General features: G+C 41.9%; 1 protein-coding gene and 1 long non-coding RNA gene across 9 annotated transcripts; both read left to right on the top strand.

Moving 5' to 3' along the window:
- Window positions 1–15,167: 15,167 nt before the first annotated feature.
- Window positions 15,168–17,013, top strand: LOC128758156 (uncharacterized). The gene is made up of 3 exons (XR_008414445.1): window positions 15,168–15,412; window positions 16,180–16,293; window positions 16,871–17,013. It is a non-coding gene; the product is annotated as an uncharacterized LOC128758156 (long non-coding RNA).
- A 58,910-nt stretch (window positions 17,014–75,923) lies between these two features.
- celf2 (cugbp, Elav-like family member 2) lies at window positions 75,924–281,277 on the top strand. 8 transcript variants are annotated; one of them, XM_053861708.1, is made up of 15 exons: window positions 75,924–76,124; window positions 118,082–118,117; window positions 188,181–188,377; window positions 207,992–208,074; window positions 228,748–228,796; window positions 234,367–234,501; window positions 241,249–241,328; window positions 253,098–253,259; window positions 257,945–258,008; window positions 265,475–265,609; window positions 269,504–269,626; window positions 272,133–272,312; window positions 274,052–274,195; window positions 274,439–274,611; window positions 276,191–281,277. In XM_053861708.1, the coding sequence occupies exons 1-14, from the start codon at window positions 76,072–76,074 to the stop codon at window positions 274,564–274,566; spliced, it is 1,569 nt and encodes a 522-aa protein (XP_053717683.1). In that variant the 5' UTR covers window positions 75,924–76,071; the 3' UTR covers window positions 274,567–274,611; window positions 276,191–281,277. The 8 variants fall into 8 exon arrangements, with proteins under 8 accessions (XP_053717683.1, XP_053717684.1, XP_053717682.1 ...); XM_053861709.1 differs by having other exon boundaries at window positions 269,504–269,614; window positions 274,439–281,277; XM_053861707.1 differs by having other exon boundaries at window positions 274,439–281,277.
- The last annotated feature ends 7,081 nt before the right edge of the window (window positions 281,278–288,358 follow it).

The following is a 288,358-nucleotide window of genomic DNA, read 5'->3' as shown; positions in this document are numbered from 1 at the left end:
CAGATAAGTGCCATTTTCTGTCATTACGCTCTTTTATTGCTGCTACTTGTGTATATATTATTTATTAGTTCCTATTTGTTGTTTTCTGCATGCTTGATTGTTTTTGATATATTCTTTTTTACATTGTTTGCACCAAGGGAGCAGCACTCAAATCTCGTTGTACACTGTACAAGTACAATAAAGGATTTTATTTTATTTTATTTTATTTTATTTTATTTTATATATTGTGATGCAATCCATCCTCACTTCCATGGCACAATATAATGACATTGGAAAAGGTGACTTTTGCCTCCGATGCTGATGACAAAGGCAGGGTGGAGTATTATGCATTATGTTTTCAACAGAAGCAGTGTGTTCCTGTGTGACACGTAATAGAAAGACAGAGGTCGGGGTTAGGTAAGGCATGGGATGGGGCTCCATTCATTCTATGTGCAACAACGTGTCAATTGCTAGTGAAGACTATCGAATGACATCACCATGTAGGAGAGCTTTAGAGGAGAGCATTATAAATAGCATCCAATATGAATCAGTGAAGAGAGCTTCCGTACATCTCCCTGCCCCTTGTGAACACTCCCTTTGGTGATGCCTCTCACAACAAGGGGCGATTAGCAAGCATCCGTAAACGTTTTATTTTTGTGTGTGTGTGTCTTCAAGATATGAGAAGAAAACTGGGGTTCAGAGAGGAAACTCATGGACAAAGTAATCCGGATTTATTATAAATGCGATTAAGATGAACCACACGTCTGATGTGCCAATAGATAACAGGGTGTATGACATAGTAATAATTCCTCCTTCTTCATCCTGAAGTTGATTTGTATCCCAGTGTTTCTCGGATGAATGACCAACAAACGCAGCTGCCTCTCCATTTTATTGTGACATCTTCCACACCAGGTTCAACCCATTGCCCAAATTGTAATCTGATGCAACAGTGTAATGAAGTGGGATGCCTCCCAAAAGGTCAGATGTCAAGTCCCGGCTGCTCGAGCCCCAGCAGGGGTTTGCAGCTGGAACGAGTGGGTTTAGTGATGGGACAGCTGAGGTGTCATTAGAACACAGTGGGCTCTAGCATTAGACCTCATTAACGCACTCTGATGGATCACTCCAAATGACTTCCGTGTAAAGACCGCATCTGCCGTCGAGGACAATAACAACTCTAGGGCTTTCTCGCGATCCCATTTTGGCATCTCACCACCGCTATTTTTGGTCATTATTGTAAATAACTCTCGAACAAAAGTAACAAAATCATTTTGGCCGCTTTGCAAGGCAAACATTACTACAGTGGATGATAAGTCATATCTATTGTTTCCTTCTTTTCACAGCGAGATGTTCTCAACATGAGTCTGCCATCCCCCTCTGGTCATAGTCTTTTATCTCTTTTATACAGCATGAAGACACATGCTGCATACATGCAGCTCTTCATGAATATTTCACTGAAAAATAATGTGTGATTCCTCATTCTAATGGTTGGGAAGAAAAGAAATGGTCATAAAAAAGATGAAGCCAATTGGTTCCCTGCCACGATCTGCTCCAAATATTAAAGTTTACAGATGTGTTTTCAAACCATGTCTAAATATTTTAGACACTGCTGTCTACTTAAGAGTATATTTGGTGTATGCAGGCAGAATTCAGCAAACTACAAACAATCACATTCGAGTCTGTGCCAACTGCCATCAAACGTAAATCACAATCACATGATGATGAATCGCAATATCATCTGTGATATTTTTAAAAGATACTTTTACTCACATTTTGAATCACAGATGTTTTGGTGAAAGAGCAACAGTCATTATGTCATGATGTTCTGATTTCCTGTAACATTATGACCTCAGAAAGGAGCATGTTTGTCTGTGTGTTGCACCTCGAGTCTGCTATGAAATGATTATTCACTGGTTATTAAAATAAAGCCAGAATCCGCAAAGTCCCTGCCTACTGGGCCCTGGACTCACACAACAGGCCACTCCACATGGAAGACAGCCAACCTGTTTGGTGCATGCATGCCTGTTTATACAGAGTCCATTTCACTCTGCAAGGCATAATAAAAAGCTGGCGTGGCAGCAATGACGTCCACTGGGGAAGCTGGAGGAGGAAAAACAATTTATTAGCTTCAAAATAGAGTGTCCATCAAGAACGCTTTGGGGGAGCCATTTTTGTGTTCCAGGCTGAAGGGGATATGGAATATAGGGCGGGGGAACTGAGGTTTGCATGTCTTTGTCTTTTATTAGTAATGGTACGCAAAGTCAAAACAGAGCAAAATGAAGTACCCTTCGTGATCTCAACATCAATGCTCACTTGCTCTAGCCTCAGTCTTTTGTGTGCACGCACGGAACGCATATCATTGCAGCCATATATTTGAACCATATTGACACTGCCCTCGCCTTTTGTTTCTTTAAATTTCAGAAAACAATAACAAAAATGTTAGGTCCCCACAATTCCGACAAAAGTTGGACCCCAAACCTCAGATATGTTTCTGACAGCGCAGGGTCAGGCTGTGTCGTGGTGGTCCACTAGTGCAATTTTACTTGTGTGACATGGTCGCTGGGTCACTGTCTCACACGGTTTTTGATACACTCGCTGGCAATACCATCTGCTGCGTAGTGAGGTCAGGTGACGGAGTGAACACGTTTCTGTGTCCCAGCAAAGGCCTTCGCTTAGGTTATTGACCAACAGCAAAGTCCATCAGGGGGCAGAGCATGGATATCTGGATGTAACTATATGAGTACATGCAGAACCCTCAGCTGTGCTTTCTCTACGTTGCTGACTTTCAAAAAGAGAGGTGAGGGGGCAGAGGCAGGGCCTCAATAGGGATAAGCTGACAGTGATGTCCGTTTGAGGGCTCCGCATCCACTCATTTAACCGCAGTTACATCAAGAAACTGCCCTTTTTTGCTGGGCAAACACTTTTCACCCCATGCTGACCCTGTTGGTTAACACTGAGTCTCTCCAGTTAATTTAAGGCAATGACATAATCATGATGATTGATACAGTATATGGCGATCCACATTCATGCAATGGCTCAAGAATATATGATTTTTCCATGGTGCTGACACAGACTTTCTTGCCATCGTGAGACAAATCTTGAAATAATGACACAGTACAACTGATCCAAACAACTCCTGAAGGCTTTTATTGACTGTCACAGCAATCCTCTGGGTATGGTTGTAAGAAGACACCATATACTGAGTCATATTGAAATGCAGCTGAGATCTAAAGATAAAAGAACTGTTTGAGGCTTTACAGACATCTATACAAATTTTTGAAACGTCCTTGTAAGATTGGTGAGATGTATTTGATTCTTCAAATCAAATACATGTGGGCGCAAGCATCATGACGTTGGAGGGATTGTAGATCATAAAGGATAAATTAAGCTTATAAAACATCATTGGCGAAGTCTAAATATGAAGATTAGTATGTTTTCTACACAGGATACGATGAACTGTTTTCTTTTGATTTTATGAAAATACAGACGTGTTGTGCCTGTGTTGGTGTATCAGATTCTTCAAATATAATGATAAAATCAATCTATTCTCTCTCTCTCTCTCTCTCTATATATATATATATATATATATATATATATATATATATATATATATATATATATATATATTTTTTTTTTTTTTTTTTTTTTTTTTTTTTTTTTTCTGACAAGTTGATATTGGGTGACTCAATGTTTGCAGAGACTAGACCTCCACCATGCAGTTCATTTCCAGCCCCAATGTCATTTTCACCTGATATTTTTGTCCTACATTTACATAGGATGTTTGTCTCCTACAAGATCTGTCAAGTCTGTCTAGAATACTGCTGCATTCCCATATGTTTGAGGTGGGAAGTCTCTTACAATCTACCCTAAAGTGAGGTAAATAAACAAAGCCATTGCATCCTGTATATTGTGAAATCATGTTTATGCATTTATTGTAGTGAAACTTTGATGACTTTACAAAGATTGTTAAATGTTTTAAAAGATCCCTAGATCCAGAGAGTGATCCAGAATACCTCCAAAATTTGATAATCCCTACCTTGTATGCTAGCAAACAGACAAAGAAAAACAAAATATTGCTGCAGTACAGATGGAATGTGCAAGTATGAGTCTTCTCTTTTGGTTGGGATGTCACGGTTTTTGTTCTTGACGTGATAAGGATACTGGTCTGTGAAAGAGCTGCTTCGCCATGAGCCCAGGAGTTCATCTGAGGCCTCTAGTTTTGGGCAGAGCTGTGAATGATTGATCAAGCCAATTGCCAGAGGCATGTCTAAATGTGGTTCATCACAGGCCCTTGAGCTTGATTTTCTATAAGGTCAGTAAAATGCTCAGGGCTCCTTCGAACAACAAGCCAATAGGGGGCTTTTCACAAAACTTGTGTATTTGATTTTCCAAGACCTAATATTCAATCTGGATTATTAAGATTAAGATTAAGGATAGCGCTAAGCACGACCCAGTTGGACAACAGAAACGTCGGCAACAGCAGCTGCACGGAGCTCTGTAATGTAAATAAAATGCCGGTAAGTTTATTGGTCTGATGTGAAGACGCTAACTGTAATGTCATGTGGTGGAGCCTGTAAAAATCCAAATATTAGTTGCATTGTTGTTTCAGCCATTGGCTTCAAAGCATGTGGAAAATGTAGTGTCTTATAATCCGGAACTCTGCTGTAAAATATCACCTCAATAAAGCCGAGAAATGCGTCAAAGGTTTGAGACGGCTCTTTGCTAGTTTTGCTACAGTTCGTGAAGTCGGCCACGCTACAGCACACAGTTCTTCCACTTCTGCCAAATGCTTCATTTTCCTTCTGACATCCTCCTTTGTAACTTTCTATGAGGTGTTTTATCATACCGCATGTTCTCCACTAAGTTCCATTTGACTCATTAGTGTCCTATAGAGAGTCCTGGGTGTCTCGACTAGTATGCTTTAGGTTTTCCTCCCAGGACCTTAAACAGGTCATCTATTAGCTGCAGATTAAAGAATGTTCCATACAAATGAATGAATGATGCATTCAGTGGAAAATTCCACCACCTGCACTAAGGTTTTCAATCCTATTCTCTTTACTTTGTCAGTCAATTCCTTTGGCAAGATCAGTGGATGGAGCAATTGAAGATGGAATCCACTGTCCATACATCAGGGAGGCATTGAGTGGAAGACAGGCTATTCACAAATGGTCTTCTCATAACATTATGTTTATAAGAGGGTGGAAATATTGAGCCGCAGCTGAGCCATTCACCTGCATGACTTGCCTGTGATGCAGAGGGTATGTCAACACTCCCGAGATCTTCTTAAGGGAAGAACTGCAAGTGAAGCGACTTGGATGGCCTCTTTATACTAGGAAATGTTTTTACTGTACTGTAATACACCACTACAAATGGAACACAGCATCACATTGTTGACTATGACCTGTGATGTGTTTTGTATCTACTGTATATTGGCTTTACTTGTTCCCCAAATATATTTTCGATGTGCTACTTATTGGTTCGTTGAGAAACGGAGTAGTGTTATAGCACAATAGCAGGTAGAGCGTAGCTTCATGAACAACTTGTGTTTTATTAACTGATTTTTTTTTTCTCCTGTTCTAAAATTAGCTCCTCATTTACATCGGCTATCATTTGTCTTCCACAATGCACGCGCTATGAGCAGTGTAACTGCAGGACTGACAGGAGACTTCTGTGTGGGCTGCCTGATAAAACCTACTATCTACCCAGATGTGTCCGAAAAAGTCTGGTTGTGATCGCTGCCTGACCAAGTTATTTATATCAGTGCAGCGGTGGCACGGAGCCAGGCCTGTTAAGTGAGAGTTAAAGATAGGGGGAGACATTGATTGGCGGTCATTTATAAATCATGGTGCATAATGTAGTACATCCCCTCCGATGCCACTGACAGGCTCAATAAAACATGAAGCCCCTTGTCGAGGGGATGAAATATTCAGAAGAGGTGGAAAGGATATAGGAGCCATTTCTCCCAGAGGACAAGGGTACTGTACGTGTGCCTGCTTGTTTGTGTGTCAGGTCAGACAGTAAATATAGATGTTGCACTGACACACTTTTATTATAAGAGATTTGAATGAATAGCTTCATGTGGAACGTCAACTGATGGCTATATCTTTTATGCGCGTTTTCATCTACCTTACCGGATGAAGACGTTAAAAAGGGCTAATAAAGTGGGAGCTATTTTTAATTTTGACACTTTCCCTGCATCGTTTCATGTTATTATTAGCGTTGCATTTGAACAGTTTATTACAGTGTGAATGGCCAAGAGGCACTGTGCTTTCATATGCAGATAGAAAGTGTGGGACGCCAACACAATTCCCGACCATAAAGATATACATACTGAATGTTTACACATCATTTCTGTATTTTGCCTTTCAATCAGGTTTGTTGTGACTCAAAATATGGTCATTAGTCAGTGGCAGATGCTGTTTTGTGAAGTGAAGATGCTCATTAATATATATATATATATATATATATATATATATATATATATATATATATATATATATATATATATATAAACCCTTTACAGTCAAATGTACGGTATCTGATATATGCACCCTCATTGTATGGACTCACCAGAACGTTTGGTGTGTTATATTGTGTCAGTTCTCAGGAAAAACAACCGTATAACCGTATCAAATATGATACATATATTCTGTCATCCACCAGACGAACCAGTTTCAGGCCATACATATAGGCCTATCCCTAACCCTAACTGTTCACGCACACGACACAGTCACACCTACGGATATTTCATTTTGATTTAATCAATAAACCACTCCATACTTTGCCCAGTGGACTTTCTTGCAGTCAGCCTGCAGAGACTTTGTTTTGGAATCAGACTTCAGTTAGCGTCTCGTATGGTCTTTAGCCATATAAGTAACAATATGGAGAAAAATCACGAGTCCTCTTTTTGCACTCGTCTTGACCACTGGGTTGATTCTACAGTGTTGGTCTTGTCAAGTGTGATAGCGCTGCCTGAAATAGGAGCACCTGAGAGGAAGAGGAGCATCTGCTGTCAAAACCAAATTATCTTCGGTCAACAAAACAGGAAGGATGTTGCCTCAGCCAGAAATGGTTTCTCATGTGAAGACTTGTATGTTTAGAACTTGAATGTGGACTGTGTAATGGAATGTATAACCTTATTTGAGTGAGAATCTATTTGAACTGTGTCACTGGAAAGAAAGCAAAGGTACAGGAGGTTCAGATGCCAGACCACACAGCGTGTCCCATGAGGAAAATTACTGCCATGTGGGTGGAGTTGCATCGACACTGGTCAATGTTTCCCAGCTCTGATACGATAATTAAATGTCTCATAGATTCATACACTTTCTTTTTTTTTTTTTCATGACCGTGTGAGTGTTTGTCTGTCATATGACGTGTGAATGGTCTGATGATCCTTAGTGGCTTCTTCGTTTTCCTTGTTCTGAAATAAAAGGACACACATTAAAAGGTCTATCAGTCCAGAACATTTGATTTCAAGGTACTACACTGATTCCTAAATGTGCATTCATAACATCAGCTCAATATAAATTCCGCTGCCTTACTTCCCTTTCACAGGTGGACATTTTGTGCGTGAATGTGTTGAGTTTGTTTTCCCAACCTGACGTCCACGTCCCTCTGTAAATGCATGTGTCACTTCATTCCGTGGCTGCATCTATTTTTCATGGAGGTAAATTGCACAGAGCCACTGTGCACTGAACTCTGCCTCGATAATCCGCAGAGATGACCTCTAATAACTCTGGCCCTCCACCTCTGCAACACATCAACCGCTCAAAAACCTCAACACCACGTCGGTGGCGATAGAGCTTGCTTTTTAGTTTAATGTGTTTTTGCTCGAGGTTTTTTACCTTTGGTTTAGAGGCTGCCACGTGTCCTTTTTTTTCCCCTTAGTTTCCCTTTGCCTTCCTTTTTCCATCTCTGAATGGCCACAGGGTTAATACTGTAGCATCCTGCACCTTTATAAAAAGACTTTTTTTTAAAAACTGGATTGCCTCAGCTATAGGATTGAAAAATCCTATCAAGAAAACATACATTAGTGCCTGTGCTTAATGTGTCATTCTCCCATTATCTTCAATAATCTGCCACTGCACTTCACAGACCAATCACTTGTTGTTTTGCGAATGGGTACGTTGTCATTTCTCCTTCCGGTGTGGTTACCGAGAAAAGCAAAGTGGTCATTCGAGCAGAGATTATGCTGGTAGATAGGTACAGTCTAGCCAAGCTTTTAGCCTGAACCCAATCGTCACCCTGGATGGATATCCTGAACTGAGATTAAAATACGTAATTTACGGACTATAGTTGCGGCTAGTACATTGATTTTTCTCATCCGATCTTCTTGTCGACACAACATTAAGTCTTGTCACATCAGATCGATAAAAGTACAGGCTCACTGCGCTGGTCGCTGTGTGTATTCCTGGACAGCGTTTTCCAGCTGTGACGAGACCGGTTGTGGAAGCGGATAACTGCTGGTTGCACACACAATACAATGTATTTCTGAGCTTTAGATCACCGTCCGCTGAGTCACACCACGATATACTCAAAGTGTCAAATGGCAACTAGAAGAGCCAGCTATATGAAGTGTACTATAGGAGCTGGCAGATGTTTAAGAGCCAGTTTCTGTTTAAGTCGCACATGGTTGGTCAATATGTGATCATATACTGAGCCATTGGGAGGGATGGGGCGATATATGGGGCGTAGTTATGCATAGGACAGAAAGAAACCAAAAAGTACTATTGCAGCGCAGGACTGTCCACGGTATGTAGGTACAGAAAAAAGGACAAAAATGAAAAAAAAGTAATGAAACCACACAGGCTCACTGTTCCATCAGCAGTGATCCCAGAATACGGTGGCCTCAAGTGGACACGATTAAGTCGCAATGGACGGATTCATGAGCATTATCAGTTTGAGGAATTCCCATCACAGTTTTAAATGTTCATAAACTATTACAGCCAAAGTCGACCAATCGCTCACAGTGGTCCAAGCAACTACTCGGGAGTTTGTGTGTTTGCTCAGACACATGAAGAATGAGAGGGAACATTGACAGGGGTGTTCTGTTTTGTGAAAACGTGAATCCCTCTTGTGCTTGCCATTGGATGATACTGAATGTATGTGCAGTACAAATGTATAATTTTCCCTTGCACGTCTCCGTTGTAGCGACTGCTCAAAGGCAGAGCCATGCATGAGTCCAGCAGAGATTAATATAGAGCTGTGAACATTAGTAAACTAATGCAGCGCGTTTAACTACAACAGACGCTGTCAGCAATTCTTTCACCTTGATGCCATAATATGTTTTTAGTGGATTATGGAAACAGACTCATCACTGCACACAAAGAGAGTCATAGAAAATAAACCAGCTCTATTGTGGGTGGAATCTTGCATATGTTTTAAGTACATTGCTTTGGTGAGGCAATTCAACAGTTATGTCACGTTATGTAGCAAGAAGAAAATCCAAAACTTCTTTGCACTCAGAAATCCGTCTCTAACTCACTGTTTCGTTTCATATTTTCACAAGCATGCTGAGGCAGCAAAGATATAATGATACACACATAATGACAGACATAATGGTTAAAAAACAACTGTGTGTCGATCAGTTAGGTCTAGTTGGTGCTGAATCAGCTTCCTTTAAATTCCCTGTACTGAAACCTCGTGTTGTTTGACGTGTGCAGGTGTTTTTCTCTCATGAATATGCCAAGAGACGGAAACAAAGGAGGAAAAATGAAAGGGAACTATCACAAGTGTGTGTGTGTGTGTGTGTGCGCGAGACAGCTGTGTGATGATAAATGGACTGATAGCCGATCTAGCTGAGCTTACACCCTCTAATTAGTTTTTAATTGACAGCCATTAAAGATTCCCATTCCCAATCCTGATTATCTGTTGCCCAGTGCAGCGATCTCCCTGCCCCCTTCCCTTCCACTCTTATTTATCTTCTCCGGAGCCGACTCTCATCATTCCACTGATATTTTTCATTCAATTAAGAGACTCCTAAATTCCAAAAAAACTAAATCTGTCCCTTGAATTTGTGCTGAGATGATGCACTGAAAAACCCAATTGTTAAATTCTCACCTCAACTTGATTTTGTTTTTCGCTCAGTTATGCCAGATGGGGCAGATGCAGCTCCCAATTCTTACTCAAAGTTATGAACAGACATCAATGATTACACGTGAATGGATTAAATTAAATAACCAACCTTCATGCTATTGTGGTGGGAATAAATGTTGTTGTTGTTTATTGTTTTATGGTTCCTAAAGAAGACGTCATAGTGCCAATTGAACAGACCCAAGTGCAGCTAGTGAGGTTTACAGAGGACACGGACAACCAGATTAAATGAAAAGACAATGTAAATATATATAGACAAACAAGTAATGAGAACTAAGGGCGCCGGAAGCCAAAAACGCAGACCGGGAAGAACACAGGGAACGGGTAGAAAATCTGCAAAACAAAAAAGAGAGGCGGATGAGGAAATCAACGACCTACTCTAAACTGGGAGAACAGAAAACACATCCGGAGTTAAGCTCAACGCGGTGGCAACAAACTGAAAGCACTCGGTGGTGGTGACCACACACACACACACACAAGGGTTGAACTTTACGGATAAACTAAGGAGTGAGATTCCTAAAATATCTCACACGCGGAATGAATGGAGAGAGAGAGGAGAACGAAAGAGAGACTAGGAAGAGCGAGGAGCGAAAGCTACGGCTGAATAAGAATTCGAGCGCGCACAGAATTTAGATAATCACAGGGTTTGGAACGCAAGAGCATGGAAGTCTTGAGAGAGTCTTTAACTGAAGGAGCGAAACGCTACAATCCGGCACACGTAGCTGGCGTCGGGAAGAATATGTCCACAAGGAAGGGAATTAGCGGAATGAGCGCCAGCCGCGTATACCTGTAAAGATGGAGGAAATGCAGGAAACGGGATGGAGAGAGGATAACAAAATAAAAGCACATGAAAAGAATGCGGAGAGAAATAGAATAAATATATAAGAACAGACGGACAAGTACAAACATGACAGAAGCTGGAGGTTTATCAGGTCAGATGCCTCAAATGTAGCAGTACCCCTGTCTCTCTGGACACTAACAGCCGATCAACAATGAGTTTTAAATAGTGGACAATGGCAATGTTTGAAATTGGCATTACCTGCGGTTGCATGGACACTTTTTCCACAGTCTGAATGAATGTACTCTGATCAGAGACAAAGTTTTCCCTGTTTACATGATGCGAAAAGAGTGGTTTCACTTTGCAGAAGCTTTGTAGTTGATGCAGCAAGCTCGGGAGCTGTGCATACCGCTTCAGTTGCAGAGACGGACAACACCAGTGGAATCATGTTTGTTAAGAATGAATTTATTGGTCATGTTACGTGGGGTAATGAAGAATGATTCAAATAAAATTTCATTCGGATTGTCATCATTGATTCAGAAAAACACATTTAAACTAAGCATTTTCGTTCAGATCTGACATTCATTTCTTTTAGAGTGGTCATGCAAATGCAGCATTGCTGGTGGAAATGATCCAACTAGCAGCGGTCTGCACTCTCTGAGTGTTTAACTAGTGAAACATGAGTTCATTCATTTATGTTTTCACAGAGAGGTGCAAATTGTGGATGGCCAGTGGGTAAAAAGAAGGATACAGAATGAGTCACTGACTGTTACGGTCAGTAAATTCATCATGTGTCATGTCCCTGCTGTTCTTAAGGACATTGCTCTAATGACTGTAGCAACTGTTGTGTAGGTGGTGATGAGTTTCTGGCAGTATAATTGCTCTTCCACAAAACTGATTTCCTGTAGAAATGTAGCCAATTCTATTTCGTGTATAAGGACCTTGTTATACCTTGATTTTTATCCAAGTACCCAAATATATTCCGAATATGATAAGAAAAATAATGTTCCAACTCTAACTAAAATATTATTGTTTATCTAATTATTCAGTGTTTTTATAGTTGAAGGTCCAGTGTGTCAGAATTGTCCCACCTAGAGTTTAGACTTATATACATATTTCGTAAGTCAAAGATGTTTTCCATGCAATTCTACCCAGATAGATATGTGGCGCAAAAGTGTGACGTCACTGAGTGGGTAAAACTGCAATGCATTGTGGGCTTAGAAGTAAAGTGCAATGTGTGTTTACATTAAACACTGTCACCAACTCTCTGTGCTGTTCTTTGTTGAAGTTCGTATGTTTGTCTTTGATTGTGGTGCAAACGTGCTGGGTTGTTAACTGCTTCAGAAAAACATTGATTTTCAGAAGTAACAGCGATGCTCTGACTAGCCTGGATAGCAGCCGCCAGACGAACAAACATCGCCTCGACACAGTCACTTGACACTTGCTGGTGTGTTTAGACTGCAAAGTTTGAGTAATAAATATCTGGACCGAAGAATTTGTTTTTGTTGTTTCATAAGCAACGGCTAGTGTGTTAGCTAAGCAAACCGCTAAATAGCTCTTCTGCACTCATCGACAATTGATATGGAGTTTATGGAAGTTTTTTTTTTTGTTTTTTTACAACTTAAGTCCATGACATGTTTCATCAAAACATGTATTGTGTTGCTTCACAGATGTCACATACGTAATTGACAGTGTCAGTCTGTGGTGGCTTTTATTCTTCACCTCTTCCTCCTCATACAGTGCACATCAATAGAGATGAAAAAAAACATAGCTGTAACATTTAAAATGATGAAACAAAAGGTCATATAGGTACTGTCAGTCCATTTTCTTGATTTAATCATATACTGTAGCTGTATAAATGGATATCTGAAATGTATGTGCGAATGTGTGAAAATATTACACACTGGACCTTTACTATGGTGATGCGAATAACAGTTGACGGATGATCTTTTGGTGGTCACCAGTGTCATGTTATGTATATACCAATAAAACTGTCATGTCCGCACTTTGTCCTTTCCGTTCATTGTTGTATTTCTTCCGTGTTCTGTCTCGTGCTTTTATTTTGTTACTCCCGGCTGTTCTTGTTTCCGTTTCCTGTCTTCCTTCCAGCTTCACACACAACGCAGCTGGCGCTCATCTCCAGATTGTCCTGCGCGCTTGAATTCTATTTCACCATACCCTGAGTTCCTTGTTCTTCCTCACTCCACTTTCGTTTTCACCCTAACCCCAAGTAAAGACAAGTTTATTCCTCGTGTGCGTGTGTGTATCCCCACCACTGAGCGCTTTCAGTTTATCGCCACCTCGTGAGCTTAACTCCGAGTGTGTTTTCTGTTCTCCCAGTTTTGTAGGCTGCAATTCTAATTCGCCTCTCTTGTTTAATCACATTCTTCAGAATCCGCATCTTTGTCCCGGTGTCCTAATTAGTTATTGCTATTTGTCTGTGTTGTGGCAGGAGTAGGAGTCACAGGTCAAGTCTGTGTGTGTTTATTCTGTCATCCAAAAAAAATACCAAACCCATGCGTCCCATACAGCCTCCATTTAATTAGTTACACCTGTGTGTCCCTACCCATCATCCCACTGGGTGAGCGACCACACCCCTAAGCACCCGCTACACAGCTCCCACAGCCGGTCAATGTCGACGGATCGCGGCTTTGGACCTGCAGATGCAGCTCCTGCAGGCTCCACCACCTCTTGGGAAGTACGTCGCACTGAAGCAGCTCCTCCTCTGGCGTTACAGCTTGTCAGCAGCTGGGAGAGCGAATAGGCTCCTGTCGTTTCCAGGCTTGGGCTATGGTACCGCTGTGGACCGGTTGGATGAGATGCTGTCATTACTCGGGTCCGAAGACGGCGGTTTCCTGTTTCCACATCTCTTCGTGCGCCAACTGCCACATTGGTGACCCTGATATGGAAATGCATGAGGTGGAAGAGGATGTTCCCTCTTCAGTCGCAGCGCTTACAGTGTGTTTATGGTTTGATCCATCGGTCCACTCATCCTGCATCATGACAAAAACACAGTCATGCAGCAGGCTGGCCTGTGGTGTGATGTAAAGATGCTGGTTAATTTAGTGAGGGAGTCATCTGATACATCTCGTCCAGCACCGAGGTCAGACAGTAGCTTTGCCCTACAGTGGAGACTCCATTGGCTACACATCTATTGCTCTTACATGGGACAGATTGGCTGCATATTTTCTAAATAAAGCTCCAAAATGAGTCAGCGGCAGTCATTAGCATCCACCACAGAGTGACAAAGTAAAAACATGTTTTCTGCAGTCCAGCCCTGCCAGGCATGTGAAGAGGTGTCAGAAAAAGGCACAACATGAAAGAATGAACTCATTGGAGCACGTTTCAAAGCTGCCGCTCGCGTAACTAAAATTCTGACCCATTTCCACACAACACATGTCAACTACAAAGTCTCCAAGTTCCACGCGCTTTGAACTGCAGATGACTAGGGACTAGTCGGACAGTTAGTTAGACACTGATTCAGGATGCTGCTCTATCGTGTTACTGGCCTGATGCAATGTTGCATTAGGAGGAGCCAACTGTGCAATAAAAGTGGGACACCATTTCTGACTGTACATCTTACGCACCATATCTTGAAGGCTGGTGGAGGGATTTCTTCATCTTATATCAGTGTATATCCTTCAGTTACAATGCTACTTCTCTCTTCTTGGGTTTCATTGCGCAATCTGTCACTGACTTTGTGTGTCGTACTTATAAGTATTGTAAACATGACAGAAACATGGTTAAAACAAAGCTGTTTGTAATTCGTATGTCAGTGTTGAGTACGTCATCAGCTGTGAAGTGGTTCTGTTCATGTCACGAGCGATGAAGCCTTTGATAGATTTACTACACCAACTATGGCAAACAAATTGCACTCCTACGTTTTTTCAATATGGTGTCACTGGCGCCCACCAGAGGGCTCTTTAGTATCAAAGCAAGAGCCTCAGACGTTTCCCAAATTCTGCCTTTTGGAGTGGTTTTCCACCCACAATTGGCTAATTGATGAACAGGACTTGTTCAACACCACATCCAGCAAGTCAGGCACCTTGGCAATGAATCCCACACATCCACTCAATTTCCTGTTCCTATTGCAAGGCAGTCAACAAAGCAAAACTATGGATGAATTAGACATTGTCATTGTAACGCACAAAACTTGTGGCACAAAGCAGATTTTGGTCTCCAAGAGACGTCTATCAAAGAACAAAGAACATTTTAATTACACGTCTGTACTGTAACACTGTTTCCCCTTGAATTTCTGTTCTACGCATAATAAAGGTCTTTTCTTATTTTTGTTTTTATGTTGTGAGGTGCAAGAAGGACTCTTTAGTATTTGCATGCTGTATATGCAAAGGAAAAAAATGGGTCAACAAATGCATTGAGGTTGCTTTAGATAAGGGTTAAGGTGGCACATGAGGTCAATATCAGGATTTACGATTCAGGCAAAACACACAGGAAAACTCGGCATCGACCGAGAGAAGTGAGAGGCAAGCAGTCTGGAAGTCGGAAGAGGTGAAACTCGGAATGAAAGGCAGAACTATAAGCTGGGCGAAAGGAGGTGTGGTGGAGGTGGGTTATGAGTTGACGACAAGCAATATGAAGCTACAATATATCGGAATATCAGATATCGAGGTACGAGGAATCAGTATTGTCAGGGCTCATTGGTCTAGGGGTATGATTCTCGCTTAGGGTGCGAGAGGTCCTGGATTCAAATCCTGGATGAGCCCTTTTTCCGTCAACTTCCTATAAGAATAATAGGTGTAGCTTTTTCTATACAGTACAAGTAACTTATGATATATATATATATATATATATATATATATATATATATATATATATATATATATATATACAGTACAGTGTGTGTATATACAGTATATGATGTCTCGTCACCTGTTCCTCTTCTGCTGAGTTTCATCTCCTTCAAATGAAAACATAAGTGTTTGCGATTTATTTTCTATCAATTTAGCAGGTCTCTTTCAGGGACACTGGCTAGTCATGATGGTCTAGTCTGGTGTCTTTGATGAACCTTAGTAAAAAGATTTAGTTGTTTAAAAATGTGTTTCAGACTTTGAAAAGAACATGCATTATTACAATTACATGGTGAAAATGAATGTTGTCGACTTCTTTACAGCAAAAAATAAATAAAAAATGTAAGGAAAGTGTTGCTTATAAAATATACATATTTTTTCCCCTCAAGCGATATTCTGTATTTGCAAGCTTGTGGGACTCTGTCGAAATTGCATGTTTTCAGTGAAACCTCCCATTGTAGCAGACAAAGACAAGTATTTGTCACCCATTTGTCACAATAGCTGTGTGTGTCCGCTTGTGTCTAGACAGGAGAGGCCTAATCTGTTTTCCATGTTCCCATCCGGTTCTGTTGGAGCTGTTGAATGGCAGATAAACAGAGAAGGGGCTAAGGCTGAGGCTTCATCAAGAGGATTAATTCTGTGAGTCTTATCTCCTGAGAAGCCGTCACTGCCTCCTCTTTCTCCATTTTTCTCCCCAAAGGTATCCAGTGCTCTCAGCACTTGCTCCAAAGTTCACCGCCGGTTCACGCTCTTCACCGTGGAGACCCTCACAATCACACGTGGCAAGCCATGTGGTTGTTAGGATGGTGAACTGGACCAGATAAGTCAGGAGTCCCAAAAATAAATTAAAAAAAAGCAAAAGAAATAACAGTTAATATGATGGGTCAACCAGCCAACATAATTCTAAATCATTTATTAAAAGTAAGTTGTTTTATTTTGTTTGTTTGTTGGCGGTTGGTGACAAAAAAGTCTACGTTGTTTGAATTCACATTCAAATACTTACAGTACAGTACTTACAATACAGTGCACAAAACTTGGGGCATTGCGGAAAAGTGCCATTCAAGCAACAGATTCTAGGTTGCTGATTGGATGGATCTCTGATGCATTATCATTTAATTTCTGCCTGAATGTCTCTTACTCTCATGATCACAGACTTCAGGAGAGTCAGTTTCTCTGTCCCCTCTCATGTTGGCTGGTTTACCCATTTCTATTGTAGACTCCTTCTGCTTCCTGGGAACCACCATCACTGAGGACCTCAAATGGGAGCCAACCATCAGGTCCAGCAAAGAATGTTCTTCTTGAGGCAGCTACGAAAACTACGACTGCAGACGAAGTTGCTGGTGGAGTTCTACACGGCCATCATCCAGTCCATCCTCACCTCCTCTATTACTGTCTGGTACAACAGCGCCACCTCCAGGGACAAGAGCAGACTGCAGCGCATCGTCCGTTCTGCTGAGAAGGTGATCGGTTGCAGCCTGCTATCTCTTCAGGACCTGTATGTCTTCAGGACCCAGAGACGTGCAGGTCGGATCAGAGCCGACCCTTCTCACCCTGGACATGGACTGTCCCTCTTCCCTCTGGCAGGAGGCTACGGTCCATCCAGACCAGAACCTGCCGTCACAGGAACAGCTTCTTCCCCTCGGCCATCACACTGTTGAATTCGTGAACAGCCTTTGTTGTTTATTTTATTTTATTTTATTTTATTTTATTTTATTTTATTTTATTTTATTTTATTTTTTCTGTTTTTTCTTCATTCCAAATCCCCACTGACCATGGCAATAAATTACATTCTGAAATTTGGTTCTGGTTCTGACGAAAGGGAAACTCCTTCCTCCAAAAATACAAAAATATTCCGGGTGAAATATAGTAGTGCACTTGTAATCGTGATGAATTCTGATTATTAATCAAAAATTCTAAACATTACATGATAAATATTAATATTATTATAAATTGCATATCATGCCTGTGTAACACAGAGCATGCTGGATAAAATGCTTTAAAAAGTGTCTTTTGTTCCCCAGACATTGTGACCTTCTGGGGCTAATTATGTCTTACATATATTTTTGCAATCTTAATCCTCAGTCCCAGTGTGTTGGCCTCTGTACGTATGACTCGTAGCTGAAAGGCAACATCTGACGATAATCTCTCAGAGAGGTCGATGTCGTGGTTGTCACGGCAATCTTCCCGGGGCTGATGTTGGCTGACGGCTGGTGTCACCATCGCTTCCCATCACAGGGACACTGATGGCTCTTGTTTCCTTCAGTGGCAGTGTGTGTGTGTGCTACGTAGCGGTCTGGAGCAGTTTTTAAAAGGTGCATGACAGATTATTTGTGTGTCTGAGTTTTCATAAAAGAGCTTGTGGGTGGTGTACAGCCAAACTTGTCACAGGTTACCGTGAAGTAATCTCTCACAAGAGTAAGGTCTGACATGGAGTGTGTTTGGTATAAAATATCAAACAGTTTGGCTGCTTAATCCCACTAGACGGTGTTTGTTCTGCTTGATCCCCCTCCACTGTCTCCGTCTCGACACACTGAGAAAGCCTTTAGCACCAGTCACAAGCTCCACGTCTCTAAGAGAGGACTACCAATAATCTTGGGGATCTTATTTGGACTGGATGGAATAGTTTTTCATATTACATTGTAGATTTGGATTGAAGCAACTTAATGCTTAAGCCTACAGAACTAATGGCACTAAAATGTGAGTGTCTACTGAGGGCAACATTCGACAGCAAAAAGCTAACCTGATATCCAGGGACTGAAGTACCATTTAGGAACTGAGTGTAATATCGAAATTGAGATTTGTGCTTATTAAAACTATTTAAAGATATGATATTGAAGCAAAGGCTCGACTGTGACGTTTAATGTATAGTGGGGGTTTGCTTTATTTTGGTTTTGGATTTGCAGATTTTGTCTGCACTTTAAAGTAATGATTTTTCATGTTGGATGCATTTTAAACTATTCCAACTTTGTCTGCGGTAAGCAATTACAGTGGTACCTTGGTTTTCGAACATCCCGGAATTCGAACAAATCGGAGTTCAAATAAAAATTTAGAGATTTTTTTGCTTCGGATTTTGAACGAAAATCCAGAACTCGAACGCCCCCCCCCCGAAAAAAGCCGGAAAAGACATAACGTGCGCGGACCGATCAGCTGGCCCACGGCAAGCTTTGTTATTGTGTATAACGCAGCCTCTGTGTGCAGACGTGTCCCGTTAGCTACATTTACGAACTGTTTATTCTTCATATTGAGGTGTAAAACCTTTCCTGTCTCCACTCTGGACCATGGTAGAGTGTCACAGGGGAGGTGCTCGCTCTCCACACCTCCGAGGCTGGAGCTCACTCCAGGGTTTGATGTCCTGTTGTGGGCTGGAGCTGGGACAGGGATGAGGCGAGTCAGGGACAGAGCGTTACTTGGTTTATGACTTTGTCACAGCCAAACTGCACAGAAGCGCACATTCAGAGCTGGACACGCACCGGGCACCTCTTCACTTCTGGAGAGACGTCACTCACTCTGCAACCCCTCCCACATGCAGTGGCCACACACAAGCAGAAACTCTACATTCACTCGTACAAAAGCCTATTTTAGGGATTGAAACGCGTAATTTCTTTTTCCATTAATTGTAATGGGAAAAATCGATTCAAATTTCGAACAAATTACTTTTTGAACGGCCGCCTGGAACGGATTGTGGTCGAGATTCGAGGTACCACTGTAATATGTTTAATGTGAATCACTAAATAACATAGTGAGAATGCTTGATATATATGGAGAAACATCCAGTTTGTATAATGGTTATCATGGCAGGAGTAAGCCTGGTCAGCATCTGGGGGTTTTCTCAGTACATTTAAAGTGCATGACTCAGCAGCAGGTGGAGATATCTCTGTTTGCCTTGGAGTACATTTGGATTAATATGAGGTGACATTGGTTTGGGATCAGGAAAACTGCAAATACATGATGGAACTGCAGCCTTGCAGCAAACACTGCTGTTGAAAATGGACAACTGAATGCACGGCTTTATAGAGGTGCCCGTCTTTATTCAGGTATATTTTACTTCACGGTTTTGTACCGGCACCGGTGGCCATCTGTCGCTAGGTGATTGTTGCAAGAAGGCTCCATTAATGGCTGGATTCTGCCCTGTGTTGACAAACACTTCACTGTCTTTAACAATTCAAATTATTCCTCCGACTCAAGGGGAGATGTTGACCAGCCACTCCAGCTCACGCTACATCAGCCGGTCCTCGGAGTCGACTCTACCGAGTCGCTCTGTATTTAGTCCTGCAGCTTGTCCACTCTCGATGAATGAATGAATAATAAACAAGTTCACGAGAGCAATTTATTTTCTATGATGAGTTTTCTGATTTAATTAGACGGCTTTGTTTCGCTCTCAGCGGGTTCATCCGCGGGCCTGTGTGCGTGGAGCCTCGCCTGTGTGTGTGTGTGCTCAGCGTGTCTCCCTGCCTGTCGATTTGACTTGCCTGCAGATGGCAATGTGTTACATTTCTATAACGGCCTCTGTCAGGCACAAGTGGTGCTGATTTTCCTCCCGCGGCTCAGGCTTGTATGCATCTCCCCATCCCTCCCTAATGGAGCGTCAGAGGAAAGGATTATTTCCCACTTTCGACTGCTCTTAAACTTCGTTTTAAACCCCCCGAACCACATGATGACGCCGCAATTGAAAGAATATCTGCGGTTTCTTACATTTTCAAAGCACCTTGTTAAAAGTGACTCAATAAACACTGCCATGAGCCAATGCAGCTGTAAATCAGCCTGAATCGGTCGAGAAGCTGTAAAATTTCAGTCTAATTTTAAACCTCTGAGCGTTATAGCAGCTGTCAGTGTCTGCAATAATCTGTGTTCGCTCGGCTGAGCTCATGTGATTTTTTTTTTTTTTTTTGCTCAATAGAAAGCATCAACTTGAGACAGACAGGCCAAGACAAAGGGAGCATATGGCGCTTTCGGTTTCTCTTGCAATCGCTTTTCAAAACTGACTTGTGTTGCTTTCTCTTGATGGCCGTAAACAGCTGGCACGCAAGAGTTTCGTCTGCATTCTTGTCGGTTGAGAATTGCTGTATGTCTTAACGTGGGCAAAAAGAAACACATTGTGCTTGAGAGGACTCGGAATGCCTCCCAGAAAGCTGTTTACTGGCATTACTGCGTGAGAAGTGTGCAAGATAGTCATTGCTACACGCTCGGCAGCCATGTCCAATTGAAATAGATTGGAACCATGGAGTCGGGGTAATGCCGGGTGTGTATGCCGCCGTGATGTAATCACCTGATTCCACCACATATTGTGAGAGTTTCTTTATATTTTCTTGTGAAATAACAGACGTTTATCAGTATGGGTGTAATGTTCTGTTCTTATTCTTTCTAGTCATGGAGTCAGATTTGGATTAAGCATGGTCGAAAATCATCTCAGTGTAGAAGCCTTGGTTCAGTTTGTTTGTATCATAGCGGAGAGAGCAACAAAAAAGAAACCTCAAATGCAAGCCTATGCCTATTCAGTTTAAACAGACAAATAGTGTGAAATATTTGTTACAGTGCCTGAGACAGCTCTCAAGATTTATCAATCACAATGAAGGGTGAAACGCTTCATTGAATAAGCTTTATTTTAGATGTTCTGATATTGCTATTGGATGGGCAGTCATCAACAGTAACAAATGTTTTGCAAACTTTAAGGCCATAGAACATACTGTTTTTTTCCACATGATCGCAACATACACATATTTTGGACCTTGTTTACCAGTGGTGGGACGTGCATTTTACACCTAGGCCTTCAGTCAATAAATATCTCAAACATTTGCACTCACCAAGTGAAGTGAAGTGGCAAACTTTCTCCGCCTGGTTATCTCGCCGGTGTGGCTGTAGATTCCGGGGAAATGCAGGTTTGGAGAACAGCACTATACGTGCTGGAATGTCACCAAACATTTGTGGTTTCATTGCTCTGAAGCTAGTTAGCCCATAAAAATCTGTATATGTTTAAGCCACAGGCTTCAGAGAGTGAGAAAAGAGGAAGGGTTAGTACTGAAATGGCAGTATGAGTATCCAATCACAGGACGTGTACAACGTGAGGCCAGCTAGGTAGCCTCATGTCCCCAACTCGTGATTTGATTGGCTGTCGCAACTATCCTCTGAGGGCACCTGTGTCTGCACTGTTGCTGCTGAAGGCCTTGGACATGGCGACACAAGCCAGCTAAATTCTGAATGGATAAAAACTCTAACCTAGAAAAACAACACCGGGATACGGGTGACATGAATATATAGTGTATATAATATATTTTGGGAAAATACATACAAAATGAAATTCACTTTTTTCATAAATATGCTCATGATTTCTGGTTATGTTGGGCCAGCAGAGAAGGCCTTGGTGTCACAGTCGTTGATCGCAGCCCAATGAACTGACAAGCGCTTCAATGACATTAAGGTGCAAAACTCCGTTGTTTTCGTCCAGAACTTTTGTTCTGTTCTTGGAGCGACGAGTTGCTCATCTGACCGGATCTGGAGGCGGAGCCATATTATGACAATCAACCACTGCAATTGGTTGATTTTGCTGCAATTCATCATTTAGGTCACCATCTTCGATTTTATTTTTTAACCTCATTTTATTTTTGAGAGTGGTGGGACCATGTTGCTCACCTAATCATAAAATAAAATAAAGAAGTCAGAAACAAACATCACTTCTCACCTTCACTCTGCATCGCAAGTTAATAGTATTCATCTGATCATAATTGAATATTATTTGTCATTTAATTTATCATAGAATTATCTGTATTATCTAAAATTGTCCTTTTCCATTTAGTTGTATTCAAAAAATATATACAGCTATTAAAAAAATACATACAGCTCTTATAGATGACCATAATGATATATATTGCTCGCTCTCTCTCTCGGGGAGTGTTCCTGTAGACAGAATTTCAGGTTCTTATTCTGACTTCCTTTTCTAATTCATTCATTCAGGCATCAGAATCCAGTCAGAAGTGGACGGCGATTGGGGCATCAGCTATTGCAATGCCTCTGCCTGCCCCCTTTTGCAGATGCTGGGGTTCGCTGTCATATTTTTCGAATGTATTTTTCCCGATAAATTCTCAATAATGAAATTATGAAGACGTAGATTCAGTCTTGGTAAGAATAGATCATGACTTAAATTTACCATGACTGCTAAATCCTGCTCACCTGCTGTAAACTACAACCTAAGATTCCATTGAAAAAGGCATTGATCGCACTTGGGAAGAGGGAGCAGCACTCAACGCATCAGTTGATGGCGAAAAATTCGTCACTTACAACTTACAATATGGCTGCACAGAACTTTAATCAAGTTTACTTCAAATCATTTATTATTTGAAATCCAACACTATGAGGAAGCAAATCCTTCAATGAACCCTCATGACTCTTGTTGAAGGTGCGGACGTTTGATTACAGTTTTTTTCCAAAAATGCATTTCAACATTTGATAAAAAAAAATGTTTCCAAAGCAAACAGTTTTGTAGTCTGCTGTCTAGTTGACTTGCTATTAAACTGCGGTTGAAAGCAGCTGACTCCTAAGTGAGATGGGCTGCTGATAAGATGTGATGTTTTTATCCTGTCCCTTGACTGACAGGCCCAAGCTAACCACCCCCCTCAGCTCTCTCCCTGCATCCCTTTTTCTGTCATTCCTTCCTTCTTTTTCTATCAGTCTTCATCTAGAGGGACAGCTATTTCAGATGCAGAAAAGCTGATCTAATGAGAATGAACACGTTGTGGATCTTGATTTTGAGGACTTTTCAGGACATCAGGTAACTCCATGATCACAGATCGTCCACTGTGCATGACGCTGGCTCTCTACTTCAATATATAATGAATAGCTAACATGCAGCTTAGTGAGGACACTTAAGTGTATTTCTTACATGAAGCTCATTGTTAGGAAAAAAAAACTTCAATGTACAGTATGGCGTCCTATTCTCTGATAGACACAAGTTCTTATAACTTCAGACCGATGCATCAATTTACTTCACCTAATGTTCAAATGTTATAGACATTCTTCAACATCTGTGTCAAACTCATGGCACTGGCACCAAATCTGGACTGCCAAGTCATTTTATGTGGCCTACAAATGCAATACATACATGGAATTTAAATAAAACGGTGCAATGAGAAACAAGGCAGACACTGTGCATTTTCAAGCTAACCACAGAGGAGCAGTGTTAAACTGCAATAGACTGTTTTAACTGCTTTTTCCGTGAAAACAAGGCCATTACGAACGAAGCAGCTTTTGTTTTGTGGTGAAGCGGAGAATCGAGATTTGGGTACGGACTAAAAGAAACGCTGTAGATCGTGGATACAAGTGGCTGTAGGGAAGGATTCACCCAGAAAGCCTTTTGAGATGGCTGTAAGTTTATTCATATGCCTCTTTTGTACCTCACTGTTGAGGTCCAGTTGGGCACATTCCGAACACACTAGAGAGATGGTTGACCTCTTGGCTTAGACCGCAGGTGCTGAGACCTGCTCTGACCCCTGCAATCCACCAAAAGTGGTAGCATCACAACAGTTGATCCAGTTAACTGCTTTTTCCGTGAAAAGAATGCCATTTATGGACTCCTCAGTCAATGTGAATTTTCTTCATCCTACAACTTGAGGTTACATTTTTTCATACAAGATTTACTTTGACGCTCCGGCTGAGCAAGCTCTTCCATTCACCACACCAAATGTCATTTGCTCTATCCATGAAAATTACAGACAGTTAACACACCAAAGCCCACACTAACACAGCACAAAATGTCATTTGTCTGTCTGATCAGCTGATGTTGTCGGCATGTGCGCTCCAGGCCTTTTTTTGTGTGTGTGTGTGTGTGAGTCCAGAGTAATTCAGCCCTGAGAAGCAGAGTGCTCTCTGCTAGCAGTCAGAGACACTCAGCTCTCAGCGGCAGACAAGAAGATGGGACGTTCGAGTGTTGCCTCTAAACCACATGAATCCAAGTGTTTCTGTTTTTCATTGTGAATCCTGAAAGTAGATGCTTTCAACAAGACAGTCTGGAAACCTTGAACCTTGATCAAATACTGTTTTCAGAACTGATGTGATATCTGCTTTTGAAAGAAAGTGTCTGCACTTAAGAGAAAGCAAACAACATACATTAAAAAAAAAAAAAAAAAAAAAACACTTGATGTATATGTTGTTTCTATTAGATTCATGTACAGAGATCAGTTCACACTACCCAAGAGGAGGTGTCCCCATAAGGTCCTGGCTTAAGGACAGCATTAGGTCCTGAATAAATCTGACCCGGTGAAAAAAAGACAAAAGGACTTCACTTTTCAGGTCAAGCTATGCTGTAATTCTGACCTTTGGGTCATTCTGTCTCACTAATATATGTTTTGCAATAGTATTTGTTGCTGGTCATTCTTCTTAAGATTCATTTTACAACATCCTGAAAAAAAAATCTTTCATGATATTACCAATTGAAAATCTGTGTTTCGCGTGTGGCTTCAGTAAATAGGTTTAATGCACACTTAGAGGGCATAGGTTTGCTGTCCAAAAGTTTTATATTTAGTGTAAAACAAACAAGGCCATTACGAACGAAGCAGCTTTTGTTTTGTGGTGAAGCGGAGAATCGAGATTTGGGTACGGACTAAAAGAAACGCTGTAGATCGTGGATACAAGTGGCTGTAGGGAAGGATTCACCCAGAAAGCCTTTTGAGATGGCTGTAAGTTTATTCATATGCCTCTTTTGTACCTCACTGTTGAGGTCCAGTTGGGCACATTCCGAACACACTAGAGAGATGGTTGACCTCTTGGCTTAGACCGCAGGTGCTGAGACCTGCTCTGACCCCTGCAATCCACCAAAAGTGGTAGCATCGCAACAGTTGATCCAGTTCAATCCTTGTCGGTCTCCGCCGGGATCACCACGCCATGGAGTGTCCCAGAAGCCCCATGGCACGGCGTGGTGCTAAAGATAGGCAGCACTTCTATTTTTGTTGCTGAGTCCTCATCAGTATAGAGGGCAGTGGATCATGCAGGCAGGAGGTCTGTCGTTTTAAAGGAAGAGGCTGTGGTATATTTTCAGAGTAAAAATAGTATATGCAGATTTCTAATCACATTTTACTCTGAAGGATCATCATGCCGTCAGATGAAAGACGCTCTCATGATACTCACACCAAAGACACAAGAAAGGTAAAGGGCTAGCTTGCGAGATGTGGGTAGTACAGTCGAGTTAATCTGTACAGGTGTTGAACCTGTGAGAGTAGCATGTGTAAAGAATGTGTGAAGAATTGCATTGAACATGCTGTGTTCATGTGTGAGTGATGGAGCGGGGGAGAGTGAGGGAGACTGACAGTGTACAGTGTGGCCAAAGAAAAGAAACCAAGATGCTCCTTCGTAGCCAAGTGACTTTGTCATTGGACGACGCATACATCCACCTTCCGACAATATAGACGATTTAAATGCCCAGAAGTGCATGAAAAATGATACAATTTTGCAATCCTGGCATCATCTGTATAGGTCTGTCGCAGCGCTCCTGAGCACATCCCGACGCCTCTGCTTTCAAAGGAAACCACTGGTCAGACAAGAGGGACATGAATTGGGGGTGACAATTCCACCAGCAGTGTGGACATGAAATTGTGAGTCTGCATAAACATCACACAATGGAACAAAAAATAGGCCAACGTGCAATGGGCGGCCATTTTTTCGATTTGGCTTTTGTTTTGGGCAGTGGGTTACCAGAAGTGAAGTGGTATTCCTCATGTGTTTGTGACAGCGATGAGGTGTCTTAGTCTCAACAAGAACAAAAGGTAGATGTGGGCAAAGAGGCCTGAGCTGTTGTAAGTTGAGAGATAGATTATTGGTATGGTGCTCATACACAATACAATTCTAAAATTTAAGACAATGAATTGATGTCGAGTCCATTGGACGAAGGTGACCCATGACACGGCAAAGCATTTACTACAAATGGAAATTCTAGTGGGAGGTAAACATCACTGATTCAAATATACACTTACAAACAGACTCTGTAAATAATGTTTGAGAATGAAAGTAGCTTAGAACTGCCTCATCAGTGACCGAATTTGAAGATGAATAAAGTACTCATGAATACACGAATGAGGTGTCGCTCTATAAATGGTCCTAAACTAAACTAACTACGCAGGAATGATTTGCAAATGTTTCGGTTAATGTTAGCAAAACTGACTAAAGTTACAATGAGCAATTACAATAAAAAAAAAGCAACCAAGCAAATGAAAATTTTAAAGGATGAAAATAAATACAAAATATCAAAATTGTGCTGTTGTACTTAAAACGGCTGCAAACTTTGGATTGGCAGAAAAATATGTGCATCTCAGTGTTTATCCGTCGGCTAATGGACCAGAGGTCAAGGGTGACACGCTCCCATCTTCGCTGTGCCCTTTCTTTCCACAGCGATCTTATAGCTTGTCTGGTAATTCAGGATGATCCCACTGACATTAACCACACGCAGGCACACACATTCACCAACATCCTTGTCCCTCACCAGAAAAACAACAAATTGTACGTATTTATGGAAAATGTCATACAGAAAGCTTATATTGAGGCCTAACACAGCCGTTCCGTCAGCCCTGCACACAGTGAATGCACCTCCTTCATATATGCATGATGAAGAGATAAAGCTGAAAGGTCAATTCCATTAGAAGATCACCTTTTAATGTCACAGTGCCTGGAAAGATCAACTCCCCACCTCTGCGTCACATCACAGCAGAATCACTCGGCAGTAGTCTGTCAACAAGTAAAGGCTAACACTGATGTGCTGCTGATGACACGCTCATGTTCCGTCATAAGCAGAAAAATACTCGGATTGTAGAAAGCGGCTACTCCGGACATTGTCCTCTCTCTCTCTATCTCTCTCTCCGTGGAGGAGGCGATGGCCGATATTCTCCCTTTACGGACGTACAACTCCGATTCGGACTCACACACGGACTCACAGACAGAAACATTTACAAACATTACAGAAAAACACAGGTGTTTCCTCTGCGAGGCGGCCACATTGTCTGAATGTTAATTACATGCAGGAGGCATCTGGGCTCGTCCGCTGCTAATCCTCTTTTAATTATATGTGTCCTCACAATGACACAAGGTTTACAATGGTGATTACAGCCGTATAATACGTCGCAGAAAATAGGTAGGAGGATGTCAAGGGAAATGACAATCATCGCAACCCAAATAAAAATGCTTGTTTGTCTCCGCTGTGATGGAGAGACAGTGGTTGTCTCGTGTGTACATATGTTTGATTTTTCTTGTCGCATTTGTCATGGCGAGTCCATAAACCTGAAGTGCATGCTGATGTGGGGTTGCTAAATGGATGTTTGCACCATTGTCATAGTAAATGCATTCTACAGCTTAAATGTATACACAGTGGGAGCAGTCAGATTGTGCAACACATTTTCACTGCAGCACTGAATGCTTTGGGAGCATTCTGTTCTCAATGTGAATGAAAGTGAAATATGGCGTAACCGCTGACAGATCTTTGGGACTGAGTCGACAGCTGTTTGTGATTCGACATGGGAAGTGGTCAAGGAGAGGAATTGTAGAAGAATGATATGTGACAACAAGCATCTCATGTACTATATGTTGCATGTGAATGTTTCCAGTCATGGTCTGTTTTGTTCGTGCTTTTATTTTGTGGTGTAATGACACTCTGCTGGAACCAATCACCTGATCCTGCCCAGCTACACACCCTTGCATTCCAACCCAAGCCAATATTAAAAAAAAAAAAAAAAAACCTTGACAGTTACATGTCAATTTTCAGACAAATATACAGCAGATGTTACAGGCTGCTTGCTATCTGCTGGGCAATGAATTATTTCACAAGTATTCGTGTTAGCTACTGTAAGCGCACCACAGAATGTGTCTGTGCGAGGTTTTCATTAGGTTCTCACATTATGGTGATGAATAACTTCACAAGCATAAACCTTAAGTCGACACAAAAGGCAGGCTTTACTCATCAATGCTTTGAGTCCTGTATTGAGGTCGGTGGTGGAACTGAATATGCAGCACGTTCTCTACAAATGACACAGAATGAGGAAAGCAAGTATGCAGAAACAGGCTGAACAATACTCCACCAGACTTTTGGGATAAAAAGAAAGTGCTTAAGGCTATAAGTCCAGCGAGTATTCATACACACAACTATAAACTCATAGCATGGACTGTGATTGTCGCTGCCAGAAGGGAGCATGAATATTTTGGGGGGTTCTCCCAAGTGTGTGTGCATCCTGGAGGACAAACTGTTTTAGCACACATATTTCCTCCGCTTTAAAGTGCCTCAAGGGAGCTCCTTTTCAGTCTGTAGGAAGAAACCATGAATAAAATGCCCATTTGACCCGCGCTGCTATAAAGCCTGTCTTTGTTGGCCCTCACAGGACCCCCTTTATCCCTCCTACATCCTTTTGTCCCTGCTCTCGCTCTCTCTTAGATGAAATCTTTACCCTTTGTTTTCCTCTCCATCCTGCCATGGTTTCATGTAATATTCACGAGTTTCAGTGGGGTTTTTTCTCCTGGAGATATACAGTGGACACCACTGTGGTGTTCAATGTTGAAGTGACCCTCGAGTTAACCTCTGACCACTGCCGATGGAGGGTAGCCTCTATTCCCCCTCGCTCATTAATCACGTTGCTAGAAGCGGTCTCCAATTTCAGTGTTTCAAAGGGGAAAACAAGTTTGCTGTCTCAAACACAGCATGTGGCGATGGAGGGAATGTGTGCTAAGCTGTGTGTAAAAATCTCTCCTCTCCAGCGGCCGTATCTTATGAATATTGCCTCAGGCCCCTTTATTTCCAAACAGGTGAATTTGCTGGTGTGTGTCTCAAATCCACTGGTGTCTTTGTGTGCATGGCTGAGCACTGACTCGGAAGGCTTCAGCCGCCTTACTTCACACAGTCAGATCACATGCCTTTCGAGCACATGCTAAGTGTCAAACCGAGGTCACAGACTGATATCTCACTTTGTCTTTTGATAGAAATCACATGTCTGGGAGTGAGTCACAGGTTTGGACCCCAAACATGCTGTTTCATAATACAGTTCTGTGTGTTGTGACTAGCTGAATTGTTTTTTTTTTACAGGGTTGTATTTCAAAACATGTAGTCAGCGTGTTTCTAAGTGAATCATTCAACATTCAATATTGCTCTTCGTATTATTAACTGTTGCCTCCTTCCTTCGATCAGATATTCTCTCATTATGACAGCCTGAGAGGTCATCTAGTTGTCACCATCATCAGTGTTATAGAGTCCAGTCCAGTCTTCTTGTTCAGAAGCAGGACCCATTTCTACGTGAGAATTTCCTCCTCCTCTATGATTCTCAGTCCTGAGCTGATCACACAATGAGGTCAGGAGTTTTCAGATGTTGTTCATGTGTCGAGGGATAGCAATACATCGGATGGTCAAAAGATGATCCCAGATGCAAGTGATCAAAATGAGATCAGCATCTTTTCACCTCGTAACTGCAACTACATCGATTAGGTCTCCCAGAAAAACAGAAGATGAATTTGTTGACTCATATGGTCCACATCAAATATGAAAGGTCTATCATGCTTTATCCTGTTTTATAGAGATATATACAACGTGAGCAAGATGAAACGTTTTCAGGTAACTGCAGATAGTTTTCCTTTCAGCAGTCGCATTATGACCCTGCTTTATACTAGATTTAAGACTGGTTAGGTGATGACACCCAAAGACGACACAAGCCTTTATGTTTGAGTTTCATTAACGCTGGTTTTTCAGGAGATTTACTCTGAGGTACGACGTAAACGCTTCAATTTCCACTCTTTTGCTTTGGAGAGCACACAAATCACATTTCGATCTTATAGAATCGTATGGGTTTGACCTTTACTGGGCCCCTTTTTTACATGGAAATCAAGATTTTCATTACTTTTGCCGCATATTTATTTTTCTTGACGGTAGAGCCTGCAGTAAAATACACCCACGCCCACACACAAACAAAAAAAAAATAGCTCAGTATGTGCCACATTCACGAATACTTCCTCACAGCTGCATACACACAAGTACACACATACGCACACATTATAATCCGCCCGGGGGTGGCAACGTCTCACCCATGACCCTGTCAGAGCGCCTCGAACAGAGCAACACCCTTCAGTTGAAAACAACTCTGAGGAATGGAGGATGTTTACAGTGCACTTGCATATCTGTGTTGCTGTCTGTCTCTGTTTTCTTTCACTCTATATCAGCCAAACTTCAGCATTTCAAATTCTATCAAGGCTCCAAAACATCTGTCATCACCTTATCTTGGAGGTAATGGAAATATTTAAAAGGCATTCAGAGTTTTATGGAGTAGACTCCCCTCCTGTTTCTCGTGTTACTCTGTCTCGCCTTTCTCCCCACTCCTGTTCCAATATATCAGCACTCCACTCCCACACAAAATTCCTATCTTGCACAATGTCGAATGCTCATCCATGAAACTGGCCTCAAGATCCAGAGATACTCAGCGTCTTGTCTTGTTAGATGTAGCCGTGCTAAAGAAAAATAAGTAAAACATGTCGTTTCACAGAATAATAATTCAAGTTTATTAAGTTACAATCCACCGAAATGTTCCTCAAAAAGAATACATTTATTGAATGAATATCAATTTCAACAAATTAAAAATAAATCAATGATCCTTCATTTATGCTGAACTTAGATTGTTGTTGACTGTCAGTAAAAAAAAATAAAATTATAATATTAGAAATGCAAATTTATTATGAACAATTATATTCTATTTATATTGAAGGAAAACTGCAGTGATAAACTCACGCAGTTCCTTTGGCAACACATTTCAGCAACACCTCTGGTTTCTTTCACATTCCTCCCTCCATTCCTCAGTCCTCCTCATCCTCTTCCTCCTCATCGCTTTCTTTCCAACGGTTGCACCACCAGCTGTGCTTGGCAGGGTCCCAGACTGCACTGGGTTCTGCTCGACTAGCTTCTTCACTCTGGCAATGCTCCACCGGTCCATCATGCTGTGTGTCGGCGTGTATGTGGGAATAATGTGAGTCCTCATTTGGAGATCATATTCCAAGGATTTGTGATGCCTTCAAGAAAAACAGTGACTACATGTGACTCGGGTTAAATGACTGCAATGTTCCGTTCTTCACCCGGATTATTTATATTTCTCCAAGTGATGAGAGGTTGTGCACTGTAAACATGTGGAACCAACAGCACCACTCAAGCAAGTTTCCACCTGCTGATCACAAATGTATCATTATAAATGGTCTCCAGACATATTATTAGGTTGACAATCAAAACAATTGCTTCGACGACCATCGCAGCTGACTCTTTCAAATGTCAACATAATCACTATTGCAATTCCGAGCTTTAACACCTGCTGTGAGTCGGAATAAGAAGTCATCCACCCGACAACAGGGTGGTTTACCTACATATACTGTACAGTATATATAAGTTGGTTGCTGGGGCAGGTCAGTCTACTGTGGCAGTGTTGGCCTGTTTAGGTTCGTGTAAAGATCCACAAGCTCACTGGAGGCTGAGTGTGTACATGACCACTTGTCAGGGATGTGTTGCAGGTGCATCATGGTAAAAGGTTTTTACTTACTTAAGTGTCTTGCTCAAGGACACAACGACTCAAACACGTCCAGAGCAGGGATCGAACCTGCCACCTCTCAGTCACAGACTGACCACTCACCATCTGAACTATATCGCCCCATCATGAAGCAGCATCCTCATTTTCAGTGCCCACAAGATGGCTGTCCGCTGAATGATCCTGGGCTCTGCACTCTCATGTGAAACCTCACATCATTTTAAAAACCCCAAACACCACCAACTGAGCTTTAAAAATGAGGCTTCATGAAGTTTCACCACTGAGTCGCATGTTGGTTTAAACTCTTAAGTCCCTCGTCCACCTTTTTGGACATTTCATTTTTGCCTCTCTGCAGCATGGCACTTGATCAGTTATCCACATTTAAGGACACTGGACGCACCATCTTGGAGTCAAAAAAAAAGATAGGTGGAACGCAAGTGAATATAAAGACACAAGACTTGTGCAACAAGAACGTCCAAAAAAAACAGCAGGATACAACACTCTATTTTGATTTTGAGATTGAATGTAGTCTACAAAAATATGTACAATAAAGTCTCTAGCTTCATATGACAATAGTAATCGGACATATTATAGTAATAGTTATTAGTTCTAGGTGATTCCTATCCCAAATTGCAAAAGGCAAAACTCAGGAAAAGCTGAGGTGTGAAGATTTTAAGTGTTGTTTTTTGTTGCTGCAAACCTAAATCAAGAATAACAATGGATCTACAATCGACAATGGATTTAACATTGTATCCATCTACTACTATCAGGTCACAAGGTGAAGCAGTGTGAGCTAGTCCCACACTTCCTATGAGGCCAACTGTGAGATGTAATACAGTCTCTCTGGCGTGTTGTGGGTCAGCCCTGTCCTGCTCCCTTCACACGTGTTACACTCCACCAGGCATCCAGACAAAAAGCCTGAGTCACTTCAACTGGCTTCACTCATGTGGAGGAGCACTTGGACGCTCCAGCTTCTCAGCATATTTCTAAGGGGAATGAACACTAACATTTCATGGGTGACTTTGGAATTTTAAAGCTGAATATAATAAACTCTAATGCATAAAGCCTTTTACTTCTACGAGGATGAAGTAACAACGTCATCCAGCTCTCACGATATGAATGATCATAACAGGATATTTTTTTTAACATCTGCATTTTACCCAGAATAACTTGAAGTCAAATCATAATTGGGGTTTCGCAGTTTACTGAGTACAAGCCAGCCAACTTGTTCCCGCCCGCTCGGCACGCAGACCCCCACTGCGGATCTGAACCGTTCCATAATTCCCTCACCTCTCTCTGTTCATGCCAGCCCAGAGGACCCTCAAACCAGGTGAAGGGCTTGTGGTTTTCCTCCTGTCTCGCCTCCTACGCTCACTGCCACTACAGTGACCTGGCTAGCAGTTTGTTTACTTTGATAACACTCTTTACCGCGTCTCATTATTCTCACCAGCTCCCGATCCGACGCGATGAGGGGATGACAACAGACATTTGACAGTTAGTGCTTGTTGACAAGGCAAGTGTTGCTCAATGAGTAATCTTCTTTTTGTTAATATATGGTTGGGACTGCCCTTCCATAAACAACAACGTATGGGAGGAAGGTTTGAAACTCAACAACGTGATGTTGAGGGTGAGAGAAAGAAGGAAGGGCGGATGTGCATAACTCATCTGGCATGCGAGGTAAATTGAAAGGAATAAAAACATGTGAAAGCGTATGTGGCCCAGAAGGAAATTACAAGAAGCAATTGTTGAAGTTCACTCAAATAAATTAGATTTTAAACTGTGGAAAAGATTGGATGAAGATGAGCGCAAGTCAAGTCAAGCCAGTAATTGTAACACATTACATAATGGTTTAAGACAATAATTACCTTGTCAAAGGACTGACTGAAGTTATTATTTTAGCATCACCTAAGTCATCATAAAACAGTTTGAGATAATTATGAAAGTTTTTGTCACTGAGGAGACGTCAAAGATTTAAGGCGCTACTGCGTGTGCCGCTATTTGGGCATCATACAACTTTATCAAAAGCTGAATTTAGAGTTGGAGTAATGCTTGGTTCCAATTGGATGAATTTGTTAGTGACAAACGGACAGACGTCCAGAGCACCAACATTCCGATAGCTAGAGGCTCTTCAGCACGTGAAGCAACAAACAGTGTCTCACCTAATACCCACTCCTCTATACAGGCTATACACCAACCACAAAAGATGCGGCCAACGTAAGGAGCACTTGACCCGTATTTCAAAGCTGAACGTGTTCCCATCCCGTTTATGGATGTATTCAACAATGCACAATTGAATCGTCCTTTTAAATCATTTTCATATCGGACAAGGTGAATTTTCCGAGTCATAAATCATGTGAACAAATGCTGTTCAGAAACCACGCTCTTGCTGGTTGTGGTTCGCTGTTTTATCCCTTGGTCTTGTGAAAATCCGGGCCCCTCTTGAAGCATCTGTTTCCTCTGTGAGGCCAAGACACACAGGCGCACACACATACACACGCAGGCCTCCCTTTCAAGGAGATATTTCACTGCCCACAAATTCAGAGCTGAAGTTACATACAAGTCGGACTGTGCGTGGCCATGTGTTGAACCGTGTGTACTGTGTATGACCTGAATCACAAGTGTGAGCATTCCTCTCCTTCTTTTGCCTTTAAAACTGAATGATTTGTTTTCTGGACAGGAAACATTTCCCTGCACCAGAATTCTTTGAACATTACTTAAAAAATACAAATGTGGAACTGATTACCCTCAGAGTGTAACACGGCACAGATATGTCCTCATAAACCAGTGAAATGATACTCTGGTAAAACAGCGAGAGTCTGGTTCGCAGAATTATGAATGTAGACAGCGTTCGTGTTCACTGCCAGTCAAAGAGCAGCGTTTGTCTTCAACCACATGGTGAAGGCAAACATTACTGAAAACAACATGGTGACGTAGCGCTGACCGCACAGACTGTCTCTCAATCCACAGTGCTCTTCTGGTTTGTGGGAAGTATAATGGTTGTTGCACCTTCATTGTGAAGCAAAAAGGATTTTAAAAGGTGTATTTTTATTTAACGTTATGATATGACATTTTAAAACTTCACGATAGAGTTCAGTTAGATTATCCGTCTATGCGGCCAAGTAAAGTTAACTGAAGACCATGAAACCGAGCCTTAATTTTAGTGTTTCTTAACTAACTATGGCAGAAAAAGAAACACATTAAAGAGAAATGTCAAAGAGGACAGCTGGAACATAAACATGAGAATATAATCTCCACTCGATGTTCAAGAACATGTCATGTTGATGTTGTTGTCATGATCCTCTTGCATTGATATTCAGTTGTTAAACAGCTAAATGGATCGAAAGCATGGAACATATGTTTCTGTATTGTGACGTTGGTTACGAAAAAGTACTATACATTAGAGTAGGCTTCGTGGTCTAAGATTGACAAAGAAACTAGTGCTGTAAAGGTTAGACTCACTTTATTGCCATCGGCACAAAAGAACATTGTAAGTCCTGATCGACAAGTCAAGAGTCTGAAAATGCTCTCATCTGCCAGAGGTCATCTGAAAGACCCAGCACATGTGTCACATATTGATGGCCAGGATTGTCAAGTGGACTTTGATGACACACAGAATTCAGCATTCTGCATGTTGACTAACAACGTTTTCAAAGGTGGACTGTCCATCAAGTTGAAAAAAGGAATGGTTGGGATTTTGGGTTACAACTAGGGATGGTTATCGAAAGCGGTCTGGATCGGGTATCCGATCCACAAGCCACAATATCCACAATTCCAATTTACGCAATATGATTTGGATTTTACGATGGTATGTCAAACAAGGTTTATTTGTGTGTTTATTGATTTTAATATTTTTTGACATGCTGCACATTTTTTTATGGCGTTAAAAGCTTATCGTCTTCATGAAGTCAAAGCAGCTGAGGGCAACTTCAGCAGTGTGGCGTGTTTAGGTTTCAATATTAAGCAGTTCCATAAACATAACTTTATGAATGACAAGTATGGGTATCAGCTGATCCTCAAGACTGTGGTATCCAGTCATCCCTAGTTAAAATGTGGGTTAGCACTTGAGGTCCACGCCAAGTCTGAAGAGAGTTGTCCATTCAGCTGACCAAACAACCAGACAATCTCCTCCACCCACTCTATACTGTCAGACTGACTTCGCTTCACCTGAGGACTATGGCTCAACAAAGTTTACTTTGAGTCCTCCAGGATGGTCATCCGTGTGCCTCATCTGTCAGAGGGATAAAACTATTACTGTATTCAGTCTTCATTCAAACTTTTGATCAATCTCTCCAAGATCGGACCGTTCTGACCTAAATTCTCCAACTAGGTGTTGGTGCATTGAAGACTCAATGACTGCTTTCCGTTTTCGAGATTTGCTAAGCGACAAGTGTACAGAGATCCACATTCTATGGCAGCCATTACGACACTGGGACTCACCATTCCACAGCGTCTTTGTTCAACAGGAATTGGTGGTCACCTGACACTAAACAAAATGGCCCTACACATGTCACGAACCTCACTCCCAGATCATGAGATGCATTCTGCAGGAACGACAGCAGTGTAGCACCTAGAGAATGACTAATTCACTCATTTCTAACTGGGCCCACGCATGACAGTCGCATGGCGAGTTACAACACAATTGTTGAATGAAAACAGTGAATAAAATGTTGAAGGCGATACTCATTGATTGCAGTCGAATTGCATAAAAAATATGTTTTTCTGCTTCAATAAATGTATTTTAAACTTTTTAAAAAAGGATTATTGCGCTGTTCAATTTTTTTATATGAGAAATGTCATCAGAATCATTTTCATACAAGGCAGGAATAATTGAAGCTGTTCACTAAAAACCCTTCAAATGTTTGGTTTGTGTCAAAAGTCTCTTGTGCTTGTTAATTCCTGTTTTGCCGAGGTTTGGTGCCAATTACATGATTAAGCAACAACAGCTAAAGCGTTATTGGCACGAAACATTGATTTATTGGCAGGTCTTACTCAGGAAATTCTCTTCTTTTTAAACCCAAAATTCATTAAGGGGGTTTTGCTTTTGTCTCATGTGAATCACAGGATTGGAAAACTCGAGTCTGGAGATTCTAGCAGATACTTGTTCAACAATAATTTGGAACTCAAACTGGCGAAATACTGCTGTCTGTGACTCACACATGCAACGCCACATGCCTTTCTTTCCCCTAAAACTCACCGTTGAATTCATTCGCCATGAGGGCTTGTGTGTGCGATTCTATGCTCATGACTCATGGCTTTTGGTTCTACCAACATGCAATGGAGTCGCACTTTTAGTTTCCCACAAGCTGAGCATTAATGAGGCACGTGGCGTTTTGGGTCTGAGCAATAGGAGTAAACAGTCAGCAGGGCCTCGCGTGACAACACGGTAGAGGGGACACAAGAGAAAGGTAATGAAGCGAAAAAGTGAAATATAGTTGGAAGATGAAAGGAGTTTTAAAATCGGTTGCCTAAAACCAACGGCCCAAGGCTCTAGGTCACGATGCCCTTTTTACATTCCATGACAGGTGTGAAGGATGAACTGAAAAAAAGTAGGGAAAACAAAAACAACTTTCCATAAATTTAAAATTCCAGCACAATAAAGCTTGAGTCTGTTTTGACATGCCCTGACGAGAGTCTCGCCGCTGAGGCTGTAAAGGAGTGTAAAAAAAAGAGAGAGAATGTATAAACAAGAGGCACGAGACTTTGGTTTCATGCAGTTGGTTGTAAGTTGTACTCATTCAAATTGGCCAACAGGTTTTGTTGAATAACATGTGATGGTGTGGTGGAGGAAAAGCCTATTTTCATCCCACCAGTACTGCAGGTTCTTTTCCATACCTGTCAAATAAGGACCATTTTCATTCCTCCACCCAAAACAACCCCCTGTATCCCTGTTCCAGAGTAACCACTCGCCCATTACTTAGTAACAACAGATGGGTGATCCTTGTTGACAATTAAACGCTGTGAACATTCCAGTGTTGCAGTAGTGATGCACTGGTGAGGTTTCATGACACAGTAACCTTGTTTTCAGAGCTCGGTGGGTGGTGCTATTGGTCGAAAAATGGTGTGAGGTTTCATTGAAACAGTTGTTCAAAGCCATAGAATATAACAGTCAGTGCTATCTACAGGTCTTTGAAAGTTAGGACACTGTTTCATGAAGCCTCATCAGCCTATCACAACATTACATTCTAAATCAAAACATGAAAAGTTACACAAAGCACATTCATTTATTTTTCATATTTTCTGGTTCAAAAGTCAACACGTTTTTCCCTGCAGTGCTTTCTCGTTCCTCACATCCACTTGATCTACTCTCTCCTTTTTTGTTTTGAGTTTGATTTTCCAAAAATAATCATTGAATATTTCATTCTTAATTGATGTTAAATGTGTGTCTGAAGGATCTGATTTCAATAAATCTTTTAGTTATAATGCTAATAATAATGTAGTTTATCCTAACAGATCAAATTCGTTTATACTCAGATTATTTTCCCCTCAGTTTTTTAGGCATATTTATTTATAAAAAAAGGGAATTTGCGTGTGCACAAATTGTGTTAAGGTGTGACACTGGTGAACCACTGGCGTGGTGCTTTTAGTCAGAGCCACTTCTGCTATCCGGCACAGCCTCGCGCCAAAGGCAGCCATAATTCTGATGAAGAGAAAAAGTCAACAAGTCGGCCTGTCAGCGAGTGATTTAATCTCACCAGAATATCGGACCAGTGAGCAAAAGATTCTTTTGCCAAAGTGCGACCACAGTGTGACCACATGTTGAGTAATAGAGGCTCACTCTTCTTGTTGCGAAGCTTTAATCCCAGTCTTTCTCGAGGAAATGTAATCTGCTCCAGTTAGCAGTTTCACACGTGTACAGCATGTGGAACACTGAGCTCGTAAACATGTGCACAAAGCAGTAAATCTTGCATTAACTGATGGAATTAGAGCCGGAAAAATGCAAGGACATTACCATAAAAGTAATTGGTGTGAAATATGAGAATGAATAATCCTAATCGAATGGATTATCCTGGGTTTGATATGTTTCAAATAAGCATACTGTAAATTGATTGTGTACAACTCTTATCAGTCAAAAGACAGGTTGCAGTGCATTCTCACTTACACTACATGTACACATACACACACACATTCTCAAGTCTCTCTCTGCTGGGGATCATCATTATCCACATATCTATAAATATCAGGCTCCTTTTTTTCCCAGCTTCCTTCCTCCCTTCTCCCCTGCCATCTCAGTCTGCCGTGTTTCTGGGTCACCTGCTTCGACTGAGCCCTGACTGAGATATTCCAGCTGAGTTACGTTTACAGTTTAGTGCAAAGAAAAGAGGAAGATGCAGCGCGCACACAAACACTTTTGAGGCGATGCTTTGGATTCCCCAGTGAATGGATTATCACACTCGGTTACAACTGACATAAATATTGTAAGGATTCATACACTGAACACTATCTGGGGATTTATGGCATAAATGCTACATATGCGTACGTGAATATAAATCTATGGATTTATATCTCTATATCTCACTTGGATTCTCACAATTAAATGAAATTCCATCATTCACACATAATATATATGTGTGCCTATATATATATATATATATATATATATATATATATATATATATATATATATATATATATATATATATATATATATATATATATAGGCATGTGCTGCACCCATCCAGATTCCTAGGTGAAAAGAGTAAAAACAAAATACATTAACCTCTACATCTACAGTGTCCAGGAACTCCAATTGTGGACATGCGTAAAATTATTGTTAGTGCAGGTCAATCGATGACAAATTCATGTTTATTTTTGGTAGATGAAAGCTGTGCAGGGAAACTGTTTCTAACGGAGAGAGACACACACGCAACACAATTGTGGGTGCGCAGCCTGTCCTCCACCTATCACAGAGAGAGACGACCAGATGTGTCTGTGTCCGTAACGCTTCACAACTTACGTCAAAGTCAGTGAGAGAGAGTGAAAATTCCTGTCCGCAACCGATCAAAGTGAAGATGGAACAATTACCTGCTGCCAATGCTGCACATACCACGTGTCATGGAAACTTTGAGGCACATTTAGTCAAATAAAATTGGATCCAAAAATAAATAATTGTTTGGTACTATGGTATGAAAAGGAGGTGAAGCAATATGTTCTGCAGCCCACATATTTTGTTGAATGTTTCCTGCTCCGCCCCTAGATTCAAGAGCAAAGTAGTGAAATGGTATATACACATACATACATTAGTATTGTTGGAATTGCTTGCCTATTGAAGGGACATTGTGGTGCGTTATTCTTATTCATATTTGCAGTAACTGAATATTACTAACTTATGGAGTAGCTCGGCATCAAAGTAGAATTTTGTAGGTTTGTATTTATGAAGTTAGATCTATTTCAAATTGGCCGCCTTACTCAAAACGCCCCATAATGAATAGAAAGAGCAGTATGGACTACAAAGTTCAAGTTCGATTTGATGAAACACGACAACACTCATAATGTGGCCCTACGTCTTCAATCTGGACGTGGAGTCACCGTCTTTTTTGTCCCCATCCAAGTTCTCTCTAAATACATAAACACAATTCATCCTTCCTGCAAAGACAAAGTTATTTGTATCTTGTATGGATATTTATTGAATATGTTTCAGCCTTGGTGGCAACAGTTTGCTATTTGGATCCAGGACGAAAGTCACTGAAATAGCTGGGTGATTGAGCCTCAGTTTTGTTGCAAAACCTGTCATGTTTGTGATACTGTCCACTGGACAACGGAACGTTTGCATGGGATTGAAAACGCCTTGGCAGCTGCTTGTCCTCAAAAAATGGCTCCATCCACTTAGCTATAATAGCAGGGTCTTTTGGCAAGAAAACTACATTTTCCTCCTCCCCAAAGTAAAAAAAAAAAAAAAAAAAAAAGTGACATTATTTATACAATACAGAGTGTCATCTATCTCATGGGCATTTGCGATTAAATTCTAATTATGTACAGTAATGAGATGTGTAAGAAAAGAAAGTGCTGAAACTTAGCATTTGTATTTTGAATGGGTTGTTTTTTCTCACTTCATCTTACTAACACTATTGTGCTTTAGTCATGAAAAACAAAAAAGAGGGCCCCTTTAAATGTCCAATCTGTCATTCATTCCAACTTTGTTGAACAGATATTCATCTTGTTCTCTTAAACCAAGGTCAGGTTCTGTCGCACTTACACACAATGGGGATGAAAATAAAATAAAAAAACTCTGGTTAATAATTTGGTGTAAAACAGCAAACAGAAGAAATTCATTTTCTGCTGTTCCTCATGAAAATATACAGTATGTGAGAAAACTACTGCTCTATTCTACAATTGTACATTGGCAGTGCTATTTAAAAACTAGCTCTTTTTAGTGTAGTGTTGCATTGATTAACAAAAACAGTCCAATGAAGGTGGGATGTCTTTTTCTTTTATCCAGCCTTATTGGCTGTTGAAACAGCTCAAGCACTGCCCCTGGTTTCACTTTGACCCAGTGAATGTGAAGTGTTTATTTCATAACTCCCTTGTTGTCGTTTTTCGGCCCAAACATGCTGTTTGAAGTGCAAATTCTGTTGTTCTCCCTTTATCTTGTGATCAGAAGACCTTCAAGCCTCTCACTTCACAGCTATGGAAGGCCAGTCCCTGCAGTAGTTTCAACCACAGTGTGTTTTCAAATATTACATATCGCTGATATTGGTGTATATATATATATATATATATATATATATATATATATATATATATATATTAGGATTGATGTTCGGAAATGTTGACTCCTCAATGGCCGTGTGTCATGCAGAGACTAGACAGACACAAGGGGGCCTCACACCAAATGATAGTTGGTATGTTTTTGCGCCAGTTTTGCACCTTCCCGACCAAGGAGGGCAAACACTGTCAGTGTTTACGATCAGAAATATTTGTGTGTTGGGAGAACAGTAGGATGGAGTGGAATGCAACCAATCAGGAAGTGATCCGTCAGAAAAACAAGGAAGCAAAGATGGAAATTTTGTAGTCTGTTCCTACAGGTGTCCGTTTGGCATGTCCAAACTTATAAAGACGCCTCCTGAAACCACCATCATCCGCAGCACTGCCATGTTGGGTTTTCTGTTTGTTTTTACTTGTTGGGTTTTCTGTTTGTTTTTAACTTTTTACCTCTCCAATGACTCCATTATTCACTTGGGTCCCATGAGGCGGAACTAGATGGTCAGAACTGAGGCACACCATTTGAAAACTAACAGGCTTTAAAACACTGCACTCCCACAAACCTCAAGGAAGAACCAGAACCACAAACCTCTTTGCGCTTATAAGAAAAATAGCTATAGCTATGCATAGTCTCTGGCTTGTCTTTTTTGTTCACCTGAACTAGTGAGTTTGCTCACTAGATTAATAGGACACTAGGTTTATGTGCTTGAATGTTGTGTGCACCCTGCTGTGGACTGGCAACCTGTCCTGTATTCCTGCCTCTCGTCCAGTGACCGCTGGGACCGGCTTCAGCACACTAAGTGATAGTTAACAGACGATTGAAGGGCGCAATGACAGGCATGTGCAGCTGTAGAAGTAACTCTGAAAGAGGTGGAGAGATGCCTTTCTACAATAAACTAGCACTCACAGCTATGACCAGGCCACTAAGATCACTGATACAGTCAAATGACATAAATAAATGATTTTCAGAAATTAAACAGCAAAGTTTGTCCACCAAAAGTACACTGTGAATTTTAAGTAATTTGACCAATAAACTGCACTTCAACATGCCGCACAATTTACATTATAAATTGTGAATTAAGTAAAATGCTTGCACTCAAAACCTCCTCCACAGCATCTGCTTTTTTAAAAATAAAATTAATCCTTCTCACTTTTCAACCACCGTGGGTTGGTATTCCACAGGATCAATCTCTCTCACAAACAGATACCCCTCTTTATCTGTGATTCTCTGTCCAATCACAGGACACGTATATGTCAATCTCAGTGGAAGACAGGGGCGTCCATGCCGGTCCTCAAGGCCTGAAGTGGGTGCTGGTTTTTGTTCCAACCCAACTAGCACACACAGCTCCACCGATCGGGTGTCCAGAGACTGTACTCACTTGTTTGTCAGTCTGGTGCTGCTTGTTTCAACTGAGTGCTTAAGCTGACTGAGCTTGATGGGTTGAAGCAAAAACCTGCAGCCACTGCAGCCCTTTCTGGAACAGCGCGGACTCCCTCTGTGTAAGGCCTTCAAGCTTGGTTCAGTGTTGTAGACTTAAGATCCATTCTGCTCAAAGAGCATGGGAACCTTCGCTTCATGTATGACAGCCACAGGTAGATTTCGTAGTACAGTGGTATGTCAGTTTTCGAACGTCCCGGAATTCGAACAAATCGGAGTTTGAAAAAAAATGTAGAGATTTTTTTGCTTCGGATTTTGAACGAAAATCCAGAACTCGAACGCCTCCGAAAAAAGCAGAAAAAAAAACATAACGTGCGCGGACCGATCATCTGGCCCATGACGCGCTTTGTTATTGTGTATAACGCACCCTCTGTATGCAGACGTGTCCCGTTAGCTGGGACAGGGATGAGGCGAGTCAGAGCGTTACTTGGTTTATGACTTTGTCACAGCCAAACTGCACAGAAGCGCACGCTCAGAGCTGGACACGCACCGGGCACCTCTTCACTTCTGGAGAGACGTCACTCACTCGGCAACCCCTCCCACATGCAGCGGCCACACACATAGAGGAACAGCGCACCTGCAGCAGACACTCTACATTCACTCCTACAAAAGCCTATTTTAAGGCTTGGAACGCACTATTTCTTCTTCCATTAATTCTAATGGGAAAAATCGATACAGATTTCGAACAAATCACTTCTCGACCGGCCGTGTGGAACGGATTGTTGTTGAGAACCAAGGTACCACTGTACTGTATATAGTGACACAAACAAGCTGAAATATGAATGGACAAAAACTCTACCATCATATACAACAATGTCAGCAGTTGGACACCACCATTTTTTATTGAACAGTTTTTAAATGTAAGAAAGTGTTCGCCAGCTCAAGACAGGAAGCAATTTACAAAAAAATGAAAAAGTGGCCAGAAAGGACAAAAGAATATCCAAGCTGACAAAAGGTGACCGGGTATTTTCGCCTGGGGCTAGTAAGACATGAGACCTGAAAAACCTCTAACTCCTTTTGGAAACTGTGATAAAAGGAATTGGAGCACCTCAGTGCGCCCTCAAATCTTTCGACTCATGCCAAATCTTGTGGTTCACTCAGTGCAACCCGAGTCTCAAAAGAGGCCCTCCGATAGGTCACTCTTGTCGTTGTATTAGTTTTTAAAGTTGACCTCACTGGCCACATTCCAGGGCAGCAAAACGGAAGAGTTCAAACTAAAATAAAAGAACAGGTATGTGAGGCTACCATTCTTCCAAAGTCACCTGACATGCTTTTGAAAAGTATTGACAAATGTTCTCACCAGAAACTACAAGGAAACTGTATGTTCCATAATGGAAGTCGTGAAAACACTCCACTTTCCAAGTGGATGCTAATCATGCTGATTCTGTCTGGTGGAAATCAGCAGCAGAAAAAAAAAAAAAAAAGCCTCCCTGCTCACTGAAGCCTGCAGTAGAATGGACCACAAACGCAATCTCCAACTTAATCTCAGTGTCGACTTTGCCACTGGCAGTGAGATGACAGGATGTGTGTGGGTTATGGTCCCTTGTTCCAAAGGTCTACCGCTGCGAGTCAAGTAGTCGCCAGGCCAGCCATCAGCCTGAAGAGCCTCTTTACTCTTGTTCGGCTCTCCAAACCGCCACCTTCCAATCACACTGGCGCTGCCCTCCCACTTACCGATTTCGCCTAATCAGAAGTGAGTTTAGCATAATCGGAGGTGTCTTTTTTCCCCCCTCCTGAATCACGTTCTTGCTACTGATCTGTGCTTTTAGTTTCTGTGTTTCAATGGGATGCTGGGAATTGCTTCACTTGCCAATGAACTCCATGGCTTAAACTGAAATGAGACATTCACATCCTGTAGATAAAATGGAATAAGTTGAATAATACATTATATACTAAGCTCAAGAAGTATGTTTGAGACTCTAGATGTAAACCACCAGGACATTTGATATTCCTTCTGAATGCACACGTGAACCTCAGACGTCCTGAGACGTCAACACATTGAAATACAAGACATAATTGCAAACCTTTGTGACCTTGAAATCTTTGAAATCCTGTTGATGAAAACTTTCAGCCACAGAGTTCAATGCGTCAGTGACCAAGGCTCGCTGACACACAGCCTGTTTGACAAAACGGTAGGTATAGCTTTGCATGTTGCTTTGGAACAGCCACATGCTTTTGGTCTTATGGAAGTCCAGACTTTTGAAGACGCAGATGTGTTGGTGAGAAAAGCGGGGGCTCACAAATATGTGGCAAATGGTCATAATTTCATGTATGGTTGACATATTATTTTAAATTTGCATGATTCTATTCGGAGTCCTTGTCATATTTTTTTCTTCTTAACTCAAATGCATTTAGCATAAAAAAATGCTAGCATGCATGGTCCCAGACTTTTTTTTTTTATTTCACAAAAAAATGTTTTAACAATGACCAGAATTATTAGACATATGACTTAGATAAAATGTGACATTTTCAAATGCACCGATCAGTTTTAAAACATGTAAAAGCCAGTAGGATTTTGCAGGAGCCACATGGTAGCAGGTGGGCAGCAAGCTTGGCACTTGGAAATATTTCACTTCTAGAGTTGATCTGTATCGCCAAAAAAAAGAGTTATATAGTAACAGGAAATATTCCTGTTACTATATGTCACAGACACCACTTTTTTTTTTTCTACTGTACCATGCCGGAAATTGCTGTATCTCACACATGCTCTAAGCACATTGAAGCATATATGCAAGAAATCAGAGGCTAGCACTGTGCGTATCATCTTCTGATAGAGCTCTGCCTCGGAAGGTTTTTGAGAAAATAAATAAATATGTGAGGCAATAATACAGGTCATCACAAACAGCGAGGCAATTTGAAACAAAGACATAAACATGAAATTATGGAATGTTCTTCCCTGGCAAGACTTGCCCAATTGGATCCACACATTTTCAATTACAACGCAAATCTCAGAAACCCCAATAAAGTCAAATGAAAAGCGGTGATATAAAGAATAAACATAATCACATTTGAATCACAACGTTGGCAGCGTATTTTTTTCCGTTCCAGCTCATAACAACTATATGAGATTGGAGTTTATTACATTAATCATGTAAACTCCTGCTCCTGTGATTAAAGCAGAACTGCTGTTTATTGCCTGTAATTGTATTCGGGTCAGGCTTTGCTCCCAGGAATACCACGCGCAACATTAATATTAAATGAACTGACTCCGCATCAGGCTGTTTGGTGAGACGCGATGGCTGTATTGTAGCTGATCTTGGATCACCTTCCTCCCTCTGTATTAGAGCAGCACGTTCTATTGATTGATTTTAAATGTGTAGCCGTTGGTGAGGTTTGGGTCGTCGTAGTTGGTGATGCACCGTCAGAGCAATAAGTCCTGGTTTGGTTTTAAAGTTGGAGAAGAGATTGGCCTCTGTGCTTTTACTGTGGAGCTTGTACTGAATGTTCACCTGGTGCTTGTCTGGGCTTCTATTGGCACAGAAGTGATGGGCGGGCGATGCTTCATGAAGCATTGTCCTTGTTGTCAGTTGGTAAAGCAGGTAAAGCATAAAGCTTTACCTTTAAACCTGTACCTCAAAACAAGGTGGTTGCTTCATGAAGCTTCATCCATCCATCAGATTCTGAAGCCTGTCAAGTTCTCACGTCTGTGACCCTGGTTTGTTGTGTCTGTGTGCGTGCGCGTGAGAAGGAGTGAAATTTATTGAGAATGTGCAAATCCATTATGCAAATCAGGCAACATTTCATGACTTCAAGCAACGTCAAGACGAGCCAATAGCAACTTTCCATAATGTTTAGTTTGCAGCGCTGCATGTGCTTTGGGTCAAGAGAGTCTGTTTTCAATATGGAAAATGTCTTGAGCAACTTCATGTGTGGGTGTGAAAGACGTTTCCTGGCCTGTCTTACAGAGGCAACAGCCTCTGTTTTATTTAAGGGAGACAAGCAATCTCAATGGTTGGGTCAATTCTTTCCGACTATGCCATTGAAAACCCATTAATGTTCTAGTTATAATGTCGAATCAGTACATTTCAGAGGATTTTTATTTATTCATCGTTTTACGTAACTGCCGTCCATTATCATGCATGCATGTTTAATAATAAATATGATTCATAAATGATGTCTATGCTGCACCCTGTTGAGTTCATCAGCAGCTGTAATAAGGGGAAATAGGTTTGTATTATTGAAGGAAAACAATATAGTCATTCAAGTTTTTGTTTCTTCTTTGGAAGGAAATAACAGAGAAAGAATGAAGAGGAATGAGGGAAAAGAGAGGAGTCGTATTCTTTTTTTTTGCCAGGTGATACATTAAAGAAAATAGTTATTCAACCTAGATGTTCTTCTTTCGAGATGTGGAAATGCCATTATGTGGTAATAAACTTCAAACAGTGTGGGTAAACTTCAACTCCTAAACGTAAATCATAGCTCGGTAAATACTCCAACTCTTTTGCTTTCATGTGACATTGGATTTATTGCAAGCACTGGAGAGAACACAGTTTCCCTCTGTCAACATAAGTGCTTTAAACACATGTAGAGGATGTAAAAAAAAAGGCTATAAATTGCTAAATCTATCTAAATTTAGGTTTCAAAACATTTGTAAATAGTATGTTTTTAAATCACCTGCCACAACTACATATTTTCAAACCTGAGCCACTCACATGGATGATCCAAATTGATCAAAGTCATAACTGATCAAAATGTATATTAACATAGAATATTAACCATGTTTGAGTGATAAGCCTTTGTTTTGCTCTCATGGTTTTCCATGTTTCCATGAGTTATTCATCTAAGGGCAAACTCCTTGTGTGATGGAAGCGGATTTGCATGTGAAGCTATGTAGAGGGGCTCTTTCATGTCACAATCTGCTGTAATATGCAACATGTTTGGGGCATCAATGTTGCAACGTCGGCCATTTTAGGCGACATTTCCAGTATAAAACAACAGTTGAAACATCTACATTTCTGCAAAAAGTAACAGTGCATTAACCAATCAGAGACCAGATTTGACTGCAACATATGTAGAGAGGGAAAATTCATCACATGATGAAGAAGTGAAATAGAGGAAAGGTGATGGTAGGATTTGCTGGCATTCACCAACTCACCAAGCTCTCTTGTCAGGAAAGATGTTTGATTTTGATTTATGCAGAATAATTGTATCATATCAAAACATTGACCAACTTCTTAAAGCGACTTGATCATATATACAGGTAACAGGCCACTGTTACTCCACATCCAAGCGTTATTTTATTCCTAAATCCTTTCGATTTCCGGTCATGTAGAGTAACAATGAAATGTGTATGATATAAATCGAACTCCATCAAATGTGTTGTTTTGGTGACAAAAAATTTTGGCGTTTTTGGGAAAAATCCCAAGTTCCGTTCTTTTTGTCAATAAACCTATTTGTGTACATTTGTCTTCTGAGCAGTTTGAAGCCTAGCAACGTTAGCAGTGGGTAAGACTTAGTCAACAGTGCACCAAGAAATGTACAGAGAAGAAAAGATGTTTTTCAAAATGATGTCAAGTGGCATGAAGTCATGCCCCTGCTCCAAGGACAGTCCTGAACACACATGCTGATATAGCTTAGTCTTAAAATACGGTCTGACAGCATGTGAAGATCTTGCTGATTCACCCACATGCCACATTGTTTAACTTCCAACACAAGTCTGACAAGGGCAACAAAAGAAATGATGTCATGCTATCTGTCATCTGGAAATATATATATGGTTTAGTGATGCTCAGCTGAAGTGTGACAGCTCAGTTATTTTTTCCCCTCCTTTCTTGTGTCTGCTTCCCTGACCCCCGGGGTCTTGTCAGTGAACCCTGTACTATCTGCCTGTCTTCGTGTTCTTCATACATTTGCCTTTTTGCCGATTAGCACTTCACGCTTTAAAAAAGAAGAAAGAAGCACATATGCATCTAGGGCTGTGTTTCATTGAATCATGCTTGTTAACAGCTTTTGTGGAGAGGACTTTAGAAGACTATTATACAATTGTATTACATTCATCAATGTTGCAAGACCATCTGTGCATCTGACATTTTACCATCCACTACATAACTGTACGCTCAAACCACGATTCTGTGTTTACGTTTTGGAATTTCACTCTAACATTCTTGTCTCACTCTGATGCTACTACAGTGGTTTGTTTCAAAACATAGAAAGCATCAGATTGAGCTCACACTGTAACTAGACAAGTAATTTTGAAGTTCTCTTTGCAGGATATCTGTGATCTGAATCTTGCTCCCTCCTTCCCATCACCTGTGGCAACCTCTGGATGTTGTTACACATAAACAGCTGGGCACCTGTTTTTGCTTAAGAACTGGCTTTAAAGTCAAATCTTTTATTATTCTAAGTTGTAAAATAATTTTCTTTTCTCTTTTCTGTCCCTCTCTAGTGCACCACACTAAACATCGTCTCGCCGTCTGCTGTTAACCCCAGGTTGTATTAACCTGGGAACTTTGGGATTTCTGCTCACACAGATACAGCCCACGTGGTCGCAGGAAGCTGTGAAATTGAAGCTCCTGCGGAGACGATTTTGCAGATGCCCTGCAGGCATTATGTCAGAATATGCTGAATATGAGCCGCTGGTGGAAGTGGGCTTTTCTATTTTGAACTGGATCCACAGCATCATTTTTGTAACCACTCAGCGAGAGCTCAACCCAGCTCAGCGGCAGGTAGGCACAGGATCTGACAAATAGACACCTTATCATTGTTTACATTGAATTTCAAAACTATTATTAGCTATTTGGCCTCTTGAGTCGGGTTGAACTGCAACATATCTGTGGTGTGAATGACTCAATTACTATTTCATTTTTCAACTCGGAGCACAGTTACTCTAGAGTTGGTGACAATGACTTATCGATCTGGCCCATTAAAACATGACCCATCGTCTTCATACAATACTTCCTCCACTGCTGCAGGGGGCAACAGTGAGCAAGGCCTTTGTGTTTTGAAGAACATATTCTCACTCCCGAGGCATTAAATGGAGCCTTTTCACATCAGGTAACTTCCGTTTTGAGATGGTGTAAACAGAAGAGCAGGAGCGGGGGATTTATACGGAGCCCTGGAAGTGACATACATGTGTTTATTTTTTTGGGATGTGGCATGCATAACTTTACTTTTTTTATGCCCAAGATAATTTTTATCTCGAGATAATGGTTATCTCAAGATACAATCGTAAATGTCAGCACATGCGTAACTGCCTCTCTGGCAAAGCTTTTTGTATACGTCCTTCTGGAACCACTACGTCTCCCATGGCTTCGTAACTGTTCGTCAACGTTGTCAGTCACTGTCTGCAAGTCTGTGTTTCTAACACTCTGATCAAGTGCCATCTACTCAAAATAATACCATATGTGGCTAAGCTATATGTATTACGCGTCCCTGGAAGCTACATGCATGACTTTCTGAGATAACCCAAGATAACACTTATCTGTTAGGTAACAGATAACCGTTATCTCGGGATAAAAAAATAAATAAAGTCATGCATGTCACATCCAAAAAAAAAAAACACGCGCATGTCACTTCCAGGGCTCCGTAGATCTACATATTGTTGCACATGTTGTATTTGTCATCTTCATTTTTCTTTGTATAGTCAGAGATCTGTTTGGTCGCTGATCTGAGAGACACTTAGCATGTCCACTCACATCAGTTAAAAGGGAAATAAACACTTGGCTTCACAGGTATTGTTTGATGAAGGACTTGTAAACTTTGTCTTTGAGGCTGGGGTGGCAGACAGGGTTTCTGCCTGTCTGTGCACATCTGCAAATCTTATTTTCGGTGGCTGACGGAGGCACTGTGTGTATTCAATTTTACCGTTCATTGGCATAACCCCGAAATGTCTCAGAACGGATGTTCTCAAATTTCACATGAAAAAGGTCTTTAGCAGCTACTGTATTTGCAACTTTGGTGTCCAATGTGAACGGCAAAGCCCACGTTGCATTTGAGGTATTTTTGTGGAGTAAAATGTTTCCCTTTCGTTCCAAAATCAGCACTGCTTCAACTTACATGTCATCCTTCATTCAACATGCTGTCGTGTCATACTTTTGGTGCCATTCTGATGATAGACAAGCCCACAACAACCAATTATGCTTTTATGTCATTTTGTCTTTCTTACGCTTCTTATCCTTCTGGCTTCTCCCTTCAGGGGTGGCCACAGTGGATCATCTTCCTCCATCTCACCCAGTCCTCTGCTTCCTCTTCTCTCAAACCTACAGACCTCATGTCCTCCTTCACCACCTCCATAAATCTCCTCTTTGGCCTTCCTCTCCACCTTCTGCCCCATGAATTGAAATCTCGAGTCCGGACAGTTTGAGTCAAGAGAAAAGAAGAGAAATGCATTAGAGGTCAAGATGCTAAACAAATGGTGTTGAGACCGTCCTCCAGACGTTCCCAGTTCATCCGCACCACTTGTTTAGGATTACGTGGTCAGAGTTTTCCTATTTTTTTTGTATTATTATTAATATTATTATTTTTGTTTTGTTCATTATTGCACATTGTACTAAAGCACTTTGCTAGTTGGTGGGATCCTTGCTGACCATGACAATAAAGCTGATTCTGATTCTGACTCCTCTGCCATTGGAACAAACTCACATAAATGGTTTGCATATATTGTGTTATGACTAAATTCTAAAATTAAATGGATGTGTGTCAATTTTAGCCTACGTGAGTCGTCCTACCCAGCACTCCTTTCTCATCCCACCAGAAAATACATTCAGTAATCATCTGATCAGCTCTTTCCTTTACACAACGTGATTGAATTAAAATGTATTTCGAGCTCTAACTGACTCACGGTCCCCAGTGATAGGGGATTTATTCACTCTTTATTCGTCACACGGCAAGGTGTGGCATCCTACTTCCATGATGGAGCAGAGAGAAAATGTCTCTTTACGGATTCATATTCATGTGGAAGAAGCTGTAGCTTGTGGCCGGCACATTCTTTGGAGATTAAACATAATAATATTTGTTTTCTTACTCTTTCCAGCTCCTTTTAAATCTGTGCTTGGACTGTAGCCGCCTCTGCCTTCGAGCGATCACAAGGAAGTGCGCTGGTCATGGAAGAAAGACTATGATGCACAGAGTGAACAAAATATCTGAGCGGATTGAAAAACTTTGTCTGAAGATAACTTGAATCCTACTGAGTATTTTGTTAAAAGAAAACTGCTATAAAGCTCCAATGAGATCAAATATCAAATCACTTTAAAAATGGAACCACAGACCTTGTTGGTTCAAAGTGTTTATTGAAAGATAACGGAAACACAAGTTAAGCTCAACATATATTTAAAACTAAATCAGGTTGGCATGAATTTTTAACTTGCTGTGAGAGTTATATCACCAAGTCTCCTCTTAGAAATATATGTGTGTGACCAAGGAGGGAGAGCTTTCCATCCTCATCAATGCTTTAGGAGCCCAAGTTACAACCAAAAGAATAAGATTTCAAATATGTTTGGGGAGAGAAACCCCACTCACACATCAGAAAATCAAATAATCTGACACTTTTCTTCAAGGTTGAGGGTAAAAGGTTTGGGAAGCTCTCAGAATTTACCAAGTCACTGGAGTCTCAATAGTGATGAGACTCCATCACGATTGAGACTCCAGTGACTGCGTGTGTTAGCAACACTCTAATGTTGCTGGATGAGCCACCCAGCAACATTAGAGTGAGTTGGAGTGCTTCATTTCTTGTTTAGCAAAATGAGAATGAGAAATAACTTTTGTTTTGAACTCTTTTTTTTCTTCCTCAAACATCCCTGCACTCAACTTGGGTTTACAATGTGACAAGGATTTGAGTAGCAGGGAAAATATCCATGAACTGTGCGGTGAAAATATTGTTTTCAATCGAACAAAAGATTTTTTAACTTCTCTCCGTTTCTTAAGGTAGTCGTTCTCCTGTCCAGTCAGCCACAAAGGATATGAATTTGGATTCAGCAGTGGTGCATTTAACTGCATGTGCACAGACTGAGGTGAATTAAACACTGCAAGGCAAGAGGCAGTGGACGGAGCGAAGTAGGGTTTCGTGGCAGTTCATAAGATTCCTGAAAGATTAGAAACATCTGGTCCTTCTCTTACAACATCCGTGTGTGAGCCTTTTTGTACAATTTTATTGCTTGCACATTTGGATGACCAAACACTGTACTTTGGCAGGGTGACGACACACAGCTCACTTGGTATCTGTTTTTTAGAGCTCTCCCTCCCCCTCTTCTGTTCCTTCTTCTCCCATCCTTGCTTCTATTTCCTCTCCTTGGCCTGCAGCGGGTAGCACAGAGGTGAATGTGTGTGGGATGCCGTTGCTATTGGACTGACAGCGGAGCAATGATTTTCTGTTGCCAGTTAGACCAGCTCATGGTTGTCAGGAGTGGTACCAAATGTTATGAAACAATATCTTGGCAGGTTGTTTCCTCAACCCACCCACAGGATAGAAGCAAGAAGTCATACACCAAACTTCCAGAGATGATGACTTTTTTTCTCGCGCTTATTATTGTGGTCTGCTTAGCTACAAGTTGTTTTTAGCTCCCTTTGTCACCCACCCACTCTATTACTTATTGTGTGTTTTTCTGCCAAGTTTGCATAATTTCGTTCTTGAAATCTGCACAACAAAGACGAGATTTTGGGAGATCTTTTCATTTTTAGACGTTTCTTTTTAAAGGACATCATAGTTTTGGGAGTGACACTGTCCCAGCATGCAAAAGAATGTCTTTGTTGCCCGACTGAGCTCACTCTGAATTCATGGGCGGAATGTTAGTCCCACGAGTGAAGGTACCAGGATGCCGGAGCCACGGTTGGGATTATTCAACTACACTGCTGCTGCAAGAGCATTGAATGAATGCTGATGGGACTGTACTCCATTGAAACCAGTGGTAGACTGTGCATCTCACACCCAGGCCCAGAATGTCAGAAATAAAAAATAAAAATAAATTAATAAATGGAACAAGTGGAATACAGTCAATCAAGAAGTGATAGAGAAACAGAGGGGGACATTTTATTACTTGCTATATTGATGATTTTTTTGGTTTTGTTTTGTTTTTCATCACGAGAACTAAGTGTGCCACCAATCCAAGTGGTTCACCTGGAATGCGCAACTTGAGTTCCAGGAGCAGTAATTCGTTTGATCATGTGAGAGTTCATCTTTAAATAGAGATTTTTGGGATGGTGCGGCAGCTCTCATTTAAGCCGTGGCGAAAATCTGTTGTACACTCATTTGCAAATTTGCAGTTTCGGATCAAAATGACTCCAACAAGACAGCCACAGTGGCCGTCAAGAAAAAAGTAGCGGTTCATACAGAAATTACAGTATCCAATCACAGGATGTGTACAGGTCCTGTTCAACATCAGGTGAAGAGGTGCCCGGTGCGTGTCCAGCTCTGAATGTGCGCTTCTGTGCAGTTTGGCTGTGACAAAGTCATAAACCAAGTCACGCTCTGTCCCAGACTCGCCTCATCCCTGTCCCAGCTCCAGCCCACAGCAGGACATCAAACCCTGGAGTGAGCTCCAGCCTCGGAGGTGTGGAGAGCGAGCACCTCCCCTGTGACACTCTACCACGGTCCAGTGCGAAGACAGGAAAGGTTTTACACCTCAATATGAAGAAAAAACAGTCAGTAAATGTAGCTAACGGGACACGTCTGCATACAGAGGCTGTGTTATACACAATAACAATGCGCGTCGTGGGTCAGTTGATCGGTCCGCGCATTTTCATTCGAAATCCGAAGCAAAAAAATCTTGAATTTTTTGTTCGAACTCTGATTTGTTCTAATTCCGGGACGTTCGAAAACCGAGGTACCACTGTATATATATTTTGTACTGTGAAAGCGTACATTTTGGAATATAAGTACACCCAAATGTTGTGTGTGTAGAGTGTCGTATATCGGACTGTTGTTGAGCATTTTGAAGAAATACTTACATCATCACGTCATCGGCAATGGATAAATATGAAATGAAATGCCTAGATGGATGCTGTCAAAGGGCCCTGAGCTACTTCTTTTCGTATACTCACTTGCTCAAATGCAAGGTCTTATTGTCCTGGAATGGTTTTCCTCAACCACTCCATTTTACCTTGCTGAAACCGACTTGTCTTCTGTATTTATTTAAAATGCATGAAATGGTAGATATTCATGTCAAGAGAGAAGCTTAGTGTACTCGAATGCCAATAAAATCAACTCGTGGCTCTGAGATTTGCATGCCATGCCATCCAGCTCCTTTTATCTTTCTGAGCTGACTCCTATTTGCTTCCAACCCAGGCCCTCACTTCAATCCACTTCATTTAAAGTGGAATGGTGCTTAGAGAAAACACTCGGAACAGTTGAATCCTGACAACCACTTGTGGAGCTGTCACTTTGTTGGCTTCTTTCAGATGTTTTCCAGGCATGTCAAAACGGAGGTTATGAGAAAGCCGAGGTAGTCGAATCAATGCTAATGAGTGGCTATCAAGAGATAGTCCATTGGTACATTCACTCCAAATGCAATTTGGCAACACTCACACAACGCGCTTCCCATTGATCAATGGGTTCCGGCAACAAAAATGACTTTCAATCCTCGCTCAAGTGGCTGCCGTAAATGTCTTACACATTGTCGGGCTGCTAAATGCTGCAGTGCCAGACATTAAATTTAAAAAAATAGAAAAAAAAAGCATTTGCTGGCCGTGGTAGTAAGTAAAGGTGGACCTAAGTCAAGCAGGTTGTAAGTCGGATATTACTTGTATATATGAAATGTTCCGAATTCACGTCTCTTTTCACAGGTTGCCGTACCAGTGCAGTAGCGTAGTAGCGCTATGCACCAGTCCCAGTGGAAATTGACAGATAGAACAACAATTTTTTTTAACTACGCAGTTGCAGTTAGGCTCCAAGTCGAAATTAGGGGTATTTTACATGCATTTGATACCTCAGACACTGTGTCTCCAGAAACACACACAAGGTGCGACACTGTCAACCCAAAAGTCACATCCCCCGCTCTCATGACAGGGCGCTACACTTGCAAATAATAGCTCCTCTACAGTGATTTCAAATGTGAATCCGTCGCTTTGACTCATGCATTACGTATGATGTCAACGTACTGTACCTTCAAGCCAAATCCACCCATTACGTCCGGAGGTGAAAACTGTCCCATCCCGTAGAGGCGCAGTTATAAAGTGCACTGGAAATCAATCCCCTGGGGTTGCACGTGTTGGGCTTTGTCCAAAAACACCTAGCACGCAGATGCACAGGCGAGAAGAGGTGAGAAGAGGTCTTCCTCCACATGCAGTACATATATACACAATGCTTTGCTAGTGCTGTACAATGTGTTCCACCAAAAGCAGCTATTTTAGTCTGTCTGTCTGGAACAATGGACTCAATCCCACTTCATGGTTTGTTTGCATAATAGCAAGCTGACTGTGGACTGGAAAGAAGACAGCGACACATTAGTATGACTGTTATCCTTGATAGGCAAGCTAGAAACTGAACTTTCCCACCCTTGCCTTGCAACCTTAGAGATATCCAGGCTAGCAAAACGTCATGTTGTGATCGGTTGCTGCGAACAATGTCCATGATCCAGTATTCTGCGAGATTCCTTATACCGCCTTAATACGGACTCCAATTTATCCACAAAGAATCCCATCCAGAAGAATAGTGGGGAACAGGTGCGATGAGGTATGCCCTTGCACACACAGTGTACACGAGGATCAGCCGGCTATTGTTGACCAGGCCCTGAAGGCAAAACACAGATGGGATTGGGTATTGTTCCAGCCTACTGCAGTCCTTTAATTGGGTGCTGGTCTATCTGACCTCTGACCTCTCAGCAAAATGACCTAGGGCACCTGAGACAAGAGAGATTTCCCATCAGGTATTGTTTAGTGAATGGATTTTCTGAACTGTTTATTTTATGGAATCGATGGGTCTCAGGGGCGACGTGCTTAAACACCAGCTGACATTTGGATTCGTTTGATATTTCAGCCTCAGTTTATGACGAAACTGAGCAGATCATGAACACAAATCATGATCAAGTCATACATATAATGTGAAAGACATTAGTTTCTCTTGAAGGAGAAATGCTGGACTAATAAAACCATATTTACCTTCGGAAATATGGCCACAAAAACGCTTACATTTCAGACTTCTCTTTAAAATTCGCGCTTAAAGTTTAAGCTTGGAAAACTTTGTGACTTTCACGCACTACAGGGTTGAATCTCTTTCCATTTTCTTTGCGTGTCTGCAGAATGCTGTGTGCAGTCCAGTTATATTCTATTAAAACTGATGGCGCTCATGATATTAGTGGCTAACATGCTGAGTTCATTGTTTTTAATTAGCCTCATTATATCAGTTGCATTAACACGGTCAGCGTTCTGTCTGCCAGCCAGTTCCGCAGTAACACGTTGTTGTGGTAATTGTTCTTGTTTGGTCCACCGACTGGAATCAAAAACACACATCAGAACATTGTGCTGTACATGATACCAATAGATATCATTCCATATTAATGTAAAGCAAGAAAACATCAGGGTCATATTCCAAAACAAGAGGCAGGTTTTAAAAGACAAATGTTTACAAATATCCATACGTTGTTATAAGTAAAAGATGGCATTCATTCCTCTTTTGATAAAAATCATATTCAATAGGAGAAAAAGTGAACTTGTGTCAGTCCTCCTCCACGGTCTACTCTCAGTACTTCCTACAAAAACCAACACATTCTCACTCCCCAGGAGTCAAACAGTGGCTCCCGCATTGCATTGTGAACAACGCATTTTTCAATGGAGTCAAATGTTTCTCCTCCCTGCGTGATATTCACAATTAGACATTGGGTTCAGGGCGCGCTTTTTTTTCTGGGGTGTGAGAATGTGTTGCAAAAAACTGCAGACCCGAATGGATGGATGTGCAATTACGCGAGAAAGTATGTTCCCCGAGGCCCCCCCTTCAATTTAGAGCAGTCCTTCTCAAATAGTGGGGCCGTCCCCACTATTTGAGAAGGACTGCTCTAAATTGTCCATAGGTCTGACAGTGTGCATGGATGGTTTTTCATTTATATGTGCGTTGTGAGCACCCCCCACAACACATGAGGGAATCAGTGAAAGAAACTGAATTAATGAGAAATCCTACGTGTGCAGCACCTCGCAGAAAACAACATTCAATAGATCAAATATCACCAATACATGGAACTCAAATCCGCAAAATGAAAGTTTGAATTCAGTCGTGAGCCATTGAGTAAGTGATAAAAATACTGCTCTGCTGTTTGTCAGTGTTAGTAAGATACAGTCGTGAAGCATTTCTGATCAGTCGTAAACCTTGACCTGTCTTAATGGAGAGTTCAGAAATAAGAGCGAGTTGGTACGGCTCATCAGTAAACACTGCAGGGAACGTTTTAGTACATCTGAGGGAAAAAAAAAGGTTGATTATCAGCGATAGTCTGAAACCTCAGGTAAGCATGCGACTTGGCGCATTTCCTCAGTTGACTGCAGCTCAACCTTTGTCAGCTGTGTGATCTCATGACATAAATTTTCCCCACAACGTAGATTTGGTGGTCAATTTTTCCACAGAAACGTGCAAACAAGTCCTTTTTATCACAGGACTCTGTTGACTGTCTCCATTTAACCATATGACAGATGTTATAGATCAACACAAATTGAGCTATGTAAGTCATAAAACATTCATGCTGTGAATGTGTGACTGGTTCCAGGTCCTGCAAAAAGTTGTTGTTTTTTTCCACTTTCAAACCAGGACAGAGTCGAATATTGGCCCAATATATCTCTCTAAAAATACAGATATCGCTATCTGCCTTGAAAATACCCTTGTGAAAGCCTGTTTAAGGCCCCGTGTGACTGGTAGCATTATTTTATTCATGACAAGAGTGAACCAGTGTGATGCATAATGCTTTTAAAGCTATTCACACTGAGAGGAGAGATGGAGAGGAAATTGGGTGAACGGCATGAAACAGTCGCTGAGCTAGAGAAGGGTTAGAAAGTGTGGGAGTGAGAGACGACAACATTCAGACTAGGACAAGGGGGTGGGACGGATAACATGCTGGATTTATGCAGAAAGCAATAAAGCCAGACGCCACTACTGCTGATGCCCCAAGCAGGAAGTCAGAGTCAGGCCACTTCCTGATTAAATGTTGACCACAACATTTGTAACCACTTTAAATCAGTGCGTATTCAACTGCCGGAAGCAAATGTGAGCCTGAACGCAATAGAGCCCAAATCAGTATAGAGGTATAATCATCTCACTCTTGATCCAAAATATTGGTCTATTTTCAATGTTGCATGGTCAGTAGCTGAACAACACATTTCCTTGCATTTTTGAACCTCAACTGATCCATCCATTTTCTGCAGCTTATCTGGACCTGGGTGGCGAGGGTAACACACTCTCCGTGGCCAATTCCTCCAGCTCCTCCGGTAGAATTCAGCGGTATTCCCAGGTCAGGCTGCCCCCTCCTGGATGGATGTAACCAAAATACCTGTCCGGGGGGCATTGTTACCAGATGCCCCAACCATCTCATCTGACTCTTTTCAATGAGAAGGAGCAGCGGTTCTTACCCGAAGTTTGTGACCATAGGTGAGGGTTGGAATTTATATTGATCCATAGATCGAGAGCCATGCCTTATGGCTCAGCTCTCTCTTCTCCAGGACAGACTGCCAAGTCTGCCATGACCCCTTTGTCAATCTTGTGCCCCTTTTTCCCTCACTTGTAAGCTCCTCCACCCCCTTCCGACCTGGAGTGTGCAATCCATCCTTTTCCAGCAAAGAATCCAGAATTCCAACCATTTCATACTCAGCTGCGAACCGTCGCAGTGCTTGGTGACGCCAATGGGAATAGGCTTGTCTTCCACACTTGATGAAATCCAGCCTGCTATTCAGATTCTTTGTTGCGTGGGTTGCATGGTTTGTTTGGGCTTGCATTTTGCGCAGTTGCCCAGACAGGACCACGGTTTTTAATTGAACTTTGAACCAACTGTTGAAATAACTAGTAGGTCTGACCACAAATGAAAAGATGCTAAAATATTTAGCAAGTTACTTTTGGTCCCCTGGGCACAAGCTACAAGCCAACCATCCCAACAATGCATCCATAATACCTATGCTGGCCACTAGTCAAGACATCTGAACGAAACCCGTTGTGACGTAACCCCATGACTACTCACCTGTTTTTTGAAGACATAGTTCCATCTTTTGTCTGTTGAAAAACACATTTTAAACACACATATTTGTGGATCACAATGTCCAAACATGCTCTAGCGGGCCACAAAAATGACTTGGCCCCCGGGCCTTGGGTTTGGGGCTTGTTCTATGGCATTCCTTCAGGCAAAAGTCACCCATTCACCCAGTGGCCTCCTCCATAACCTGAATTCCGCCCCTCTCAGGTGATGATTACCTATCGATCAGCAGGTTCACACAATCATTTGGTCAATGCTCTAATTGCGTTTTCTCTCTGTGTGGGCTTCGCAGGGAGGGAATCGATCATCAACTAATGAGAGATGTTGGACACAGGCGGGAGGGATGCGGGGGAAGCAAAATGCTGGTGTCTTAAGAAGGACTACTGTATAGAAGCTCTGCCTACCCCGCTAACTGGCCTCCTTCCTTTCATTCCTGCAGCCAGAGTCCTTATATCCCACACAGTATTGACCTCAAGTCAGGCTTATCAATGCGACGAAAACAAACACCCTTATGTATGTGGACGCACAAGCCTGCCTTGGCTCAAGTTTCAAATGTTTTGGCAAGATTTCATTCTTCTGTTTCTCACATGTTGTCAGCAAACAGCTAACAAACGCATGGGGCACATTTTTAAAATCATATCAAAAATAGACAGAATCAATCCGTTTTGGATAGAGTTCACACATTCAAATGTGGTTATTTTACTCATATTGTTTTGATCCACTAACCTGGAATCTGAATGAAGACAAGCTAATCTTTGGATTATTGGATTATTTTTTGCTTGTTGGGGCCAGAAAAGAATTGTTAAATTGTATACAGTAAAACCTTTAAACTATATAGCTTAAAATCACCCCAAAAGTAAACAAACAGTTAAATGATTGAGCCCAACCATTTTAAAGAAATATGAGATCACCTGAGGAACATGCAACGAGAAAATACTTACCGCAGTGGATAGTTCGACAGTTGACTCTGCATGACTCTGGACATGTAAGTTTTGGGAAATATTTGAGGAAAATTCAAATACAAATTTCTTAAAGTGTCATTTGTTCATCTACCTTTTAACTGCCAATGTAATCCCGATACATTGCAAAGATATTGATAAAAATGAGATGGAAAATGGATCATTCAGCACTTACATATTTATTAGTCTTCACGTTAGACGTGGGGGGGAAATCAATATCGCGATATATTGTTTCGCTCTCTGTCGCAATAAATAATCGATTCACTGACAGCCAATATCGATATTTTATTTACAGCATACAGGGGATTACCAGCATTTTTAGTTGTACAAATTTTAAATCTGTATTTCCCCTTCACGAACATATCCTAGTTTTCCTGTTCACTCGGAATCTTCTGTTTGTGTAGACGCCTCATAGTCGTTCCATCTTGTCTGGTGAGGGACGTGAAACCACTCGTCTTCTCACGTGGTAAACACCAGCGCTGCTAATGGCTATCGGCGCTATACCGGACCTGGCAAGTTTGAGAAGGAAACATGAGACATGAGAAGAGCAGGAGACCGGGATTAAATCAATAACTGATAGAGACTGACTGATAGACAGATAGAATTTGATGGAATCATGCCATGAACTGGAGATGTTAAAAAACATTCAATAAACTCCAAATTAACATGATCGATGCCTGCTGCCTTGATAAACATAAGCTAGCCCAACGTGAAACTTGAACATGAAGCTGCTCAACACATGGTTTGGTTCATTGTTTGGTTGGTTAAAGCGTGTTGTGAACACGAATTGTCAAAAAACCATCAAAATCCATCATTGATGAGTGAAGCGATATGAGCAACTTGAGGTTAGCTTTGATACGCGAGCGGTATTACATACGAAACAGCAACTCGGTTGCTTTGATTCAGAGCTTGTTTATTCAAACTTCCCAGTCAAAACTGCCATGAACACACCAACGTGATGGCCTACAGTGTATTGCGGGTTGTCCCTTTTAATGTTTTTTTCTGCTTCAAACACATTTATCATGATATATCATTGACGAAATTTCTTCCAATATATGAGATATCGCAGATCTCTTTTATTGTGATATTATTGTTATCTTGGGCCAAATATCACCACAGTATCGATTCGTGAGCTACCCATATCGTCCCACCACAACTTCCCGCAAAACAAAAAGGAAACTGCATATGAATTCAATGTCAAGATGTCAAGGCATCCGTAACATATCTGCCTGTGCCGCTATTTCAAAACCATGCTGCAGAACTCTTCTGACACATAGCAACTGATTATGAAAAAACAGGCAGTGAAATTATGCTTGTGGGTGTTCACTCTTTCCTCTGTGACACCTACAGCCTCCCAGACAGAATCAAACACTTTTCCACCACTTTGGTCCCTACGTTCCATCATGTCTTTATTTATTTATTTTGGTCTCGTTCTCTGATGCGCGGATGGTTTCAGTGAACGAGTGGGCTGCATATTGATTTTTTTAGTGGTGAACTTGCGTGACTCTCTCTCACATGCGCTCTCTGTTTCACCCCCACAGACACAAACTGACGGAGAAGTTGATTAGGAGCAGCTCTAAATATATCCACCACCTCTTCCACCTCCTCCTCCGCTTCTTTTTTCCCCCTCTCTCTCTCTCTGGTTTGGGAAGGCACCCACTCGCTCTCCCACACCGGTTCAATGGCTCATTCTATCATTTGCCCGACCGATCTGCCTGGACGCTTCATTGCCAAACGCTTCCTCTTCCTTCCTGCTCGCACCCAAGATCATCTTTCGTTCCAATAAAAGAAATCAGAAGACAAGCTATACTGAAGACTGGTCGGTAAATGATATGGTAATTTCACAATTTGAATGAAACGGTGATCATTTCTTTGCCATTGATTTTTGTTTTGACATTGAGGGAAATGTTTGATCAGCACCTCCAAGTCTGAGGCCATGGTTCTTGACCGGAGTAAGGTGGTTTGCTCTCTCCGGATCGGTGGAGAGTTCTTGCCCCAAGTGGTGGAGTTTAAGTATCTCTGGGTCTTCTTCACGAGTGAGGGAAAAGGGGAGCGTGAGATTGATAGACGGGTTGGTGCAGCAGCAGCAGTGATGCGGTCGCTGTATCAGACCGTCGTGGTGAAGAGGGAGCTGAGTCACAAGACGAAGCTCTCGATTTACCGATCAATCTACGTTCGCACCCTCACCTATGGTCACGAGCTTTGGGTAATGACCGAAAGGATAAGATCGCAGATACAAGCGGCTGAGATGAGTTTCCTCCGCAGGGTGGCTGGGCGCACCCTGAGAGATAGGATGAGGAGTTCGGTCATCCGGGAGGAGCTCGGGGTGGAGCCGCTGCTCCTCCACATCGAGAGGAACCAGCTGAGGTGGCTCGGGCATCTGATTCGGATGCCGCCTGGACGCCTCCCTGGGGAGGTGTTCCGGGCATGTCCTACTGGGAGTAGACCCCAGGGAAGACCCAGGACTCGCTGGAGAGATTATGTTTCCGCTCTGGCCTGGGAACGCCTCAGGATCCCCCGGGAAGAGCTGGAGGAGGTTTGCGCGGATTGGGAAGTTTGGGCTTCCCTGCTCCGAATGCTGCCTCCGCGACCCGACCCTCGATAAGCGGCAGAAGAAGGTGAGGTGAAGGTGAAGGAAATGTTTGATGAAAACAAGTGCATTCAAAACATTTGGACTTGTATAGTAGATAAGTTTGGAAATCATGCTGTTTTTCTCCATTTCCTGTTTTGGGCAGCATCTAATGGAAGGAAGCTGAATTGGATATGAAGTTTATCATTTAGAAGTAATTCATAATTCAAAATGTTAAATATCCATAAGGAAACTACAATCATATTCCTGTATCCTAAATTCAAATTATATTTCAGTTTCTGACAAAGTTTTATTTTTACTGTCATTGGAGTATGGTATTTCAGTATAGATCCAAATTTTCAAAGCTGTTTTGCGATCATTGGTTTACCATTAAAAAATGTTTTAAAACAACTTATTAATTGGTCATTTTTTCCTACCATACAGGGACTTGGTGCTTCTGCACATGCACCTCTTGCCAACACTGTGACGGCCATAAAATACGGATGAGATTGCTAGAGTGATGCCGAAGTCAGCCTGTTCATCGCATAAAAGACAGAGGTTGGGGTTAGGATTAGGCCATGGGGTGGTGTTCATTTCATTTTGTATTTGCATTGCATTGCAGTTGCCCATCAGCTTCTCCACATGCACATTTCAAGTGAGCCTCCGTCCATCCATCCATCCCGCAGCATGGAAATCAGGAAGCTAAGCTGTTTTGTGATTTGAACGGTGATAAAAGTGAGACGTTCTGTCGATTGTCAGGTGTAGTTTCCCCCCCAATCCTCCAATCCTCCTTTTGGAAATTCACGTGGGAGGCGACCCGGGTCATAGTAACCAGGTCATAGCAAGTAAGGCATGTAACCGCATTTTATTGAGTAACCACACCACACAAGCCACCCAGAACCTAACTTCCTCATCACAGGGTGAAACAAACAAACAAGTTTGACGCTTGCTTCAGGCATGTGTGCGCGAGCCACTTTGCATCCCGCGATTCAAATCTCATTTAGTCTTTTACGGGTTATACCAAACACAGCCGTGAGTCGCTGTGCCAGCACCAGCGTGGTTCATTGTTAAACGGAAGAAGGGGGAAGATTCTCATAAACTGAGCATTTTTCAGACAATGAGCATGTGGGCGTATGGCTTTAGGCATATTTGACGGGATCAAATGACTTAGGCGGAAAGGAGAATTCTGCCGTTCATGAAATAATCCCCTTATATTTATTTCATCCACATCCTTTACTATGCTTATTTTTCCCTCTCATCTCCCACCCCTCGAAAATGCATCGAGGTAAAATCGGTGGCAGTGGGTGGTTTTAAGATATACTGACTTTGTTTTGAATTTGAAATGCACATCATATATGTATGATGACATAAACCTCAAGGCTTGTCCTCAGATCTGCCAGATTTTTTTCAATAAATATGGCAATTGCGAAACAAGGTGTTGATGCTGATATTGTTTTGCCCACTGTGTTTTATTTATGAAGGCATGAGCTTGTAAAAATGAGCCAGTGAGTCTCAGGGCCTTTAATTCTGTGCTGAATAATGGGATCATTGGCTGTGTGTTTGCCAGCTCATTTTGCATATCAAGTTCGCGGAAGACTCTTGACTGGGGCGCCACTATTTCACTCCCGTACTTCTGTCCCAAGGCGTCACAACAATCGTTAATGTTCCTTAACCACGTCATTACCACCTAGCCCTGGGAACCTGTTCTCCCCTTTCTGATGATGCTTGAATAATTTGCCAAACTTTTGTTTACTTCCCATTGAGAGATTGCTGCACTTTCAGACAAAACTTGTGCATCTATTGCTCCCAGCTCATTTCATTTAACAGAGCAACATTTCAATCTCGCCATGTCTTTTGTACATCACACACACTGATGCACAAGACACGTGGCAGCTGGGATGATAACAACAACAACAAACATGGAGGAATCCCTGAACAAAAGCAAACAGACTGTCTTTGTTTGCTTTTGTTCAGGGATTCCTCCATGTTTGTTGTTGTTGTTATCATCCTAGCTGCCACGTGTCTTGTGCATCAGTGTGTGATATTTTTCACTAACCAGTGCCATGACTGCTAAGCTAGGTGGACCCAAGAGCAGATGATTTTGAACTCACGGAGGACTCGGACAAGCAAGGTTAACAGTTAACCAAGTTTAATACGAATAATACACGAGCAATACGGTGAACTGAGGCCGATGACACCAGAAGCGGAGGACAACACACGAAGGGAGAGGGGAAAACCTAAAACAGAAAACAGGCGTGATCAGTGGAATGAGAACCAGCTGTGCTGCCATGAAGCTGGGGGGAGTGACAAAGCAAACAGGAAAACAAGGAACCGGAACTCAGGAAGTGACAAAATAAAAGCACAAACCATGACACCCAGTGGCCAGGGTTTCCACACTACACTTGAAATTCTTATAAAATTGAAATTCCTCTTTTCAAGATATTAAAAGAGCTTTAGTTTAAATAAGGTGATATAAAGACAAAATAAACAATATTTTGTTGTTTAAATGTATGTATGGGTCCATCATTTGATTCAGTAAGATACCAAATTTATTCAAATTGAAAAATGTTGCTTCTTGTGGCAAGTATTCTTATACCTTTAAACTGCAATTAAATGAGATTCTGCAATTATATATGCAATTTTATATATATATATATATATATATATAATTACATACATTTCTTTGGTGGCAATGACCAGTATTATTATACAGGGTGAGAAGACAAGATGGACAAAGGCAGTGTAATGGTGTCAGAGGGCACGAGACTCCATTGTACATGTCTATTGAGCCGAGCTCATTAAAGAATTCTGTCATATTTGTAACACATTTGTCACACTGAGAAGGTGGGAGAGGGGAGCCAAATTGATTGGTGGAAACTTGTGACATGACAGCTCAACCAAAATCAATAGGTCTTCCGCTGGTTGCTCATAAAGTTATATTTTTAAACACTAATCCAGACATGGAGAAGATGAAGCAGACGCACTGCTCCAGCTTGTCACTTCACTGGACACCAAATTGAAGCACGCTCTGCAATGTAGGCGACTTCTGACCGGCTCAAGCTAACCACAGCATAATGCCAGATGCAAGTGTAAGTACCAGAGCGACTCAGCCTGTCAGATTAGCTCAGAAGTACCAAGGAAGTCGACTCAGTTGAAATACAACAATCCAGTGACTAAGTGTAAAACTGAATTCAAATTCAACGTGGTGTACGTGCCTTGATGTCGTCACAAGGGTGAGCTCCTGTCAATGCATCCATTACGGTGCGAGTAAACAAGGTCTTCAGCTTCAGTTTCAGAGAAGAGACGCCCATCCGTTGTGTGGTTGCTGGATGTTCTAATCAAAACCATTTAACTGTCCACGCTTCCAGAACACCATGGTTTGAATCAAGGTTAGACCTTCATTTACATGAACCTGCTCTCCAGCCTCAAAAACCATTGCTAAATCGCTCAAACCTTTGCTGACAGTGCACACAGCTTCATCCACTTCCTGGCACTGAGCCATGTTTGTTAACAGAGTTGGTACCTCAGGTTACGCCACAAAATGGTGGTGGTGTTTGACGTAGTCACGAAGATCAAGCTTCGCCCCCATCTGCATCACAGTGTAATTTATTGTTGTACATGGAAACAAAAGTTTACTGTAGTGAATGATAGCACAGTATTTCTTCGTTCTGATTATGTGTTACGTCATATGTTGAGAAGTTTGTACTCAACCGGTTGAGGTCCCAGGGATGTCAGCACAGCAGACGCAAAACGAACATGGCCACATGTTTTTAGCGTAACCAAGCCAATGCAGCGCCTTCATCCTCAAACACTCTCTTGAACTTGCTTGTGTTTTCCCACTCTAATCACATGACACAATATCATCAGGAAGCAGTGCTGGGGGGAGGAGCACTGAAGCTATTTTCACCTCACTGCCCTGATCTTGTTCATACAAGAAGTCAGTACCCGGAACAAAGTCAGCTGACAATGGATTTTATTATTATTATTGTATTTGTCTTCCATGGTAGCGTGGGCATATTCTGAAATGGCAATGAATAGATTCATGAAGTCCAAAGTGTAAAAGCGGGGTGAATGAGGTGTGGGTTCACAAATGAATGGAAACCACAGAGCCCAACGTTGCTGTTATGACATCATCAAGACAAGATCTCGATGAAAATATCATGCAACTATCAAAACAATGCCTCACGGAATGCATCCCACAATCCGAGTTAAAAGTCTTAAGAGTGTGTGAAGTCTTCAGGAAGCAACTTATTTTGCAGTGAAGTCTGTACACAAACATTGACAGAAATACTGTAATATGCAGTATAATAAATTATCATCAGCAAACAAGAGGGCAGTGACCAAAAATGACATTGTGTGTGACCTGGAGGACACTTCTATACGATGAAAGTGACAAACATTCTATTACAGGTCCACAACTGATAGTTCGTACTTCATAATCGCCAGTGCTACCTAGTAGGACAAACACCCAACAAACAGACGGTTATTCATGACTCCAGGTCATCTCATGAACACTGGGTCATCAATCCAAAACTAGCAATTCACTCAGTGGCAGAAGTGAGCAAAATAAAAGTGTCAATTGCTTCAATAAGGCTGACAGGAGACCGTGAAAACTCCAATGCCTGAAGTACTATTTAGTACGGTTAAATGTGCTTGCAAAGTTTGCTTTGCGAAATGTGACGCGCACCTCCATGAAAGCATCCAGAAGCATTCACAGGTGGATCATTTCAGCTTTTCCTTCACCTGTTTAAAATGCAAGCAGTGATCCACGGCTGTTGAAAAGGTTCTGCTGACTGTTAGTAGGTTTTCGACTCTGTTGTGGTAGCTGGATAAAAACCAAAGATGTAAACATCCACATTCCAGTTTAGCTTGATGTTGTTTTGTGACCAAACAAAACCGTTTTCGTTGAGTTCTTCGCTGTGAATGTTTGTTGTTAGAGTCAGCGCAGTGACTTTTTCTACACAGCCAACTGACACAGCTCACCTATGATGAACTGCAGCACCTTCCATGATGAGTGGTTTGCTTGTGGTCGTCACAGCATATTCGTTTTTAAACTACAGTATCCTTTCTAACCTTCCACTGCTGCTCACCAGCTCAGGTTTGTTCCGAGTACAAAAACCATAACTACAAGTGAGCGGTTGTGTAAACTGGTTTGCTTGAACACCATCGCCAATATTTGGCATTTTTTATTTAAATTAATGCACCTGATATTAAGTACAGTGGTACCTCGGGTTTCGAACGTCCCGGAATTCGAACAAATTGGAGTTCGAACAAAAATTTCAAATGAAAATCCAGAACTAGAATGCCCCCGAAGAAAGCCGGAAAAAACATAGCGTGCGCGGACCGATCATCTGACCCACGACGCGCTTTGTTATTGTGTATAACGCAGCCTCTGTATGCAGACGTGTCCCGTTAGCTACATGTACTAACTGTTTTTTCTTCATATTGAGGTGTAAAACCTGTCCTGTCTCCGCACTGGACCGTGGTAGAGTGTCACGGGGAGGTGCTCGCTCTCCACACCTCCGAGGCTGGAGCGCTCACTCCAGGGTTTGATGTCCTGTTGTGGGCTGGAGCTGGGACAGGGATGAGGCGAGTCAGAGCGTTACTTGGTTTATGACTTTGTCACAGCCAAACTGCACAGAAGCGCACATTCAGAGCTGGACACGCACCGGGCACCTCTTCACTTCTGGAGAGACGTCACTCACTCGGCAACCCCTCCCACATGCAGCGGCCACACACATAGAGGAACAGCGCACCTGCAGCACACACTCTACATTCACTCCTACAAAAGACTATTTTAAGGCTTGGAACCCATTATTTCTTTTTCCATTCATTGTAATGGGAAAAATCGATTCAGATTTCAAACAAATCACTTCTCGAGCAGCCGTCTGGAACGGATTGTGGTCGAGAACCGAGGTACCACTGTACTTCTTATCGAAAGTGAATGATAAAAATGATTTAAGTAATTGTACTCCACTTGCACACACTCAAGTGTTTGTCAATATTTCATTGATTATTATTGTTTTGTATTGGACTTTTTTTTTTTTTGCTCAGACCACAAATGCATCACATTTACACTGACTTTAAATTGTTTACATGAGGTCCAAAATCCAACCTGCCAAGTCTTGGAAACCTGTTTCTTTGGTTCAAAACAAAGATGATTACTATATTTATGCACACCAAAAACAAGATAAACTACAATGCATGTCGTCTTTGTGACCCACTACTCATTTGATGTGTAGCCAGTACGCTGTTTTTAGAGATTATAGATTGAAAAAATGATGCAGCATCAATGAGACAAAGACAGAGCTTGACTGGGTGCCTTTCCAGGGTGTCCCATGCTCCTTCCCTATCACTTGCCTAGTTAAAGCCTATTCTGCTCATTTCTTTCCCATTTTAATTCTGCCTCTTTTGTAGTCGTCATGGAGACCTTACATTTTCCCAAGATAAATTTACCACATTATAAGGATTTAAGAGCTCTGTATACATGAGGATGTGCATCCGATAATTCTATGTTTTTCAGATGAGAGCCTGATCACAGAAATGTTCCAACAGGTCTTGTGCCTCGATGAGTGCAAACACTAAAATAGATACTGGAAAAGAGGAGTGTGATGCTGTCACCTCCCTCCTCCCCCTCCATCCTCCTCAGCCAAGCAGATGTCCAATTCACTCTATTTTTAAGTTGGTGCTGTGTGGCTGCTGGTTTGGAGAACAGATTTTGTCCAGGTTCATGTAATTTTGTCAAGCTTTTTTGCGTGTTTACATTTGGTCAGACTTTAATTCATCAATTAATATCAAATGATGGATGTTGGAATGCTGAACTGTCCCTGGGTGATGATGCGTTTGAAATCTCACTAAGTCCGTGTGTGTGTTCTGCCGGAGTGCAGACGCCTTTGTTCGAGCGATAAATGTTACGGAGAGGTCGGATTGGCTGATGTCCACCATATGGTTGGTAGTTCAGCAGAAATGGCCCTCACAGAATTTCCCTCTGGATTAATAAACTTTTCAGATTCTGATTCCTCATCAGTAATTTTACGTCGAGCATATACCCTCTTTGGCGGCGTAGAAGCGTAGAAGACAATGGTGGCAAAACTCACTATTTTAACTGTAGTTGCCTAGCTACAGCCTACGAGCAGTCATGTAGCACAAAGGCCAATTTATACAAGACCACTGAACAAATGGCCTATTGAATGTCAATATGACGCTCCATGTCTTTTTTTGTGTTTACAATCTCTCATTTTCATGCTTGATTGAGGTCTTGTTTTGTACAGGGTGTATCCCAACATGTTGATCCTGTTTTAAATGACGACAATGGACATCAACTGTCTGTCACTCCAAACCAAAATTGTATTTAGTACGAGTAAACAGGGATCTTTGTCACACTGCTCCATGTATCATTCCGAGGACGTGCGAGAGTAGATACTGTTCATGACCTTATATCATTTGCATTTACTCCAAATGTTGAGTAAAATTATACTAAAATGTTGTCTTTTCCTCAGTTGCAAGAAAACACAGTGTTTGCATCACTTTTTTTCCTAGGAATTCTGCTTTCCTCCCACAGTGAAAAAAAATGAAAAGATTCATGGATGACTGTAAATGGTCCGTGGGAATGTTTACAAGTACTGTATATGCACCCTTGTGATTCAATTATCCCATTATCTTTCATGGTTTGGATTGGCCAGAATAAACACTTCTGAGTTTGCTCATCTGCATTTTAGATTTTGGCTCAGTAAAATGAGCTCCACTGCATCCAGTTCTGTGTCTTACCACTCTAATTCACTGACTTTATCACATGGTGAAGAGAGGAAAATTTTGATCTTGATGGATAAGCGACAGTTTTTTCTTTTTTGTTTTTTTTTTTTTTTGTTTTTTTTTTTTATTTTTGTTGCCTTACTGCATGACAGATATCCCAAAATAACAAAGCACTTGTGCTGCAACACTGATGGCTTTGGCAGAGATGTGCGCTACTCTGTTCTGTTGTCCCAGACAATTATGTGATACAGACACAGTCTCTCTCTGTCCCTCTCTCTCTCTCTCCCTCACTCTCTCTCGCTCCACTATTGGGCTCATCTGGTATTTTTCCTCTCAATGAGGAAATAGATCAGAGCTCTGAACAGGTTGGATTTGGCTGTTGCTGTGTCCATCTTATCCAAACGCGGTACATCTGCAGCCAGATGCTGGGGAGGGCACCAAAGTCACAACTGCAGAGAGAGAAAGTGGAATGACAGTTATCAACAGGATGTGGTGGTGTCAGACAGGAAGTGGGTTCATGGGGTGGTTTGCGAGATGTTCTGCATGCTTGCGACAACGCATCAGACTCTGAAACCGTGAAAAACACCAGTGTCACAGCTCCCAACTGTAAAATATGCAACACTCCATCGCTTTACTGAGCAGATGTCGCTGTGAAGTTATGGGATCGATATGTTCTTTTGAATTGTGTTATTAATACGTTTTCCACATGACACAATCTTGCCGCCATTGATGCAGAATGCATCTGATTTGAGAGATCTGGCGCTACTTCTACTTACCATGTGATACGGAAGCAGAATGCACATTTACTCCAGTACATCAGGCGTGGCAAATACACTCAGAATATGTGATATCACCAACAAAGCATGGCAACTGATGGATACTACAGTCACGAAACATCAACAAACAAGTCACCGGAAGCAGAAGAACCTTAACCCTTCGGGAGCCAGTATTCTCAATAAAAAATTGCACTTTGATATCATTATTTCAAAAGGCTGCGAAGAACTGTAGGCGTGTTGTAAAAGAGACATTATATTATATAGTATATTATGACATCACCAGGCAGCAGTCATAGCGAATTATTTCACTCAAAGAGATCCTCTTCCTCATCTCTCATGCAACAGTGATGTTTGAGGTTGTGTACAACAAGTTTGTGTACACAGCTCCAGCCTGTTCTCCGTTGACAACTTGACCTGGCAAAGCACCATTATATACTGTTTGTGGACAGTGACGGCAAATGCACTCAGTAACACTAGGCACCAATGCAAGTGACCACAGGGTAATCGCCCAAATATATCTTGTACTTACATGCGTCATGGCTGACAAGTTTAACAGTTCTCTTACAGAATGATGCTGACTCATCTATTTGTGACTCTACCCCAAATCTGAGATGAGATGCGTTTTCTTATCTCACCATTCCTCAGGTCACACACCAGCCTCCCACATTGGCGTCTAGAATTGTCATTCCTCTTATTTGGGCAATAATTTAAAAACATGACTCAGTTCGTTTTCCCTTTCAGGGATGGAGTAGACAATAATTTGGCTCCGGCTGAATCAATTCTCAAATCTCTTGCCCGAAACTACGTAAATCAGATGACGTCAAGGGAGCTCTGAAAATTGGACGGAGATGAAGCCAACAGAAGCAGAAGCATCTGCAAAAATGATGGTGATGAAGACAGAAGTCAACCAAACTGCAGACTCTCTTCCCAACAAAAACTTAATCCTGTACCTTACAAAAAGCCTGGTAATAGCCCCTCAGACAATCCGTTTTGAAAAAAACGTGGAGTAGAAAATCCAGTTTCACTAGAAAAAAAAACAAAAAACAAGTCCAGTAAGTACAAGAAGTTGGGTTATTCTTCTTTGCATCTTTCAACCGGTTAATCCCTTGGTGAAGCTCAGTTACCAGAAAGAGTTGTCTGCTCGAGTGCGCTGACTGAGGTTTCTTATTTCAGCTCTCGTAATTCTGAGGTCTTCAGGATGATTCAGCACACCATAATGAAAGCTATTCCTACTTTTAAATTTGTTTGTGTTTGTTCCTGGTATGATGGAAAAATAATCCAAATGGTTGTCAAGTTGTTAAGAGGACACATAGACAAAGGCAGAAAACAATATGCCCATGCCATTTGTACATCTCGTCTATAATTTCTGGACTGTGAGGTATTACCTGCATCTTAAAGGCTGCAGCTAATATATGGATTTTTAAAGGCAAATTGCTCTTGAGATATTAAGATCGTCACATCAGACCTGTGAAATTACAGGATTTTTATTTACACAAAAAATCTGCCTGTGAGTATTGCCGGCTAGCACTTTCTACCACTGCTCCGCCTCCACAGCTGGTCTCAGTTGCTGCACAGAGCTCTGGGAACACAGGCAGAAATGACATGTGCATGTCTTTGGGCTGTGGGAGGAAATCAGAGAGAAACCCAGACAAAACCCACGCAGGCACAGGGAGAACATGCAAACTCCACTAAGAAAGGTTGCATTTATTATTTTATATATAGCATTTATACGCTCTTCAGGAGCAACTTTGACGCCCAAATAGAAGAGACGTGAACATTTGCTTTTGTATTTCATTATTTATGAATTCAATTCATGATGCTTGGATCTATCAGAAGGTACAGTATCAGCCAGTTTCATGAAATGATCCTTATGGACGGAATTTAACAGAAAAAAAGTAAAAAGCTACAGACAGAAGACCCCCAGCAACCAGGTTGTTGATTTTCGGTCAGTGTTTTTGACCTCCATGAGAATGTCATTCTTAAAATGGTGTACAGTAGTAAGGCATGTTGGAAACGCTGTTGCATTCAAGCAGTGTCGGAATATTACATTCTTGAGCAGGTACGCCTTTAGCAATTTTCAGTAGCTACTGTGATACAGTGTCATGTGACCAACAACAACACACTCGGCACCACTGCCATTACGAGAAGCACAGCTTCGGCTCACTATCAACTGGGTGACTATTCCTTTAAATAGTTCTGAGCTAATCCAGAATGCCACCTCAATTTATTCCCAGTCCCATTAAAACAGACAGACAGATTGACATATTTGTTTTTGATCCCAAGATGGGAATCTGAGTGGTTTCTGTTCTGGTTAAAAAATGTGTGCTTAAAGAAATAACAGATGTAACTATCCTTTCCAGTGTGTCCTTGATGATCATCTGAAAATGAGAGTGTTTTTCATTATTTTGGAGCTTACATAGTTTTGACAACATTTAGTAGTTACATCACAATTCCTGTAATCACATTTGTGGTGGAAAATAAAGCAAGCAGTGACCTTAAAACAGAGAGAAAACAAGTCTTTCAAAATCTAGTCAATTAGAAGGCAATTCAAAAGTATGGCCCGCTCATATCCTAGGATCACATTCATGGTGCTTTACTTTTGAGTTTCTTAGGATTCGGCTTTTTTAACTCTTGACAACACAAAGACGTTCAGGGTCCTTGGCTCTATACACCTCCCCCATTATTTGCAGAAGCACTTCAGGCAGGGGAAATTAGACGTAAAGGTTACAGAGCCTATTAGAAACACTCAAGGATAAAATAATCACAGGCACAGCTTTTAAGGCAAATTGAAATTATGATGGTGCGTTTGCTTTCCTCAATCCCTTTGGACTAATGAATCAAGTTGTATTTTTTTCTTTCCAAGACAAGTAACATAATGTCAGTCTGCTAATTGCAATGTGAAGAGTTCTATTTGCGACTCCATAATACTTACTAGCAGCAAACTGCTTACATCTCTGGTTGATTTCTGTCAATGAATGTCATGTTTTAATATCTCCGACTGATTCGTGTGAGAGTTTTCCAGCATATATTTCATCACCTTCACTCGTAGCTCACTCAGATTGACATTTGCTTTTCAAGAACCAGATAAAAGTGACCTATGAGTTTGTTAGCATTACTGTTATTGTTATAATTCTTATTTTAAAAATGACAAGCCCTTCATTATTTTTTTTATTGTTTTAGCTCATTGGATTTGCGTCAAAGAGTAAGTGATATTGCCCAAAGTGATGGCACTTCAAGTTCATAACTTGGTTATTGACGTGTTTCTCATGGTGAGGTTTTTCATCGGAGTTGGTGAGCGACTTCCCTCGGTGAGCGTTAGCTCGTCTCTCCGGCGCATCTGCGCGTCTCCAGCAGCAGCTCGGCTGTAAAAGAGAGCTCGGAGGGGAGAAAGCGTGTGCTGAGAGCGAGGCGAGGGGGCGGAGGGAGCGAGAGAAGCGGAGAGAGAACATGTTCGAGAGGGAGAAGAGAGAGAGCTCTGACAGCGCTCATCACCCACTGAACACAAGCAGGACGGGTTGCATCTGAGCAATTGCTGTCATTCGCAGACGGAGTTTACAGCCCTTGCGTCGCTTTTTCTTTGCAATCTTTTCTGTCGCGCCCCCTCCCTGTCCCGGTACCACTCGACCATGGTTTCTATAATTTCTGACCTGGACCCTCTCAAAAGCTGGAACGTATTAAGGTAAGCGCCCGGTCACGGCGTCGGAACGTGGGCTCGAAACACGGGGAGGGGAGCGGACTAGAAGTCGGGGCGCTCCGCGCGCGCCACTTGCGCCATATGGTGACAGTTAACGCGCGGGACTCTCGCTTTTCGCTACTTTCTGTTGCTGTCATCTCATTGACCCCACAGAAAAACTTCTGTCAAGCACTGAAGTAAACCATTACTCCCCCCCCCCCCCACACACACACTTCCACCCGCAACTGCAACACAACCATAGCCACCCGCAGGGGACGTTCGTGAAACTTTTGAATCATCAAGGCTGGTCATACATTCACTGTCATGAAGCATCCCAGCAGAAAGAGATATCGCTCCCTCCGTTCCTGAATATTTCAACCACTCCATAAATAAGCCATTAGTCCCTTGAGAGATTTGGACCGCAAATTCTGCTTTTTTTTCTTTTAAGGGCAGAACACAGACACTGCCCTGTAATGATCATTTAATACTCATATCTGAGCTTGTTTTGGAGACCAATGGTGGCAGCAGACAGAAGAAAATATGGGTGGGGGGGTGTAAACAATGATGTAATTCCCAGCATGGATATGTGCACCCTCTCAAACTGCACCGCTGCTTTTTAAAAAATATATTCAAATTACACGCAATGATTCTGATTCAGGCCAGAAACACTTTTTAAAAGAAGTTACTTTTCCCTTTTGCAGAACGAAACAAAGTGTGCGAGTGAAAGGATAGAAAAGACAGAAAGAAGCAAAGCCTGGTCTCCACACCTCCTCTGCTCGATATTAAATCTTTGTTTTACAGATTAGACGGCTCGAGCAAAGAGCAAATCTTCTTCCGAGATCTTAATAAAGAGGAGCTTATCATCGGGCTGTCACTCAAGCTCTCCTGGGGTCAAAACACACAAAGCCACCCCCAAACCAACGGCTGCACCGACGCCCACAAACACTTTGCAGTCGGCATCTCGGCGGCACTGTTTCTCTTCGCATCAGAAGAGGGTTTTGAAAACAGAGAGTCATGACTCAAGTCTTGTCGGAGACGATACACGTCTGTCAAGCTGTGGGTCGCACTGGACAAAATAAAAAAAAAAAGCACTTTTTCTTATTATTATTATTCACAAGACTGAACAAGTAACATCCCATGCAGATAATACATATATTTTAATTTGCACCCTCTGTTAGGTTTGACTCAAGTGAAATGTGTTTTCCATTAACCGAGCTACATTAAGAAGCTTTCGCACACTCATCACACACACACACACGTTCGAAATAAGCGGTTGCATATTAGAAATCCGCCTCACACGGTGCACATCCGAAGTGCCGTTGTGTTATTCTATAATGAGAAACAGCATGCATATTAATTCCATCTGATTACACACACACACACGCACGCATGCACGCACACTCAAGGTGCATTCAATTAGAGCGGAGGGAGAGCCCTGCTTGGGATTTTGTTCTCTGATAGTTTCCTAAAGACCATATCAATGGGCGCAACTCGGCGCTGCGCTGATCAAATCTGTCCTGTGGGATCATTATCTCAAGATGACACTTGAGACACGCGGGAGGAGACGACAGCGCCGAGGCTGACAGCAAAGTGGAGATTGACCTTTGACCCACCGGCGTTAGCTTTTTAATTAATCTACTTACAGAGTTGGCCCCGGATGCATTGTGTGTCGCTTTCTATCCGGTCGGACGGAGCGACTCCCACAGACACAAATCCAGCCGCCTATTTACCGCCACGATTGTTGGACTCTTAAATCCCTGCTGATGAGCCTGCGCGTGCTGCTTTATCCACATGTTTACACGATGGGCTTCGAGAAAAGAGATGGGGCGCTTGATACGTGGGTCATTACTATATGTCAGTTTGAATTAATTTCAGTTTTAAAGTTTGTTGACGTGCTGAACACTGCTAATAAAGTCATGTCCGTCTTCCAATTCCCTAAGGTACGAGCGTCGGCATCAGCGTCCCCCTGTGGGGCTTTTTTTTCCTCTTCAATAAAACGCATTTATATGGATATTTTAGCACCTTTCTGATGCGCAGCAATATTTTAGCCATCTCAGATCTCATGTTTTATCAAGTTATTTCTCCCATTTGTGCCTTTGGAAAACCAGTCGTCATACCAGTTGATATTTTTGATCCACTGAAATAATGTGCAGAAAATAAACTACTAATAAAAATATATATGCTAATGTAGTTTTGTTTTGGTGGCCAAGACATAAGTTGGAGTTTGCATTTCTCACACTTTCCTGCTTATTAATGAAGCTAAACATTGCAGTAAAATTTATATTTATTGTAATGTAATGTACATGAAATGAATTGTGCAAGTGAAGCACTTGCTGTGCTGTTTTTACTAGCCTTGTGGAGAATGCAGTTCCCTGCTCCAGACAACAGCTGCTGAATTCTTTCTGAGAACAAATAGCTTTTTTTTTTCTTCCACCCAGTTCAATATTGTCCATTAAACTAAAGAGCAAAGTATAAATCCACCGCACCTGTAGAGTTTAAATCCCTTTTTTTTCAGTGCTCACCCAGCTGAACTGTGTTTTTATGTTTGACAGCTGAATAATAAATGCCGACGCTACAGATGAATCATAATCAAAACTCAATGTTGTGAGTGTCATAGAGTGCAAAGCTGTGCAGCAGGGCTAATTCTGCAACACTGACGTAAACAAAGATGATGTCAGTTTTAGGGAGGGTCGAGCTGCCACCGGGCAGTTTCTGGATTCGCTTTCCACTTCCCGCCGCCGTCAATCAAAGCTGGCGGTAACAATGCATCGGCGTGATGGAGGCGGACAGCCTGTGCAGACGGCGAAAGAGAGGGAGGGCTGACTTCTTCTGCTGGAATCAGCCAGCGATAATGACACAGTCCAAGGAGGCGCAAGTCACAAAAGAAATAACGGAGAGGAATTCAACGCACAGTAGAATCCAAAAAAGTTGATGAGACGCCTCGGCCCAGGATGGCTCCGTATTTATTGTGGGAATTTGTGATCGCTACGTACATTTTCTGTTCAATTTGGCGGCACCGGATGATGATTCTCCTCCGAGTGCGATAGAAATGCAGCCGGATTCCTGCACGCTTTTGATGCCCTTTCTACCGATTCTTCTGCTCTGTGGAGAGTAAAATTTACTGAAGAAAGGGAATAAAATAGTTTCTGCAAATGTCAAAGACATTGTGCATCTCGAAACTTCCGATGCTGCTTCATAAGTGGTGCAGGTTTTTGCACCTGTCCCCGAAGATTACCTACCTCCTATAAAGATCAGTGGCTGCACAGGACATTTTTCCTCAGCTGCCGATCAAATTTACATCACATGGACAGAAAGCAGTCTGGGGGTATTTTAATCAGACTGCCTTTGAATCAAGTGTTCTGAAAACGCACTTGATGATTCCTGTTTTCCCTCGTCCCTTCTCTTTTTTCCATATCCCTCATTTTCAAAGAGCCTGGTTCTCTTTCATATTTCCGCACAGACCAAAAGCGTTCGCTGCAGCATATGCATTAGCCCACCCAGCACGCACACAAACACTCTTAACACCAATGGCACAAAGTGACAAATCTGTTTAATAATGCACCACCTGGAGCACGGCACTCTATCTCTCTTGCCTTCTCCTTCAGCAAACCTCACGTTCTGTCGTTCTCTCTCACACTAATCATTCCCTCTGGCTGTATTTCAGTGCTGTGCTTTATATTAGTCTTATTCTCAAAGGGATTGCTGTCATGTGCACGACAGCCGGTCCTATAAAATAGCTTGAAGACCTGTGAGTGTGCGTTCTTACGCAGGTGTAATGTCACAGCGCTATCTTTTTGCTGCTAAGTATAGACTCCACTCTCATCCACATATTTTCTTTTTAGACTCCTACTTCTCTTTTTTTTCCCCCCCAACTACGCCTCCCCATCTAACATCTGATGTCTCTCCCACACTATTTCTCTAAGAGATCCTCAAGGAGCTTATACTGTAACCGAAAGGCGGTGAAAATAAAGAAGATGAGATGTGCTGTATGAAAACCAGTGAACCTGGCTAAAAATATTGGCTGAAACAGTATGAATGGATGAGTGAAAGTCAGCAGAACTGGCACCATTCCCAGGCAATGTGAGAAAGTAAAAGACCTGATCTATGTGTTATCAGATCAGATCGTTTTTGTTTCCAGAGACCAGTTTATTTTATACTTGTACCTCATTTAAGTGACCAGGATTAAAAAGAAAAGAAAAAAAAACAGTTGTAATTCAGGTATTGGCTTTGCTTCATCTTTTCATCTTTGAACGTGTGTTACATTTGAAGGGTCTTAGTGTCTAATAAGTCAGATGTAAGTCTGCCATTCACTCACCTGGTGACCAGGAAACTTACCATGATAGAATTCAACAATTACATTACGTCCTGGTGATAACAATTGTACCAAACTTGAACTAGAACCAAGCTAAAGTGAAAAGGAAGTAGACACATTTCATCTAGCATATCTGAAAAGTCGCAGATAATTTTAGCTCATCTCCCGGTTTATGTAATGTTTTCTTCCTAAATGCAAATGACAAAAAATGACACTAGTGGTATTTTTTTTTTTCTTTGTCATGCGAATTATACTAGTCTCTTGTATCATATAAATATATTTTGAGGATGCATATTATGACTTTTCGGCTGCATTAGGTGAGTGAGAAGTGATGACCATACCAGACTAGCAATGAAACCCCACCAGGAAAAACTGAACGGCAAAGGCCAACTGTACTGACATTCAAAAATGTTGTGGCACGCAAAAATTTTATAAAAATAGCACAATATCAGATTAGGATTAGGTTAGACCCGTCTGAATGTGCCATATCAGTAACCTTTATGACACAAGATCACCATGACTTCTACATTCTGTTATAGTGGCCTGTAAAATTACACCAGGTGATCCAACTCCAGTGCTCACAGAGCAGCAGCAAACATGTTTTTTAAATGTATTTGAAACCAAATTTGGAGTTGAGATTTTCTGCCTTTTTAGCCGCGGCTATTGTTTCACCTTTGGTTGATGCTATGCTCTTTGTTTAGCAACAATATCTGGAAGTCATATGCACACGATGACAGAGAGAATGGTGCACTTGTATTAGAGTGTCAAACATTTTTTTATACTGTGTGAATCCACCTATAATATTACATCCTCTCTGGGTATAACTCCTCTAAGTGGCGATGACAATTGTGAGCATTTTCGATAGACCTGGCCAAATGAACAGCATCAGCAGGATTTTATTTACATTTTATTTCCAGGTTCCAACTGTAACTTGGCTTGGAAAATTCTCCAACTTAAGCAGGTTGAAAGGCAGCACTGTCAGCAGCTCCATTGCAGTAAATAACCAAGAGATCTTCCCGAAACGTGCATCGGTCACAGTGCAAAGAGAGGGGGAAAAGTATACGAGGAAGATGAAAGGGGAAGCTAATGAATTATGGTCGGCTGGTGAATGTAGAAAGTGGGGTCTCTCCTCTGCTGCGCCCTCCCTCCCCCTGGGTTATGGAAGTGTCACGCTGCGAGTTTTGCCATGCAGATGGTGACCCTGAGGAGATGCAAAACAGAAGGAGAGGGGAAAACAAGAAAGAAAAATCTATTCAGATATGCAAGGTTAAACATTCCACTAGAAAACAGGGTTCCTAGTGTCAGTCTACGACTCCCTCGCAGTGACAGTGAATTGTGTTTGACTAGTGAAACAAGAAGACACTTCATGTGTCTCGTGAAGAATGCCAGGTCATACCGCTAAAAAGTAACTCCCACATAAACACACATTTTCCCCAAAGGAAATTACCTCGACATTCAATCATTTCCTGGAGACTTACCCGTGATCACTCTTGGCATAACTTCATCCTTAGCTTAAGTCTAATCCTAACCTTAATTTTTGGACTTGAAGTTATTGGTTTTCGTCCCAAGAAGCACAGCGAATGCCCATGCTGAGTGCATAAAAACAAATTTCTGTCCTTACAACATCCAGCACATATTAAAAAGAGGATATGCTGTGAGGTGGAGTCCAAAAAAAAAAGTTGTTATGATGTAACAAGCAGAGTTGCTTAGTTCCAGATTTTTCTGAGTCATTGTGTGTTTTCAAATGACAGGAAACCCTCTTTTTCAAGAATGTAGAAAACATTGTTTTGGTTTGTACCTGTTTCCATTACGTTTTATTTGTTTACATTTGGTTTGCTTCACTAAACACATAAATAATGAAACAGTGGAGCATCAGTTTCATGGTGTTCCTGCAGCCCTCCGATGATATAAATTCAAAATTATATTGCCCACCAAAACGTCACATTAACTTTGACATGAAAAGTATTCCAAATATATTACTCCTGTAACCAGTAGCATGAAGCTCAACAGTCCAAGTCTTGTTTTATGGGCAGCCAACCACAAACACGGTTCAAAACTAGCCATGAGCGGTCACTAAATTGATGCAACATTTATGCCATGTAAGAATTTCCCATGACAATGAAAAAGTGATCTTCGCTTTTCTTAGCTTTTGGTGGAGCCAAAACTGCATTAGCACATCAGTGTCGTCCACTTTTATTCATGCTTCATTTCATCTCCATCAGCTGACTGAGTCTTTCTGACTCCGAACATCCGATCATATTCATGCGGCCGACTCAACCTGACACTTCTCGCTGCTTATACATTCGTGCCAACGCCTCTTGCTGCTGCTGCTTGCTCAGACTCCACCGGCCTGGCCTCTGCCCGGATGTAATTGACCTTAGTCTAAGGCTTAAATGTTCATGTTATGTTTTTTAAAGAGTTCTTGCTGAATCATTGCAGCTGCTCAGACTACTTGAGAGCCTCTCCTCGAAAGCTCTTACATCCTTAGATTATGTGTCTCGGAAGACCCCTTTTGCACTGAATGCTGAAGGTGGCAATGCAGAGCTGTTATTAAACCTGTCTGTGAGGAAATGCCAAGCACAGATGCTGGGTGAAAGATGTTTTTGACTGTTAAGCCGTCAGATAATGTCGTGCCAATGGATTGGCATTGGCGTTGTGCTCTTTGTTTTTTTGTTTGTTTGTTTTTTATCGGCATGGACCAGGAAAGCTGCACTGGTTTCTGCCTCTGGGCTTTATAGATTTTTTTGTTATACAGTATAAAACTACATGCAAGTGATGTTTGAGTAGCCGCTCTCTTTCACGCCGCTTTATGATTATTGTTACACACATCTCAAAGAGGCAATATCCCAGGCTTTTTACACATGAAGTATAATGAACGTTATGTACATCTTAATTTACTCACAGTACTCATGAGGCCCATCAGTTGTGGTGTCCACTGCAACTGTGCGGGTTCTTTGGATAGAAAATCTATATTGTCAGGTAAATCATGACCCACAATTAACACTGGACGTGTTTCTTTATCAACATAGGGATCCAGAATTGCTTACAGCAATTGCTTTTGCATTTGATATGTAATTTTTAGAAGCACTTTATAGGAGTGGCAAAATTCTGTGGCACTGGACTCTCAACTTCGCTTCTCTACATTACATAGGAAGTGAGTTTAAGGGGCCGCCTCTGTTTACTTGAGCCTCCTGAGGGCAGAGTGAGTACTTCCTCTTTAACAGTTTATTTAATTGTATTTGTTTAAATATTGAATGAGTTTACATCTGCCTTTATTTGATATTAATATGTTATATAGTTGGCATTTTCTACTTAAATTATCTTTAAATACATTTGACACTTCTTACCAAGTTTTTTTTTTCTAAAACAAAAAAAAAAATTGTCAAATACTCCATTCCTGTAAAGCAGTACTTCCAGATTTAATGTTGTTCATAATAACAATAGTGTGTACATATTTTGTCATATAATTTTGAAAACATTTAAGCAATTTTTATCATACATTTTCCTAGAAAGCTTTTGTTATATATTATATTTAATATTGAATTGAAAATTAAAATCAAATTAAAAATACAATTTTATTTTTTGTTTGATCTTTTCTTTCTTAGGTTTTTGCACTTATTATTCCTCGTTTCTTTTCTTTTTTATAACTGGTAATGCACTTATGTGACACTTTTTTGACCAAGGTTCCATGACAACAATTTTGTCAGGTTGTAGTCGTTTATATGTTCTGTATTATATAGTCTTCATTTCCCTCATTCTGAATAACTATTGAATGTGGTTTGTGGGGTCTCTTAAAGATCGACTGTAAAAAGCCTTCCACGTGTGGTCCAGATTGAAATGATGAGGATAAGAAGGAGCACTGAGGAGAAAGCTGGGGTACACGTTGTTACTGCAGCTGCAGAAACAGTCTGTTTTATGAGAGCAGACCTTTGCTTAATGTTCCACTCACTGATGATTCGAGAAATGGCCCTGCTGAAATCTTGATCATTACATTTCTGACTGCGTGTGTTTTAGAAACCACGTGAGGTAGGATGCAGTGAATGCTCGGTGTACTTTAGGATGAGATTAAGTACCTGGTCGAACAATGGTACTGCAACTTTACGCATCTTTCCATAGATAAAAGCAGAGAGTGGCTTGAGTTGGAGGCTCATTGGCCACTTAGTCAGGTGCACTTGTTCGATAGCTTGATGACACAAACTGCTCAAAGCATCAATGGAACCAGACCAGATGATCACAAATAACCCGAGCTCCAGAATGGGACCCACTAAATCGATAAAACATAAAGCGGGAGAGACTGTGTGAAACCCTGAGAGAGAGTCAGACATCTCAAGACAGCTGAATAAAAAAAAAATAAAATAAAATAAAATAAAATAAAATAAAAACATCCCCTTTGGACCGGATGGAAGTCCATCTTAAGAAATCTTCAAGGCTGATCATGACGTTCGGTGACAATACAGATGATGAGTCAACCATGGAGAACAAGGCGAGAAAGGAGCAAATGAGTCATCCAGAAAATAAAGGAAAATATTGCCACGATTAGGGAAAGACTTCAGAGTCAACGAATGGAATTTTCCAAAATAAGAGGAATTTAATGAAATGCAGGACTTAGTAACAGTTGAGGAACAAAAGATCAGAAACTGAAGAAGATAATTTAGTAGCAAGACAACCTCAAATTCCAACAATGTGGAAATAATTTTCAAAATCAAGCAAACTTCAGTTGAGACGCGGGATGCCTCGATCGATCCGCAAAGTTCAGGGTCGGCAGGTCAGGCTTTTCAGAAATGCATCGCTGCTTGGCTCAGAGGAAATATTAGCATGATTAAAGGCCAAGGCAGAAGTGAAGAATATGATAATAAAATGTGCCAGAACAATGGATGCCATTCAAACCAAGCCTCAGAATGAGGAATAAAATATATATTGGCGATCAAGTCCTTTGAGTTCAAAACACAATGTAAAGCTGAAGCCATGAGTCCAAAAGACAGAGAAGACGGTGCACTGGAAAACTAAGAAGAAAATAGGAACAATGCTTGAATTTAAAGCTAAACTAAAGCCTGTGACAAACAAAGACACTAGGAAATGCTACACAGTGCCGGGGAAAAAAAGACGTTGACTTACATACATACAAATACAGAGAGAATTAAAAGTAGATGAATAAACTTGTGCGAACTGGCCCTGAGCAAAATTGTCTTCATGACACCAGGGTCTTAATCTTTATGAGTTCCACATTACTAATGTGACATATCTTCTGAAAAAAAAATGTGATTCAAAGTCAGATGAATATTGAATTATTGAAGCGTAAAACCTGGTCTTACTCTCAGTCCCTTGAGAGAAACCAATGTTTAGCTTTCCCACAAAGTGTTGTCAGTTATAGTTTGGGGACATTCTTGTGCCGTTTGATGTTGCTCTTTAGAACGTGAGTATATTTTTGTAGTCACTGTGAGATTATCTCAACTCCATAAGCATAGCGTAAATTGCAAATCCTGCCCCTTGTGTTCTTAACAGAACTTTTGTGAGCGCTTTAAACAGTGTCTCCAGGTTCTTTTGTGCCGTTCTTTGACAGTAATCCAAGTGTCTGTTGCCGTGGTAACACCATCTTAATGCACCGTTTATGTGACTGTACATATAGTATATAATGGCATCGCTTACATGAATTTGCTTCAGCTTCAACCCCCACCTGAAATTCTAGTTGTCATTCCTTTACTTCTTGCCGGGTCATCGAGAAAAGCTGGGGTGAGTTGTGTGATGTTATGTCACGTCTTGGTGACGTAGTTAATTTCCTTCGGGGTTCTAGTACAAACGGTGACAGTGACTATGGTAACTCCTTCATCTGATGTTTCCTGACAGCTTTTTTTTCCATCAAATTGAAATTTGGATGAATGGGGGTGTTATAGTACTCGAACTTGGACCGGACCATTTCATTACAAAGCCTGCACCAGCTCTGCGATGACATAAATGTTGAAGTTTTATATAGACAGAATTTTTTAATGTTCAATATTACATTTTATTAATAGTGTCTTCATGCTGTACCAATGTTGTGTACCACTACACCTACAGTAATTATTAATAAAAGGAAGGAAACTTGAAAAGTATGATGAAATATTGTTCAAAATATAAGAAAAAGCGAATATAGAATTATATTACTTATGTTCTGCCCACAGTGCGCACTGTTATTGAGAAGTTTTTAATCTTTGCCCAACATTGAATTCAGTCTGGCGCGCGAGAACTCTCCATAATTCTCCAGGGTGGAATGATATGTGACAGATGATATAATGCTGACTATTTTGCCTCGGAAAGGTGTCAAAACAAAGCTAAACAGCCGACGCACCACACTCTACTGTTTGTTGTTAGTTTGACAAATGAGAATCCAATGGAGTATTTAATGTAATCTAAGCGAGTGTAATGTCTTATTTTATTAGTCGGTGTCATATCTTCTGGCAATTTGTAAATGGAATGTGAGGGCACTGAGCTTCACCACGGCAACATTATGGCAACATTTCATCTCATCCCCTGGACGCCGTGCTTTGGAAGATGACGGTAATTTGGATGAAATGTTTCAAGGCCTTGGGTTCTCTCTCCGCGCTGTCAGTCGGTCCCCAGCGCTGTGCCGCATTAAAGTGAGACTGGAGCGTGAAGGTATGGCCGGCTATTAAACGGCAATCACACACAGAAGAGCTCTTTTATAGACGAACACATTTCTGCTTAATAGCTCTCTGAACAAAGTCGTCCAAATATGGCGGTTCCAATAAAAGCTCCGCGAACATTAGCCCCTATTAAAATCTGATGAAATCTTTCAATTGGTCAGCTGTTTTTTTTTTCTCCCCAGTGAAATCCTCTGCCTGGTTAAATGGTCAGGTTTTATCAATTACAGGCCGGCAGGGTTACGCACAGTCTCATGCACGGCTGAGTTGAAATACGTCTAGACGCCCCTCAGACAATAGGTAGCGCCATGATCTAAAAATCTCGGAGCATTTCTGGGCTTGAGTCAGGAGATTACAGGAAGCCCGAGCCCGTCATTGGCTGCTTAAGGGTGAACTTCACGTCATCGGTGGGGCGACTGAAGACCCATGGGGTTCTCATTCTACTCTGCCCCATTAATTTCAAGTACTACTTATAACCTTGGACCCCTTATTTTCTATCTCCCGCCCCACTCCCGCCTTCCATCATCACGTTGATGTGCCCAGCCCAATCCCACTCCTCATTTTGAGCTGTAATTGGACAGGGATCCCTAAGGAGGGTTGTCAGCACGCCCCAGTGCTTCACGTCCCGTCTCCAGAGTGGAAACACGCCCGGCCACGGTCGATAACTCCTGCTCTTCCTCAATTCAACATTCTCTCATCTGCCCACTTTGGAGAACGTTTTCATTGCTCCTATTGGTCGCGTCCCAACACATATTAAAACCTATGTGCCCATGAACATATTTCAGTCCAGTACCCAAATAGCAGGTCACCTCATTTGGTGGTGCCAGAGTGTATGAGCTGGGGCAGAAAGGACACATTGATTTCTGAAACAGGGAGGTGGATTAGGGGCTTGCCTTGTCCACTTCACACATCAATATGTTTTGGCTAGGAATGGAGTCACAGTGTTTTGTTGTGCAGTGGGAGTCGGTAGCAGAGACAGAGTGGATGCAAAGCAGTTGGGATTATGCTGATCTCAGGAGGAAAAGTTTGAAACTTGGTCTGCTGGCATCGACCATTCCGACAACCTGAAACATAATGTTTTGACTTTTATTGTACAGTTAAACCCTTGTTTCCTCAGAGAGTATAAAGAAGAAGCCCACTTTCCTTCATGTTTTATTTGTACAAAATACTAGTGTATTTACTAGTGTAAAATACTAGCGTATTTTGTAGTATTTATGTAGTGTACTTTAAGTGGTATTATGGTATTATAGAAAACATAAAATCATTAAAGTGATTTATCCATAATAACTGGCATTTTTTGTTGTTCAAATAATATAAATTCTACGTATTCAGGTTCATAAAATCTGTACTTTTCTCAAGAGATGGTCCCACTTTTAAATCATCTACTTTCCACAATAAATTGACTATTGTCGGTAATTGTTGCTAAAATGTAGGCATCTTTGCAGATTGAATATTTTTCTGCTCTTTCCGCCGTTGACTATTTAGCGCCTTTAGAGAAAGACACCCTGAAGTCACGCTGAAGCTTTCGCCTCATTCTTGGCAGATAAGTCCAGAGGACTGTAGATCCTTCTTCTTATGTGCTTTGCTTTATTGCTGAAGCCTGAGGAGCACCTGACAGTTGAGGACGGCTCCCCTAATTGGAAGTGGTGTCGCTTGTCCCGCCGTCTCTTCCGCTCTCCCCAGAAGCCGCTCTCTCCATCCAGTTGGCAAAACTCTTCGGCATGACCATTTCGCAGTTTTTCATTGAGTTATTTTCTTTGCGAGTTGCAACGCCACAAGGGCCGCGGCTGACCTGCCTTGTCTCCAGCTATTCTCTGATCGCAGCTCATTACCACAGGTTTGCTTTCCCAGTTTCTAAAAGACGGCCGGCCGCGCGTCTGAGCCGTATCGGCGTTCACACGCCAGCGGATGAAAGCCGCGCTAATAACTGAAAGAGTACTTAGCGACAGGAGGAGTGCCCTCACAGGACGGCTCTTAATAACCAGGGAGGTTTCACATTCCTGTTTCCTTTCTTTCACATCTCCGGCCATGAACTGCCGTCACCTCCCCAACCTGTCAACACGTGACTTTTTCTAGCTGGCTGCTCTATTCACCGGAGTCAGTGAAGAAGCAGCCGCCTGCCGTCTAACAACATTTAGGAAGAAAAGGTGTGTGTGCGGACGCCTGTGTGTTTATTGGGTGAAAGTAGGACACAGCGTGCTGCCATGGATTTTGCATCACTGCTATTGACGACGGCCCCTTGCACATTCTCCCTCCATCCCCGATGTCGAGTTGAGAGATATGTATTTGTTTATGAAGAAGCGACGGCTCCACTCTTAATGTGCTTTCCGCTCGCCCTCATTAATTCACTTGATGGTGTTTGATTTGCCGGGCATCACTAAGTCGCATTAAGAAATGTATTTCCCAGCTCTTACTTAACGACGCTTCCAGAACCAACCCAATTAAATGTGCATTTAAATGCTCAAGGTTTTCCCTTCACATTCATGAGCAGAGACGGTGCTTGATTAGCAGTCTGCAGAAAATTATGCGGCCCCATGAAGGTGATTCCTTTTTGGTAAATGTCAGCCACCAAATGCTCCTTTTAGTTTCATGGCGGGCCACTTGCTGTGGTAACACACCACATTCCCGTCAGACTGACACCATCTTCATTGGACTGTTCTCTGTCATGTGAAGGGTAGAACTATCTTCATCCTGCTGTACAGACAGAAGAAGTGATATTCTTCAGCCATTGTTTGCACCCAGAGTGAAGAATGTCAGATGTTTTCCATCAGTGGCCCTTCCACTTCTAAAAGGTTTGGTAGGCAAAGGGTTTGTGAAACAGGCTCTTCGTATGAACAACACGCCATTGGTGCACTTCTACAATACCTTGTTGTTCCCAAAAAGGTGCTCTGAAAACATGGAGTTGTTCCAGGAAAAATCACAGAAGAGTGGAGGTGTACCACATGACGATTCCTTTTTTTGGAACCCAATCCCAACTACTGATCTCGCTGCACGCTCCTGTAAACATGTACTAGTGACGCAGCAACCTAGTTATGAAGTTAGATATTAAAGAACAGATGTATTGCTAACATATCATCACAGAAGAACCGTGCCATACCACACCCTCCCGACCAGCCTTTTGTCATTGTTTGATTAAAAAAAAAATGTATACAGCACTTTAGCTTCCAATATAATATGTACATCCACAGCCTGATCGAAACTCTGGACGCCCGATTTGAGTTTTGCGTTGCCCTTTAAATCGGGGTACATTTATTATCATAAGTAATTGATTTATATTCATATTCATATGTGTATTCACAGCATATTAGCCTGTAATAATAATTCTAAACTATTGATTAGTCTCTTGTTAAGCCTAACAAGATTGTATCCTGGAATCATCACCGAAGGTTCACTCTGAGCAATACAATAATTACCGATTATTATCGGTAAAGAAGCAAAGGGTTAGCTTTATAGTTCATATGTGTTCCCAAATCTAAAGTGTTACAGAGTTTTGATGGTTGGTTCTGTAATTGTAATGTTATTTACTTTCCAGTTTGCTTTAAAAATAAAAAAAAATACTGACATTGCTGTCCAATAAAACAAGTTTCAAATATTGAAGGTGTATCGTAGTGTACGTACATCAATTATTGTAAAATAAATAAATAAATAAAAATCAGTGTCAAAAACTGCGATTGGTGGGAATCATTTTGGTCCTGACACTCATAGTGGAGAGGTGGGGCTGTTGCGTTACTCTTTTCCAAAACAGAGGTTCGCTATACAGATGAAGATATATCAATTGTATTTTCGAATTTATCCACACCAGAAAGTCGGTTGGTTTTGGCAGTGTTTCATGTGGACAAGCATTATTAATTTAGTTTAGGTTTAGGTATATTTAGCTTGTGTCAGACTAACACTGTTGAAAAGGTGGGGCATTCTTTAAAAAGGAAAAAAATGAGAAACTGACTATATATACATGATCAGTTTCTTGAATGATGGAATGTGATGGACTTGTATTTGATATAAAATCGCAAGCGTACATAATAAATAAACAGTTTCTAAACATGTACAGAAGTACAGAAGCATGACATTTATCCGACTGTGTTCCGACTGCGCTCCTTCCATCTCCTGTGACATAACACTTTCTCCTCGACTTGTGCTTACTCATCTGATTTACATCAATCTATATCTCTTGAGCTCTGGAGCTTGAATGAGCCTAATTGAATAGTTGATCACATAGTAGTTTAATTAGTGTGGTTCAGTCGTGGTCATTGTGCACTGAATTCCTCCCGTATTGTCATTCTGTTCTCTCTGGCTGGAGGCGGTCTGTGCTCCCAGATGGTTTACTGTAGTGAGCACCACTCATCTGACTGGAAGCCCTCCCGCTTTGACCGCAGATCATGCTGCCGTACCGTCCTCTGATCGCACCTCTGACATCAAGAGGGAAGGCAGGCAGTGGAAACATGGGAGCAAGAGTTTGGATAGAGGAAATTTTTAGGGGAGAAAAAGGGAAATGGAGAGCGACGGGACAATTACCATTCAGGATGATCATCACCATTTCAGAGTTTTCCATGAAAAGGCAACAAGTGGAGTCTAATGGGAAATATGCAGATGTATGCAAATGGCTGTTGGATGCGTCGCCCAGAGGCCCAGTGGGGGGAGTTAAGCTCTCCAGTATGGAGAAGCTTGTGAAGCTAAGAGACGTAGATGATGCTGTGTTGAACACTGGAGTGGGATTTTTTCCCCCATCATCTTCAACATCATTAGTCTTGTTAAAATGGATTGTGATGTCAGTGAACTCTGACACGGTCAACCAATGAGAGGCAGCGATTATGCTGAAGAAAAATCATTGTTGGCCCATCTTCTTTTTTATATCCAACAGTCAGTCCAAGCATGGAGATGAGTCATCTCAGGGTAAAGGGCTGGGCGGTCCACGGTGCCTCAGCTTTCTTGCTAGATGCCCATTCTATCACTGCTAGCTTCTCGTGATGCAGAGGAGTCGCGGTTCAACTGAGCATCTCCTGGATAACCAAGCCATAGAGGCACTATAGGAGACAAAAAACACAGCAGATCATGAGAAACAAACATAGTGATCACTTGCTTTTGTAATTGGTGTTCAAGGAATTCCTTTTGAGTGGCACTTCTCATGAAAGTGCTTGTTGAACAGAGAAGAAAACGGGTCACAAGAGATAACTGTCCAAAAGGATCATGTTTCGGTCAGATGGAAAAGAGAAAATACTTTATAAATAGCTTTCGACACTGTCTGCGTTTGCCAGAGGGGAAACAAAATCATTCATGCATCCGTTTATCATCAACTGCTCACATTAATCTGCCAAGATGGGCAGCCACCCTGGGCAGGATGTCGGTCCGTCACTGGGCAGGAAGTGTTTGAGACAATTCGTGGCATTGTACAGGAGTTAGCATCGGCTACCCTCTAGCTGCCCTTGCTTGTACACGCTGATACACTGAAAATAAAATACTTGTTGACTGTGTATCAGTCTTTCTCTGCCTTCGTTCACACTGCATTTTTGATATACGTTTAATCCCCTATAGCTGTCTTGGCGTATGAATGCAGAACAGTAGGTGCCGGGGGGATTGGATGCAAGAGTGTGGGGCCCCGTTGCTACGCCTCGGGAGGCAGAGTAGGATTAAAGGCAAGAAAGTGTGAAAAGTCAAAATTGCCACTCCGAGTACATTTTGATGAAAAACCGCTTCCTTTTTACATTTTGATTTGTTTTATGATAAACCGCTGGACTGTTGTATTGACTGTTAGATCAGATGGCTACACTTCGAGCTGATATGTCCACAAACGTCTCTTCTTCGTGGCAAGTAATGTCTGGGTCAGCCCGGCTGCTTGGTTCAACTACAGCGGGGCTTCGTCTTGCCGCGACTTCAGACGAAACATTGTTATGCGGAGGCACCCTGTGGTTCCCTCCCGTATTAGATCCAAGATGCCCAGCACTTATTTGATTGAATCACTGTGGAAATAGACTTTTATATTGTTTCATGGCGATATCAGACGCGCCCCCTCCAGGGTCTTCCATGTGAACTTGATGGATGACATCTCAGAGGTGCTGTTTCACACTCCTTGTTTGATCGTCTGAGCGAGGAGAGACTGCAAGGCTGTGTAGATGTGTGGCATTGATCCACCGTGTCTCCACCTGACATGCAGAGAGCTATGTCTCGGTAAATTACAGATGAATCAGGAACTATTGTGAGGCTTCTCTATGACCACTGATTTGGCTACTGTGTGACAAAACGCTTCTCTTTGATCGCAGCCGTAATGACATTGCTGAAAGGTCCAAATCTCTAAATAGCGACAAGGAAAAACATCTAAAATCACATTGCTGTAGTTCATTATTGCACTACAGAAAAGTCAGGGCAGGGGGACGTTTTGGAATGACAGCCAAAAAACCTGCATATTTTAAAAAGTGATTCCATGAGAGTCATGTTTTTGTAACACTGAATAGAATTTTTAGTGAGTTACACAACCTTAGAAGAACATTTTTCGACACAAGTGGAACCCACTTAACACCTGACAGTGCCATCTGGTGATTACTTCATATTCAACACAGAACATGATATATGCTGTATTGAACGCACTTTTCATTATTCAAGATTTACCGAAGCAGAACTGAAAGTGTGATGATGTCAAGCTACTTGATGCTACTTCTCCTTACAGCTGTTAACAGTAATACGAGGAGCATAGAACAAAAACTCAATTATAGTGACTCAAATCGAAACAGTTCCCATGATGCTTTGCAGTACAGTCAACCAATCACAGTGGTCACTACAACATGGCTCCGCCTCCACAGCCTGAGCAGCCTCCGGGAACAGAAAAGAAGTGGGAAAAAGAAGAAGTTGGAATACGTATATACATAAGTAGCATTTTAGCATTTGTATGTCAACTAAACGTATACGCGTAACCTTCATTGGTGTAATGTGACAAGGCTCTGTACTATATTGATCAAACAGTAGCAATGCTTTCCCGGGCTTTGAAGTCACTCAACTGAGCTTGTTGTTGAGAGTGATGGCACCTCACACACTACTTGAATACAGTTGGTGAAAGTTGGGGTTAGTGAATGAATAAAGGAAATAGGTACAGTTGTCAAGTGTTGGGAATATTCTCACAACTACTGTATAATGTGTGTGGTCCACAACCTCACATTTCAAACCAGAGCACAAACGTCTCACCCTTATTTTTGATGTGGATGATCCATACGAGTATGGATGCAAACCATCTGCAGACCCTTCAACATGTGGCTGACTTCTAAATGTTTTGACAAAAGTAGTGTTTGGGCCTGCTCAGTGCATGACCTCACAGTCTTAAGACAGGTGTCATATGTTGACATCCCACAAGTTTCGGGCTGCATCATCATTCCGTGGCCTACTGTAAGGATCCAGCCCTGACTCTGTTCATAAATCAGTGTCTGTCGTGTTAAAGACTCCTGTGCGGTCATTTGCTGTCTATAAACGCTTTAAAGCTCACAAAGAGGCCAGAGGTCGTACCAAACTGAGTCATAGCAGCTCGGCTTGACACCCAGCCTTTTAAAGAGCAAAGCAAACACATTTTACATGGTGCCACGTGTTGTAACTCAGCTTGGGAGTTAATTCTTATTATGTTACTTTTGGATGGGACATTTCTTTAAAAGAAGGTCAAGAAAAAAATAAATCTTTCCTTATTTTGTTTCGCTCATTCTGCCACACTCTATGCTCCTCTCACACAGACGAGTCGCACAACAGCTGAACCAGGATGAAGTGAAACAAGATGTGATCAACCCTAATGGGATTCTCGTGTTCCAACAGTCAGCTATGAGCTTACATAACCGCTTTAAAGAAAAAAGAAAAAAAAACACCGGACCTCATTTGCCCTAATTTTTAAGGCATGTTCTCACAAAGAAGTATGTCTTTGCCGTTTCCATGGCGAGGGCTAAACATTAGGATGAGGCAAACACATTCGGGCAGCGGTCCGTGTCGTGATCATAGCTCTTACCACAGTGATAACATAGTTTGAGCAAGATGGTTTTTTTTTTTTTGCTTTTTTCCCTTGAGATGGTGTTGAATGATATGACGACTCAAGTATGCAGGTGTGAGGCAATATCAAAAGGATGATCACAGTGCTGGTGCACTTTTAAAATGTGACAGATAAATTTGTGTCACTATCTTTCTTAAGTAGTTTAACCTTCATCAAAATAGCAATGTTGTCTCTGTATTTTTTATAGTAAACTCACGTCTGTTCTTATCAATCTTGCAATGTTACTATGTCAGTGACACCTACGAAGTTTTTTAGGCTTTAACTTTGCAATAAGTTAAAAAAAAAAAAACTATGTTCAGCACATATTGTGATCAAAAGTTAACTGGAAAGCAAAAAAAATGTGCTTCAAATGTCAGTAGCACACTTGTGTATGAAGCTGTTTAAAATGTAGAACGTTAAATATGATCCAAGTGATGGAGATTCTTGGTTATAACACTTGGAAGTCATTTCACTCTGAATAGGAACTTTATTTTTGGATTTTCCCCCAGCTTTGTTTTCCCTCACAAACACGCTCCCAAGAGTTTTTAAGGCCCTTTCTTTCTTTTTTCTTTTTCTTTTTTTTTTACTTCAAACAGACTCTGAACAGAGGAAGTCAATTATTTTGGGATATGTACTATATTTGTGCTGCTTTAATGTCTCCCAGAGAGCAAAGTTTAAAAGCCTGTAAGTTGCATTTGCAGGTAAACTTTTGATCACCTGTCGCTGAAATGTCATTCTTTGTAGTTTGACTTCACCACTGAGGATTCGCTTTGGTTGTTCATAAAAAAATAAAAGAAAAATCCAAACTTATGAATTGTCTTGCTCTAAAAAAGCTGTTTGTTGAGCTCCGACCTCTTGTGGTGGTGAAGAGCTTGTGTCATGGAGGCAGCTGTTAAGCACACGTCACACATTTCATGCATATATGAAAATGTGATGACTGAAACTGCCACTATAGAATGCAACCTTGGGTAAGCGGATGAAATGCATGGACAGAAAGGTTCATCCATTTTCTGCCGCTTATGCTGAAGTCCAAATTTGAGCAAAACAATGATCTGACATTTCCATTGTTTAGTTTTCTGGGTCGTGGTGGTCTGATATCTATTTCCACAGCCACTGAAGGAAAGCAAGTTTCTACATCAAGCATTGTGTGTCGATCAAGACGTACAGTATCAAGCCTTCAGGGTGACCATCGCAGCTGCCCCCTGCTGGAGACAAAAGGAAGTTTAACAGGAGAGCTGCGGGATCTGCTATGATGAATGGTTTCGAGGCCGTCACAAAGACTAGAAGCAGAGTTTCAAGTGAGTTGAAACTTGTGTGGTGACAAGTGTGCTCTCTTGAGTGACCCTGGTTGACGTTGAGGTCGGCCAAGTTCATTTTGTGAATCCACAGAACCTTCCTGAAGGTGTCAGCCAGCACTAGATCAAACTCGTCCAGAATTGAATGGCCAGTGCGGTTTTCCATTCGACCAAACGACAATTGAACTGTCCTTTTTCAGATCAGATGTATTTTCAGTCAAAGGAAAGAGGCCCTCAAGAATAGTGTTTTATTCACACAGTTCTTTGAAAAGCTTTTCTAGCAATTAGGAAGGCACAAAGTGTGACTAATTTAGTCTCCAAAGAACATGAATCTCTTCCAATCAACCATGAAAAGACTTGAAATTTCACAAACTTTCCAAAAGCGCCGTGGTTCACTTGACATTTAGATTTCAATAATGTGAATGTCAGCGACACCACTGTTTTGTGTTTTTATTCAGGGGCAGCTCTCCACTTTGTCACCAAACCCGTGAAAGGAACTCTTGTGGTTTGTTTGGTTCCCCGCTTGTCCAACTGTAAACGCTCTCTCTCCTGCACCTCACATGGAGTGGGGGCCTGCTGGAGACACTCGCGCAGGGTCTGGGCAGGGACTTGCACACCGAGTGGACCCAATTATGCAAATCCCTGCTTCTTTCTCATTGGCCGGGGTCAACGCTGTGATATTAATGATTAAGGAGCCAAAGAGCGACAGCGACGGGGTTAGAAAAAGAGAAACGCTGCGGCGCCTTTTCTAAGGATTAGAGGAAGGAGCGTCTTTTTTTTCTTCCACAGTCTATTTCAGTGTGTGTGTGTGTGGTAACTTCCCCCTTCCTCTTTCCATATTCTTGCCTTTTCTGAGATGTGTTCAGCAGGGGGAAGAATCAAGCCCTTTATCTCTCAGCAGTCGACACTTCCTGTTTCCACAGCGATGCACTGCTGCGTAGCTGGAGCATCTGGGTTGTATCTGTAGCGACCCCAGAGCCCCGACAGGCCCTAATCTAAAGTCACAGGCTGCAGCCGCGCACATTTCCGTCGCTCTCTGTTTATATGATATTTAACTTCAGCTCTGGTGAGAGCCAAATACCTCTACAGGGATTTAGGAACTTCGAGAACCTTTGAGTGCAATTTCATCACACTTCAATGTCCGACATTTAATGTGGAGACACACATCGAGGATGAATGGGTTTAATATATTTATGTGGACCGCCGACCAATGTGGTTAAAAGGGTTCTAAAAGGGCATAGTAGACACAACATTGATGCAATGGTGTTTTACAGCATCTCAAGCTCTGGAGTTCTTGAAGGGGATTGTTGTTTATTAAGAGTCAGTTCACATTGCAACACTTCAACTGTAATTGCGCCATGACTTCTGCTGACTGGAATGGTGATGACGTTTGAAGTAAAACCTGTGCTGGCAATATGGCGCTTGACACTTCAGTCCAAAAATCCCCTTGACAAGTTTCGTCTTCATTGTTATCATCCTTAGACGCTAACTTGTGATGACATGATATTGGGCTTAAATGCAGGTAACTCAATTGAGAATCCAGGGGAGGTCCAAGATACACTCGACAAAGTTCTCAGACAATTGGGATGCTTTGTACCTTGAAGTCAGGTCTGTTGGTGGATCTGGATCCTGAGACATACAATCGACTTGCTTCTTTGAGAGAGTGTGTACGGCACACAGGTAGTTCCTCATGCCACAGATCGGTGGCAGGGTCAGCTGGCACCACTGGGATGTGGAGGCGGAGTCACGGCAATAACGTCTGCTGCTAGTGTAGCCAATGACGAAAAATTCCCGATATGAAAATTCTTTTTACTTGTTTGACTGAAACACGTTTCCCTGACCTTCTGGAGGCTCGCATGGAAATTTAGCTGTCCATAGGTTAGCCTCAAGCCTGACTCCAGTCCTGCCTTCTGGCGACGTGAAGCTGCGCAGTCATAACTTGTTGTGGGAATGAGACTTTGTGTCAAAATACCATTGAGTTCCCTTCCAGAAATTGCCTCAGTAGGGGTCCATCGTGGAGACCTGTCATCCAATTTATGTTAGTTTAGCAAATTACCTCCCATTACAAAACTTGTGCTTGAAAATTGAGCGCCAGATGACATCCGTATTGGACATAGGGGTGCGCGTAACCATCTACCGCAGGGCCACTCTTCTCCCAAATTCGGTTTGGATTCCAAACTAAGCCCTTTGTATATCATATTATGTGACAGCAGATCTGTGTGAAAGTCTCACACAGATGTCTCTCAGCTTCTCGAGCACGCCTGCGTCTCGGTTAATAAGTGTGTAATGTGGTTTCTGCTGCGCGGGGATCAACTGCAATAGAATTGGATCTCTAAGTTAGCATCGTTAGCTTGCAGCTGCCGAAACCAAAGCCGCTCCGTCAAACGTTCTCATCCCTGTGAGGCCCGAGGAACCTGCCAAAACTAAAGCGCGCCAAAGTCGTCGCTTCATTCCCCACCTCTTTCTACTTTATTCTCCATCAGTGCTCTTCCTCCTTTTCCCCTCCTCTTCTCCATTCCCCAAGCATGAGCAATTCGCAGTTAATTCAATTTTCCCCCGGCTGGCCTCACATGGGACAGCATTGGAATTCCGGTTTGTCATGATAAAATGATTACACGGCATTGTGTTTCTCCGGGCGCCTCCCAGTGCATTTATTAGAATCTGTCAGTGTCGATGTAGATCGGCCAGCCAAAGTGCCTGTCTTCGCCGCACCTCCTTGCCACACCGCTTCCCCTTTCCCTCCCTGAAACTGGTTATTCCTTATGAAATACGTCGCTCCTGGCAGACGTATAATCTGATTACATCCGCTAGATTAAAAATATATTGAATTTCCCTCCTCCTCTTCTCACATTTTTAACCCCTGCACCGCCTCGTCCCCTTCACACACCTGCCTTATCCACGACAAGAGCCCTTTTTTTCTCATTGGATCTCCAAGGTTTGACTGATGGCACTTTGCCCAATAATGGCCTCATAAAAAATGCAATATCAGGTCGAAACAAGGAAAAACAGTGATTGATATGTTTTATATTGCAATATTATGATAGCTGCGGTAATGATTTTTACCTCGCAGTCGCAGTGACGTCTGACAGCAAATCCTGAAGGCATTTACATCTCTACACTTCTGGTTTTTAAAAACATGCTGTGGTGAAACTATCTTTGGACTTGACTGAGGAGACGTCCTGATGACTGTCATCCAAGATGTGAACGTTTGCAAAGGTTGTGCTGTTATCGTCCTGGTTTAGTGCTGGGGTGGCGAACTCAATCACGCGAGAGGCCAACATCTAAACGCAGGCCGAGTTGTGGGCCAAACAGAATTTCTGTTTATTGAAGACTGTGGCACTCAGAATCTTAACATCTATGCTTCATGATACAAAATACGCTTGGGGCTACAGCAGCTTGAAAACAGCCTGTCGAGCAGCGAAACTTGATACCTGTAAACTTCCTGAGCCACAGTGTCAGCATGCATTGGAGGTGATGCTGCTTTTTGGTGCGCTGTTTAGAAAAACACTTTATTTAATGGGAATTATAGATTTTTTTTTTAAACTTTTTTTTTTTTTAACTTTTTAAGTCGCATAGGAATTACTTGGTTTGTATGATATATTAAATGAAGTCACGTGACATTTTTGGACCCAATTAGTTTTCATTGTACATTATGTCTTCAGCATCATCAGCTGTTCACTTAACAGCTTATAATGGAATTTGTTTCAGTATTGCCTTCACTCATTCATCAAACATGGACCTTAAGTTGGTTGTATGCTGGTCTATCCAAGCTTCCTCATCACGTTTGAGTCTGCGGACGCTGGAAAGAACCTGAACCTATTTATGCCTTAACTCCTCATGAATATTGAAGGTTTGCTAAACATTTTGAAGTAGCCCCTTTGTTTGTAAAGCCTTTACGCTGTGTTACACAATCAATGCTCTGTTTATTTCTGTTTTATTTCTCCTGAAATGCAACTCCAACTCTCGGCGTGTGTACATTTTGCCTACTCTCCCTCACTTCCCTTTCTAAACGGCACCACCTGCCTCCTCCGTTACTCTGCCTGGATTATATACAGCTTATTATATTTCATATTTCCATCCCTCCCTGTGCCCATACAGGCCTGCCAGTCAAGCTGTCATAAGTGATTTGGAGCTGTCACTCCAGCTGTGGCTTCTTTTTTTTTTCAGTGCATGGGTCCAAGAGCTTGTTTACTGAGATGTGACTGAAGGTGTCACACTGGATAAACCCCATCTATCCTGTGGGAAGACCCTTTACTGGTGCAAGTGTTGGGTGGCAGAGGACTCGTGCCAGGTGGGATGTGGCTAATGACCATCCTGGAGTGCCATTGTCAATTTTTGGGAGAGGGGTTTTGGCCTCAGGTGCTCACGTGTGAGCATGCATGTGTGTATATTCGTCCTTTCAGCCAACCAATTACTGTCCTGAGGAGCCGACAGCTGTCGCCACCATCTTCTCTCCCGCCGCTCTTCCTCCGCCTCGTTCTTGCCTTCTCCTTCTTGACAGAGGGAGTCAGAGGGGTGTCTCAGCCCCTGGTCTCTCTCCCTTGGGGTGTCATTACACCACTATGGGACTCACTCCATCTCCCACGCACACACACACACACACACACACAATATCTATCAGCATGCCACCATATTCTTCAATTACGCTTGTGAGCTACGCTTTAGGGATTAAATCAAATTCACTCAAACAGACATGTTTATCTTATCTTAATATTCTCTCTGTGTTTGTCATTAAACACTTCCCAAATACTGTGTTTGGTGTTACGAATATATATATATATATATATATATATATATATATATATATATATATATATATATATATATATATATATATATATATATATATATATATATATATATTAGCATCTCTAATAGCAATTGAATAATAATTTCTACTGTTTGAGATACAAACAAAATTTTAAAATTATACAAACAAATAAGACACAAAGAACATATGAACAATATAGACTCAACAGATTAGATTACATTAGATTAGATGAGACCAATATACAGCAGTACACAGTGTTACAACAAAGCGAATAAAACAAAGTAAATACAATGATGACAGAGCAGATGGAGTCAGAACACACATCAACGTGAGGTCAGCATACAACATGAGGTCATAACCAAAGCCATCACTGGAGCACTTCCACCCTGATGTTTAACCTTATGTGCACACATTCATCGTGAAATGACCCATTCTGGTGTCACATATTGAAATATGACAATAAAAACTTGAAAGTAGTTCTTTCATCAAGGCCCTGCCATAGTTTATAGTGTTGCGTAATACAACATGTATTGGGAGCGCAGCATGCCAATAGTCAGCGTCTTATTATATTGCATCATAGTAGTTCGACAGTAGTTCTACCAACTCAAGTTTGTGTGGCCTTGAGTGTCTTTTGATCAATGCAAAGGCTCAGGTTGATAAAAGTGGACGCCCAGCTATTGCGAAGTAAACAACATTATTCAGTTAGGGAAGAATGTTCCTTTTGGTTGGATCTGTTTCGTAAACCTCTGACGGTCTTTTACGGGATCCTCATGACGTGTTCCTTTTGTTTTTGTGGACTGTGGCCAAAACTCATAGTTGACACAAGCCTTAGGAAGGTGCATCAATAAGGGCAGGTTTCCTTCATATCCATGAAGAGAGGAGAACAAGTGTTTTACTGAGACCATGAGTTTCGGCTATTTAAAACCAGGTTGCATGTTTCCTGGTTTGCAGCAGAGCAAGACTGAGGAGAATTAAAGTAAAGTCATTCACAAGAAGCTTTCATCTGCTGCATGGTCCTTCACAATGACATTAATAGGTAGATGTCAGCCAATCATCCATCTACAACACTAAGAGTAGAGTTCTTTATGACGTGCGTCAGTTCAGCACCTTTGATCTGTCGCTCATATATTATCCACATGTGAACTGATGTTAAGCCAAGTTCTGATATACATGAAATAAAATATCTCCTAAGGCACCATTTTCTAAGTCTTGGCATTGCTGTTTTGAAATAAAGTGCTTTTCCTGCTATTTAAGTGGAACACACAAGTAAGAAGGCAGAGGCATTCAAGTTGGAAGCGCTCCAAGGACATGTATTCATAAACAAGAAATGACATAACGTACTGCCATTAAAGGGCTTGACAGTTAAAGCTCTCACAGTCGTCTATAAGTGCAGACATACAGTATGAATATGGGAGGCAGAACAGTACATCCATTATTGAGACTCAGCGCCAAGTTATATCTGTCACTAATCTGCAGGTCGGCTGGAACCTATTGCTAAATGCAATATACAAATTCGTAGTTTTTTTCTTTTCCCGTTATGCTAAATTGCGAAATTCCCAGCCGAGAGGCCACCGCCGCGGCGATGCTTCTTTTGAGTGAATGAGGCTCCACGCGTACATGGCAGCTCGCTATCTTCTCTTCACCACTCTCTTTATCGGAGACTGTAATACAAACCAGATTGGTCTTATCTCGCGACTCTCACCGTACACACTCTCCAACCTCCATGTATAATTCCTGCCTGCTTCCACAAGTAAACACACTCCTGTGAAGGAGCTCACATGTGATATCAGCCGAACAATCTGTGAGTGGATGTGCCAGCTATTTCACTTAACCATGCAGGATGTTGACAGTTGGAGGAGGGTAAATCACAAAAAGTGGTGAATAAAACTTGCTTCAACCATGAATGTATGAGAAGATAAGGAGCAGCACAGCGAGTGTGTAACTGCAAGCATGTATGTGTGTGCATGTCAGTCTTTGTGGAGATTTACCTCTGACACACTTGTTCATCACAGACTTCATTAGTCACAGATTCTCTAATTGTTTATTTTCCCCTGTGGCAGTACAACACAAGGTTGCAGGTCCTCCCTGTTACCCTTTTGGAACGGCAGTGATAAATGAATTTTCCGAGTCGTTCCGATTTGATCAGCCATTTCTGACTACAATCTGTGAGCAGGTAAATACCTTTCGGGGTCAAGGCGAGTTTAGGTATCAGTCCACAGCATTGTACGCATGAATTACATTCACGTTTCCCATCCAGAGTTGCTACAGCTAGTCAACTTCCTTCCGTCCGTGTCCTCCTTTGTACCACATTGCCTTCTATTTTCACCACTAAAATGCTGACTCTCCTCTCCATGTGAACAAAGTATCTGGTTTCCCTGTCTTTGTTCCGAACCCTCTCCACGAGCCCTGATACACTAACTTAGGAGCTTGTCCTTTCAAGTCACTCCCCACGAAAACTTCTCACTTAAAGCAACCCACATGATGCACAATTCATGTTTAAAAAACACCATGCATCAAGGAAAGTTCATCTATATTTATGCTCACAAAGAATGCACATTATTGAACACAAGGCTGGAAATATGCATAATAAGATGTATTTTGACATATTATTTTAACAATGAAGCTGTTAGATATTGTTAGATGTGGAAGATAGTTAAGCCCAAAATATATAATACATTCGATTATTTTTAAATATTACTACTATTTACTATTTAATACTATGACTACTACTACTACTACTACTACTACTAATAATAATAATAATAATAATAATAATAATAATAATAACAACAATAATAACACTCATAATAATGAATATTCATAATTTAATCAAGAGAAATAATAATAGTAATTTATATAACCTAAAACAATTGTTTGGGTCAGTCAACCGAAAAAAAAAACTGTCAAACACTGAATTGAAAGTTGACAGCGTATCACCAGAGATTAAGCGAGCTGCATTCATATTTTTATTTCTGTCAACACAGCGGCCAAAGAAGTGCTCACTGTTCGAGGAACGTATTCTGACATATTCTGCCTTCTGGTGATTGTCAGTCTTTGTGCTCCGGTTTTCAACAACAGAGACAAGAATCTGAAACAAACTGGTTTAATTGGCTTCTCCATGTCCAAGCAGAAAGTGTAACCTCGAGCTAAAGCCTTCGCTGCACGTCTATATGAAGCATGTATGGACGTGTTTTCATTTAGCCACGATGTTTTTATGTGTCACCGCCGGAGTTGCATATGGATGAGCTAACGTGGGGTAATCTATGCTGCGAGGCTCGCGCACACTCAACTCACACGCCTTCCACTGTTCTGAAATACAGATGCAATATCACAAGTGAATTCTCTCAAACTATGCATTATAGATCAACCCCTCTCGCACGCGCACATAAACTCCTCCTCGTCTTCATTTCAATGAGGCCCTGCACGTGCTCACATGACACATCACAAATGATGGGATTTAAACACCAACAGTATGAAATATTCATGTGTCGGTGCCAGCCGCTCAAGCAGAACTAACACCAACGGGGATTTGCCTTCAGATCTGAGGATAGCTCTGCACAAGCCCCCTTCTTTCCTTCTTCTCTACCCCCGTTGCGCCTCGGCATTCCAAGCCATTTTCATGGATTTGTGTTGCGGCACGTTCCAGTGTTTGTACCATTGTCTACAATGGTGCCTATCTGTGATCGCGAGTTGTATCTCTGTTTAGTGGGACGTCGTGTGGCACCGGGTCTGAATTTGTATTTAATTTTTTGTATTTCTGATTTTTTTTTTATTACAGAAATGAAATTATGTTGTGGTTTTTTGCTTGTTATGCAAAAAATACTGAAAAATGTTTTGTAAGTTGTGTACACCCGGGCCCAGATATTCAGCTGCAACGCACAATCTTGTATTGTACGACATGTTCTTGAAGCGGTGCGAAAAGATGACACCTAGTGTTCAGTTGCCATGGAGCCCCTGGTTGTATGAATAAATAATGAAAAATGGCTTTAACATAGTAAACAATAATAATCTAAATAAGGGTTAGAAGCACATAACAATGTCTTAGATGTGTCACCATTATCTTAGGACGGACAAGTCGTGCTACTCAGGCAGGCATATGTCGTATCCTCTCCTGCATACTCCCGTATACAGGCCTTTTCGTCCTGTGGACTGGTCCCTACTGAACACAAGCTCGCAAAAACAGTGTTTCCTTGACTTATGAGCTTCGAGGAGTAAAGATTTTCACCTTCTCTGGACGTTTCATTTGAGGTCCGACTCTGTAGCTTGAAGCTCTTGTTATCCTTCATTTCATTTATGTAATATTTGCAATTGGACTGAGAAACATCAAATCATAATGTGCATTGATAAACTGTTCTGAGTGATGACATCACCTGTTGTGACCGCACGTCACTTCATGACACTTGCACATTTGGTTAGGTACTAGTCATTGTAGTATATTCTATGTTTCTAAACAATTTATTTTTTTCATTAGTATTTTCTTTTTATTTTGCAGGAGCCGTAACAAAATCAATGGCAGTTCGCTTCAGTTATATTTGGAATATTGATTCAAGATCTGAATGTAATTGGAATTGAGAGCTTATTGATAAATGAAACTCCTCCTGTAAATGGAGGCACCATTTAAAAATATTTACTTCTTCAGTTTCCTTATTCCTTCCTATTCTTTGTTATGTCCAGTGACGCAAAAGACTGTTTAGTCTGTGAAAGACAATATCTCATGAATAAATAGCAGCAAAAGATAGCAGGCCTTCATTTGTGTAGGTTTATTCAGAGTGCAAAAGAAGTTTTTTTTTTTTCTTTTTTCTATGTATTATTGATGTGTTGCACTTACAAAAAACATTTAGCAGACATGGAGTGAAAGTGCTATTCCTCTTCACTCTTTTGACAAAAGATTGAAACCCAGATGAAAGATTCCTCGTGTTTCGCTCTCACTGCTTGAGCGTATAAACTCTCGGTAACATGTCTTTGATTTGTTTTCTACTCTGTCAAAACATATCTCTATGAAAACCTGTCCTGCATAACTGACCTGCTTTTATTTCCCAGAGGAGCACTGAGCCAGTGAGCTGAAACCTTTTCATTGAAACACTTTGTACTTAATTCCAAGAAGTCTATGATTGAAATGGTCAATCTTCTCGATCTTCTGTTCGATTCGTTTTCAATTGCATATGACGTCACTGCAAATACTACAATGCGCGGACATCTCAGAGTAGTAGTTTTCAGATCACAGAACTAGTTGGAAAAAGAAATAAAGTGTTCTATTCCCAGAGATGATGAACATTTCACTGTCACTTTTGCAATTTATGGCTTTTATTTAAGCGATCCCAAGTCATTTCATTTACTGCTCAACTATACTTGGAATGTTCCTTTGCAATTGACTTTATTTCTTCTATATAATTACTTTGAGTGAATACCTCTGTCAGGGGAGTCATGGGCAAATATATTAAACTTTAAGTTTCGCCAAGAGGCGACTAACCCTCCAATAGCTACACACTTTTTATCGTTTCAACTCCCGACTTGAAAAGGTCTTTTATGGAACCATATTTCCCCATCAGGTCATTAAAAAAAAATGCATTTGCAATTTATGTTTATTGACACACTTCACTCAACCTTGCTGTATCGAATAACATGAAAAGGCGTTACTTAGGAGGCGGGGAAAAAAAGGATCGCAACACCTAAAATCCATTTTGAAAAAAAAAGATACAATGTCAGAACATTTAAAACATAATTGAATTCCTCTGAAAATAATTCAGAATAAATATGCACATTCATAGAAAATACCTTTGAAGCAGAAAACAGGGATTTGGTGAGGACTGGAAGTTTTGGGTGTAAAACTTTGCTTGAAGTGACGGAGCGCACATAGCGACACGCACCGCCAGTGGGGAGGCTGGGGAATCAGATCTGGGTCCCCTGGTCATTGTTGCTGCTGAGATTCATCCCTTTTTCCATTTAAAAGATGTGATTACCAGCACGACAATGCGCACAGTCCGTTTCACACATGCGCTGCTGGCGCTGGTGATCCAATTTAGGAGGTTAGAGGGGTGGGATAAGGAGATAGAGGAGGCAAAGTGGAGAGTGGAGGGGTGAGAGGCAGCCATGTAAGAGGCGCAATGAAAGAGTGGCGGAGAGAGGCTCCTCGCTCGCCCTCGTTTGTCATTCTGTCAGCACCATATGCAGATGAGCAGCTAATATGATATCTCTGCTGAGCTGATGGATGTTTAAAATGATATAGCAACCCAGAGCGGCCTCGCCGCGCGCACCCACGTGCTGATGTGTGTGCGCGGGCACGTGTGCGTCTCCGTGTGTCTGACATCCACAGATGTATTTACACAAAGGTCCGTGGCTTTTCCTCAGCTGCACATTTTCACACACCGATAATTGGTGACCACAGGTGATGCAGGATGACGTCACAAAGACGGGCGGCGGTGGAACGCCGCAAACAGGTGATTAAGTGAGTGGAGGTGCTTATTATAACGTCCATTAACACGAGCTTTTGTCTATGACCTTTGACCCGCTAGAGCTGTTTCCATCAATATATCGGTGAGGACAAACTTGTTGAGCAACACAGTCATTTCAGTGGATTGAATAGGTAATTACTTTTATGTGAGGGACCGAAAGGGAAGGCCACTTTAACGTTCTCTCATGAAACTCAGTGGGGGAATAAGAGCCCTCCATGTATTTAGACAACCCGTATGTCTTAGTCGAAAACAATAGCTTGCTTACTCAAATACATATATCAAAATAAATGTTACGGATTTCAAGTCACTCCCAACGAAAACCTCTCACTTAAAGCAACCCACATGATGCACATTTCATGTTTAAAAAAACAACAACCATTAAGGAATACATGAATAATATGCAATTTAAGAAAAAAAAAAAATATATATATATATATATATATATATATATATATATATATATATATATATAACTAAAGCGAAATGGCAAAGTTCCATCAGCGTCCCATCTATACAACAACACGATACCACAATAAAGCTGTTAGATATTGTTAGATGTGGAAGATAGTTAGGCCCAAAATGTATAATACATTCGATTCTTTTTAAATATTACTACTATTTACTATTTACCACTACTACTACTACTACTACTTCTACTACTACTACTACTACTAATAATAATAATAATAATGAACATTCATTATTAATGAAGAGAAATAATAATAATCATTTATATAACCTAAAAAAAATAGAAATATCATATTAGCTGCTCATCTGCATATGGTGCTGACAGAATGACAGACGAGGGCGAGCGAGGAACCTCTCTCCGCCACTCTTTCATTGCGCCTCTTACATAGCTTGCTTAGTCAAATAAATACATCAAAATAAATTTAACAGATTTTTTTTTTTGCGGTAAAGCAAAACCTGGCAATATCAAAATGGCACAGTGTTCACCTGAAGTAACATTAAATGTATTATAATTTAATGAATGATTTAATAAAACGATATTTGTTAGAACTATTACACTACTCTATCGGTGTAAGAACATACCCTCATACATCGGGCCGTCGCTGCGAGTTCAGTCGTGTGGCGATTCATCAGAGAAGTGGCTCAATACCAATCCATGATTCCATTGATCCTCTCACCACATTACCAGTCTCAAATGGATCCATAAAAGATAAGTGATGATCGGCAGAGCTGTTTTTAACATTTACCAAATGAGCGTGTCTGTTTGCCACATGGTCACGGTGGTGATGAGGATAAGGAGTGGCAGTCCATGAGTGATGGGCGGGGCGCTCCACTGGGCGGATTCTCCACAGACTTCATTAGTTAAAACAAAGCCAGTTGTCCATTTGGGCTCTTTCACGTCCTAATTGATATTGACTTACCGATTTGCTCTGCGGTGATTTAAAAGCATGTTTGGCGATGGAATCGGTGCTGCTCCCACTCTCCGACTCATCATGATGATAAAAGTACTTTGTCTTTTCAAACCAGTTTGGTTGAACCGTCTCCACGGTCGACTGTAGGGTGCCGCCGCCACGAAGGCATTCAAATCAAAATAGACGTCAAAACAGAAAGTTATAGCACCAAACTGAAATTTGGAAACGATGACAAGATGACAGACATGGGGATTGAAGCTATATGATGGACAGAAATGAAAACAGATGGATGACTGGACCTGTTGACAGAGAGATAAACCATTAGAAAGGTTAATGGACAGTTTGAATGTCAGACAAAAATCACGAGGAAAAATGGCAGATGGGTGAAACATGAATCTCAGAGTTTGCAGTCGAATGAACTGTTTTTTTTTTATTGACATATATATGAAGAAGATTGATTGGAAATAGTTCATCTTTTTTTGAACCAACCAACTGAACACTCCACGTTTTACATGTCAGCTTCCGCTTCTCTTTAAACTGAAGTGAAAGCTACATCCCTCATTTACTATTAAAGCAACATCATGTTGCCACCTATTAGGGAGTTAGTGAGTCCCATCATTTTCCTTTCTACGTGATTTAACTCCACCCTCAGCGAGTGAAAGATCTGCATGCCAAATCGCTGAACGATCCATGCTTTCGCCGTAACAGCGTGATAATAGTTATCACTTATGGTTAGAGGTTAGCTAAGCATTGAGATCAATGACAGTGGTGTTGGGATGAAGGAGGCCGTTTATCATGTTGATAGATGGCAGGCCTGTCTTTAATGTGACATGTTATGATCATATCAATTTGCTCTCAGTTCTCATCGACATCGCTTTATTGCCTCCGCGTCTCTCACAGTCCATCAACTCACACTGTAAATTCAAACTCGAAATGGCAGCGTGCCACAACGCTCCATAAACCAACCATTTCTCTTTCCTGGCTATCTCTCCACCTCCTGGAACACATTTCCCCCTCATTGTTCTCGCCGCCTTTTGCTCTTTTCTCTGTTTAATCCACCTGATTTACTCTCTATTTTGATACCGCAGCACCACTCCTTGACAGGCAGCCCTGGCAAAGGATGGACGGAATCAGACTGGGATTAAAATGTAATAACGGACTATTAAAGAGATTAGTGGTTGACATTTTGCCGTCGGAGCACCACCACCAAATTTGATGAACTGGCATTCATGTTATTGATTCATCCCCACGCCACCTTTATTGGTCTGCACTGACATGAACGGCCGAAGATCGGGTACGGTGGCCTTTTGCGCGGCACCTTGTCATCATTGGCCTCGGCGCTAAGTGCCTGCCGAGCGGCTGCCAGTAATGATTGTTTTGCCCAGCAAAGTTTATTCATCAAGTCCGGACTTTTTGAAAGAGGGTGGAAAAGGACATGACAGATATCCGTCTCTGACAGGAGAGCCGCGTTCGAATCTCGTAATGAAACCTTCAAAGGGGACGGCGTGCGCACAAAAGAGCCTCAATTATTTCCAATTATGACAAACTATCATTTCAGTTCAATTATGATGCGCATCCGTCAAGGCTAACTAGGTGGCAGAGCGTGGTGGAGGTTCTCTATTAGTCAACACCCACGGACAGACAGCTGGGGCCACATTTGGAAAAATCGGCAGCATTCACGTTTCTGTTACTGAAGCTTTGTTGGTCAAAGCTGTTTACGGTCATTTGAAGACTCAGCGTTCTTCAGTCCTTCAGGTCTGTGACATCTAAACCACTCAAACTCTCCTTTAATTTATTCGTATCTACTGACTGGTGCAATGTAATCGGGCATTTCCTGAAATGGAGACAATAAAAACCCTAGTTTTTAATCATTAGAAGAAAATCTCTCCCCAAGCCGCAGCTGTCCTCTTGAGGTCCGTCTCTTATATTGTCATTCAGAATGTCAGAATGACTTGAGTTCCGCGAGCAAACAGACATCAGTCACTATGATTTTTTTTTCTGTATTTTACAGTGAAAAACAGACTGAAAACCTCCATGAACATGATTAGGTGGTATCCGCTTGTTTCGATGGTTACAGTTTGTTTTAATACAAGTATGTGAGGTTTTATCTTCAAAAAGATCATTTTTCAGAAGGGGTGGTGGCTTTCATTTAGGCCATGGTGGTGTGTTGTTTACATGTAATGAAAACCCTGACTAGGGCTTCAACAAAGACTGATGCCACAGCTAATTTAATTGTGTTTTTGTTTTTTTTTGGCGCACCTGCTGAATGGACTTGGAAGAACAGGAAGGCAGTTGCCCTGCTTGCATCGTTAAAAAGCTACAGCTTATGAAAGATGAAGGTCAATGTAGCGTCCATCTTTCCTCACAGGAATCAATTGTAAAGTGATTTAGTGAAAACATAAAAATCACTGATCTTCCCTTTAAACAGCCAATGGACGATATGTCACCACTGTCCACATGTGATACAACAGTGTTTCTTATCTGGTCTGATTTGGGGATTTGAGTATGATCACCACTAGATGACAAGCCATAACTCAAGTAAAGTAAATTGAACTTCAAAGCAGTTGTTTTTGGTTATTTTAGCCTTGGAAAATTTGTTGAATAGTCGGGATACGGCGCACCCAGGTTGGTGAACACACCAACTTGACTGTAGTGTTGTAAGTAGAACATAATTTAATATCACTAAAAATGTATGTTCGGTGTTGTAAACAATTGCGTAATAAATAAAATATTGTTTTTAAACCTGAAATTTCAATATTAGTTGCATAAAATGTGATGTGTCCTTTGATGTGAAATGGTCCCGTATTCCGATGTTTTAGGTTGCCATGGTCTCTTAGCCTCAGCCATTTCTCCTCTTACTGCAGACTGTGCTAAGAGAACGATGATATCACGACTAGTCAACACGCTGACTTTGTACCACTTCTCAAATATTGTCAGAACTCAACATCGCTTGTACACAGACTTGACCAATCAATCTTTCTTTGTCTACAGACTGGAAGTAGAAAAGATACACATGCTCTGGCATGTACTTTATCGTCATTATCATCATCAACAGCAACAATAACATATACAATATCTTTGAAGTCGACTTAGCATTATGCCAGTAGCAAAACAAACAAAAAAAACAGGGAATGTTTGTCTGTGCATCAATACGCCACAGTCTAGACCAGGAGTCGACAACCTTCGTGATAAAAAGAGTGGTTTTGCTTCCTCTTCCACTGAAGAGGAAGAGCCTGGATGCACAAAATACTTTTTTATTTAACTACACTTTTCAAATGGTACCTGTTACTATGATCTCAGGAATCAAAAGTGCAATGTGTATGTGCAGGCCAGCTTTGAAATAAACTTGATTCATAACTACGCCTGAAATTTGGAGTCCCTCCCGTGTCTGCATGAAATTAAAATTTAACATAGCCCATTTAGCAGATTAAAAATAAAAATATAGTGGCAAGTATCCAAAGAAACTGAGCAATAAAATTAGCCAAAAATGACCATAAATAAAAAGGATATTTCCATGAAAGTGTGATGAATTGCGTTCTACTCATATCAGCACTACGTGATCCCTGAAGGAAGTTCGGTTGTCAGATGATGTTCTCACTCGACTGACACCATGAAAGTGATCAAATGAAAAGAAAGCCCTTGTCAGAAAACCAGTCGGAACCTTGAGCCCAGTGAATTAGAAAAGGCTATGCTAAACCATGAACACAAACACGGTTGTTAATCGTGTTGAATTTTGCCTCCCATCGAACCTGTTTGCCCTCTTCTTCCATTCCCCTCGACCTCAATCATCTATCCATGTTCACTTTTGTGTGATCTTATCAAGCAGCCGCCCCATTCTCCGCTCACGCTGGCATTGTTCCTGCTGTAGCCCCGATCAAAACCTGAATGTATCTCAATTTAAACCGCTGTTGTTATACACAGATGCGCATCCCTGCCTGACGTCCTGGCACGCACACACACGTGCAGGCTTCCTTGAGCTGGGTCGCGGAGGGTGGCATCAGTAATGCGTGACGCGTGCCACAATAATGCCAGCCTCATTTGCATGTGTGAGGAGGTCTGGGCTAATGGAGCTGATCTGTTGTGCTGTTATTAAACGCAGGAAGAAGAGGGGAGGCGCAGGGTGAGGCGTGTGGAGGAGGGAGGCACAAGAAGAAATCTAGTCTTTCTCAGAAGCATGATGGATGACTCAGAAGTCAACTTCTGTTGGCGTAGAACACATACATTTGCTGTGCACTTGTGTGTAAAAGGTTGAATACCACATGGTAAATGAGGCCGAACATACCACTACCACTTTCCCCTTTGGTTCACACTTCACCACGCTGGTCGATTCTCTCTGTGCCTTTAAGTGTCCTGAATATGTCACGTATCCATGCATGAATGCCTACATTACCACTAGCACATATACTCAAAGAACACGATTATAATCTCAACTGAACGTCAAGTTCAAATGCACAAAAGTGTCTTTGGCTGTTTGAACTATACATCTGAGTTTCATTTGATGATGAAAGAAGCAATAAGATAAGCTAAGATAAGATGCCTGATGCTGTGTCCAGAGACATGGTAATGTGGTGATAAACACAGTAGCTTGTCACTCCTTCAGAGAGTTACTGGGCGATGGGTTTGTTTTCTTCCAGCCATGAGAGTACTACAGCATCTGTCCAAAACAGGAAGTCGGTAAAGCAAACAGCGCGGCAGTCTGTAAATCCAGATGGATGAATAATGGCACTTGTGTCGGAACTGTACATTGTGTCTACCTCCTTTTACATTTCAAGTTGCCACTGAAATCTATTTTGTATTGTCAGACCCAATAGCAGATAGAAGGGGGCCTCTGGTAAAAAGAACCAAGACTTTTTAAAACAGAAAAAAGTAGTCAGATGAGATATGAGTAGTGAGTCGGTCTAGGACAGGGGTGGGCTATCCGGTCCTCAAAGGGCCGGCGTGGTGCAGGTTTTTGTATCAACCGATCAACCACACACAGTTTAAGCAGTGAGGTTTCAGATGAAACAAGCAACACCAGAGTGATGGTGTGATGGCGTCGCTTGGGGGCCAAGTCTCAAAAAAATATTGATAATTTCACGACAAACCAATAAATATAAAAGAAAATAAGAATTTAGTACTTAACAGGTTAATAGCTTACTGATGCTTTGATGGTATTTCTGTTTTCCAGTCAGATGTGCAGTCTGTGATGGAAGTCGTTGTTCACCATCTGCTTTTTGGCAATACAGTTGCACCAGAGCTGTCTCTGTAATCATCATTGAATTTTCGAACGACCCCTGTGTCAAATTCTTAACAAACACCCAATACTGGCTCAATGTGCGTAAATAAGCGACCGCGGTACCTTTCACTTGTGTGAATCGAAAAGGTCTGAAGGGTTCGGCTCTTTCACACAATGGCGGAATCTGTCTGTAGGAGGGCCAGGATGTAAAATAACGCCAGCACGCGCACACATATGAAGACAAACACTTCAGATGGTGATGTAGCGCTGCTGGAGAGGCAGGTGAGAAGTCCTTGTGAAAGTGTGAGAGTTGGGTGTGTGAACGTTTTAAACAGTGTTTAAATAAGAGCGTGGTTATTGGCTGGGAACTGTGGCAATGTAAGGTCGTCAGGATGGATGGTGGGTGCAGAAGAAGGGAGGTGTGAGAACGTCGCAGATGGGCTGCTGAATGCAGGCCGACGCAGGAGAGAAAATCTCTTTTGTCTGAGCACGAAAAAGAATATTTTCCCTTTCAGTTATGAGAGTGCTGGTAAAAATTAACATACCTGAATTAATGAGGTGCGGTTTTGTTAGTTGTTCTGATGATGTTCTTGAGAGCATTTCTTTAACAGTGATACAGTCCGTTTTTCTCTGTTTCCTTGACTTGAATGTTTTTTTTTCTGGTGTCACGTGACCAGCAAGCTAAGTCTGTGCTAGTATTGGGTTTACCATTTAAATGCTAGTGTTTTGACAGAGAAATTTGTTGATTCAATATTTATTAATGCTTAGGTTTCTCCGAATGTAGTTGCTACCTTATTCTTGAAAATATTCTTGGACTTCGTCAGTTCTTTTTTCAAGCAATAAGAAATGTATACAGAGATATCATTGGTGGGTTTTTGGGGTCGGTGCATTTACCTCGAATATTCATCAATAACACCGTTCTGTAAGAACGTGTGTCATAATGTGCCCTGTCATGCTATACAATTCAGGGATAGCTATGTCCGAGTGCCTCCTCCTTTGTGGCAGTGTCTAGTTTGGTGCCGATTTCTCTTCGAGGTTGCGTGTGTTTGAGCGTGTGCACGCTTGTGTCACATCATCTGCTAATCACGATGTGTCCAAATATGCCCTTGGTACCCTGCTCTGCCACCTGCTCCGTCTTTGCCTGAGCCCTGGCAGAACCACTTGAGGACTCCCTCATGTTTCAGCTTCGCTTTACGTCTCTGACAGACCTTACGGCAGCACATGGCCAGCAGGAGTTTGAACTCGGGCTCGCAATCGTCACCAAAAAGCAGGCTGCCACAGAGCATAAGTCTGGCTTAGTTCCACCTGGATGCTGTTTTACCATCTGCTGCCATTCCCGTGATCAATTCTGGCCTTAAACGTGCCAACCAGGCGGAGCAGGACTGATTGATGAAGTAAAAATGATCCTGTTCTCATCCTGTTTGCCCCTTAAAACCAATAGAAATAGTCAGTGTCATGATTAATATCATCCAAGCTTTTAATGCCAATAGTAGTCGTATGTAAAATGAACACTTCTGAATATATGTGGGTCTATTCAAATGTTTGACTTGACTGAAATGTACCTCATAATATTCTCTCTAAGATGCTAAAATGTCGTCTCTCATGAATAACACTTTCAAAATAAATTGGCATCTTTTCTATTTTTGTTCTTAATGAAATTTCGGATGAATTAATATCATTCATGTGCGTCAATAAGGCAACTCAGTTCCACACACACATTGTCAGTAATTGAAAAATAAAGTCTTACATTTATATTAAGGGCTTCATTTCAGCTGACTGCCTTGTTTAAGCTCCAAAAACACTTTAATATGCAGCTCTAATATATGGGTATTAGGAACTTGTCAATGTCAGCTATTTGCCACGATAGAGATGGTTTGTGTAGTCAAGTTTTGTGCATCACAGTGTGTAGTGTGGCTCAAAGCGTGTGTTCATGTGAGTTGGTAAACCTTTGAATGCAAGCAACGTGTGTTTGATGTTCCATTTACCCTTTTTCATAATTTATGGCTTGCTGAGGATGGAGTGGAAAGGAGGGGGCCATCCTGTGTGTGCGCGTGCGTGCGCTTGTGAGCGCATGTGTATTTACAAGCTTGTGTGTCAGGATATCAGGATGAGTTCTATGGTCAGAGATGAAACAGACAAGAGTGGGTCTTTGAAATGCAGAGTGGTGGTCGAAGTGATCGGTTGTTGAGGAAGGCTTTTTTTTTTCACCTTTTGGATTTCATCATCTCACGAAAAACAGCATTATTACATCAAAATGCAACAAACGTAAATTCACCTCTTATGTTGAGCTTGTCTCAGTCTGTGTCACAGTAGCTTTGAAGGGTCATGACATCAACTCAACCAAGACATGATTTAAAAGATGAAAGACTTTTTCATTCTCTACATACAAAATATTTCAATAAAATATATTACCATGAACAACATTGTGATGTAAACGAATGCTTGGCTCTGTCGTCATAACTCCGGCGCCATCTTGTGACATAACCGGAGGCGCCAACTCTGTAAACAAACTGCTGAGTGCACGGAAGTGGAGGAAGTCGTGTTCAACATCAGTGAAGATCAGAGTGTGTCAGATATTAGTGATGGACATTGTTCGGCTCTGTAACAGTGTTGTTTATGTAAAAAAATAAAAATAAAGCATCAAAATGAATGGGGTGTCATACTGTACCCTCTTGAGAAGTGTCAGCAGTACAAAATATATAATGCGTGTGGGAAACTAAAGGAATTTACTGAACTCTACTCCGGGGCAATTTCGTTGACGTTGCTTCTTTCCGCAGCTTTCATGATACACATCTGTTTGTCAACCTTTGAAAACTATTTTGCAGGTTTCAGAACCCGTTTAAGGCAAACTTTCAGGCCTAAAGTTTCCTGCAGAGCAGCGAAATGATACAGTACAGACGGCTCCGATGGTCACTGGCACGATAGTCCAGCCACCGAGCAACACCTCTTTTCTCATGCTGAAGCTTAAGTGCTTATTTACCAACAGGTCTAGTGACATCATCAAGGCACGTTTCCGGTTTTCACTTGGTGCCACCCTGTGCTGCATTAGAATTCAGTTTTACACTTCCAGAGCTATGTCGGTGACTTACACACACTCTGAGTCCTCGCTGGGTGCCTGGGGACTCATTTATTTACATGCGGTGAAGCTGGAAGAGAGGAAGGGGATAAAGAAAAAACAAAATGGATGGAGGGGAAATCAGGGAATTTAGAGCCAGAGGAATAAAGAAGGACAGACGAGACCAATTCATTCTTGTAATAAGAATGTGAATATGTGTGCTAGTTCTCTTCACTTGCATTTTGTCCTTCATTAGCAAAGTTGAAATAAAAATGTCATTATCAAACGTTAGCGTTAAGCCATCAAACATTTTCTAGACTGCTTGAATCCTTGGTAATTTAAAGCACTGAAGGTTCTGTTGAGGTCATGTCATGGGGGCAGCACAGAGGGCAAGGCTTCCCCTCACCTCGAAACATCCTCCATCTCTAATTCTGAGGCGCACCTCCTCCCAGCTGGACATGCCCAGAGTACCTCCTGAGGGAGGCATCCAAGAGGCCTTCTGAAAAGAAGTGCCCAAGCTCTGAGCTGGAAACAAGCTCAACTGTGCGGATGCTCTTCCTGCCAAGTCTCAGATCCTAGTCTTTGTGGGCTTGTTTCAAAATTCCCATATGGCCCTGAGGCGCTGTGACAGTGCAAACTCCTATACAACAGTGTTTAAAAAGCCATTACATTTTGATAATAAACTGACACCTTCCGTCGCAAGAGCCCAAATGTTCATGTGTATATACATGTGGGCGCTATTTATTGTTTTCTAGTACGTCCCTACTACCACGCGAATGGCATGAAGACTATTTTGTGTTGAGGAAAGTCCGTTTTCAAACCTGTTTTTAATTATTCCCTTTTTCTTAATTGACAGGCAGGACGCCAGTGACCTCTCTGGACCGATACAAAGGTACTGTTCAATTATTTTCCTCCTTCACCTCTCACTTCCCCTCGCTTTATTCTCATACCACGGCGAGTGCGCTGGCACTTTCTGAGGCATCTCGAGCTTCAGGCCAAACACTGACCGCTTCGTTTTTCTTTCACCTTTAACACCAGTTTGGGTGTCTGCGCTTTTGTCAGGGGCGACAATAAGAGAAAGACGGAGCGGAGATAACACAGGACAGTGGGCAGGGAATCAGATGTGAGGAAAAGAACCTGGGAGGAATTGAAGAAAAAGAGATGGGACGTGACACAGATCCTGGGCAGAGGAGGGCCATTAAACTCAACCCTTTGGCGACAGAAGGACAGATCAAGTGAAGGTAGAGGAAGTGAGAAGAAGCTTTAAATGAAACGCCATCCTAAAATAGCCGCTCCCGCGTCTCATCTGAGGCAAGGTTAACATGAAAAAGATAAATCTCCCGCCGCAGAAACCATCACTCACTTCAAGAGGACAACCCACTGTACATGTTAATGGCACTCATAAAGAGGTATAATGCTCCTATAATGCTTAATGAGCTGAATTATAATCACCGCCAATGCATATTGTTGCTGCCGCCGTATAATAGCGCAATTGGCATGATAAACCACCGCAAGCGTTAATTATGGGCACCGCAGCTTCTCGTATCTGAACAACAATTAGCATTGATAGGATCAAGAATGGATCAGCAGGCAATTCCACGTGGTCATTTAACATCTGAATGAAGACACACTGTTTCATGAAAACACTGTCCAGATGTCTGGTTGAGGAGTTCTCCATCGATTTCCCGTGTGGTGGTGGTAGAAAAGCCTGGAATTCCATGAGCTTCAGTCTAAAATTTTAAAGCCGAGAATGTAAAACTGCATAATATTAAGTAGCAGCAACGGATAATCTGAGAGAGTGTCTTCGATGATCCCCAAAAAAGTGAAAGTGAAAGTGAAAGCAAAAGTAATAAGTGAACATGGCCCCTCTTTCCCTGGAAAGAAATCACAGTGAATGAGGGAACATTAGAGTCCATTGACAACCAATGTCTTGTCCTTGATATCAAGTCATTTTTGGTGTTTATATTTCATTTTTTTTATTAATGTTGAGTCGATACTGCCTGTTTGCGTCTTCATAATTTTAAGTCATGCAAAGACGCAGCATATTACCGGATAGTTGCAGCAGGAAACCAGGTGGTGATCAAAGAGGTGTTAATGAGGCAGTAAAATCAGTCAATTCAGGCGAACCGTCCGTTTTTTTGGCCTGTAGTGAGGGGCCCATCTGTTAGGTGAACTGTGTGACATCACAACTGTGGGAGATGAGGGTCTGGTGTCCACCATTTCTGCCCTTGTCTTTTTGGCAATAAGCCCCAGGTTGTTTGGGCATTGCTGGGTCAACAGATGGTCAGCCTCTGACCTATATGCCGGCATAACAGCGGTCCACTCTCCAACTGACCAAGGCTCGGTGTGCTGCTTTCTGACCAACAGAAGGAAACTGAAACTGAAGAAGTGCCAACTGATGTGGTTGATCATCAGTAAATGGTAACTTCAACAACAGTCACAAGCCGAATCAACAGCGTCACCTTAGACTCAGTCACACCTGGCTGTTGAAAGCACTTTTTTTTGTGTAAATAATATGAAAGAATTAAAAAAGAATCAGTTATGCTACAAACAAGACTTCAATAATCAGATTAATGTCACCATCTAAGAGACAAGATACAGAGTAGTATCAGTGAGGGATTGTCGATGCTTAGCAAGATTAGCTTTTAGGGAGGCGAGAAATGAACTGAGGCTAATGGCTTCTTGGGAAATACCATTTAAGAACCTGCAGTGCTCTTTGGAATATGCCCACTAATGTAAAGTATATTAGATTTTAATAGTGAGCACGGTGGTCGTATCATTGAGTCGAAGCCCCAACGTATTCGCTAGTGTTTAACTTTCAGCTTGTTTTTTTTTCTTTTTTATTAAAAATGAATGAACCCTTCTAAAGTTGAATGTGGAATAGAGAATAATGTGGACGTAAAAACCGCCAGTATGAGAGCTCAGACGTTCACATCTGCTTGCAGACCACTAGGTGTCTCTGTGAGTGGTGGTTTAACGCTCGAACCCAAATGTGCTGCCCTGGAGAGGTCAATCGAGAAGAAAAAGACAGAAAACACAAATGTGGCTGTGAAAAATTAAGCCTCCCACTTTTTTGTTTTTCCTTCTGATTGAAGAAAATAGGCGACGCTGTGACTGTCACATGAGCCCACTCATCCGCATGCAAACGAATGCTGTGTGTTTCACACTAATCCACCACACAGCTGCAATACTCCAAAGTGTGTGTTTACTTCATCCACCACCAAATCCACAATCACACAAAGAAGAACTAGGCACATAATTTGATCCTGTGTGCTCTCGTCTTCTAATGAAGCTCTCTGGCGGTTTGACTGACACCCGGCTTGTTATTTAAGTCTGTTGTGGGCCAAGAGATGGAAGACAAACTGGGGAAAAAATAAAGAAGAGAAGGCGGCAGGAGAGGTAAGGAAGAAAAGTGGCAAGAAATGAGAATGGGGGATAAACAAGGGGAGGAGCGGAAATGAAAACAAGCACGTGAGATGGAGACATTCGGCGAAAATATGGACGACTCCGTGAAGAGAAGGAACCAATTTGGAGGAGGAAGATTTGATGCCAGAAAGCAAGCGATAAAGAGTGTGAAGGGATCATGTGTATATCAGCGAGTGTGTCTGTGTAATTGCGGGTCTTTGTGGTGATAATGTGCTTTGAAGGCGGCCGCCTAATAATTGGTGCTGCTTTTCAGCGTCATTACGAGGTTCAAACCTACCATTGGCTCTGACGTGACCTCCTGCCGCAAGGGGGGCGCGAGGAGAGAGACACACACCACTGGGCGTAAACAAGTGTTGATTAGCGTATGAATAGCATCAGCTCATGGAGGGAACATACACTTAAAGGCTCCCTTTTTTTTTTTTGCTCGGGTGCAGGTGTGTCGGGGTAATGCTCAGATGCACACACACACACACACACTTCCTGTTTACCACGTGAGACACACATCAACTGCAGAGACTGTAATTACAGACATCCACACAATGTGGTGGTCCCGCTACGCTGCGTCCGTTATTGCCTCCCCGGTTGCCACATGACAACTGCGGTCCCTCGCCACAGCAACTGCTCGGTACGGCGTTTCCTTCCACACCTCCCCTCGCCAAGTATTCCCACATCTGAATATTTATCAGGTTGAATCAGGCCGCAGACTGGCGTGTCCCCCCACCCCCCCCGCCTTCGCAGTGACAGTTATCAGTGTTAAAGGATTCTACCTGAGCTTTAATTTATCCCCGAGTGGGGGAAATGTCCAGCCGGTCCCGCAGTCTGGAGGAGTCCTGGAATGCTCTCAGTCAGCAATACAGGGGGAAATGTGTAGTCATCTCTGTGTATGAATAGAAGCTTCCGTCTCGTGTGGAACGACTGCCAGTGAAGTGACTTCTGCTTTTTAATGATTCTCGCTGATTTGTATACTGCAGTAAAAGAGACGAGATTCAATGTTTAGTTCTATAGTGGCTGATGCATTTTTTTATGGTCATCCAACTTTGTATTTCAAAACTGAAGCTGAAACGGATTCCACATTTCTAAAATGTTTGGATTTTAAAAAAGGGAAACATGTCCCTGTCGCAGATCATTTTATGAACCGACTGGCTTCAGGCTCGTGAGACCTCCAGGACTCGCCATGAATGTGAGACTCTTCGCAGGTGTCACCCCGACTGTATGTTCATTTGGAATGAATTATGATGAACTGCTAAGGACTCTAAGGCACCGCGGGGGCTTCGGTTGGAGGGTTGTTTGCTCAGAGCTGGACAGACTTTTTGGGATTCTTTCTCTCCCTTCACTTCTCCTCCATCTGTCATCCGTCTCTGAGGAGTGTTTTCTTTCTCTCTGAACGACACAAGGGTTCAATCATGGAGCAAAGCAAACTACACACACACACACACGCACAGTAACACACATGTATGCTGAACAGAGACAGGTGAACATACAGTGACTCGGGAGAAGCTTACTTCGGCGTGTGATTTAAACCGCTGACCTGGAACACATTGGGTACTGAGAGAGTAAAACTATTACCCACAGCCATACGCACTAGCTCACAGATACGCATTCGTGAACCCACATAATGGCATCACTGCTTCTATGTACATTCAGCCAATCATAGTAATTATGGTGCAAATCCTGGGTATGTTTGCTCCACCACCAACATTACACTAAAGCATGTGGACTGCTGTCAAGACAGAGGACAACCTACCAGTCTTTTTTTCGAGATTTTTCAAGAAGACTTAAGACTGTCCTGCATGGAAATGATGACAGTGAAGAAAAATACTGAAAGTGACGTTAAGTATCTCACTGTTTTTTTGTTTTTTTTTGTTACTGATGACAAAAGAAGCAAAGACTCTTATGTGGTAAACAAAGTTTCATGTTCTCAGAGATAGTTAACACTGACATGGAAACTAGACCCGCCAAGGTTACTTGCTGTCATGAAAGTATTCACTCTTGATCTTAGAGGTGATGAGTCTCTGTTGCTGGAGGTGGTCTGCAGCTGTCAGAATTTTGACGGGTCGGTCAAAATCTTCTCTGATCTTCATCACTTCCTCCACACAGTCTTGTTTAGTTCCTATGGCCCTTTTTTCTCACGCAGGACTCCACAGCTTCCGTGACTCATCATTTCAAAGAAGAGTGTGCGGGTGACCTTCAGTGGTAAAAGTCTGCCACTGTTGAAGGACTTCCCTCAGTCAGACTTGGACTCAAGCGTCTTTCAGGATTCCATCATTTCAATCACTTGTTGTGTTGACGGTGACTGGATGTCCCCCATCTCTTTGGTCCATCTTATAGGTTTTACAACTATTGAGTATGAGCAGGATTCTGTGCACAGATTGGTAAAACAGGATACCTAAGAGAAACCTAGGTAGAAACGCTTCTGCCTCAAACATTGCTATTGTTTTTCTACCTCGTCCTGGCGCTCTAAATACCATACACATTCATGGCAGGTAAATCTCTGTCAGATTTGATCTTATGTAACAATTATTTAGGTCGACTTCTTTTTGGTGCCGTACCGTACTCCTCTGCTTCAGCTGCTTGTTGGTTTAGTATGCATGTGGCGGGAGTGGTCCTGGTACATTTGCAGACATTAGCGCAGGAAGATTAATTTGTCCCCTTCCATTAGGTGAGAAAGCAGATGGAATTTTTAAAAAAGAGACGCGTACAGGAAAAGCCAAGCTCTTCAAAATGGCAGTATGTATAATTACGCCATTCTCGCGTGCATGTATGTGAACGCTCCCTGGCAAGGTCGAGGGGGCACACGCAACAGTGGCAAGATTTGTTTTCCGAGTCTCATTTTGACCTTCTTTGGTCTGCAGAAAATGAAACGAGAGGGAAGAATGTCAAAAAAAAAAAAAATGAATAAATAAAGCTTGTAAAGGCTAGATATTGGTTATTGTGTTTAGAGTTGCTGTCTTCCTGCCGCTTCCTCCTCCCTTTGTGATGGTTTCAACTCCATTAGAATTATAATGAACATAGGCGAGTGGTGCTGAAATATTTTTGGCTCCTTGAAAATAAATGAATACACAAGCAAATCCATTCAAATCTGGCCATTATGCGGCGTTTCTAGGTCGTGTAAAACGTGCATAATGAGCCGCGCCATAGGCTCGTCGCACTGTATGTAGCGGTGGGCTGTAATAGGCTAAATTAGTGGATCATTTGTCATCATTCTCTGCAATGCTACGTGTCGTAAAATCAATTTCACATCCACATCGACTCCGACAGGCTGGTGATGTTGGTGTATTGATGGACTGAAAGACACATTACAGCGGCAATGTTAACAGTAGAGCAGAATCACTCTGAAATCTGTGTGTGTGTGTGTGTGTGTGTGTGTGTGTGTGTGTGTGTGTGTGTGTGCGGTTGTCGTTTTCTGTCGGTGCGATGATGTTGCGGTGTAGTGAGACTCGCTAATTGGCTCACCTGTCTCTCAGCCATCTGGAGCCTCTCAAAAAACAGAGAGAACGAGAAAAAAAAAAAACAAACATACAGGAAAAAAAAAAAAAAAAGCGTCACACTGAGTTTCCCCCACCGTCGCCCAGACACAGGCGCAGAGCTACACACCCAGACATGAATGGGGGATCTAATGCTGGAACAGACAAATATGGAAATGTGTAAATGAGCAAATGTAAATGAGGCAAACGGCAAATTGAGAGATATTTTCTCCACATCACGCTGGGATTTTTTTTATGTTTTGCTTGGAGAAGTGATTTAGAACAAGTGTTATTCTTCGTTCGAAGTGCTCATCACACCCACAGCTCTAAATTTATGTGATAATAATTAATCCAGACAATAACCAGAGTTGGAGCCTCTTCAGCTGTGGATAATGGTGACGAGGACAGCGGAATCACTAACGCTGTTTTAGCAATAAGACGCCTGCAGATCACACTTTTAACTTGCCCCTCCCACTCCTGAGGGTGTCAGCTGCAGTGGGGAAAAAACAGCATCCTGGAGCTCATTTGTTCATGAGTCTGTGTGCTAATGGTGAAGGTCTGGATGAATCTGCTGCCACTGTGGCAGTACTGAGGTGATGCTTGAGTATGCTGTATCCTCTTATACTTTTACGATTAATACTGCATACAGCTATTACGCTGTGCTCACCTTCTAAGGCCATTGAAGTTTCATACATTTTATGAAAGCGGTTTTATTCAATTGTGATATCATAGATTTAAACAGGACAATTTTGTCAATCTCAGGTGCTGTTTTGATTGTATCAGCATATTCACACCTAGGAAGAATCATGGAATATTCAGAAGTTTCCCAATCCGCCTCATTTGGGTCCTCCCAACTTGAAAGAGCAGCAGTTTTATTCTGAGGCTTTCACCCTCACGCTTCAAGAAATCCCTGCATAGATGACACATTTTGTCCGTCTAGTTCCATGATCTTGGTCTTTCTGTTCTTCTCATAAACTTTAATAATACATATTGCCTTCCCGGGGGTGCATTGGTCACAATCTGGGCAGAATACAGGAGCGTGTTCCTTTTTTTTTCACATCCTCCATTTCTCATGGAACTGTGAGTAGAGATATCCGAGGTTGTTGTCCGACCAGGAAATTAAACTGGTTTTGTAAATAAGCAGTGGGAAAGATTTTTTTTTTTTTTTTGTCATAAAACATGAAAGTTTTCTTTGCCAGGTCCTTCATTTGAAGTTTAGTTTAATAATATAAAGTCACATTAAATTAATTAATTTTAAATGTCTTTTTTTTTTTTTATTAAAAAAAATCTGTTACAGCAGACACTTCCCACATTTGGACACATGGTACCTACACCTGCACCCTGGCAGCTTACATGGGCAGTTCCATTACAGCGCTTCCCCATGTCCTCACAGATATGAGCGGTGTGCTTTTGTATCCAAGAATGCAAGGCAATAGTATATATATATACATATATATATATATATATATATATATATATATATATATATATATATATATATATATACACACAGTGGTACCTCGGTTCTCGACCACAATCCGTTCCAGACGGCTGCTTGAGAAGCGAATTGTTTGAAATCTGAATCAATTTTTCCCATTACAATGAATGGAAAAAGAAATAATGCGTTCCAAGCCTTAAAATAGTCTTTTGTAGGAGTGAATGTAGAGTGTCTGCTGCAGGTGCACTGTTCCTCTATGTGTGTGGCCGCTGCATGTGGGAGGGGTTGCCGAGTGAGTGACGTCTCTCCAGAAGTGAAGAGGTGCCCGGTGCGTGTCCAGCTCTGAATGTGCGCTTCTGTGCAGTTTGGCTGTGACAAAGTCATAAACCAAGTCACGCTCTGTCCCAGACTCGCCTCATCCCTGTCCCAGCTCCAGCCCACAACAGGACATCAAACCCTGGACTGTGAGCTCCAGCCTCGGAGGTGTGGAGAGCGAGCACCTCCCCTGTGACACTCTACCACGGTCCAGTGTGGAGACAGGAAAGGTTTTACACCTCAATATGAAGAAAAAACAGTCAGTACATGTAGCTAATGGGACACGTCTGCACACAGAGGCTGCGTTATACACAATAGCAAAGAGCGTCGTGGGTCAGGTTTTTCAAGCTTTTTTCGGGGGCGTTCGAGTTCTGGATTTGTTCGAAGTCTGAGACGTTCGAAAACTGAGGTACCACTGTATATGTATATATATATAAAAAACATTCTGTCAGTCTTTCAGTTCTCAACAAAAGATGTGTATTTACTAACATTGGGCCCTCTTAGTTCCACCACAATACATTTACTTTTTGAAAGTGCCGTACCCTTTTGTACAAGTCTTTTGTAAGAGTTTACAGCCCTGAAGTGAAATGAGAAGTCGTGGAACTCTAAACAGAAAAGCAACATCAAGCCACCCTGCCTCTTCAGAAGGATCCACAGTTTTAGACTTCAGACGTCATTTGATCCTCAGTGGTAAAGACGATTTAATGTGACTTAGACTGTGAAATAATGGTTGAATTGGCAAATCCCAAGGGTTCAAATGGGTGAAAATAAAACACTTTGCTTGTTACAATCCACCCGGGGAGAACAGGAGTACACCTAGAATGTTTTGTCTGGGAGGAGGGCTGCTGGATGAATGTCATCCTATTTTCCCATCTTAATAGCCCGTGATCGTGCAGCCGCTCTCTCAGCTAAGCCTCTTCCTGTGAATGACCTCCAGGGAAGATTGTGTTGCCGCCGTTGGAGTACAGAGGAGTTGATTACGAGGCATTGCATGGGCTTTGTTCTAAGCATATGCCCGTCCTTGGCTTTGGAGAGAGAGAAAAGATATAGACGTAGTAAAAGATGAAGAAGAGGAGTCTTATCTCTCCCGTGGGGGCTTCAATCCTTTCATTCCAGATTGTCTTGGTGACCTTCTGGCCCCGCCCTAGTTCATCTCGACCCTTGGCTGCAGCTCTTGTTTACTGTCCCATAATGACATTGTCAATGGCAACAATACGTCCGCTTATCGTGAGGTGTCGGTGGCCACAATGGATGAATAGATGCGTAATGGAAAGGCAAAATCGTTCTGTTGTCATCTGAAAGTCTTCGGCAGCTCCATCATCCTCGGCCGTGTGTGTTGGCGGAAGATAAGATTAATTCTTCATATCGCACGCTGATTGCAGAATCTTGTATCTAATGCAATTTTTATTTTACTCTCACCCTCCTCTCTGGTGTCCCCCCTTTTCTTTCAAACTGCGGAGTCAAGTCTTTTTTTTTTCCTCTCTATTTTCTCTTTAGGGGAAAAAATTTTAATAATTTATCTGTGTTTTGGTGCATTTTTTTCCCCCACTCCTGTGCTTAAAGAGAGAGTGGAAAGATGTGGAATAGGGACAGACAGTAGGAATAGCAGATGAGTGTTCCTTTTTTTTTCAATGGGAGGAACGTGAGTGGCATGTTAAGGAGACTAAGAGAAGGGAGTGAAAGATGGCAGGGGAGAATGAACCCTCACTCCACTCTCAGCTGGAGCTGGGCCTAAGAGGAGCCGGTGGGCTTCGCTGATCCCTTTTTTATTAACCAAGCTCAGCACATTGCATGCTCTCAGACACAACAGGGATGCTGTTAACCAACTGACTGCCTTGTATACAGATCTTGACTGGGTGAAGCCGACCCCAACCAGCGGTCCATTAAAACAGCGCAGTGCTCAGTTCAGACCCAGTCCAGTGCCCTTCCACCTGGCAAGTCAAGCTCTGAAGTCCTCTGATCACATCTGGGTCTCTGGCCCGGTGTTTGCCACAAAAAGCATCCTGAGTCCTCGCTGAGCCCTGCATGTTGCCATGACAACTCCCTTACATCACTCAGTGCCCCCCATGCAGCCAATGGGCATTGACCTTTCGCTGTCAGAGTGTGTTAGGGAGCTCGGGAGGGAGAGAGAAAGGGAAGCAGGGCGCTCGCTGGAAACAACAAATAGGTCATTAAATTGTAAATACAATTTAACAAAGACAGAGGTTGCAGGGTTCGAGCTGAGGCCCTCAAGTTACTGTCTGTGGCAGACTGTTTTTTCAGGGGTTTTTTTTTATTCTGAGTGACAGAGTCAAGATGCTCCACAACAGAACATGTGATATCAGCAGGAAGGTGAAGGCTAATGAAACAGAGGGGAAGACAGACGTCTTGGCCCTTTTAGATTTTGAGGTTACTATTTTTTTTGGTTTGTACCCAAACACATTCAAAAATGTGGACTACTTTGTAGACTGCTGGACCTGTATTTCTCAGTTTACACTTTCTTATTTCCCTCACTCAAGATTTCGGTGTTCTGAAAAATCAATCATATGACAAAGATCACTTTGAGAGCAAGTGAGGGGCAACCTGCCACCTTGTAGATGGCGTATGTGGTTGGTCATTGGACCACTCCACTGAAAGACAGTCCAAGGTCGTAACACCGGCAGTTAGCCCTAATCTTGGAGACATGTTGAACGTGTGGATTCACTATGCAGAAGCAGGAAACGTGTTGAAAGCAGAAGTGGGAGCTGCACGTCTTGTCAGCAGTTTCTGTTGATCAGATTACATCTCACTCGAACTGCCAGAGTTGGGAAATCAGTCATGTTGGTGAGACGTTGGAACTGGAGGCAACTGCGATGGCAGCTTACCACTAAAGAGCCGTTCTTAACGTGAAACTGACCACAGCGACAAGTTGTTAAGGCAGCACAGTTAGCTGGATTTTGTTTCTGAAACAGCACGATTTAGGAGCTTAGCGCTGAAACCCATGGATGTGCTAATGTTCAAATGTATCCCCATTCACATATAAACACGATTTTGAGAACACACTGGCTCATCTACTGTGGAAGTGATGCTTCTATAAAGTGGTCACTTCGCTCAGTCAGTTCCATGCTGCATCATAAACAGAATTAAAAGCGTACGCAGCGCATCATCCCTTCCTGCCAGCATGTGTTTCATTTCCAGAAATCCATGAGTCCATTTGATGAGAGCGCTGGTGGCGTCCGCGGCTCATCCCGCGCTCGAAGTCACCATTTCTTTGTTGACGTGCTTGCGGCGTGTCAATATTTGTCACTGTTGCGCGCCCTGCCATCAGTTTTGGCTGAGTCAAAGTGCATGAGAGGACGCTCCCATTTAAATGGTAAACAATGGGGATGGAAATGGGTAATTAAGTTTGAAGTTAGGCAACGTGTCTGCTGGATTTTAATGGCCAGCGGATTTGCCGGATCATTTTAATTGTGGTTGTGTTTTGTGGAAATGCAGGTGGTTTGTGCAGACAGACGATTTTCTCGCCATGCCAAACATTCTAATGAAGCTCACATTCATTCCATAATTTTCACTATTCCCCACCTGCCAGCCACACACACACACGCACGCACAAGTACACACGCTCGGATTGAAGCCACATACATACACACAATATGCTTTAATGAAGCTGTTCTCTTTTTTGTTGCTGGCTCAGTGGAACATGCATAAATCATAATAAACAGAGAGATGAATTTTTAATCAGTAGTTCACTGCCTGTGTCTTCAGCCACAGCTTCCTATTGCAAGCATTTTCTGTGATGTGCCAGGTATATAGAATAGGATCTGGCAGTGCCTCCTTTGGGAAGGCCATGCTTGTCTGGGCTCAAACGCCGGACCCGACTGGCTGTGGAGAGATGGGGCCAGACTGGTCGAAATGGATTGGAGGACAACATTGCAGCAGAGTACGTGAATAATTTCCTGCTCTGATTTGAAATTTGTTTTTCTTTTTCAAATGTATTTTGCGGGAGCCTGCTCTGGCATTATAAAAGTCATACTTTAAATGTGAAAGAGACTATTAAAACTCCTTTTTCTCTGTTATTTATCTGTCAGAAATGTTGAAAGCATTATATTTATTTGAGTTTGAAAGCTTGCTATATACACTAAAGGTCTAAACCAGATTAAAAAGAACATTAAACCAGACTAAAACAGATTAAAAAGAACATTATAATAGTCTTAATTCTAATATTTTTATTTTATTTTATTTTTTTAGTGTGACAACATGAAGACAATGTGCGTTTAATGTGGGAAAAAATATGTATATATACTATTTTATTTATTTTTTAGAGATATTTTGGCATTTATTTTTATTTTATTTTTTTAAGACGCGTGTATAATAGAGTGGCTGGCTGCATCTTTCTGCTCCATTTGTCTACAAGTCTAATGGATAGCTGGAGTCCTGTGGATGAGACGGCTTGTTAGGGTGGCATGGCTTTTTAATATCATGTTGCCGTACAGCCAACTATGCCGCAAATAAAAGGTCAATCAAATTACAACATGTCGTTTCCATCTGATTTCATCCGATTACAGACACAAATTAGTTCATTTGTGCAGTCATCCTCATCACTAGATCGAGATGCAAAACAGCACTTTAAAAAAGGATAAATTGGTTCGATGAAAACAAACTGAAAAACAATAACGGCTATGTGTATTTTTCCGTTATTATATCCAGGCCGTTGGTTTAGACAAGTATGTTTTTGGCAGATGTTCATTGTTAGAAGGGACATCTGTTCCACTTCGCATTATTTCACTTCGGTGCTTTGTTTCTCTCAAAGTTGTGATTTATATATACATAACATTTAGCTGATGCAAATTATGTTTCAGTATGTTTCCTATCTTTATTTCTGTCATAGAGCCAAGGGCCAATGGATGTATAAACACAATTTCTGTCAAACGGTTGTGTGCCACAACTTCAGAGAGTGGAGACCAGAAGAGGTTCTAGTTGGAGCTGAGTCAAATCTATATTCTTGACTGTAACTTATGAACGCTCCGAATCCTTTAAGCTCTGATCGCGTTTTCAGAAAGTGCTTGCTGTTGTAATTCAAATTCTGTTTTGATATGTTTAGAATTCTAGGAATGAAGATTTGTGAAATTCCCGAGCGCATGATTTCAGAAAGGTCGAGCTCAATATGAACATTCTTATTCCCAATAGGCTTTATGGACTATGCTTTATGGAGTCACCCACATGTGGCAGAAACCTGGTGAACGTCCAGCAGTTCAGAAGAAGTTAGCAATCATGTGCATGATTTATTTAACTCATTAAATCTGCAAGTGTATGATTCAAAGCCGGGTTCTCTTCTCCGATTATGACGCTACAGCATGTGAGAAACTCAGGAAATGTGGGAAGTGAGTTTGGTTGACATGCAGCCAAAGCAGACTGGGCCAGACCAAGCAGGAAGTTCAGAACTGCACTGGCTGTTTCATGGCTGAGATATAAAGCTCAAATAGGCCCACAACATAACAACATGAGCTGAGCTGTCACAGGGGATTACTTCTGCTAGGCAAGCCAGCAGGGTCTCCGCTGCTCGGCTGCTCGAGCAGAGAGGATGCTGGGAGAGCGAGGGGCTTGTAAGTGAAGGGAAACTGAATCAAACAAGGAGTGGAAAAGTAGAAGGACAAAGGCCTGTATCCTGATCAACTCATGACCTATAGACGCGTGCTTTTTTGGCACTGTTTGCGACACAGAATTCCTGTGTTTATGAATGAAACAAAGTGTTGGTGACTGGGGAGGATTCCATGTCTACCGTTAACAGGTTTACTGTTTCCGCCTCCTCCCTGAGCATGGTGACTGTGTTGTTGCACTGTAGTGGGGGCGGGATCACCCCTCCTGCTTTGCAGCAAGTGTTTGCACTGCCAAGCGTTGCATACATGTCTGGTACTTCCCTTTTTCAAACTTTTTTTTTTCCGCTCCGTCTTCCTCTTTAGTCAACGGTCCCCCTGCTGTGTTGGCATCATGTCTGGATCCAGCTGTTTCCATTTCGAAACCACATCACCACTTCCCGTTCCACTCTCCTTCGCTGTCAGTCACCTTTGACATCGGAGACAAGCGCCGCAAATATGACTGTTGAACTAGCATGCAGTGTTTATAACTCTGTAAATTTCCATCTTGTGTTTCATTCCTCCCACACATGCATGAATATGTATTGTTCTCAGTCTTTTTTTTTTCGTCTCTGCTGAAGAGATCCGAAGATTTGCTTCTCCACTTTAGATGACTGTGAGAGTGTCGTCGAGAGACGTTTATATTTACAGCAATTTTGACCCCCCATGTTTCTGTGGCATCATGGGGTGTCCGTGACAAGAATTCCTTTCCACTTGAGTTTGACACTCCTGGTATCATGAAACACCAATGACGTTAACAGAGAGCCTTAATTCGACTCTGAGTTGATACAAAGATCACCAGTACAATAAATAACAATAACTGTGTGTATTGTTACTTAGCTTCGCTCTTACTTCAAAATTTACCACGACACTGGTGTATCTTCCTTTCTGACTATATTCCTTATTGTTGAAATAAAGAAAAAAAAAACACCTTCAGATTGTCGCCAGTCATCTCATATGGAGGACCTTGTCTCAAGTTGGAATCAAGAGTGATGAAGCTCTAGAGGCTTCATGAAACAGTGTCCTAATTTTCAGCGCTCAGCAGGTGGTGCTGTTTGTTTAAAAATGATGTGATGCTTCATTGACATAGTTGTTCAAAATCTAAGATGACTCATAAGGCAGTGCCCACTGGGCGTCTCTGAAAATACAATGACACTTCATCAACCCATCTCTTGTTTTAATTTCACTGTAGTATCTAAAGACTGTTTTCCTGGAGTTGTTCCTCTCACATTCATAGTTCTAGGGTCATAGAAATCCATCCAGCTCCTTCAGTTACATCACCTTGGATGGAGCAGAAAAAAATAAAAAATCTGCATCTTTATAGCATAGATTCAATATCTTTTTATAACATCCAGATACTCTTGTGATTTTCAAACGTGACATGATGCTGAACTGTTTCAATATTTCTGACAAACCTGAAGACTCTAGCTTACTGCTGCTTATTTAACAACAAATTGAGCGGTAAAAAGCAAAGACTTTTTAGTCAGTATAAAATATGTCAAAGTGCTATTATTGGCTTTGCTGGTCTTTAAGGGAAGAAAGTTCTGTACGGAGGCGTCCACTCAAGCAGAACGGGATTTGACATTTTCCGAATACAGCTAACTGAGCCTGAATTGGTGTTATTTATTTTTGGGTTTCACATTTTCTTCCAACAATGTCCCGCACAGAGGATGAGCGTCCTTCTTTGTTCTCCATGTTTTGGATTTTTGGAGTGAGAAGAGGTTAATAATGAGGTGTGACAGGAGGAGAGAGTGAGACAATGCGATGATGGCTCGAAAACAAACAATAAAAACACCTGTCTGCCCTCAATTTTTCTCTGGCTACATATTTCCCTCCCCAAATGTTACATCAATACCCCACCGTTACCAATTGCTCGTATGAAAAGATTGAGACGGAGGAGCACCTGATGCAGGAAAACGATCATGCCTTGCTTGTCTTGTTTTGCAACATATTCCATCAATGCTCCCAGGTAGTGATATATTGCACTATAATTTACCGACTGAATCGACAAACGCTTCATTGAGTGACAAATGAATCTGCTTTGGAGGCATGTGTTTCATTTGCAATTTCCTGATGAGAAATATGCCTTTGAACGCTTCCTGCGTGGGGAGGTGGCTCACAGCGGGAATCGTTGATGGATATTTCTCACTGGTTTAGCGGTAATAGTGACTGACTTTGGATTGCGTGTGAGGACAAACATGTAGCGCAATACAAAACCATGCTGTCTATCAAGATGGAGCGTGAATAACATCTGCAGCAGAAGTGTCCTGCGTTCTGCATGTAGAACCGTCTTCCATTAGTCACAATACACCCGAATGCATAACCAGGGTCCTTACCTCCACCGAGCAGGTCATTTCACATGATATGATCGAATCAATGAAACAGCTTTCATAGGAATCAAAGCGAGGCAGCTGTGCCGAAAGCACTGCGACACAACCCCACGTGATGTTGCTCACGTTCTGTAGTTGTTAAGGCTCCACCAATGTCACCTAGCAACCTTATAACAAACATCAAACAATGAATCCGTTCTATTAGTCTGTTCTTTCAGTCGCTTTTCCTAAAATTTTCATTTTTTTGACTGACAGTAAAACAGCCTGTTAAGCATAAGAACATTTCAGATCCATTAGATGTGATACCGTGTTGTGAATATTTAGTGTTATTAGAAAAAGTGTTTAGAGCTAGTGCCTCAAAGTGGGTACTAGGTTCAAATCCATCTCGGGGGTCCTTCCTGCACAGAATTTCAATGCCCTCTCAAGGCAGGAATGTATGATTGAATGTGTTTTTCTGTCTGAAATATATCCAAATATAATTTAACTATGCGCCATGGGACTTTGTACCCCTGAGCGTTCCATAAAAAATTCAAAATACATGGCGATTTGGCTGTCCTGTTCACGCCAATCCTCAATTGCTTTTTTATAATAAATAAAAAAAAATGAAACTAATCATTGTTGGATTATTGGTGGAAGTTGAGATGAGGCTCTGTTCATGGAGCTCTTCAGTGAGTGTTTGTATTTTGACTGGTGTCAGGTGGCGTCACTCCCTCAGCGCTGACTCTGCCACTGTATTTTGAGTCCCCCTCACATTTTGACGGCGAGAGTGCCGCGGAGCTCTTTTAAAGTAAAGTTTCACTCAGAGTCCAGTGTGCAGAACCAAAAGATCCGTCACTGTCTGGCGACTGACAGAGTGTGCCGCATGTGTGGATGTACTGAGAGAAGTGGCTGAGATAATCAGCACATTTTCTGTGTCTCTGATATCAGCCTTCTTTTGCCTCGCCACGCCTCATCCCCATCCTCCGCTGGCAGTTAAACCAAGCGTCTCTTCCCACTTACCCGGCATCTAATGGTGTGGAGGATATTAGCCGACTATTACGGATATAGCTCAGATGTACACCCATTTTCCCTGATGGGTCACAGCAGTGAGTGTTGAAAGGGCCTTCACTCCTCCCACCTTTCTTCGAAGCGCCAGCCAAACCTGGACTAAAAGGAACACGGCGCTACAATGTTTTAATCTGCCAGGCACCTTTTCAATCAAAGAGTGTCAGGCAAGGCCGCTCTCTACACGACTCTAATACAATGCATGGACACACACGTACAGGAAGTGAGGGGTCAAGTGAAAGAGAGGGGGTGAAGCTGGAAAATACGTACGGAATCACCACGAGCTGAGATCGATACTCGCAATCATACAGGTGACAATGGGTGCCAGCGATTCACACCGCGGCGTCATCACCAGTCGCACAATTAAAGTTAAAGGGGTGCATGAAGACAGATGGGGAAACTCACCTGAGCCAGAGGGGAGAGAACTGAGCGCTGGAGCTTGCAGGTACATGGAATGTGTGAATATGTGCGTGAAATGAATTGAAATGGGTGTGAAAGTGCATCTATTTGCAGGCGGAAGTGTATACACCCATTGTGTTTATGAAGGTGTGCGTGTTTGTGTGCATATTTTAAAGTGGTCTCCCTCTTTTTGTGAAGCCTATGCAGGTGTTGTATTTCTCCAGTGCTGTGTGTGTGTGTTGGTTGTTATCAGAATGACACCATCCTCCTGCTCTCTCTCCTGCAACCCCAGAGGATCAGTGGAGCTGCACCAGTTTCAAATGAAAATAAATGAGAGGCAGTGACCGCTACTGCCTGGGTCCCACTTTAATGAGGAAAAGGAGCAGAGAGAAAGAGGGGAGGGAGGAGTAAGGGGATAGAGGGAGTGGAGGACAGAGGATGGGACGAGGCAAGGGGGAGAAATTGGAAAGCAAAGAAGAGATTGGCCCGAGTTGGCAACAGAGGGAAAGACGAATGGAGAATAGAGGTGGGGTGGGGGGGGTTTGATGAATGGAGGGTCTTTCTCTGGCACTGATGCGACGGCCAATTACAGTTGGAGCGCACTCCAATGCACCGCAGGTGGAGCGGACAGTGTTTTGAGTGGCCAGAGAATATCCCTCCATCCTCCATTTGGACTGAGAGGAGAAATCACTACTCTGTGTGAAACTTAAAGGAGCTGGAGGGTTCACTGCATTTCAATAGAAATCCATTCAGCGTGCCACAGTGCTGGAGACCCGGACTCCCAAAATTAACTTTCCCGTTGGACTTAACACTCAAATGGTCAATTGAATGTCACGTTGCAATTACACTTTCACCTCTGAGCTTTGAATACAGGGGTCTTTTTGCATGTATGCTCGCTTTTTCAGGGGCAAAAGCAGAACCGTGTCCCCATAAATGAGTGTGCCGCCGAATGAGCCTGAAGAATCTCCAAACTGCTTGCATCTGAATCTGGTGTAAATATAGAAACATTATCACAATCCAGTTGTGATCATAGCTCAACTAAAGGAAGGGATGCTTCAATAACTCATGGAAATGTCATCATTCCTCGTCCAAAATGTACGTATCTTGATCTTACCTCAGCATACCGAACTTGCCTTGATCGTCAAATGTATAGTTCCCAGACTAATATTCTAAATGGTATCTTCATGATCATGTATTCATTTGCTTATTCTTTAACTAGCTTGAACCACAGTTCCAAAACTAGCCATCTTAAATAGCAAATACATTGCTGCTTTGGCATGCAGCTAAAAGTCTTATTCGATGATCCATGTAATACGTGAACCTTGCACCTGTCAATTTTTCAAACTAAAAATTAAAATATGAGTCATTGAATTCTGAAGCAAGACTAAAAGCAATCAAAGGATGTGTCATTCGAGGACTAGCTTCATGGAATATAAACAACCCAGCCATCACTTTATATAATCTAATACTTGACTACTTTATTTGACAAGAGGTCACCAACTGTGTCTGCGTGAAAAAGCGGGTCAAAGTCACAAGGTTGTCAGTCAGCAGCATCAATATGTCTGGTCTTCAGAGCAGCTGAGCGTTGTCCACTTTAGTTTTGCAATGAGCATTAAAAGGAACAGACAGCAGCTCGATGTAGCTGGGAGGCCTCTTCGGGGACGTGCGTGTGACTCTGTGCGTGGGAGGGTGGAGATGGAAGCGAGGGGGTTGACAAGACATCTACACTTAAAGTCATGTTGAGACCACCAGTACAGACATTAGCATGTAGGGGTCAGTGAATGGGTCAGGAGGCATTTGCTTGACAGGGTTTGACTTATTCGCAAGGTCCTCTACCAAGCAACATGTGTTTATGTGCCTCTTGTTGCTTTTGGTGATGATCAGTCCCTTATCTTGGTTACAAACTTGCCTCTTATGACACTCTTTATTTTCATCTCTGACCAGCTACAGCACAGAACTTGAAACAATAAACAGCATCATAAGGAGACAATACATTATACCGATAATAGATGTCATTACTGGGAAGTGAATAATGGCTACCTCGTGAAATGTGTACACAAAGCCCGCGCAGATCAGCTATTCCCTTTTATTGATGTCGACTGCCTCGCTTTATTTGTCTGAAGGCAGGCTGCACAGTTACTGGACTCCAGAAGGCAGAAGCGACTACAGCGCATAATCGTCTAAGGTGCTACTGTATGTAGATCAAGTGACGCAATGAAAGTGGAATACACCGCACAAAAGCAGCGCCACCCGATGGCTGACTACGGTGTCACTCTGCGACGCAACAGTGCACTTGGGATTGATAATGTGTTGCAACAGATGAGAGCCTGAGGTTAGAATATTTCCACATCACCTGTGGCTGAGTCACGAAGTAGGTAGGCGAGAACCTTGATTTGTGTTTGCCCGTTTAAAATTACAAATCTAACCGTGTTCCACGCTCAGTGCCACAGTTGGAGTCAGCATCTATGTCATGACTCTGTCCTGACTGAAGTCCAGTGTAGCCTCCTAACCACCTGAGAGGGCAGGGAATTGCCATGGAAAAGAAGCTCCATAATACATATGGGAATGAGATTCGAAGACAGAGCAGCGAGTGACGATGTGGTGCATTACTCCATCGCAATCTGACGTTCACTCTGACAGAATAAGAAAGTAGAAGAGAGACTAGCTTGGATCACCTCAATCATCCTTTCATTTAGGAAGTGATTCATCTACAAACACTCATGTATAGCTTGGCGTATAAGATCAAAACATGTTTTCGGGGAGTATTTGAGCGGGCGGGATGAATGGTAGCAGTCAGGGTCTGTCTGGTTTGGAGCTCCTCACATGTCCACTTAGACTCAAACACAGCTGCTTGCTTTACTGAATAATTCATAAGCCCCTCATTAAATATTCACGTGTGAAAAGCCGGCACCATCAACTACCCAGAATGCTCTCCTCTGGGTGCAAGCAGGAAGCATCCAAAGGCCGAAATGATAGTTTATGTTGTCAACATAGAGGCTGCTTTCGGATTTCTTTTTAATTTGCATTGCAATAACAACTATTTTTGTCCTCTTCTTCCTCTCCTAGCCTCTTCGCTAAGTGATCGATTTGTATTGTTCGAGCAGCTGAGGCCCCCTGCCCGAGGTGGTAAAGATGAAAGTGCCGGGAAGATAGAAATAACCAGAGCGAGGGAATGGCTGAGACAGACAAAAGTCTGCGAGTAAGCCAGGGCAGAGGCAGACCTTGCCAAGAGCTGGATCTGGACAAACACGAGGCCTCGGGTGAAGTGATGGCAGGATAAGAGAGGTGATGGGTGGGGATGGAACAGAACAACAACAGGGGAAATAGTACTACAACAAAGGACGTGTAATGCTGGCCGGATCACACCGCTGGCTCTGAGCGAAACATCTTAAAGGTCTAGGATGAATAATTTTGAGAATGCGAAACTGTTCTTTTGTCGATAGTCACGCAGATTCCCTGACTTGCAGATGGGTCCGCAGGAATTCATTTAACACATGCTATTAACTGAAACGTCGATTTACTCATCAGATATGACTCATTGATCGCCACCTCATCACATGTGCAACTGTAGTACATCAATGAAATAAACAATGTCTTGAGACAGCCAGCTCTTGAAAATGTCCTTCCACTCTGTGCTCAGTGTTGAAATGAGTACATCATCAGAAAACCTAGTCTCCTTCCTTTTTTTTTTTGATAAAGCAGGATCTGAGGAAAAGATTCAAGTCTGGAACATCTCCCACACTGTTCAGTCAGATCCAAGTTCTAAGTTGCTTATGAGACATAAATATGGGAAATCAAGATGTTAAAAGTATTAATGGATGAAACTGAAATGTACTAACTGTACATTTAAAAATAAACAATTCTTCATGTGTAGCTTGCAAGCTTGAACAAAAACTTTGAAGAAAAACACGCATGCATTCTCTATATTGCATATTAATAAAGGTAATATGTTGCTTGTGTTGAATAGGACAACTTTCAAAATAGTTTAGGCCCACCATCAGCTCAATACTCTATGCCACATCAAAAGACATTGTTTGTTTTGTTTTGCGGTCATAATGTCATGAGTCAGTCATTATTACTCTCTGAAGTAGACACTGATTATCACAAGATCCAAGGTTCACCACGAGAAAAACTGTTTCAAGGACAACTCTCAGTCTTTTGTTTATGGAGTCGCTCTGGAGTTTTACAAATTTACAATAACTGCCAGCTTTCCAATAAATACTTTATACAATAAATAGTCTTATTACCTGCAAGAGGAAAATGTGAATTCTGGAGTCCTTTTTTTTATTCTTAAGTTATTGAGAAAAAAGTAAAGTTACTCTCTTGTCAACTGACGGGGCACTTCAGGACATGTGCCACCTGCACCGCAGCACTCACAAGCCGGCACCATGGCTCCTTCCACTCCCCAGAGTTGCAGTTAGATAGCTCCTTCCACCTGCAGCATCAGACATGTCAACATAGTGTCTGAAAACCCCCCATCAACCAGAGTATTGATTCATTTTATAAGGACATTTTTGATTGTTGATGGGCTGTTAAATAACACCCTAAAAGACTTTGTATTTAGTTTGATATTTTATTTAACTTTGGCATCAAAGTTAAAAATCTAACGCAGGATGTTAACCGGAAACCCTTCGTGACCCTTATGCTCTGACCTCTATGGCGCATTCAAATGAGCTTTGGACAAACACACATTTTTTTTGTCACAACATACACATTAAGGTTGATTTTTTCAGTGAGCAACCAACCCATAAATCACAACAATAATATATATATTTTAAGCTTCTGGCTTCAGCAACTGCCCACCAAAATGTCTGTACACATGACTGTGTTGATGGGGTTATTGTTTTTCTGTTTTATATAGTTGTGATTGGCTTTATGTCTATACTTGTGATTCTCTTAATCCAGACACAATAAATACAACACAACTTCTAGTATGAGTGTAGTGTTCTGCAATATTCTTTAAAGTTGATATTAAGCAGTGTTTGTGTTTCCAAATTTTTAATGAGTCTCAGATTCAAGGTCTCATTTTATTGTCTTGTTCAACAACAAGGACTGAACACTTCGGTGGCTCCTTTGTGCCTACGGTTTCATGACAGTGTGCAGCTGTCGCACGACAAACCTGCAGTTTTACTTCTGGACATCTCTGGGAACATGAACATGTTCTAGACGAAACAACTATTTCTGCCCTCTGGAGTACTTACCCGAATACTAACCTGTAGCTAGCATCTGAACACGTTTGTGGTCTGTGCTGTGACATACAGGACAACTGTTCAATCCTTCCTTCAATCCATGATTTTTTTGTAACGCCCAAGTTTGCATTATTACCTACTCAAAACCATTGCAAAAACGGATTCTAAAATCATCACTGTAAGCAGCGCATTTGAAAATAAGGACATAAATGGCATGTGTAATGATTTAACATGGAAACCTAAACATACAAAACATGTTTCATGTAAGCTTGAATCGTAGTGACTTCATAACTTTAATTCTATTCAGTAGCAAAATAGCAAATACATAGAGCTGTTCACACTATGATGAGCTCTAAAACCAGAGTACGCACTCTCTAGACAAAAACACCATATATTTCACGACATATGAAACAACTGCTACACCGATGGCAGATTAAAAACTGGCAAGATTTTGCTCCGTAACCCATTCGTTTCACATGGCTACATTGGAAATTGAATATGATGATGTTTTATTAATGGCGGAATGTTTTGTGTTTGGCGAACAGGAGGGAAAGGATTTGCTCAGCGTTGAAGGCAAATGAGAAGATTTGATTGCATGATTGTTTACCAGTCAGTCGTACCTGAGAACAAAAGCGAAGCCCTGTGCATTTTCACAGCGGCTGACACGCCTGCACATGGTGAGACAGGTGCTAGTGAGCCGTAGGCAAACACGCTGGTTTAATGGCTCGCTACACAGATTATCATTACTAATGTTTCTCCGTAATAATCATCCCCAGACGTCTCTGAGGGCAACGTGGATAAAGTTTGGATTCTGGGTGGTATTTTGCATGATCAAACCGCAAAGCAGCGAATGTGTTACATATTTGATTTTTACTCTGAGTAGCTTAGATTTGCATTATGGCTCTTGAGCTGTTTAGCTTGAATTTTAATAGGTTCCACTGCAAAACAACCAGAACAGCTCATAGCAAAATACGACATCAGCTCATCGCCTTGTCCGCCTTTTATCTGAAGTCACGTTGAGGAATCTGAGCACATAAGCCTACAGTAGTCTTCCACCCGCTTTCAGACCATCTAAAGGAACTCTGTCCAGCAGGAGGTGGGTCTTCTCCCGGGTCACCTCTGAGGGCTACCTCACCGGGGAGGTGTTCAGAAGGCAATAGGACAAGGTACTTGTGTCGACTCAGCTGTCTGATGCAAACATGTCAAGATCGGCCAGCTTTATTGGGTGGAAGGCTGGGGTCACCCTCAAAAGGTCATTTAGCAAAAATAGATAACCGACCACTCTTTTAATTAATGCACAACCCCCTGGGAAATTTCACATTTATAAATAAATATACGTTATTTTTTCCCATTGAAATGTCTTTGCTCACAACAAAGTGTTTATATCGCACTTTCAATTTACCATTAGTTTCAAACATTTGGTGAGTTCAGTCCTAGCAGGGGATATTTGCTGAAATAATGCTCAGATATAAGGGCGTTTGAGCTGACTAATTCGTGTTTTGGCACATTTTTTAAGATCTCATCATCATGCTTTAATCAGCATCTCTGTTTATGTCTCATGCAGTTTCCCACAAAATAGTTTTACCATCCTGTTTTCAGCGTCGTGCCGAGAGCTGCCCTGTAATTCCGGCATGCTTTCCGTTTGACATGCGCGTACTTGCAACAGTACATCTATTATTTGTAATGTTGCTTTTTGTAAACCTCCCAACATTTCCACTCATGTTGTGTCTGCCCCAGCTGTGTGCCGTTTCCTTCACAGACCAAGGGACTACACACAAAACAGCTCAGAGCTATATTCTGGTGCAATACATGAAACGATGAGATTTATGTGCTGAATTGAATCTGTAAAATAAAAAATGAAGTAAGTTTTCAGCTGGACTGTTTTTCCAGTGAAAGTTGACATTTGGTCACGCATTGTGATCCCGATATTGTTTCTGGAAAGCTGTTGAGTCTGTTTTTTTTTTCCTTATGTTTGCAGGCACCACAAAGAAAATCCAATTTATTTACGCTGTTCTGGCAAATGCAGAAATCGGTGAGACAGATGTCTCCGGGGGAAATGATAGCATCTAAAACACTATCTGCATGCTGAGGTCCCACCGGAGAATGATGGAAATTTGAGCTGAATAGAATCTTTGATCGGGCAATAGTAGAAAAGAGTGACACCTGACATTCAGGACAAAAGGAATCATGGCGATTTTCCAAATGCTGGAGAGTGATGTCTGTTGATAAAAGTGTCAGATTTGGGTTGTGGTGAGCGTCGTGTCAGCGCCGAAAATAAAAACCTGCTGTGGGAACAGAACCGATTACAATGCAGCGATGGGTTATATAATGTCCCGTACAGTCCTTGTTTCCCCTGTGATGGGTCAAGTGCGGTGAAACATGCAGCGCCGTCACCACTCTGGGGATGCAGTGAGCCCTGAGGCACCGATGTCGGCTCAGCCTTTCCCATCCATACTTTTGACCCCGGTCCTTGCAAGTAAACAAGCTGACCCCCCGAGCAGAGCCGCGGGCCAAGTCCCACCCACGGCCGTACACTTACCCTGCTGTACGTGTGCACTTTTTTTTTTTCCTCCTATTGACCCAGATACTCATATTCTTCCCCCGGAGAGCTGCCTCACTCAGTCTAAGAGAGGCTCATTATTTTACTGGAGCGCCTCCCTTCGTTTCTCCAATGGAGGAGGAAGGAGGAAGTGGGGCAACCTGGTGCACAGGGGTGCATTCAATCCCACTTTGGCTCCAGGGGAGGCATACTGGATCCACACAATTAACGCAGCGTAAAATAGTGTCAGCAAATTTGCAGCAAATTATGGTTTGGTTCATTATTAGCAGGATATCCCCATGTGTAATTGCACCTCTCGAAAATTTGGCCAACTTATTTGATAGTAAATTATCTAACAGGAAGGCTTTCATTACGGCACCCCATTGAAGTGAATGTTTTATTGACTGCTCGCGACAAGTCCAGTCCAGTCGGATGCTTCGTTTTTTTATTCATTATTTCAAATACTGTTATCAACCATGTGAGAACCCTTTGAGTTTGTGGGTCTAAAATTACCCTTTGTCTGCAGGCCATAGTTTAGATTGGGGCTTTCTGGCCACAGGATTTTATCCTAAACTGCAGGCACCCAGCTTGAGTCATTGATGGACTACTCCTGTTAGCAGCCTATAACAATCCAGGGATGCTAGTGGATCTATTGTACTTGATTCATTTGATGGTGGTGGTTTGCGCTGGAGCCACGCAGCAAGATAGGCTTTGTTTCCCATGCTTGCTCAGCACCCAAAACACTGAACATGCAATCACCCATCCATGTTCTATGGCAGTAGGCTGTGACGCAGGGCGCCAGCTGGTCAATCCGGTGCAATCGAGGCCAAGTGTCTAGCTCAGGGTCACGTCGTCAAAAACTCATCCAGAGGCGGCACAGAACGTATACAGCGACCACTCTACCATCTGAGCTGTGCTGCCTCCTGGCTCTGGGTAAGTCATGATCATTTCAGTGCAAAATGTACTTGTACTGCTGAAATTGCAGAGAAATGCTTTTAAAATATTCACTCGTAGTTTTATTTTAATAACAAAAAACAGTAAGGTGTGACATCACCATCAGGCAACCAGACAGGCACATTTTGCAATGCAAGCACAGTCTGTAATATCAGTGGCAACTGTTTGAAATCACATGGATAAAACTGCGTCCTGTGGGCCTTTTGAAACCTGCAGGATGCAGTTCTGTGGCCCACCACTGGGTGCCAAATTTCAGGGTGCATGCAAAACCACAAGAGCCTCTCATGGTCTTTCCTCAGGTTAGAAGCAAGTCAGAAAACTATAATCTAAGACAGCTTGGGAAGCTGCACTCATGTACAGTGTTATTTAATATTGTGGGTTATTATTGTTGTACTTGCGGATTGGTTTCAAGTGGTTCACTCGCAAAGTTGCTACCACTCTTTTTTACCAACCACAATGTGATGGGAAATACGCAGAAGAAATAGAATGAATGAAACGTGGACAGAGGAAAGCGCAGTTATGAAGATGGTCAGAATCACTTTTAGGGAAATCGCCCTTCAAAGAAAAGGAAAGTACCACGAGTCGAGAAGCCGAACGATGTCACGATGGCCAAAGAAAGACTTCGGCTGAGTGAGGAGAGCCAAGAGTGGAGGATCAGCTGCTGCAGCCACGCCTCCTCCTCCTCCTCCTCTGCTCAGGCACCTGGCTCCGTCCTCTCCCAGTCAGCCAGTTGTGCTGTAACGGGGCGGAATCCAGACAGCGCCGGCACAAAAAACCCGCTGCTCGAGACGAAATCCAGGCGAATGGAGGAGCGGAAGAGGAGAATGTGACAACTGCTTGATGCGGACAGAGAGCGTGCGTGGCTACACTGCCTTTGGGGAGGCCTCGTCTCTGTGCACCTGTCCCTCTCCGTCTCCTCCTTTATCTCTCCCTCACACACTCTCTCCCACACACACGCGTCGCCGAGCGCTCACACACAGACGCGGCTCAAGCGGGGGAACATGACTTCATCCTACAATCTGGATTTTCTGCCTGATATGATGGTGGAGAGCCGACTGCTTGTTCCCGGAGACAGAATGTGAGTTGTTGATCTTCTTTTGTGCTTTGGAAAGCTGCTGTCCGAGCAACAAACGCTGCCCCGCGTCGGGGAGGTGTTGCCGTGTTTAGTTGATGTTTCTTCTTGTTGGAAATGTTGAGATCCGTCGATACATGAGTGGCGAGCTGGCAGCCAGTGCCCGCAGGCTGTTATCAGCCATGGACAGGCTTGTGATGAATGAACGCCATCATGCTGCTTTAATGCCTTCATCGCGAATAAACCGCACATTTGCTGGCTTCGTATTCCACATGGCGTTAAATGCTCCTTTTAGCCGCTCCGAATCAAAGAAGTTGGCTCGCGGCAGACGCCCATTATTATTCCTCCGGACAAGAAAGCCGGCGCTGGACCGGAGGACACAACGGAACTCACGCGCTGATGTGTTCCGTGGCTTTTTACGCGTGACACTTTGGGTACTTTTGCGCCATGAATGTATCATAAAGAACACACAATGAGGCTTAAGAAACGCGTAGGAATGCGCGATGAGCTGCTATCCCATGTGTTCCAATTGGATTTGCTGTAATTCAGTTACATACTCCAGGAATTTCTGGGACAAAGGGAGGTTTTCATCCCGACATCATCATGGTCATGCGGTTTTCCTCCTCCTCTCCAGTGCCTGTCCCACTTATGTCCCCTCAGCTCACAGTGCCTGGTTGTTGATGGATCAACTTCTCTTTTCCCTTCTCTTTCCACTGGAGAAAACACTCACTGAGCCTTCGCTTTTATCTCCAGTGTGGATGTAAGGTGCACTTAACTTCTTGTGACTCATGGTGGTGAAGGATAAAGCCCATGTGAGTGTACTTCTCGGTGGTAGAAGGTGGTGCCAAAATTCCGGACATTTGTTTGGCTGCTGCTCCAGTTATCGCAGTGATCTTAAGTGGAGCAGAAGCCTTGAACATTCTCCTCCAGAACACAGCTTTTGCTGAGTGTAGAAGGTGGTAATCTTCAATGCTGATTGACAGTACGCGCTGCATGGACGAAAAGACGTCATCGGCGGTGGTCCAGTAGTGTCACACATTTGAGCAAATCTCTGAGCACCGTCTGTGTGACTTTACCTTGAGATTTTAATCATTGGTTTGATGAAGACACGTTTTTGCGTTCACTGATGTGCCATGGACAGACACCACTTGACATGACCTCGTAGGAATGACTGTCATGAGACATAACACTTGAGGTGGTGTCACGCAAGACTCACAGGCTTTTCCCCTCATTCTCACGGTGAGCGAAAGGTAGTAACTTATATGAAATCAAGGTACTGCATTGTCAAAGAGAGATATGATTAGAGCAATATTTCCTTTGTTGTGATGTGTTAGTTGTAATGTTAAGATATATTTTGTGCACATATGCTTTCTCCTTCTTTGCCTGTAACACAGTGAATGTTATAGACCTTCAAAAACAAAACACATACCATATGAGACAATCATTTAGGTAAAAGAGAGAGCACACGCAGCCAGTCCAAATGAATCTATGAGCGGTAAATGAGCACTTTCGAGTAGAAAGGGAACTTGTAAAAGTGCTGTCACTTCTGCTGAAGAAGAGCCATGTGCAGTTTTAATGTATATGCATTGATGCTTGATACATCCCGCCCCTCAGTATCTCAAGGTCAGGTTTCTGACACCCCCTTTCTGGTGCCATGATTGTTGACTTTGCGTTCCTTGTGTTCTATTCACAAACGGACATCTCCCCTGACCCAGTTAAATGTTAGCATCAATGAGTGAGAAATATCGGAGCGATGAAGTTGCATTGAGAACCACAGCTGGAAGTGTGGTCAATCAGCTTTTGAAGGTCAAAGATGCGACAGGATGCTTTTAAAGGTCATTGGTCGAGCTTAAAAAGGTTGTTTTTAAATCGTGTTTGGATCATGCTGCGCTCTGTCCGTTAGAGCTTTGATTGACATCCCAAAATCTATCTCACTGGCCAATGTCGTCAGCTACTGCGCTGCCCATGATTTTCCTGGATGAGATGCTTCTCATTATTATTAACCCAGTCACCGTTACAAGTGCGCTGCCGGCACGCGGGAGCGTCAGAAGAATTTAAGAAGAGTCTGAAATGTACGTCTGAGACAGGCCTATCCGTGCCCTCTTAACCAGCTGCTGAGAAGGCGGACAGGCTGAACAGTGCAGTGGCTTATGGAGCTGACGCCTTCTATTTACATGAACACGCCTCTTAATCTGTGAGTGGTGTTCTTCTCATTCATGTCAGCCACATTTAAGAGGCAATATTTCCAGGGCATGGTGCAAGAAAGTCTGGAAAAAAAACATGTCTTGATCCCACATCTGTCTGGAAATGGCTAAATTCCCTGTAGTAACATTCTTGTCGAGCGCCTCTGTCAACGTCGAGCTTGACAAATAGCTGAGATCATATTGAACCTAAGTGAAACTAACAGTCTAATCTCTATGTATCCATCAGACAGAACACATAAAAGAGTGCAAAGAGGGGAATCAGTGGGGAAAAAATGAGCCGGTCCCCTGCCTTTTCCATTCCACAGCATTTGCAACTCTTAAACCGAGACGTTCTCTGGGAAATATGTGACCCGCTCACCTCTGTTGTGTGTTGTATCCCCTTCTCTAAGGCCCACTGAAGACTGCAGGAGCTGTAATAATGGTTTTGTGAAATACCACAAGACCAACCAGGAATCAAAGTAAACACAAACACAAGCTTGCTATGGCTTTAACTGTTACCCCATGTGCATCAGTCACTTGAGGGAAACTTGGTTTCAATTGTGCATAAACTCAAACGTCCTTGCTTTTTCCCCCCAGAGTGTATATATTTTTTATGACCCTTTCAAATCTATGCAGCCAAATATCCCCTCTCTGCCACAATGGACACAAATCATGAAGGCAACAGCTGAAGGGCAACACGGAGTGGGCGGTGAGCTTGAACTGAAATGGGTTTGATAATAACTGGCAAATCATTTATCTATTATCTTAACTTGACAGTCGTGACCTCCTGTGCAAGTTTATAATTACAATACCAACCAAAACGAAAGTGTTATTGCTTCAAGGCAGTTGAGCTGGTGTTCATGAGACAACATGAGGGATCGATAGAGTGCTTCAATATTCTGTTTAAAAACGTGGATACACTGTGGCGTGGATTTTGCTTTGTAAGACAGAGCTCTTTACATCTGCAGTTTATAATACAGGAAAAAAGTCTAAGTGTTGTCGTATCTGCTGGATGTCAGGTGGTTTTATATACCATTTAAGTCACCTTGCTTTTTGGAAAAGTGCTGGATCAACGGCGTTTTTTCTGGCAGGGCTAATCTTTGAATCTTCTCGAGCAGAGTTTGATCAAACACCAGCTCGATAAAAGATTAAAATAACACCCATGAAAGTCAATGTTGCGTGCTGAAAGCCCCTACAGGAAGTTGCCATCTGGCGATCAAACGAATTAACACAAAAACTAGGAATCACGGCGATGTTGTGTCAAAGAACAGATTGAAACAATTGCCAATTGACCCAGTTAATAAACACAGGTTCGTTATACTTAAAGTTCAGTGCCATTTGGAGTCATTAATAAGTAGATTGCGCTGTCGTCATTGTGGAGGGAAGAGGAAGAACGTGGAGGTTCGACAGCGAACAGGTGCCTGGACAGACTGGTGAATTATCTGATGTACATACCGGGAGGAAATGAGAGGAAGACAGAAACGACAAGGTGCTGGTGGATGGGAGTTTTATCTTTTGCCCTTTTCCCAGCAGAACTACACAAAACAAAATCCAGGGCAAAAAATGCTCCAACATGCCTTTTCCGCCATTTTCGCAATCGTTGTTTTTGGCCACATTATAGTTATTAGGGGAGAGAGAAAGCCCTACAGGATAAGAGATGTATGATGTGATGGAGTTGTATTCATGCATCACCGGCTACAACGTTGTTTTGTCGTTTCCTCTTGTCTCGGCGTGTGTATGTGTGTGTCATAATGATGAATGTCTTTGCTTTGCTGGGGCTCGGGAACAGTTGTCTGTGGATGACACCACTCTGTGTAGGTGGTGATGTATCACAGCTATGTGTGTTTTGAGTGTGCGGTTCCGGGGTGTGGTTGGGTGTCAGCGGATCTGCAGTGAGGTCAACAAGTGTAGTTAAGTGGGCTCCATCCTTGTCTCTCGCCATGATCATGATGATGAAGAATGGCAATAAATGTCCCCGTATGACAAAACGGAAGCTTTTTCCGGGACGTCTTCATAGTCGACTAAAGCACAGTAGCTCACCATAGCCTGCTGAAATCAATTGAAGAAAAGAAACGACAGATTTGGCCGCAGTTTGACACAGGTGCATTATAGCGACAAAAGTAGCAGCTGAAATCACCATGTACTCCTCCTGTCTAATTCATCACAAAATATAGCTGCGGAATTTTGCTCATAATCTGTCCAATCTGTGTGCTAGTATGTTATTGCTAAGCTCACTTCTCATGTTCATCTCTCCTCCCTTTTTCTTCCTTGAATCCACTCACTCTTTACTTCATGAATGAAGCTCTGCGTGCAGTTGTGAGCGAGGCAGTTTTCTGCATACTCTCCCTTTTGCTGCAAACTATTTCATCACTCGCCCTTGAAACGACTGAAGCGTGCACATGCTTTCATTGCTCCGTACACACATCGCCGCCCACGTAAATACCCAGAATATCAACCATGTGACAAACAAACACCACGTCTGTGAACATCATGTCCCTGGGCTGAGAAGAGGGCCGGAAAAATGACAGCAAAAAGAGGCTATAGCACAATGATGATCTCTTCCCAGAATGTGTATATCTCTGGTCGGTCGTCTTCTCTCCTGTTTATTACGCGTCCTCGCTGTCTTTTTTGTCCCTGGGATCATCAATAGTCAGCCTATGTGTTAGCACTGTGCAGTGGCATTGCTCTCTGTTGCCAGAGGGAGAGCTTACCTCATGCATGTCTCAGTAGATTTCTTTCTTCTTCCCTCCATCCCTTGTTTTATCCCTCTCTGGCCTGTATCTTCACTTCTTCCCCAGCGCACTCCCACTCGCTGCGTCTTTCTCCATTCAAGCATGCTAAATGCTGTACCTCAGTCAACTCTCCAGTCTGAGAGGAGCTCATTATTGTGGAGACGGAGATGAATTTCGGGATTAGGGGCAATATTTTGGGGATCCACACTTGCATTCGGCTAAAAAAAAAACAAAAAAAACTGACAAAATAACAGATTGGAAAGAAAACATAATTGTTTTGCTATTTGTCGGGTACAAATGATGACATTTGTCACAATGTAGAAACATTTTTAAGCATTACTGGTAAAAAAAACTATTTTACCAAAATGAGTGCAGGGGACGAGGAGTGGATGTGCTGAAACCTAATAAAGCCGCCTATATCGTTCAACACTGAATCTAACTAAAAGGAAAGGAAGACCAATAATTTTAGAGTATAATAAGACTATGATAGGATTTTTTAAAAATTATTAGGCAATAGTGGAACACAAGAGCACACGCCCCATGTGCCAAGTCGACAGTGACATTTAGCGATTGTTATAAATTTTATGTAGAATTAAGAAAGCGTCTCAATGATACCGCTTGTCCAGCAATGTGGAAAGTTGGCTGGATACAAAGCTTTTCCTGATGTCCCCCACCACAGAAAAGTGTATCCATCGTGTTGTGCTGTGAAGGCAACTGAGATAAATTCAGTTACTGTGACCGAAAAGGTTCCCCAGGTGTTTGTCGGGTCAACCAATCACAGTGGTTAGTCACTTCAACATGGCTCCGCCTCCACAGCTGGTCAGCTGAGAGGCTCGAAGTCAGAGAAACTGCTGTCTAGAGTCCACTGTGCAAAGAACCAGATGCATCCATCAATAGAACCACATCTAGTCCATAGGCTCCTGTTATTGGGATAACTTGGTCTTGTAGTAAATCCGTTCAACAAGTGCTGTCTATCAATTAAAATATGTATTTCTTGAAAAAAAAACCCAAATCAGTCCATAATAACTTAACCTTCAAAAATGGCTTCACTAGAATGTGCTCTTTCTGCTCTTGACCCTCTGTTACTAAGGAATTGTGAGCATGCAAATTGTTAAATATGAAGCAGACAAAGCTAATAACTGTTGGAACACGAGCTTTATTGATTGGGAACTGAAACACTGTTCCGCACGGAACGGCAGTGACATTATCTGGCTCTAAAATCTTAAAGAATCACAAGCGAGCTAAAGATCCCGGAAAGGTCAAGGCACTTCCTCTCTGTATTCACAACATCTACAACAGTTCAAGGCAAACCTCATGCTTTTTTGTGTCATGCGTGCAAAGAGATGAAGCAAGTCACATTTGTCTGAATTGTATTCCTTTGTTTTGTTGTGGAAAACCTGACAAAACTAATTGTGGTGTCTGCTGGATAAGACCTTGTCGAGCTAGTTGCAGCTTTGCACGGCAAGGCTAATTCAATATTTTTGTTCCGTTATTGTGGATGCAAATTTTCCCTTGAAAGATCAATCTGATGCTCACGATTTGGTGCAATCAGCGCCTCGTGATTGGCAGGTTGATTCATGGCTGCTCGTAACTCTAACACCACGTTGCGAGCGGGGTATGGTTTCTGGAATGGATACTTTGGAGAGGCTGATCAGTTTCAAGAAGGATTCTGAAGGGGTCAAGCTGTCCATCACTGCCCTATTTCCCTTCTCATGACCCTCTTAAATGTGAACATGGACTTGTGGCACTTTTTCCTTTCTTTTAAGAAGAAAAACGAAGCGGCAACAGAACAGCATGACCTAGTGACCTAAGCCACGCGTCTGAGTTGCTCCCCCTATCTCGCCTGAAGTTGACTCTTGCAAGTAGTCATAACGGACTGCAGGAGTTAGCAAACGATTCATGTGAAGCATGTGTTTGATCTAAGGAACTCATGCGGGAAGTGGGACTCGGACTCCTCCGCCAGGTTGAGAGGAGCCAGCTGACATTGCCTGGCTTCTCATCAGAGTGTGTCATGGATGTCTGAGGTGTGGAACCAGCAGGAAGCCCTGGGGTAGAGCCAGGAAAGACTAGGAAGTAGATAAAAGTGTTCCTCCAGAAGAGCTTGAGCTTTTTGGAGAGAAAAGTCTGGGCCTCTTGACTTTGGCTGCTGCCCCTGCGACCCATACTTGAATGGGCACAAGAAATACATACATAAAAGGACGCGTACATGTGAGCTGAATTTGTCACTCAATGAACTGTGATTTTATTTTATTTTTTTCCTTATTGAGAAAACTGAGTTGCTTAGTCTTTTTATAGTTATTTTAGTCTGTTTTGTCTGACAGCCCATAATTCGCTGCAACTGTCAAAGCACTCATAATAGTTCTTGAAGCCAAATGTGTAACTATAACAGTGAGGCACAGATGTAGCAAATGCTTTATTCCAAAAATTCATCCAAATAGGTCTATATTGCCTTTAGATACACAAAAATCTTTGTATTTAATATTTAAATTAATTATGGATGTAGTAGGGTTCAAAGCTTTCATTTGAACCTCAAGTGGACCCCCTTGACATTCTCTTTCCTCTGGTATTCTTTCTGTTTTCCCCTCAAGCCCCCAGCCTTTTTTATATTGCAAAAACATACACATAAGCACACACACAACCGCGCATATCCATACACAGTTGCTGAGCTGTCAGGTCTAACCTTGACTCGCACAGTGAATGAATTGTAATGCAAAGGGTAGAGCGGGTGCACAAACAGGATGTCAGAGAGCTGCTGCTCGTCTCTGCCCAACCTGCCTCTTTGTTCCCTGCAGAGTCCGACTCTGCACAATCTCTCTGTTAAAGCTCCCCCCTTTTGCCTCAGCACAACAGTTACCTTTTCCTCATTTACATCTGGTGCATCTCAGATGTTAGGGAAATTGCCACTTTGGAGATAAACATATATTTGAAATACTGATAAGCAACCCAGCCCATAAATGCAGGTATGCTGATCTAAAATATTTGAGTTGTGAGAGTAGAGGTAAATAGAGATGCAGGGCTTCTTTGAAAGGTACTAGGGTCAAAGATTTGCTGAGAACTTCAACAACATCAAAGAGTGTCTTGTCAGTTTTGCAGTCACAGCAGAGTTGTCCAATCTTCGTCTGTATTCATCACTTCGTGCTTCTTGAAGCCTCAAAATTTCAGCTTTGCTTTGGCCACTAACTAATGACTATTGAGACTGTCGTCTATTCACGGACTATCTTAATGACTAGTCAACTTGGTCTGCATATGCAGTGCACAGGTCAACAAACAGACACGGCTGATTGTAGTTCCATGCTAAATTAATTGAAAGAAACGATTTGAACATCAGCACAAAAGTTAAATATTTGTAAACTGTATACCTGAAATTGTGGTGTGAAAGCTATGTCACTTGGTCTGTGATAAATCTATTTTGAAATATGAAGTCTCTGCCATTTCTCCTCTTACTAACTTGTGCTAGCCCCCACACGAATGGATCGGAGCGATAGTGTCAAAGGTTGATGATAGTTTACTCCCACTTGTCGTTGCAACCCCAATTTAGTGTGACTTGGGGGCCAAACTTCACGCACCATGTCATTTTAGTGGCCTCCATTTCCATTTGATGTCTCAAATATGAGATCTTTAAAATTGATATAATTTTTTTTTGACAGACAAAAGGACTCTTGCCAACCTGTAGGTTACCATGTCCACGTCAACTGACTGTTGACAGATTATAGAGATGTATATTAATGAGTTATTTTATGGAAGGCCATGCCTACAGAATAATGATCTGTTGTTATAGATGAAATATTATGTGATGAAACCTATTGGATTGAAGCGTAAACGTTGATGTTAAACGGGTAACACATAAGGCATCATTGAAGTGGACATGGTTAAGGTGGTTTTCAGCGTGTTTTTACTGGTCAAATCCTGAAAGATGCACCGTAATAGCGATGGGAGAGGAACACATCTGACACTCGTGGAACCAAAGTCGCAAATCCAGTCGGAAATATGAAGAGATGGAAGGGGTGAGGACGTGTATTGTTGCCAGTGAATGTCAAAACTCCTCCTCTGCTTTCTTGTTTCTCTGTTGGATGGTTACTTGATTGGCTCCATTTCGCTCTTTCAAAAATTCCTGCCGGAAAACCATTTGAATATGCTTTAAAATAAAAAATTGGTTGTGAAAAGTTCTGAATATAGTTAATGCTGCTCATTTCATAATTCTAAAACATTTTAGCAATCTAGTTTGACTGTTGTACTTTGGCCTGGACATGACACTGGGCTTGTTAGCCACGTTACATAGGTGGTATGGTGACGTTTGTCAGGATCCTGGGATGGGTCCATGGCTGCTGTCAGGAAGAGCAACAGGACATTCAGTGGTCAGGCAGCCCGCAGTGAACTCCCAAACAGTGATAGATGCGTGTGCTCGAGGTTGCAAAGTGATCGATGGGAGTATTGTTGGGTGGAGCGTTCCAAGTTGCTGTTATTGTGTTTCGGGGAGTCAGGGTGGAGCTCACAGAGGAGAACTTGACGGGTTTATTGAGAAGCGTGATTTAGTGCAACGCCCTGGGACTCTTAGATGTAGTTAGAGAGGGCAGAGAGGGGAAAAAAAGAGGGGGAAGAGTGAAGGCTCGCTGTGTGAATGGAAGTTCAAATCAGAGAAGAGTAGAGGCTGAGCAAATAGAGGAAGAGAGAATGGTGCAGAGGTGGGAATAAATGTGCAGGTTATCTATTGATGTTTATCTAGTGTGTCCTGGGGGCTTGTGCAGTCATAACAGTGATCTAATCTCCAACTCTGGAGAGGTGAAGAGGACACACGCGCATACACACACACACACATACGCTGGTCCTATGCCACCAATCATCCATTTAAAATATCATCACCTCTATCACGGCCCCTCCAGTCAACCCAGATTTCCAATTTTAATTCATCCCCACCTCCATGCAACGCAACTCCGTCCATTACTTCAATACAGGCCCTCCTACGTCCCATCCCCATCTGATAGGCTCCATCTCTTTCCTCCCAGCTCTCCACATCTGTCCCTTCTGCCCATTTAGCTTCCGCTTCTGTCATCTTGACTTATAAAGGCTCATGTCAGCGTCTTTTGATGCATCATGTTTTCTTTGGTATGGCTAGGGCCGTGTCAGTAGACACACCACCATTAGCTTCTCTCTGGATTTTCTCGAAAGAAACACAACCATTACACTATATTTTTTGGACTTCAGGTGTAAACAGCTGTTAAAATATGGGAAGTCACATGCTGTACACTTTGTACACTTGTTGTATATTCATGAGGGTGAAAGACTCACAAACCAAATTTCACCATAGGAAGTATTGAGAAATTGACTGGTCCATTCCTGACCCAGAAATATATTGACGTAACCCATCATTCACAGGTGAGCCGTGTCAGTCGCCCCACTGTCCTGGGTTAAAGATGTGGCTAGTGGAGTTGCATAATAATGGAATAAAGTATTCGGCATACTTAAATCACATGCAGCAAGTTGCCTCCACAACAAACGCTGCACACCACATGCTCCATTCTCCAACTCCTGGGTTTCATCCAAAAGAATTGGTGACAGTAAGTAACGCTAGTTTTTAATAATGAGAAGCAAAATCTCTCTCCAATCTGCATCCGTCGTCACACGGTCTGTCTCTTATATGTCCGGCCGGAATGTGCAACTTGAGTTCCTCGAGCAACAGACTTCAGTCATTACCATGTTTCTTTTGGATTTTTACGCAAGTAACAAAAAAAACTGTACTGCTCATGTCCACTTTCGTTCACCATGAGTGTTTCCTGGAACAATGACCCAAGTGAGTAAATAAAAAATAGTCCCTCTTTGGAGGGTAGATGTGTGGTGTTGCAGGGGGTGTAACGGACCATGGCTCTTCGGACTAGGGATTGTTGTGCGGCAGCCTTCTGTAACCAGTGAAATCAAAACGAATCAAAGCCATATAGCACAGTAGTAGACTTCCAAACATGTTTGTGCAAGGTGGCCCCTCAACGATCATTGCTACACATTTGAGGAGAGTGTGCTTAACTGACATCCGTATGACTTATTTTCATGCTGCGGTTTTGAGGACCACATGCTATATCATGCTCAGGATTTGCCTCCAATTAAAAAGAATTGAAAATATTGCCACCGTTAAGAAGAGAAACCCACAAATGAAACCAATCAAATCGTCACTGTGAAATTGTATTGTTCCTTCGACAGCCCACATTGTGCCGTACTGTATGTCTCTGTATGCGTTGTGGAGCTCGGCTTTGTAACTATGACGATAGAATCTTAAATAGGCAGTATCACTCCTGGCATGGAGAACAGTGTTTCTCCATGCAAATGAACATACCCTACATGTCACATGACTTGAAGGTGCACGATAAGTGGGGCGGTGGAGTTTATGTAGGCGGGGGAAGCAGAAGAGATACTGTATGTAATGAGACCTTCCCTGCCGCCTGGGGAAATTGTGTAGGAGTGCGGGCCAGAGAGAGCGTCGAAAAGTGTGTTTTTCAACATTAGCCATTCACCTCTCTCTTGTATTCACCTCGGGGAGATTATAATATTCCTGTTTATGAATGCAGGACTGAGTAAACAGGCGGTCATAATAGAGGCAGTAGTGTCTCCTCTATTCGCTCTTTTTAACTCTCACATGCATTCACCACTTGCCTGGATTGTTCGCAATTTGTGGTATCTCTTTGTGGCAGCTTCGGCTTCATCATGTGCCGCTCGACACCCTGGGTAAATAGGCACGGGTGGGCATGTCACTCAACTCGCTCACACCATTCCGCATTCGGAGGAGGTCACAGAGCTGTATGACAATAATGGCTTGGCTAAAAACCTAATGTCTAGCTCTCAGTCCACTCGCCAAAAAAAGCTCTTCTCCAACACTGCCACTTACTTGAGGTGGTGAGGTGTCATTTGAGCCATCGATTCCTGTTGGCCTTGTTTTAGTGGTAAGAACGAGGGCCGTTTTGGATGAAAATAAAACATCCGCCGTAACAGTTTTCGGGCTCATGCTTCTCCCAGGAAGACGGTGTGAGTGTGGGGATGTGTGCACCACGCATGCCTGTAGGTGTTTCTGCTCATTCATGCATGCTTGTGCATCCAACAGTGTCGCCTGTAATAACCTGCTACGAAGCAGGAGGAGTGGAGAACGGCCCCTTAACCCCTATAGAGCGTCAACATGGAGGGCATCTTTATTCCCTCACACTGAAAGCTCAATTCTATTTTGTGCTGAATCATAGCAGAAGCTATCTCATGGCACTTCCCATATAAAGGATGTCTTCAAAATTTCTAGACCCAACACGCATGATTGGTGACAGCAAAACATTCCCTGGCGGAAGGAGCCCCTGGAAAGACATTAACACAAGAGGGAAAGAACCTTAAAGGAGGATAGTGGCAATTTCTTCTCCTTGGCTCATTTCACTCAGCTCAGATAAATTTTACAATGTCCCAGGCCATTTCCCTCTCTGGATTCTGGGAGTGTGTGATCTCCGTGTTTGAATGTTGCACGATCAAGAGCCTCCCTTCAGTCGGACTAATGCGTGCGATTCATCTGATGCGAGGTTCTGAAGCAGCCCATCAAAACATTATCTCCTTATTTCTTGCCAATTACGACTGAGGCAGAGGACACTTTTGGTCTGTCACTATATGTAGAAGGCATTTTCAATGGCACATGTATATATATGGTGTTTTAAGTGTTGGACTGGTTAACCGGCAATAAGGGTGATGTGTTTAAGAAACATCTCCAAACCGCAACTGAAATCCCCAAATATTCATGTCAATAGTTTAAACACGGGACGAATATAAACCATTCATTTCATTCGAACAATCGGGCGCTGTTAATTGAATAGCACGTCCTGGAATGAAGGCCTAGACGTCCTTCACTTGTTTCGTCTCGCCTCTTTTAGCTGTTCTTACCCTAGCTTGCATCAGATCCCCTTTTTTTAAACTTGTTTTGCTGCCTGTTTTGCAACTTGTATCTCAAGTTGATCCTGTTTGAATCTCTGTACTGCTCATTAAATGCAGGAAAGGCTCCTGGAAGTATCAGTGTAGATCTAACTTTATATCACGTAGTCCATATTTTTTACTAGGGGCTACAACGCCGAATGTGTTATCATGCGGCAAATCTTTTTTCCCCCCTTTTTATTTCATTGCACATGTAAGCACAATAATTTAAAACTGTCGGCTGGCAACCCGTCATCAACGCTGTCACCCGATAAGAGCAACAAACCTATTTTTCACCCAACGTAGAGGCATCATTTTTGTTTCCACAAATGATTGTTCTGGTTTCATGAGACAATCTGTCACTGAAATTGATGACACAGAGTTGCAGCGATACAACGCGGGTTTCTCTCACCAAACCACCAGACACAGAAATGATCACGTCGTGAAAGGCTTCTTTCTTATCATGAACCTGCTTGCCATACTTACCTTAATATGGCCACCATGTTTGCTTTGATGAATTTTGTTTCATGCAGACGTGGTTTATTTATTAACTTTAAGTTGGCACTTATAATTTTTATTTCGGGCTTATAATTGCTTTTTATTCTAAATTCAGCAGTTTCAAAATGCAGTGTTTTCTTCAACTGTCAAGATGCTTTCTAAGGCAGTAGCACCAGATGTCGTCCACAATTTTGTGGATTTGCAGCATGAAATTAATTTGGCGCCCTGATCTGCAAAACATGAAAGACATTTAGTATGTAGTAATGGAAAGATATTTCAATTATAAGGATAAGTTGTCAGCCAAGTAACAACTGCCCAGGAGACCCCTGCATCTGAAAGTCTTATTGTGGCAAATCTCCGTGAACAATTGTTATTTCACTGAGATGTTTATTTGTTGTTTATTAAGTCATTGTTGTACAAAGAGATGTTTCGAGCTTCTTTTTTTACAAAGCAAGTTGTAGGACAAAGCAAGGGGAATGGATTGGGCGGCGGGGTTATGGGCGTGGCTTTGGACGCCCTGTTTCAAAATCCTCGCAAAAAGCCTGTCTTCAATGCAAGAAAATTCAGGTTTCAATCTTGTGGGCTATGGACAGCTACATGCAGCCCTTTACAACCTAAGCTTGGTACTTGGTGAGCAAGTCCAGAATAATGAGAAAGATACAACCTAATCCTTCACCTGACAAATACACAAAAGATATTGTTGAACAAATTGCCCAAGCCTTTGTACTCCTATAGCACATGCGTGGGCGCACATGTGGCTCCTGGTCATTTTATGAATCTGTTTTGGACGCTTGCCTTCATTCTGATGTCAACAATCGACTCTCCGGCCTACATGGGTGAGCACAGGCCCGTTTTTCCGGTGCAGGTCGATACAGACAAGGCACTCAGGGGAAGGCTACAGGCTTTGAACGCAAACACGCTGCCACACATACACACACACACACACAGGCACTTAAACACTTACAAGCATGGAAACACTGCTGTGTCCAGGGGGTGTGTACAGCTGGCATGTTCCTGGAAACACCAGAGAAGTAATCAGGGATGGTGTGTTAGTTTCGGTTCTGATGGGAGTGTGAGTCAAGATGTGAAGTGAGTTGGTTTATTGCCAGGGCTGTGAGTCGTATCTGTTCATGTCTAAGTCAGTGGTCTGTTAGGGATGACAATTATGTCACATCCAGAGTCATTTGTGTGCCAAAACACCGCTTCACTTGAGTGTATCAGGTGAGCATCTCACTCTGGAATACATGATGCCTTCGTTGGTTGAGTGCAGAACTTATTTGCTGATTGCCGTAGAGTGGATATTCTGTCTTCAACCAAATTTTCCTGCCACCTGGGTTATTTCGGGTCATCGGTAGCACTCACGTCAAGTAAGTCTGTTTGTACACAGGATTTTTGTAAGCATTCGTCTGAGAAACTTCACGAGAACACATTTGACACTACCCTACGTTTAGTTTACCAACTACCTCCATGTCTCCCATGTGTACCACAGAATATGCTGCGTGACGTTTTGATGAAATTGTCCAACTGAAACGTGTGTATCGTACCAACAGACTCACAATTGTGTTTGTTTTGGTGTGCACTCAATTCGTGGACCTGTCAAATTGCAATAACTGCCCAATCGGAATAATAATAAATAATAATAAATAGGTTGTATGTAATGTGATTCGTAAACTGTTGAGTGATATATATATATATATATATATATATATATATATATATATATATATATATATATATATATATATATATATATATATATATATATATATATATATATATATACTGCCTGGCATTCGCTGTGGCATTGTTGCAATAAGCTTCTGCAATGTCACAAGATTTATTTCCATCCAGTGTTGCATTCATTTGTCACCAAGATCTTGCATTGATGATGGTAGAGTCTGACCGCTGCACAAAGCCTTCTCCAGCACATCCCAAAGATTCTCAATGGGGTGAAGGTCTGGACTCTGTGGTGGCCAATCCATGTGTGAAAATGATGTCTCATGCTCCCTGAACCAGTCTTTCACAGTTTGAGCCCGATGAATGATGCCGTGCCATCAGGGAAGAAAAAATCCATTGATGGAACAACCTGGTCAGTCAGTATATTCAGGTAGTCAGCTGACCTCATTCTTTGAGCACATAATGTTGCTGAACCTAGACCTGACCAACTGCAGCAACCCCTGATCCAGGATCCAGGTGGCCACTGGCTGTGTGTGTGTGTGTGTGTGTGTGTGTGTGTGCGTGTGTGTGTGTATATATATATATATATATATATATATATATATATATATATATATATAATCGTTTTGAATGAAATTTTATTCAGATTGTATGGGGTGGATTATGTCGACCGTTGACCGAGCTGATGTCCTTGTACATGTCTGGACTGATTTTGGCGTGACTGTATGTGTTTACACCACATAACATGACCAGTAAATTCATTCTTGACAAACATGAAACCTCCAATATGCCTGTCTTTGCGACTGATACAGTATCCACAGCTGCACCAGTGGTCAACAGTGACAGCGCGATAAACAAAACCCCTTGATAAACATTCATTTCTGCCAACCAAATGTATTAAATAAAATCCAGATACAAATGCCTGTTTTTTTATGGTTCCAGTGTAACGATACCGTGGATTGACTGCTCACTACTAGTGCACACATATAAAATTCAGATTGTGTTGTTGATGCTTGTCCTTCTTTCCTCTTCACATTCAATCCTTACTTCCCCCTCAACTCTCTCTCCCTTTATCTCTCACCCTACCAACTAGAGCAGTTATTACTACTTAAAGTACTGCACTTGCTGACAGAGAGCTTTGTGGTTTTGTGTGTGCATGTGTGCTTGGGGTTGATGTGTGTTTGTGCTGTAAAACACTGGTCTGATGGCTCCCGTGGGTATTCCAGAAGCTGCAGTCGCTTCTCTAAAGTTCAAGCAATTACGTTTTCCAAAGGGGTGCCATTTGCCAAGCGCTTTATGGCAATGTGTTTGTTTGTTTGCGTATATGCCACAATGTGTGTTTGTTCAAGTGTTTTTGGTTGTGGTCATGTTTCCTCAACTGAAGATCCATGTGAACATGTCTGTCTTATTCTTGTTGGGCATGTTGCTGGTGATGCTAACGTCTGCAGACATGTATTCTGCCGGGAGTAGAGCAACACCAGTCACAGATTACAAATTCAGTTTGGCATTTTAGGTCTGATGCAAAATTGCTGCATATTCTGTACCACCCAAGTTGCTTCTGTAACAGACAAAAAATACACTGTTGGGGAAGTAAACTTTGTTTAAAGTTAGTTAAACTTGAAAGGTTAGGACATGCATTTATGAAGATGCATTATTCTTAAATTGACTTTTTTCTGTAATATCAATGTGCATTCTGCAACCTTCTGAAACCAAGAAGGTTTTTTTTTAGTTTTCAGATACTTTTCAGTTTTTAGATACTAGATTAAAGTCTATTATTTAAGTGATCTAACTCATGAAAACTTTTATTATTTTAACGTTTTTGGGGTTGGAGGTGATTTCAACCATATTTAATTAAATATCAGTATAAATATAGAAATATATGCAGTAGGGGGCAGTGGGGAGGATTTTCAGGCACCCTTAAATTTTCACACAGTCTGAAATGAAAGAATCTTTTATTGTGTTTCAAATGGTGCAGCTGCATTGCACAGAAACAAAAAAATGTTTGTTTATTGTTCAGAAAAACTAGCAAATCACATTCAACAAATAACAGAGAATGTGTTCACACTAAACATAGATCAATAAATACACAAAAACAATCCAATGCATGGGGTATCTGAAAACTTTTTTTTCCACCACTGTATACATATTTGGTTTATTTGTTGAAGTGCATTTTTCTTTAATGTTGCTGGAACTGGACTGGAATTCATGCTTTACAGAAATAATGTTATACTGTCACAAATATTAGAATTCTGTCAACATTGGATTTCTCCTAAGATTGAAACCTAAAGCCTGGAAGTTGTGTCTGCTGAGCAGTGTCTAAAAAGAGGTAAATTCAGTGGAGTCAGATTTTTAAGAGCAGTAATGCAGGACTGGGTCAGAGGAGTGTGGTAGTCAGAGTGATGTGTTTGGTATGCTGCAGTAGATGTGGACATGACTGGAATGTGTCTTAGCAGCAGGTTTGTGAGAGGATGGAGTGGAATTACAGACTAGGATTGCAGCAATATGGGCTGTTCACGGCCAGCACATGTAATTTGAAGGGACAACTGTCGATGTTCTCGTTTTTCTGTCACTGACATCTGTTATATAACAAGCGAGTAAGTGTTTGAAATTGCTGGTTGGCGTTTTCAGGCTGTAACTTGACACAACAAATCGCACTGACCTTGGACTTGAGCTGAATGTGCTTAAACAGACTCACTGATAGCGGTGTTTAATTGAACATTTAGAACTTTGATGTTTATGGGTTCCCACACAGAACTTCACCTCGCTAAGTAATTGTATTCTGGTCACCAAACAACTACAGCGCAGCGAAAACGTGTTCTCTCCTCAAATGAAATACAAGTTTGCATGTCCTTCTTTCAAGCGATGATTTCAGTCATGAGCAGAATTTGATGATGTTCTTTCAAAAAGAGGAGGTGAGTCAGCATTGCTTATTTGTTTGTTTTTTTTAAAGGGCCCCTAATATGCTTTTATTTTTCAGTCTTGAATACTCAAATAGTGATAAATGACATTTTTAGCATTTGTATTCTAAAATTTCAATCTACAAAAGTTGATGTCTTCACACTGTCCACATCACTTAAATGATTTCTGGTCCCTCATTTTTAGACCTTTATGTTGAATATAAATGACTTGGAACTCATTTTATATCATTGTAATAGCATTTTTACTTAATGTACTGTATTGTTTCTGCTAATATGTTTTATTTTATTATCGTGTCAAAACAGAAGCAAATATTTATCAACAAAAACAACATCTCACATGCTTTTTTAGTATTTTTTAATGATTATTTGAAACCCCTTGTGACACTGCCAATGTATGACGGGATTTTTGCCCACTCTTACCCCTGAAAGATGCAGTTATTGAATTAAATTCTCCTTTAAACTTCCACCATTTTGCTCTTTTATTTTGCCAGATTGATAACCTAAATTGCTTGTGACACATTCTCACGCTTTGTGATTTGGTCAAATAGAATTTGCTTCATTTATCTTATAAAAGAAAAGCAATTAAACATATTTGTGATTCCATTGAAAATAATAAGAAAATGAGTGTCAAGCCCCGCGATCATATGAATTCTGCTAGCGTGAGAGCTGCGGCCGCTTGTTGTTTTGGGTGACGTATCCGAGGTGCGTGGAGTAAACAAGGGGCGCGTAATTGCTCTACAAATAGTGGCTGGGCAGTCTGGGGCGGTCTGACCGAGCTGACGGGCGCTTTGTGAAGTACGTAGGTGGATCTGCAGCGGCTGTTAAAGTTTGAGAGGTGGTGTGTGTGCGTGTGTGTCAGCGAGCAGAACGGGCTGCCAGATCTGCCATGGCTGCCATAGGTCTGACAGGATGACAGCTGTCACCAAGGAAATAGAGAGAGGCGGAGGAGAGAGGCTGCCTCCAGGGAACACACACTCTCTCTTAGACAAGAAGTTGAGTGTGTGTGTGTGTCTGAGTTTACTGTAGCATGATCGCCAAAGAATAGCGGCGGCATAATTGGTTTGTGTTTCACTAATGTACACACTTATCTTCACATCAGCTATTGCAGTACTGAGAGGGAACAAAGGGGCATTGTTACGTGGCGTATGTGTGTGGGCCTGTGTTGCTCCCCTTGTGTGTGTCTGACGTTCTATGTATCGAGTTTGGTCTGCTTCATTAGTTTATATTGTAAAATCAATAGCGCCCACTGTGGTACAACCTGCCTCGGTTCTTGTTCTCAGCAATAAGCTCCAAGTGTGGTTTTGTGTGCGAGTGTGTGCTCGGTAATGGCGACCCTGAGGTGAGAACATGAGGGGAGGAGCCCCCTAAGTGACCCGGAAAGCAGACCCATCCATCAACTCTTTCCTCTCTCAATTCCTTCACTCCCTCGCTGTTGTCTTTTTTTCCCCCTCTCTTTTATGAGGCTTTTACAGCAATCGCTTCTCTCAAAGCTGAGTTAAGTGTGTGTGTGTTCAATTGAGTGTGTTTGGAGCTGGCCATTCCTCCTTCATAGCAGCGTGAGGTTATGTGTATTTAACCTGAACTAGCTGGCCCCGCTAAGCCTAATGGAGTAAGATGGAGAGGAGAGCGAGGCAGAGTGAAACAGAGGAGGACGGAGGACTAAAGAGCGGAGACAAGGATGAGTGGATGCAGTGGGAGGGATGCAGAGGCTAGTTGTGAGGAAAAGGAGACAGATTTATTGTTAAGTAAACTCATCTACAAGCCAGTGTGATGCAGTAAGTGGAGGATGAGTCGCTGTAAATGAGAAATATCAACAAAGTATGGCTATATCTCTTCAAATATTTACTAAGCCACCCAACCCAGGGAAGACATATGTGTCTCGCTTGCCAGTGTAAGGGACCCGATGAGAATTCGGACCATTTGTTTTGTTGGCCCGCGATGATCTAAACTGTGGAAACTTCTCTTGTGTAACGGCTGAAAAGGGTCTGAAGTCAAGCATGTTTCGCTTGTCATTGCTGAACTGGGTTTTGCTCTTTTGAGCGACTTTTGCTTTGGGTTTTCATCAAAGAGTTGTTGAAGGAGCTGAATGTTGCCAGTTTGTTATCGAATCCTTTTCATGGCGGTTCAGCCGCTCTTTTGTGATTACCTCGCACTTAATACGGCAGTCTTTAGTCTCTAAATTGGTTTAAATGCAATGATCGGCCTCTTTGCTTGCTTTTTACTGACACTGATATTGACTGTCTTTGTGTACTGAGCTTTATATTTATCAGGTTTTGTTTAATTATTTTTAAGAACAGTTATTTCCCTGCCTGGTATTGATAAAGTAAATCGATCTATCTACATAGTTCAAATCTATTATTGTTGGTAACTGTCTTAAAAGTGTTTTTTTTCAAGGGATTTATTTTTTAAATGTGTTTCTAGCTTCCGATTGACACATTTTGTTTTATTTGCGGTTTTTGCTTTACTCATGAAATTGCCTTTTCTTTCTATTACTCCACATTTTTTTCACCAAAGGGGTTTTGTGATGATCTGTCTTGGAAAATAACTGTTCACCAAAGAGACTATTGATAAGGTGACAGGAAACAGATTGCCATTCTTGGTGGTGGTCCAGGGTCTTCCAAGGATTCTACGTGAGGGCATGAGTTTGCTCTCATGATCTTTATTGTGCATGGTCTCTGCTGTTTGCCCATTTAATCTGTAACTTTGTTTAACATGGATGAAATTTAAGATTGTAAATCCTAATCACAAAAGTCTCACCTGTTCTTATGTTATCATAACTGGTGTAATTTATGGACATGAAGTGACTGGCATCAGTTAAGGAGCATAAGACACCCGTGTCATCCGAGACCAAACGCAAGAGAAGACAACGCAGCTCAATTTGATAACCACTATCCAACTTAAGTCACCTCAGTTCTACACCTCGATACAACCTTTTATTTCATTGATGGTGTTAGTCCAGCATCCACTACCTCAGTGCAGTTAGCAGGTCCACCATCGTAACCAGAGTATGGTTACAGCGCTGGCATCTATTTGTCTATACTTTTGACTCAAGTTTTTTAGTTTGTTTGGGGTTTGAGAAGGAAAAAAAAAAAAAAAACTTTTGTTGGATGCTATACCTTCATGAGACGTCATCGAGGTGCTGGGGTTTCTTCGCTATAAAGGACCCTAGGAAACGCTCCATGATGTACGTTTTGGAGACTCTGGCGTCAGGACAGGAAGTGACAGAGATGAAGATACTGAGGTGCTTAGTAGGAGTGGTTTGGTAGACAACATTAGAAATGAATATATCACAGGAACAGCTCATATAGAGACGTTGGGATAAAAAATTAGGGAAGTCAGATGATTTGTTCCCTTGTAGAGGTGTAGCAGTGGTTCCGGTACGAGATACGATTACGAGGTAAAAGGGGAAGAAGACGACGACACGAAGAGGATAAGCGAGAGATTGGTTATTTGAGACCCATGAGAAAGTCCACCCTCAGTATCACTCTTAAGCACTTCCGCTATGGCTTTGCAGGACTTCTGTCAACTCATCTGCTTTTGTTTTATACACAACTACCGTGTTTGCAATGACAAGTAAAACTGTCATTCAATGCATAATTATTATGAATATAAAGCTTACAGAGAATAAGATGCAATTATGGGGAACATTTTCCTTCACTCCAAAGTGTTTCATCTTCGAGACAAGACAGATCCCGATGCGTGTCTGCAGACAGTGAATAATAGAAAGACTCCCAGGACAGTGTGACAGCAGTCGGAGAGATTTCTCCTCTGATATTCTCCCTCACAGCTGGAAGTCCTGCGCTGACGTGAAACTCATTTGGACGCTTGGCTCAGAATGTGAGCCCAGGTATTCTAATTTAATATCAGCCGAATGGCCTCCAAAAGGTGTCACATCACATACCGCTTCAATTCAAGTCTGGCGGCTTGGATTTGCCTTGGGAGACAGTTGTGGTGATTGTGGCTGTTCCATTTTAAAATGGCGACAATGGTGCTGGTTTCGTGTTTAAAGGTGATTTTTCAGTATTCATAACACACGTTGCATTCATGTGAAATTGTTTTTTGGGTCTGTGTTTGTAAATTCCTTGTATCAGCTTAATTTTCAGACAATGTTCTTAACGTTGTGCTGAGCGCAGAGGAAAGCAAGACGTACATGTTCCACTACTTAACGCAATAAAGTCAAATATCAACTTATATTACCCTTGTTGGGCCTTTTCCAAAAGACTGTAAAGCAGCAAGTTGAGGTTAAATCAGCTGCTCAGCCATACTTTACTCAACAGGAATCCAAATCAGGATCACATTTTGCTCACCCAGGATGTTGCTTCCTGCGAGGAGGCGGGTGTGAAACTCTGCAGAGAGTAGGGGGTTAAAAAGAGATGATTAAACAAGGGGGTGCTATATGTGTGTGTACGTGTGTGTGTGTTATCGGGGTGAATGGGGGTCTGGCATCCAAGCGGCAAGGTAATGAGTGAAGCCACAGTGTGTGTGGACCTCTAGCCTCTGCAGTGGAAAAAAGGGGGCATGAGTGGAATACCGAAAGAAGCTTGCTGATGGCTCTCTTGGTTATGGATGAAACGGCCTCCTTCTCGAGGCATCCTGGTATCCCACTGTGCTCGGACAGATTTATGTCTCTCATCAGCATAAGAGATGTATTCCTCATTTAACAAGCATTATTACACATCTTTGCCATGTTGTTTCCTCAAATAGTATCAGAGATGCTTCATTTACCTCACTCGCTGAGGGCATAAGCTTCGGCTTGCATGTTTTAGCTCATTCTTTGGAAACAAAGCCTCAGCCGCCTCATCTTTTTCAACTCCATGGAACTGAGTTGGTATTCCTCACCTCTTTTCCAGTTTTCCAAACCCATCCAAATGAATTGTCACTTCATTGTACTGCATATTGTACGCCTATGGTGCATTGTGTTGGCTTGACTTGACTAGATGAGTTCAGATCAGGTGACATGATCTCAAACATCTAATTTTAATGCCTAAAAATTGGCCCCATGCTTCCATTTCCAATCCTAAACTGTGTAATAGTCATAATCTGATCAGACCATTATTAGTCTGCTTGGAATCTTCTCCCAGTTCAGAATGCGTGAAACACCTTAGCTAGGAGGGGCGCAGTAGGCATCAAAAGGCTTCTCTCGATACTGAGAACTGTCATATTCCCCCCTCACTGATGGTTCAACGGATATCCACCAATCCGTTACACAGTTTCGCACATGGTACGTAGATTGGTTGATGGAAAAAAAATATGTGCTTGTTCACGTTAAGGCTGTACAACAGTGGAAATTCAATACAGACTGTACCTACCTATATGCAGCTCTATCAACACCCATGGAGGCTACTACATACCCATCATCACTGCAACATTTAAGCAGCCAGAATCCCACCAGGCTGAAGATAATACAAAACGCTGTTGTGCAAAGGACTGCCAACTCTCACGCAGTCCCCGTGAGACTCACACATTTCAAACTAAGTTAATTTACAAACACTGAAGCTTCCATTGCAAACTAACTAACTTGCTCAAAGAACTCCAAATATACTTTCCTACTTTATACTACACTTTAGGATTCGTAATGAGTTCTTCTATCAGAGTCTTTTTTTTTTTTTTTGGAACCAAGACTTGGTGACAGTGAAATGCAAGGCTGAAGCCATTGGAGGTAAAACTGCCTATCGCTGTATCCCCACGTCAGAAGTCTGGGCCTTTGAAGATTGTGGGATGCAGATGGAGACTGGAGAACAGGTCACCCCTTGGTGATTACTCGCTATTTGCTACGGTCATGCTGGAAAATTTCTGTTCACATAAGTGGGAGAACCCAAGGGATCTGTGTGTGCTGAGAACGCAGCGTTATTAACTCCCCCAGCCTGTTCTGATCTGTTCCCACTTGACATTAGCTGGAGAAAATGACATGCTTTTAGCCGCCACAGCGCATACAAGAGTGTTACCTCTGTCATTTAGAGGCGAGTGCTGACGAAGGCCCTGGTTCCCAAGAATATGCTGGTTTGGAAGAGAGAATGGAGCCAGTGGGAGGGAATAGGAGACAATGTGCCACATACTTGGAACAAAGAAGATCAGTGACATTGTTGAATTCTTGATGCTGCCCCATTTGGCCTTTTCTTTACATGGAAACTGATTTAAGGCCTCTTCTAATCGTCTACGTTAGCAAGTGGAAGGCTGCAAAGTGCAAAACAAAGCTCTGGATTGTCAGCAGCAGCCAAGGAGTTAACGGGGGATGACTTTAACAGATCAAAAACAGAACTCCACTGCCACTGCTTAATTAGCTCAGTCTAGAGAGAGAGAGAGTCTAGAGACTACAGTCTGCACATTAGCGGCAACTTGGTATGTAGACTGCTAGGTTTGATGGTGAAATAAAAGTGTAGACGGATTTTGTTTAACAGTAAGCGTCATGAGTTTCTTGTCTCTCCGAATTTCAATGTCTCTACACTGTCTTTGGATGAACCACATCATGACATCACAGTGTCAGAAGCTATATTCTGTCACAGTGACAGTCAGGTGTCTTCAAATATTTGTCTGAAGATATCGATTTAGATGAGTTACTGTAAATTCATGACTTTTTTTTAGAAAAAAAAATAAAAACAACAACATTTTACTTGATAAAGTTGCTTTGCCGCGTGCCTAAACCCTCCCCGATTGCACAGATAGAATCTTAAGATGGAACGTCTTAATGTGAAGCCCTTAAATTGACCATTTTAGGATGACTCGTGAGAGATCTCCTACCCCTGTTCTCTTATTCTCCAGCAATCCTGGATGAACATGCTTGAATCGATCCTGGCTCTAATTGGGCCCCTGCTTTGACTCACCTGGTCTAATGATGCCGCCGGCCTGATGAAAAGCTTCCTCTGCTTGTTTCCCTCCACTTCAAAAGCGCCCTCCCCGTAGACCTCGCTCGCCACCATTTAGCAGGAGGTCTTTAGCTTTTGTTGCTTCTCTGTTTTGTTTGGTCATTAAAGTTGTCACACTCCGTTTAGATCAAAGGGGCTTCAGAAGCGGCGCAAATTAACGTCCTAAATATTCGCCTTGACACCTTGTTAATGGGATGTTTGAGGGAATCTGGGTTTTTCTCCGGTCCGGCTGCTGCATTTATATTTTCCAGTGGATGCGGTGGCTGTACATTATGTCTAGTTGTGGTCATGACTCGTAATTAGCAGCGCCGGCTGGGTGCTGCGAGACGTTTTTGCAGGTTGTCGTCTGGTGGGTAGGTTGCTGAGAAGTGATTGACACTTCGTGGGCACAGCGGTGGGCATTGTGGCTGCCGTGGTTGGTGGAGATTGGCAGGCAGTTCTGTGGAAGTGCTTTCCTGACTGGCAGACATTATATCCTTTTGTGGTTCTCGGGGGTGCTTTCACACAACTATCACCTGTTTGTGAGTGTATGTCAGTGCTATAATCCCTAAGAGGCAGGTGGTTTTCTCTCCAAATCTTTCTGCAGGCACATGTTCTGACACACTAATGGATGAATGCTCGTGTTTACCCCAACTGTGTTTAAACGGCAGCGACGCCGCGCACACGTCCGAGAGCAACACACACCACAGATGCACTAATGAGAAAAGCCAGAAGATTTCCATTTAATGAGAAGGTCACAGCTTTGTTTCACCTCTGCTGGTAAACAACAAAAACTCTTTCCATGTGTAAAATAACTTCATGCCGAGAAGTTATTAGCCAAGAGCCGACACCTGCAGGATAGTATCTTGGCAAGCTGAACCTTTCTCTGCCTTTCCAAAGATGACGCACAAATATAAGAAATATTTGCTTTATCAGTCAGTTAGTATGGGAAGATTTTCTGTCGTGTTTTACTGAATTATGCCATAATACGTCTCTTGGAAAAATGTCAAGAGCTGGATTCTCCGGGCAAGTACACGTTTCACAATTCTCCAGAGTCTTGATTGGGCACGGAAGTCTGTTTGTTATCTGTATTATGTGGTTTTGACTGAACTGGAACTGCCCCATTTCCCTAAATAATTTGTTCCTTCCGCCTACCAAATTTGAAAATGTTTTCTTAAAACTTGTTTTGCAGCTGGAGGGGTGGTTGTACTGGGAGAGGAGAAGACATAATTTCAACCCATGAAGATGAAGGGAACACAGTAGATGTCTGACCGAGGTTGCCGTAGTACAATGACTGGGGATACAGAGGGCAGAGCCCCTTATACTACATCCTTCATGGTCTATTGTAGAAGGCAGAGTTCTCTTTGACTGACTGAAAACTCGCAGCGTAGTGGACCTCCATGCAAGGGAGAACCCTGGAGCGTGGGCGGGGGATGTGGTTGAGTTGGCTCACGGGATTCTTATATTAGGAAGTGACTAAAAAGGACAAGGTCCAGGATAAATAAATTATCGGCACAATATGGAAAAGTTTGGAGATTAAGTTATAGGAGGCTAGGTGGTTTACACATGTGGAGAGTAGACAGTAGGATGATGTTCAAAGCATAAAGTAATGAACATGTCTATGTTTGCATGTGTTTTCTCACATGATTTTTGTTAGAAAGTCGCTTAGAATGTTTAAAGGATGTGTATACAAGAGTTTGAATATTATTTTAAATGTTTATTCATCTCTAAGTCTTCACCATGTCCTGTCCAAAACCCACACAACCTCAAGCTCTGCCACAGTCAGGAAAGCTTGAGCGCTGAGCGAGTGTGACACCGCATTAGCATTAAACTTCTTTTCCATCCCCAAAGCATGGCTGTCAGTCCACACTTAGCTTTGCGTCTTCATCTGCTGATGATTAGCATGCAGCACTAGCCGCCGCTAGGAGCAGTGTCTCCCTCTCTGATTATGTCTGATGCATTTGAAGCCTCGGCGGTGAAGAGAGGACAGCACTCGCTTTGCGTTGCTCGGCATATCGGCTCATTGTATTAAGCCGTGTGTGTGCAGGATGTTAAACAGATGTTTTGTGAAGTCAGCTTAGTCGAGAGCACAGCAGCTGACAGCGGGGAACCATCCAACAGGCGTTTGTGTGTCTGTGTGCTAGTCTCACAAATATGCAGCGTCCGTATACTGAATATTCTCTGTAAGGTCAATATAAGGGTAGGAATTATTCATACTGATAATGCAACGATATTCAGGACGAGCAAGTCTGATTTATGAAGAAATTTTAACCCTTAGGTTACGCACTAGCGTTGAATAAAGACTACAGAAATGTGGTACAAGCAAGGGATGTTTATGCAGGTAGACGGTTTCCATCAACGCCCAAATAATTTATGAGGCTCAGATGTTGTTTATTGCTACTCTGCGTGATATTTAAACGGCATTCGCAAGTTGGGTGACGAATTATATGATTAGACATGAATGATATGCATCTCCAGAGACTGAAGGGAGGTAGATGTAGACGCAGAAGGTGAGTGGGATGTGAAAGGGAGAAGTGAGAGAAATAGCGAGAAGCAAGTGGTAGACGGCTTTTTTTTTGGCACCCTTGGGTGGTGTTTGCTGTCTTCGTCTGTGTGTGCCGCAGATGAGTAATGGCCTCTGACGTGCATGACTCTCTTGTCTCGTCCTCCATCCGTTTCATCATTACACGCCATCAATCTCCCCATCTCTCCATCCATCTCATTTTTTCCCCTCTTTTTCATCCCCCAATTTCTTTTCCTCCTCCTGAACCCATTCCAAATCGTCCACGAATACCTCTGGGAGTTTAACTCCTCATTGCCGCTTTTTTTCCCTCCCTGAGGCGTTGCTTTGTTTCTCACCTGAGTCCCAGTTTAATTTTGCTACGCGAGCGCCGTTCATGCGTTCAATCATTCACTCATATCTCTCATAAGCGCAAACATGCACACTCTCAAAAGAAGCGATTAGGGGTAATGATCTATAGTGTAATTCACTGTACAAGCGTTGCAGCCTTAGTAATACGAAGCTTTAAGGAGAACTCGCATAATGGTGGCAATATCTCCTCGTATACAGCGACACGATGGCTCTGCTTGCTGTTTAAGAGGTAAGAGAAATCTCTGCCCGCTGAGAAGTGAATGGGTCCGATGTAAGCCTGGCTAACTAAGCACATGTTAGCCTCCTGCTCTTGCTTTAAATCCATGCCCATTACTTTTAACAAACCAGAATAGATCCCAGGTATTGATCTGTTGGCAGGAAATGCTTCTTTTGTTGGAGTACACAGAGTGGAGAAGGCCAGTGTGTGCAGTCATGTTGAAATTCCCTTTGTAAGGGCCGGTCGTGTTGCCGGGATGCTGTAGCATTATAGAGGGTTAGACATTGGCCCCTCTGATTCTACCTCTGAAAAAATAAAAGGGTGAGAGAATGCTAGTACCACATCAAACATACCTTTATTTTTGAATTGTTGTGAGCCACCTGTTTAACCATATGAATCACAGTTGCCAGCCCACTGCAACCATGATCCAAAACTGGTTGAAGAATCCCAGAGCTAACAACATGTTAGATATCCAGGAGCGGTTGGGAGTTGCTGTTGCTTTCTTCACAGAAAAAAAAGACATTTGTGTGATGCAGTGACATTACCAAGCAATAATGCTGCTACACATTGTACAGAAGCCTTGCCATTGATTTGCCATACAATTCTGGTTCTTAGACCAACATTCTGACTATATACTATTGTGTAATGCATTCCTTCCCAAACTCGAACATCCAAAGCTTTGGGAATAACATTTTAGAATTCTTGCTTATTGAAGCAGCATTTGTCTAATTATATTTTTCAAAGAAAACCATCTACAGGCTGTTGTACGCAGTTCAATATGTTACTGAGATTCATTCCTGATAAGATTTCATCGCAAACTTTGGAATAAATATCCAAATCTTTAAAGTTGCTTACAGTGTGCTGCTTTCATGGGGCTTTATTACGATTTACGTGCAAGCCAAATATGATGATTCAGTATTTTCATCTGAGCCAGAAAAAAAAACGTTCATGTTTGATCATGGATTTTCTTAAATCTCTGATCAAACTGCACACAGTGATTTAGAAATGATTCTGATGGTCCGGTTGTCTGAACAATTTAGTTGAATTGTTTTTGCTTAGCATCCTTGCAGTCAATGTGTGAGTTGAAATCTTTCTGTATCATATTAGAAATGACAAAACTCCTGATCCTATTTGTCTGACTTGTTTATCATTGAATCAACATTCAGTTCTGGTTACATTTTTCCCGCAATGCTTGCGTGATTTCTGGACTACTGAACACGGCCACTCTCACCAGATTGAAGACGAAAAAAAGATTGTCACACTGGTCTATAAGCTCCCGCTGCAGCAGTCTAGGAAAGGTCAGTGAGTTCTGTGTACCATCTTGAAAATGCATGAAGATACGTAGCTTCCACAGTAGGCTGTGGCACAACAACTCTCAAGATAAGAATGAAGATGGAACTGAAGACAATATTATTCCATTTTCCAACTTCAAATTTACAATTTCACTTCGGAGAGATGTAACGACAAGCAATCGGTGTTTTGTGACGAAGGAATGCGTCCATGTTTATAATATCACTTGTGAAATGAGTAATAAATAATAACGTGTAGTGCTGCCAGGTTCCGGCATGATGGAGTAATTGACTCCTCCGTGGTGCGCCGAGGTCATTACCTCCCAAGCAATGATTCATGTGTTCTGTAATTGCTCTGACATCACCAGTGCTGGCTACACAGACACACTAGATCGGACATATATATATCCGCTCGCGGCTCAGCCGGAATCACTGTATCGGTATTTCAGTGGTGTTATCAGCTAAACAGATGTCTGCTGTTTAATAAACCGGTTTGCGCAGGTGCAGCACTTTAAACCTTCATCCACTCCGACTGTTCATAAGCCATTATTTAGAACAGTATCCCGCTAATTAACACACAGCCACTTTCCCGTTCTCTCTGGCGCACACACACTTCCTCCCTCTACACTTCACGTTTGAGTTCCGTTTAATGCACCCAGTTTGATTTGCCCTGCGAAAGTAATGAGTTTGGAAAGCAGACAAAATTTCTGAAGTGTGTTTTTGGAGGGGCCTCGGGATAATTTGAAGTCCTGCGGCTGGGAGCTGAAGCACGCTCTCTTGCTCACAATCGCTCGCACACTTGCTGTAAAACAAACTCGCAACCGCATGCTGGTGTTTAAACGCTGTGTGTTATTCTAGACAGTTACGTGAAATGTCTTATGGAAATTTTTTTTATATCTTCAGGGGCGCTGAGCCGAGCTCCCGGGTGACTCACGAAAGATCTGCTCAATTTGATCCTGTATGACGCTTGTTTATATTTGATCCCAGTGGAGCTCCGTAGTACATTTCTTAAAATAAAATTCTTCACGCCCCCTTATTCGTTATTGGTCAAAGACTGGAAATGTGGGGACCCACTCGTATATTCAGTTACTTTATTACTTAATTCATTTTTGTGACCCATGGATCCGACACCTACTGTCTCTTTGAATGTTGTGTCCTATCTTGATCGACCGTTTCGGGAGTGGGACCCTCTCACGTTTCGCTCAGCAGATAGAGAATAGCAATTGAACATGTAAACAATGTACTTAGAGTAGATTAGCAGCTTTGCCAGAGCTGTTGAACATGTCAAAGCGGCTTATTCCGAGCAGGTAAAAACGATAGAGACGCCGCGTCTTCCGAATTAAGAGATAAAGAAAAGTGCAGTCGATTAGGCCTAATAAAACAGAACGACGCTCATGCAGCGCTGCCAAATCTCACAGTCTGAACAACAGCTGGAACTGCTCACATGCTCGGTGCCAAAAAAAAACATGCCAGCTACGTTCCAAGCATTTAGAATCTGGATCAAACCTTTTCTCATGCGGTTAGCATTAAAACACTTCTGCTTAGACTTTAAGATACTGTCAACCACAAGCTGTCCCGTTTGGGGAGCTTGCTGCCACAGATCGCATGATTACAAACATGAAATAGAAAGTTTAGTGAGCAAAAGGGTGTGTTTTTGCAAGGCCAAGAGGGGTTTGGTTATCAGCAGAAATCTAGGGAAGATGCTTGAAACGATACTTCCAAATCGTCTCATACAAGTCTATGACCTTCCATGTGCGCTGTCACCAATATGAAGCGACAGTGCTAATGGAAGGTGAAGTTCTACCTTTGGCTTTGTGTTTTCTTTAAGTGGTGCCTTTCATTGAATTGGAAAATGTTAGCGGTTTATTTATTTAATTTCAAAATCTTACATCAGTGACCATTGCTAATGCATTTAGGATCACTGCAAGCAGTTGCTTTTCAGCATGGAAAGTGGTGATCCATAACAAGTTGTTTTAAATGCTTCATGAACAGCAGGAAAACCGGAGATGAAATGGAACCATTCTCCAGCTAGGTACTGCATGCAACATCCGCAGTTTAGCTAAATTGGGAGGCAGGCTTCAAAGATGATGCTGAAAAAAAAGTCCTCATGGTGTGAGAAGTCAGATTTGGCCAAGCGGGAGACACACCAAGAGGGATGGTTCATTAAACATTGAGAAGGATGGCAAGTCGACAGGCCTCTCCATTTCTCTCCACTTACTCTTCAGGAGATTGAATGTAGGGCTGTCTGTGTGCCAAAATACACCGCCGTTACTCATGGACGTGCGCCCCGTGTCCCCACAAGTCGGGAGAATGGATGGGCGAAGTAAAACCATCGCCCTCTCGGCACTGCCCCGATTCCCTGCAAAGTCTAACTGCAAATCTGAGGTTTACATGTTGGCTTTCTTGAAGTGCACCATATAAACTCAAGTGTGTTTACCCTGCTACACACCTCTGTGTATTGTCCCATTTAGCATGGCTCCCAGTCATGCATCCTAATGGCCCCTGAGAGCCGGGCAGTCTCTGCTGTCAATTATTAGTGAGCAGTACTGATCAATGTGCCCCGGGACCAGAGCGCTCCACTGTTGGCGCTTACCCATTCAGAAGCACTGAGCCATGGCTAACGCCGCGGCAAAAGTGTTTGCGAGCATAAAGTCTTCAAAGTGGGAGGGAGGTGCACCTGTACCAACCCCTGCGCTGGAAGATTTAAGACTTCTTAAAGCTGCTGAGGAGTGAGAGGATGACTGAGGAGTTGTACAAAAAGCCTTTTGATATGGCGGTGTTTGGCTTTAAAGCCTGGGTGAACAGATATAACAGATTTTTTTTTTTGTTGCTGTTGTTTTCTTCTGTCATTTTGGTAAGGTTGCAGCTTTGTGCAACATTAGTTTCTATTTTTTTCCTTTTTTTTCTCTCGACACCAGAAAGTTATTCAAAGCCCAAGTGCTCCTAATGGGGACTCTGGGGATTCAGTCTCTAAATCGTCAGTAAAACTTTCCATCAAGCTCATCATTTACTTTCAAAAAGTGACTGATGGGTCTAATTTCCAGGCATAAAGGTAATTTGTTTCCTCCATTAATCCTCATTAACACAAATAACTGGCTTTTTTGTACTATTTTTGCAGGGGTTCCCTTCGGTTAGTTGTTTAAAAAGCAACAAGCAAAAGAAATACAAGCACAAAGATGTCAAACGTCAACACATCAGACCCATAATATAGCTACATATGGTCTGTGTCTTAATTCCACTATGTCTCTTATGAATGACTTGCTGGTTAAAAGATTAAAATTCAGTGTGTTTTTTAAGGGTTGTGAGAAACCCAAGGCCGGAGATTGCATCTGACTGTACAGTCTGCTTGTACGATCTAACACAGGTGTTGGAGACAATCCTTTTTAAATCAGAGATTTTGTGTTTGATGGTTTACAGCAGGGAGAGTTTGTTCAGCAGAAGGAGCTGCCCCATCGAGCAGCTGAATGGAGATTACTGGACAGGAGACATGAAAATAACATGAATTAAACACACAAAAAAACGACATGACTGTACCCCGCCTGTGCAGTTTTAACAGTCCAGCACACTTTTTTTTAACTATGTAGATAATATTACAAAAACATTAAGTAATAGAAGCATGTCATTTAAATATTTTTACATATTTTTTTGTTTCTATAAATAAATCAGCATCTTTGATAAAATAAAAAATACACGGGAGAAGAAATTCTAAAAAGGTCAGTAGTGTGTGAATAAAAAAAAAATTGAAAATAATTTCAATACATAACAAGGAAGGTTTCATGATGAATGAAGATGCAAAGATGTAAGTATATAAATTGAATATATTTGCTGTAAGATAGTAGTATATTAATAGATTAAATCAAAATATTAATAGCTCCCTCTAATAGTTACAACGGTGTGAAGGTTTGTGTTTTTTTGGGGTAAATACGATGATGATTCTTAGTTAAAACACATGATAGATTTTAATGGCTTTGCAAATATTGTTTTCAGGAGAGAAAAAAAAAAAAAAGCCAAACAGCGGTGAATATTAGTACTCATCAGCTAGAGAAAAAAAACATAATAGAATTAAATTACACTGCATCTATCCTCGTGGCAACTGCCTGCCTGGAAAATTGAGCCTGGCAGCTTGTACTTGATGACGACTTATGGGCTACTGATGACAGTGGATAGATTTTTTTATTGACACCACCGTTGGTAAATTCATTTAACAGAACTTTTTAGTTCTTTTTTTCATCCACACAAATATGCCGTAAACTTGTTTTATGCCACGATTATCATCATTACGATGTACAAAATGGTCTTATTATGCTCCGCTTAGTCTCTTGACAACAAGTCTGCTGTTTCCGAAGCTGCCAAGAATGTAGTCGTGAGAAAAGCAATGCGGACTTGAAAACCCAACGCGAGGAACGAAACATTGAATGAAAGTGTGAAATGTCACTGGGAAACAGTTGAGCACAAATGCCTCTTATAGCCCTTGAAAGCCCATGTGGGTCCGACTATTGCATTAATTTGGCAATGTTTGCATCTGGGATCTTACAGAGTGCAACACACACACACCCGCGCGCGGAGACACACACTTGTGCATAATGAGGTGATCCCTCCTCTTCATCAACATATGTCAGCATATGGTATCCTCCTCAGAGACACTGTTCAACAGACTGGTGCTGGTGTGCTGCGGAGGTCCTGACCAAGGATGCATAGGCGAGGCAGAGAGGAGGTAAAAGTCAGAAGAAGCGAGGTGGAAGCAGAGGAGAGGGGGTGACTGGAGTGAAGCGGAGGGGCTTCAACCACTCCTGTGTGAGTGTGACAAAGCACACAACCATATTGAACCATCTGTTCCAGCACTAATTGGTATGCATGACAATGTTTTTCCAGCCCATAAAACCTAATGAAAATGAGCTCCCCACCCGCCCTAATATCCCCTAATGCTATCACCCACTCGGCGCCCCACCTCTCACCCCTCCTTCTGTACAACATTATAAGCATAATCACGCTGTAGTGGACTTTAGAGACCCTCTTCGGCGAGTGAAGACGCCCCGCTCCCCTCTGTGGGAAACCTGTTCCTCAGCTGAGATGACGTCCATAAACGTGGCACTGCGAGCGGGAATGGTTACAACTTTATGGAGAGTAGGCACCCTGAGCCTAAAATGTGCAAGTGATTTCCTTGTTATTGCTGACGGCATGCTGAAGGAATCAGACTCACAGAGAGAGCCTGGAAGTCAAGATGTGTGCAACACGAGTGGGATGCACTTGGAGAGAAATTGCCTCGACAAATTCTCAGAAGGACATTGCATTTTTCTGAAGCCTCTTAAAGTGGTAGAAATTAATTGTTGAACAATGTGGGCCAAATTGTGCTTTCAATTGATATATGTATATATATATATATATATATATATACTTAACTGTAAAAAGCAGATTTATAAATGAATTGTATAACACAAGGAATAAAAGCCCATTTAAATCTCTTAAGAGGAACCCAGATTGTGTCATTGGATTTGTCGACTCTCGTGCATTTTTACTGCAAATGTAAGATTTTCTTTATCGGATTGTGCACCTTACGGTTCCGTGCGGTGCCTAATGGTGGCATCTTTCAACTATTAAGTGAAAACAAATGGGTGTAATTTGAGCCTAGTTTGTGGGGAAATTGTTACATATTTAACGCTCGGTAAGGCAGTGGAAGGAATCATGAAATGGAAAAGTGGCAAGACAAGAAAGAAAACAATGGAGAGTTGGCAAGAAGCTGCTTCTTTCACATGAATCACTGCAGGAAAGGGCTGGATGGCAGCCCGCGTTGCTCAGCACGGTTTGTGTTTTTTGTGAGCGATTGTGTGACGACGTCACACAGAGGAATGTGTTGTAGACGTTGTCAATGGAAAAAGAGGTGTTTTTTTGTCATTCTGGGGAGGAGTGGGGTGTACAAACATGCTCAACTACAATGAGATGATTGACAGAAAAGTAAAGCCTTTTGTTTTCTTTTTCATAAGGCACATGCTCCGTTTCTGTGGCTCTACTTCCTACGATTATCAAAGCTCATCAGGGTCCGGAGAGTTTAGCCCGGTGACAAGTATGTTGATGTACACGGACAGTAGGCTGTCCTCTTTTCATCCCTCCTTTTTTCACTGTGTGTGCAGTGCCTTTCTTATTTTATTTCCACTCGCTACCCTGTGGTTTTCTGCTCGGTCGTTCCCTTTAGAGGTGTCACTGCCAATGTGCCTGATCACACCAGGGAGACCTATTGTTTCTAACGGGGCACAGCAGTGTCCAAATTTGAGGACTTGCATCAGAAGTCACTGTGGTACACGCAGTCCAAAAATGATTAAAGTTAAGACTGGCTGGTGCAGGCAACTTTTAGTTGGTCTTTGCAGGCCATTACATCGGAGCCAGTTATTCTTCTTTGAACACTTTGGGAGGGTGTTCGGTGATGTTTCTCAACATCTTGATTTGGTTTGAGAGGTCATGTTCTCTTTCTTTGGAGTTTAAAAAAGGAACGTCAAGCCAATTCACTCTCACTTTGTGTGCTATTTGTAATGATAATAAATGGCTTATCTTTCTGGAGTTATTGGTAACTAGCAATTTCATGAGTGGGATATGTCTCTGACCCACCTTTGCTCTTCAGTAATGTGAGTTGGACAGACTCTTTTGGACCATTTCATGGAGTTGCATTAGTCAAATGGGCCATCCTCCCTGTTGGCGGGTCAGATGATGACTTTTGGCAGAAGACAACGGCACAGAGATGCCAGACAATCAGTGCAGTTGCCATTCCATCACGCGGGCATACCGGCGCACAAACAAGCTGTTTCCCATTAAGGACACTAGCATGAACGATTGAGTGCGAGGAGGTGAAGATCAATGAGAACCAGGAAATGAAGTGTTGGAGAAGAGAAAGGGAAAAAAAAAATGCATGACTCATCACAATTCTTAGAAGTGCCTTGGTCCAAATATACCGCTGCCTATCAAAGACAGAGTACTCCACCATCCCCATGCCCCTCCACCATTTCTGTTCCCATAGCAACAAGATACAGCGAGGAGACAGGACAAGGGGGTGAAAAAGAGTGTTTAAAGATTATGCAGAATTTTTGCTGCTGTTGCTGCCTGCATTTGACCAATGTGGGGGTTTTAGATGCTGTAATTCTGCTGCCCGTTCTTCCCTCTATCACAGTTTTCCATGCACACTTCAGATCGGATGGGTGGTGAAGAAAATTATTGGCGCTCTTTAAGTATTCAAGATAACTACTGTATCTAGTGCCAAAGAAGGAGACCGCTTCATGTGAGTCCAACTGGAATATTCTCAAATGTAGAATATTTGTCGTATGCAGTAGGCGTGTGAGTGTCAGGTTGCCGGTTTGCCACATCAGTGACTAAACCTCAGTATGTTGCCACTGAGTAGTTTTCAAAAACAGAGGCTATACTCCACTGACCACACCTTTGATGGATGAGCTGGCTCCCTCTACGAACCGGATTAGCTTTACGTTGAACTCCTGTGAACTTTATGTTGTTGCACTCCTTTGGAGCCGTCTCATTTGTGACAGTCATGCTGAATGTCACTTCCAAATACAGGGAGGGAAATATGTAAGCAGTTGATGAAAAGGTTCATTTTTTTCATATAATCCATCTCCAATGACAATTGAACTTCACGTTTACATGGTTGAAGCCAATTTTGTACACATTTTTAAACCAATAGCTAAATATATATACGCAATTCAAATCAATATATGCATCATTTTTTCCAATTTCCTCATAATATGTAGGCCTGGGTGACTGGGAAGAAATGTTGATATGATGAACGTGTCTGGTTTCATGTTGCTATAGAATGATTTATTGCTTATTTAGTGAAGGTTAATCGCTACTAGATTGTTTCCCCTATTTGTTCACACCTAACATACGATGACAAATGTAATAAAATATGTAGATTTACATAGTTCTTCATCGCGAGGAAACTTATCAACCAATGTTGTAGAACCTTGGCTAGTATTCAAATCACCTGTCTGGACCGAGCACAAACTGATAATAAAAAAGCTGAAGCCACATTTGTCCACATTTGCCACTTTAGCTCCATATGAACGTCAAGATGACGTAAAACACAAAGTAGAAAGTGAGTGCTGCAATATTAATGCAAGCATTTTCCTTGTATTGTTCACAGCCACAATAAATAGGTGATTCATTTATTCATTTTTTATTTCCTTGACTACATTGAGTGGACCGAAGGGTTGTCCGGGTGGGCATTTGTTCATAGCTGGGTCGGCAATTCCACTGAGATTCGAAATGTGCTGCGTCTTGCGAGAGGAGCCTTCTGCAGCTCACAGCTAGCTGAACCGTAAGTGATTCAGTTTATGTGGATCGACTCCTCCACATGCGACGCCACGCTCCCTTTTATTTCCCCCCGTCTTGAAAGTCATTTCTTAATAAATCATCACAAATTTTGTGGTAGTGTAGCGCCAAGTTTAATAAAAAGTTGTTTTTATTTTCACTTAATTTGAGCTAGTATTGAAAAATGTTAATGTAAACATTTGGTAAAATAAGTGTTTATTTGTTAACTTTCAACTGTGAAAAGCATTGAAATTCCATGCTCTGAGATTTAGAAATGATTTTTTTTGTTTCTTTTGAGTTGTGTTTCTTTGGACGTGGATTATTCAACAAGTGTAATTCAACTTTTTATAACACTTGTGGTTTATAATGTGTGTATGATTGATACTATAGTTATCTGCATGTGTGAGCCTTCATTTGTTTCAGTGCCCTACGTTTTTTTTGACACTTTTTTGTTTTAAATTCGAGTGTGTTGCTGCCACCAGGAAGGTATGTGTCTTCTCTCATTAGCTGGCGGCAGCTTGTTAGCGCTGAGGTAGCTGAGCGTCGGGGCACAGGAGCAGCTTCATTAGCTGCTGTGACATTTATCTGATCGTTTTTTGGCGTCGCCTGCCCTGCCGCATCTCCTTGGCAACCACAAGTATACTCACACACCCGCACACATGGCATAGTCCGACTTCTTTTATCTAGTCATTCATGGCCATGGCCTCGTGAAAATAATACACATATCAAATACATTGAACGATAACACTGGGCTTGTCAAGATGGGTGGAACATTGCCTTCAGTAGAATTTAAGTGACTCATTATCAGTAGAGCGCTTGCTGGATTTCAATAAATCACTCCCAACATTTTCTTGGAAGTTACCAATGTCACTGGCAGTACCGAAGCACAGCCCTTACGGAATGTTCTTAAAAGTATTTTGTCTTGTTAGATGTAAGGATGAACTTCAGTATTGTTCTCCCTTTTTTTACTTCTGAGCTACAAACAATTTTTCAAAAATGGCGGCATCTGCCTCACTTTTTAACACCAGATGATCTTGTCTTCCCCCGAGTGGATACAAAATAGTAATGGACTGGTTATTACCGATTTCCGAGGGACAAATGTCTTCTGGTTGAAGAAGACACTGATGCTCAGTTTTTTTGCAAGTGCCAGGTTTGAACGTTATTCGTTTGTATTGTTTTGGTGTCCTGGGACCTCGTTGGCTGAGGAAGGAGTTGGAAATTCATTCAGTGAAGTGTCAATTTACCCCATTTTATGAAAGTTTTCGTCTCAATTCCCATTTGCTTGAATTGGTCTGTATTAGGCGGAGGCCAGTCATCAACCGCAAAAGAGTCCTCCTCCAACAAATGCACTCAGTTTGTTGCAGCTTTGGCAAAGTCTTATCAGGTGCTGCGTTTGTTATTACTGATTTTGATGTCACCTATTAGAAAAATATCTTGTTTAATCGTGATCTGGGGCGTCTTTAACACCTAGAGTGGTGAATTAAAATATGTCATTGCAAATCGAATTTTTTATAGCAGACACATTAACTGTCTGCAGGGATTCCTTAATAAGTTTGTAAAAGGGATGTCACATTGTCCCACAAATCTGCTGCTTATTTTTTTTGCTTATTTTAGCAAAAGGGGTAAAAAGAGTCTCTTCACCTAACTGGATTCTGATCTAACTTATTTTGTGAGGGTGAAAAAGAGTCTATACAGGTTCACAGTAGGTGTGTACTTTTCTCCGGCGACTGATGATGAGTTTGAATTGTCTTCCTGTAGCAGACATTGAAGGCTGGACTTTGTCTAAGCCTCTTAGACATTTAGTTTACTTGACAAAGTCCGGCGTATTAACATGTCTGCGTGTGTTCATTCAGGTGTCTGTGAGAGTGTGTGTCGAGCTGACCTTGTTGGTGCACCTCCCTTGGGGACATCTGATGTTTCTCACTCTGCTTGTCAACAACATTAATTCCCCTTTGGGAATTTGACACACCCCGCAAACACTGTGCCAATGAGAAGATGTATGTGACAGCTCGGCCCTACGACGAACCCACTGGAGTGTGTGTGTGTGTGTGTGTATGTGAGTGTAAAGCGGCATTTTGCGCATGTGCTGCGATTGGGAGTTAAGGGAATCTGAGAGGATGTGTGTTTTAGAGCAGAAACAGAAGGGGGAAACAGCAGGAGGATGAGCGCAGCCAACCTGAACTCTAACTTATGTGTATGCATGCGTAATTCATGGCTGCGTGCATGCGTGATATGTGTGTGTCTGCAGGTTTTTGACAGAGCCCATGCTGAGCTCTGAGCAGTGCTTACTCTCTAGACCTGCCTCATCGGCAATCCACTCCGCCTCCCTTCCTCTTTTCGGTGTCCGTTCTCATCTCTCTTGCTCGACCTCTTTCCTTTGGTTTTTGCTCAGATCAAATCTGGTTGTCTTCCGGGAGTCCTGCTGCGAACAAGGAAAACAATCCGCAAAAGCAAGAAGTTTATGTCGTGAACTTAGCTCTCGACCATCTATTTCATGCAGTATTTGAAAAGATAATTCTGTCCAGAAGAGCTGTTTTATGATGAGGTTATTGAATTAGAATTCTGCTCTCTATAAGGACTGCAACTTAAGATTAGTCGACTAGTCAGCATGCGGTTGACAAACACAGCCAACATGGCTGATGGTGGCATTGTAAATGGAATATAAATAAACACAAATAAAAAAATCAATGTTGTACTTGTTCAGTGTCAAGTGCTGTTTTGAAATTTTTTGAATGTGGTCTGAAAAGTATGTGTCCTTGGATGAGTCCTTTGTGAAATGGTCCCATAACGTTTGAAGTCATGTTTCTCCTCTTATGACAGAATTTGTTAGAACATGAATTGATTGATTCTTCAACCATGGTTTCAGTTAATGCATGATTATTTTTATCTTTTATTTTTCCCTTATCTAATTTTTCTATTGTTATTTTTTGGAATCCTCTTTTTGTATTACTTTTTTTTTCTTATTTACAATACATTTTTAGTGCAAATGAATACAAATGAACTTAAATTTGTTTGGCGAGAATATAAACAACAGTTTGACGTGCACTTTGATCTCATGATATAACTCAACCCTCGTAGCAGTACAAATAATTTTTTTAAGCATGAGCCTATCCTCCCAACTTGGAGTTGGCATCCATTGATTTCTTCCATACAGTACCTTCAGACCCGGTTGGGAGTCAGCCAATGAAGCCACCCTTCTCACAAATGCTCCCAGAAAACCACATGCCTACCATACACCAGGAGGCACTTGGACTTCAATCTGAGCTAGAGTCCTGTTTCAAACTCACACAGTCCTTACACCTTCTACGGGCGTTGCTTATTATCACAACATACTTCAGGATTAATAGTATTTTAACAACACAACACACAGCAACTACGAGTCAGGAGATTTTGAAACCACTTTAGTGCTGCTGCAGCTTGAATGTAGAAGTGAGCAGAGTGTGAGTGAGTTGGGGGAATAACAAACCCTCCGTTGCAGCTTCAAAGATAGCTGAAGTATAGTTTTGGCAGTCTGTCCATGCTCACACAGACATGCGCGCACACATAAACACACACAGGGTGAGCATCACAACCGTCACAGCCATGTGCTGCAGGGACGGTGGAGTGATAGAAGCAATAGTTAAGCCATTAAGGCAAACAATTGGCTCAAATTGAGAGGCAGAAAAGAAGAAGAGGGAGGGCGATGGTGAGTCTATGGCAGGAGTGGATCCACTCAATGACTTAATCCGAGCCCCAGGACACTCTCCCGCTGAGCGTCGCACACTCACACAACATCCACACACGCGCTGTAGCTCTCTGACTGCCTGCAATAACACCTTGTCAGTCTTGGCCACAGGGCCAGTGGAAGTGGCGCTCATTCCTTTGTAGCGGAGCACCTCCAACCACCCCGAGAAACAACCGAGTGTGCGTACAACACAGCTCTGCAGGCATTCATACGCCTTATGGCTGCAAGTGTGAAGCCAGTCATTGTCTTCACGAGCGGAGTGAATGGTGGAAGGAGTTCAGGGTTGACACTGGTGCTATTCTGACTACGTCTATTGTCTTGTCTCCCCCGTTCAGGCGTCGCAAAAACAGCCAACAATGAGAGATTGTCCTCAGTCATTCTGCCTTTGCTGTCGCACTTGTAGCGCATGGCTTGACCGATACCGCGTCGTCGCTCATGCGTCGAAACGCAGTGTGCTTTCGGGCGAGTGGATATTGGCCTTGCCGCTTCCGTTCCTCTCTCTGCTTGTCGTCGTCGGCGACCCTGTGGGGGCTCCCTCATCGCCCTTTGCGATTTATCGGACAGCTTAGCGTGGACTTTCCCCGAGGACTGTTAACACACTGCTTTGGCTCGTTGACTCTTTCCTCAGCACTGGCGTTTTATTTGACATGTCCTTTAAGTCTTTGAAAGAATTGGGCGTTTCTGCTGAGCGCCTTGGCTCTTTCTGCAAAAGATGGATGGCCCGTGTTCAAAGGTCTGCATGTTTTCTCCCACCCTCCCCGGCTTTCTATTCCTTTCTTGCTTTTTCTCTCTTGCTGAGCTTTATGTGCTGGTATTAGTGCTGTCAGCTAACCAAGCTCAGGATTTGGCTTTGTTTTGTTTTTGCCTCTTAAGATAATGCTCTTTCTCTCTCCTGCCGAGAATAACAAAGGAGAAAGTAGAGCAATAAAACAGCACACACATTGACTTTGGTTTCATTAAATTGGTTTTCAGCCATCTTTGAGACCACAGACGTTGATGGCTATAATGCGGGCGTGTTTGTGTTGGGGTCTGTCTAGTCTCGTATCTGTTGCTAATAAAACAATTACTTGGCTTTTTGTCCAGCGCAAAGATAAAAAGAGGCGTCACGCAGCTGTTGTTTGCTTTAAGTCAGTTTGTTTTACAGACATTATGCTGCTGTTTCCGTTAGCATGGCCACCAGTACAACATAATTGCTGGACACTGAATCCATAATGCTCATTTGACCATATTGCGCAATCCGTTACAAGTAAAGAGGGAACAATAAACGTGCTAAATGACAAATACTGACTCGAAAATGTCAACACTCTCTACTTTTATTACCTTAGTTTGAGTGATACGGAGACGTGGCATTTACAACAGAAGCATCGCGCTTCATTAATTCCAGTTCTTATCTGTGTAAAGCTTTTTTCGTTTTGTGTAGGTCTTAAACTAAATTTGTTAGCAGGAATTCTGCGCACTGCTTCAGCAGTGATGTGTCACAGCATCTTCACACAAGCGTTAGGGAGTCTTATATGAGTGCTCTGTATTCTTTGCTTTAGGCTTCCATGGTATGAAGCAAGAACATTGTTCAATGTTCCTGCTGAATATTTCCCTAGTGTTGTAATGGTTCGGGTCACAAATGACTACTTGTCTCGATCCCACCAACTTTTTAGCTGGTTAATTTTGACATGTTTTTATTGTTTTGTTGAGAGCTCACAGGTAACTTCAGCTTCATGAAGTATATTTCCATAATATCTTCTGCCTCTTAGCATGTCTTGCAATATTTATTATATATTCAGCCCACATTTATGTATTGGCATCTCTATGGACCTGGACTTAAACAGACATGGGTGGAAACACAGAACAGCCAGTCCTTGAATGAAGGCGTGCACTCGCTGCGAACGTTCATCTTGCTATCGTTGACTTTCATACGGTTCTCAGCATGAGCCTGCGATTCTGGAGTAAACATTTCTTTCTCATCTTCTTGCTGAAATGTGACATCAGTTAAGTTCCCCCTCTCTCTTTTGATCTCTTTTCAGCAACGGCACAGCCGGGAAGATGAATGGGGCGCTGGAGCATTCGGACCAGCCAGACCCGGACGCCATCAAGATGTTTGTGGGACAGATCCCGCGCTCCTGGTCAGAGAAAGAGCTGAAGGAGCTGTTTGAGCCGTATGGTGCCGTCTACCAGATCAATATCCTGCGAGATCGCAGCCAGAACCCTCCACAGAGCAAAGGTACGATCTTTACTCTTTCATTCCCCCCCCCACTTCATTTGGTCATGAATTGATGAGTCTTCTTTTGCTTGTGTTTTACAACTTCTTAATGTTGACCCCCCCTGAAATGTTTTTCTTTGCTTTGGAATTTATTTTGTGTAACCTTTGTTGTTAGTCATTTATGATTTAGTCATCCGCTCTCTGCATTTCTTTAGCAATTTTTGTTTCCCCTGAATCCTTTCTTTTGTTCCCTTTTTCTTTCAACCGTCATTTCTTCACCGACTTTTGTCTCTCACCTAAAACATCTTTTTACGCAAAAAAATCAATGTCCCTTTTGGTCCTTTTCTGTGTTTTCTATTTCCTTTTATTTCATTTTTTAATTTCTATATGGCCTCTATTGCTATGATTTTTATCGTCCCCTTACTTTCTAGACCTATTTTCAAGTTATTTTCCTTTTTTTTTGTTTTATGGCTGCATATTTTCCATCCTGATGGTGCCTTTCGATATCACAATTACATTCCATTATTTCATAGTTATTTATACTCCTCTTTCACAAAAACAGATCGATGAGAACTTTTTTTTTTTTTACCCCAAAACTGGTTGCAAACCCAAAACAGACACATTTGCGTTGACTGCATGGTGACTAAGCAGTTCTCTGCATCAATTGACAGTAAATTGTCCAAAAGATGATTAACGCCGAAAAGTACACAAGCAAACAAACGTTGTGTGCAACACTGAAGACAAAAGCTCGCCTCAGCAGATTTGCACTTTCAATTGTGCAAAAAAAAAAGAAACCACACGATTGCAGCCTTTCGCTCCCACTTGCTGTCTTTTTTTTCGCTGTGATGGATTCATCAAGTGTGAGAGCAAACAATAGCGACAGCAGCGACGATGGAGCAGACAATAGTGCTGCCATATTAACAGGCATCAACCGCGGTGGAGGCTGATGACTCTCCTGATGAGACATGGGGAGTGGGAGGAAATGGGACGGCAGGAAAGAAAGACACTTTCATCTGAGTGTAAAGCAAATTTCCAGCGAAACCTTTTGAGTGTCACTTGAAGCATAAAGAGTAAGTGGGGGGGAACAAAGTAAGTTAACACTCATTTTCTCGAAGGTGAAATTGGATTAAGTATGGAACTGTTTTTGGCAACAAGCTCTTTGTGCTGTGCGTTTCACAAATGTGGTTACGGGCATTCTAGTGTTGCAGAGAAGCACAAGTTAAAAGTGGTGGTATTGTTTAGTGTGTGTTGTGGAATCATGAGGGAGACTTGACAGTGCAATGACATCTTGCAGCAAAGAGCTAATACTTTACAGTTGTCCAGCAGAGAACTATGAGCTCATCCAGTTACATCCCATTGGTGCAGGTGCACCAGAAGCATTCGGTTCTTATCCAGTGGGAAGTCACTGACTGATGGTGCTCAACATTAGCACCTGCAGAGCATTGCTTTTGCACATGTGCAAATGGACTGTTGGGCCAACAGAGCGACTAAACACTCAACAGAATGTTGGCTCCGCTAGAGCACTTGAACGCATCGCCCTGCTTGTGACAAATGACCCTCATGGAACATCGGGGCCTCTCTAAGTCGACCTTGGACCAATTGACCGAAGCAGCTGTAACTACTTTTTGTTTTATGATTTAATGTTCAAGGCTTTCGCTGCATTATTTACATGATTTGATTCATCAGCTAAATCTACCAGGAGTAGTTCATGCTCCTTTCCTCAGCCTATCTGTGGTCTCACATGCTGCCCGCCCTCAGTTGCTAGTTTGGCTCCAGGCCTAATACATGATGTGTTTTCAACAAAATTACTAGGGTGTCTTGGCCAGAGGGGAAATCAGTTCCGAAATACAATGTAAAGTTTTGAAAATGTGCCTACATTTTTAACCATTTCCCAGCCACCGTGTATTATCCTTGTTGTTGGCGTTGAAAAATTATCAGGTTTAATACCAATCCATTATTTTATGTAGCAGGTTGTAGTCCGTCCTTGTAGATGTCTTTTGTGACTGGCACGTAAGATTTTAATCAACTATTCATCCAGTTCATCTGCAGTTCCATTCATGTCTCTAATATACCCGACACTTGCAAAGGGAGTTACTGAATGCTGCGATAAACAAGATGTACAAGGTTACATTTTGATATGAATTGTTAAAGGGACATGTACTTTCCCTCTTGCACTCCCCTATATGCACTCCTATACAGCCATCAAACAGTTGCCCAACATTTATCTTTGTGGTGCAGATGGCAGGATTGTTGCAGAGTGGAGAATATCTTTGAGTGCAGTCTCTGAAAGGCTTTGCATTTTGTGTATCTTGGACAGAAAACCCTGGGATGAGCCAGAACTGGATTGTTGCATTTTTTTTTCTCATCGTGACAACCCTTTTTTTGACCCAGTCCATAGTGAATTTGAAGTCTGGGTTTTATTTCGAGAACCATTGAGTGAACAAACGTTTAGAATAAATACATACCTGATGTTCATTATGGTGAGGATGTTTTTTTTTCCCACTGTTCGAGTGTATTGGCACAAAGGAGGGATGTAACAGTGTGAAAATGTACTACTTCGATCTTTTGATAGGGAAAAAATCTCTGCAGCAGTCTCACCGCCACCACAATTGTCGCTGCGGTCCTTGACATGCAGACAGGCATGCGCTGCTTGCGTCTGACATGCAGTTGCGTCACGTATTTCTTTCTTGATTGCTGTAAAGTCATTTTAATTCAGCAGAGCGGAGAGTCAACTCTAGACGCTTTCTCAAGACACTCTTGGATGTTATCCACTCCATAGTCTGTAAGTGGATTCTTAAATAAACGGGCCTGTTCCATCCATCCATCGGTCACCGATCGTGATTGGCCGATTTCAACGTGACCGGTGAATGCCGATCACTACCTGTCACTGCCGATCACGACAACTATGTGACAGCCGGCGCTCTGATGAAGCCCCGCTGGTTGTGATGCATCCGCTCCTCCCTACTCGCTGCTCACTCTGTAGCAGCATGTCTGCTGTGGAGGTTCTTTCAATCTGTCATGTTAAGTTTGCATCCTGCTGCACATGCATGGGAAAATGTTTTCAAATTATGCACGCCATTTAAAGCACCAGCCGTAACGAAGCACCTTAACGGAGCACGGAGAGTTTTCTGGGCTCATGAATGTGAGACCGCTGGTTCCTCAGCAGCAGGCTGTTAGAGCAGCTGACGCTTAGCAACACCCACCGGTCAGAGCGTGATATTCGGAATGATAAGAAATAATTATTATTTTCACCAAGCTAGATGACCAGCCTTTCTCAGGTGTGGTTTACGCAGAGACGGAAACGATCAGATCGCCGTTTTAGAGTCGTGCAGTGTTCATGAGCCACCTGGATTTGAAACTTTTGAAAACGTCCGGAGTGGAAACTTTCATCGATGCAGTGGTCTCTGAGTCCCGCTACAGTATGTAAATAGCACAGTTTCTCGAGATTCACCTGCGACATCTCACATCGAATTAAATGTTTTTCAGTTGTCCTTTTGACAGAATAATTGCTGCATTCAGCAAAGTTTCACCATTTTTTTGCCACCTTGAAGAGGTATATAAAAACGTGTCTGAATTGAAATGATTTAAAGTTCATTTTTTCACATCATGTAGACAGAATTTTGATTATGCTATTTTGATGACAAATTTATTGTCAATACATGTGATCGGTATAGGTGGTCGGCTGCAAAAATCCTGATCGGCGGATCCTTAGTTGTAATATATGCAGATTTACCCCACAGTTATCAGCCTGCTGACATCCTGCACAGGCAACTGAGCGGCCTCTACTTGACCATTATTAAACACATAATCACTCTTCATTGATTCAAGACAGATTCCAATGATGGAGACAACATTAACACTACATCCTAAGGCAATATCAAGTATCACCATGAGTTACTGGCAAAGTGAAGTAATCAAACTGCTTTGCCGGTAATAAAAAAAAGGCAACGCTAACACTGCCTGTTTGGAATTTTACAGTGCTCAATCATTTTATGGGACATCATTTAATCCCTAGTTCAAAAGATAGGTGATAGCTTGCTCATTTTAACTTCATCAGCTTTCCTCTGTGTGTCTGCAAGACATCCAGATGAAATAAAAGAAATAATTCCAATGATCTGTAACAGCAAAAATGAATATATTTGAACAGTGTTTTAATGTACAGGGAGTATGGAGGAAGTGGATGGGAAGCTGGAGTTGTGGAGGTATGAGCTTGAGCGGAGTGAAAGACAGAAAATATCTGTGTGAATGAGGGAGAGGCAGGAAGAGGCATGAGGGTCAACCTTTCCAGAGTCATGGACCAAGCTCCAAGAAGGTGCAGAAAAGAGTGCAGGCAGGATGGAATGTGTACTGTATATGGAGATAACTGACTGGGGTGACAAAAGAGTTGCAGCTAAAACAAAGAGGAAGCTATGGTTTTGTTACAGTATATCTGACACAAAGACAAGAAGCTGAGTTTAAAGAGTCACAGTCGAAGATGCTCAGTTTTTTTCTGGTTTTTGAGTAGAACCGCACGAGGAAGACGACCATCAAGGTTCATGAATGTGCAAGATAGGTGAAGGGAGAAGAGGCTGACAAGTTCAAGTCTGTTTCTTTTGAGATCCCAAATCATTGTTGTTCTGTTTATGTCTGTCAGGGTTTCCCACACCAGCCTCCTCTTGTCACCTCAACCGAACTGGCCTGTCCTCCTCATGTAGAGTACTTCCAGTTATATCTTCAAAATCCATCAGTCCTCACAACGATCAGTTTTGGGGTTTTGTGTTTGCAGTACGTGGCTCAGTAATGACGTATTTTAAACCTTCACGTCATCTCCCTGAGTTTCGGCTGATGGACGTGAAGATTCAAGTTGACTTTGTGCCGCTGAGAAATGAAAGGCCTATAACTTAGATAATTATCTGCAGATGCGACTTAATCGGCCACAACCTTCACTGTCGCGCCTGCATGCCTGTCTGCTTCTGTTTTTAGTTCATCTCCATTCCTCTTTTTATTTCTCGGTCTAGCTTCCTCTCTCGCACACTGAGTCATTTGAGCTTATGAAAGCCTGGAGACAGTGTTTTGCCAAGACCCAAATCAACTCATATTTGCACACCAACACACTTGTCACGCGCCTTGTGTTTGTGTGTGCTCTTAGCCTTGAGATGACTTGCTGCTCTCCACTCTCTTCCTTATCTGCCTCTCTATACCGCGTCTGAAGACGAGGGAGGGAGAGAGGGAGAAAAAGGGCCAAAGTTCCATCCGCTGTCCTTCAGTTCCATCAAATCAAGCGCTCCCTTGAAATGAGTTGTTTTTCCAGTTGAGTCAAGAGTATCACTCACAGCCACTTCCACTGCTGATAAAACACACAGCCACCTACTATGTCTTTTTTTTTTTTTCTCTCAGTCTTTGAATCGCAAATTCTCTGCGCCTCATGCTTTCGCCGAGTGTTTTAAGAGGAAATGCAGCATTTGATTGAGCTCTTATTGGCCTTGTTACTCACCAGCTCTGAGCTCTGATGTGTTTTCTCATTGTTCGGTAAGCCGCGTGGCCTTGTCTGCACCCGTTCACCTCCAGGGAGCATCAATGGCCTCTCGCCGGCTCTGTCAGACTGGAGCCGGCGCTAATTTCTCCAGTGTCAGGGAAGCTGCGGCCTCTCTCTCCCCTCACCGTGTTTACTCAAAATCAGGTATCATTTCAAAAGCGTTGCTGTCCTTCAGGGTAAACGACGACGCCCCAACAATGACCCAGAAGAGTTGTTTTCCCTCTGCCCCCCCACCCCCTCCACAAGCAATACTCTGTTAGTCGCAGACAAAACTTTCACCCCTCATAACAAGTTGTGTTCTCTCTCTTCAGTTTTGTTTGTATCCTCATTAGCTGACACTGCTCGCCCCAAAAATAAAAATCCCGGCAACAACACAGAGGAGAAAGAGAAGAAGAACAACATGGTGAATTAATTGACAGCAAGAATCTGAGTTGGCGCTGAGATTGTCAAATGGCAAGTTTCTCGTAGATGGAGTTAAAAATAAGCCCATTTTATTCACTTCATGTGAACTTGTGACATCTGATAGTAAACTCTGCGTGTGTCTCTGGTGAACAGATATTTCTCACAATCCAGATTTCAAATATAATCTGGTCCCGAGCGTGACCTTTGATGTCACAGCTGGATAGAGTAGGTCAGAGGTGGGCAATGAAATTTAGAAACTGTAACTGTTGTGAGGGGCCGTCATCAAAAGAAAGACATTGATGACTACAAAACATGACCGCAAAATATCCTAAATATATGCTTAAGTAACATGGGCAAAATTAACCTAAAAAGATTAGAGGTAAGTAAGGATATTAAGAAATGTAATATGCCATGAAGCATTATGAAATATTTCATTTTATACGCATTGAATTTGAATATAAATCAACATAACTATGGACCAGACGTTCAAGATAAAATGGCAATTTATTTCAAAATATATTTTCAATATTCCTTCTTGTTTTTCATGTATTTTGAGTCACAAGAAAAACACAAAAAAATACCCAAAGAAAAGAATATATATATATATATATATATATATATATATATATATATATATATATATATATATATATATATATATATATATATATATATATATATATATATATAAAAAGTCTGACATCAAAAGGGCCATGAAAATAGAGGCATCGGGCTGCATATGGCCCCTGGGCCGCACTTTGCCCAGGTCTCAAGTTGGTGATAGTAGCATCACATTCACATTGCAAGACACTGCCTGGACGATTGTCAATGAGCCATCGGTTGGCAGCTCAGGATGCAGGTTCTTCCCCTGATTTTTTTTTACCATATAAATAAACTTTGTATATTTAATTGCATATTGAGCATGTTTTATATCACTGTGTTACACACTCAACAAGGACTACTGTCCAGCACCCCGCCTTTGCTACTGTCAGCTATGTGAACATGAGAGCGAAAAACGTCCTTGCGCTATGTCATGTACATGCCAGTCCTGGAATTGGAGCGGTATCTCTCTCAAATCCTGGCCAACGTTAGTACGATACCCACCTGCGATACTCTTATCACATTATTTCCCTAGTTAAATGGTCATGCTTGCTTGAAATGTCGGGGGAAATATAGAGGTGCATTATAATAGCACTCATTCCTCTATTCTATAATTGTTTCCGTTCAGTTGCACTCTACGACTGCACTTTGAAACAGCACCTTTATTCTGTTTGTCCTTGGTAAATTATACCCTTTTGCGTTGTTTTATTATCATTCATTTATTCAAAGTTTAATATGGACACTGGCAAAATATTTTTAAAAAACAAGGCAGACCCTGAGGATATGAGGCGCCTCTGTCAATCCAGAAAAAGCTATCAGTGGATCACTGTAATCCTCCTTTTATATTTCTGTCACATGACGGACTTAGATGTGATCCTCCCGCCTCATGTTAAGAATCTTGTGTTCCACCCCATCATGTCCAGAAAGCCATGTCACAAAGGAAGAGTATCAGTCCTGATCCAATCATATCGCACACTAAAAATCCATTCAGCCTGTTTTAGAAATGATCCATCTTTGGGTTAGTTGGCGGCCAAAAATCCATCACTGAACCGAAGATTAGTTGAGCAGAAAATACGTTGATTGATAATTGATTTCTTTATTAAGTAACTAAATGGGCTGCTTCGGACCCTTGGGCGGCAAGTCTGCCGCGCAACATCCAGTTCTGTTTCGTATTTGACCCCGGTTGGAGCATTTGTGTGTGTGTTTGTGCTGACGGGGGCAGCACGGGGAATATTGTGGCACCGCTGTTTGGTTTTATGTGTTTGCAGTTATTAACCAGATGAGTGTGTGAGCAGGGGGTGGAGGTGAGCGGCTCTGAGGAACAGAGCGATTTGGCATTTTGTGCCGAAAGAAGGATGGAGATGGAGGAAGAGATAAAAAGAGAATGAGACGCAGAGAGCCAGAGGGGTAAACAGAAAATGGTCCTTTTGTTGAGACACAACCTTAAGCGCCTTGACGGGTCTGTTACAGTCAGCGTGTGTTTGTGTCTGTGGCATAGAATGTACTGAGTCATTTATCTTAATGATAGCATTCCCACATGTGCTGAGACGCTCACACGCATTTTTAATTCCACCAGACAGAATGTGTTTAATGGCATCATTAATAGGCATTTTGCAACGTTTACGGGGGGTGAGAATGGAGAAGGCTATGTTATGTGATACTCACAGAAGAATATATTTTAGAATTACAAATGAAGCGCTTGAGTTGCCCAACATTGTCCTTACTATATACTGCAAGATTTGTCTTATATGTCTTGTTGGTTAAGTTCAGTATCATGAAAATTTTCCTTCTTCATGTTGGTTGCTGTGGTCTTACCCAATTTGAGTCAACCTTAAAGAACATACACACTCTTTTCTATGCTGTACCTATGACCTCACACTCACACGTGATAAGCCCCCTTTTCTGAGACAACTGTTGCTCCTTCATTCCTCATCGCTATACACGCTCATCAAACCTACCTAGGTATTCACAACTCAAGAGCTTTTCTTGCCATCTTTAAACAACTGAACTCTGTTTGAACCAAACGTTACGCAGCTCTGTAAAATACAACCTGACTCCGACTTCTGCATTCTGATGAAATAAAAAAATACTGCAGTAAACATATCTCTTACTCAGCCATATGCTTATTTCACCATTTCATTTTCAGCGTCACAAATGTCAGCAACATTCTGTTTTGTGCCACCTTTAGGATTCAAGATGCAGTATTGCAGTTCAGTCAACTTTTGAAGTGAATGTCGGAATGATATAGTAGTTAAAGCCAATGGCGTGGCATGTTTGCTGTGTGTTGGCTGACAAAGGTGGATGGTATGACAGTTGTGTCTTTGGGTGGTCTTTGTGACTTGCTGGTTTCCATTTAGAAATTTGTATTTTCCAGATTCAGTCAGAATCCAGTCAGTTTTCTGATTCTTCTGTGCCTGATCACACCAGTGACACCTTACATGGCTTCTTCCACTTTGTTTTTTGGCGTGTCCTTACAGGTTTTGCCTCAACAAGTCAGCTTCCTTCTCCTTCCTAGTCACACCAGTCCTCATAGACCCCTCCCATGAACATGGTTATCTTCCTGTTTGCTTTTCACCCTGTGTTTATGTTCCTAGCTGTCGTTGACCGGCATGTCCCTGTCCACTTGAGTTCAAATCATCTGTGTTCAGCTGCCAAAATAGGTCTCCTGGCAAATGAGTGAAAATTTCTCCATCTACGATGCGAAGAGTTGAGTCATGAGCTCCTAGTTTTTCTTTACAAATACATAAAATTTGTCGATTGTCCTTTTCCCCCATGTCTTATTTGTTTATCAAACCTGATAGTTCTGTTCTTTCTGATCCTTAAATGTGTGACTATTATCACCAAAGTTTTCCTGTCCTGTTCCTGTCATCCCTTCCTCCAGAAATATTTTTGTCAGTTAGCCAAGTATCTCGAGTTGATGAATATATATATATATATATGATCCCTGATGTATCCTGCTCTGCTATGATATGTGCAGGTACTTTCGTGTCAGGAGGGAACTCCTGGCAGAAAAGCGGTGGCAGAACCAAAACGGTAGTATTTTTGTCATGCTAATGTAAGAGTTCCTGGTTTAATCAGTCACCGCTGCCTTCAAGTTCACACTTTCCTCTTTAATTGGCATCAGCTCCCCGTGGACAGGCAAGAGCCACAACACTTCCTCAAGTGGCGAGTTCAGTTTTCCGTTACTAATACAAATAAAAGCACGGCACCTTTGAAAACAAAAAGCGGAATCAATAGCGTTGCCCAAGAGGTGATGCGTTTTCCCGACACATGTCGTTCTAAACCTCCAAATGTCATCTTGATGGACAGACACACAAATCCAATGAAGGCGGGGGATGAACACATCCCATGGGATTACAGCATCTTATTTTGATGTCTACTTTGATAGAGAAAGGAGGATAGAAAAATAATCCCGCAGCTGCAGTTACATTAATGCCACATCCGCGGAGCCACGGCTTTGGAAATGCAAGTCAACTGTATCCTCTCACTCAGCTGTGGCAACGCCAAGCAAACGCTTTGCTGTCCAAGGCAATTATCTGCTCTAATGGATTCAGTTGCGACGGGGCCGACCTGAGACGCAGGACCAATTTATTTCATTCTTTCCTAAAGCAGAGCGGCCAATTATATTGCTTTAACTAGACGTTAGCTTTTTCGAGCAGCCTACCCAGGCCCAATTAGAGTGCAGCTGCAGGTGGAATTTAATAGGAGATGTGGCGTGCGGATTCTCATCGCTTTTCTTCTGCATTTATACTTTTGCATGCCTCAGCGACAGAGTTGCTTGGTGAAAGTTGCAGAGCTGGATCTTTCTTTTTCTCCCCCTCTCCCCTCTGCGAGTACTTTGGGGTCATCCAGAAAGCTGCTTTGATTTCCGCAAAAGCGCTCTTGTTGTTTGTGCAGAGAAGGAGGGATTTAGGAGGGTGACATTGCTGCTTTTCTACCAAACTAACTAGTGGATTGTATATATTTGCGAAGTGCTGCAAAGCTGGACTGATTCCGACGTTAACAGGATTAGAACGTCCGCCAAATGCCTGTCAGAAATCGGCTATTGTTTGACGCAATTCAATCACCCTCTTGCTTTGTAAATTCGATCAGTTATTTAATCTCCTGTCAGATTCCAAGTATGTCCTTTTGTCTTTTTCCTTCCCACGTCTCTGCCGTCACTCAGCAATTCTTTGACACACTTAAATTAGGCACTTAAAGAGAGAGGGAGTGGGAATGGTGAGAGGCGGATCGTACCAAATGAAGCGGGCTGGATGACGTATGCTCTTCAGCCCAGAGGCCGGAGCGAGCAGTAATTGCAGCTGAGTGTGGTTAATGTGGGTCAGTGTTGGAGGACGACTCCAGAGGTCGGAAGGAAGTGTTGGGCTAGAAAAGAAAATTGAGTGACGGGCGCGCTTGCGTTGTTGTCCGAGCCTCAGGTGACAACGTTTTGGGAATACGCTCTCAACTTAGCATGCTTTCTTTTCATAAGCCACTCTTCTACACTGTCGCTCATGTCAACAGCGCCACCTGTCCGCAACATCGCGAGGTTTTCGTCCGATAACTGTGGCGAATGTGTCATCCACCCGACTGGCTATTAAATAGCACATAGAATTTATTGTCATCTTGTCTTATCTCCCCCATCTGCCTCCTGAACTACATTTAAATGTGACTAAAAATAAACGTCACCATGGTTCAAGAGCATTTCTTTAGTTCCTCCTCAAGATTCATTTTCTGCTGTTTATTCCTGACGTTTAAAGGTTGTACTAACACATCCTCACTCTTTAGGTGTCAAATCACAACATTTTTCAAGTCGACTTTTACATCCAAGGTTTACATCCAAGGTTTACGCCAAAGTCAGCCTTCTGCCTTGCGTGCTTCAGTGGAGTAAAATGTTTCCCTGTCCATGTGACATTACAAAAGGAGGATTGGGGTTAGGATGTGTTCGGATGGTGAGGATCGTGAGCCCTCATTTCTCTATTTAAATGTCAGTTATATGGCACCTGAGGTGACTTTACACACTCTGCCACAGTCAGAAGCTTGTTCATTTAGCGTTTCAGCGACTTGTAAAAAATTGTCTTTTTCAAGATGAAATCTCACATGATCAAACATATTTAAAGAAAGTGGAAACATTGATTGAAATGTGATTATGGTTTTGTGCATGTTCTGCAGAAATGTTCAGAAAGAACCCTTGTCATGAGTAAAGTCTGTTGCTCTTAACTCAAGTCAAGCATTGCAGCCAGACATATGTAGAGATGAGCCACTGCTGCTTGGAAAGAGACTTATTTCTCGGTTTATCACAGAATTGTATAAAAACGTTTCAGCACAAATTTGTGGCAAAAATGTGCATAAAAATCAATTTAAATAAAGTAAAATAAAAACAATAAGATTACATTCGATTAAATGAAAAATATACACAAATTGTTTGAAATACATTTCTATTGGTGAATACAATAATTCATTCAACAATAAGAGATTTTTTGTACCACTAGAATTCGGTTTTACCTTGATTGAATTAAAGCTTGACGTGCCTCTTTTATCTTCCACAGCGTTTATTATGATTATTGGTCCCGTCCTTATGAATACAATGTATGTCGAGTATAGTATAGGAATGAGTTATGTGAATGAGGAACGGTGATGGACTCGCCTTTTCCGTGTTCTTTCTTCACTCTATTCTCCTTTTTACATACATATATTCATACCATCTTCCTCTGAAGTTGCTCTGTGAACATTCTCAAGTGTTTGGTTATGATAACCTCCCCTTGACTGCAATATTTGTATCACTTCGGGTCCTCTCAGCCCTCAGGTAAATGTTTCGACAAAATAAACGCGTCACAAAAAAATGTATTTCATGCTAGCGTGGAGAGCAGATTCTTCGCTTGTTCAAGGTTGTCACCAATATGTTTGCTGTAAATAAAACACTCAACTGGAGATACGCTTCTTTACTTTAAACAGCTTCTTCAGGCCGCCGACTCCTAAGACGGTGGAAGTGGTGTGCTGCGGGGAGTGTTTGTGTGTGAGGTCCACTCTCCTGCTCTTTGATCCCCAGCTTGACAGCTCACCACCTGGGACGATCCGCCACACGCTGCACGGCTCTTTTGCCCGGGCAACGCCACAGGAATCGCAACGCGGCGCGTAGCTAACGCAGCATTAACAGCTAACACCTCCCCACTGCATTTTATGCCTCAGGAATGTTAACACCCAAAACCAAAGCTGCCGTACACCAAATCATAATTCAGTGTTGAGCACGCAGCTTACTCTCATACACTGCTATTGGAATTGCTAATCACACACAGGGGGGCAAAAGATTGAGCACAGGTGCAATTGGAATTATAATGGAATTATATTGTACAATAGTGAGCCGATGCTGAAAAGATCTCCCTTGTGTGCACGTTCCGGCCTCATCAGGCATGCAGCCGGTATCCTGAACACACGCTCCTCAGTCCGTCTGCCTCACAAGAAGTCATGATGGTTATTCTAACCTGCCCTCGAGTCAGGAGCGCGGCACATTTACATCCACTCGTTTCAACCCATTTTGGAACCACGCTGCAACTGACGGGCATTAGATGTATGCATACAGGAATTATGTTTTTCCATGTTTTTCTATGTTTTTTTGGGGGGGGGGCAACAGCATATTAAAACACTCAAAGTTGAGACAGTATTGTTGCCATAGGGTCTTGCATTCTTGCTGCTTGTATTCTGTCAACCAATGGGAATTTGAAAGGGGAAAGGGGGAAAAAAAAATTTAAACCGACAAAGTATCCTGTCATGGAAAAGGCATTCAATCCATGAAAGATTGATTTTGTCATGGGTAGATATTTTCCATCAGGGTCGACCACCACTTATTCTCAAAGATAAAAGTAATGAACATTGTCCTATAATAAACCTTCAGCAATATTAACAAGGTCTTCACCTATGTTCAATAATAATATTTAATTAATTACAGGATTTTTCTGGCTGTACTGTAAGTCACTTCTGGGTTGGTGGTAATTCAGGTACACGAAGCATAAACAACACACTGAATAGGTCTGCTTTGTCGACATAACGGCAATTCTTGAGGGAGATGACAGCATAACGAACATAACAGGGAGGAGGAATATTAAGCAAGAAACAAGCCTGGTTCTTATTCAAATCAAAAGGAATATAAACGCTGCACAGCGCCATCATGACAACAGTATGTTAAACCAATTCAAAATAAAGACCCCGTTTAACAGCACATTTTCACTCCCATGGAATAATATCTTGATGCGATTTGGAACGTGCACTGCACATGGGATTTGGATAGCATGCCATGTGTGAGACATTCAGAGCTCTGTTCACTATATTGCACTGGATGTCACTTGCTATATAGAGCCCTATATGCCTATATTCCTCCTTACCGACGAAGTTACCGTGACTGAATCGCGTGGATGTTTGAGGTGCTTTATATACCAAGTGACTCATTGTTACACACAGAGTTGAAGGAGCACCACCCCATGACTAACCCCAACCTCCTGTCTTTTACGTGACGCACTGCCTACAGCGTCAGGATGTGCTTCAGTTGGAAGCCCAATGCATTAACATGTAACATAGAACGTATTGTTTTTTCTCAGATTACGCTGCAACACATAAAGAGCATTTTCAGAAATCTCAAATTTTGAAAGAACTTTCTTGTCATTCGGCGTCTAAACAGTAGCAAGGAATGCTTTTCAAAATGTTCCAGCTTTGAACAAATTTGCCATGAACTATGTCTTTTTTTAATTTTTAGAGCTATTGTTTATGAAGCTACTTATACTCTAGTCTCATTTCAGCCTCTGGCTGTCAAGTATATATTTATAATAGTTGCAGGGCTGTCGGTGTGATCGCAGTACTGAACGGCTGCAGCCCCAGCCATTATTTCCCACTCCAATTAGTTCTTGAAGTGTTGTGTGACCTCGAATAACTTTTGCTATAGCTCAACTCTGTCAACCTGAGCTGAAGTCAAATGAGCCTAATTAGCCGGCGTTGTGAAAGGGCTAGGCCTGAATGTTAAAGCTTGGTGTGGAAATGTTTGCCAAGATTTTTTGAAAAATTAATGACCACTTTCAACATCATTTCTTTACTTTCTTACCCGTCCACTTTCCCTATTCTTCACAAACGCTTTATTTTAGCAGCTGAGATGTGATGTGTCTATTAGAGTGGAATTGACCATTTTAAGACCAGATGTTCGAGAAGCATGTTGCATTTGTTGGTTTAGCTACGTTAGCTTTTGATAATACCTGCAACAAATTGATCGGTTAAATCGCTTGTTACACTCTTGGCTATACCGCACATCTCCTCCCAGATTACAGGTCATGTAAAGGAGGGACTGGGTCATGGTGGTTGAGTGTGGTGCATTGTTTTCCTGGGACGCTAACGTAGCACCTGTTGTTGCCGTCAAAATCCAAACAAAAGTGTGAGAATTGTGTGTCAGTCGTTTGCCATCGTTGAATACGATGTTTGGCTTAATTGGGTAGCTACGGCCCGCACATTGCCAAAAGCATCTGGAAGAGGATAAAAGGACAGAGTTTTCACGCAAAAGCTGACTTCTTCTGTGATTTACGAAACAAACCACAAAAAAGTGTGAGGAATGAGGCCCGCACAAGTCTGCGTATCATTTGTTGAAGTATTGACTGGTTATGTCCATATGTATCATCTGGCTTTGAGACAGACCTGTATGTGAGGAAGAGAAGAGATGGACAAGAAGTGAGTTCAACTCTGGAACAGTTACTCCCTCCATTTTCCAGAAATGCAACCTGTTAAGAGCAGCTCTTGTCAGTGCATATTTCAGCACTGTACAGCTTATATTAAAGCAGAGGTTCATGTCGATTCACTGGAGGAGCCAAACTTTTCAAAACAGTCACAAGTGCAAACAAAATTAATATTTGTTCACAGGGCATGAATGGCTGAATCGAATGCGATATCAATCTGCTTGCACTTGTTGGAAGCTATATTTATCTGCAATGAATTCAGAGGTCAAAGATTGAACCAAGTAGACCTTTAAAGATGAAAGAGACTTGCTCAAACTTGCGTAGACTCTCCATTTATCATAGCTTCCTCTGCATCAATATTTTAGCACTGCTATAACCCCACGTGATAGAAAACAGTGTGAACTTTGTGTGTCATGGTCGTGACATACATTGACATACTTAAAATTACTGAACTTACACAACACAACCAGACACCTTTCTCATTGAAAATTGATGCGGACCTGTGTCCTTCCGGATCAAGGAACGCTTTAGTGTGCATGACTCTTTTACATCATTGTGGCGACCCCTGTGGGTAAATTCTTTGTGTTCAATACTTCAATGAGCCTTCAGTACCGACTAATTTCCACATCTTGTCACTGTGCCCCTAACTACTAAAAAACCTTTAGAGTTTAACTGATATTTGGTGGCGCTAGCTGAGCAATGAGTTGAACACACATACTCTGCCTGAATCACAACACCAATCACGTTGCTGATGCTAGGCTAAGGGCCAACGATTCAATCGCACTGGCACCCAGAGGACACACAGGAATTCAGATCCATTACACTCCCAGCCTCATCAAAGAGACTCTGGGATTCGGATGCTAAACCTGCTCCAGATGCTCACTGTTGGATTTCACTAAGATACACTGCAGGGCAAGTGTCACGGGGCCCCCGATGTCTGTGATATGAGCAACAAAACCAGAATCAGCTGGCCTCATTCACGTTGAGCTGGTTGGCGTTGTTAACACAATGGGGCAGGACAAGCGAGCAGATGTGACCGTTAGCTTTCTGGGCCTAAATGTAGACAAATAGGTACAGGTAGCAGATGCAGGCGCAATATGTGACCATGTGTGCCGACAGTAAGTGTCATTGAAAGGTTGTGACCCCGTCACCTTCTTGGTTTCATGTTTCTTGATCTGCAGGTTTGCAAGGTACATGTTACCTAATGTTGGCAAAGAACTTTAAGAACAGAAAGAACATTTAGATACAGCTATAGTAAATCCTCTGAGGCCTCTGAAGTCGATGAAACCTTGAGTCTGTTTGCATTTTGGTCCTTCTCTTCCGTTTCCATGTGTTGGGCACGCTGACATGATGGTCACAAGACAGGTCACATCACAGCCTTAGCTGTTAGTGTGTGTGCCAACAAGTCTCCTCCATGCCATGCCATGCCTCAACACTCAGCTCTTCTTCTTGATATCCACCACTACTTCATTGCGTTTGGCCTGAGATATTCCTGACTCAGTTCAAAGATGTGTTTCCACCATTCGCTGCCAATTCCGCTGTTTGGTCTTCTGTCTTGGCAGTTCCAGTGAAACAAACAAAAAGGTGAAGCAACAGATCTGGACACCTCAACTGGCTAGTTTTATCTACAAATTGCAGAAACTCTCCCTTAAATCCTTTTACCTATCTCCCTGAGAGCCTGCCTGACAAAGACCTTGTGCTTCAGTACATTGGAGATGATACACCGATGAAGGCACTTGTAAAAAACAGAGTAACACTTCCTTGTACATGTCCGAGTGCCATGCGAAATCTCTTTACGGGTGGCATGTCTTCTTCCTGGATCATCCTTGTCAGCCTGTAGTCCCATGTCTGTTTCTACCTCTCCAACTTCAACCTTCAACATTGTGATAACCGAGAGACAAGGTTGTGGATTTCTAGTTAATAGAATTCTAACTCTATGGCTCTTAAAACACAAAATGCTGGACTTCCTGGTCCGCTAGTCCAGTCCTGCTTGATGGTAATGCTCTTCAAACAGTTTTCACTCCAGCTTGTTTCCACTTAAGCTCAAAGCCTCTCAGATCGTCATGCTAAAGGAAGTCATCTCAGCAGACCTTGGTGTATGTTGTGGGTGAAGTTCCCCTTTCAAACTTCCATAATAATTGATCGACTCAAACGTAAGTGAGACTCCTGTTCTAGTGCGTAGATTTGCCTTCATGTTCAGTATAAATGTTGAGGACCACTTGGTGATTCACGCCATCGAAGTAATTAATGGCGTGACTGTTGTAGAAAATCTATTTGCTGCTTGCTCACAGGTGAATCGGTTGCGTTTGAATGTTTCAACAGCAGTTTCAACCTTGCTGATTCTCCTGAAGGTCGTAGCCACACAGTTCGAGACGCACCATAGCCCCCGTCCATCATGCATTCAAACACTTCAAAACGCTTCAAATACTATACTTGCTGCTGATCGGCAACTGAAATAACAGGGTTTCCTCTTTTCCCACTGAAAATGTCCCCGTGGCTCTTCAATAAGGGAGTCATCAATCCAGGCAGGAAACTTGACTGAGGGAGATATTTGCCAAGCAGTGTTTGACATAAATCAAATTACAGCTGATGCTCATAGGAAGCAGAGAAAGGAGTCACCCCCTTGCGTCTGGCCTAAATGGTTCTCCTGCTGGGTTTTCACCAGACAGGGCAGATTTGCATGCTGACTGAGATTGGCCTCACAGGGTTTCTGCTTCACTCTGCAGGGATTATGAACAGATTAATGAAGATGCTAAGTCCCACTCTTCTCTTCTTTCACTTTGTACGTTTGTGTGTGCACACGAACCGAAGCCTTGAGTTCGTCACAGAGTGACTCAGCAGCAACAGCAAGCTCTGATATTGGTGATGTGTAATTTGTTATCATGTGAAGGTCAGACTTTTTTTTTATGGTGGGGGAAAGTAAAACTTCACTTCTAGCCCATTTTTTTCCACTGCTGTCTTAAGTCTTGCTCAAAAGACGTGAAGCCTTTCTTTTGGTTTTATATATTTTGAAAAAAGGTTTCTACTAAACTGTAAACCCCTAACCTTCCTAAATAGTTGTCGGCTGCAAACCAATGAGCGACACACACATTGTTCTTTCAATACTTCCCCTTGCTTTGCATCTCTTCATTCTTACACTTGATTTCTCACTTGGTTCAAGTCTGTTTTTTTTTTCCTCTTGTGCCATCAAGCCCAAAGAAATGAGGCAAAAAAGTTTAAATAATGACAATAGGGAGCTTAAATGGAAAAAAAAATAGATCAAGTGAGGATAATGGGTGACATTATATTAGAAAAAATATTATTATCTTATTTCATTTAAAACACATTGCATTTAAAGATTCTCGGTCTTGTACATTTCATAATATATTATCCATTTTATTATATTTTAAGGGACCAGAAATGCTCATAAAATTATCAATTGAAAATAGTCAATAAAAAAATATAAAATAAAGTTATATTTCATTTGTGTGAACAAACTAAATAAAATTGTCAGAAACAGTCATCACGTTCATAATTTTACTCTGACTCCAGGAGGGTCACATAAATGCAGTCAAAGGGCTCATATTAGTTCCTAGGCTGCCGTTTGTCCATGTCTGATGCAAATGAAGTTTTATTGTATATTTTCATCATAGTTTTATTGTAAAAATGGACAGAAAAAAGTTATCTTCATTCTGCTCCTTTTCTAATCCTGTTGTTATCAGTGAATTGCAATAAAGTTTACATTCTTTTTGGGGGCTTGCTTAGATGAGTGAATAATGGTTTCTGTAAAACACTTTTGGTAATGTGTAAATAGTGCAGTCCATTTTTTTCTTTTTGTTTTTTTTATGCCTCTAGCGTCAACTTAATTACCTCAGTTACCAGACTGATGTAGTTATAGTTTATGATGGTAACTCAAACATAATAATAAGTACAGTAATACAGCAACAAAAATGTCTTAGTCAAACTCATAAGATCAATAAGCATCATTCATAATCCACACTAGCTGGACAAGCTGATGGCAAGTTGATCAAGTCTCCAACACCCTTTTATTGCACGTAAGCAAAAGATCAAGACTCCCTTGCTTGATACGTTGAGCAGCATGCCCATTGTAGATGGAGCCCCAGGCTCTTCCGAAGGTTCTATTCAGATGTTGGTGATTGACAGAAACAATAAATGTGAGAGTTGCAGCCTCTTTACCTGCCTCTTCTATAATCACTCTTCACCTCCTCTTTCTCATCATTGCCATTGTTATTGTGTATTCCCCACTGTGCAATGTCCTTGTGACTGAAGTCATGAACGTTGAAACAAATCCAAGAGCGTCTCTCAGTTTTAACATTCACACAGCACATGCCAGTGTCGACAGGTGATGCCAAGTGGATGAATAGAGAAAATGCTTTGTTGCTCCTTATGCTCATCCTCTTACTGTGTTTCTCTTTTTTTCTCTCTCCCCAGGCTGCTGTTTTGTCACGTTTTATACAAGGAAAGCTGCCCTTGAAGCCCAGAACGCACTGCATAACATAAAGACTTTAACAGGGGTGAGTGTGCATCCTCAAAACTCTGCCTCAGACGCTCTCTTTTAATCGTACATTAACAGCATGCACCCTGAGGCGGCATCAGCCAAACCTGCGCGTGCACATGAGATTTAGCCAGTTGTTGTTTTAGAAGTATAATGGTATTCTAGGATTTGCGGGACTTGTTCCTGGACACCCAAAAGGTTTTTGAAGTTCTTTTGATGGACATTTGGGATGGCAAGTCTTAAAATACTACAGTGACTGGGTGAAGTAGCCAAAGATTGCCCTAAAGACAGAGGCAGTTAAATTATCATTTCAGTGTGTAGATGAGAACATGTGCCCGACGCTTCTCATCAGTTGAGGTGTTGCAATCTGGTCTTAGTATTGCGAATCGTTGCTAGCTTTCAGTTGACATCTGAGAATTTATGAGTATCTATTATTTAGTAGATTTACTATACAACCTGCGGCTAAAGCCAACAGAACAACATTTGTTCATCGTAACAATAAATTCAAATCAGCTTTGTATACAGTTTACGACTGCTGTTTACGGTGTTGACTCGCTTGTTGCAAATTGGAATGCCATGTTTACAAATGGGAATGAAATGTGTATCCCACAGCAAAGCGTTTGTTTGGTTCATCCTGTTTATTGCCTCCTGTTGGACCATTAAAACCTGGCAGCAAGGTTGAGATTCATCCCCTCAGAAGCTTCTTTTGTTAATTTACAGTCATTCCTCTTTTGACCAAATGCTCATCACGTCCACACTTGCTGGAGTGTCCTTATCCAGAATATAAGCACGTCCGTGTGCTAGAGACGGAAAGTGTTGTTGCCCCATGGATTCACAACACAACACGACAAAGCAAAAAGATGCCAAGATGCTGATCACTTGATCTAAACATATAATAAGGAACTAACATTTTGAGACAGAGTTCACAGGCATTTGATAGGCAACTGAAAGATTAAATTATTGGTTGAAAGAGCCAAAGAAAATATTTACAGTGCAACAATAAACACTATGGTAACAATGGCTGTTTGAACTGGATTTCTATGTTTGTATATGTTGCGGACACTTCAAGGACAAGAGGATATGAAATATGTCTTTCCTGTTAAAGTTGCGTTTCGAACACATTGCGTTGTTTAAAAGAGGTTCTTGGATGCAGTAAATGAGGACATGAGAGATTAGGAGGCTACATCGATTTATGGTAAGTGTCAAGAGTGCAGTTATCAAACATTTCGCCTAACATTTTTAGCTTTTTCAAGGAGTTTTGATTTCTTACTGACCATTGTGTGTCGTCAAAAACAGTGTAAGGTAGGTAGGTGGGTAGGTAACAAATATGCTACAGTACCAGACATATAGCATGGATGAAATATCTGTTCTCTCAGACCTGGACGCACACAAATCACAGACAACATAAAGATGACAGACAGGAACAAATAAATAATTAGGTGTACTCTCTATGAGCAGGGACGTGCTCACTCTGTAGGAGTGAAACTGTCCAGTCAAAGTATCTGACTTTTTTAATGTTGAATAGTTTGTTTTCTTTTTGACTGGGTTTCACTGATGACAGTTGCATCTGTGCCTTCACGAAACAAAATACCTTTGCGATCAAATATCTTCCAGGCAGATTCTATCTGCAGAATTATTGTCCTCCTTTGAGGGGCACAAAAAGAAGAAAACGTGATGCCACCCTACCTTAATATCATTACAGCATAATATATAGCATTGAACCTCGACAAACGTGAATAAAATGCTGCCCTGAAATTTGTCAACTATTGGAAGAACTTCTTAATGTGCTTTTCACCTCGTATTTGACATTGTATATGAAGGTGAAAACCGCATTATGAACTTCTTCCAAACAGTAGTTGACAAATTTCAGGGCAGCATTTTATTCACGTTTATCAAAAGGTTCAATGCTATAGTTATGATATTGAGGTAGGGTGATATTGAGGTAGTCGTGGTAGAAACACAGAGAAACTAGGTTCAGAGGCAAATGAAATATGTTGTAATATAAATAATGTAACTGTGTTTGTAATTTTGACATGTTTTTTGCTTCACTGCCATATCTACAAAGAGAAGGTCCTTGATAAATACCAAAGTGGGAACTACATTTTGCATGGGAACCGCGATGGAGACAAGATGCCTGCCGGCAGTGGTTCTTACTTTGAGATGAGGCAAAGAACTCATCCTGCCTCCAGAAGCCACTGGACTCTTTGGACTGGATTAGTTATACCGAGGTTACAGTGAACAGAGATTTTAGTCTGATCCAACCACACAACTTTGGCATGGACAACTTTATTTCTAGACTTGCTGAGAAGAAGAGGTCTCTCCATAACTCTGTCTTGTTTGTTATGAGTCCGTTTGTTGCTGGAACAGCCAGGTTGATGTGTTCTCTTCTGGAGTTGTGTCGACTGGGTGGATAACAATTGCAGCTATATGTGGCTGTTTTCATCCTAATCCAGTGACTTGTTTATTCTGAATCTTTTTTCCGCCGCCCTGACACCCAGGAGAGCAATTGAAGAATTGGGCTGCAGCTTACTCCGACTCCTGCTCCGCTTGCCCTGGGTGGATTTTTAAAGGGGCCCCAGATCCTTTGTGATCTGGCTATCGGCTACTTCCCTGCTGCTCTCTTTGGCTGTGGCAGCTAACTGGAACCTCATCAGTTGAGTGCCTTCGCTCGCTTTCTTCTGTCGGTTGGATCAGCGGATAGCCCTCCTGGGCACGACCGGCAAGATACCATGAATCCCCCCAGAGCCGGATGCAGAATTTGTGTTTGAGCTTGCGCTTCAGAGTCGAGCCTGTTGTTTTTGCACAGAGTCACTGTGTTAATTGCTCGTGGAATAAGTATGTTAAAATGGGACCGCTTTCCTGCGCCATGAGACTTACGCACTTATCCTGTTGTGGAGGTGTGAAATGGCCCCGGGGACGGTGGTGGTGTTGTGGGGGATTACAGAGACATGAAATTGCCTTCTTCTACAGTTTTCATTCTGGTCAACCTGCTTCTTTGTGAGCCTCTTTGTCATGGTGCATTTCTTGGCGATTTAAATATTTTTGGAAGCAGAAAATCTCAAAAACAAATTTTCTACTAGTTTAGGTAAATATATTTGGATATCAAGAAGGAAATCACCAAAGAATATAGTTGTAGTATTTTGATGCCATACATAATCAGCTGCAGGTAAAGATGTTAAGCCTTAAAGTCACAGAGTTACTCTTCCTCAGCCATTTTAGCTCGGTCGACCTCAATGGTTCCAATCAGTTTTTCTCACAAATGGATCCTTTGAGATTTTGTATTAGGGTTGTTATAATAATAAATGTGCAAACTTTATACGCATAAAGATATTCAGTACTCAATATCATTTTCGTTACCACAGCGTTTAAATATTACTTATTAAAACAGCATTGTATCATATTAATTTACATGAAAAGCAGATCCACTTCCACAGGAGCCTTGAGTGGTGACAAAAGTACATGGCTACTTCAGTTCATCCAACATTCTTTGCTGAATAAGATCACATACGCCTTGACAAATGGGGAAAGCACTCACTCCAATGTCAGGATTCAGCAGCTTGTCTGGGATTTTCCTATTTGCTGTGAGACAAAAAATACCCTACTGTGTGTGAGCGCAATGACAGTAACAATCTTCATTCTTGGAAGTTGATGGAGGTTTGCGCTCTCTGGGTGCTTTTCTAGGTCTGACATGCCAACACCCATCTCTTGAGGAACTTTATTTTTGTCCTCACAAGCTCTCTTTTTATTTTGGTGAGTGTTGGGTTGGACAAGAACATTTGTCAGAGAAACTTTTGGTTGATGCATTATAGGTTTGGTAGGACAGAAATGAAACGTAACAATTCTGCTGACAATTGTTTATGCATGCACCCGGTCCCACCATATTTAGAGAATCTGACCATTTCCAACATAAACCAAGTGAATGTCAGTAAGAAAGTGTGGTTGAACAATCGTAGATATTGCAATTTCCTGCACCCCTAACCGTCAAAGTGAAGTTGATGCACTGATTGACAACATGGTGTGTGATCTAATTTCAGTATTGACACTGAAATCTAATATGCAGCCCCTTGAGGAAGACGAATAAATAGAGGACAAACTCAAAATACAAAATCGATTGTGGCTTACTGACAGATCAGTGTGTGCTCGCTGTGATTTCTGCTCTCCAAACGTGTTCTACCGCAGAGCGGCGAAGAGACAGAGGAGGGAAATTATGAGCTAAAAATACTGAGAAAAATGCATGACGAGGGTGATGAATTAATTACCGAACGATGTGAGTGGAGACAAAAGCGGTGCAGGGAGGAAGCGGGCAGATATTGAGAGAGGTGAGTCAAGGTGATCGGCAGATGGACGGAAAAAAGGTGGAGTAGAGCACTCGAGCACGCTTGAGGGCAAGGCAATAAACGGGTCACAGTTAAAAACCAATACCTGCTTATTAACTTCCTCACTCTACTGGCTTGTAAAAGCTGGCGGAACAATGTTTGTATTGGCTCACATCCCCTCCCTCGCTCCGTCTCCGCTTCGTACAGGAGGACCTAACAGCCATAGATAGAATCGGAGTGGAAAGCTGGGCTGTGGCCAAATTGTCGAAAACCATATTGGCAGCCATGTTGGGCAGAAAGAGTAGAGCAGCTGTGATTGTTTAGTCTGGAATAAAGCGAGTGGCCCATGCCTTTCTCTGAGGAATCTCTTGGTGTATACTTGAGAGAAACGCAGCACTTGTGACGAGAGAAAAAGCATCGAGGCTCAGGTTTTCTTGCAGGTGACACACCGGAGGAAACAGACAACAAAAGGCCGCTCTGCTTTCTGTTTCTCCGGCAGCATCTCCGTCTTTTCCCCCCGCACACGTCTCTGCTGAACATTTGTCAGTGATCTGACAGTGCGTGTTTACCAAATGCATGCATATCTGATGTGATGTATGCAGAAAGTGAATATTTATGTCAGCTCTCAACTTGTCTGTTGAAACTACGCAAAGAAACACTTCTTGTAGGGCCCAATAAAGAAACCTTTTTTTTGCCTTCTCACTATTGATTCTAGTATAGCGGTACAGCGAGAGTGTTGCAGGTTCCCCTGGAGGTCACTCCTGTAACCTCCAGTAAAGAGTTGGATAGGTGACTCCTAAGTTGTCTGTTGCTGTTGCGTGTGTGACTTATTTGTTTTCCCTTGTGATTTGTCCAGAGTGCTTCCTACCTCTCGCCCTAAGTAGCTCTTCTTCAGCCTGTAATGGGAATAAGAGCTTGGTAATTCATATAAATAAAACTGGACACTAGTACAATTTAGCAAATTTTATATTTCATAATGTTTTTTTCATTACCTTTACTCGTAATACAATTCATAAATGGCAACATGACAGCTTTGTGAATAGAATAGAAATATTAAGTAAAAATGTATGTAGAAATATGTCAATTCTTTGTTTATTGTAAAATGCTCTTTTGAAATTTTATATTTGAATTTTAATCACTCAAAATGTGGTGTGAAAAGTATGTGTCCTTTGTTGTGTCCTTTGTGAAGTGTTCCCATACTTCACAAAGGACACATACTTTTTACACCACATTTTGAGTGATTAAAATTCAAATATAAAATTTCAGAAGAGCATTTTTTTATTTAGACCAGTCTAAATGGAATCAACCCAAATTCTTTAAATCAAACATGTTTATGAGGCTCACATCCATTCTCTCTCTTGTGCTGTGGAGAATGAGCACGTGTTCCTCTGCTGCCTGGAGCGCTGAGTGTTCATGTCTGCGGCTCTAATGGCACTAGTTTGTTACCAGCTGTGACTTCGTGTGGCTGCTGTTGTTTTCACCTTGCGAGTCTGCATGTGTGTTATCTTGGCAAAATGTGCTTCTTCAGACTCCTACTGTCATGGGAACTACCGTTGAGGCAAGTCTGAGTTCCTCAGTTGGTCGGCGTGCGCCCGGAGGACAGATTGTTACCTCAGCCGAAGCGTTTTTCACAGGAGTGAGTCCGAGACCAGGACACACGCCTGGAATTGTAAATATGGCCGTTATTCAACTTACTTTTGTACCTGCAGACATGGGACAAGACTCCCAGCGTGATAGCTTTTTACTATTCTGTTGCCGGTTCTTGGGAGAAACCTAACAGAACAATTTTGAAACAAACTTGTTGGCCTGTTGACTGAGCTATTGTTGACAAAGAACGACTTGTCCTGTCACATGCACAGACGGTGCAGAATGGTATCCATTTTGTCTAGGACCAATCGTGGCTGCAGCAGCTATAGCCGAGCGTCTGGTCCTCTCTTTCTTCTCGTCTCTGCCTCAACACTGCAGTAGAAGCAAACAGGCAATTAAGCCAACAGACCTGCATCGCCTGCAAAAAGTAATGGTGAAAATTCACCGGCGAAAAAAAATATTCATCTGGTCTCATAAATCATTGAGTACAAGTTGGTCAATAACCAACTTGGAATTTGCTTCTTTCTTTGATGTTTCCTTTGATGGGAAGCAAGTGTTGCCTCGGTAAGTTTTATGTTGACTCTGTGATCAATGTTTTACTCGTGTAAGTAAGTCGTAATTATGATTGACAGCGTCTCCAAGCAAAAGTGACCTCATATTCAGACGTCTTTATGCCCTCCAACCATAACACATTTATCATCAAAAACCATGCTTGACACCCCTGCGGTGGTTTGGAAGCTGTAAGACGTGACCCCCGCTGAACAGTCTGATCCACTCCCCTGTGCAACTCCAGAAGCACACACCTCAGAGAACTCCCAAGTAGTTTATTACATTACATTTTTTTCCTCTCTGCCCAAATTTTTTTAAATATATTTTTCCCTGATAGCCACCCACGCGGAGACACACACACACTCGCACACACTCACAACAAGACAAGTTAAAGGCTGTCAGCCTCGCTGTCAGACAAGGTTGTTTGAGATTTTCCACTAAATTGAACTCTTTCATTAGTGGCTGACAGATGTCTAAAGGCCCGTTGTCTCCATCCTTTTCTCCCGCCGACGATGCCGACCGCCCCGCAGCCACTTTTTGTCGTTTGAAGGAAGGGAGGAGTGAAAGGGAAATGATGAAGGAATGGTTGAGAGCTAATCGAGGATGCGTCCTCTAGTGTGCCCTCCAGCTTTTTCTCTTCCCTTCATCTCTCTGTTTACTTCTCGTTCTATGTTCTACAGATCTTCTCGGGCTCAAGCTACAATTATTTTCAGAGTGGCTTTGATACAAACTCCTCTTTGAATCACAAAACTAGTTAGTTTGAATTTTCTAGTGGACATTCACACATTGTTTGGGAAGGGAGAGCGGCAAACAATGAAAGAATGAGATGTACCTTCAATACATCTGCTCCTATTATAATGCTTCTTTCTGTTCCGGGGTTGGAGCTTATCCAAGCTACACAGGGTAATTGGCATGTTAGGTTGCCAAACCAATGTAGGGGGTGCATTGGCGCTTGGATACACTCTCAATCTCACAGATAATTTAGTGTCACCAGTTGACCTCTGCTTGTTTGGGGACTGTGAGAGGTAACCAGAGTGCCCGGAGGAAACCTCAGCAGGTGGGCTAGATGAGTAGAATCTACTAATGTAAGGAAGCTGTATTTTCGCAATCGCAAATGTCCTTTGGCATGTGCGCTGTTATCTCTGCAGATGAATTCTTAGCTTAGGTCCCATGACTGCTTTTAGTGTTTTATTTGTGTCTTTCATTCCATTATCTCACTTACATGCTTGAATGCAAATCTCTTCCCAAAGAATGTCGGGAGTCAAGCTCATGTGGTGCACTGAGATGAGGTGCAGCCCACAAACTGAAGCAGGACAAAAGCACCAAATATTTGACAATGTGACATTGAGTTGAGTTGCACGATGTGGCAAGAAAAAGATCTTTTTTCAAATAGTTCGGTAATTTACGAAATGCTAGTTTCTTGAAGCAATTTCAATTCCCTGTATTTGTGAGCTGAGAACTGTGAGCTCAGTCCTGTGACAACAAAATACACATGCTATATTTTGTACAGGATATTTTCCAGTCATGGCCGTCATCAGTCAGATTCAAATCACAGCAACCTCTGGAGGTTTGAGATGGTAGGCGTGTCCCAGTCTCTGGTGAGTCCATACGTACTTAAGAAACAGGGTAACGGCTGATAATCGAGGTCCACCAGATATATATACACCAATTATTAATTATGGTTGTATAATCACTCAGCCCTACATTCAGTCATATTATTTTTAGTTTTAAAATACAATGCCAGTAAATACATTTTGCCTCACCTTCGCCTTGAATGGTTATTCCAGTTTTCATGACTGTTTACTGAAGACTTTCAGCTAGTTATGAATGAATACATATAGAACTATGTAGGGAACAAAAAAAATGTGAGATTACTTAAAAAATGTTTTGTATTTTAGAGATTCTTCCTAATGACATTTATGAATGACCTCGGAATGGACAAGGAGTGAAGCACTGCTGCCCTTAACAATGAAAGCAGAGAGAAAATAACGTTTAAAAAAGCTTTACAAAGTAGACGTTGCAGATGTTGTAACCCATAATAAACCCCAAACTGAACTTATTCCTTGTTTGTAATCAATTTTTGCAGAATGTAGATTCATTGTTGCACTCAAAAACCTCTCTTTCCTGCTGAATCTCTTCATCTTTCTTCTTTTTTTTTATCTCCTTGCGAAAGAGGATGAAAAGCCCTTTGATTCACAGTTTCTCTCAAGGATATTTTATTCACAGCGAGGTGATGATGAGGAGGGGAGAATAAGAAGAGAGACAGAGGAGAGAGTGGTGCAGGCGAGGCGGGTGGGGCTTCAGACGTGAGCCTCCTCGTCCTCCATGTGGGCGGATCAGAGCGTTTGTTGAGCGCCAAGCTTGATAAGAAGCGCGGGGCTCATTAAAAACTACCGTCGAACAGAGACCCCACACACACACACAGACACACACACGCACGCACAGGTCTCCACCTCCCTTACCTTTCTACTGGTGAGATAATTAGTGACGCTCGGCTGCCAGAATGCAAGTTTGTGTGTATCCCCGCACATGAAAGCCGCTCATCAAAGCCAGTGTGATCTCCAGCAAGGTTAAGGTTTAAAAGGAGACATTTATAATCCACAGACAGAAGCCATCTCATCGGTCGTTTCTTATTTGGGGTTGTCCGACAGAGCCGGCGACGAATGTAAGCGGTAATGGCCAATAACATTCTCAATGACGTGAGAAATTGTATTCTTTCATTCTAAAGAGCCTGACGGCCTTTGAAGGCAGCTTGAGTGCACACTGTGAGTCTCAGCAGCCGTCTGATTTTATCATCCGAGAAACAGCCGAGCCTTCTTAAAGTAAACTGTTGCTTTCAGCAGATCATTTCGAGCAAGTGAGGAAAGTAATGGTCAGTGTCCAAGTACGATTACAATTGTCCTCAGTTCATTGAAACATATAGCGATAGGGTTTTTATCAGGCTCGGCTCTCGATGTTAGCTGGTCGCCTAAGTGACAGAACGTGAATGGGCTTTAGTATTGTCATAATGATGCCCGATTTTTGTTTTTGTTTCCCTGCCCCCTCCGTCCCCACAGTCTTTGTAACATTGGCTGAATGGGGGATTCATTGTCTGGACTTTCTGTCTGAAGGAACATACTTTGTGACAAAAAAAAATCTTCCAGATGCAATGATTCATATTGTATCTTAACAGTGATGCATTTTCAAACCGATGTGGAACACCCCACATTCTTGCTGACGCAAAAACCCCTTCTCCATGTTGACAACATATATGTGCGTGCTGTCCTCTAACACTCACAGCCATAGCAAGAAAGCTGGTCAAAAGCACTACTTCAAAATGATTCTAAGCCTCTGATGCTCCTCAAACTCGACCACACGCCTGCATGGCAGAATGACATGTGACCATATTTTGCTAACATCACAAAGCTGAAGGAGCTTAACAGGTTGCATGGTGTCTCATTTAAACCATTATTTACTCTCAAAGAATTCCAGGTCAAAGTTGACCTCATTGTTTAGTAGCTCCAAAATCTGAAAAGCGAAGAATGACTGTTATGGAGAAAGCTGAGTTAACGGATGTTAAAGATTTGTCTGGCAATTCCTCAATACTAATATAAAAACAGTTCATCACAAATCTAGTCATATAATCCTTGCAATTATTTTAATTCATTCTGGAAGCTTATTTGCGCTAAATTCTCTGGTTGTCTGCAAATTACTCTCAAAACTACATGTAAGATTGTGATAACAATAATGATTTTATAATTAGAGGAAACGTGATGTTGTGTTTTTGCCATGTTGCCGACACCTACATGAACCTCAACTTTTTCAAGACCAGAGTTTGGCTGTGATAGTCATTCTCTTAAAGTAGACAATTTGTACATGTGGTTATCAATAATGGAAAGCCGCACTTCTCAAGTTTTACAATGGTAACTGTGCATTTTTCGTATGTTTAGCCACTTATGTGTTGGTAGCTTGTTGAAAATAACATTTTATGTGATGCACTGCAGACATTGATGATTGTACGGCGCTAAGAGGTTGCTACGGCGCGAAAGTGGCTGATGTCCTTTCACTAGCATGTCTGTCACAAAAGTAAACATGGAAGGTTTGTGGTCCAAAGTATCGCATTGTCATGCAATAAGGATGATCAGTACACAGCAAAGCAGATCAATCTGCGATGTTGAGGAGACGACTCTTCCCTCTGTCAACTCACACGTCACTACCAGTTCTGATAACAGTTATTTCTCTTTCCAGCTAAAGTTGTACTGACAAGTGGATCCTTGCCCTGCGGCTACAAAGAATACAAAATCGGTAGAAGAGCATACAATATGCTTCCGTTCAGCTCTGTAGCTCGGGTAACGTGCACGCGTTTGGAAGTGCGCTATATTCCAAGTGTTTGGTGGAGGTTCAGCGAGGGCAGTAATTCCTCACAGTACTTGTCAGTCAATATGTGTTGTTTGTTCAGGTGCAGGACCATTACACATATCACTGCGCGATCACAATAGCTCTCCACACAGCCCCTCAGAGGCGGACAAGTCGACTGGCAGGGAACAGAGATGAAGTAACTCCCACCGACTGATAGACCGGCTGATTTACGCTGGTTTCTGAAAGCCGCCCTGTAACCACCCGGGAAGTGCTCGCAGGTATTGCGCAACCCCAAAACAGCAGCCGTTTAGGACGTTCAATTTATCATGTACTAAGCTGTGTGTCATCAAACATTCATGTGTTATAGCCTGGAGGAGATTATGCAACAGGCTGAAAAGGTTAGACCTCGGACAAGTGCTTTTTAAAAGTGGAAGACCGCTATTAAAGCAGTTTTATGTGTGAGTGAGCGAGTGTGTGTGCGCGCCTTCCCCGTCTTCAGATCTCCACGTTGATGGTTTAAGAGCAGAAAAACAGCTATAGCTCATTCATTGCAAACACCACGCTCATGTACACACAGTGCCATTCCCACAGCGGTGTCATTACAGAGGCTCATTATCGAAATCAATTCAATTAAAGGCTGTAATTGCTGTAGTGAAACCCAAATGCTATCGCAAACAGGGCTGAAGCCTCATCGATGCGCGAGCGTGCGTGTGGGCTCTTATTCAACGACAGAAATATGAACGGCGTGGCTCAAGTGAACTCCGCTGACCCTCTCTGTACATTTAGGGTTATTGATTTTTCCGGCGGCGGGAGTTAAGCAGGGGGACTGTAACTATGTTAAACAGTTGGTGTGGAGACGCAGCACAGCATAGCTAATGCCGAATCCTTCAATCATTCTTGTCGCACACTCACTCACGCGCGCGTGCGCACGCCGGGTTAATTGTTTACGGAGCTAAATGAAGTGAGGATAATGCAGGCTAACTGTGCACTAAGCACAGCTAAGACGATGGATAATGTAAAGGGCAATTGGATCCAAAGACAATTGTTTACCAAGTAAGTAGAGTCACTCTTTATTTGCATCAAGGTGTGGCGTGACTAGAGGAAGCAGAAGAACAGTAAAGGTGACTATGCTTGTCCAGACAGTATGTGTGGCTCTGCAGCAAAAAAGTCCACAATTTGGACCTAGTTCTATTCTTTCAAACCTTTGTGTGAATGGGTCCTAAAATTGTTGCCAGGTGCCTGTGTATGTTTGGGTGGTTGTCCTTGTGATGAATATGGGATGGTATCTGGCCAGGACCGTCCTCAGAGTGGACGCAAAGTAAGTGGCAGACAAACAAAAAACAGGGCTAAGAATGCTATTTTTCAAAGGCGGTACATGATGTACCCACTCCAGTGACATTTTTCCTGGTTTGGTAATTTGGGAATTTAATGGAGTACTCTGAGGATCTTTGCAAGCTCTCAGTCCTCCCATTCAAGTTTCAGTTTACAGAATGAGTTGTTCATTTGAAGAACTGAGGACCGAGAACATTGATGAGAAACGATAAAGATAAATAAAAGAATATTCCAGTGGAACTAACATCCAGATAAATAGTGGACATGGAATGATGCAAAAAAATCGTGAAGGTACTCTTTTCTTATTTGTCAGCCATGGCCTGAGCTGAATAAAAGCGCTGGGGGTGAAAATCTTTGCGTAAGGGGTCAAAATCGCTAGATCCGATATTTCTACTACACTGCTCAAGTGCTGCATTCTGATTTCAGTTTGAAGAGGGGTGGATAATGCCGATATTTGATCAGGTTGACGTTTATGTACACACCTGATCTGACTGTATCTCCGTGTCTTTAGGTTTAGTGCTGTGTCACCGTGAATATTTACTCAACTTGGCTGGACTGCTACAGTCAAAGTCTTAACAAATACGAGTTGTCCGTCTCTGAAGCAGTACCTGCTTCAGAGCCTGCGGCTTCAGCTACAGTGTTCCCTCGCAATATTGCGCTTCACCTCCCGCAGCTTCAGTGTATTGCGGGTTTTTACAGGGATGCCAACTCTAACGCAACTGAGGCATCCTCCTGAGCCGCAGATGTCTAGTCTAAGTTGAGACCAAAATTCCCACATGGATAATCGGTCTATATTCTAAAATCTAGATGATAGAACTTCATCCAAAATTAAATATTAAATAAAAAAAAAACTACTATAAGTTGATAAAATGAGGGACAAATGAAAACATTTTTAACAGTGAATGATCAATGAGCAGACTGATCGACAGCCAGTATAAACAACTTTCATTTTTTTCTGTAAGGAATAAACAAACGCACTGTTTGTAAAAATAATAATGTGTATTAATAAATGGGGGAATATGGTATTCTTCAATGGGTGGTGATGCATGACAGCTGACTGTTAGGTGGAACATTAGGTGGAAATCTTTTCTTTTACATTTCCATCTATTTTGACAAGTTGTTTTGGTTCCGATCGAACATATGATGCGTGAAAGTGCCATGGATCTTTTTTTCTAGTTTGTCATGTAAACAGGAAGATTTTACCCTTGATCAAAATCCTTTCATTCAAATGGTTGAAGAGGTGCTCATGTAGCCATAGCTAGATTGAGACTCTCACTCAAATGGCTTTGGCCTTCACATGAGACAGGCGAGCAGGAGGACAAAGGGTTGTGTTCCTGGAAGCAGACAATCCCGAAATGCTTAAAGGTTCATGTTGGGCAGCAAGCATGAGTCGTTGTCCTGCAACTACCCAGCCTCAAAATAACCAGCAATACATTACGTACAATTTGATTTTGAGGCTACAGTAGCTTTCCAACACTGCCTTAACCCTACTGTTGCCTGGTAAACATCACTGCAGATTCTAAAACTGCAACCAGGGCTCTACTTTTAGTAGTTGTCTCACTCTGTCAAATTTAACCTGTGGTTGCCATATTGAGAAATATCTTTCAGTCACCTGAGAGGTTTGATATTTATTCTACTTTCAGGAAAGTTCAAATTGAAATGGTGTAGATCCCCCTGTCTGCTGCGCCACGCACAGCATTCAAATATGATCGGAACAATTCATTGAGACATTTCACATCATCCATCCTGTTGATTCTTTTTTCACCAACGGCAGCATGACCTTTGTGGCATCTTTTCATTTCAAGCTCCGACAGTGAATACTTCCCGAACTGATTCACTTGAAGCTTTGATTACTCCCAATGTCACTCCGCACGATTAAATTCAGCATGAAGCGAACGCCGTGGATTTAAATAATTTAATTCGGGGCCTGACATGGGTGGCAAAGTGGCGTCGTGGTAATCAGATGGTTACCAGTTTGATCCTCTTGAGACTGTGTCCTTGAGGTGACACTGAACCCCGAATTGCTTTGATGAGCAGGTTCCGTGATAAGGTCCTTATCATAGTGAGGGATTTAAATAATACACTCTACAGGACATATATTGTCGGGCTGGGGTGGCCATTTCATATCCCATGAGCCGTCGGGACGTCTGGGGGTTCTGTGCAATATGAGGTTCCCACATTCTTTGTCTTACAATGAGCTTTATGATTCTAAGGGGTCTTCTTTTTTTATATACAGTATATACATATGCTCACCTGCATGGTGGTGGTCCATGTCTGGAGGTCATATGTCTGCACTTTCAGCGTGAGCGTGTGTGTTGGAGGTCAATCATATGGTGTCGGTCAGTGAAACCGAACCCTGACTGTGAGGACCATCTGCCTGAATTTGGCCCAGCAGCATCCAGTCACACCTTCAGACAGAGGGGCGGAGAAATGTTGTGCTCCAGTTTTTCCTCATGGACGCTGTTTTCAGTTTAATAGATTTTATGCCACAAAGGCAAAATAAGTTAAATGTATGTTATATTCTCTGCTATAATATTGTTTCACTTGTAACTCGTGTTTACAAAACAGCTATTATGAATAGGCACGCATTGCTTATCAATGAAACAATTTACTCTGCACTAATTTCTGTTTTATATTCTGATATTTATTATGTTTGCTTTTTAAACCATACCGCCAAAATGATGTTCTCATTTTTTTGTGTCAGGTTGCATCATTTTTAAATTACTTTTCTTTAACAACATATCATTTTTTCCCCATATAAAAAATAATATAGCAGTTATAGTGGTGTTATGTCTATTTGCATCAGGACATGTTTTTGGTGGCTTATTAATTTTGTTTCCTCACATTTACTCATGTTTGGTGTTCTAAATAGATTGTTCAGATCCTCCCAACAAGAATTCCAGGTTGTCATATTTTTATTTGAATAATTTAATCTCCTTGTTCTTTTTTTCACTTGCATTCTCTGTTTTAATCCTGGTGTGATTTTTATTTTTATTTTTTTTTAGCCCTCCAATGCCTTTGCTTAACCAGATCCAAAATTCCAAAGAAACTGTTTAGACGTCGCTGTGACTTTACTGCGATACCCCTAAGCTTCCCCACAATTCCTTTCAATGACACCACAAGTCACTGCAGCACAGAGTTATAGGAGCTTACAGTTTGCTGCACTAAACTTGTCCAGTTTCAAGTGAGGTTGTGTCAGAGCATCTATAAAGAGTCTTTAAAGTTGCCAACAGGTGGCTCGGGTCACACATGCTGCGCTTGTACTCCTCCTGTTCCCTTCTTGAACTCCAAGTTAGTCCCCTTGGCTCTGAGACAAGCCACCCTTTGACCTTTTAAGCACCCACACATTCCTGGAAGATGTCAGAGTGCCAAAGCAGGATATAATGTTAACCCTGGAGCGGGTGGCGGTTAATGTTAAGAAAGTGTAGAATTTCCTGCACAAAATGTTCCGGGGGAGACAATTTCACAGTGAGCTGAGCAGGCGAGATTCCCACCAGTGCTGGTCGTGAGTGTGTGTACATGATATAAAGATGAAATAGCTTAGGGGTGAAGAAAGAGGTTGTCGAGTGACATCTTATCAGTGCGTTCGACAGATAAACACCTCGTCATGGTTTGCCAGGAGAGGAGTGAACACCGGGATGCAGGGTAATGAAAGCTTTACAACCGTCTCAGAGGTGGTGAATTGTACACCCTTTTTTTCATTGTGAATAAACAAATTCAGGAGAAAAAAATGTTCGGCTAGACCCTCTGAATGGTGGGCACTACGTGGGCAGTCTGTTATAATATTGATGAGGCTTGTACTCGACGCCTTGCATGTGGTCAGAGGTCCAGCTCAGTCATCAGTAACAGAGCCAGCCCTGGCTGCTTCGCACTCACTTATTTAAAGTCCTTGTTAAACCTGAGCCTCTTCAACTGACGACTGAAAACTGAACTCTGCTGGATGCTGAAGTTTCACCCAATTGGATTTGGGTTAACCCTTTATTGACCATCCTGTTGACAGCTGCAAAATGACCACCACTCCTCAGAGCAGAAAATGAGACCTTTCCAGTGATGTATGGCACGCAAATGCTTGCTCATGGAAAAGAAGAGGAGAGTGAGCGAGACAAGTATGGAGCAAATTGTAGGGATAGAAAATAATTGTGATTTTACTTGACTTAGGTGGCTAAGTGACTAGGGTTGTTTCATTTTCTTTTGAAGCAAGTCTCACAACCGTCCTGCGGCAGTTGGTGCCAGAGAGACCACCTTAGGTTGCTCAATACTTCAGCTCCACGCCGGTGAAAAAGCATTGAGCTTATTAAATGGCTCAAAAACTGAATAACAAAAGGGCAAAAGTAATAGTTTAAAATAGGGATGCACCGAATATATTCAGCCAAATAGTGTAAATAAAGCGACATATGATTTTGGTGGTGAAGAGTCATGGATGTCAAATTTTCGCCTCCAATTTTAAATACTAAAATGCACCACAGAGATGAAAAGAGCCTGTGCGAGACAGTAATGAAATTCTGGCAACCCATTCCATTGTCTGGGAAGCACTGTTGAAGGAATCTGGCAACACAAACCTCCACTTCAGATGTGGCAGCACTGACTCCGCAGCTGGCTGCCCGGTCGGCTGGTGACCGAACAGGAGCGGTTCAACAAGTTGAAATGATTTTTGACTTTCCAACCCGTGTATCACATGTTTCCAAATTTATTTCATAATTTCTTTGTTGTCCATGGTGTCAGGTATCAAGCAGAGATGGTTCTGACATGGCGATGCTTCAGTGCTAAGTGACATTCGAAGACTGGTTTTCAGATATGTTATATTTTATATATGAGAATGGAATTGCAGTCCGCGATCAGTGTTCAACCAATCTATCTGTAGCCTTCTGTTTACATTATTGACCTATTGTATAGTGAACATTTTTATGTTTTTATTTATTATTATCATTATTATGTGTCAAGCAAAGTCTGATACCTTTTTAAAAAATGTAAAAATATTCATTCATCCAAACATTTACTTTCTTAACATTTCTCATTCATTTACGCAATATCTTTTACAAATAATAATAACAATAACTACATAAAAATTTCAGTATTATTTGGTATTCTGGCAAGTATTTAAAGTTTTATTCAGCTTCGGCCACAAATTTTCATTTCGGGGCATCCCTATTTTAAAGTGTGCTTATTCATGTCATTTTTAGTTGTAACAATATCCTAAATTTCAAAAATCAAGTTGCAAGGGTTGTTACGCTGCACAGAAATGTGGAGAGATGGGACAGGGTTGCTCACTCAGCACGTTTTTTGAACAATGAATGGAGAAAGTTGTGGGGGGAAACACCACGAAGAGCGCACCTGAGCGTTGAGGCGTTCTCCAGCAGCTACACTACAGTAGCTGGCAACTCATTACTAGGAGAGAGAGTGGTGACTTCCAGTTAAGCACATTAATATGTAAATGAAATGTTAATCGATTTTCAAAGGTGTGCATTTATCATGTATTTTACTGTGCGCGCTGTGCGACTCAGTCAATCAGGACCCAAGTATGCAATTTGTAATAAGGCAATTCAAGTGCTCCGAAAATGATTAAAAACAAATGGCGACACTTTAGTTGGAGTGCACGGTGGATGCCGTACAAGCGGATAATAAAAGCTCTCGAAACGCAGGCAAACTTTAGCCAGAGATTAATCATCATTGTTCCATTTAACTTTGTGTCATTAGCTGTTCGGCTTTTCAAATTGTTTTCTCATTAATTATCATTATGCAGATACTCAAGTGGTTTGTCACACCACCGCCCCGTTGAATGAAAAAAAATACTTTATCTGGTTTGAAGACGCGACAAGAAAACGGGCTTTCATGTGAGAAACAAAACAGGAAGTTGTTAACCTGCGTGCTCTGTAAACAGCTGTACTTGTAAAGTTAAATGCCAGCGCAGCGTCGTACCGGCTGCACACATGTTGTCAGGTTTTTAGTTTCTCCCCGCGCTTTATGAGCCTGAGCGTGGCGAGGACTTAGTGGTTTTGTTGTGCCCCTGCTGAGCGCATAATGAATGGCAGGCTGTGGATTCAGGCCTGCCAGGCAAGAAGAAACGGTGCTGTGGAATGGTGGGATGGCGAAGGAGAGTTTTGGCTTTGTGGGTCTCGGCGGGAGCTCACGAGATCAAACGCGTCGACAGCACCGTCGCTCCCACAGGCGTCCAGAGGAGACAGACCTAAGAAGGGGGATGCCTGCGAACCAGACAGTGGTGGTTCTCGCCTGCGTGTGTGTGTGTGGCTGTGTTTTTCAGCAGTGAATGGCGGCGTCTTGGTGGATGCTGTCAAGACCTTTTTTGTTGTTGTTTTGTTTGGGGCTTTTTGTCGTCAAAGGACTGACTCTGAGACAGATTAACTGAGAAGTGACATGATGTGACTGGCTGGTTCTCCTTGACGGGTCTTCTTCCCTGTCTGACGCGTGCACGTATACACCATCAAACACGTCAGCTCATCCGTGACCCAACCGTTTTAGACCCAGACTGGGGCCTCCAGGGTCAGTGACTGTCACCGCATGAACATCCATCTGTTATCTTTTTATTTTTGTTACTACGAGTCAGTTCATACCCAGGACTCATTTTAGTTTACTACCATATATGACGTAATACAACAGTGGCAGTGCTGTTGACTCAAATATCGTAATCTAGAGGAAATTAAAATGGCATTTTCAGAGAATTCGATCACCTCTGCCCTCTCACCAGCTGACTGCCTCGTTCAAAGTCCAAAGTGTGACCGCATCAAAGGGGGGGGGCAACAGTGGGTCTGCTCCAGAATGCACCTGCACTGGCTTCTCTCTTAACTTCATTTTGGCCACTTCATTTTGCTCTGTCACTATCCAAAGCTCATGGCTGTTGGTCAGAGCAGGAAAGTAGATTGACCTTGGTGGAAGTGTGTGTAGCTGTGCCAGCGCAGCTGCTTGAGCAGCAAATGTAAAGCTTCCTAAAGACTGCGCCGTCGTAAAATATATTGGAGGCTGCTAAACAAATTGGATAAGGTCCACAAAGCAGTCGGCTTTGGCAATTATTTTCTTTTTTTCCAGTGAGAAACTGTTAGTTAGTTGGGGCCCATGACCCAAAATGGGCTTTAAATTCCGGACAATAGGACTCGAGCCACTGAGAAATTGGGTATTGTTAAGTAACCGATGCACGTCAGAGTTTTCAGATTAGAAAGCGACAAGCGAGGGATAAATATTGAGACGGTGTGAACTTAGAGTGCTGTGATGACAAACTCCAGCTCTGTGAGGTAAATTCGACACAATAATTTGGCTCAGCCGGGTGTTCTGTGATTCACTGGCAGAGCCTGAGTCTTCCACCTCTGCTAAACCACTTAGTCGTGAAAGAGGAACACTCACAGCCGCATTGGCAACAATAGGCTTCATCACTATTATGTGTTCACAGTCATCTCCTTTGTCTGTTATATTGATTTTTGGGAGTTTATTTTCTTGAGGCAGTATTTTCAGAGTCAAATCCCGTCACTCCTCCCCTCTCATAAGTTGGCTGCCCCCTTCAGGCTTGAGTTGGAATTCAAATTTGGGCAGGGCAGCTGAGGTTCCCATCTGGAGTGTGTGAGCATATATATATGTGTGTGTGTGTGAGGACTTCTGGGGCAGGTTTGGTTAAAGAAAATAAAAAAGGGAATGATAAGGAAGAGAGCAGAAGTGAGAGAGCGGGGAAAAAGGTTAGAGATAGAATTGGAAGATCAAAGCCTTCTGTCACGGCACGACTGAGCCCAGGGGCATTATGGGTAAGACGGGGCGCACTCACACTCACTCGGAGACACACACACACACCGACCCTCTCGGCTGGTATTTGACTCTGAGTGTGATTGATACAGGGCTAGATTTGGAGAATCACTGTCATTCGTCTTCCTGCAGATCAAACAGCCACATAATCTCCCATAAAGGAACCAGAGATGAAGGGGAATAAAGGGGGACGTGTGAGGGGAGAGGAGGAGAGGAACGTGCTGGCTCTTACTGAAATGTTTGCTTGTTTTCCAAGAAGTAGGCCCACCTCCGTCAAACACATCCGCCACGTCATTCCTGTGAAAGCGTGACAAAATGGGGCAAGCTTGCGTCAGAATATAAAAGGAGTCGATCGAAACACGTCTGATCTGAATCCTGATTTATCCTACTCATACTTCATGTCTCTCTACAGATGTATCAAAACCAATGAGTTATAACTGACAGGGTCAGCCTCTCCGCTTCAGTTTACAAATCTACTGTGCTCCTTTACATTTACATTACATTATTGGTGAACCCCAGAAAACTATCAGTCAGCATGTGAGCGTTGATGCCTGATGATCCTGCCGCTTACTCCGCCCTTTGTATATCACACTGGCGCCCCCACAGACAGTGCAGGAAATATAAGGTACTGACTGTGGCACCGGTGGAATGCAGCTCACGCACGTTGGAGGCAAATACAATATTGATATGTGGCATCATTTATTGTGGATGACAGCATATCGCGATGTTAACTTTTTTTGTCCTACTCCCTGTGCAAACACCCTTCATTAGACCCAGTGATTTTGCTTGCAAGACTTTTATTTTTGTCCTTTCCTTCTGTCTTACAGATGCACCACCCAATCCAGATGAAGCCTGCAGATAGTGAGAAATCGAACGGTAAGTTGCCTCATATACAAACGCGCATCAATATCACACACGTCAGTCAATAGCCTTTTCTTCAGCTGGTATTCGCTCTCTCTCCGTCGAGTGTAATCCCGCTGCTTGACTGACAGATGGGACAAAAGACTGCAGGGGGGAAAGAGATTGAGCACGACAGAGCGGGAGAGAATACACGGAAATTCTGAAGCACGTGAATATATTCTTATGTGATGAATTATTAAGGTGCTTCAGAAGGAGGTCAGGGAAAGTTGAATCATTTTGGCCTGGTGGTGAACCAGCTTGTCTCCCCCGTGGCTGCAAACAACCAGGCGGTATACTCTTCCTCTCGCCGCCTTGATTCAGCTGTCTCACACACTCTGTCCTCACGTCACCTCGATTCCAAATCACTCCCTGCACACGCGAATTGATTCATCCGGCTGAAATCCTCAGCATTGTGCCGCAGAAGCCGTCGGACAGTGTGTGATTCTACACAAGAACAAGCCGTGTAAAGCAGTCCAACTGTGTTTTTTTCTAAACAAATCCCATGAAAGGAAGGTCTGTGTGTGTTAGCACAGCCGTTAATACTTCATGATTTCTGTCTGCGGCGCAGAGCCTCCTGATTCCTTCTGAATCTTTGACTACAGAAACAAAAATGGAGGTCGGCTTCATGAAAGACAGAGCTATCTCAGGAATTCACTGGATGGTTCTTGCCGGCGATCACACATGGTGCTGCTGCTCATTCAGGATAGGAGCGCATCACTGACTCAACCACTTTATAGCCTCTTAAAAAGAGTATCAGCAGTAACGTTATGTCTACCTGCCTAGTGGCTACAGTTTTGCTGTATCTTATTGGACAAGGCCGACCGCCATGCAACTTGCTCCAGTATAAATAGCGCAGGTTTTAAATGAGTTACTTACCCAATTCATAAAAATGATCAATTGCTTTAGTTGCTTCGAATAATCCTTTTAGAAATCATGTTTCACACCGATGTGATTCATGCTGCCGACTGCACGTTTGCCTCTGCTGACTGAGGACGGAGTGAGGGAAACTAGCGGGACAAAAAATGCCAAGTTTATTAACTAGTTTGTGATTTATGTCATTATATTAAGTAGACTTGCTATAAAATATCGCACAGTATTTCTTGCCCCCACGTGTGAAGTCAACAGCAGCAGACGTGAGTTCACTAAACCTTTGGTAACCAACTACGATCTGTGTTTCAGTTTCCACCTGACTCAAATAAAAGAATCAATACATTTTTTTCACAGATTATGAACTTAAAATAACAACTAAAATTCTACTTGTGAGCCCTCTTGCAGGTTTCCCCAATGATTATATAAGTGCTGAAGCCTGTCAGAGGGCGGAGCACGTGCAAAATAGAAGTGAGAACAGACAGAAGGTGTCAGCCTGTTTCATTTAGATCAGATTATCACGAAGCCAGCTAACTTAAAATCGCCTCACTGTCTCAGGTATCAGCCTGTCTATGTAATATAGTATATGTTTTTTTAGTTACCCGATTGTATACCCGAAAACAAGAGATATAGGAAAATGTGCAGTCAAATATCGCAATACTTGATGGTGCAATACTGTCTCAATATTTTAAGCACATTATCTCATTATTTGTTAAATAACTGATGTGTTTGTGTTTTTGAGTTCATTGATGCTTCCAACTTCTGGTCAGCAAGTAGTTTTCCTTGTTATTGACTTGACCCGGTCTTGTCAAGCCCATGTTGGAACATCAGTGTTAGGTGGCCAATATGATGGGTGAATTGGATGTTTGAATGTTTACATGGACTACAGTATAATGGAGTATATCACAACGTCACTCCTGTATCTGGACACCCATTGCATCACTAGATTACTGCCAGTACAGCTCAATCCATTGCTAAAATATTGCTAGCTTTCTGGTGCTAGATCATTAATAAGATTTGTGGTCTTTGTTACTGTCTTTATTTTCTCCTCCAGAAACAAAGGTGTCCACAGCAGGACTAAGCGACTTGGCTCGGAGTACTGGCTTCTTCAGATCGTGACCACCAAGGCTATTAAATTGTGGCACGTTAAACACTGCTATTGGCAAAGTGATGGACAGCAAGATTCATCATGTAGCTCAGACTCTCGGTGGATCGGTGGATAAGGCTGCCCTTCCCCTGTCTTTAGATCTTTATTAGTTTTTCTGAGAGTGCAGAGAGGGATCATCTTCTGCAGACCTCCTGCTGTTTTGACAACATTGAATTTTAGTGTTGGAGCACCTCTATGTATGGGTCTATAATTGTCAAAAATAATCCTAATGTTTGTAGGGAATATAACATTTATACTTCAACTCACCAATGTGATACAACTTCCAGCCAGCGTTCCTAAAAGTCACACTGAGGGGATGGAGTGGCATTATAAACCAGCCTGCAGTGTCACTGCCCACTGCAGGAAAATGCAATAAAATGGCAATATCTCGCTACACAGAATAGGAATGTTTATAAAAGCCATCAGCTCCTCCTCTGAAATATGGCAAAATACGACTTTATAAGACATAACCGTCAGGGTAACGACAGCAGAACTTAATAAAGCCGCCGCCGCTGACAGCCGGAACGGTGATATATAGAGCAGACCATACGTAACATATCCATCCACTTAATGGTAATGACCTTCAATAAACCGAGTGTTAGAGTCACTGTAACAGTGATGAATGGCTTCTCTGAGCTTTATTCATTTAGTCTGTGGAGGAACGAGACAGAGATGTACAGTATAACAGCGAGATAACATTATTGCTTTTTTTTTCCCCCACTCATCCTTTTGTTCTTTTTGGTTCCTCCTCGTGTGTTTGAACTCACCATGTCGCCAATTTTGCTTTTTATCCCAGAATGCAAAGGCAGATCATCCCTGAGCTTTATGAGCGTTATCAAGCGTGCGCCGCCTGTGCGCCACATCTGAAAAACAGAAACAGTCAATTGTAACGATATCTGTTCGCTTTCTTTTCTATCGACACACAGTAAATTAATTACGTCGCTGTTAGTCTTGTACTAATCTTCCTCGGGAGTGATGAGAGCACACACACACGCTGTGTTCCGAAGGCGGCCTCCTTCTTTTTTTAAACACTTATCTTGGCAAAGAATCCCAATGGTTTGTGTTTTTTTTTGTAGCGCACAAACAATTCAAACAGTAAAATAAACAAGTGTGCTATTGATTTCCCAGAGTGCAACAGACCGCTTATCTCTTTCGCCTCGCAGTAAGAGCTGACAGTTCCCTCATTAAAAATGAATTGGATTAGCATTACATTGAATGTGGTCGGTACACATGGATTCAGTGAGGGATCGCACACATTCTTAACCTCACGCACGCTGTGAAAGTTTCTCATCATTATCTTGAGTCAGTGCGCACTTTTAGACCAAAGGAGCAGAAATAATATCAGATGTCAGCACTTCGGGGTTCCGGGTAGGTCACACTTCAGACTGTTTTTTTTAAACTTTTGTTTCCTAAAATGTGGGAACTTGGATTATAATACTGAAGCGTGAGCTGCCATCTTGCTTCAGTCTTGATTTTAATCAATACATTCCGATGAATCGCACTTTTTGTGTCTGTTCTCAATATAACTTAACGGAAGATTTCCCCAAATGTTGAGATTTTGGTCAGCACAATACTGGCGAATAATGCTTTCCTCATAGAACATTTGTTGTTTGTTACAACAATCTAATGTATCGGACACTGTCGAAAATATCCTAATAATTCTTTGTGGTGGTGGTGGTGGTGGTGACACTGTCGTGAGCGTCTTGGATGGAGAACATAGGAGTTGAAGCTGCCTGGTGAATAGAGAAGAGGAAGTCAGCTAATGTGGTACATTGATGGGAGAATGATGAAGATAGGTTGAGGTGGAGGAAAATAACTTGTTTTGTCTGGAAACGTATCAATCACGATTCACAAAAATGATTGCACAAGGGTGGGTAAACCCTTCTGTCTTCATCATGGGACTGAGGTAGTGGCTACTTATCAAAGTGTATGACTCAAATCTGGCGAGAGCCAAAGTCTCAATCGTTGAAAAACTTGAACTTCTACTTGAACTTCAGTTGTCACCAGAGTTGCGGATTGTCTCTTTACAAGTGCTACTGAAATAAAACATATTGCGTACATGCATATCTTGACTTGAGAGGACTCCTCATGCTTCGATACCTTCATGACTTCATTCTTGTATTTCTGTCAGGCTCTGTTTTTTACTTACTGCTGGATGACTCATCACTTGTTCCTGACTCATGATAGTGCATGATGATTCCTAATCGCTGAGCGTGCCTTGTGATGGAGTGGACTTGTGACAGTCTCGTGAGGTTTACATGGCACAGGTTATTGGCCTGAGAGAATTTCTTGCAGCTTCCAAACAAGGTCCACTTTATGAGGGCTTTATACAAACTCAAATGCTTTCCTGGACTTTTTATGGGCAGATTGATAAACATAGACCCTTCATAATGGCTTGTGGTTTGCTGCAGAGCATTAATATTTTGACTTGTGGACCCCTTCTCCAGTCATGTCACTTGATATAGTGCCATTGAGTGACTTGTCAATGATTTAGGGAAATGACTCGAGCAAGCACAGACCTCTGCCAAGACTCATTTGCACCAATATTATGATTGTTTCGTCCCAGTGTTGTTGCCATGCACTTTTTTTACTTGCCCCATTATCGAGATTTCCTAAACATTTTTCTTTTATCTCTCCATCCCCTCTTGACTTAATTTTCCCAACAGACTGACCAATGGTGATGATCACAGTAACTCTAACCAAACCAAATATATCCAACATATTGGTAATTACAACATTAGTTACATATCTGGTGGGTGCACTAAACACAAACTCTTGGATTCTTAAAAACAGCATTTCCAACGTCTTGGACTGACAACTGAGTGATCATAGCAGCCTCATTCATACTGATGACTCAAGATGTGAATGTTTATCATGAGACGTCCGGCTAACTGCTCCATTTGCATCACTTGGAGTCGGCTAAAAGATGCTCATTTGGTTTCATTTTGACTTGATCAAGAGGAACTTTAGTCCAAAAGGGAAAGGGGAAGACGGGTGGCGGCTCAGTAAGCATTGTGCTTCGAAGTAATAATAACACAATGATCAGAGTGTCACAGATGGCCTTATGAAATACATGAATTCTGTCTGTCTCCATTTCTCTCCCACTGCCTCACTTCTGTGTTTTCTTCTTGTCTTATTCTTCCGATTGCTGTTTTGTTGCGTCGCCTTCCATCTTTCCAGCCATTCTCCTCTCATTTTTTTTCTTTAATCTTACCTCTTTGTTCTCTCCGTTGTTTGTCTTTTCCAATTCTCTCTATCCATCACATTGGAGCGAGTCAAGTTTCTTGTTGCAGCTTCACAGGAATCAAATGAAAAAATACCACATCAACTCTCTCTCTCTCTCTCTCTCGGGTCTCGAAGCCACATGGCAATATAAGAAGCATAAAAACATCGGAGAAACATTTGACCAAAACGTTTTTCCATACAGAGCTTCTATACAAATATAGTATAAGCTTGTGTGCTAAATATTCTATTTCTTGTTTTCTGGTGATTGAAATTAAGAATTGTGTCTGTTTGTCTTTTGTCTCTGCAGCAGTGGAAGACAGGAAGTTGTTCATCGGCATGGTGTCTAAGAAGTGCAACGAAAACGACATTCGGGTCATGTTTTCTGCGTTTGGGCAGATTGAAGAGTGTCGTATCCTCAGAGGGCCCGATGGACTCAGCAGAGGTGTGTGTGTGTCGCAATGAATCACTCCCAAGTACTTGAATATTGCCACCAAAACTGCCTCCAGAGAGTACTCCAGCATTTTATTTCATGACTCAGGGTCTTGGGAGAAAACTTTCCTCAAATTGATGTGTAGTATAAATTGGTATTTGGAAGGATCCATTTATAAATTGAAATAAATATATTTTAAAATGTCTTGCAGATCACATAGGTGTTAGTTAGTAACTATTGAACTTTATGAATGTTATGTTGCGCATGCAATTTTCAGTCAGTCTGCTATTCAAGTTTCCATTTATTTGACGTGAAGTGTTTCTGGCTGTGCCAGCATCACCATCACCTCCAAAAGCAGTATGACAGAATAGGCTTATGTTACTCAGGTTATATTTTTTCAAATGTAAGCCAGAGCGCCATCTTGGGGCTGTTTTGGTCTTTATGAAAGAGGTGCATTTCTCTCTACTCTCTATATCTCCTTTGCCTTTCTTGTTTTTTCCTCCCCTTCTGTCGCTCTCTCAGCCTCAACCTTCCAAACATCTTTCCCACTCGTCTGACCTCTGACCCTCCATTCATGTCCTCCACCATCCCTGCCGCTCCAGTTTAGCTCCACTGTAAGCCAGACCAAAGCTCTCGGATACAATCGCGGGTGAAGTAGGGGTGATGTCTCTGACCTCAACGAGACATCCTTCCTCACGATGTGTAGAGAAGGCTTCAAAGGCTTTTATCCGAAGATTTTGACTCAACATGTCCTCACATGCCAGCATTCCTGAAAATATATTCCTGAAAATATTTTCACTTTTATTATATATTGTGTTGTCACTTTTTGACTTGAGTTAACTGCTCTTCTGTCACATAGAGGCCAAAAAGAAATTGGTATTTTCACCCTGCACGTTTTTTGAAGTCACATTCCTAAGACGCTGCCACATCCTCATCAATGTCATGATGACCGTAGAGTAATGCTCTTGAGTGGGAAAAACTGGCAACAGATCCAGACAAAAGTTGAAGCTGGAACACAAATCCCGGACGACAAAAGTTTAAAACAAACAGCAACTTGGAGTCAACATATTGAGACAAGGTCACAATCACACTGGCGCTATCGTACCATGTTTTAGCTAAAATCCTGTATTCCGGAAATAGAGTGACATGCGCTTCTTTGAAACGGCCTGGTTGGAGCAGGTGTACCGTGCTGACACGATCGATGGCACTACTGGTGACGCACATGCGCATAGAGTCGCTAGGGCGGTCGCTCATTCAACACAGCGATCGACCCATTCACCGAAACTAAAACTATGGCAGCAAGTCATCATCAGCCTGAAGTCAGCTCAGGCAGCAAGTCATGGCAGACCTCTGCCACGGCTTGAACAGAATGCGGTGTTACACGTTTCATAGCCGAAACTTGAGAAAAACACAGTGTATACTACGGACTACCAATGTGTCCATGCTACACTCTCAATGTTGACTAAGTGGCAGATATTACGGACGAGCGGAGAGCCTTTTTGTTATCCGTCAAATGCGCCGCCAGACATCTAAGTGATCAATGAATAGTCTGCGCGTCTTCTTTCCTAAACGTGTGTAAAATCAGCATCTTTCCTACGTTCAGTTTTCCTTGTCATGTTAGTAAAAACAGTTGGAATCCAACATTACTAGTAAAACAAACCTGTTTATCAATGAAATCAGCAGTTTGTCAGTCATATTATAGCAAAAACACCTAAATCATCAAGCACATAGTGAGTCCCACTGCGCCCCACTGTTCAATGATTCTGTTTTCCGGCCGTTCAGATCTATCGAAACTATACAGAACATAGTCACTGAGTCCTGCCATTGATAAGAGCTGACTATTTAGAGGAACGTGTTGAAAGAAGAAGCATGCCATCGCAGCTGTGTCGTCGTTCTCCACCTGACGTTCGACGTGATGATGTAGAGGTTGGAGGCAACTGCACTGGTCCAGGATAGCGTGACTGCGGTGGCTATGGGAGACGGGGTGCGGTCGTGCTTTTATTTTGCCGTGGCAGTGCGTCACCATCGTTCACATATTGCGGAAAGAAATAAAGTGAAACTGTGTTTGAGGAGCTTTTGCCAATTACACCGACAGCAAATCTTACATCCAATCCATGTCAGGTTTTGTTCTACACCGCTAGTTTCTTGGCGTCATCATGAACTTCACTTTGCTCTTAAGGTGGACATCATCCCTAACTCCTATAGGCACCAACGTGAGCTGTTTCTCTGAGTTTGGCGACATTAAAAAGAGAGAGCACACATCAAACTCGGCCTTTGGCTAATAAAATATCATGACACACCTGTCAGGTATGAATTTGGTCCCTTGTGCTTCATGTTCTCCGGATGCAATTTAAGATCCAATGTACTGCTCAGAGACACAATCAATCTTGGAACAAATTTAAGATGGCTCAATGTCACAAAAAGCAAGACTCGCTGGTTGTTATTGTAGCCATTATATCAGTTGGGTTGCCCCCCCACCAATTCCAAACAACCCACACCATGACCATGGCCCTCATTTGCCCCGCCCTCCCCTGCTTCCCCCTTGTGATTTCTATGTACTGAGGAGACTGGGGGTGAGGCTTCTGCGGCCCATTCACTCTGTCCTCTGCCTCCCCCTTCTGTCATCGTCACACAGGTTGGATGCCCATCTGTGTTGTATCTCTTTTCTGTGGTTGTCAGATGTTCTGCATGTTTTCTAGTCGATTTTCTTGCTGTTCCATCTCTCCTCTGCTCCTCAAGGTTGTCTCTAACTAAAACCAGTCAATGAAACAAAAAAAAGCTGTTTTTAAGCCATGGCAACTTCATCTAGCCATCCAGAATCCTCTCTCGCTTCAGTCTGTCCTCCTTTTCCCAGACATTTCTCCATCCCTTCCTCCCTCCTTCTCCAGCGCTCTCTTTTGTCCTCATGAATATTTCAGATGTGTCAGCCAAATTCCTGTAGAACTAATATAAACCACTTAACGGGTGATGCGAGTCAAAAAGGAAATGCTGGTTGCGGATCCTAAAATCTGGCTGGTAAACAGTCAAGCCTAATCCAGTTGGAAATAAATAGGTCTTGTGTGGTGGCAATGTTCTTGCTCATCCCAGAGGCCTTCACTCCCACCTAGCTGAGCTCTGATTAAACTCCGGTATCAATCAGAGAAGCTCTACACCATCTCACTATTAATAAAATATGGATCACACCACCAGTGGAATGGCTGAGCCTGGGGAGCTACCCTACTTTCATTAAAGGACTGTTTGGATCTCCTCTGACGACAGAATGCGGCCCGTGAGGTATTTTTAGAGCTCCGGCACTGTCCTATCTCTCCATTGCTTAAAAAAGACCAGCCAGCCAAGAGGAGTTTCCACCTTTATGCAGCTCCAATGAGTCTGTGCTCATTTGCTGAGGAAGTCTTTCATTAGAACCGTCAACTGGATCATGAGGAGCAAACCGGCTAAAGATAGAAATGTCTTTGGGTGGAATGGATTGAATTTGACAGTGGTTGACTTTGTGGTCGTCCAGCTTATAAATAGTTCTCCGAAGAACAAATTCGAAGGGGGTCAATCCATTTTCGAAGGCCCCGGCAGAAGTGGTCCAGTTCCGGGCTGCAGAGAAGAGAGCAAGCCCTCAGATGACGGGAAGGTAACCGACAGATATTGGCAGGTTTAAAATAGAGCATCCTTGAAATAAGTGACCTCTTTTATGAGTGCTCTATCTTCACAACACAGACATCACATGGTGTGGCTTCATGACTTCTAGAAATGTAGTCAGGTGAGTTGCAATAGCGCTGTCAGCCATGAGAAATATTGACCTGACGTCTCTATTAATACTGATGACTATACACCTTAACCGATGGATAACACTTCCTTAAGTGCTATAGTCATTGAATTGCCACAAGCCGTATCGCTGCATTTATTCAAGCCAAGCTGCAAATATGGTGCTTCATGGAGTTAATACTTTGCACAGCAGATGACTCCAACCTCTAACTTGAATTTGAGTCACATTTGTGGGTGTGTCCCTATAAAAGTTTGGATTAGGAGCATAACAGACACCCGGTGAGGGAATTCAATTGACTCACATACTGCTCTGATCGTACAGTGAGACCGAGAGCTGCTTCGGCACGCAGTGGCACCGAGTCCATTTGCTGTCACAGTCCACAGACGGCACATACGGCGTCATTAGGCGTCATTGACAGATGACAGAGAGAGAGAGATAAGAGCAGAGGGTGTCCAAACTGTTCCGGAAAAGACTGCAGGTTTTCATTCCAACCGATCAAGCACACAGTTTAACCAATGAGGTATCAGCTGAAACCAGAAGCACCTAACTGAGAGTCCACTGACTACAGTGTTCACACACCTGATTGGTGAATCTGTGTGTGTTAGTTGCGTTGGAACAAAAACCTGCACCACCCCGGCCCTGGAGGACTGATGTGGTCACCCCTGACTAAGAGTACCTCCAGTGGATCAGAGAAACATCAGTGAAGGTTATTCACAATGGCCGCCACCTGGTGATGTCAAACTTTGGGTCATACAGCTCTGACCAGCTCAAGCTCCAAGCTTTTGAAATAGTGATCACAAAGTTGAAAAACTCCAGTATATTGAATGCAATAAAATATATTTCTTAAAGCTAAGAAATATTCTTGAGGACAAAATACAAGACATTTTGTCAAGAATTATCCTAACTTGGTTAAGATTATATATATATATATATATATATATATATATATATATATATATATATATATATATCTAGTGCCACCAATTAAGCATTGGTGGCACTAACATGGCAAATTTGACCAAATACATTAGTTCAAATAAAAAGCCCTTCGCACAGGCACTGAATTGACGCGGCTCAAAAGAGCGCTGAACTTTTTTTGGCCAGTGGCGTGTCAGTTTAAGCTTTGAAGGTCGAAGTGGAACTGAGCTGTTTGAATTGCGCTGACACCATTATCAAACCAAGATCTACGACAACCAAAATTGCAAGCTCTTTCTTATGTTTCTTTGTAGTTCAAGCTACAATCTTCCTGATGGACATAGGTATATTTTTAGTATGCAGCGGGTGACCTGAAGACTTTCTGCTCTCTGTGTCTCAATGGGGAGCTTTTGGAGGACAACACAGCGAACAGTCAGGACAGAGGTGATTGGTGGATGAATTCCTGTGGTAACCATTTTACATGCGTTTGAAAAAAGTCAAAATTGTCTGAAAACTGTTCCATGGTGAGACATCAAAGGTCAAATTCTCTTTGATATTATCCTCAGATGACCGGTCTCAAAAAAAAAAAAAAAAAGTAAAAATATTCGCATCTTGAGTACAAATATAGCAAAGTGATAATCGCCAGTCAATGCACAGCTTTTCTCTTGGATGACCTCGACATATAAAATCTTGTTAGGGAGAAGAAAATGACTATCAGTCACTCTCAGCCTTCTTCTCCTGCTGGCACTGCTCGATTTGATCGAGGTGGAAGAGGACAATCACATCAATTCTTCAAAATGTCAGTCCTTCACTTTCAAAATGTCTCTTATTTGCACCATCTCTTCACTCCTGTGTTTCATCACAGTTCCGATCCGTTCTCCTCTCCTCTTTCTCAGAACCATGTGGATTCCTTTTATTACACCATCTCTCCCTCTGTAGCCAAGCTGAACCTGACTGTGTGTGTGTCTGTGTGTGTCTGTGTGTTAGTTCAGGCCTGGCTGCACTAACATGGCTTGGTGAGTTGGTTAGCATATTATTAGCCTGGGGGGTTGTTGAAGCACTTCTCACATTATCTTCTCTAATCGCTCCCTAACCAGCCAGACAAACACAACCTCATTTCACCCGACCCACAAAAAAGAAGAAAAAAAACAATAACAAACTCCCAGAAACAGCCTTGGGGTGCGTCCAATCTTGATTGGCTAGAATCAGCGTCACTCACGTTGGCAGTCGGCCTCACTTCTCCTCATTTGCTGCCCTTGCTTCATGGTCTCGATGGTGACAGGACTCAGAATCTCCAGTGGCAAACTGGACTGGAGTGGAAATTGCAGTGAATATTTACACCAATGTCGTGTCACAGGAAAAAAAATGCTCAAATCCTTATGAATGTGGCCAATGAGATGTTGAGCAAAGGTTGTAGCAGGGAATTAAACAATCATTTAAATTCATTCATTCAAGTGACTCATTGATGCCACTTCACTGAGACAAATAATACATTTAAATCCTGCTGCAAGAATTGTATCATATATCTTCCAAAGGATCCACCATAGATCACTGAAGCTGAATCACACATGTTGCTCTCAGGTGTTCCTTTTTCATTGAAAACCGCTTGATCTCAAATGTGTCTCCTTACTTGTCTCCATAAAGTGACCCCAACATTCTAAATTGAAAAGATCTGTACCACCTTTATATAATATATAAATACACTTCTCAAGTCTGACACAGCCCTTGTCTTCCTGCTGGATGGGTATTCTTTTCCATGTTGTGTCACAGTACTACTCTCCATGCTTATTTGTGTGATGACAATATTGTAAGAGTGGGAAGGGTCAGGGAGGGCTGTGGTTGTCATGACATTGTCCCTTTTTTCTCCAACTTGTTACAGCAAGTGAGAACACTGTTGTCTGCCTGTGAGATGTTCTCTGTATCAATCTCTGTTATATGGGTCTGTTTTGGGTTATTTTATAACAACGTGTCCAACCCTTTGTCTTGTTTTTGTTCTTTCTCGTCTTCCCTCCTTCTCCTCCTGCCCTTCTGCCCAACCCCCTTCCTCCCGTCCACTACCCCTCCATCCCCCCCTCCCCTACCTACAGGATGTGCGTTTGTCACGTTTTCTACAAGAGCTATGGCACAGAATGCAATCAAAGCCATGCACCAGTCTCAGACCATGGAGGTACTGTACTCTTGTCCGTTCTTCACACTCTTTCTTTCTCTTTGTTCTCCTCTGACTCACCTCACACATCATTCCACCCTAATGCTACACTGTTGTACAATCACATTTCAAATGAATCAGCAACATATGAAACATCTGCTGCGCCAAAAATGTCGCCAACAATCAATGGAACTGACAGCCATGACCAGTTAGCATCTTGCATGTCCCTTTTCATTTGTACAGTAGCCCCTCCCTATGTCACGGTTCACCTTCCACGGATTCAGGCGTTGCTGCCAAGTCTCTCGCAAGCGCTGTGAGACTCATGTAAATGGGCCTTGTCACACTTCTCACGCCACGCTGCCCCTTTCTCATGCAATAAAATTCCCTGATGTGCGCTGCAACGAGACAGTGGCAGATCCAGGTCTATCAGCACAGCACGTTTCTATCCACTTCCTCTCCACCACCTCATCTCTCACTTCATCCTTAATAGGAACTCACAAAATAAAGATTATTTTCAGTTTCGTTTTGGCGGCTTTAACTACGCAGAATGGGAGCGACAGAGCACCTTTCCGGACACACGAACAACTTCACTCTCATTTCTTCCTCCACCCTGCACAGCACCCTCCCTTGCTTGACACAGAATCAAACGCTTTAAGAAACACTAACTCACACTCACAGATTGGCAGATACCCAGATAACTGGGTTGTCCCGAAACGTAATACGCACGTTAAGCGAGGGAACACTGGTCTTTTGAGCCATGTTGATGCCAAAGATGTTGCACCAGCGTTACCGCAGCCCAACAATAATAATTCTGCTTTTTCTACACACATTTCAAAGGTATTCTGAATGCTTTTTTTCCCACACATAACCACTTGCTCGCATGCTTGCTAGTCTCTAAACCTAGCTTGCAAAACAACAGCTGTGTTTTGACCAATAAGCCACCATCATTTGCATGTCTCAAAACTTAAGCCATGCAATTCGACCCTTCAGGACCTAAACAACATTTGTTTAGGTACTGAAGTGTATTTATCTTTAAGCTCAGCAAATTGGCATATCTATTAAAGCATGGTGTTAACATATGTACCCAATTTTCTTTCCCTATCTTTCATTGCTTCATTCATTGTCAGGAAAATCTACACCCTTCAAAGTCGAGTAAAAGCTGCTCAATGTGTGACCTTCTGGTTCAATATCTGCTAGCTCAACAATGCCCACGCCCCTTAAGTAGAATAAAATATTTGGATGTACAGATGGATGTAAAGATATTGATAACCATGATGTGTGCAAGTAAGTATATGCTCAATGTATCACACTATTTTCTTGGTTGGCTTTGAGTCTTTTGGAGAATAACTTGTAAAGTTTGGGTCACACGGTGGGGTAGTCAGTAGCGCTAGTACCTCGCAGAAAGAAGGTTTCTGGCAGCCTCAGTCCTTTGTCTGTAGGTAGATGTGTGCTTGTTTCACACATCGATGTTTGGTTGTTTCTGTGTGCCTGGTGATTAGCTGGCGACCTGTTCAGAGTGTCCCTTGCTTCTTGCTCAGAGTAACTTGAATAGGCTCCAGCCCATGTGACCTCCATAGGGGAACAAGGGGGTATGAGCTAGGAGGTATATCGGTATTGGGGCTTCACTCAAAACCCATTATTATTAATAGCGATTATATATGGCCTGTCTTAGATCACAGTCTCCATGTCTTGTGTGTCTTCAATGTTCTTAAGATTCCCTAAAAGTCAGTGCTAATATAGTAGTGCTATTGCTTCCATTTGCTGTTTAAAATGCCATCCCACCATTATAAATAACAGCTTATTCATCACCTAAACACAGCTAATGTCGAGGTCACCAGCATACGTGTATGACGCAAAAAACTGCTTTCACATTGAGCTTGGTTGTCCAAGCTGTATGTGTGAAACAGGAGTGTGTTGGGAGATTGGTCTGTGTAATGTTAGTTTTATTCCGCCAGTCAAGGCAGATGGCCAGAGTCCAGCACGGCCCCAAGGTTTCCTCTGATAAAGGCAACATTTCCTCACTGCTGTTGATAGGTTTTCACTCAGGGGAGAGTGTTCTGGTAAATTTGTAAAGGTCTTTTTGAAAAGTGCCCTGAGATAGCTGTTTTTATTATTTGGCGCTATGTTAATAGCAGGAAAATGAATTTAAATTGCCCGAGATAACAAATTTATCTTGGCGGTTAGAAATCTGAACAACATACAAAAGCAATCACCTTCCAACACTCGATTTGAATAAGAAAATTGTCTGTGTCGAAAAAATAGCTGTGCTCCTACTGGAAGGGTAAACATGCAGCTGATGCCCATAAACAGAGAAAATTACTGCGTGTCGAAATGAAATTACTCTATATAATATTTATCAGTCTGAGGTTTACAATCTTACTAAATCACCTCAAGTTTTATTAAGTGGCAGTGTTTCAGAACAGAGGGGGAAGTCATTTTTTGCTTGACAGTTCAGGCGCAGACAGATTTGGATGTACTTATTGCTAAAAGGATATTTTTCAGTTACAGCTAGTCATTTTGCCAACAGCGTGCATTGTTGCACGGAATGTGTTTTAAGTAGATATGCAATACCCAGGGAAAGAAGGGTTTAGTGATGGAAAGCATTCAGTGCGACGTCGGCTGGCTCACAGTAATTCCATAAAAGTGCCCATAGAATTTCTGTATTTAAAATTGGTTTCTGATGTTAACACACAGGGTGTGGGAATTTGCTTGGGGCTGACGGTGACTAGATGCAGGTGAGTCACTTATTCAACCCCAAATGGGGACTTCGTGTTAAGCTCGGCCCTGATTCACCAAAGATGCCCCTGCTGTTTCTGTTTACCCTCAGCCAATGTGAGGTGACAGAATTAGACTGAAAAAGGCCTCAGAGAGAGCGTACCCCCGCCAAGGAGCTCATTGCACATGACTTTTTATAATACACAGCGCATTGTCAAATCAACTGTGTTGTCATAGTGCTGACACGCCACTTGAGCTCGGACCCCAGACCAAGGTGATGAATGCAATGCATCCTATCCCATGTCACGGCTCTGGCAACCCTCAAACTATGTTGATCCCCTGAAATAGTAACAGTCCATAGGGAGTTCTTTCATTTCGATTCGATTGTAGGCTGCGTTTTATAATGTTGTATTTCCTTGGGAGAAATCTGTTTTTTGCTTGTTCTGCTATGACAGTTACAGCGCCACGGTATCCCAGCATCCCACTCCCACACAGCGATCTATCACTACAGTAGCACCTATAACCCTCGCGTCGCCTATTTTGAATGGCATTCGACTTCCGTCCAATCTGACTTACGACCGGTTGGTCGGAACCGCATTGCATGTTGAGGCAATAATTGAAGCGCACGTTCCACCACCCACAGCACATCCAGACACTGTGGGTAGCGTGTCATGTAAAAGAAAGACAGAGGTTGTGGTTGGGGCAAGAAATGGGATGGTGCTCCTTTTTCACTTCATGTAGCAACGTGTCTCACACCTTGGAACGCTACACTGGAAAGAATAATGCTTTTTACTTGACTGACACACCTATGTGTCACATGGAACGCTGAAGGCTGCTTTCTCCATCACCATATGACGCAAAAGTCCGCTTTGCCAACGTCAATATAGTACACCTCAGTGAGAATGGGTTGGACTTAGATCAGGTGAATCCTTCAAAACTGTTGGTCATCTAGATGGAAGCACCCCCAAAATGTAGCCATCGATAGCTTGTGCATTATCAACATTTCCTGGAAAATTCAGTGAAATACATTCAGAACTGAGTTATTTTGCTTGCTGTCATACAGACAGATGAACCGATGATCACTGCACCTTCTCGCTGATGATAATAAGTAATAACATTGAGTCTGTGACATTGGTGTCAGTTAAGCAAAATGAATAAATAAATAAGGCTCAGGTGGAGACCCCATCAGCCGCTACATTTTTGCACTGTCAAGTGGGGTGACAGAGAGATACAGCAGGACTGACTGGCGATAACATGCTTCGTGTGTGAAGGAAATGGGATGAAGAGTGCTAATTGCAGGATGTCTTGCTGAAGAGATGGTCTTGATAATCATCGAGCCATTCATGTGGAATGACCCCTGACATCTGGGTGCGCCCTAAAACCTCATCCACCGCTGCATTTTGTCCGAGAAGGGAGTGGATTTTTAACGGCGTACTGTCAGTTTTCAAGACTCGGTTCACATGAGCCTCATGTTTGCCGTTGTTCTCGGTTAAGAGTGCCACAAGCTTGTATCAGGTTCACTGGAAGAAAGAGCCTTAAACTACAACACGGTGATATTGCAGTGGACAAAAGCAAAATACCTTCATTTCCATTTGAAAACAAGCTGTCTCGCCCCGGGCGAACTTAAATTACCGCATCCGTTTGTTAATGTTCCTCCGTTTTGCAATTTGAAAGTAATTACTTTGAGTCCGAATGAGTGAATGAGGTCTAGTAAATAGAGTTTGGTTATTGTCTCGGCTCGATTGCACCCCACTGTCTTTGAAGGGGCGAGGTTGCGTGCGTACGTTTGGGTTGGGTTTTTGTTTTTTGAGAGCTGCAGCTCTATCGGGGTGCGTGATCCACTGATGGCCCTGTCACTGTCATATCCATTCTCATTACGGCATGACATTCAGGCACACGCTGGCACACAAACACACGTGCGGACTGAATGTCAGAGCGTAATGAAAGTGGAGATGAGCGAGACAGGTAATTCACTGCCGCACCCTCTAAAGACAGGAAGAGAAAAAGGTTGCCTGCATTGTGTCGCGCCTCTCTATGTGTTTCATATGAACTCATTTCCGCTTCTTCCCATCAACGCTGATTTGGGTTTCCGCCTACGTCCTGCTTGGACATTATTCTGCCGTCGCACACAAACGCTTGCACAATTATTCTAGTGTGCCTTGACGAGAGCTTAAGTAGAGCGTGAGAGAAATTAGAGCTGTTTAAGTGGTGAACAAACACATCTGTCAGCTTTGGTAAAGAGAGGTGGATTTTCTGTCTCCTCTGGCCGGAATTCATGGCTATAAATTAGAATGTTGGCGTTACTACAGTAGTTTACTGAGCAGGACTGTTATTTTGGACGCATTGTGTCTACATATCCACGATGTAACATGCACAGGCCACTGACTGCCTTGTGCAAACAAAAGGGCAACAATTACAAACCTGCAAACTTGAAGCGTGTCTCCAAAGTGAGGCCATTTAGGAATTTAAACTCTTCTCTTCTCACCTGCGTTTAATGTGGGCGGACAGTTTGGGGCAAACACCTGTAATTCAGCTACCTGTTATTTTTTTTCCAGTCTGCAGAATAATTTTAAAGGTATAGCATGTCAAGCTGTCACTCTCCTCTGTCTGTCTGTCACTGAAAAGTGCACAGATCTAATATCAGGCCGGTTTGAACATCTTGTAATTTTACACCTCTATAACTTCTGTCAGAGGTTGCAGAGAACTTTTCAAAAAGTTGTTTTTTAATAGTTGAGATTTTGAGAGGGGAAATAAAATTTTATTTCCCGTATATATATATATATATATATATATATATATATATATATATATATATATATATATATATATATATATATATATATATATATATATATATATTAATCGCAGTTTAATGGGATAAGACTATTTGACACAAGAAGCCACATTTTCAATTTGAATGAATTTGGTAAAGTGATGGACCCATACATACATTTAATGATAAATAAATTATATATATATATATATATATATATGGGCAGGGTTATCGTGACTGTCTTCAGCATTTAGTTGTACATTACAATTATAGAACTGAAAACTGTTCTCATAAAAGGATTTTATGAGGAAATGCAAGATTTAGAAGCATATAATCTCATCTTTTATCAATAACCACATCTTAAAGAACAGAAATAAGAAGAGCAATTGTTGCCCTTTTGTGCATTCATCTTGACGAAATGCCATTCTCCAACAAAGGCATTACCTCTGATTTTTGGACTTTTTGTGTTTAGCCCTTTAGCTACAGTTGAATAAAATTCATATTTTTTTCCCTTTCAAAAACATTCACGGTCATCCTCAGACTGATCCTCTAAAGAGAAAAAACATACAAAAGTTCAGTAGAAATGGTGAGCACAGAAAACCTCAGCTCAAACTGCATCAACCATCTGTCGACACAGTCAAAGAAACCAGGTGAGTATTAGAAGCCTGCGCCTCTACTGATGGACAGAGAGCTCTCTCGCCCAAACAATGTACTGTGTGTCCGTGTTGAGTATAATGTGACACCCATGATAGGAAACTAAAACTCACACACCTTGAATTCTTCAAATAAGATCAGGTGACGGGCGTTTACTTTTGACACTTTTTTCGGGGGTTCCATCCGACTTTAATGCAGAAGTATCTCCAGGCTCATGCCTTCGACCACACAGTGTCATTTATCTCGCTCATGTCTTCCATGGGTTGAGTCATGCAACCTCGATCTGTGCGCCGCCAAATATCTATAGTGCTGTTGTCGACATTAAACCAGTTCAGTGCGGTCTTGATCCGGTGCAGTTTTGTTCGTTGATGAGAGGATCGTAGGGAATCGGAGCAGCTGCAGGGATTCCCCAAAATCTCAGCTGATTTGAATGGCATATCCCTACGAAACTGCTTAAGTATTTTCTTATCTGGAATTGGAGCTCCTAGCTAAGGTTGTGTGTAATGGCTTTCTTGGTAACAGCAGCAGATATCACTCAACTAGAGCACCCGCCAGGAAAGGAGCCAATGCAGCTCCGATATCAGGGGAAGGTTTACTCGTTTCTCTGAAATCCTGACTCATTTATTCATTTATTTTTTATTCTCTTCCTGGAAGTTCAGCAATATGATTTCATAATTAGCTCTCATATTCATAATCTCTGGCACTCGGAGCGCTTTGTTCTGTTCAGGTGATAATAAAGCCAATTTGTAAAAAGCTGACAGTTTTCACACTCGGCTCCACGCAGCAGGAGCTGTTGTTACTCGCAGCAGTGGTGTTTCTTTCTTTGTTTTTTAATGGAAAACTTTCTTGAACAGACAGGATTAGCAAAGCCAGGCACTCTGGTTGAGATGAGAGCGGCTTCTTTGGCGACTCCGTCACTCAAATAAACAAGGCTCCGCTCTTCGGGGCTTGTGTACTTGACGGTGGCCAGATCCACTGGCAAGCAAATCTCTTATCAGAGTTAAAAGCCTTCGATAAGATCGGATCATGCTGTGTTTCCGAATACTTCTGCCATGCTACGAATGTTTAAGCAGTAACAAGTATGAAGATAACAAATTAATGTCAAAGACAACTTCAGGAAAGTGTTAATCTGCTGTTGATAAAATCTCATCACCACTTGTTGTTGAGAGTTAAATGAATTTGATTTCTCACCACCCTCTCGACCCGCCGACAGTACAGCGTTCTAATAGTTTTTGGCATTGACTTGTTTATTGACGTCAACAAAAATAGAGCAAGCCATTTGACATTGTGCGTTTGTCTGTAAATGTCCCTAAAGGATCACATTACTGCATATACATAAATATGCTTGACAACTAAATACAGAAAACTATTTACGGTTAGTATTAGGAGTGAGAATTAGCCGATGAGCAAGTGTTTGGAGTGAAAAGTTTAGGAGAACAACCTTCCACTGATTTTCCAAAATCATGGTATTTTCAATGGACAATCATCTTACAATATTAGAATATTAAATAGCACCCAGCTTGTTTGTGTCTTTTTCGTTTTTGTTGTGTTTAATTTTTTTCTGCTACAAGTCACAAGTCTGGGGCCTCAGGCTTCCAGCTACTACAAGTCATTTTATGTGGCCTTGAAGAGCTTTAAATACATGCATATATTTTGTATCAAATTTAACTGTTCATTTACAGTGTAGCAAATGCCTGATCACATTTGAATGCACATCAGTGTCATGACCATTTTTGGTCTCTTGAAATGTGACACCCATATCATAGCTTTTACGACAACACATAGTGCTGAACAACTTATCGCCATCATCGCTGTGCTGTCCGTTTTCCATGCGTTTGTTGGCCCTCCCACTTTCAGCACCATGTCTACAGTACATCAGAACAAAGAATAAAAATGGTGACCCACTCATTGCCGTGCTAGAAACTGGTCAGTTTGGAAGTTTGTAGTGGTCCGTGGTATGTGTGTATATATATATATATATATATATATGCATATTTTGTATATATATATATATATATGTTTTTTAAGTTAAATAATAAATATAATAACAAAGTCAATGGTTGTGTACACTTATGACAACCGACAACAGAGTAAAAAGCAATGTGGGTTCATATTTGGTTTACATTTTAATACCAAAGTATAAATAATAATAAATCTTTTTTTGTAAAACCCTGATTCAGAGTTTTGATAGTGATACATAAGCCGGCTCTTTGCCAAAAGGCCGTTCTTTAGTACAATACATACAATACATAATACGTTTTTTTCAGTCACTATTTTGTGGATGGAATTGGACAAAATGCTATTTTTAAATGTGGAGCGCAGTGTTGTGGGAGTACTGTTCAAACCTCCTGATAATTTCTAAGTTATTTCTAAGAGGCCAAACTTCATTGGGACTTCAGACACATGAAATGTTGCTTCAACCAGAACCCAGTTTTCCATCCAGACCCACACAGCAGAGAGGCCCCTGGCCCTCGTTCCCCTCTCCGGGGGCTGAACTCTCATTCTGGGTTTCCTCCACTCACCGCATGTCAGCTGGAGTAATGAGATATTTAGCAGCGAGGAATGGGAAGCGACTGTCTCACGGGGAATTGAGTGCCGCGACGAGGCCCCACACTGACACCCTTGCTCCGAATGCAATTCTCCCATCATGTCTTCTCTTTCATCTGACGGCGGTCAGATTAAAGAGGCGAAATGACTGGTGGAGCGCCGAAGTAAATATGTCCGAACTGCCTTCAGACGGTAGACATGTTGAAGATAAAGATGATCCAGGCTTTCAGAGGAGGCAGGATAAATATTTCAAGTCAAACATGCTCATACACAGAGAGGTAATCGCTGTCAATTTTTATTTTTTTAGGAATTTTTGATATCTCAAGTGAAGGCACTGACACCTGTGGTCTGTATTGAACTGTCGACAATTGTGTTGTAAAAATAAATAATAAATTCAATGGAGAAATCTTTATTAATTCTTTATGGCAACAGCAGAAGAAGAATATGATTGGATTATATCGAAATTTAAGTAGTGTGTTGCAGAAAAGACATGGCTCCATTAAGAAAATAAAAGTACCGCAACATTTTCATTGTACGTATCTTGTTATTTTGCAGTTGTTTACTGGTTAATTCAGTAGTTTTCAAGAGACCTCTTGGGCTCGTCGCTGAGCTTTTGGCACCATCAACTTGAAATTGCCAAATTATATATTTAAACTGTCAAAAGTTTGACATTATTAAAACTTTTTGATATTCCCTTTCCATTTAAATCCCCCCAAAAATCCCAATGCATTTGATTGTAAAAGTCATTTTAAAGCCAAAAGATTAAGTAATTATTATTTTCAGTAAGTTATTATAATAATCTAAATTACTGCAACCACTCACTAATCCTCCATTTTAATGCTGCTTGGCGATATGAATTTTGTAGACGTGATAAGGAAAGTACGAGAATAATTTGGCCGAAACACAAATTGTCTAGAGGCCCTTTCAGGTCACAACCTCAGATTTATGTTGGTCACTGTCACTGGTATGCGCCACTGTAACTGTATTGTCGTCATTTTTTTTCTTTTCTAGTAACTTCGAATTTCAGTTTACTTCCTAGTTTAGATCAGAACGACAGCCCTTGTTTACACCGATACGACGGCGTAAGCTCCCTGCTATAGCCATGTTTCACCAAAGATGGCTCCCTCCCGACCTGCCTTTGTTGTGTGGCGTTACTCTGCATGTCGCTTTACTTTTCGCTCTTCAGTAACAGTGAGCTAACTTACATCTCGCAAAATAGTGGAGGGAGTGTTTCATCATGGTGAATAATGCGATTGATAAGCTTCATGTCCAGGTTTCTGCGACTGACCAGCTAGTGTTTCAAGCGTCTATAAAGCCCTCGATTTTTAACAAGCATCCAGTGTTGTCACCAACGTGACTCGTCGTGTATGGGCAACTTTGATCAGTCTGCTATTAATTTGAATTGTTTAATTTTGCAGCAATAGCAAACTAGCCCGATCCCTTTCTCCCACGCTGAGTGCCCCCGGTGCCTTGACAAAATGTTTCAATCAAAAGGTTTTTGTTCTCCAGTGGCAGGTTTCCTTTGTTTCCGAGCGCCTCGCCCCCAGTTAGGCTTTGATTGTGGTGTGTGTGCAACAGTGTGATGTGATAGATGATGATTTTCTCCAGCTTGGGCTGCTGTTGCAACCTCATCCAGCTGCTTTTGTTCTGTTTGCAGGATGTGTGTGTGTGTGTCATGGGTGTGTGTGTCCTGCCTCCAGAATCTCAGACAATTAGATGCTCCTCTTCTGATTGTCCAAATCTTCTAAATCTCCCAGTTGCCCTTTCAACTTATCCTTTCGCTGGTCAGCCCAATTTTCGCTCTCTTTCCGTCGCGCACGTGGCCGTGCACTCGCACTGACACAGATACAAAGAGTCCCTCTTCATACACGATGATGAAATAGTTGGAGAAGTCAGGAAATCTCATTCTGGTAATGCTGCTCTGGACTGGGAGATAACAGACTCCTTGTGGGCCCAACGGGCTTGGTTTCCTGTGCGACTCTCTGAGTGTGACCGTCATCGGCAAGTTTAAGCTAAGAATTGAGGATTTTCACTTTTCAGTCAACAACTTTCATTGAATACCGTTTCCTCTAAGTTTACAACTGACAGTTATTCAATTATTTGGAGAGCAAAATATATAAAGATATAGCAAAGCTAATAGTGTTACTTTTGACATCATCTTTCTTCAATTTTTCTGTATTTATACATTTATATAGCCAGTTCATTGGTAGGAAGATGTTGAGGTTGGAACTGCCAGGCAGAAGGTGGAGAGGGAGGCCAAAGAGGAGGTTTATGGAGGTGGTGAAGGAGGACATGAGGTTTGTAGGTTTGAGAGAAGAGGAAGCAGAGGAACAGGCTGAGATGCAGGAGGATGATCCGCTGTGGCCACCCCTGAAGGGAGAAGCCGAAAGAGATAGAAGAAGACATATTTTTTTAAAAGTAATCGATGTAACTTACACAGATTGATCATAAAAACTTTCTTTCACTGGGTGCATTTGTGACGTCATATCCAAGTCATGCATGATGAAGCAGACTAAATAAATGGCACTTTATGCAGCAAAGAGTTGGCTCATCTCACACTTCCACCCTGTTGTTTGAGCTTATGTGAAAATTCAGCTTAAATGTGATCTGTCAAACATTAAAATGCAATTATGAAACCTATGATTACATTTCTATTGTCTAAATCAAATCCCTACAATATTCTAAATATGAACATAATACACACTTTTTCCCTCTATGTACTGTTGCCAATATGCAACACAACGTATTGTTCATTTGTGTCTCACATGTTCGAGGGTATGTGATCAAATGGCGTCCTTTAATTCATCATGTTTTTCCTGATATGTTGTCTATTTACTTCATTATTCGTATTTAATGCAGTATTTTTGCAGTTTCTGAGTAAAGTTGATTTGTTTGCCACATATGTTGCGATCCAAGATCACACGTACGTTCAGTCACGCCAACTTCTGTCCTCATGATTGTGGACCAAGTAGCTGCCCTTCACTCTTCTAATTACCGCCGACCTTCTCTTTTCCTTCTCCCTCACTCTTTCTGCCGGTCTTTGCTGAAAAACGTCCTGCTTAGCTTTATCCTCATCCTCCGCTCCTCTCTTTCCCCGGCAGGGTTGCTCGTCTCCCATCGTGGTGAAGTTCGCAGACACACAGAAGGACAAGGAGCAGCGACGTCTGCAGCAGCAGCTGGCGCAGCAGATGCAGCAGCTCAACAGCGCGACCACCTGGGGGAGCCTTACGGGCCTGGGCGGCCTCACCCCGCAGTACCTGGCTGTAAGTGAAACACGCTCTCACTTCTGTCGATTCCCTCAGTGGACGGCTCACTTAATCACCAACTAAACATTCCTACACTAATGATGACTGTCTCCTAAATCTGTTCGATTTAAGTTCCGTAAAGAGGAAAAGTGACAGATAGTACCTTTAAACTGTCATCATCAAACCTTCCGTGCTTGTTTCTGAGGATTCTCTAGTTTTGATCTCAGCTCAGCAGTTGGGCGATGTCGGCTGTGGCACACAAGTCTTGACATTTAGGAAATATAAAATGCTAGTTCAGGGGTGGCCAACCAGTCAGAGCCTAAGAGCCACATTGTTTTACTGTGTTGCTGAAAGGAGCCACATCCTACAGTACAAATATGTAAGGCTGTAAGGCTCACCCGAACAGCTGGTCACATGACTTGGCGGCAGTATAGCGGTTAAAGCACATCCTTGTTGGTTGCTGGTTCGCGTCCGGCGTTTGTCTCTTCTGCATGTATTTTAAAAATCCATACATTTTACCATGATCCTCTTCTAACTGTCAAGCGGTGTTGATAAAAATGTGTGCACCATTTATTTTACTTATATTTTTTTTCTTGGCTCATGCCACCAATAACGTCGGCCCGATCTGTGTGTGTGAGCAACGCTGCCAACTGGAGCGTCTCATCCTCACTCCACTGAGTTAAACGGACTTCACCACCATCAACAATGAATAATATTTGAAACACATGCCATACGTTTAGTTTAAGGAATGACAAAGTGAAACGTGGAACTAAGTCATGTAAATCGTGTTGATCATGGATTTGATGGAGCATGTGCGGCGAGGTTTATTGTTCATGTTTCAAAGTCAAACTCAAGTCAAGGTCTTTGAACAGTATTTTGACATTTTGCCGAAATAGCTCTTACGTTTTCGTCTTACTTCCTGTTTAAGCGATCATCTCAACAGCAACTAGACCAAAACCATAGCCAGGTCGGCGGAGCCGCGTGGAACTGGGGTAAACGTGGCTCGGGAGCCGCGGGTTGGCCAGGCCTTCGCTAGTATCTAGTCATGAGAAGTGTGTCTCTGTAGTTTGCAGCCATCCTCACCCGGTAACAGCCTTCATACGTCCGCCCGGATGTGCAACTCCAGTTCCACCAGCAGCCGACTTCAGTTATTATGATGTTTCTTCTGGGATTTTCCAGAGAAAACATGCCAAAAACCAACACTGTCATGGCCACCTTTGTGACGCATTATGTGTTGTCCACTTTTTTTGATGTTTCCTCTTCATTTTAATATGTTTGATCACTTAAGATTCCATCTTTAAAATAAGGTCATTATTCTGAAGGCACAGCAGCGCTCATTCATATGTCATTATGGTGCGCTGCCATCATTACCATGTAGTGGGAGCCCTGCTGTTCGTTCTGCTGCATATACACTGCGGTGTATACAGTGATTTTATGCATGAGAACTGTCTCGTCACCTTAGCTGTCTTCGTGACACCTAACCCAGTCCCTATAAGTTTTACCCACATAAAAAAGCTATTCACAAAGTAGCCCCTGAGAGGCTGGAGTATGTGGTGCTCTATACGTGGTGCTGTTTGTTCAAGATAGTTGGTCAAAACCAAAGATCACATCCCTGAGCTTCCTCAGCCCTTCACCAGTAGCAAGTGGCACCCTAAATACAATCATTTATTTAAAGAATAAATCAACATACTGAGCTGCTGTCAACGTCTAATGTGTCAAATGGCAATAAAATCTAGCTTTTAAATCGAAATGGTTTTACACACAAGTCAATTTTAAGAGCTATCAAATGATGCCCCAGAGTTTAATAAATGTAATTTATTGCAGTGCATCATAAACTCCTGTCGTAGTTCTTAATTGCCACCACAATGTATTGTATGCGACCTGAACAGTCATTATTCACCGCGTAACTTTCTTCTTTGGGAACGTCGCCGGTGTTATGGAGGCCGGGATTACCGGTTTGTGTTGGTAATATATTCTCTAATTATGAAAAATCGGCTCTCTTTTGTAATATTAAACAAAATCTTATTTAGTTTGGGACACTGCGGTGCTCTCGGGATCGTTGAAATGAGAAAGCAGCGGGCGGGGGGGGCGTCCACACCGCCCTCATCAGCAGTTTTCAAGTTATTTGCTGCAGCTTTATTGTGCTTTGTTCACAAACCGCGTCCCAGGCTCAGCCTCCTTTTGTGAGGCTCTCTCTTTTGGTTTGAAAGTCTTTGAAGGAAAATATATATGCAAAGAACGCCCTCTGCTAAATCACATTAAGGTTGTTTATGTGAATTTGTAAGTCAATCATCGGAATTCATCCAAAATAAACAAGAGCATCTTAATTATTTTTCATGATAAAATGTGTTGCACGATTGTCAGCCGATTTAAGGAAGAGGATTTAAACCAGAAGCTTAAAAGATGAAAGACAACTTGATCAGAGTTTCAGGACAAACGTCGCCTTCATATTTGTGCATTTGACTGTACGTAAGTAATGATAACTTCAAATACCACGAAGGGTAATAATATGAAGTATTTGTTTTTAATCAGCAGACACATGCACAGACAGATTTTTGGTGTTCAAGACAGAAAAATTGAGTCGGTTCATTTGGATTTCAAAAATTTCCTGTCAGAAAATACAAAATGCAACCGAATGGCTGAAGTATTCAACCTTCATGTGTCTATTAAAGTGCATGCCTGAAGACCATGAGGTTGCCCCCAATGTTTGTCTTTTACATTTTACCGTGAGCTGATTCTAAATATGAAAGTCAATAAGGCCACCTAATGTGCTTTTTAACAACCAAATAAGGCTGTATATTGGGCGATGTGAAAAAGGTCTTGTCAGTCTGCTGTCTGACGATGATCCACTGGACCACTGCTCTGCACTGTATGTGGAGAAGTGGGCGGGGCTTGTGCTCCAGCGCAGATCACTGAACAATTGCCTCGTGAAATCAAATAAATGCACCAATAGATATCAAAATTTATTTGGGCACGTTTGTTTCTTCAAGAATTTATGAACAGAACAACATTGGTTCCGGAGGGCGAATGACACTTTGTTGGTGAACTTTAGTTCGGCAGCTTCCTGCTTTACTCGAGCCCTCGGGTAGTTGACCAACATTCAAGGGAGTTGTTGTTAGGCGTGTCAAACTCTCATGCATACGCAAGGCCTCAGCTTCAGTGCACTTCCACAGTCAATAGACTCAGTCCCATCCTGTGTAGATTTACCGTTTTTTTTTTTGTGACTTCAGAGGTGGGTTACATTGTTTTAGTCACTTCACACAAACTAGTGTTCTAGCACACAACATCGATCTTGTTCGCGAGACCAGGCCACTTTTTTAGGGTATCGGTCTCAAATGCATTTTTGCTTGGTCTTGTCTTGGTCTCAGACTGGGCTGACTCGGGATTTCTTTTCAAGACCAGTTGAGATGGATGATAAGCATAATAAAAATAGGTGTCCTGCCGTTTTGTTCAGTTTTGTTGTGTATTTATCAGGGGTCTCTATCTGATCCACCAGCGGACACATTGGGTTGCTCTTACCAATTGTGGACCAGTTTGAGACTCCTTATATAAATTGTCTTGGTTTCAAACTCGATATTCTCCAGTGTCGATAAGGTCTTGCACTCGGTTGGAGTGGTCTTGACAACAACACCACAGAAAAAGCTCAAAAGCGAGTAGTCTTTCCAAATGCGCCTTGTTGTAAACTTGGAAGTAACCGGCCACCTCCATTCCATAAAGAAGTACAGTATGTTCTTCTCTGATCTTAGTTGTTGATACCTTTGTGTAAGCACTCCATTGCTGTGGTGCATGGCACTATTTTGAGAGCATTTAGCATTCTATTTCAATAGGATCCGTGTTTAAATAAGCTTACACAAGAAAAAATGGAAAAAGAGAAACTATAGTATCAGTGCTGTTAGAATAGTGCAACAGACGTATAGAACTGTCATAATGCAGTTTCATAGTTTCACACTGATCTTTCAATGACTCAGGGAAAGTGCTTCATGTGGCTCTTTGTCTAGGTCTGGCGTTGAGAGGAATGGCCACCCAGAAGGAAGGGGGCTAGTCTGTAGCATTCTAGATGCCTTTTCCCCTAAAATAATAATATCCAGAAAAACATCAAGCTCTCATCAAACATAAAACTCATTTTCCCTCGCACAGCTGTAAGTGTCTATTTTGAAACGGGAATGTTGCAGCCTTGTCCCAACGATCAGCGAGAAGCCACCATGTTTCCCCTTGTTCAGGCAAGCAACTTTAGAAATGAAGAATGAATCCTTTTTTCTACGTACATTAGAAAGCAAATGATTTTTCTTCCGCGGTGAAGATAACGAATAATACGCCGAATGGTTTGAGCCAAATCACGGTTATCATTGTCATTTATTTTCCTTCCAACCCAAAGCGCACAAACATCCAATCAAACAAGATGTTAATTTGCTGTTTTTTTTCTCACGGCTTTGAAGGATGAGTTTTTGACAGCATCAGTATTCCAGTTTTGTTTTGGGCAATCTAATTAGTCGGCAAGATTAGAGCTTTCATGCTCAACTTATCTGCAAGAATCGTGCCGGAATGCAAACAGCGCCAGCTCGGAGAAGAGCTCAAAATATATTAGCGGCGTGTTTGCTCGTGGCGTGCCGAAGCTGTTTAGTTTCCTGGAGTAGCTGGTGGAGCCATGCTAAGCTTTTGTTATCCACACAGCTGACACTGTTCTCCTCTCTTCTTCTCCACAGCTTCTGCAGCAGGCCACCTCCTCCGGTAACCTGGGAGCCTTCAGCGGGATCCAGCAGATGGCCGGTGAGTCAATTCCAGCCAGTGAACTCCCCGAAAACTACGGCGCTCTGTCGCGGCCATGGACTCTTTGTTGCACCTCTTTGTTATTTTCTTTTTCACAGACTTCTAAAGAGGACCAAAGAGCATAACAGATGAACTCGCGTGGTGGAGTAAAGAGCGATCTTTGCCCTGAAGATTTATTAACTCTTGCTAAGATTTGTCTTGATCTTTTAATGAGGCCAGACAAGAGTTGTGCCCTGGGCGTGTAACAGTAGCACCGAGGCTTTGTCGGGGATGAATTGCAGGGAGAAGAGGAAGAAGTAAGAGAAAATGGTTAATTGTGGTGTCTTGGAGGACATGTTAGACTGAATAGTGGCGCCATCTACTGTTGTTGGGAGGAGGCTTGAAGCGACTGAGAGCTTTCATTTTTTATGCAGAAAGTCTGGTGCTCTTGAGAGCTATTTTTGTCTCTGCCTGCATGAGTTTATGAATTTAAATAGACCGGCTGAAAAGGTAGTATTTCTTCCTGAAAGACACTAAACTACACCCTCAGAGGTTTTACTGTTAATGTAAAGAATAGAGAATATTAACTTGGGATTTTCTCTCCCCAAAATGTTTCTCTTCTATTTATTCCCTTTTTTCTTAATGTGTTTTTTTATGTGTCTAATTCACTTCAAGATCATTTCTTCCTCTTCTCATAACTCACTGATTTAATCTAACTCGCAGCACTGCAAAATTACTTTACATTTCCCAGATAACAGATTTTTTTTTTTCTGCTATTATTATTCATTTCACATTCAACTGCAGATGACACACATTGTTGCATGGAGATTTCAATGTTCCAAACTTACTTCATGTGATAAAATATTTTAAAATAACTCAACTCAGACACACATTAGTTTATGATTTCTGAGTGCATCCTGGAAGCTATGCGCAACCACCAGTTCCCCCAGTGTATCCTAGTCGTCGTGTGTTTTGGTTGATTCCTGAATCGCATTAATGTCCCCATTCAGTGCTTGACTATTAACTTAGCTTTTAAATGCCAAATTTCTGTTTGGTAGAATGTATTGACCAAAAAAAAAGAGCCAAATAGAAGTAATAACAAGTCATGGATAAATGGAGAAATTGTTAAATCTGTGAATCTTTTAAATTGATAAAATGTATTTATCGAGGCAAATAAATCAATAACCTATTAATTCATGCTTGACGTTTCCAATCCTTGATTCCAATGCACGCAAAGAACCCAAAATAGAGTGATGAGGGATCATCTAATTCTCTTAAGTGAAGCTGCTATGATAAAAAATGCAAAGAGTACTATATTAAGCTGAGCCTCGGAAAAGCCTCCAAGTTACTCTGACGAAGATGAAAATCTTTAGGAGCTGTAATTTCTTTTTAGATCTTCCCTGATCATTTCCGTGCTCCATTCTTCTCTTAGGCATTATTTCAACCGCACTCTTTTACTAACATCACACCTGCAGTTTTTACCAAGTCAGCTGTTAAAATGAAGCCAACATGTGGAAAAATATCACTAGAGTGGAAATGTGGATAGTGATTTAATGACTGACTTCTATGGCATTAGGTCTCGATAGAGCAGTGTAAACGTCAGTTTAAAATGATTTTATAGATTTTATAAACATGCTGGATTTATGAAAATATTTGCCTCATTGCGTTCTGTGTCCTTGAATAGATATTTTTTTTTATATTTTATCTCCTGGAGATACAATACTTTCTCGCTCCGCTTGTTGACGATATCCTTCTCAGATTGGCGTCTCAAATAAACGCTGGAAAATAGGCTCTGCGATTTGGAGCCGGAATCTAAAGATCTGTTGGTCGTCCATCTGCGATGGAACGAGTGTGTGAGTGAGCATTAGTGATTGGCAAGAGATGTGAGACAGCTGAATGACATCTGGTCCCCGTCTTTAACACGATGAAATGCAGAGCAGAGAGGCTTCAATTACACCAATGAGCATTCAATTAGACGAAGCCAAAGCCAGCGCGGCGTTTCAATGCAAACTGCGGCTGCCGCGCACTCGCACGCATGCTCACGCACAAACACTCACGCACCATCTGCAGCGCTCAGGCACTACAACTCCATCGTGGGAAGTGGATTTGACTCAGTACCGTCTCTGTCTCAGTGTGCAGCTTCATCTCCACTTTATTCCCATCTAACCTAGTTATTTTTATCTTCTGCCTGCTCCATCTTCTCTTTATAACTGTCCCGAAAATGTAAGTTCAATGAGAGATAGCCTTTGACGAATGCGGGGAAGAAATGGTGTCGAGCGGCTCCTGGGAAAGAGAGGGGGAATGGAGATGTAGAATGAAGAGGAAGATTTGTTTGTCAGGGAGCCACGTACTGGAGGAAATAAATAAAAGATTTCCCCTCATTACAATTTATTCAGTTTTCTTTACCTTTAGGGTAAATATGAGTCAAGGGGACAGAAACAAATATTGTGGTTTAAGGGGAAAATAAAATATGTCACATTGCTCAAAGTGATGCTCTGTTTTGAAGAATTCCAACTATTGAGAGAGAAGCTGAAGTTGTGGTAGTAGAAGTTTATTTCAATCTGACACTTCCACGCAATCTAGTCAAGCAGTAAACAGCGTCACCACAAACCGTGCGAGCGGTGTTGTTGTTACTACCAGATACAGAGCTCTAATGAGACACGAAGAAGACACAACAACGGCGGAAAATCTCCATCCTCCAGTTGCGATATATTTAACCGACACACCGACCACTGCCTCCTACAATGCTGCCTTTGTTTTCTTCTTTTGTGCAAGACATATATTATCAATATTCCACAGTCACCATGTTTGCTTTGACTTTTTTTAAGAACTTTTTACTCTGTGCTGCCCCCTGGTGGTGGATATATTGGTGACCAGCAATGCCAACAAAGAGCGCATGGGCGTATGCGTAGAGCGCAGGCCTCCTTAAAGCATCTTATTCCCACTCGTGATGTGATTTACAAACACAATATTCACCTGCATGTATTGTATTTATACAAGCAGATGCAGTTTATATATTGTCATTTATATATTGCAATATTGTTGTTGTGAATATCCTTCATACTGAACTCACTGAGTAGCCATGTCATAGTCCAGACTCTAGTTTTTGCTATTGTTGTTGAGCACTTGTTAAACTTGCCTGATCATAGTTAAAGAATGAAGGGGGTGAGTTATGGCCCCAGCAGTTTGGGGTACGTAGAGGAAAAGTGGGTGATTTTCTGATTGGGAAATTGAAAGACAAGGATGAAAGGTGAAAGGAATAACAGAAAGCTGGATAATTAAAAAGCGGAGCGGAAATTGGAAACGATGGAAGGAGGATTTATAATGGAACAGGTAAGAAATGGAATTTGGAAGAGAAGAATTACGAGAACGATAACACAGAGGGTGGTTAAGAAATGAAATTGGAAGTGAAAAGAAGAGTAGAGCAGGATAGAGCTGCTGAGAAATGGAATTGGTAAAGTCAGAGATGAAAGATTGTGAACGGGAACGGATCGGACACAAGTGGAGGAACTTAAAGAAGTGAATCCAGACAAACGAGTGAAAGGGAGAGAAGCCCGGCTTATTTGTGATGCGGTTTGGAATGAAGGTGGAAAGAAGCCTGTGAATCTGCAGCAAAAATGCCTGAGTGTTGACAGTCCATCACGAAGATGGCTGTGACATGAATTTCATTTCTCGACTGGCCGTTGTCCGAGGAAAATGTGAATCACCACTTTGAAGGGATTTGGTGAAACAAGAAATAAGTGACATGAGTGAAACACTTTTTTTTTCCTCTCCTCGTATTTGCAGTAAACCCAAGTGTCTGTCGCCTTGGTGGCCAAACTTCTTCATGTTGTCTTGTTTGTGGGCGTCTATGTGTGTGTTTGTTTGTAATGATGGTGTTTGTATGATCATGGTTGTGTATATACATGAGACTGTATATACGACACATACACCTCAGTGTCATCCCTCTAACATGCCAGTGGTAAGTGGTGACTAAAGTCCTGTAGTAAAAATATAAAGACTTCTTTTTTTGTTTTGTTTTGTTTTAACCTGCAACGAACACGAGAGCTGCTCAACGTTCAGAACATTTCACATGAATTATTTGACACATCTAAAAGTCCTATGAAATTGCATATTCGACAGCACTACCCCACCCAGAAATACTTCACACTGCTGTACTTACTTCGCTCTTAAAAAAAACACTCTTAAAATAAATAGCATCCGATATTTACATTAAAAAAAAATAGCATGAAGATTACGCAGCAGACATTGAGGTATCGCGGGCGTATACACGTTGACCAGTTTTCAGGTTAATATTTCAACAACAGTAAAGTATCTTGGTTCCGAGGACAATCACAGCGTGAATCCATCAAATAGGTTTCTTGTTGTGATTGTGGTTATTCGTTGATTTACTTAACAGCTAGCACGTATTTATGCTTCCACTAAAACCTATAAAAAGTGAATTCAAGACGTGTGGTTTGCTTCTTTCAAAAGGGAAATTGGCGCAACCCCAGTCAGTACTATCGTGTTAAATTTTTGTCATGACCCAAATGTTGGCCAATAATACTCCTGTGCTGTGACCGGCCAGTATGTTTTTTTTCCTTTTGTTTACGTCGCTGCAAACTGGCTGTGCTGCTAGGAAACAATGAAATCTCCCATGCAAATAGATGTGTCTCTAACACTTCCCCCTTGTTCGAACCATACACGCTGTTGAGTGCATGGAGACGTTGTTAAATGAGCTCAAAAATTGTATAAAACAACATAGAGGCGACATTTTACGTCATGATTAAAACACCAATTAAAACCGTTTCCATTTCACGCTGAGCTACTATAGTAGCATAAATGCTAATTCTTTCTTGTGCAAAAGTAGTTCATGGCTGTAAACTTTGACCAAAGTAATACAGACAGGCTCAACGCTGGCGAGCTAAAATAACTGCTCTTAAGCCATGGTTGTGTTAATGAGAACATGAAGAACTTGAAGATATGCTAATGCTAGTGAGCCGATTGAGAATAAAGAGCTTGAGTCTGAGTTCCAGTTCAGCTGCTCAGCGATATCGCCATCCTTCAACATCCAGAGTGAAGTCCGATGCAGCTCAGCGTAAGCTCACGGCTGTATTTGCTCTCAGCACACTTCTGAAATGGAGATTCTACGTCTTCCCCTGGTGTCTCGGTGTCTAAACGATTCCGAGGGAAAAGAGGAAGTGAGCACCAAATTATAGACATTTATCTGCTTCTAAGTACCACTTCAATTACCTGTTTGTTGACATCTACAACGTTTCCTAAGCGCACGCAAGTGTTGTCCAGAATGGAAAAATCCATACTGACGCATGTTGAGCCATTTGGGAGTCGACAGCGGCTGTAAACTAGCAGTTTCCTGTTGTTCAGTGTCTCTGAAGCCTGCAGCTCAGGCACAGAATCCTTGTTTCGTAACTTCATCGCTAATAATGGGTTGTTGAAAAATGTCTGACGCCTCACAAGTCCAAGTCAATGATTTGATACCTCCTTTGAAGAGGACATGTCGGACCAGGGTGGATGATCCAGATCACTTAAAGTGCGGGAGCCAGACTCGCAGTGGCAACGGGAAACGCCGAAAGACAAATGAAGGAGATTAAAGGGGCTTTTCTTTGTGTTAACCGGAGTCAGGAGAAATGTCGCCACGGCATATAAACGAACGTCCATTCCAAGTAATGTAGTTTCATAAATAATGCTGCGCAATTCTAATCTGTTCATGCCACCACTTCCCCAACACACTTTCTGGACCGAGTTCCTCACTGCGGCTGCTTTTTTCCTGAAGTTCCTGCTGTTTAGTTTAGGTTTAGTTTTCAGTCTGCTGCTACCAGGGCCAACTGGACTAGCCCCTATGCCCCTGGCCCCTATGCCGACATCATAGATCAGTAGAAAGCAGAACTTGGCATGCCGGCCATTTTTGTAGTCCTTGTCACCCTATGTAGAACAGAGCATTTCGAGCTTGTTGCACCGTTTGTCATCTTTAAATAGCTATAACTTCTACAACTACGAACATTTAGGTTTTATTTTGATCTAAAGCTACTGTGTGTGTATTTGAGGTTTGACTACTAAAGGAAATAAAAACTGTCAGGCACTGTAACTGTCATAACTGGCTAATATCGACCAAAGAATGTTGTTTTAATGGATCATTCTTTATTCTTGCAGCAGTTTTAATACTGCTGCATTTAACACTCAAATCACAATAAAGCTGTTTACCAATGTTATATTGCACATTTCATTTTTTGGTGTAGATTCACCATATAAGCGCTAACTGTTTTAACAGCTGATTGATTTACATGCTGTATTTCATGAAGCGACATTGGCATTTGAGTCACAAATTGAAAATTTTGAATGAAGACACTATTAATATACGTATCCTGTTTTGCAGTCAGGTTCCAAAAAAAACTTTCATTTTTATTTTCTGTGAATATATTTAGCTGAATTGAAGAAAGCATGCGTTTGATTTGATGTAGTTACTCGTCCCAGAATCAAGAGCCCCTCTTTTTATCACGTGACACATCACATACAACAATGCTATTTTAAATAAAGAGTAAGCAATAAAGAAACTGCCAAGACAGAACACTTCTATGAAGCTATGTTGATCGTCTTGCAAGACATTTGTATTTTCTAACTAGTAGTAGTAGCCGGTAAGCAAAATTAAAAGGCCATGCGACACGAGACCTGCTTGGAACTTTACACACATGTATACTCATCTATGTTAGTGTTTTTTTAATAGAAGTTATTTTTGAAATACTGTGTGGCTTGTTTACATTTACAGCTGCATTCATGTCATATGGACTAGTATGATACTCTGACGCGACTTCACCTGTTTATGGCTGAGTTATAATAGTTACTGTTACTGTGAGACTGTGAGTACTTTTCCAGAATACTGAGTCGACCATGAGTGCAGAATTGACACCACGATTTCAATCATGGATCAATAAAAAAAACCTCATTCAATGATCAGAGTAGATATTTAGCTTCTGTACTGTACATTAACAATGAATGTTTATGGACCCAGAAGATTATCCAAACAACATCAAGAATATTTTCATGCTTTTTCAACCTTGGGTTGATTCAAGGACTGTCATGCTCTTAAAGTCTTGAATTATTTTCCAAACTTCTCTATTTAACGCCGTAAACTCCTCACTGAACTTGCTGAAGTGCTGTTGAGACTCACGAAAAAAGCAGATCTGACTAAATCGCAGAGATTACTGAAGCCTCCACGGCTGCTCTGCCTCACAGAAACCAAAACTCTGCAGCAGCTGCTCCGACTGACTCGCAGACATTTGGGACTTATTAAAGAAATCAGCTGCTGTAGCGTTTGTCTTTACACTCGCAGCCTGCCTTCATGGTGTCGAGTTAAAAGTTTCCAGGCTTCGCACGCTTTCCCTTTGGGCGAGTCACGATCGGATCTGACACTCTGTCCCCATCCAGCCAGGCCCTCCGGCCACGCCTCGCTCCCCAGGTTTGACACCACCCTCTCTGGCTCCTCTCTCCAGGTATGAGTGCTCTGCAGTTGCAGAACCTGGCCACTTTAGCGGCGGCGGCGGCGGCGGCCCAAAACTCAGCCAGCCCCTCCACCGCAAACCCCCTGTCCTCCAACGCCGCCTCCCTGGGAGCATTGGCCAGCCCAGGTAATGCCGCAGCCACTCCGGTTGGGTGAGGGGGGCAACGCCTGCCTTTGCTCTCCATCGTAAACCATCACCAGTGTTGTCGCCCCATGATCCCGGCACACCGCCGCCACCACCTCCACCACCACCATCAGCGTTGCCGAGTCATTGTCGGTTGTTGACTATGGTGTGTGTATCTTCCATTTTCATTTAGAATTTGTGTTGTCGTCGTCGCGCCGCCCTCTGTCTGTGATCACCGAGCAGTTCATCCCGTGTCACACCGTATATGTGTGCATGTATCTGTGTGTATTCATGTGACCTCTTTGTGTGTGGCTCACTACACGTTGTGTCCAGGAACGCTTATTGTTCATTGGTGGACCGGCTTCTCCGTGTTGCCAGGCCCCTCAAGGATTAAAATGATCACGAGAAATAGTGGAAATCAGCTAGTTATGTGTAGTCGTGCGCTTCATCTCCGTTTATTCCTGCATGAATACCATGCCACTTGTCACCACCTTCTTTGTCTTTATCGAACAAGATATTTTCACTTTTCGTTTTCTTATTTTCTCAAAGTTATTAATGTAAATGTGGGTAATTCCTGGATTCATTCACCAGATTAGCTACAATTTTATCATCAGCCTACTCAAGATTTTACCGTACACCCAACTCTGAACGCATGAGTTGATGCCAACAAATAGTTTTAAATACATTTAAAGAGTCAAAATGAAGATACCAATGACTGGTAGCAAGGTTTTTAAGATGTAAATCAGTTGTGCTTGCCAGACTCATCTTTAATGCTTTGAACAGAAGTCCACCCACTTTTTACTTTCAGTGGACTGATGGTCAGTTCTAGCATTTCCAGCTCAGTAACGTTTTTTCTCGTCCCTTTTGATTGATATGAGTTGAATCTGATGGACTTCAGATTATTCCTTGTGCCATATTCAAGTTAAATGAAAAAAAAAAGTGATGTTTAAGTTGAAAAGTGATCGAATTGGCCACTGGTGATGTTCACATTCGCACACACATTCCTTAAACAGCCTGTTAAATTCCTGCATTTTATTTCTTCAAAGTGAAATATCTTTTTAAAATGTTCCCTCTCATTTCCCTCGTCGTTTCTGATCCTCCTCTTTTGTTTTTGACGAGTTCCTTTTTTCCGCTTCATCATCCTCCCTCACTCTCATGTCAGCTCGGGCCTTGCTCCACCAACCGTGGTTCTCTGTTGTCTTTTTCGGAGCTCACTCCCCGACAGAGCATGACTTTGAAACGCTTTCACCAAAATCTAAAAGTCCTTCTTCTGCCTCCTTGACATGAACGCCGCTTCCATTCCGCTTCCACTGAGCTGTTTGGCACTTGTCTTTTCTTTCTTGTCCTCTCCTCGCTCAGCTTCTCAGTCCTTCTTTTATTTCTCTCTTTCTCTGTGAATGGCAGTTTTATAGCAGCTCTGGCTGCAACTCTGCACCATACTGCATGTGTCAGTGAAACGCCACAACACTTTGATGAGTACAGTTCCTCTGCTGCTGACTGGCATTTGCTCATTTGAGACTCAATTAGTCTTTGAATTATTTAAAGTAAATCACAACTACATGCCTCTTTTTTGGAAAATCTGGTGCCATTAAACAACTTTTCTTGCCTAACTGATAAACTAAACGTAAAAAATAAATACGCAACTGAATGAAAATGAAAATGGATACAAACGATTTATGTTTCTGCTGAAGATAATTACTGAACTCTGAAACCTCCAGTTATGTCCCTCACCACTCCAGGTACGCAGTCCAAGATGGCTTCGCCAAAACAGAAACAGAAGCTCACAACCAATGAAATACCCAGAACGAAACAAACACATTCTGCAAAAGTATGTTTGTAAAATTTCATTTTGCAGTCCCAAAAAAATAAAAAAAAATGTTTAATGGAATTTCAAGGTATCTTTTAAGAATTTGTTTTGTGGTACCAAATCTTCTAACTACCCTGTTAAAATGTTATGGGATGAAAATGGGATTTTTATTTTGATTTATTTTGATCATCTGATATAAAATGTTTGATTGCCACTCGAATCTCTCTGCATGTAGACAGGCCAACACGTTCTTTTTGTGCCAACATAACGCTTCCTTTATCACCCCATTCCCTAATATATTCAGCAGCAATCCTGCTTTGTTGGCCTCGCTTTGATGAATCCAAGGGTAAATGAATATGTTTAAAGTCTTATTTTCATATCTGGGCTAAAAACAGCACTCCTTACCGCCATCTCACTATTGGTGTGTGTGCAGGTGTATGTGTGTGAGCTTGTGTCCACTGTGCATTGTTCGGTGTCAGTGACAACACGGTTCGATTCGATTAGACTAGTATTGTTTGCTTAAAACACAGTGCCCTTATTGTACTTGTGTGTGTGTGTGTGTGTGTAGCGCATGTCTGCTTGTGTTGGTCTTTGTGATTTGATCGTGCAGTAGTTTGATCTGTGAATCTGATGTATGACCTGACACTGTAAGCGGTACCACCACTTGCTCCTGCTTTACTTCCTCCTTCTCTCCACAGTGTTCTCTCTCCTGTCAAGGCTGCTTGTTATATTCAATAACAGGCGATGTTTAAGTCTCATATATGTATATATGAAAGAGTGAAACTACTACTGAGAAATGGTGAACCTTCGAGTTCAGATTCTTCTTAAATTGCTTCTAGTTTTCTTCCTTCCACTTAAAAGATGAATTTATTGATATTGTGATTTTTCCATTAGCCTCCCAGCCTCCACAGCATTAATGTCGTGGCGAGAAGCTTTAACTGGCAGTGGAAGGGTATTGGCCCGCCACTTACTGATAAGGCAAATGAGAAGAGCGCGTCTACCAAGGACGAGCAATTTCCCATTATGATAGCAGGAAAAAGTTCTGCTGAATATAACGCCGCGTTCCACTTTCACTCTGGGCTCTGGTTGTCTCCCAGTTGGAGTGATGGGAAAGGACAGCCTCAGTAGCTGGATCATACTTTCGATGCATTCAAATATGCTTTAAGTACACATGAGCTGGGGATGCTTTGTCGTGTGGGGGTCTCACATTCATGTTTCACCTGACGCAACTTGATTTTTAAAAGTTCTTCCTTAAAGTGAAACATTTAAGTTTCCCGAGTTCTCAAATGGAATATTTTTAATTCCTTTGTATAATTGAGGTTTGTATTTTTACGTTTTTGTCTTCCATTGTACCTCAATGCATACCGTACTGAGATGTTTTTGTCCAAAAAAAAGGTGAAAATCTAAACTACAAATCCAAAATGTTTTCAATGACACACATCTCTTTGGCCAAACAGGTATGGAATTAATGCAGCCATTTAGTTTTAGAGGGAAAGTAGTCTTTTTCTTTTCTTTTCTGTGTATTTTTTGCTATTATTCCAAATGCAAAAATGTCTTATTTTTCATTTTTTACTTTCCTAGTTTGAAAATGGGTGCTTTCCTATGCCATGCTGCTTTCGACCCACACCCTTTTTTTTTTTACTATTATTGTTCTGCGTGTGTCACTATAATTCACTACTAGTTCAACTGCATAGCAGGTGGCCGTGGCGTCACAGAGCTTCTAAAACGCACCCAGGAAGCTTGTGACAAAAGAGTTCATGCAGCAATGACGCCATAAAAATCTTCAGTCTTCAGTGGCTTCTGTTAACACACAGGCTCAGTTTCGTGCCACTAGCACTGCACAGCTGAGAATCACTGTGTGAGGAACTTAACTTTTCGCCTTCGAGACAAAATCAGCTTTCTGTCCTGCCTTTTCAGGGCTTACATGTATGGAAACAGCTGCTGGGAATAAAGTGTGTAGTGCTGGAGCATAAAATGTCAGATTTATCTGTTTAATGTTTAACTTTTTTGTCTCCTACTATCCTTCCTTTCCTTCTCCCTTTGCATTCCCTCCCTCCCCTTCCTTGCTGGCCCGTCTTCTGTCACGTCAGGAACCACGGCAGGTACCAACGCCGGAGCAATGAACTCGCTGACCTCTCTGGGCACCCTGCAGGGCCTGGCAGGCGCCACTGTGGGCCTGAACAACATTAATGCACTAGCAGGTAGCGTCAACAGTGAGTATTCATCCTGCCATGCATCCCATCTCATCTCACACCATCTCATATTGTGACAGCGAGGTGAAACTGAGAGACCTATGTTCAACTTAAACAACCTGACTTAAACGCTGTTACTGCATCATTAGGTTGTTATTACTTTGAGTGCCATTTTTAACTCTGTCACTCACTTTCACCATGCTGTGATCTGCTCTGTATTTCTCTTTTATATTCATGCATTTGATCATGGAATTATCCATTAATCCATTCTCCCATTTACCACTCGCTTAGCATTTTTTACTATTAACTTTTGCTCCTGTCACCGGTTTCCTCACTTTGGGAGCAAGTTCAAATATCTGAAAGCAGTTGTGTGTTGGCTCCAAAGCATTACTCAAAGTTAATTTGCACTTTGAATACTGTCAAATGCTAAAAGTGTAGTGTAACTGCTGACTAAGCTGTATGCTAAATATCTATCGGAAGTTCAAATGATGATGACGGTCTTCTTTATAAGTAAGTCAGCAGCAATATGGCCTCATATGATCAACATTCTTTTATGCTGCGTTCCTGTTACCTCAGATGTGGGAAGTTGGAGGTGGGACTGGCATCACAGCTGTTCAGTACAAGGCTATTCTCAAAAGTGCTTTGTTTTGAGCTACTTCTTGATAAGCGTGTTCAGTTCAGTGTTCAGTGTTAGTTCCATTCATGCAAACCGTATTTCATTGATTCAATACTTTGCTTGGGGAACCTGTCTTGGATTGTGTACTAGCGGTGGGAAGTCTTACATGAGGCGACGTCATCGGGGGTAGGAAGGTTTACTTGGAATTTCCAAGGTCTGAGCCCAACTGGAACACACCATAAGTAAATGAACACAGCTGTGTATTTATTTATACATTTTGTCACTGTTTATGTTGAAAAAAAAATCTACTGCCAATGAATGCTGCGGATCAGCCATTTTGACTACACTTCACCAGCATCAGTCTTGTACATGCACATAGTTTTGTTGTGTAATACTCAAATTTGCGACTGCAATCTCACAAAATGGAACATATTTTTTAGCCTGTATTCCATCTCAGCTGCCAGTTATGGACAACTATCTGTGCTGAATCCAGACACGCTTTTCAGCAGCGTTATGCCAATAAGTCATTGCAAAAAGGCTCACATATAGATTTATATCAGACTGTATGTCGATGAAGAACTTTCTCAGTTTTTTAGAGTTTTATTAAGTTTGAAGCAGGTCGCAACTGGCTCGAGAGCAAACTCTTTAAGACACAAAAATAGCATCACATTTACCAGAAAAGTTGTCTTGAACTCCGCCATTACAAGGGAAGATAAATGTTTGTGATTGGAGATTTTCATTCAACTTTTGAATATCAAATGACATTTCTAATGCAACAAAAAAAACTTTTTTAAACAAAGCGATTTATCAGAAGGGAAGCCCCTAAGAAAATGTAATTGAACGTCTATTTCATGATGACTGAATTAAAATAGCATATGAAAGACTTTTCTGCTGATAACAAAACTACAGATTGGGTGTTTTTCCCAGTTAGACTCGTTGAACACAAACACACCGTCTTGCTCCGCTCGCTGAGCTGAGCCTGTCCAGCCTCTAACCTCCGGGGAGATGGGTCTGGGGTCTTAATCAGCTCTGTTATGACAGCGCAGATCCTGTACCAGCGGCCTCTTCCACCACATTATTCTCCACTGACCTTTACTTCTCGCCGCTAGAGTAGCTGTATCCTCTGTGTAAATCATATATGCTTCTAGTCGTGCGCACGTGGACAAAGACACGCACACATCCTCTCAAACAAGAGGGCACTTTCCTCCACCCACCACCCTCAGTTAAACACATCTAAGCCTTAATTGAATTGCAAAGGTCACCGGTGCAATTATTCCTGAATAAATGAGTGACCTATAATCCGGAGCTCCGCGCTGATAATTTATCTCACTGTGTCTGACGGCGAAACGACAGGACGCCCAGCCAATGTCAGACCCCCTCGGACAAGTTGCCCTCCGTCATGATATTAAACTGTTACATGCAGCTAATGAGTGTTTCTGCTGTGTTAGAGCTGCGCACCCCCTCCGAGTGCCTGTTTTCACCCCAGAGTGAAACGTCACAAGCAGGAGGTGTCAATGTCTCACCATCCCAGAATCAGATTAGCTGTCACTAGCATTCCGTACAATGGAAGACCATATTTCTGAGTGACAATCATGACTGCATGATTCACGCTGTCATTCGCTTTGACCATATTTTCATTGTCTGTGTGAAACTTCTGTTGTGTGCTTATTGTCCTGTCTGTAGTCGAGCCCCTGTTTCACTTGAGCACGTTGGTGGACATTTTGATCTGATGTCCAAAGCCATGTGGAATGGGGGCTTGAAGTCAAATCTGTAGTGTATGTCGTCGTAGTTGTGTGCTTTGTGTATATGTGGTGAAAAAAACAAAAACCTTCAATGGGAGCGTTAATGAGTAAGTGCATTCTTCTTCTTTTTATTGTTGGGTTTTATGTAAAGTTGCTCAAATGCTCTCAGGTATGGCGGCACTAAATGGCGGCCTGGGCGGCGCAGGGCTCACCAACGGGACGGCAGGAACCATGGACGCGCTGACGCAGGCTTACTCAGGGATCCAGCAGTATGCCGCCGCAGCGCTGCCCACCCTCTACAGCCAGTCTCTGTTGCAACAACAAGGGGCTGCAGGCAGCCAGAAAGAGGGTCAGTAGCTGGTGAAGTTGAACACCTTCTTTTGCTTTCAAAGCCGTCCTCGAGTAACAACCATTTTAAATTATTTATTTTGTCAGCATGACAGAAACACAGATTTAACTTTTAACATTTCAAGTTTAGCCCCGGCAATCTGGTTTGCATATACAGTATTCACTGGTTTATCACGGGATTATGTTCTGGAGCCACACGCTATAGTTGACAATCCGCTGGAATTTTCTTGAATTAAAAGTACAACTCAGCTTTGGTCTCAGGTTTCACACCGTGTCACGCTGCAGTCGCACTGTTCCATTTGTTCTATTCCAGTAAAATCTAAATAATATCTTCACATAGTGTTTTCAAGTACAGCAAATTAGGCCAGTTTCAGTGTGAGTACCACGGTATCGGTGTCGGGACATGCCTAGTTCAAACCAAGAAAAACAACTACAACAATATTACAAGTCAAAAGTTACGACCCTCAAGTAGTCTTAGCAGTAGAATGACACCATAGGTTTTTCCTACTAACAAGATCAAGTCTAAATGGATGAATGGATTGGATGTCAGTGAGAAGCTTCTTCCACCATTTTAGCCTAGAGAGGGGACAGCCATGGTCATGTGAGCATTCATTTTGTGTCATGGCAACTCTGTGAATCGAGAAACCATGAGAGTGTATGACCAATCCAAGCAAGTTTGTAAACTGAGAAAGGTGAAAAGGACCTAGCACACACCCTTGTTGGATTCCATTGCGTACATTCTCCTTTCAAAGTTTGATATTTTGATATTTTGAAGCCTTAGACTACAAAAAGAATCAAGTTGACAAGAGCAAAACAAGGAGACACAAACAACCATATTGATTTGTGGAGTGCCTGAATAACAGAAACATATTGAAGTCATTCCTCATGGACCACCTGGTGCTATCAAATAAAAATAAGAAGAAGATAAGAGAAAAGCTAGAACTTGAATTCTATTTTAAGTCACTTAAACAACAACAACATGGATAATGGAAATTAACTGTGCTGATTACATTTCAATTGTTTGTGTTGTAGCAAAAAAATTATTGTTACAATTCTCCTCTTTTTAAAAATCTGTTCCAATGTGCTCCTCTACTTGTGCAGGCCATCAGTTTTAAGTAGTTGATATGCATGGTATTAAGTATTATTAATTCTTCCATGCTTGAGCAACAAAATCTATGAAGTTGCGGTAAGAAATACAGTGCTGAAGATTCAATCTTTTTCACAACTGTTGCACCAGACACTGAAACAAGTCAAAAATGATTTTAAAAAATAATGTTTTTTGTTGTTTTTTTTAATAAAAGGAACAAAAAGGAGCGGCGCTACGTGTTGAGTATTTCATCTCTGTTAATATTTCTAAAGGCCTTTCTCTAATGCGAGTTTGAAGCCCTTTTTGCAGACAAAGCTGTGACTAATGCTTCATTTAGCAGCTACGGAACACATTTGAGGATATTGTCATGGTTCGCTGGTGTAATGTTGGGCTGCAGAATGACCTGTGAACCCTGTTATGAGTGTGAATACATTGGTGAAAGAACAAATGAAAGAATGAGAACAATAAATCAAATATTGTTGGTAGACCAGGGAAGCTTTCATCTCTCGCAGTGTTTAGTTCAATGGTGTGTTTAGAAGTAAAAGAGGCCCACGGGTCATCAGATATTGTGCTTGACAACGGTGCAATAGAAAGCCTGTCCTGCTTCTTTTATTTTCATAACAACACTAAACGTGTTCATTTCATCCCATCAGGTCCAGAAGGTGCCAACCTGTTCATCTACCACCTTCCCCAGGAGTTCGGAGACCAGGACATACTGCAGATGTTCATGCCTTTCGGAAATGTGGTTTCTGCCAAAGTCTTCATTGACAAACAGACAAACCTGAGCAAGTGCTTCGGTATGACATCACTCTGACGAGAATGTTCTTCTGTGGTATGACCGTCAATGGTGTGTTTAAAGACAAAAGTGTTCCGCTGAGTTCCATTACTTGAAACAGAGTAACACAGTTAAAGTTGAGAAAAAAAGATACCACAGACTCAGGATCGCTATGGTGGAAGTTGCTGCTTTGGTGGGTGGATGCATAGATAAACCAATGGATTTTATTTTTTTATTTTTCTATTTTGATTTTCTTTCTTTGCAGGCTTTGTCAGCTACGACAATCCAGTGTCGGCACAGGCAGCCATCCAGGCCATGAACGGGTTCCAGATCGGCATGAAGCGGCTGAAGGTGCAGCTGAAGCGCTCCAAGAACGACAGCAAACCGTACTGATCTTAGCTCTAGGGTCTATCTGCTCCCCATGTTAGCACTGCTAGGGTAAGTCCCCCCACAATAGAGAGCAAAAATGACCAAGAGAAAAAAACAAAAAAAACAAACAAAAAAACAAACAAAAAAAAACTGAAAACCGAGCCACGACCTCTCGACACAAGAGATAGTAAAGGTGGGGGGTGGGATGGAGGTGTGAGAGAAAGGAGTGGGAGTTGACCTATAACCACCCTGAGGGAGATACACACGCCTTGTTTTTTGGTTTTGTTTTTTGCTTTTATCAAACAGTTTTTTATTTATTATACTGTTATTGTTTGAACACACATGAACACTTCCATTTCCGTCATTACTTTGTGCAATTTTTTTCACAATGAATGAACTTTTAGCAGCTTTTTTATTGTTTATATCCTATGATTATTTATACATTTTTAATGACTACAGAAGGTCAGAAACAGGTTAAAGACTGAGGAGCCATGATTTTTTTTTTCATTCTTAAGGCCTGGTGTAGGGGGTTTTAGTTTTGTTTTGGTTTGGTTTTTTTTTTAATATGTAAGCCAATATGCATATTTTACCTTTCACCTCCTCGGTGTTGGTTGCAGGCCCCTGCTGCTTCTCAAAGGAAAAAAAAAAAACAAAAAGCCTGCGAAAACCCGGGAGTGAAGGTGGCAAAACATCAGTGGCCTCTGGTTTGTGGCAACGTCAGCCCGCCGCAGTTCCGCTTTACAGCCACAAAAATAAATTAAACTCCAGCGTATTATTTATGTAAAAAATTACCTTTTTGTTTGATGATGAACATTTGCAACAACTCTTCTTTGGTCAGATCACATTGGTCTGTGTTGCAGAAGGGTGATCACAGCATGTCGGACATTTACAACATCCAGAATTGCTTGATAATTGCTAACAAAAAAAACAAGTGGTAAAGGGGTAACTGAAAATACTTGACGTTTGTTGCAAGAGTTTAAAAAAAATCACGTACAGAATGCCACAGGCCTGTAAATTTTATTTGTAAAAAAAGCAGTTCTATTTTTATACAACATTTTTACTGCCTCAGATGAAAAAAAAGGATTTTATTTATTGCCTATTGTTAAGTTATTGGACTCCTATTAAATATACTGCATCATTGATAGACCCTTGTTCAAAAGTCTTGTGAAAATTCGGTTCTTTGGCGTTTTTTCGTGTTTTTTTTTTTCTCAGAGCAGAAATCTTGATCATAACAGAATCCACTGCCATTGAAACTGCACAGCTTATCCATTGATTCCCATTGTACCGTGTGCTGGTCATTCATTCCTTTCTTCACCATGCTGTCTTTTCATCATGGGGCCACTTTGTGTCAGATACTTTCTTCATGTGTGTGTTTGTCTGTCGACCCTTCCAAAGATTTTAAAATATTATACCCTCCTCCCTAAAGATATTTTTCCCTACGTCTCAGTGAAGGATAAATCTTTGGTCTGTCGTGTTTGTGTTTGAGCTAAGTAGTAGACAGCTATTTTCTATACCACTAGAAAAAAAGTGAAAAGTAAATGTTGTTGTTTGTTGTTGTTTCTCCTGATTTACAAAAAAAAATGCTTCAGTGGTGTGGTGTTCTGTGTGTAACTTTCTCCTCTCCCTTGTTTTTTCTTTCCCTTTTTAGAACAACCCATCTCCATGCCTGTTAGCTCATCGTCTGCCTAGCATGTCTCAATGGTGTCCAAAAAAAACTTTGTCAAAAACAAAAAATAACACCCCCAAAAAAGTGACCACGTTCCCCGTCATTGTTTTCCGATGTCTTTTCCGAGCTCACCTGATCAAAAAACCTGGTTCTTCTTCGCCACCTACTGATATTTTTTTGGACTCTTTTGATGTTATTTTTCTTTCGCCTAAATGTTTTTTCTTATTGTTTTTTTTTGGGGGATTTGTTTTTATTTTTTATTTTTTTGCATGTGACCTCATTTAAAATCCAGGAGGGTTTCAGGGAGGTAGGCGACAACAGAGGGGGTACGTACGAATCAATGTGAAATAGATATTACGCTGCATTCATAAGAAAATCCAAAAAAAAAGACTGAGATTTTTATGAATATTGTTTTCTTTTAGAAAAACAAACCTGTGGCAAAGTGTCCATTCAGTGTGCATTTTCTTGACTCTCTTTTTTTTTTTTTTTTTTTATCGTTCTTTTTCGTTTTTGTTTGTTCATTTAAAGTAAACTTGAAAGTTCACAACAGGAACTGGCGCATCGTCTTGCTTCTGGTGCCGCAGGAAAAGAAGGAAATGGCGTGCCAGAAGCAGTCGGCGCCAGTTTCTCTGAGAAATAAGACTACTTCCAAACAGTTTTGAATAAAAACTGTCTGATCAATATTAGACTCTCTCTCAGAGCTCTCTAATGGTTTTTACATTTTTCAGGCAGTGTAAAGTTTTTTGATAAGGCCATTTTAAGTGGCTCTGTTTCTCATTCAAAGTCTATATATAGAACCACTTTTCTAGTAGTAGTTTAAAGGTTAAAAACAAAAAAGAGACATTTGCCCTGTTTGGGGGGGAGAAATGCTACCTACTTGTGTCACCTTTTTGCTGAACTGACTCACAGATAGACAATCCATGGTTTAAATGCACATGATGAAATGACCTATATTTTCTACTGTTTAAATGTATAGACGAAAAGAAAACCGATACGTGTAACCTGCGTTAACGTCAGTGCTTCTCGTGAGTTTAAGTTGTGGTTCATCACAATACTAACGGTCTTACATGTCTCATGTTTTTTCAAGAGAAGACTTAAAAAAAACATCATTTTACTTGAACAATAGACAAAGCCTTTCATATTACTATATCTGCGTTTATTTTCTGTTTAGTTGCCTCTTTTTTAAGGAGTCCCTATTTGATAAATTTCTTGTTTGTTAATTGCCTATATAGAATTCCTAAAAATATATATAAATATAAGTATATATATCTATATATATAAATATATAAAATGTCGGCTTGTGAAGCATCAATGTCATTATTTTATTTCTCTCGTGGGAAACAATATTTAGATGTGTTTTTGTTGTTCAGCGAATTTGTCTTATAATGAAAAAAGACGAGATCAGTGGATTTTAGTGCCAAATTCAGAAGGTACTTCCTGCCTAGCGCGTCTGTGTACTTCTTGTGAAATTATTTGATAACATGGGTATTTTATTATAAGTGTTTTGTATGGATCCCACATATTTAAAATATAGATTTAAAAAAGAGTTTGTTAACTTGCTATTCTGTGGTCTTGTTGCCTGAAAATGTCATGTTTGCTTTTCTTTCTTTGTAAAGATGTAAAAAAAAGTGCCCATGTGTCATAAACATATATATATAAATATATATCTATATACACTCACACACGGACACACACTCTCGTGCAGACCTCACAGTTTACTTTTTTGTGGTACATGAGAGCCCCTGAGTGTGAACGCCTCCACAGCGATCGCGATCACCCGCAACCGTGCGCACTCTAACAATGCACACCCTCAAAAAACAAAACAAAAAAAATAAAAAAAATCATGCACTGATCTTTTTAGCCATTGTACAGCCGATTTCTTCATCAAAGCCTTACCACAAATCTTTGCACTCCTCTCTCTATTATAACTCACAGACATACATCAGACCTCGGCGTGTATCGTTTGGATTGTCTTTCTTGCACACCACTTCTCCGACGAACAATTGAGGTGAGAGTCATACGCGAAGCCTTATTTCTCTGCGTCCTCCTGTCCCTTTTTGCTGGATTCAAAAGATTTCTGAGTTGTAGCTCGGTGCCATTTGTCTCAAACGCCGAGGATCATTCTATATTTTTGGTGTGCATCACCTCAGTCAAGATTGCTTTTATGATGTAAGCACAGGGCAAGACCCGCTGTCTGTTGAGGAAAAGCACATGCAGCCGTCAGAGGAAGGCGGGATGGTCCGACGTTCGTTTTTACACAAACATTTTATCCTTTGTGATGTTGTTGGGGCCAAAATCGTGTTAAATGCCAAAGTGTGTTGTTGACATTTTCATAGTCGAACAGTTTACATGGCACAATGTTGTCAGTCTATTCAACTGCCCCCTCCCTTAAAGACTATTTTAGGGTCTGCAAAAAATAAACAAATAAAAAAAGACAACATTATTTTCTACAGAAGCTCACCAGTCGCCTTAAACAGGGAGTGTCGTACGAGTAGAAGATGTTGTGAGTCTGTCAGTGATATGTGCCAAGTCCAGGTTTCACCTTCGTGTATACTTTCTCACATTTTGGAGCAGAGAGGTCAAAATAACCTTGCAGTGTTGGAAATAGAAATTAAAAAAATACCGGGAAAACAATCCTTTTTGAAGGACGCCCTTTTCCGTTTGGTTGTTGTCTCCCAGGCAAAGCGCAGTTATTAGAAACAGGGCTATGTGAGGAGACGTCTTATTGGAATAGCGACAGGGGAAATAAAGAGCCTGTTGGACGAGGAAGGAAGGGTCACGTTCGCCGGCCCGCTCAGACGAGATGAAGCCAATACCGCTTTCATTACCTTCTCGGAGACCAAACCAATAGCTAAGTTTGAGTGATCCCACCGCCTGCAGACTTTTTGGGAATAAAGTACATGTAGAAGTGCAGTAATAAAAGCATCATGCTTAGACAAAGAAGAGTTCAACGAGCAGTATTAATGCAGCTTTAATACTTCAAACCACGGCAGTATTATATAACACGACTTTACATGCCGCAACAGCACTCCATCGAAAATAACATACGCATCGTCCTCTACTACAAATGCTACTTACTGACCCTAATTTAATCTAGCGTCAAGGATGCAGCGGCAGAAACAGCCTTACCGTGACATACACCAAACTAGTTTACACAACTTGGAGAATGGTCGTATGACGGGTGCAAAACGTATCAGGGCTGATAGCAATGTGAATCTTACCGGACAAACTTAGTTGTCTTATATTATCATTGGTAGCTGTCTCAAGTACCTCGACTTCTTTCCGCCTGTTAGGTTTGCTTCTCATACTTTCGACCCGTGGCAAGTCTAAAATAACGCAGGATTAAATTGTGTTAAGAGAAGCAATTTTCCCCTCTAGATTATTTTCATCCTTGCTTCGTGGCAAAAGCGTCTCGCATTCTTATGCTACGTTCCATTTGCGCTTGAAACTGTGAACTCAGGGGGTGCCTGATAAATGAAGAGATTCCCAGCAGGACTTAGAACTTAAAATAAGTTCTGAGCACAAATGCAACGCTCTGTAACTACCAATAAACCCAAATGGGAAAATTATTCTCAATCGTTTTTTTTTTTTTTTTTTTTAATATTCATACACTATTAGACACAACAGTTACCTTACGGTCCACGCGTGATCTCCGGTGTAATGGAGATGAGCGACGTACCAAGTTGTGTTATTAAAACCCAATTAAAATTGCTTGACCACAGTCTCGCACAAAAACAGCTGGCGACTACTGACGCGATGCTGTTCGCTTTCTCCGCTCCTGTCTGTCTGTTTTCACTTTTCCGAACGATGTTGTGAATTGCCAAAATCTCACCGAGTCGCACACAGCCTGAAGTTGCACAGTCTCGTGTGAAGCATCTGTCTTTGTTTCAATGTCGAAGCACAACGGGGTCGTAGATCCGGCGTTCCTGTCGAGCGGCTCACCTCAGGGGCTGTCATCACCAATGCTTGTTGTAATCTTTCTATCTTGTCACTGTTCACTTCTATGTTCTCCTTTCTTAAGTGCTATTTATCAAACAATGAAATCTGAAAGGAAAAAAAAAATGAGCTTGTCGTTTCTTTGCATTATGGCTTATGTCAAGTTTTTGGAGGAAAAATGTTTGTGTGTTTTCTCTTTTCCGTGCCGTGAAAAAAGAGCTTGTCGTCTGTAGAAATTATCAATTTATTCTGTTTCCTTTTTTTTTCTGATTCTCAAAAGGTGAAGTTCTTTTCGGTAGTTTACTGTCTCGAGAGAAGCCAAAGTCAATGCATTTCAGTGGATCCTGTAAGCGTGATGTATGTTTGTTTGACAACACTTGGAAATCTGTCACTGGATGGGATTTAAAAAGAACAAAAAATGCAGGCTTTCCTATTTCTACAACTGATTGTACTTATGCATTTTGTACCAGTGGAATTTTTTATACTGGAGATTAAAGGATACAAGAAAAATCTTAGAAAAAAGCTGTCTGGCCTGGTGGTGTGGCCTGACCGTGACCGGTCCGCAGAATGATTTCGAGCTGGCATCAAGAACGTTGGCTTTTGATATAAGATTTTCTAGAAGATCTTTGGCTTTATTTCTTTCACTTCTTTTTCCTCACTCAATGTTTCTTTCTACTTTTTATTTATTTCGTTTTTTGTTTTTTTTCCGAAGACAAAAAAAAACAAACAAAAAAAGCAAGTAAACCAATTTTCTTTATTTTTTTCTCTATGACTAGCAAGTTTGTCTATACAACAGGGGTAAGTTTCATTTGACTTTTGTATTGTGCCGTCTACACGATAAGACAATTATAGAAAAAGAAGGAATAGTAATATTTAGTCACCTTCCGTGGATTAATGTATTAGTTTAATAAAGAGATTGACTTATTAGATTTTTTTTTATTTTAATTATTATTACTAATTATTATTTTTATTTGATTTCTTTGCTTTAGCTATTTAGATTTTTCCGGTTTCTCTGTCCTTCTCTGTGTACTAACTGTGTAGCTGAAGCAGTCAGAATTATTTTTGTAAACGTATGTTCTTGTGTGATGCAGTTTTTTGCTTCTGTCTCCTATATTAAACCATTTTTCCTAATACTTGTCTCTCTGTGTTGTTATGTTCCGGTGGCTGTCTGATGTCGTATTGTTCTTCTACAAACCTTCTACCCCTCCATGCTCCTTTTCTTCCCATAGACTTCTGTTATTGTTTTTTTGTTTGTTTGTTTGTTTGTTTTAATTCCTCGTGTTCTTACCTCATGGTAGGTTTGCCACCATCACTAGTGACGACTCACTCACTGCACTGTTTCCACGTGACATAGTAAATATACATCGAGATTTCTGTATGTATATTTCTGTGTATATTTCTGTGTAGCCCAAGTGTGAAGGACTACCTATTCCACCTAACACTACCTAAAATCAAAACTGGATTTAACAAGTAAGGAGTACAAAGGGTTCTGTTGGCTAGCAATAAAAGAAGGAAACACTGTGGAATACCATCATATTCCCTTCATGCTAAAGGTTTATGTCTCTATTAAATGTCGAGCTAAAAGCTCAAGGGAAGAGCAAGCAACATTGTTAATATGAAAGCTATGAGTTATTTGGGTTAGCAATGATTTGTCATTGAACTCCTACACACAGCTCCAAAGGTTCTAGCAATGTTATCCTTCCTTCCTAGTTTTGGTTGACACACTTTTGAGTGCATCCAGTACCAAAGGGAAAACTCTCCAGCTCTCTAGTTCAGTCCATTTCGTTCTGCTAGGGCTGAACTTTACTGTGAAACATTGTTATGCTAACAGCTGCATTCAATGAAATATATTTATTTATAGTTTTATTCTGCTTTTTTCAGGCATAAGTGACACAAAAGTAATAGCTTATTGGGAGAAAACAAAAAAGTGTTGTTTTTACAAACACGCTGTAGACTGTGATTTGATTCAGATGCTGTTCATGGACAGCTAACTTGCGACACTACGCCTTACTTGTTTTATCCAGCATTTATATTTTCCTGTCTTCATCCTGAACCACTGACCCTGATCTCAGTGCCGTCCGCTGTCGTGGGCTACATCTCTGTTTGTTTGTTCAGAATCCACTCCAGTTTGTCTCAGCGTCACAACTGCATCGCCTGTAGAACCAGAGGAAAGAGAAGTCAAAGGTTAAAGTGGTCACCTGTAGTTTGGAAGCGAAACCCTGGAAGGCGTGACACTCTGTTGCAGTGTGGACTTCTATCTGCTGATGGGCAGGAAATGTCCACGCGCTTCAATTATAAACACTCACACAAACCAAAATCCAATTTCTCATGAATCTTACCTCTAAAAACTGGAAAATTTCTTTTTTCTTTTTCTTCCTCACTCATTTATTCAATCAAATTGCATGTGCTAAATGATGTTAAGCATCTGCTAATTAAGAGTAGAAAGTAAGCTCAGTCTCTGGAACGATTTCATGGCGTTCTGGAGCCTTGAACTTTGCAGCTGTTGGAGATACAGACCAGAGCAGGTTATCCTCATTAAATACTACTGTGCCATGGAACTAAAGTGTTTCAGTCTCTCCCGAGAGTGAAGTTTCTGAATGCAGTTACAGATATTTGATCTTGTGCCATCAACTTAATATTAAATGAAATAGGAAATGATACATGGAGATGGTGATTATAGAACTAAGTTAAAAAGTACATCATCTAATTTGTAAAGTTAATTTTAAGTTGATATTACTGCCCTCAAACAATGGTTAACAGTCATTCATTTCTTTCACTTGCAACATACCCAGTTGAATAAGTGATATCTGTCTTGACTAAACCCTGCAGTTTGTCAAGGTGCCTGTTATTCAATTTGTGTTTCAACGCTTATTAAACCTGTCAAATGTAAAATGTACTCCAAACAGTTACATAAACTCTGACTGCTTTTTACCAGTGAAAGCTTCAAAATTTGCCGTGCCATAATTCTACATCTCTATAACTATTATAAAAAAAACAAGCAAAAAAACGATTATTATATAGCTGTCATCTTTGTGCTTATGGAGCATTAAACCATTTTTTTTTCTTTAATTGCAGCACCGGTCATGTTATTAAATATTGATTTGGAGGTTCAGACAAGCGATACAATAAAGTGCCCTGAGTGTATGAAAAGAGGGAAAATATTACACCCAGATTATTGGCAATATCTCTGCAGTAGGTTGAGTAAATATTGAGAGGTGGGGATTTGATTTCCCCTTTTTTTCTTTGATTGATTATTTTTGATATACCGTCACCTTTAAAGGTTGTTGGAGCAACCTGACCAGATGCTGTGCGTTATTAAGCGGAATTTGAGAGCTGGCCCAATGCAACATGAGTGGTCCTCCTGCTGAAAAGGTGAGTGTGAATGGAAGCTCAGGCCACACCAGCTGTTGCCCAGACTTCAAGGTAAGGTTTGTATAGTCTGCTATGTAGGACATCCTGGCACCACTGCAAAACAGATGCCATGAGTCCAGGGACAGACGTGTGGGTTTTACGCATTGTTGCATAACCCATGAAAGAGTCCGTGTTGCCATTCAGATTTACCACATTTTGTTCATCTGTGTCTCTTTAGATGCAACCAAACAAACTCCCCAAAGCAGTTTAAGCTATTTTTCAGATGAAGTTCCTCACTTGACACTTGCTGCATAACTTTCCCAGGGAGGTTTTGTTTTGTGTAAATATAATTTTCAGGAAAACCTGAGACAAGGACAGACCTGTTTAAATTTGAGGGTGTTCTGATTTACCAACCAAATCCCTACAGCCCACATGGCCTCCGCAGTATTGCTTGCTCTACATCCGAGCTCTATCAACCCCTCGACTGGTTTCTACTGGGTTGTGTGAGTGAGTTCCACAGCTCTGCTGCCACATGCTGGTAGAATGAGGACACTGACATTTCAAATGGTGTCTACCTATGAAGATAAAATAAATGTCCGACAGCATGATGGGGTGAAAATAAAGGCACGGTTTTAGTGACTAGGTTTTCAGTTCTGTTAATAAAAGAAAGCCAGACAATGGTCTGTTGGCAAAGTGACCACTCGGTTTTGTGGTTCACCTGAAGTGATCTTTTGCACACAGTGACTAAAAGTAACTTTGAAAATAGAAGCCGTTTAACTATAGGATGTGTCTCATTTAAAAAGAAAAATTGAATGAATTAAAGGTTTTATAATGAATTAGTCACGATGAATCACATTTGAACGTTTGATCCTAGACTGATCAAATTTAAGTTGAATCTGTACTCATGAGCTTGAACATCAGGGTGGAAGTGCTCCAGGGATGAGCAAAGTCTTGCTCAAAACAGCTGTTGTGCTCCTATCCTGAAGGTTTAGAAACTTCAGTTTTCCATCCATCAGTGAAATCCCATTCAGTCTCCATCATGGATGTCTTGTCATCACATTCGACAGCGTGTTTGCCCCTTAAAGAAACTGTATCCACGATTGATCTGTATCTATTGTTTTTCTTTAATATCAATCCCAACTTCAATGCATCCCTTTTTCTTGATGTCGTGATACTTACTTTCATCTTCTTTTTTAGCATGTATAAACTACCGTGTAGCATTCAGTTGTCTAGCTCAGCCTAATGGTTTATTCTGCTGAAAACATCCAACTTTTTTCGAGTCCAACTCATTTTGAGGACGTGACACTGAGCTCATGCACCATTCTGTTGAATCCTGTTCAGTGCTGTTGCACTCCAGGTTCATATGGTTTGAGCGCATGACCGTACGCCACACTTGTCAGGTCTAGTTCCTTGACTTTTGACCTGTTTTCTGGACACTCAAGAACCAAAGGGGAAATGTTTCCTCCTACACCACATCACCACTGGTGGTTGTGAGTTGGCTCATGACTGCGAGAACACAGTTCCTTGGTAGCGTGACTGAATGTGGAGTGAGTCGATGGGGTTCAAGCGTCTCATTAGGATGCTGTTGGCGCATGTTCCACAGTTGTCAAGTAATCACTGATGACACACGCAACAGGTAAGTGGAGGAAGATTAGATGATTGAAAACCTGATTTACAGACGTAGATATTCATCTTTCACTGAGGGAAATCATCAGGCTCGAGAGGCAGACTTGAACAGCACTAAAGAAAGTCTCAGTTTAGCTTCTCTTAACCTTTTAAATGAAAGTAATTGAGAGTTGCTGTGAGATGCTTATTTTATTTCAAGTCCCTTTAAGTCTGGAAAATGTATCGGGAAGTCTGTCGGCTACACTGGATCAACACAACGTTGACTGTTTGTGGCTGATAATGCAGCATTTATGCTAAATAAAACGTCTGAAGCTGCTGTTTTCTGCCAGTGTACTCAAGGTTATTGAGCTCTTATTCGGGACGAGATTCAGGTGAAATACAGATGCATTATTCAGTGGTTCAGCAGGCTATTTGTTGCCCCTCTGATTTTAACTTTTGATGATATAAAAGGCTCTTGCCACCAAACCACACAGCTAGTTTATTATTCACGCCTTCACAAGAGAGACAGACGCGCCGCAGGGGCCGCGAACACATTCACACGTTGGTCTTTTTAATCTGCCATGTTCCCAACGGAACCAGGGAAGCTGCTTTTCACGGAGGAACTGTTAGGCAGGATGCCCGCTGCTCACCGGAGAGGTGGATCGAGCGGGCCACTGAGCAGGAAATTGTCAGGATCATGGAGGAAGGATGTGAGGAAGGGAACTGTTTGATGTGAGCAAATGAAAATTAACAGCTAGCAGCTGATTGTCAGATCAGAAGATGGATTTGTTGAAGTTGAGAGAGGGTCAGGCTTCGCTTCTTTTTTGGGGTTTTTACCTCAACTTTTCAATTGTGAACGCTACAAATGTGGGAGTGTGGATTCAGTGGATAAATGGACCAGTTCATTCGCCCGTGTCTGCACTTTCAGCGGTTCCCTGCCTACATATGTCAGAGCAGCAACGGTCCCCACTACAAACCCCTCAGTTGTCAACTTTATTAAGAGTATGTAGTATCATTTTGTATTTCACTTGGTTCAATGTTTCAATGGTTACATTGCTCAGTGACCTCTGAGCCTCTTTACTCTAAGCACTCGTCTATAATGCATTAGTCATGAGGCATCATGATGAGGGCTGCACCGGAAATGTTCCATTTTCGAAGACTTTCAGCACCAAAAACAACACCTCTGTGCGCAAACGTGAGTGTTGCTCTGACAATCACGTCACAACAGAAGGGAATATATGAGCTGCTAGCTAAAGAGTCCGACTCCTCCGATCCATCTGCAGCAGACACTATTCTTTTAACTGCAGCGCTAAAGCGTCCTTAGAGAAAGAGGTTGAGACGAACCATGAAGTGAAAATAATGAAAAGTACTCTCTGTCTGTTTACATACGTTTCGCTGAGATCTAATCAGGTCATTCAAACATCATCGTGACTGTATTTGAGAGGCGTTACAGTATATATGATGTAATGAAAGCTCTTGTATGGACCTCAGAACAAAGCAGTGCGCTTGTGTGTGGTGAAATAAATGAAGGAACACAAAGCGAAGAATAAATGACATGACTGATCTCTGGCCCCTCAATGTCTGAGTACATATATGTGGTATGGCAAAAATGTTTTTCTATGTTTTCTTGATATCTTTTAGCAGCTACGCAGCTTTACACAGCTACACTCTGAACAGATGTTGCTGCCCTCGTCCTTTAAATCAAATTTCATAGTCTTTCAGCAGTATATCATTCATGAGAGGGGTAAAGTTCGACATCAAAACACTTTGCTTTGAGATTTCATTCAATTTCATATTGTCCATTGTGAAATGTCAGTGCTAGACAGTCATATTTTTGTTATTGATTCATTATGTAAAGCATGAATTGTGAGGTAAACACATAAATGGAATTGTACTGAGAATTGTCATAATAGTGTTTTTGGCCTTGCTTCCCTCATTTTTGGTTCTCATCTTCTTCATAAGGATTTAAAGAAGATATTTTGAATGTTCGTAGTATAATAGCTATAGTTATTATAGTAACTATATAAGTTATGTACTTAACTAAATCTATTTATTAAGATTCAAGGTTACCCTTAAAAATAAAACGCCTAAGAAATGTTCATTCTAAACATTCCCATCATCTATAAAGAGACTGATGAGACCTTCTTAAGAAGGTCATTTCAAATTGCGTTTTTCAATGAAACATTGAAATATGGCCACATTGAATTATGTTAATTTGTATATTGTTGAATTTGCTGTTATTGAGTGATTTCATTCAATAATATCTCTGTTAATAATTCAATTTAATTATTTGAATATTTTGAAAATGAATGATTTTTTACACATTGAGTTTGATATTCTAATTCCAATTCTTCAAAAATAAATGTTCTAAATTCTTTTGTTTTTTGTTTTTTGTAGCCTTTCAAATTCAATATAAGACAACACAGTTCATGACGCGCCAGTGCAGTGCGTCACTTGATTGTCTCTGCGTTGCATCATTGAATGACAGTTTGATCAAGTAGTTCTTTGGCATTTTCTGGTGGCACTCTTATGCGAGCATTTTTAGATTGAATTTAAAACTATAAATTCAACCATTCAATATCCTGAGGGCACTGATAGAGTTTTCCCAGCATCTGGAGGCAGCTTCACGACCACGCTGTGGCTTGGGAATGTCTTGGGATCCCACCACCAGAGTTGCTGAAGGGACCAAGGAAGGAGAAGTTTGAAACTCCCAGATGAAACTTTCATCAGAGAAGCATGGACCGAACGAATGAGTGGGAAGTAACGTTGCTCACTTTACACAAGTAAACATCTCACACAAGGCTGCTATTTTAATACATCAGAGAGACAAACTTTTGGTCTCTAACTTCCAACTTCCCCTCATGGAGAGAAAAGTACTTCTGAGACTAAAACGGTGAATAAAGCAGGTATAATGAACTTATCATCATGATCAAAGTAAGGCACCATTTCCTGCATATATCTTTGAAGAACGGCGGTGACTCATCTCCCTTTTGTAAGAGAAAATATCTTCCACGTACTGACGATTTGCCATTCCGGATCATAAACGGAGACTTCAACGCGAATCGGTGGAGTTGGCGGCGTCAGTGGGTCGTGCTGATACAATGCTGCCATCTTCTGATGAGATTTGAAGCTCCAGCCCAATGTAGCGACATCTTCTGACAATAAAAAATGGACCAAATTCTCCCGATGAATTACCTATCACGTTTCACGCATGTTTTTTTATAGTCTACAAATGTTGTGTTTGCATCTATTTCAGAA

Source organism: Synchiropus splendidus, chromosome 4 (assembly GCF_027744825.2).
Source record: "Synchiropus splendidus isolate RoL2022-P1 chromosome 4, RoL_Sspl_1.0, whole genome shotgun sequence".
Lineage (NCBI taxonomy): Eukaryota > Metazoa > Chordata > Actinopteri > Syngnathiformes > Callionymidae > Synchiropus > Synchiropus splendidus.
The sequence above is the reverse complement of the archived record's forward strand: the minus strand, read 5'-3'. Positions and strand labels throughout refer to the sequence as shown.

Coding starts and splice junctions, on each gene's coding strand:
- celf2 (XM_053861708.1), top strand. CDS start 76,072: ATGGTTTCTATAATTTCTGACCTGGACCCTCTCAAAAGCTGGAACGTA. Junction 188,378..207,991: donor GAACCCTCCACAGAGCAAAG/GTACGATCTTTA, acceptor CTCTCTCCCCAG/GCTGCTGTTTTGTCACGTTT. Junction 269,627..272,132: donor ACTAGCAGGTAGCGTCAACA/GTGAGTATTCAT, acceptor AAATGCTCTCAG/GTATGGCGGCACTAAATGGC.